This window comes from Oncorhynchus kisutch, linkage group LG6, assembly GCF_002021735.2.
Source record: "Oncorhynchus kisutch isolate 150728-3 linkage group LG6, Okis_V2, whole genome shotgun sequence".
NCBI classification, from domain to species: domain Eukaryota; kingdom Metazoa; phylum Chordata; class Actinopteri; order Salmoniformes; family Salmonidae; genus Oncorhynchus; species Oncorhynchus kisutch.
Genome location: NC_034179.2, coordinates 77,728,901 through 77,988,342, shown reverse-complemented (window position 1 = coordinate 77,988,342; position 259,442 = coordinate 77,728,901). Strand labels below are relative to the sequence as shown.

The window sequence follows — 259,442 nt, the reverse complement described above, 5'->3', positions numbered from 1 at the left end:
CTCATCAGTCATAGACAGGTCTGATGGATGAGGATTTTTAAACTTTCCCCCAGTTGAATGGCAGCCATTGAGGATAGCAGATGTGTGCACCACCAGGCTCTCACCTCCTCTTCTTGGCTGCATCCATTATTGGCAGGTTAGGCTCAGTGGATGGGGCCTTCAGTAGTAGCCAGGGGCACTGGGAGGGCTGTGGCCCAGATAGTGAATGGAGAGGTTATGGAGGAAGCAAAAACGTTGTTGGAAAAGAGATGGACAGGGAAAAGGGAGTCCATCTATCATTCTGGGAGACAGAGCATGTCCAGTGTGTCTGTTGGAGGTTTCAATGCCCTCTCCCTACCACTGCCAGAACATCTGCTAGGTGTCATAGGGTGCAAGGTTTGGACCATTGTAAGACACAGGCATTTCAATAATCAAGTGACGACAATACATTCATTTTCAATACTTGTTTAATGCCCATTCATTTAAAAGTAAAGAATTGCTAAGTTATGAATTGTGTGACTGGTTTAGCCATTGAGTCATTTTCACAGTTTTCAGGGATAGATTTAGTTTAATATATGAATAGTAAAATCTGAATACATTTGCACCCTTAAAAGTTTAAGAGGAGAAGAGATACAACAGTGGCTGCTTGACTTGTCTTCCTGTGGGTGCCAGTGGCAAATAGTAACTCAGCGTAAGGCAGTTGTTGGCATGGCGGTAGCAGGCTGTGTGCTGTGTGCTGGCTCAGCGAGGGGACAGTGTCCCTGATTTCACGGCAGAGTGGAGGAAGCGTGCTCCCCTGTTTGACTGGGAAGAGGGAGGAGAGGCTGAGGCAGTAGGTCTCAGCAGGGAGCCTATTAAACACTATCCAATAGCACCACAGGAGCTCCTGTTGTCCCCCAGGAGCAATGGGGGTAATTAACCTGTGATCTAGGGGATTGTTCAGACATAGTGGGGAAGTTACTGGAGGAATGTGCACAAAAAGTTGCTCCATAGTGCAATTCTTGTGTAGTGAGCTATTTTCATATGGTGCAGATTATTTTTGGTCTAAATGAATCATACCCTACCAAGCCAAGAAGATGACATGAGTTATGTCAGTTATGTCTGTCTGTGTGTGTAAGTACGAGTGTTTCCTATCACTGAAGAGGGATCTCTCTTCCTGTGCTGATGGGAAGTTGTTTCAAGCTCTTTCTACCAAAACATTTGTATTGGCTGCAGAGCTTGTGTTCACCACAAACAACCTCTCCCAGCCAGCCTTGGTGTTTCCTCAGCTGGTGGATAACCTCCAATGCCTCACGCATCTCTTCTCTGCCATCCATTTCCCGCTCTCCATCGCTCCTTTCCCCCCTTTCAACACTTCAAAAGATGGCCAACATCCTATACGCTGGCTCGCTCTGTTCCATGATCTCAGGCTGAAGGAAATTAAATTAATATGAAATTAAAGGCATTCCTACCAAATCAAGCACATCAAGCAAATTGCTATTTTAACTTTGATCCAGAAAGTGCCAGATTACATTAAGACAAAGCTTAGGGTATAGTAACGACAACAGCAGCCTCCAATTATATGTATGCATTTGTTACACATCAACAAATAGTGTTAAGGACAAATTAGGTGCCAGTAATTTATTTATTGCATATTATTTAAAAAAGAAACACTTTAATAGATACAGTACGTGGCATATCGGACAGGATCAACCGACAGTCATCTGACTTGTATATAGTATGGGCTTAGAATGTTGGATTTGTCCTGTGGCGAATAGTTAAAGACAGGTCTGACCTAAGAGGGGTGAGGTCATTTGTTCTTTACTGCTAACGATAGAGTGGCTCACATCTGTACAGCAGGTTTATCTACCACCCACCTCTGACAGCCTATAATAAAGGCAGCTAGAAGTTGATTTACTTGAACTGAATGGGAGCTGACTATTCAAAGGGATATCTGTATCAGTACAGTCATCTCTCAGCCTTTATTCTGCTTCAATAGTATCAGGTCACTGATCAACTCCTGGCTCCATGTTCCAAGGTTGACAAGAATGACAGCTTAATTATCACAGCTTTCCTCAAAACGCCTTGATCAACTGATCAAATGGATCAAAACTGATTGACTTTTGTTTGCATTTACAAAGGAATATGCTATATGTCTCTCATATGAATAAAACTGGTAGTATATCTAAGACCAATACTATACAGCATCCTCCAGATGTCCCAATTCACCTTGTGGTCCAATGCTGAAGACCCCCCTCAGCTTCAAAGTGGCCATACTAACACATAGCTCAATGATTCCTGCTGTTATTGTTTTTATGTCTCACTACTCGGTTATGAGTAGGAATCAGCTACGTGGTGCCGTGAGGAGGGAAGAGAGAGAAAGGCGAGAGAAGGAATGGGGTGACTGGCGGTACTTTGAAGTTTGGCGTTCTCTGAAAAGGGTAGAAATCACCTGCCATAAAGAGGTCCAGAGACATGAGTAAGCCCTGAGCTATTTGTTCTGGTGCCCGTGTGGTTATGCGTCTCCAGGGAGGGCTCGCCCTGCCGCCCTGGCCTTTGTGAGATCACATCAGTGTGGATCAGGCAGGCAGGGGTCCAGCCGGAGGTGGAACTAATGACTTCATGTGTTCACAGACACTTCAGAGAGCCAGATGCTGGGAGGGGGAGAAGAGACACCCTGGAGTTTTCACACCACGTCTCCCAGAGAGGAGAGGGGGCGTGGTCAGGCCTCTCACATGCACATACTGCAGTCACATACAAATCAGTGTATACACACACACACCCATGGTCACACACACACACACACACTCTCACGCACACAACACACATACACATTCAGACCGATCCTTTGTCTATGAGGGGAGTGTTTCCACGGTTTCCAGACAGTTTTTTCATTGATGTGGAATGTACTCTAATAAATAGGATTCTGGCCCACATCTATCTATTCGATATGATCTGCCTGTCCCAGTAAAAGTCACGTACAGGTTCCGGTGCTCGTGGTCTGCAGTCTTATTGATGCTGTCTTGACCTCAAGGATCTGACATCTTATTTAAAGTGGTTAATGATTCCCATCTTTCAGTGTGTTACAGCTGTCATACCGGTAATCCCCCATCGGAAGGATCGCTCCAAGGGAAGTCAATGTCTGGACACTTTGACCTATGATTCTCTTGAGCAAAGTCCACTGAAAGTGGTCAATATTATATATATATATATATATATATATATATATATATATATATATATATATGTTACCAAAATAGTGTATGACTTCTCCTTGATATAGGAGTAAACAGTGACTCAATGATCTACTCAATTTGGTATTTGGCTTTTGGAAATATCATAATACCTGGGCTGGGTGCTTGTGAGGTGCTGTGGTGGCTGAGATATAATTGGAAACATGCAGCTTTAATGAATGCCCAAACCAGATAGATGGCCAATAATGGGTCTCACAGCACTGTGATGTATTGGTTGGGTGTGAAGTATTAATTCTGCTTTCATGCAGTTCTTTGTCCACAAACTCCATTGCCTATTAATTTCAAACAAGGCCAGTTTTTCACATATTAGCCTTTAGTTGAATGTTGTTATTTGGGGCTTTGTGTCCAATCAGCGGCGGCTTACGAGAAATACGTGTTAATAGAAACCTTGTAAACTCTAAACAGAAGCGTGAATAACACTCAGTCTTTAAGCACTGGGTTTGGTCACACTGTTACAGACACTAAAATATAAACGATGGAGGAAAACAAGGTGTCGTGACTGGAAGGCCAATGAAGGAGTCCAACCTCTTCCTTTGAGTCAATTGCTTCCTGATAGGCATTCAGCAGTGATGCAGTATGTGGTGATGTTGTGAGAATGCCTCTGTGAGTGACAACAGCACACAGAGTTGGAATGTGACTGTCAGTAATCCCCATGTTACTCCAATCCAGACCGGAAGGCTGGCAGAGGCCAGAGAACACAGTGACCCCACCCTTTCCTTTTCTCTGTATTACATCCTGGTTCTGTAAGGATCAAAGAGGAGAGGCATCACATACATCCTCAGTCAGCCCAAGAGGGTGATTCTCATTGGAGCCTGGCCACCTCAAAGATGTAGGAAGGGGGTGAGCACCAGTGGAGGCTGGCGACTTGAAAATTGAGGAGGGTGGGAGGCCCACGGTATCGGAGCGGAACGAACGGAGACGACAAAGAGTGTTTTAAAAATCATCAAAGACTAATTATTTTAACCTAAAGCATTTAATAAAGACATTTATAGTACAATATTATGGGGAATGGGAATGAGAAGGCTACATACAGTGTTGGAAAGGGATCACAGCAATGATTGGATGAGGGTATGAGGCATGAGTTAAGGTGTTCAGAGGCTTGACTTCAGTGGAGGAAAGGATTTGACTGGGAAGACAAAAAACAATAACACACTACACAGTTAGACAAAAATAATGATTTCAAATCAAATGTTGTGTCACATTCGCCGAATACAACAGGTGGGACATATGGGACATAAATACATAATGTTACCAATTATTTTACCCTGACCAAATTGACAGTGCACATACTGTAGGCTGTATGCAGCTGCTCTTATTAGTAGCCTACAGTTGATCAGAATGAAAAATTGTCTCGTTTTCATCAACATGTCAGATCTCTAATGTTTAGGTGTAGCTTAGGCTGCTGCAACATTTATGTAAGTAGTTTTTGCTTGTGTCTGTCTGGAGTGATTGTGTTTTCTTTGCTAAATAAATACCGGAGGAAAGTGGAAAGCCTACTTGAGCGCGTGCGAAATTATGCGCTGCGTCAACCTCTCTCTTTCGTCTAACTTTTAATGGATGATGCGATGGAAGCTATCAAATCATTCTGAATTGATTTCGACATTACAGAAAAGACAGTCAAAAGTTCCCTATGTTCAGCAAGTAAAGCATCGTAACGTGCAATTTCCGCTGCAAGCTCCTTGTAGTTGTCCTTGTTAGCGGAACTTTCCCTCTCGTCGTATCCTCTAAAAACCTATACTTGCATGCCCAAAAACGCAAAGGTGTTGATAAGCCACTTGATAACATCCCTGTTTCTTCTTACTTTCTCGTTGTGTTACGCTGTTTGAATATGCAAGACCTTCGTCAAGATCGATGCGGCTTTTCCCCAGAAGCTTAAATCTGATGTGGGCTTTTGTATGCTCCCTGCTTTTGTTTAGCGGTTTAGCTGAACGATAGATGTTCTGGAGGCTACTGTATCGCCCTTTCGCACAAGGCTCAGACTTTCCATACAGCAGGCAAGGCCAGCAATAAAGGCTGCTTGATGAAAGCCTCCCTGTTAACCAGCTATACTTTTGATCCCAATTGGTATTGAACGGGCTCACATTTTCATCCTTCTTTGTGAAACTGATCTCAGGCAGAGGTGGTTTTAATTCGCACCTTTTCCGTGTACCCCAGAGAATGAAAGCGGTTCGTCAACAAGATTGTCGATAGTGTTGGCGGCGAAAAGTGCACACTCGAGCTGGTAGCTGCTGATACTTGCTACTGAAGTTAGCAAGGCAAATTGAAATAAATTACACGAACTGGGCACAAAAATAAAGTTCTAAAATCAAGAAAACTATTTATAATCTACCTCCTCCATCTCCTGTAATTTTAAGAAACTAATTTGAATTTAATAATATCCCAAAAAATGCTCAACTATCACTTCAATCTCTATATAATAATTTCCCCAACTCACCAAGCTTCTCACACATAGAACCCCCCATTCTCTGAGTTGAGAATTGGTCAGGAACAGCCCAGGAGACTGACCCTGAAACACAGTCTCTGCATGCAACCCAGCAAAACAGGCACACCGTCAATTGGTCATCACTTGCCCTCACTATAATGCAGTATGAAAATGTGTCTAAAGCATGTTAGAAAACGCTCTAAAACACTCCTAACCAACTCCTATTACATCACAATCCCATTCTGAATCATGTCTCTGCACTAAAGTTTTTATTTTTTAAATGTCCTTATTTGCATATTTGTGTTGTTGTAAACAGTATCATTCAAACATGGATTTATGGCACAGGGGAAAATGTTTTCAAAAAGTTAGTGCAGAGTCTTTATTCAGAATGGGATTCTGATGTACACTCTTAGAAAAAAAGGAGCATTGTAGAATTTTAAAGGGTTCTTCAGCTGTCCTCATCGGAGCACCCATTGAATAACCCTTTTAGTTCCAAGTTGAACCCTCTAGGGTTCCATGTAGATCCCTTTCTACAGAGGGTTCTACGTGGAACCCAGAAGGGTTTTTACCTCAAACCAAAAATGGTCATCCTATAGGGACAGCCGAAGAAACCTTTTGGAAACTTAAAAAAAAGAGTGTAATATGAGTTTGTGTGGAGTGTTTTCTAATGTGTTAGACATATTTGCATATTCCATTATAATGAATGGAAAGTCAGCAAAATGTGACAATCAATTGTCTATGTAACGAAACAAAAAATATATATATATTTTTAAAAAACGTTTGGGGTGGTCAACTACAAGCACAGAAAGAATGAAAATAAGGCCACATGTAAAAATGGGTGAACTTTCCCTTTAGACTTTGAGTTTCTGCATTTCAATCTCAATGATATGATCAAAAGTGTTTTTCCATTTAGCAGGAGTTGTTTTACCAGACACATAATATGATGCAGTGACTCAGGTAGAGACAACTAGACACAGCTTATTAAGATGCTGAAAGATTCACGCCACCCTCTGTGTGATTAGCAGTATATTTGGCTGAGATGCACTGCCACACTCCATTAGTGGAACCGTGCCATCAGAAAGATTCAGTTCATCAGCTTGCCTCTAAATTCAAATGTTCTGGACGTTGAGTGCTTGTTATTTTCTCAACAAAACAAATAGGATACCTGTTGATTTATGTGCAGTGTACAGTAAACAGAAAATATACAGCATGGCTTTCTCCGTTGTTTGTTTGTGGGCTGGCATGTGTGTGTGGCAGGTGTCGCACAGTGTCACCCCATGCAGAACCATTGAACTGAAAGGGTTTCAGAGCTGTGGTCTTTCACAAGAGTGGACGGACTGGTATCTTTGGGCCGACAAAGGCAGCTATTTCCCAGGCATGTTTATCACACTCTGTCCTCCATCACAATGGAAAGAAGGAGCTGTGTCCAGATGGGAGCCATCAGTCTACATCCCTCTCTCTGTCAGGCATCTCAAACATGACATGTCCAGCACTGGGTGGGACCAGGAATCATTGTGTTGGTTTCCTGACCCTCCCATAGCATTGTAATGACAGGGATTGCCCCGACCACAGCTGGTACCACAGGCCTTTCCCTGCATGAGAAGGGATGCTGGCGATCATTGGAGCAAGGCAATAGGCATTTGAGCCATTTGTAAGGATTCCATAACCCTTAACTATTGTAAACTCAGCAAAAAAAGAAACGTCCCTTTTTCAGGACTCTGTCTTTCGAAGATAAATCGTAAAAATCTCAATAACTTCACAGATCTTCACTGTAAAGGGTTTAAACACTGTTTCTCATGCTTGTTCAATGAACCATAAACAATTAATGAACATGCACCTGTGGAACGGTCGTTAAGACACTAACAGCTTATAGACGGTAGACAATTAAGGTCACAGTTATGAAAACTTAGGACACTAAAGAGGCCTTTCTACCGACTCTGAAAAACACCAAAAGAAAGATGCTCAGGGTCCCTGCTCATCTGCGTGAACGTGCCTCATGCAAGGAGGCATGAGGACTGCAGATATGGCCAGGGCAATAAATTGCAATGTTTGTACTGTGAGACGACTAAGACAGCGCTACAGGGAGACAGGACGGACAGCTGATTGTTCTCGCAGTGGCAGACCACGTGTAGCAACACCTGCACAGGATCGGTACATCCGAACATCACACCAAATCCCAGAGCTGACTAGGATAAAGGTACAGGATGGCAATAACTGCCCAAATCCCAGAGCTGACTGGGATAAAGGTACAGGATGGCAATAACTGCCCGAGTTACACCAGGAACAAACAATCCCTCCATCAGTGCTCAGACTGTCCGCAATAGGCAGAGAAAGGCTGGACTGAGGGCTTGTAGGCCTGTTTTAAGGCAGGTCCTTAACCGACATCACCGACAACAACGCCGCCTATGGGCACAAACCCATCGTCACTGGACCAGACAAGACTGGCAAAAAGTGCTTTTCACTGACGAGTCGTGGTTTTGTCTCATCAGGGGTGATGGTCGGATTTGCGTTTATCGTCAAAGGAATTAGCGTTATACCGAGGCATGTACTCTGGAGCGGATCGATTTGGCGGTGGAGGGTCTGTCATGTCCTGGGGCGGTGTGTCACAGCATCATCGGACTGAGCTTGTTGTCATTGCAGGCAATGTCAACGCTGTGCGTTACAGGCAAGACATCCTCCTCCCTCATGTGGTACCTTTCCTGCAGGCTCATCCTGACTTGACCCTCCAGCATGACAATGCCACTAGCCATACTGCTTGTTCTGTGCATGAATTCCTGCAAGACAGAAATGTCAGTGTTCTGCCATGGCCAGCGAAGAGCCCGGATCTCAATCCCATTGAGCACGTCTGGGACCTGTTGGATTGGAGGGTGAGGGCTAGTGCCATTCCCCCAGAAATGTCAGGGAACTTGCAGGTGCCTTGGTGGAAGAGTTGGGTAACATCTCACAGCAAGAACTGGCAAATCGACTGCAGTCCATGAGGAACAGATGCACTGCAGTACTTAATGCTGCTAGTGGCCACACCAAATCCCAGAGCTGACTGGGATAAAATTCTGTGTTCTGAACAAGGCAGTTAACCCAAGAACCGGTAGGCCGTCATTGTAAATAAGCATTTGTTCTTAAACTGACTTGCCTAGTTAAATAAAGGTTACATTCTAAAAATAAAAATAAACCGTTGGTGAATACCGGTATTTAGAATTTATCTGTAACCTGTAAAAAATACCTTGTTTTCCGTTTCATATGTTCAAAACTCAAGACGTTCCCTAAAGAATTCTGGTTCAACAGCAATGCGTGTCTTTTTTAAACTAGCGATTTTATGATATCATTAAATTTTATTCACCTTCCTAGTATTATGGTGACAATATCCGTGGCGCGCTTGCAATGCAACTTCTGGAGATGTGTGAATGCGATCTGATCTGCAAAATGGTTCCGATTATGTTCATAAAACATAGGCCTATTTGGGAGCAGTATAACGGTGAGTGGACATTCTCCCTTTCTCTTTATATTGGGTCTTTGTCCAGCTACTGTGATGTGCGTAAACCATCCACATTCTGCAATGTTTTAACATCATATGCCCATGGGGAGAAACTATGGTGCCTGTAAGTGTGACATAGCCTATTTAAAACAAGTTGTTGCTGTCACGGAACCCCCGGTCCTGCTGCTCATTCCGTTCACATGTATCCAGAGGTCTAAGTCACCGGTCTTCTAGGAGTCACTGAACTGGATTCATTACCACCAACCCCGGACTGTCTTGTCTCATTACGCACACCTGGTTCCTATTTCCCCTGATTAGTATGTGTATACATGTGCCCCCTGTTCCCCATTGTCTTTGTCGATTATTGTCCCATGTTCTTTGGTACCTGTGCGCTGTTGTATCGGTTTTCGCGCTACGTGTTATTGCGCGCTTGTTATTACGGGTCTCGTCCGGTGTAATTATTTAGAGGTTTACACCTCGCTCTATTGTTTGGGTTAAAACCCTGTTTTAAATATATATATATATATATACACACACACACACACACACACACACACACACACACACACACACACACACACACACACACACACACACACACACACACACACACACACACACACACACACACACACACACACACACACACACACACACACACACACACACACACACACCACACGTGTTTGTTTTGGGCTTCGTCCCTGTCGTTGTCATGATGTACTTTATTTTGGGTGGAGAAATAAAAAACCCTATTAAGTATTCCTGCGCCTGTCTCCTATCATTATACAGCGTGACAGTTGTTTCGTTTCGCAACCAGGCAGATCAAAGTTTCTGATGTCCTGGTAGTCTAAGGTCATTTGTCAGAGACGTGTTCGTTGTGCACTCAGTAAGGGCAGGGGGCTGGAATTGGCCTTCCCGTGACTAAGCCTCCTGTCTGACCCAAGCCTTCCTTCTCTGACCCCGTGGAAGATTGCCATCAGAGGTGTTTTTGATGTTGTATTGATGTTTGGCATTTGATGTCAGTGCTGCTTTGATGCCGATGTTGAACTTGTATTGGAACATCACCCCGTGTTCTTGGAGTAGCTGCATTAGAGCTGGTATCCAAAGTGGAGGTGTCTGTTCCTCTGTTCCTCTTTGATCCTGACTGCTGATTTGTCACCAAGCTAACTCTTCAGCTAAAAGGCCTACCGTCACCACAGAGCTCTGCACTCTTTACTCTATTTCTAAAATAAATAAATCTTTCTCTTACATGAAGAATTAATGCAGTACCTGATGCTCAATAAGTTACAGGGACCATGAGGCAGTCAAGAAGTAAAGGAGACTAGGAGATTACTAGGAGATTTCCTAGTTCTCCACAGTGTTCTGCAGGTACAGTTATGTTCCTTTGTGACTGTTTGATGTCTTCCTGTATTAATCCAACAACCAAAAGGCCTGATTTATTAGCATCCTATGAGCAGTTTGCTTTGACTGTGCTTTTAGTAGGAAAGAACTACAGGCAGAGAGTAATGGCAAAACCAGACCCATGCCCCTAAACATACTGCAGCATGGTAAGAGTTTTCTTGGTTCAGTTTCTAAAATTTTCATTGCATAGTGATTCAATGTGTACAAGTTAATTCTCTACACAGACCATCTTTCCAGATGCTGAGACGGATATCTTCAGCAGTGTCTCAACAATATCTTTGTGGCACATTTACTTTATGGAAATCGTAGGGCACCCTGAGAATATAAGGTTGTCTACCTCGCTCTCACTAAATGTATGCCTTGAATCAACTTCACTATCATCTTCAGGCCTTTCACACCATATATACCCAGAGTTGTACGGCGTAGTGGTGCAACAGCAAAGGGGGGAAAAGGCAAGGGGAAAAAGTGATTGTGAAATGTGGGAGCGAGTGTATTTGGCAGAGCTCGGCTTGTTTGCTCAGTAAACCCCAGGCCTGTGTTTTGCTGAGGGAAATGCCCACATTGTTGTGCCTGGAGACCGTGGTTACAGGCCACCATGGGGCCCAGCCAGGCAGGTCTGGAGAAACAACAAGATGAAGGTCAGCTAATATAGCAGTTAATTCCACTTCCTGGTCCCCATGACACCAAGTGAGGGTTTATTTGAAGATCCCAGACCCCAAAGTCACTGTGCACTTTGTTCAGTCCATGAGTATTTTTCGCCTGAGCCAACACTTGCGGATATTAATGTATTCTGATGAAGAGAGGGGGAAAGAGGGGGATTCTGGGCCGGGAACATTCCAATTTCACCCACCATTTTCTGACCCTATTCTGTTTTATTTCTGAATTCTCACAGCAGAAAAGCGTAGAAAAGTCTGAATGAAATTTTCATATCAATCCAGTGTTTGAAATAGTGGCAAAAAATTGTTGATAATTTCTTCCTGGCTTTGTTTGTTCTCTTTTTGGATAGTCTATTTAAACAGTGGAAGATGAGAACAGCGGTTTACTGTGGGGCAGCTGAAAGGCTTTCCTAGTTGAGCAGATCCTTTCACTACCATTGAGATGTTATTCCACTCATACCTACTTTGGCCCTGACAGTGTGTGTGAATAGACATTAAATTAGTTGGTTTATGAGCTGATTGTCTTACCCATAATTCACCTCAGGCCTCTGAGAATGGTGAGGGGGTGGCTGAAAAATATAGTATGCACCGTCCAAAAGCCAAGTTGCTTAATCCTGTATGGAAATGGTCATGAGAAGAAAGAAAACCAACCCTCTCTATGTGCTCTTGGGTACCCAGGCAGGAATGTAGGCCTCTAGTGGGGCTTCTCCAAGATGCATAAGAAAAGCCTTTGTGCTCCAATCTAGTAAGCCAGAAATACAGCTTTTGAACCATAGGCGTTGAAAGAAAGAGAGAAATAGAGAGGGAGATGGGGAGAGGGTGATTAAGTGAGTGAAGGGGGGTCTGAGGGTGTTAGTGTCAATTGCTGAGGGTGTAACACGTTTGGAATCCAAGAGGCTATGTGTGTGTGCGTGTTTGTGTGTGTGAGGGATGACATCAAGTGCTTCTTTGAGGCCTCCCTCGATTTAGACTCCATTAAGGTGCTTCGTTCTCTGTTTCATGGAGTCCCATTCTCCCCCATTCTCCCATGCTTAAGCCTCACTGTGAATGAAGGGTGTGAACGATTGAGGAATGGAAGAGGGCCTGGAAAAAAGAAAGCAGAAAGGTTGTGTTTGTGTGTTATTTGTAAACTATTGACTGATGAATAGACTCGTATTACTGTATTGTAGAATTGGAGGCCTGGGCACTTTGTGTCGCAGCATCTTAACCATGTTACTGTATGTGTGCGTGACCTGGTGTGCAGAAGTTCATTCAAGGAGACAAGACTAGCCAGTCTTATTTAATGTCTGTGAGTTGATATCTATAAAACATTTGTGTAAAATTAGTACAGTAATGTATTTGTGATGGCGTTACAGTGGATAGAAGCCGTTTTACATTCCCGACCAATTCCAACTATTTTGTTTTTTTTTATGGTGATCTTAACTTTCTCTGCCATCCTTTTCTATGAACGAAACGGCTTCTGGACATCAGCACAGCGGTCACTAACCTTGATTTGGATGAAGATTTCTACTTCAATGAGTCGGCAGCTCTAACATGCTGCTTACCAGGTACTAATCCCCGGGACTCGAAGGAGGAAGTGGCAGAGAAAAAGAGGCAGGCGAGGCAGCCTCCTAACGAGATTACGTCGCCAAACAAATTGGTCGCCATTAGCCTCTGTTCTGTTCACAAATGTACAGTCACTGGAGAACAAACTCCAGTGTATGGAGTGTTCTCGTCTTAATATTGATATATTTCTTAATTACATTTATATATTTCTTAATTTCATTCTTTTACTTTTAGATTTGTGTATATTGTTGTGAATTGTTAGATACTACTGCACTGTTGGAGCTAGGAACACAAGTATTTCGCTACACCGGCAATAACATCTGCTAAATAGGTGTATGTGACCAATACAATTGGTCACATACAACAGGACCTGAAGAACTATAATATCATATGTTTCTCTGAGTCTTGGCTGAATAAGGACATGGGTAATATATATCTTGCAGGTTTTTCCATGCGTCGTCTAAACAGGACGGCAGCTCCGGGTAAGGCTAGGAGGAGGGTTGTGTTCCTTTGTTAACAGCAGCTCCTGCGAGATCTCTAATGTTAAGGAAGTCTTGAATTTTTGCTTGTGTGAGTTAGAATAGCGCATGATAGGTTGCAGACCATACTATTTACCATACTATTTATATTTTTCGTAGCTGTCTATTTAATACCACAAACCGATGCCTGCACTAAGATTGTACTCAATGTATAGAGCCATAAGCAAACAAGAAATGCACATCCAGAGGCGGCACTTTTCGTGGCCGGTGATTTTAATGACAACTGAAATCCGTTTTACCTCATTTTTACCAGCATGTCACCTGTGCAACTAGGGGGGACACAACTCTTGATCACCTTTACTCCACACACAGAGACACATGAAAGGCTTTTCTTCACCCTGCCTTTGGCAAATCTGACCATATACACTGCTCAAAAAAATAAAGGGAACACTAAAATAACACATCCTAGATCTATAAAATCTTTTTTCTTTACATGGTTGAATGTGCTGACAACAAAATTACACCAAAATTATCAATGGAAATCAAATTTATCAGCCTATGGAGGTCTGGATTTGAAGTCACACTCAAAATTAAAGTGGAAAACCACACTACAGGCTGATCCAACTTTGATGTAATGTCCTTAAAACAAGTCAAAATGAGGCTCAGTAGTATGTGTGGCCTCCACGTGCCTGTATGACCTCCCTACAATGCCTGGGCATGCTCCTGATGAGGTGGCGGATGGTCTTCTGAGGGATCTCCTCCCAGACCTGGACTAAAGCATCCGCCAACTCCTGGACAGTCTGTGGTGCAACCTGTGGTGGATGGAGCGAGACATGATGTCCCAGATGTGCTCAATTGGATTCAGGTCTGGGGAAAAGGCACACTCCAGCCACATGAAGTCTAGCATTGTCTTGCATTAGGAGGAACCCAAGGCCAACCACACCAGCATATGGTCTCACAAGGGGTCTGAGGATCTCATCTCGGTACCTAATGGCAGTCCGGCTACCTCTGGCGAGCACATGGAGGGCTGTGCGGCCCCCCCAAAGAACACACCATGACTGACCCACCGCCAAACCGGTCATGCTGGAGGATGTTGCAGGCAGCAGAACGTTCTCCACGGCGTCTCCAGACTCTGTCACATCTGTCACATGTGCTCAGTGTGAACCTGCTTTCATCTGTGAAGAGCACAGGGCGCCAGTGGAGAATTTGCCAATCTTGGTGTTCTCTGGCAAATGCCAAATGTCCTGCACGGTGTTGGGCTGTAAGCACAACCCCCACCTGTGGACGTCGGGCCCTCATACCACCTTCATGCAGTCTGTTTCTGACCGTTTGAGCAGACACATGCACATTTGTGGCCTGCTGGAGGTCATTTTGCAGGGCTCTGGCAGTGCTCCTCCTGCTCCTCCTTGCACAACGGCGGAGGAAGCGGTCCTGCTGCTGGGTTGTTGCCCTCCTACGGCCTCCTCCATGTCTCCTGATGTACTGGCCTGTCTCCTGGTAGCGCCTCCATGCTCTGGACACTACGCTGACAGACACAGCAAACCTTCTTGCCATAGCTCGCATTGATGTGCCATCCTGGATGAGCTGCACTACCTGAGCCACTTGTGTGGGTTGTAGACTCCGTCTCATGCTACCACTAGAGTGAAAGCACCGCCAGCATTCAAAAGTGACCAAAACATCAGCCAGGAAGCATAGGAACTGAGAAGTGGTCTGTGGTCACCACCTGCAGAACCACTCCTTTATTGGGGGTGTCTTGCTAATTGCCTATAATTTCCACCTGTTGTCTATTCCATTTGCACAACAGCATGTGACATTTATTGTCAATCAGTGTTGCTTCCTAAGTGGACAATTTCATTTCACAGAAGTGTGATTGACTTGGAGTTACATTGTGTTGTTTAAGTGTTCCCTTTATTTTTTTGAGCAGTGTATATCCTCCTGATTTCTGCTTACAAGTAAAAAGTTGAACAGGAAGTACCAGCGATGCGATGCGCAAAATACGGAAGTGGTCCGATGAGCTACAGGAATGTTTCTCTAGCACACAGACTGGAATATGTTTCCATCCGATAACATTGAGGAGTTTACCACATCAGTCACAGGATTCATTAATAAGTACATATCCCAAATAGAAGACATTGGTTATAGGCAAGAACACTAATCCTGCTACGACCTCTGATGAGCCATCAAACAGGCAAAGCATCAATACAGGACTAAGATCGAATCCTACTACGCCTGCTCTAACGCTCATTGGATGTGGCAGGGCTTGCAAACTATCACGGACTACAAAGGGAAACCGAGCCATTTACGCGAGCCTACCAGATGAGCCAAATGCCTTATATGCTCACTTCGAGGGAAGCAACACTGAACCATGCATGAGTGGTACCAGCTGTTCCGGACGACTGTGTGATTTCGCTCTTCGTAGCAGATGTGAGTAAGACCTTTAAACATGTTAACATTCACAAGGCTGCAGGAACGCATACTCAGAGCATGCGCTGATCAGCTGGAAAATGTCTTCACTGACATTTTCAACCTCTCCCTGACCATGTCTTTATTACCTATATGTTTCAAACAGACCACCATAGTCCCTGAATGCCAAGGTAACCTGTCTAAATGACTATCATGACTATCTGTAGCCATGAAATTCTTTGAAAGGCTGGTCATGACTCACATCAACGCCGTCATAATGCCGTCATCCCCGAATTTCAGTGACCTGGCAGTGTGGCGCCAGGACAACAACCTTTCCCTCAAAGTCAGCAAGACAATGGAGCTGATCGTGGACTACAGAAAATGGATGGCCGAGCATGCTCCCATCCACATCGACCAGTTTGTAGTGGAGCAGGTTAAGAGCTTCGAGTTCCTCTGTGTCCACTTCACTAAAGAATGAACATAGTCCACACCAATGTTCCCTCTAAGCTGTGCGTGGGCGTGCAGCTCCCCTGGGATTGCCCGGGCAGAAGAAATATCAGCCCATGCAGAGAAGCACGAGATTCTTCTCTCAACTTTCTAGTTTTCCCCTTTAGTCAATACTATCAACTTTCCCTCTACTGTGGGAATTGCCAATATTAGCCTCTTTCAATTCATACCAATACATACCGAAACAAAACGAACTATGCAAGACTTAGTATGCAAAACTAACTATGAAAGAGACGTTCTTGTAGGCAGAATGCACCAGAGTAGGATTCTATTGCATTGACAAGCACAACTCCTACTCCACAGACTGGTGCGCCATAACCAACCAGCTGCGGTAACCCTATATGCAAATAGAACATTGCCATATATTGATCTGTGCCATTTTGAACTGGACCGTTTACAGAATGAGCGGTCGCGAGTAGATGTGCTTGTTTTGAGATCAAGGCGAGAGCTGCATGTAGCCATTTGTGCTCATTTGTTCATATTATTTGCTAATAAGTGAGTTATAGCTAATTTATAGTCAGCAATGAGGAATGGTTGCTTCCAAAAAGAGCACAAAGCATGTGCATTTCTAGCCATCTTTGAAAAGCCAGTCAGGTAAATATTTTTTTTCTGTATTAAAGGGGCAGTGTTGTATTTTGAAACAGGCTTAAATAAGCTAAGTAGCCAATAGGCAGAGGGTAACATAATTTTCTGATTCTCTGTAATAATGGTATGGGAATAATAATTAACTTTACTTTGTAAAGTGGTTTCTTGCATCAAACAAAACATTTTCAGTCACCTCCTTGTCAGAAGGACAAGTGGATAAACAGGTTAATGTATATATATTTTTTAAATTCTCACGGAATGTAGGCCTACATTGAACACCACACATTGGCTGCTACAGTAGGCTGAATGATAGAACAGCTATTTCCATGTTAAAATATTCTGGGATGGGGCCTCCCTGGTGGCGCAGTGGTTAAGGGCTGCACTGCAGCGCCTGCTGTGCCACCAGAGATGCTCGGTTCGTGGGGCGACGCACAATTGGCCTAGCGTCGTCCGGGTTAGGGAGGGTTTGGCCGGTAGGGATATCCTTGTCTCATCGCGCACCAGCGACTCCTGTGGCGGGCCGGGCACAGTGCACGCTAACCAAGGTCGCCAGGTGCACGGTGTTTCCTAAGACACATTGGTGCGACTGGCTTCCGGGTTGGATGCGCGCTGTGTTAAGAAGCAGTGCGGCTTGGTTGGGTTGTGTATTGGAGGACGCATGACTTTCGACCTTCGTCTCTCCCGAGCCCGTACAGGAGTTGTAGCGATGAGACAAGATAGTAGCTACTAACAATTGGATACCACGAAATTGGGGAGAAAAAGGGGGTAAAATAAATAAATAAATATATTATGGGATGCATTTTCTCCATTGTTTTTGATGGTAGGCCACTCATAGGCCTACATTATGATCAAATAGCCATAGTAGCCTACTTGGCCAATGTTATAACTTTAACTTTAAGCAGGTACAGCCTCAGTGCTCACAATAAATGTGCGCTAGAAGTTGCACAGAATTTCCACAACGTTCAAGTTTGCACTCAGCAGACCTGGAATTTTCTCAGATGCTGAAATTTTTTTGAGCGAACATTGGTCCACACACATCAACACAGTTGTGAAGAAGGCACGACAACGCTTCTTCCCCCTCAGGAGGTTGAAAGTATTTTTCATGTGCCCTCAGATCCTCAAAAAGTTATACAGCTACACCATTGAGAGCATCTTGACTGACTACATCACCGTTTGGTATGGCAACTGATTGGCATCCGACCGCAAGGTGCTACAAAGGGTAGTGGGTTTCCAGAAACAAAGGCACTGATTGTGTCTACTTTTCAGAGAGAAGGGGATCAGAACACCATGGCTCTGGTTCTACGTGATTTAAACGCAGCCTAAAGCTTTCTCTCAAAGAAAATGTGGAGGCACTCTTCTAAAAAGTTAAATGAAGTCACTTCCCCTCACAGAGTCACTTCCCCTCAAGAGAGGAGTGGAGCAGAGGGGGAGAAAGGATCTGCTTTACTAGTGTCAGATTAACCATGGTGGCGCTAGAGGCACTACTGCCTGCTGAGGGCCCTGGTTGTATTGGGTCTGAGAGTTTCTCACGGCACCTCTTCTCTCCAGGCTAATCCACTCTCCAAGCCTCAGACCTCCCCTCAGCCCTTCACCATCCACCCAACCCCATAGTATTCCCGTCGATGGTTTGCATCTCAAACAGCCTCCGAATGGTGTGCAATGGTGTTGGGTGGTGTAGGTGGGAGGCTGGAGTGTGTATGTGAGTCAGAGTTGTGTGGTAGTTAATCATAACAGTGAAGTGGTACTTCACAAGAGGTGTGAACCAGGAGAATGGGGGTTGGAATCTATTCCTGGATATGATGTGAAAAGTTCAACAGCGATGTGCTCAGACCTTATTTCTACTACCTTCTACTAATAGCAGGTGGAGGGGTCCTTTGCTTCATTTAGAACCTTGTTTTCATTTTACCGTCAGACATCACTGTCTCCACAGTAACAGAGAAAGGGGATGCAGATGGTAATTCTATGCCCCTCAAAAGTTTCAAAGTGAAGCCAGGGAGCAAGGAGCGAATAAAACAACCGACTGGGAACTGAAAACATGGATGGTCATGTGATGGGAGGCTCCCCCATTTACTGTCAGTGGCTGTTGTAGACCAGTGGGGGGCATAGGGACACTGTCCAGCCCTGTCCTGTCATGCTGTTAGTTCGGTCCCTGTCAGACGTGCTGGCGGAAGCCTTTGTTTTCAGAGGAGTCTGCAGCCTGTTAACAGGGAAACAATGGCAGGAGTGTGCCTGGCCCTGGGCTGGATGTTTATGGAATGTACAGGGCTAAAGGCGGGAATCCCACCCTGCTGCAGTCTACTGGAGACTGCCTGCATGCGAGCTGAAATCATTCCTCCTCCCAATGTCACTCCACAGCCCTCTCTTGCTGCATCCTGGAGTAGAGCCATGTGTTGCTCCAGATACTCCTGTTCTCACACTGAGAGTGAGACTCACACACACCCAGATCCCCTTTCACCTCATTTCCCATCCCTTCCTATTACACAGTGAATAGAGGGAGAGCACATCATAAAACGGTCTGAACTTTTTAGTCTGAAGTGAAAGAGTTGTTTTGGGTGTTCAGGACAGAACTGTGTTTTTGTGGAGGAGGCCTGGAGTTTGGATAGCAAGAACAGTCATCCTGGCAGCCAGCAAAACCAATAGAAACCAATAGCAGCACATAGAGAAAGGAGCAAGAGCCTTGTTGTGCAACTCCAGACACACCACATCTTTTGTGTGTCTGAATGAGCGTTATGAGTTTACACTCACCCATAGTGACCTCATCCTCTGTCTTTCTCTCCTCCATCTTTAAGGCTTGTTAGTTGGGATCTTTTTACAGCCATGTCGGCCAGTAATGTTAGTCGTTGTGGTCCCTTTCACTAATGAAGAGCACAGCCTTTTATAAAGGGGCGGTTGGTTGGATCCTTGGGAGTATTTTGGATTGTGTTTCCCTTGAGTAGGCCTAGCCTATGACCAATCAATCCTACTGTAGTGTTGGTACAAACTCCCATAACAGACAAAAAACGAACTAAGGACTTGAGTTGGGGATGGGTCATTTGTATGATGATTAAAGCAGGGCTACTTTTGGCCATGAACACGTTGTTGAGAATGAAGTTCAGGATGTCATCCGATGACTACAATGCCTCCACCCCACAGTTCCATCTGTGCTGCGCATGAACTAAAAGCTTAGTGATATAATCAGCTTAATATCATGTACTTATTGTATGTGAAGTTTATAGAGTTCAGGGATCTAAAACCAATGATGATAAGGAATTGCTGAGTTAACTACTTTGTGTTGTTGTAAATGACTGGAGCTCTTTGGCGGTAATGTCTAATAAATGTTGAATACATTTACTCAGTGAACAGCTCTTAGTATTGCTGTTTTCTGTAGTCACCCTCTGTGCTGACTGTACTGAAATGACCTCTTTAACTAGGAACTTAGTGCTGTTTAGATTATTATTATATATATTTTTTCAACCTTTATTTAACTAGGTAAGTAACACATTCTTGTTTACGATGATGGCCTACACCGGCCAAACCCGGACGACGCTGGGCCAATTGTGCACCGCCCTATGGGACTCCCAATCACGGCCGGTTGTGATACAGCCTGGATTCAAACCAGGGTGTCTGTAGTGCCTTAGACCGCTGCACCACTCTTAAAGTTTAATTTAATTTTCCCAACTGCAATTCACTGTTATTGCAGGAGGAAAACAGACAAAGGCTGATGCAGTTTCATAGGGTAATGACAGACTGTGGTCTTATTGGGCCACACCATTTAGCCCACACCATTTAGCCCATGTCAATCCCAAATGACTCACTGAAGTACAGAACTACCAATGAGACACAGATGAGATGATGAGAAACAGTTGAAAGTCCACAAGTACTTTTACAGAGCTTTATTTCAGATTTACTAGGCTGTTCAATAGCTACAGACTTTTACTTTTTCATTACAGCCGTCTATTATCCAAAGCAAAGAGTAACCAAAAATAAAAACAGGCAAAAACAAAAGTCACATTGTTTCATGTGTCATTAAATATATTCATTTGTGATAAACATAATATATTAGTATGCATTACAGGACATTACACAGACTTTTGCAATGGACAAAGCTAAACAACATTTACAAGCCCAAGTATGAACACAAGCAACATTCAGATATATTTTTGTAGCAGATATCTGGTCATGACTGAGTATCATTCTCCAAATGTGTGGAAAACTGGTCTAACTTTACACAGTGGACCCACTGACAGCTTTGATATGTGTAGATCCAGAGATGGATGCACTGGCACAAGAACATTTGGATTGCAATAAAAATATGTTTAAATATGTTTTAAAAAGTGTGTGAGTATGTGTGTGAGCAGGTGTGTGAGTATGTGTGTGAGCAGGTGTGTGAGCAGGTGTGTGAGTATGTGTGTGAGTATGTGTGTGAGCAGGTGTGCATTTGCTTGCATTTATGTGTGTTATGCATTTCCCAAATATTTTTGGGACTGTTTATTACAGGTTGTAGATAAGCCTCTCTCTGCTGAAATACACTCCTGGGTATGCATAACTTGTAAACAAGAGAAATCTGCCTCTTTTTCATTTATTTGTCTACCCATTTATTAAGCCTATGGTATTTCAAACTCTGGTTAATAACACATGGACATAAATCTAGTAAATGTTTAACAAAAAATAGTAACAAACTATACAGCTATATAACATTTAAACAGCCGGTCACCCCTTTTGTTGAGTACCAAGTAACGTCTTGAAAATGGAATGTCTACAAGGTTTGAAGTGAGAATCAGATGCTGACACAGTGTGTTGATCACACAGCGTGACTCCTGTGATATTTCATCACCCCACAGGTTTTCTTTTACAACATAATACATGTATCTTTATACAGCATATACATACTGTACATATTGTCATCCACAATTTGGTTAGCTTAGTCAGCTAAGTAGTCAGCATGCATCTATTATTTTAACAAAACATAGGTTCATTTTGATAGGTCTTATCAAACCACATGAGGGGATTCACTGTTGAAGAAATCAGAATGTCCCCCCACCCCCCATGATCAGTCCTTTACCAGCAGAAACAGGTCAATGCTCAGTGGGATGTTCAAGCAGTACTTCGTATTTTAACAAACATGAACAGGATAGCAAACCAAATGCATCAATCAATGACACAGAGTCAGTGGACATTAGGTTCTAAGACCAAAGGCCAAAGGCAGCACATAATCAGTGAAATGTGTCATCTCAGGTTGAACAATCATGAATGGACATACATTATTTCTTAGATTTTTCTGGAACCATACAGTATGTTAGTTTGTATCCTGCAAGGTGCAATTAAACACTGAACATATCTTATATGTTGTGAATACTGTTGAATACTAAAGGACTAAACATTAAGTGCACGGTCAACTCATCTATTTTAGTCTCTCTAGTTGAGAACAGAGTGCTGTCTAAATACAGTAATATTATATAATTATATCATGCCTACTGGTACTTTTATTTTGCTGAGGTCACAACCACACTGTCAGGATGGCAAGGAAATGTATCATTTAACAGACTCTTTCCCTATGCTAGTATCTGAGGAGCAACTTCTTTATGGCACTTTCATTTTGATTACATAGTTAGCAGTAATAATGAGGTAACAACCACATGAGGAGCTCTTAAAGAAGAAAGGTAACTGGCAATAGCTGGCTTGTTTTTGTTTTTTTCTCCCATTTTTACAAGTATACGCTGTAACCACAGTAAAACCTAGTTTAAATGATCGATTTAACGTGTTAACACTCTTAGCAGTTTACACAGTTTATCTTGACAAGGCCTGGCAAGCAGGAGCCACTCATTAAACATGAGAGAGATTCCCCTTAAGCCATGCCGTGCCACCTCAGCTTGCTAGAAACAACTTTACACAATATATATATATATATTGTGGGCTCTTTATAGGCTTTATAGGCTCTTTATATATATATATATACATATATATAAAGAGCCTCTTTAAACACAGAAATGTGATACAGTAGATTTTTTTCTGATGTTCTGTAGAAATGAACTGGAAATATAAAAATAATGGTATCATGAATAAAACAAAAAATAAGTAACTTATCTGAAAGATTAGGTGCAAACTCTGCAATTCCACAACGAAACAAACCTTGAAGGACAAACAGAACAACAACTGTAAAAAGAGCTCCTTCCCACATATGTTTCTAAAACGAATATTCTCTTTTTGCTTCCACTCAAAGCAGCAGCACTCAGTCACTTCCCCTCTCTCTCTCTCTCTCTCTCTCTCTCTCTCTCTCTCTCTCTGTTCACTTCACCTCTCCCTCTTTCCTCTCTCCCTCTGGTGTTTCCTCTTTCTTTCTCCTCCTCCTGTGTTCCTCAGACTCGAGGTGAGCCCCCTCTCTTTCTCTCCTCTCTGGCTCCTCTTAACACTTGCCCCTCTTGTCGCGCTGTTGGAACTTCCTCAGTCTCCGGCCCCACAGGTCCTTCCAGGGGATGAGCAGGCTGCCCTTGTCCGCCACCACGCCAGTCTGCCCGGGGGAGTCGTCATCCGTGCCCAGCAGCAGGTACTTCCTGCCAAGCTTGATCTTGGGGCACTTGCAGGCCACGTCCTTGGCACGCACCCACAGGAGCTGGTCACCGCGCCGGATGCGTTGTTCACCTTGCTTGTAGACGGAGATGATGTTCACGGTAAACTTCCACCACTCCCCTGCCTTGTCTCCTTTGAGGACGTGCACTTGGACAGCTGGATGACCAATGAGAAGAAGGAGTGAAGGGGGAATAAGAAAATGTCACAATAAAGCAAGCAACTTTCGAGTATAAGAGATCCAGCTAAAAGTGAATGTACAGTAAAACATAGATCCTCCTAATAACACACAGGGTAACTAAGCAGGGAATCAGCCTGTGGGTTTTTGTTCCTGGGGTCCAGACTGGCCTGGGGGTGAGCCCTCAGCTGTAAATGTCCTGTTTTACTATAGCTCCAATAACTGCTCCAATGTTTGAGTATGATTCAGGAATTGCTGACCCAGTGTGTGTGGATTGTTCCCCTGGTCCCTCCCCTCAGCCATGACCCCTGACCTCTCCTTGTTGTGTTGGCTAGCATGCTCCGTATTACAGCAACAGTTGCCATAGTGCTCCCCAGGGTAAAGACAATGGGTGCCCGCTGAGTACATTTGAATGAGCACCTCCCTGAGACTGGCTGTAATGTTTGACTGCTGTGGACGTATCCTTAGAAACGCTTTCCTTTCCTCAACTGACAAGCCTGGAGAAAAAGAAGTGGCTGGTATACTGGGTTCAACTCAGAAAGTCCAACAGTGAAAGTGTAGCATTCAACCTTTACTAAAAAAATACCACATCTGTTTGAGGTAAAAGCTCTGAAGCAAAGCCATTCCTGTGCTTTTGATAGAATGGCCTTTCAGCTGTTAAGCAGGACGCTGCACATCTTAAGAACCCTGGGCTAGAGCAACCTGGACCTGGTAGCCATTCAACCTTTCTCCCAAGAATTTGGCCCCTTAGAGCAGACAGAAATACAGACCCCCCCTCACAGCAGCTCCCCTGCATGGATTTCTCTGTCACATAAATCTACCATTACTTCATCACTCTGATTGCAAAAAAGCCTCAGTCATCGCAACAAGGGGGAAACAACTGAACTCACTGGGGTAGGAGCTAATCTGTGCTTGAGGTGAAGTGGTTTAGTTGGGAATGTGCTATTAACGATTGAACTAAAGTAGGTGGAAAATGAACCAACCTGAATAGTTTCCACTCCCAATTGTTTGAATTGACTCAATTTGGGAAACAGTGTGTGGATGGTGTGAAATGTTTCAAACACACTAATAAATACACACACACACACACACAAATGCATACATGCACACACAGACACACAAGTGCACACATACACACACGCACCTGTGTGTGGACTAATGTTAGAAAAATGTAGGTGGCTGAAAATAGCACAGGAAGTATTTTTTTCTCCTTGTCTCTCTCTCTGAATGCCAACGCTCTCTATTGCGAGCCGCATTGATTGTCCCCCATAACAGCCTGGAACGTTCTAAGAGAACAGGAAGGGGGGCCCTGCTAGTGTGAGCAAATTGTACACAATTTCAGAAGAAAGGAGGCCTGTTGGGCTGAGTAGAGCACGCTCTCACAGTCCTGCCATTCATTAACAATGTGTCTCTGGGCTGGAGCCTACTCCTTCATCCAAACACATAAAGGGTGTGTGGGGGGGTGGAGTGGGCCACTATTTATCTTCCCAGCCACAGAGAGGCTTCCAGAAGAATCGGGATGTGTTCCGACCTCATGAGCTATCCGGGTTCTGCTCCCAGAGCCCCATCCAAGAGCAGCGTGAGAATCCAGCAGAGATAGCCCTCTTCTCTCTGGGTCGCTCTTACTGACCGACTGGCTAACGAGCTCCCCGGGTGAATGGACCAGACTCAGCTCTCTGCTGTCTGACACCAATGCAGAACCCTCTGTCACTCTATGGGCCGCTCAGGAAATGGGTAGTTCTCTAAGCAGATAGTAAAATACTGTTATACTGGACTAAGATTCCAGTCCATGGGGGGACCAAAGTATGCAGTACTAATCATGGATGTTAGCTGGAAAGACCAAGGAGCTCAGTCCTCACACCTCTGCACAATGCTTCAGTCCTGCTCCTCACCCAATGAAGTCCAAAGTGCCCATGGGGCTGGTGTTGAATTGAGCTCATGAATGGAGATCTAGGACACTAAACTTCTGTTTTTCTGTTAGCAGACAATATGGTATATCAGTACTACTTAGACCATCTTAGCAGGGTAGCACAGAGGAGGGAGGGAGGGAGGGAGGGAGAGAGAGAGAGAGAGAGAGAGAGAGAGAGAGAGAGAGAGAGAGAGAGAGAGAGAGAGAGAGAGAGAGAGAGAGAGAGAGAGAGAGAGAGGGGTTTAATAACACAATGGAAGCCAAGCCTCCTGCTGGGTCCCCTCTCTGAGCAGTGTGCTGGGGCTTGACCCGCACACCGCCGACATGGGGACTCTAATCAAATTAGCGCGTGTTTAATTTCAATACTGAGGCCCCTGTCCCATCTGGTTATCAGCTGAGTGACTGATCTGGGCCCTGCTGCCCCCAGGGTGAGCTAACAGGGACCGCCGGGTGACGGGGCTGTGTGACCATTCATTTCACCGCTGGCCCTGAACGTCTGCAAAAGCTCTTTGATTCATTGTCCTCCCCGCTGGAGGGGTGTCAGCCCAGAATATAACCCTTTGTGGCTGCCGTCACCGTAGCTACGGCCACGATGGAAAACAAAAATGAATAAATACAACATATTTCTTTCTCTCTGGGGTGGCACTCCGTCAGCGTCAGCCTAATTTACCACCTGTTTGCACCCTGTGGAATGCTCCGAGCCGGCAGAGTGCACCACTGTGTTTAAACAGGGGGCCTCTTCCCGTGACCCCGGGAGGCCCGCAGCGCCACTCACACAGGGGGGTCGTGGCCCCAAAGAACAGAGACACTGTGAACCCCACAAAGGCCCAGGGACAGCCCTGAGAAATGAATTAGATTGAGGCAGAGGAAAAGCCCCCTGAGGAATGGTCTCTTCATAAAGCCCCAGCTCAGCCAAAGGAGAATCATCTGCACTCAGCTGTTTTGATGAACTCTTGAAAAACCAACCTTCTGCTTTTCATGAATCAGTCTTGTGATTTATAGATTCGTCCGTTCTTTTCATGGATGACTAGCAAGATTAAATGAATGAAAATATGTATTCTGATGGCTGTTCAGTTTTCTGGGGAACTGAAACAATGAGCTCACATTATTGTCTCTCTCTGTGTTGCACAATATTGATTGAGAAAAGAAGAACATTTGGCCATTTATGTATTGAAACTTTGTTAAAAGTCTTGGATGTGTCGCTCTGTTTGATTGATGAACTATGATTGATGATGAGGCTTTTGGACATGTGACAGCTATGAAGGGGAACAGTGTGGCCAATGCAGCTGGATGTGTTTCATTAGAGAGAACACTGAACTGAAGTCTTAAAGGGATAGTTCACCCAAATAAAGAAAATGACACATTGGTTTCCTTACCCTGCAAGCAGTCTATTTAACAAGGTATCACAGCAATCCATGCTTTGGTTTAGTTGACTTGACCTGAATGGGATTTGTGCCACAAATGCTAAAACATTATCATGTGAACAGTGAAAGTAGAAAACAGTGCCAGGGAAACTACATCAAAGCATGGATTGTAGTCATTCCTTGTCAATAGACTGCTTACAGGGTAAGGAAACCAATATGTCATTTTGTAATATGGGTGAGCTATCCCCAAACCCTGATTATAGCAGATACGGTCTTGTATGAACAAATCTATTCTAACAATCAAAGGCTGAAAATTTTTAACACCAACTTAATGGGTATAACTACAGAGGAATTGGTGACCAAAATATTCAATATGATATAGGCCTACTGTACAGTTAGGTCTCATGCCAGGAGTCTAAGAGATCTTGCATTGTCTTTTATAAAGGGTATTTGGCTATACGGAGTACGATCTCTTCTCAAATGCTGGCAGAGTGCTGGACGTGCCTCAGGGTTTGTGCTGCTGCTGCTGCTGCTGCGGTTGGGGAGATTTGTACGGTGGTTAGCAGACATCAATCTGCTGATAGGAGGTCTGCACCATAATACTACTGTGATTAATGGAATGGAAAACCCTCAGAGGCGAGGGAATCACTCTCCATATGGAGATATGGAGGCTACACAGTGGGACAGCACAATGAAACACTATATAGGAGGCCTATGATATGATCCATGGACTGTCCCTACTGCTACTACTGTCTCTCTTACATTACCCCCCACCCTTCTCATTCTTTTTGCTCTATTTTTAGATCTAGTGGTGCTGTTTTTTGGTGCTGATTCAGAATATAATGACACAAGTCCAGCATCATCCATCATCAAACTCAAATGTCCTTTTAGCTTCAAGTTACAGAAGTTATTTCATTTGTGAAACCGTTCTAAAATAGCAAGCTATGTAAAAACCTGTATTTGGCTTGAACATGAATGTTTTCATATTACTCACTTAGATTCAGATGCAGATGATCTCCTGTGGAGTCATTAATGACAGAGTATATTTGTTGTGTGATTTGGCTAATTTGATTAATATTGTGCTTGCTGACAATTCCTAATGGCCAGATCCCCGCCAGAGCCTCATGCTCCCAGGGTGCACCAGCCTTTCACCATGGAGCAATAAAACTGGACCCTACTGAGGCTGGTGGCTGAGAGCAGGGATTGCCCTTGACCATGGACAGGGGCCAGGGTGAGCAGATCCACAGGGCTTAGAGGGAGGTGGAAGGGGAGAGGAAATTGTCCGTTAGCTGTAATTGAGAGGGACTGTGAGAGGACTCAGTGGGAGCTTGTTCTGCGGCCCTCTGAAGCTCAGAGCCCTCTCTTTATGAGGTACAACTCCCCTAAGACACACACACACACACACACTCACACACACATCCGTCAAGGTGGGACAACAAATCCAAATAGTTCCATCTAAAGCCTGGCAGAGCGGAGCTTTGCAGCTCTCCAAACCAATAGGGGGGCTGGCTCGTGCCACAACCTCTCTCTGAGGACAGTTTCAGCTGGAGTGGAGGAGCTGATATGAGCTCAAGATGTAGAGGTAAGAGTTGAATAATCCCTTTGTTTCTCTGCCCAGACACTGATGCCACTGATCTCTATCTTTGGTGATAAAAGAAGAGGCCCTGCGGTGAGGATGCCCCCCAGCAAACACTCTTCTCTCTGTCCAGCTCCCCCCACCTCCAGTGAATCTCACATAGTAATGAGTGTATGTCAGTGCAGGGATGTTAGGATATGTGAGACACAGGTTTTGTGTGGCTAGTTTACAGATGATAGATAATAATATGTATATGTTTTCCATGCTAACTAATCAAAGTAGACTGGATACATCTGTTAATGTGCTTTACACCGCCATTGCCCAAACACAGTCTAAAGCTGTCTGGTTTTGAACATAACCTTCAAGAAATACATATATTTTTTGAATTCCATCATTCCATCATGTCTTATTTCCCGGAAAGCAGCACTCCTCAGTCTAATACTGGCTGGCCTGTCCATCAGCGGGGTCCCCTGGGCTCAGTTCCGAGACCATTTCCCTTTGATGCAATGACTCTAATCCTGAGAGCGTGAATAAGCCACAAAGAGGGGCTTGGGAGTGGACATGCCTGTGATTAATAAATACATCTGACCCCCGACCGCTGGCCGACGACTGGGCATATAATTCCTGCACAGTGGTCTCACCATAGTCTTTCTTGCAGTACTTCTTCATGTTGATCTTCAGTTTGCCCTTGGATGCCTTGCAGTGAGAATCACAATCTGTGGAAGCGAGTGAAATAATGGGTGAATTAGGTTACAGCACAGCCAACATATCACAAACATCTAGATTTTAAACATTCTCTCTCTCATGGTTTACGGACTGACCTCAATTATGTTATCTAATAAAAGCCTTTTAGGTACATCCAAGGGTCTACACTCTACCCCCACTGTAAGGGGTTGAAAGCTTACATCTATTGCCAGGCCAATTTAGTGTACTTATGGTACACTGTCTCTTGTTATGCTGTTATGGTGTCCCTGTGGAGCTGGTGGAGGTTTAAGGCTTCCGCATGCTTCAGTTCGGCTGGCGCCTAGTAGGCGAACAGAATGAGTGTGCTCACATACTCCCTTATAAGACCTTCACTTGAAAAATGAGAAAAAGCGGCAATAGTACTGTTTGTCCATCTTGAGGCGCCGTAGCCAGTATACACTTCCTAAAAATATATAATATATAAAATTATATAAAATATAATTAATCTATGATAACTCAAGAAATCTGTCATTCATTTTGATGTTTTTGCTGAGGTGATCTTAGTCACACTATTTTACATCTAAATAAGCTGTTTGGTTTAGTATTTCTCAAGTGAACAAAATGTGCATGAAAATGAGTCATCTATCATTGAATGTCGACAAACACTTAATTGTAGAATCCCTACTGTTGACCAATGACCGACGAAGGGGCGTAGACTTCGGCTACCGAACTTGCAATAGCCTCGAGAAAAAATGTGGAGTGCATGAACAGCCAGGAAAAAAACCTTGCCGAAGACCAAAACAAACAAAAACGCCACAAAAATAATACACTGAGTGCACAAAAACTGATTGAAGTGGTGACATCAATAAGGGATCATAGCTTTCACATGGATTCACCTGGTTAGTCTATGGTTTTGTATATATGCACAAACTTTTCGGGACAGTTTAGGATGGGAAGCATGCGGACACCTTTACACAGATCCTATTGTCAGCTCACTCCCACTCTCTTCCTCCAACCTCTCCACACAGAATATCTAGCCTGTCAGAGTCCTGGCATCCATTGTGTCAGCACTCAGGGTTGGGAAGGTCACTCACAAAAGGAGGTCACTGAAGGAAGTTAGCTAGTAGCCTAACAAAAATTAGCAGGGGCCTAAGCAGTATCCAATCCACTTGAGGCGAGAAAGAGAATACTCTAACGTTGGCCGGGGCCGATCTCTCTGTGGTCGATCTCTCTGTGGCCTCTGAGAGGAGCCTGCTGCAAACCAGTGGCCAGAAAGAGCTCATAGTTATGATTAATTGCTTTCGGGTCTGGTGCTCCCCCTTTGACACCAGGCTGTGTTGACCTGGGCTCGCAGGCGTGCCAAGAGGCTTTATCGATGTCCGCCGACCGTCGTGTTGTCAGGGCGCCAGGCAATTTGTAATGGGGGAGATGGGTCTGGGACGAGAGGCCAAACTGAAAATGGAAATGGTTTGTTCCCACTTTTCCACTGACTGACACAAATTGGAACCAGAACATCTCCTAGTTTTGCTCCCCCTCCCAGTGTAATAAGCCCCATGCTCTTTTATGGGGGGGGGGGGGCTGGTCGGCCAGGGGGAAAGGGGGAGCAGTTAGGAGAGAGGGGACCTTTCAGCTTGCCTGAATATGAACAAACTTCATTATTTCTTCCAGCCCTCTGTCCAGTCCTCCCCTTTCTTTCCCTTTATACTCTGTGTGAATGAGGTTGCCCGGGTAACAGCGGAGCGAGAAAAAAACGCACTCCCCCCAAAAAGGCAGATTGGGGTGGAGGCAGGGGGATGGGGAGCAAGTGCATGTATGTGGAGAAAACATTTCTAGTGAAACGCCTGGCAGCTTTCGGGGGGGTGTAGAAATGAAAAAGGGAAGGGAAATCCCAAAGTAAATTAATTTGACGAGTCCATATCGACCACGCCTGATTTCCATTTAAATGTGGCTAGGGCGGGGGCCCATTTGTCTCCCCCTGGCCCCTGGAGGCCTTCATCGTACCTCCCTTTGATAGCTGGCATTGCCCATTAGCCCAGCAGCACAATCCCAGGACTGGCCATCACACCCACAGCTCTCATTAAGGCCCCGGTCCCCGCTGGGAGGACAAACGTCCCCTTTGTGTGGCCTCTCTAGCAGGGCCACTACCATTCTCCAGGGTCCCTGGGGACCACACCACTCTTAATTTGGAGGGTGGTGTCTGTGCGGGGTTCCTGACAAGACTCCAAACCCCATTGCAGCTGGTCGCCAACGTATGTAGCAGGTTGGCCATTCAGCTCAGTGAAATATGTGTAGCCACACTGTTAGTCCCATGTTAATGATCAAAAGTGACAGAACCTATATGTTTTACATGGAAGGCAATTTAAAGGAATACTGCGGGATTTGGGCAATGAGGCCCTTTTTCTACTTCCCCAGAGTCAAATGATGTCTCTGTGTCCAGTAAGAAGGAAGTTAGAGGCAGTTTCGCGAGCCATTGCTAACTAGCATTAGAGCAATGACTGTAGATCTATGGGTATCTGCTGGCATGCAAGTATCCATTTAAGTAGAAGTTGGACCAAAAACAAGTTGGCTTAGGCAATAGGTTTCAGAGACCAATACTTTGCTCCAGGTCTCTCTTTTTCTCCTCACACGCATGCCAGGGGATCTACCCCACAAGCTTGGACTGAGCAGTGACTGAAAGTATGAGCTAAATGTTACAGTGGTATGTCACTTCAAATCAGTGTTGCACTATAGCATGCAGACTCAGAGCTGTGCATTTCAACAAGTGAGCAAGGGAAGGGTTCTCTTCCCTCTCAGTGCAGCGAGAGATGATCGGAAAACAAACTGGTGCAAATGAAGCATGCAATCAGATTATGGGCTGGAGGCTGAGTGGAAATACAGAATGGGAGGCCGGGGAGAGAGAGCTGACCAAAAACCTGGATTTAACATCTCCTGACACATACACATCCACTTAAATACTGCAATTATGGAAGGTGAACCTTAAAATACTACAATGTTGAAGGTGGCCCTTAAAATAATACAATTATGAAGGTGGCCCTTAAAATACTACAATGTTGAAGGTGACCCTTAAAATACTACAATGTTGAAGGTGGCCCTTAAAATACTACAATGTTGAAGGTGGCCCTTAAAATACTACAATGTTGAAGGTGGCCCTTAAAATACTACAATGTTGAAGGTGGCCCTTAAAATACTACAATGTTGAAGGTGGCCCCAAATAAGATGTAGAAATAGAAAAACATTAAAAAAATAGAAACTGTAGAATTATATGAATTGTGCTCATACTAAAATACAATACATTTGTTATGTTATGCTTTAGTAATTGCCATACCCTGTGGATATCACGTCTCAGCAGTGTCACAAACTCACCTAAGGGCTCTTCAGAGCTGGTATAGGTGGAGGTGGGCGATGCAACTGGAATCTCTGCAACAGAGAAACCACAGCACAAACATAATGACATTTCACATCACCACTCAAGTTTGACAGCTTCATAGGTGGAAAAAAGGAGCAAAGTTGTTAGAATGTCTCAGTTCAATTTCCTGCTCACCTTCCTTTGGGCTTAAATGAACCTCAGAGCATTGGTGATATACTCTCAGATATTCCTTAATAGGTTGTCATGTTATTGATTGCTGATTAGAACACAGCGATTGTGCTTGGAATACACATTAATAGCCAATTTCCCATCACTCTCTTGTATTCGTGGCATGCTGTATCGTAAGGCACAGAGAGCCAGGGCCCCTGGCCTTGTTAAAATTGAACTTGTCAGGAAGTTTGATATAACAAAAATGTTATATTAAGCTATTAAACCTAAAACATATTAGCTCGAAAATACGAGAAACCAAATATTTTCAGCTCAATTTTCAAGACCCCCATTTCCTCCATCTTTTTTTACACTACATTTGTTACTTTCCCAACGAAATGAAGGAAATCCTATTCCAGTGGGTTCACAGATTGATTTTATCGCTGTGGATCCTGGCCAAGCACACTGATTCCTTTTCCACAATGGCTTTGTTGAATTTCCAAATACAACTTTATCGGAAATGTCACCAATTGAAACGGCTGTATAAATGGTGGCCAATTGTAAATGTCTATGTGTCCCAGCCATCCGAGGTATCTTATCTGGTCATGCCAGCTGTGTTGGCGGTGCTAGCCACCCATTAGCCCATCTTGTGTATGAGGTGTCGTTTATCGCCGAGAGGCTAGAATCTGTGGGCTGCTGATACTGCCAATAAACATATCAGTCATCATTACCCTGGACTGGCTGGGTGGATTTATAGGGAGATGGGCTGTTAACGGTGCTGCGACTCACAAGGCCATGTTAGCTTAGACATTATGCTCTGTTTACTTAAGCTCTGGTCTAACTGTAAAATATCCATCCAAAGAAATAAAGGAACAGGGGGAAATAACAAAATGAAATGAACTCAGGCCATGAATTCCTGCATAACAAGCATGGGGTTTTGGTGCGATAGAGTACTTGTCAGCGACTACTCCTATTGATGGGGCCTGTGTTGTTGCTAGCTGGGCTATGGTTGGGCTGACTTGTGTGGTCTGTCTGAGGACATTTCTCTTAGTACTGAGGCAAGTCATACTTATGCAGGGGGCGATAGGAGAGCGGCTCTGCTGGTAGCCCTTGGCACAGCGGTTGCAGGTGATGCCGGTCACGCCGTCCTTGCAGGGACACTGGCCGGTGGTTTGGTTGCAGGTCTTGCCGGCTGCGCCAACTGGATGACAATCACACGCTGTCAGGAGGAAAGAGCAGGAGAAAACAGAGATGAGATGAGATGAAATCTGTTCGGTCTTCACTAGTATTGGTTTAAAACCAATTAGGCGTAAGGCATCCTTCTCAATTCCCTGTGCCTCTCGTTCCTCCAATGTTGACTCTCTGAACTTCAAAGTAAGCTTTGAACAAGCTCAAAGTGACTCACAGGCCACCACAGATGGGGACTGGGACCTCAAACAAATTACAATTACTCCCTTTTTCCTTAATGATTATAGGCCTTGCCATCAGGCATGAGTATTGAGGAACAGTATATTACATGATCAAATAATATCTGTAAGCACTTTGAGACTACACCTGTATGTGTGTGTGTGTGTGTGTGTGTGTGTGTGTGTGTGTGTGTGTGTGTGTGTGTGTGTGTGTGTGTGTGTGTGTGTGTGTGTGTGTGTGTGTGTGTGTGTGTGTGTGTGTGTGTGTGTGTGTGTGTGTTTGTGTGTGTGTGTGTGAGCCGTGCGTATGAGCCGTGCGTGTGTTTAAGCCGTGTGTGACCAGTCTTTGTGTTTTCTCTGTGGAGCGTTGTGATCCACGGCGGGCAGAGCAGAGCCTGTGCGCCTCTCAGATTGAGTTTACAATCTAAAGTTTTTTGGCAAAGAGCTCCTCGCAAATATATCCTGAATAATGTTCCCCATTAATGCGAGAGTGGAACACACATCAAAGCCGTCTGTTTAAGTTGTTAGTCAGGAGGATCGCACATTAAATGTGAGAATTTGGGTTTTGTGCATGTGCACTGCCAAACGTTTACCATAAAACCTGTGTTTGAAGTGGAAGCCCAGCTCTCTCCATTAGAGTTGTATGTGTTTTATGTAGCTGAAGAGTCATTTGAAAATAGCTTTAAGTGGTCCAACAGAGGCTGGAGTTGGGTGTTATTAGCTGGGATTCAACGGGTTTTATGAATATTAGAAGTCACTTGTTAAATAAAAAAACGAAAACTTTTCTGTCCTCTTTCTACTCAATTTGCAGTATAAGTACATGTTGCCAAGTTTGTTTGACACATTTTATTGAGGTATAATAAAATCAGCATAAAATAATCCTGTCCAAAAAAAACTAAAAAACAAGAAGGGTATGAATGAAAAGTCATGTTTCTAATAAAGTCCCCCATCTTTACCAGCCATAATGTTATTGTGGTTCTTACGTCAGGAATACAGTAAATAGTCCCATTAATTTAGAAACAGGATTCTAAACTGTACGGTATATGGACTGAAACTGTAGGCTTGATCTTGCTTTCTGTTGATTTAATGGGCATTATCTTCTATAGCCTTTACAAATGACTTTTTAATGCAGGGTGGGACCAAAAAATGTAAAATAAAATATGAGGTCACTCTTGTCCCTCCCAATGGCATGTGGGTAACATCCATGTGTATTCTAAAGATGTGTGTCTCTTTCTTAAGGGGTTATAAGGGATTGTACTTGAAAGCCACATTAAAATAACTCTAAAATAACACTAACCACACATCACAATAGAGATGCACCACTGCGTCTCCACTCAATCCATCCGCCACCATCTAGTCCTCTTCCTCTGAGCTCAAACCACTGCATTGTGCTCTTAATGTTCTGAGTGCTACACTGGGAACTCACTGGAAACATTAATTAATTTCCCTGCGGTGTGGAGGTAAAGAGTTGCTGAGAGGTTGAGGGGGAGTGTAATTCAGTGGACCGTGTGGCTGCTCCACTGCTGTGGGCTCCCTGGGCCTGGTGAAAGGCTTATATGGCGGAGCGGACGAGAGGACTGGGAATAAAACAAACCGCTAGAGCTGGGGGCCGCCGGGGGCCGCCGGGGGCCGCGCTGTGCTCTGAGAGCCGTGTTTACACTGCGCTTGATGAGGGATGAAGTCGTTAATCTGGGAAATAAAACATGAGGCATTCCACACTGCCACTGCAGACGCCGGTGTTTCGGCTTATAAGGCGGAGGGGTCTATTCTGTAACCGCCACCTTTCAGAGAGTGGTGATCCTCCATTTTGGGGGTTCAGGTTGGAGAATGAAAGCAGACTTCCTCCTGGCTGTGTTGGCACAGCATTGTGTTTCCTGTCCAAAAAACAGCAGAGCGAGATGTTTGGCTGAGTTGAACAATAAATACCATGGGCCCTAACTGATGTCACAAAGCGCTGAGTTTGTCACCTGAGGAGAGCGCAGCAATCAGGCTGTTTGGGTTTGATCCCAGAGTATGGAACAGAGTAAAAGTTGGGGCAGAGCTGGAAGCCTTCAGGTTACTGATACAGCCCTCTAGAAAGCCTAAGACAGGTTGCTGTATGTGGTTAGCGCATTAGGGAAGGAGAGAAACTCTGTAACACTAACCTGCCCATAGCTTCCTCCTCTGCCCGCCCCTGACTGCATCCCAAATATAGACTGTAAAAATGTTTGGACTGGCAGCGTGCAGTGAAACAATGATGCTCCCAACCATTAGTCACTTTCAAGAAGTGCAAAAGATCCATGAAATGTGTTAAGAACAACAGCACAACATGAACTACATTTGCCCTGAACTCCAATTAGGTGTGAACTCTGACTGGGTCGGTGGCTGACTTTTATATATGATGGAATAGTCAGTATGAGTTAAGAGTGGAGGTCCCTTGTGGTCTGCAGTAGGAAATGTAATATGTTGCAGTTCCTGTGACTAATTAGCTAGTGGTGTACCAGGCTGAAGGGCACTGGAGAATAGGTACTCTGAGAACCCATTCTGAGCCAATAGGAATGCAGCCACGGCTGTGGTTGGAGACCACAATATGCGGGTCTGCACAGAGTCACTCACTTGTCACTGAAGCGCAAGCTGGGTCTCAGTGTAATACAGCACATTGAGATGTTGTAATCGGACTGGAAAACAAACGACTTGAAACAATATTCTGTCTTTCATACAAGGAGGATATTACACTCTTAGAAAAAAAGGTGCTACTGTATCTAGAACATGAAACTATTTTTCGGCTGTTACCATAGGAGAACCCTTTCTGCAGAGGGTTCTACCTTTAACCAAAAAGCGTTCTCCTATCGGGACAGCCGAGTAACTATTTTTTTGAGTGTAGGATATTGTTGTATTATATCTCTTTGGAAAGACTAGAAGTCCTCCAGTTCAGGGTAATGTGGGATGTTGGTGGATCTGATGCTGATTTGAAATGTTTGGCTTGTTCAAAGAGACTGTTTGAATCAACTCCTGCACTCCTGAATTCCATGGCAGACCTCACTTCTATTGTTAGCCACTCATCTTTTTGTTCTCCACCTCCCCCGTTACAATTCACAGAAATGTAGGGCGATTCATTATAGCTCTCCAAGTTAAGCAAATAAAGTCTAATAAAATGTGGTCACTAGGGACCGAGTGTTGGGATCCTCCCCTGCTTTAGTGATAAAGGTACTTCAACTACATTGTTTCAAAGGCTCTGTCCACAGAAATGCTGTTATTACTGTAACCTGTAACCTCTATTTGAGAGAGATAACTTATGACTTGGACAAGAAACAGAGGTAGAAGTTAAAGCATTTGAGGTAAATGCGCAAAATATGCTTTTTATTAATCCACTCACTCAAACCTGCTTCATCTTGTGCTGGTGTTTGTGTGATTGCATGTGTGTCTGTGTGTGCGTGCACGTATGTGTGTGTGTGTGTGTGTGTGTGTGCGTGCGTGCGCGTGTAAGTTTGTGTGAGTGACAGGTGCTTGTTTGCTCAGTGCCTCAGAGCCTGGCTTCTCTCCTCTCCCCACGGTGCAGGGAGACAGAGGGAGTGAAGCTTTTCTCTCCTCACACACTAATCCTGAACAGCATGGACTCAAACCTGACTTATGTGCTCACACCTGTGAGTGTGTGTGTGTGTGTGTGTGTGTGTGTGTGTGTGTGTGTGTGTGTGTGTGTGTGTGTGTGTGTGTGTGTGTGTGTGTGTGTGTGTGTGTGTGTGTGTGTGTGTGTGTGTGTGTGTGTGTGTGTGTGTGTGTGTGTGTGGAGATGGTGGATGATAGCGAGATCTGTTTCCACTCAACTGTACAGCGGATCAGCTCACACATCACTCAGTTTGTTTTGCTTGTGTTGTCATGGAATTCCCACTAGACTCCAAATACCAGAATCACACAGGTCAGCAACACTCACACTGGCAAGGTGGGAGCTTTTGTCTTTACAACTATCTTTCACCTGTCTCACATAATAATAAATAGTAGTGAAGTAGTGGAAAGTGCTACGCAATAAAGTTATCAAAAGATAGTTGGAAGACTTGTTTCCTGCTGATAATTTGTTGAAATTCTAGATATCATGGCAGAACAATTCAACTTGTTCTCCAACAACATACGTCAAGAAAGTCCAAAACCGAAGCAGAATATCAAATAGCGTGAGGTTTGGGTGTCATGCTGCCATTTTGAGTAGCCCACCCAGCAGACACCCAGCCCAGGAACTGTACCTTTGCAGGCCCTCCTGTGGGAGATGGCCTTGGACATGTCCCGGAAGAAGCCCTCCTTACAGTAGTGGCAGTGGCGTCCGGCAGTGTTGTGGCGGCAGTTGAGACAGACTCCGCCGCTCCTCCGCCCAGACAGCTTGTACAGCTCCATGTTGAAACGACAGCGCCGGGCGTGCAGGTTACAGTGGCAGGCTGCAGAAAGATGGCGAGAAGGCGAGGGGGTGAATAACACTCAACACAAAAAAAACTCCCACCATGCAACCTTGTAGTTCAGCTAGTCCAGTGCTTCATAAGCTGGAACTGAAAACTGATGAACTCAGCAATTTCATTCACATGTACAGTATATCACAGTAGGGTGTTGACCACGCTACTTTCCAATTTCCAAAAGTCTAGTGGAGGGGAACCAAATAACAGCCAGTGAACTGTAGTGTATGGAGACCCTGAGAAAGTTACTGTTACTTTAATGACATCAGTGGGTCAAAGTCCTCTGGTCAGACATGTCATTTGGAGACAATGAGTTATGAAAACAGATGGATTGGCCAGGCCATGAGCGATCCAGTTTCTAAGAGTAAATGGTGTAGTCCGACTCCTTTCCCCTCCACCTGCTTATAGATTTGACCTCTGACCCCTAGTGATGTCAGGAGAGATTTCCTTTCCCACAGATCTCGCAGCCTTCACTAACTCTCTTAGTTGTTTTATTGTCATAACATTATGAAGGATAACTTCCCAATTAAATCGGGTGATTCATTCTTCAGTTCTCTCTGTGCGTTAGAGCCAGGGTGGACTTTCCACCTCTGCTCTAGTGATATTCTCTTCCAAAGCAATGTGAAAGAACTTCAATTTTTTGGCTTGCATTTGAGCTTTTCTGTTTTAGTCTCATCCAGGCACATACTGCTGTGAAAGAGCTGGAGGAGGAGAAGCCCGCATAGTTTCTTATTTGTGGATAATCTCTCCATCAGTGCACCCTGCCTTACGGTTATAGCCACAAGATCTGAGTGATAAGGGCACATATGCTACACGTTCATCAGCACTCCCAATCACGTACCAACCAACTCACACCTGCCATTGGGGACCAGGGTTGCCAGGTGGGTGGGATTCAGAGCTGCTTCCTCTAAATTGGGGCTTAAACACACACAGTCACACACAAACCGAGGTGTTTGGCAGATGTCATGGGCTTATCACACCTCAAACCCCAGGGCCGATCAGCACACTCAGGGCACACCAGACCCCCGGAGCTTTGAAGCGCCCCCCCCCTCCCTCCCTTGCTCTTTACCGCCTTCTTATCCCATAAGTTATCTACACTTTGGGTGGACGTGTGAGTACAAATGTAATGGGATTTTTTATGAATGGGAAATGGAATGGAATGCTCTTAGTTTTCTTACCAGAGGAAAACATCCTACAGATAAATGCCCAAATAAAGGAAACACCAACATAAAGTGTCATGGGCATTGAGAACAGATAGATATTCTACAAGTGTCTGGAACTCTATTGGAGGGATGCTACATTATTCTTCCACCAGAAATTCCATCCTTTGGTGTTTTGTTGACGGTGGTGGAAAACGCATCTCAGGCACCACTCCAGAATTGCCCATAAGTGTTCAATTGGGTTGAGGTCTGGTGACTGAGACACACACACACACACACACACACACACACACACACACACACACACACACACACACACACACACACACACACACACACACACACACACATACACATACACATACACATACACACACACACACACACACACACACACACACACCCTTTAAACCCCCTATGCTCCTTTGAGACCCCTATTTTAAAGTCACTGAGATTTCTTCTTCTAGCCATGGTAACCAAAATAATGGGTAAGTGGGCGTTTTTATACATGAGCATGGGACATTAAGAGATGTTAATTGCTTAATAAACTCAGGAACCACACCTGTGTGGAAGCACCTGCTTTCAATATACTTTGTATCCCTCATTTACTCAGGTGTTTCCTTTATTTTGTCAGTTACCTGTATGCTGGTACTGTAACTTTAATCTTCACAGTGAGCCAGATGAAAGTTGAGAGATAAGAAATACCAGGTAAGTATCTGGGCACATGCATTCTGCATGCAATATAGGCCAAATCTCCTATTACTTTGACAAGCAGCACGTCTTTGTGAGGTCTGTGTGTATAAAATACTGCTTCAGCCTGTGTGTGACCCACTGTGTGTGGTGTCTATGTGTGTGTGAGAGAATGTCTGCATCATGTGATTAATAAGCGTTATCTCCTTGGCTTTCCCCAGCCTCTCCTAATGAGCGCTGTGCTATCTCATACACACTTCCCTGGCCGGCTCTCCAATCACTCCTCTAATTGTCCCTCAGTGCCAAGGCCTCAAGTACTGATAAGCTATATTTAGACCAGCTGGCCCAAAATATCCCTCACAGCATCTATCACACACACTGTTGTGTTTACAACTGGGAAGCCTGACAACAAAACAACAAGTGAAGAAACAAACAAAATCTCCCTAGTTTTCAATATGTGTTCAATAAGAGCTTAAATTTTGTCCAATTACGGGAGGAAATGTGATTTCTGTAGTTTCACATCAATAATAGAGATCGTAACAGTGGCTACCTACCTGGCAGTGTAGCCTACACGTAGGGCCTTTTTGTTGTTATTCGAAGCACTGTCGAACATACTTAGAGGTACACCATTTCAATCTATTTATTTTCAAGTGTTGTAATACTGCATAGTGAAGGACATGGTAGGTGTGAGACGCTGACATGATGAGTCATCCAACAGCTCGCTGTAGGTGGATTAATATTCTGTGTTCTGTGAGAGAATCTCATGGCCATACATGCCCTGTATTGATAGCAGGTTCTGGATTGTTGCAGGGACTCAGCACCTCCCTGCCACAGATACACATAACCTACCTGTCACCAGGTGTCTGATGTTAACCAAACACTCTGTGTACACGGCTGCCTGTGTTCCTAGGCCGCAGACAGAGGAGTTGGGTGATTTGTATTGAGAGGAATGCTGCGCTTGTTCAAGGATGAAGAGGAAAGGAATTCCAGTGAATTATTGTTTATCCGGGATCAATTAGTCCCTCAGTCAGTGAAGGCCCATAATGATAGTGGCCCATATTATGAGAGGATGCTGTGTGCCAAGCCAAACAAGCCTCTCATCCTCACCCTGTCAGTGATCTGAGAAAAACACAACATCAGTGCCCTTAGGAGATTAATATACTTGTCACATTCTCTCCGAGGTATCTAAATCAAATCAAACTTTATTAGTCACATGCTCCGAAAACAACAAGTGTAGACCTTACCGTGAAATGCTTACTTACAAGCCCTTAACCAACAGTGCAGTTCAAGAAAGAGTTAAGAAAATATTTAACAAATAATCTAAAGTAAAATATAATACAAATAAACACAATAAAATAACAATAACAGGGGGCTCTGGTACCGAGTCAGTGTGCGGGGGTACAGGTTAGTTGAGGTAATTTGTACATGTAGGTAGGGGTGAAGTGACTATGCTTAGATAATAAACAGCGAGTAGCAGCAGTGTAAAAATAAATGGCGGGGGGGGGGGGGGGGGGGGGGGTCATTGTAAATAGTCCGGTGGCCATTTGGTTAATTGTTCAGCAGTCTTATGGCTTGGAGGTAGAAGCTATTAAGGAGCCTTTTGGTCCTAGACTTGGCGCTCCGGTACCGCTTGCCGTGTGGTAGCAGAGAAAACAGTCTATGACTTGGGTGACTGGAGTTTCTGACAATTTTATGGGCTTTCCTCTGACACCGCTAATTATACAGGTCCTGGATGGCAAGAAGCTTGGCCCCAGTGATGTCCTGTTTGGCCATGCAGTCTTGGGTGAACAGGGAGTACAGGAGGGGACTAAGTACACACCCCTGAGGGGGCCCAGGGTTGAGGATAAGCGCGGCAGACGAGTTGTTGCCTATCCTTACCGGCCTGTCAGGAAGTCCAGGATCCAGTTGCAGAGGGAGGTGTTTAGTCCCTGGGTCCTTAGCTTAGTGATGAGCTTTGTGGGCACAATGGTGTTGAACGCTGAGCTGTAGTCAATGAACAGCATTCTCACATAGGTGTTTCTTTTATCCAGGAATGCAGTATTTCCATGACACACTTGATTTTAATAGGTTGATATTTCTGAGCGCCGGGTTTGTTTTCCTCCTATACCTATACCTCCTATACCACACGTATATACCCTATACGCCTCCCGGTGCAGGGGCTGTGCATCAGGTCTAACTGTGAGAGTCTACCACATTGCTTACTGTAAACCTCCCGGTGCAGGGGCTGTGCATCAGGTCTAACTGTGAGAGTCTACCACATTGCTTACTGTAAACCTCCCGGTGCAGGGGCTGTGCATCAGGTCTAACTGTGAGAGTCTACCACATTGCTTACTGTAAACCTCCCGGTGCAGGGGCTGTGCATCAGGTCTAACTGTGAGAGTCTACCACATTGCTTACTGTAAACCTCCCGGTGCAGGGGCTGTGCATCAGGTCTAACTGTGAGAGTCTACCACATTGCTTACTGTAAACCTCCCGGTGCAGGGGCTGTGCATCAGGTCTAACTGTGAGAGTCTACCACATTGCTTACTGTAAACCTCCTGGTGCAGGGCTGTGCATCAGGTCTAACTATGAGAGTCTACCACATTGGTTACTGTAAGCCTCCCGGTGCGGTGGCTGTGCATCAGGTCTAACTGTGAGAGTCTACAACATTGGTTACTGTACGCCTCCCGGTGCAGGGGCTGTGCATAAGGCCTAACAGACTCAGAGATTGAAGTCTTGTTTATTGAAGTCTTGTTTGGCCATGCCCTCAGGAACCTAGTGATTTCCCAATTAGAATAGGTGTATACTTTGCACATGTTTATGGGACCTTTTATGAGCTATGCAGTTTGTTAAACAGCATGTGTTCCAATGTGCTGGTAAAACAAATCCTGGCATCATGTGAAGTTACAACAATAAACCGTTTTAGTTTGAGTTATTTCATTCAAAGTGCTTGTTACAGAGCCTACATGATACCTGCATAATACTTGCATAACACCTGCCTGGTGTCTGGGTGAAGCTTCAGAAAATGAGTCACAAGTATTCATTAACATTCATAAAGCACTTATGAAATCAAAGTGTTCCCACTCATTCCCCCCAAAATATCCAAATCGCAATGGAACTGTAATATATGAAGTCATAGTTAAGTCAAGTAACTATTTAACTAAATCAATAAAAATGACAAGTGACTAATAGCATGCCTGACTTATGAAAGCATAATGAATCAATGGTTATGTTTTATTAAGGATGAGAACCTATGGTATTACAGAATATCGGCATCAATGTGAGGGACATGGAAGTCACTGTTTGGCTCATTAAGAATTATAGCAATAGCTTTAAGTGGATGATACAATATGTTGCCATCACAACCGACTGAAAATCACTCCTACATTACTCTTATGAAGTTCTAATACATCATTGTCATAAATATCTGGTTTAATAGAGAAACGCATATATTATAAATTTTGGTGCCAAAAATCAGCAGACATGCCTCGAAACACTATTGGTAATATGCCTCCATTTCTTTGGGCCAAGGGATTTGTAACAGAATTAAGATCCAACTGTGCATTTGGTCTGTTGATACATACTGCATGACTTTAATGATACAAACGCCCCTGAACGTCTTCTGTGGGGCACTCCCGTTAGATCAGTCACCCTTATGCTCTTAGCTTCATGCCCCAGACATACTCAACATTTTCCTACAATAAATATTTCGATTGCACATTGCTGGAGCAGCTGCTATTTTGAAGAGGGAGAAAAAACAACAAAGGCCTTTTGGAATGAGCTATCCAGATGATGAATCATTTTACGAGTTTCCGGAATGCTTTTGATGACTTGAGCTGGGGTGAAAAGCTGGGGTGAAACGTCTCATATTGGGAGGACTGATTCAGCCAACGGCCCTGATGTTCTTCCATAGCAACCCGTCACCTCAACGTAATGCTAACAAATAAATAAACAAGCGAGAGTGCAGATAAAGAGCGTATAAAGACTCCGTCTGAGCAGAGCTGACAGGTTGAGACAGACAACTGTTTCAACACGAGGACTTTTAGCATGTGTGATTTGTTTTTATTGAGACACACATTGGAGGCGGTGAGGGAGGAGGTTTAAACAGGATGCAGTGATGAACAACCCTGGGGCTGGGGTTCATCTGCAGTGGAAGCAGCACCTGTCTCAGTTCCTTCCTCAGCTATAGGAACTGAATGGAAACTCTGACCTCTCTACGCTGGAAGGTCCAACATCTGCATTGTCCCCCTTAGTGGCCCCTCACACCATACCACTGACACTCGGCATTCAGTTGCTCTCTCTTTTAGAAGGAATGCACACAGGCATTGATGGAAATATTGGTCATCCATGAAGAACATGGAAGAACTGGACAAGAGGGTCTGCCACAGTGACAGTTAATGGTCAGTTCCTGGAAATACTGCATATTGACCAACACAGTTATTTTTCACACTTCGACATGGTTGGCTTAAAGGGTAGAGATGATGGAAGCAGATGAGCTTGTGCGTGGTTACCATGACAACATAAAGTGAGACATGATGATCAATCACTCAGTTCACCTTTAACCTTTGAAGACCTGCCAAACCACACAAGAGTGCACTTTGTGCCCTGAGATGGAAGATGGAAGAGATAAGCCATGCTAATGTATTGGATTTTTGTGTTATGAAATGGTGGTTTTGATTCTGATGCTTTTCCATTCAACCCAAGGACGGAAGCATCCTCTTATGTCAAAAGACAATGCAGGGGTCAATACGCTTAGCCCTTTTTAGTCTTCAGAGGTAAATGCTGATTTTATCAGTAACTACTTGCCTTAAACCAAGTCAGAGTGTAAGCTTATAGGGAAAACTCCCAAGGATAACCTTCCAGCTTTAAGCTATCACTCTTGCCAAGAGAATACAATGCGAAGAATGTTAAAGACCTGCTACTGAAGGTAAACGTAAACTTCAGTAGCCACTACACGGTCATGACAAGCTACAATCAAACTTGAATCAGACTGCCTATACTTTGAGGTATAGTACAACACAAATGTTTTATAACACCATGACAGACCCTGACTATGAGAGTGTACCATAATGAGAACTTGCACTCTAAATGACTGTACATTGTGTTTTACTGAAAGTCTGAAAAACACTTGTCCTATGTGTCCTAGCTCAAGTGGCCCCAATTTCTATGTTACAACAAAAATCCTTTATAAAGGCCCTTTGGCCTGGTAGCAAAATGTCAGAAGTGAAGTATGTTGAGCAGCACTGTGTGCCTGAGGACTAATAGGATCTACTTTACACCACCAACCCCTGTGGCCGTGTTTAGTAACGAGAAAGCCTCCCTAATGGGCTCCCATTTCCCACTACTAACGCAGGTTTAATAGCAGTGTGTGTGTTCTCTCCCTGCTCCCCATCTCAGTGGGACACCCTACCCCTCTCTCCCTGTGGGCTCTCTCTCACACAGAGGCAGTTTGGGAAGGCATCTCCCCTCCGCCTCGCTACGCAGTGATGTCATGGGGAGTGCTCTCTTTTTACGAGCGCAGCTCTGTGATCTCTGGCGGAGATCAATTAGCTGAGCAATCAGGCCTCCCCTGCTTTTGTGTGAGTAACTCCTCGTAAAACAGAGTGGTTGCCTGGCGACCGGGCACGTGGCGTCTCAACAAAAACAGCCACCCAATGTCAGGCCAAGCCGTGCTCTAAGAACGAAGGCAGAATTAAACCGTGGTTCTCCTGTTCTGAGCATAACATTAGCTAATATAATGTAACATTAGCGAATGCTAATGTATCCAGTGTGATGGTTGGTGACTGGTGCCACTGTCAAAACCAGTTGTTAATTGGCCTAAACGATGCCAGTCTACTGCATACAAAATATCATAACCATGGAGAAGTTGGGGTTGGATCCATGTTGTCTGAGAGTTCATTAGAAGCCTCTCAAAAAACATTGTGGATCTCAATGACAATGTTTGTGTTAGCCATCTTTCCCAAGTATTTCTTTGCATGTGTTAAAAAGGCATGGCTACTGTATAGTATGCCGCCTTGTTCTTTTAGAATAGCTCAAGTGGAACCACACATCACCTGTACATGAACCCACAGAGACTGCTCTGTATCACAACCCTTAACTACCAGAGAGCTCTGCTCCCTCCCCTCAACAATTAGTTGTGATGCCAATGATAATACACCATATCTTGTGAATAATAATATACGTATAATGAGCAACATATCTCAGTCCATTTATCCTGCCTGCACAGGGCTGGGAACAGGACGAGAGCAGGCAGGAGAACACCTCAGTGGAAATGATCTCGCTATCAAACAGAGCCCAATCAAACTGCTACTCTCCCAATCCACAGATCTGTTCTCATGGCCTCTGGTCTGAATGAGTCACGCTCTATTTAAACACTCCAGGTCCCCACAGTCAGGAGTCCTCATCACCTCCAGGGAGGTGATAAAGGTCGCTAAGACTTAGCGTGTGCATTAGATGTTAGCAACCGCACTAAGGGTAATTGTGACTTATGTGAACTCCGCTGCTGCCTGGGCGGTCAATGTGGGAAAACATTGGACTATAACATTTCCAATTAAAGTATCAGGCTGACGTGCTAGTGGCAGAGCATCCTGTGGTGTCATGAGCTGCTGGGCGGTGGGAGAAAATAAACAAGAGTATATGGGGGGGGGGGGGGTCGGTTGGACGGGTCATCTGGGGGGCATTTCCGCTTTAGCGTATGTACTGTACAGCACCGGTGAGGAAATACGCCAGAATGAAATATATCTCAGTGATGGCACAGTGGTCTACGACACTGCATCTCAGTGCTAGAGGTGTCACTACAAACCCTGGTTTGATTCCAGGCTGTATCGCAACTGGCCGTGATTGGGAGTCCCATAGGGCAGTGCACAATTGGCCCAGCATCGTCCGGGTTAGGGTTTGGCTTGGGTAGGCCGTCATTGTAAATTATAATTTGTTCTTAACTGACTTGCCTGGTTAGATAAAATATAGGTGGTGCAATCATCTTATCAACAACTGAATTTCTGATTTATTTGTCTATCCCCATGGTGGAGAGAGAGCGAGCAGAAATCCGTTGTGCTGTAAAACATAAACGATGATCCATCGCAACCCTGACATGTTTATTGGGCTTTTCTCCCCTTTTCTCCATGGGCTCATTTATAACCACGCAAACTGGTTATGTTATGTTAAAATCTCTCTCAAATATGTTTTATGTTTTCGAATGTGTCAGGCCAGCCATTTTATTTCTCAATAATCAGAGGATCATTAAAGGTCCTTATCCCAGTGTTGTTGGAGGCTTTCCTTTTCGTGGCTTGTTAAACTTTCTCTATTAATCAAAACAGGTGGAAAGCTCATAATGTGAGGTAAATGAGGAAATGTTTGAGCCCTTTTCCCAGATGTCCTTGGGAAAAGGGACTGAGCAGTTCCATTCTGGCAAGAGAAAAGAAAATGTTATGGAATAATTGTTAATGATTGTTTTCGTGGAAACACTGAGAAGTCAATGTGAGTTGTGTTATTTCATACTAATTTCACCAAAGTCCCAAAGTTTGTTCTGGTTGCTAGGTGGCTTTCAGGAGATGGAATTGGGCTGGAGAGGAAAAGGCAGGGTTCCTCCTTCTGCACGCCAGCGTTTTGTTATCTTAGGGAACCCAATGAACCTACAGTAACTACGTCCTGAGCCAGATAGAAAATACACCAATCTAACCTGTACGTTTTAACCGTCTGGTTCCAATCACTGTCAGATACAGTTTAATCCTATACATTTTACATAGACTTACATCACATTGATGTCTGTCATTTCTGTCACTTTCACTTAGGTCAGAATTATCAACTTGTCTCCAGATAAGATATCACAGAACTGTCTGGCTTTTCACAATGACTTATTCAGATCAGACAGTTCCAATATGTCTTTCATTGTAACACTATATGCTACAGGCTTGTTATGTTGATTTGTCTGTCAGTTGTGAGTGATTGGAGAACAAGACAAACTTAGAGTCATTAAAGAAACTACTCTTCGGTGAGAAGCCAAACCTAGAATGAAACAGTAAAATAAGCTTGAAAGTCAACCAGGGCTTGTTAATGATCTTTTGGGGGGTAATTTAAAATGGAATGCAGTGTGTATACGACATGTTAACTTTAAGGGTTTACTGTAATTTATGCAATTCCCTGAGATACGGAGTGGAAACCCTTCTGAAGCTACTGGCCACTGTTTAATTTACTGTTTTCATTGTGATTTAAACATGGACACTGAGGTTGTGGCCTGGAAGTTGCTGTGACCTATAAGCTCATTGAAATGATTGCGTCTTCTTTGAATCATTTCCATCTGTTGATGGGATGGGTCAAGTCCACCATTTTGGGTTTGATACGTGTTGAGGAAATGTCACTCTTGAAGTTTAAAACATTGTGTTACAGAGCCCAGACTCTGCCATTGTTACATCACAGCGTAATCTAACTTGGGCTTTGGTCTCTGTTTGTTATTGGGCCTCTTAGCTCATTCCATTTCCCACCCGTCTGTGAGGAAACCAGATACCATATCTCAAACTCACAATCCTGAAGAAACGAAGCTCAGTATCTTGGAAAATAAACCATATTGCATAAAGAAAAGGGTTGTGAAAAGAAGGCCAAGGATCCCCATCATCTCACCAACCCCATGCACACACATTATATGCACACACAAACACGCACACGTGTACACTCAGTGTTCATCGCCCAAGACATCCGCATGGCAGGGAGGAGGGTAGCCTAGTGGTTAGAGCATTGGACTAGTAACCGGAAGGTTGCGAGTTCAAACCCCCGAGCTGACAAGGTACAAATCTGTCGTTCTGCCCCTGAACAGGCAGTTAACCCACTGTTCCTAGGCCGTCATTGAAAATAAGAATGTGTTCTTAACTGACTTGCCTGGTTAAATAAAGGTAAAATGTTTTTAAAAAAAATCTCTGCCTGTGGGTTTGGACCAGCAGGAGTGGGAGGAAGTAATGCCTGAGGGTTTGGGGTGTGTGGAGTGACCATGACTCCAGGCAAGTGCTGGTTCCCTGGCCAGAGTATATGACAGCCTCCCTGGTTTTCATCTTTCTTCTCCAGGACTGGAAGACGTATGAAAGGCTGCGTAATCCTCTGCCTGTGCAGGGTTCCATGCTCCAGGAGCCAACAGAACAGAGATCTGCTCCACACAGCACGGCAGCAGGAGGAGGAGGAGGAATGTGATTGATGAATCCCCAGGTTTTTACTTCTTGCAGCAGATGGAACCCTGGGATATTTACAGTTCTGTGGGGAAGGAGGGGGGTCTGGTAGCCATTGTCCTCAAGACCTACTGATTATATCCTACTGTTATTTATCCCCCTGGATTTCCCCCTAAATCCACTAAGTGGTTCCTTATTCAGAGAAAGGAATTGGTCACTGGGGTATGGGAGAAAGACATGTTGTGTAGGGGGTGACTGAAATCAATTTAAAAGTACTGAAGACCCTTGGAGAGGCCCAAGCAGAAGTTATTTGGACAAATAAATAAAAGTGGGAACAACTCCATTTCCTTATCACGGCGGTGATTGGGTCTGCTGTTTGTTTGTTTTACAATGTTCTGGAGAGAAGTCATTCTGAGAAGTGGTTTTTAATGAGGAGGACGAGAAGAGTCACTGAAGTCGTTCTGAGAAGTGTTTTTTAATGAGGAGGACGAGAAGAGCTTTCTGAAGTCGTTCTCGAGAGAAGTGTTTTTTAATGAGGAGGACGAGAAGAGTCACTGAAGTCGTTCTGGGAAGTGTTTTTTAATGAGGAGGACGAGAAGAGGTTGCTGAAGTCGTTCTGGAGAGAAGTGGTTTTTAATGTGGAGGACGAGAAGAATCACTGAAGTCGTTCTGAGAAGTGGTTTTTAATGAGGAGGACGAGAAGAGGTCACTGAAGTCGTTCTGGAGAGAAGTGGTTTTTAATGAGGAGGACGAGAAGAGGTCGCTGAAGTCGTTCTGGAGAGAAGAGGTTTTTAATGAGGAGGACGAGAAGAGTCGCTGAAATCTGCACATGTGAACTGAACAGAGATACGTTTTTCAATTAGACGCTACACAAGCCTTGTTGTATCTGAAGACACGTTTTCCAGCTGAAATTAATTGAGTGTTGATACAACACTACCATTCAACAGTATGGATCAGTCAAAATCTTCAATCAGTCAAACATTTTTACTTCGACTTGTTGGTCCAGTTTGTTGGTGTAAAAGCAAACAGTTGCTGAAAAACTCCTTAGCTCTGATGCAAACGACATGGTGAAAATGAAAAGCCTCCTGCTGACTGTCTCAGATTCTAATGAGTCAAGCCTTCGTTCAGCCATAATAGAGCTAGTTGCCATTTGTTGTTTTTGTCTTTTAGTTTAAAAGGTCCTGTATCCACATAACAACAGGGAGGATGGCATCAGCCAAGGGCCGTTAGCTCGGCTTCTACTGGGAGTTTCTATCCACATAACAACAGGGAGGATGGCATCAGCCAAGGGCCGTTAGCTCGGCTTCTACTGGGAGTTTCTATCCACATAACAACAGGGAGGATGGCATCAGCCAAGAGCCGTTAGCTCGGCTTCTACTGGGAGTTTCACAATGCTGAGGTAATAGGGTAATTGCGATAACCAGCCATGCCATTGCACAGGGAAGTGTGTGTGTGCGTGTGTGTGTGTGGGCAGGGGGTGGTAACGTCCCAGTACTGGCTGTGTTGGGTGGCAGCACAGTGGGGGAGCTGGTGGGGGGTCTGTAACTGAGCGGTGGAGCGCGGAGCGTGTCATTTCACTGGGCCATTAATCATTCCCAGACTCCCCAGCTCCAGTGCCGCGTAGGGGCTCCATGCGCTCACACTCAAGCTAGGTGGTCCTGTCGCCACTGCCGTAGCAGCCCAGACAGGCAGAGGGTGGCGGAGGTTAAACCCATGTAGGTTAAACATGCAAACACACACACACATCAGCTTCCAATGCCTATGTCAACAGATACATCCAAACAACACACACAGATAAACAAACTAATACACATTCATTCCATCACACACGGTTATCAACAGAAATAAATATAGCATATTTGCTTGTTTTGACAGAAATGGCAATTTCTTCTTCCTTGGCTTCTCTTCAGACACTAGAAGATAATACCACCCAGCAACCAGTGTAACACACTATTTAATCCCTCTCCATCCTCCACATCCCCCTGTTCTCTACTTTGGAATTACAAGACGGCAGATTTTATTCTGGGGGACAGTTTATATGCATACACAGGATGGATATATAGTAGACAGACTCCCAGCTCTACCTGTGTGCTCCCTCTCCTCTGTTGACCATTGAGAACCCTTGTATATTTAAGCCTGTATTTATTTAAGCCACCCCCCAGCATCACTAATGTACCTCAGCATAGTTACCCCATAGAGACAATGAGGTCACAGATTAGCAACGTGTGCGGCTGTTCCATTTAGTTGCCAGACCCACCTGTCTCCGTTTTCACTGTGAGATCTCTGAATTATACAGTCTCTACAATGTCCTCTTGACTTGTGATACAGCACCTCAAGCATTCATAATATGACCTGTGATATGTATAATGCAACGCTTGTCAGCAGTTATCACGTATTAGTAACACATTGACTGTTTCAGGTCCTAAAGAGAGGACAGTGCCCACCCAGATAAACAGAGACTGGACCTGTATGTCCTCTGACACACTGAAGCAGTGTGAAATGACCCCTCATGGTCCTCTGACATCAGAGTCAAGAGAAAAGGAATCCTAAACCAAAGCTACCATTTCCTTCCAAATGTTGAGGGCCACCTCTCCAAACCGCCGTCCACAACATAGCCATAGAATATTTTCTCTATTGTCTTAAAAGGCAGAGTAAAGCCTTTTTGGCTCTACGTTGATGTCTGCCTTGAATTATAAGCTCAACGAAACAAAATCCCCAAAAACATGAAGCATTTGCCCAGAGGACACTGGATTCCACCAGAGCTTGGATTTTGAGATCTCAAAAATATACGTCTTTGTTTTTTAGTCTCTCTGTATACAGTGAAACCTCCCAGCTCACCACATCCACACAGGCTGATGTGCCAAAAGGACTGTCCTGCAGGCCCACCATATGGAGATACACTGTAGTTTCCACTTCAGTTACGGAACAGAATTAGTCTGGGGATGTTTTGGAATGAGTAACAGCCCAAATGTACTGCTATTCATTACCTTGTTAGCATAGAGGTTCATCGTTTGGACTTTTAGAACTCCTGATATTGACCGCAGATTCTTTTATTTTCTTAAGACTGCAAATTTGACATTGTTTTTTATATACAGTATGCGTCTCTACAAACGCGCAGACCGTACTTTTTCCTTGAAGAGGCCAAATGATATGACCTAATGATATGATTTTAGTCTAAGTGCAGTCTAACTGACCTTCTATTCCCAGTGGGGCGTTTAAAGGTGTCTGAGTTTTCATCTGTCTGTTGAGAGACTCCCAATACTGACCTGTCTGCAACCCACCTGCTTCTGATTAACTGCTCAAAAAGCTCTCCTCTCTCTCCTACTTGTTTTCATTTTTGTGTTTTATTTTGTTGGTTATTTTTCTCTTTCATTCAAAAAAAATATATATATTTTACAGAGATTCATTTTTAGGTCTGCATGGCAAATTTCCTGTTGCTTGGTACCCATAATTGAATGTTGCATTCTTTCAGCCCATGAGACCTTTCTTTGCTAGCTATGTTCATGAAGAAATACTGTATTCTATGAAAACAAGTAACTATCCATACAAAACAAGTAACTATCCATACAAAACAAGTAACTATCCATACAAAACAAGTAACTATCCATACAAAACAAGTAACTCAATAAAGTGAAAGCATTTTATTTGCTCCAATATACTTTCACTTAATATGCTACATACTTTAACGAAAAAAATATTTGCTAAAACAGAGAAAATAATGGTTATTAACTAAATAGAAATAACAATCATATAAAACTATTCTAAATAAGGATTAATAACTCAAAAAATCCAAACCTACAAACAGGTCACCAAATCCAGATGGACCTAACCCCTGGCAGTAGATGATGGCTGCTTGGGGCCGAAGAGTTCCTCTACAAGAACATCTATGACATCATCTTTTCAATAAGTTATTTTTCCTGTCACATGGGCTACAAAGGAAGCGGAATGAGACCCAGATGGTGGGCAGCCCCGGCCTCGACCCAGACTGGCAGCCCAGGGGAAGGCAGCCGGACTAGAGTCAGCAGAAACAATGTCAATGGTCCCAGTCAGCCACATGGAGAAAGAACTGAGCTGTCAATGTCAATGGTCCCAGTCAGCCACATGGAGAAAGAACAGGCCTGCAGAGAAACTCACTGAGCTGCTGAAGGCCTCGTCAACATGGGGTCAAAGCATGGGATTTGTTAGAGCCTGTCTCCTCTTCACTTTTTACCAGACAGGTGGGATAGCTCAACCAGAGATATCACCGTTTAAACAAAGCTCTGTGTTCTATAACAGGGTCTTTTGACTGAACAACCTCTGCAGTAGAACATGAACTTCTACTTTAAAAATGCTCTCTCCAAACGGTTCCCTTTGAGACATAGTGAACGCAATCCAGTGGGCTTTCGGGGTGATTTAAGAGCTCACATAAAGATTTAGCACACTTTGACACTATTTTTAGTGTTGGTCCAACACAAGTATGTGCTGGACCGCTCGGGAGGAGAGCCTGTGGGATATTGATATAATCACATCTAATTCAACATCCCTGTAGGTGGTAGACGTGTCAGTCCAAACCAAGAATGACTTCTGTTTCTGTTCGATAGCTGCCAAATACTTTCAACAGTGTACAAAACATGCTGATAACAATTATAGGGAAAAGAGCATCTTGTGAGAGAGTGTGGCTGTTTTATAGGTTTGTCACAAAGGGAATACAGGTGCATGCCATGCGTCGTTTGTATCCTCTTTCAATCTACATGTAAATTCCCTTTTGTCCTTTCTGTAATATGTACTATAAACCAGGGGGTTGGACAGTTTCTTTTCAATTGCTTTCTCTCTCTGGTTCTTTGTGACAGGCTCTTTGTTATGTTGATAGTTTAGGGGGGTTAGACACATGCAGAGATCTGTGTAAAGCAACAGGTCAAACATGGCGGAGGAGCCAGTGGCAAGTGACTGATACTACCCCTCTGCCAGAGAATCCCAGCTCAGAGAGAAAAGAAGACCATGCTGAATTACCAGGCCTTGGCAGGAACTTTCCAACTCTCCCTCTACATACAGAAAGGCCCTCAACCGTAAGGCTCTCCAGAGGGTAGTGAGGTCTGCACAACGCATCACCGGGGGCAAACTACCTGCCCTCCAGGACACCTACACCACCCGATGCTACAGGAAGGCCATAAAGATCATCAAGGACATCAACCACCCGAGCCACTGCCTGTTCACCCCGCTGTCATCCAGAAGGCGAGGTCAGTACAGGTGCATCAAAGCTGGGACTGAGAGACTGAAAAACAGCTTCTATCTCAAGGCCATCAGACTGTTAAACAGCCACCACTAACATTGAGTGGCTACTGCCAACACACTGTCAATGCCACTGACTCTACTCCAGCCACTTTAATCATGGGAATTGATGGGAAATGATGTAAATATATCACTAGCCACTTTAAACAATGCTACCTTATATAATGTTACTTACCCTACATTATTCATCTCATATGCATACGTAGATACTGTACTCTATATCATCGACTGCAACCTCATCTACAAGACACTGCTAGGTAAAGTCCCCCCTTATCTCAGCTCGCTGGTCACCATAGCATCTCCCACCTGTAGCACACGCTCCAGCAGGTATATCTCTCTAGTCACCCCCAAAACCAATTCTTTCTTTGGCCGCCTCTCCTTCCAGTTCTCTGCTGCCAATGACTGGAACGAACTACAAAAATCTCTGAAACTGGAAACACTTATCTCCCTCACTAGCTTTAAGCACCAACTGTCAGAGCAGCTCACAGATTACTGCACCTGTACATAGCCCACCTATAATTTAGCCCAAACAACTACCTCTTTCCCAACTGTATTTAATTTTTATTTATTTATTTATTTTGCTCCTTTGCACCCCATTATTTTTTTATTTCTACTTTGCACATTCTTCCATTGCAAAACTACCATTCCAGTATTTTACTTGCTATATTGTATTTACTTTGCCATCTTGGCCTTTTTCGCCTTTACCTCCCTTCTCACCTCATTTGCTCACATTGTATATAGACTTGTTTATACTGCATTATTGACTGTATGTTTGTTTTTACTCCATGTGTAACTCTGTGTCGTTTTATCTGTCGAACTGCTTTGCTTTATCTTGGCCAGGTCGCAATTGTAAATGAGAACTTGTTCTCAACTTGCCTACCTGGTTAAATAAAGGTCAAATAAAAATAAATAAATAAATAAATAAATCCTTATGTAATACATGTATCACTAGCCACTTTAACTATGCCACTTGGTTTACATACTCATCTCATATGTATATACTGTACTCGATATCATCTACCGTATCTTGCCTATGCTGCTCTGTACCATCACTCATTCATATATCCTTATGTACATATTCTTTATCCCCTTACACTGTGTATAAGACAGTAGTTTTTTTTGGAATTGTTAGTTAGATCACTTGTTCGTTATTACTGCATTGTCGGAACTAGAAGCACAAGCATTTCGCTACACTCGCATTAACATCTGCTAACCATGTGTATGTGACAAATAAATTAGATTTGATTTGATTTGACATCAGTGGGCCAAAAGCCTATAACATACATTAAAGAGGAGAACATGAAATCAATAATTAGGCTTGGACGCACAAATGCTCCACAACTGTAAAAGCCCGGTAAGGTCAAAGCCCCATCTCAATGAAATAATAGCGTTGCATTTAACCTCTGTTCAAAACAAAGTTAAAATTGAACAAGTGCAAAATTACACGTATGAGTGACTAAGGCTACCATTTTCAACTTGCCTCAATGGCCACTTGGCAGGCAAGTCTTTCCCACAGTTTCCTTCACACCCCATCAGTCAACGAAGTGAGGAGAGTAGGTCTGATGCGAAAGGGTCAATGCTACGCTGTACATGGTTGGAATACAAAGCAGCTGGGATGAATTTAAGAGATGTGCCTCTTCTGGAAGAGAAAACCTGATGGTCAGGGGAGGAGCCAATTCTCTGTGTTTATTTATCTCCTTCATTTATCTCTTCAATGATAAACCAATCACTGGCCTTTGTGGGTGTGGTGGCAACAGATGAAGCTGATCATTGAGATGTATTTTCCTCATAGCATCTAAGATGCAAAATTAAAGGCAAATCCAACCAGGAAGATTTGAATTTGGTTTAAATTAACTAACTTGCTTTGCATGCCACATCATTGGATGGGAATGCAATGAGAGGGTAACGGCTGCCAATAAGAATGCAGTTCCACTAAATATGATGGCCTCCCCGCATGCAAAGCCATGGGAAATGGATATTGTTTTACTTCCCCAGTGCAGCACCTGCAGTGTAGCCAACTACTCTCCCATATCCACATCTCTCTCTTTCTCTCCACTTCTCTCTTTCCACCTCTCTCTCTCCATCTCTCCATCTCTCCATCACTATCTGTCTTTCTTTCTAGCACTCTCTCTCTCTCTTTCTCTCTCAACTTCTCTCTCGCTATCCACCTCTCTCTGTCTTTCCATCTCTCTCTGTCTCTCCACCTCTCTTTCTGTCTCTCCACTTCTCTCTCTCCACTTCTTTCTCTCTCCACCTCTCTGTCTCTCAACTTCTCTCTGTCTATCCACCTCTCTCTGTCTCTCCACCTCTCTCTCTGTTTCTCCACCTTTCTCTGTTTCTCCACCTCTTTCTGTCTCGCCACTTCTCTCTCTCCACTTCTCTCTTTATCTCCACCTATCTCTCTGTCTCTCCGCTTCTCTCTCTCTCTCCACTTCCCTCTGTCTCCCCACCTCTCTCTCTATGTCTCTCAACTTCTCTCTGTCTTTCCACTTCTCTCTGTCTCTACTTTTCTCTCTCTCTCCACCTCTCTCTGTGTCTATCCACCTCTCTCGGTCTCTCCACCTCTCTCTGTCTCTCCACTTCTCTCTCTCCACCTCTCTCTCTGTCTCTTCACTTCTCTCTCTCTCCACTTCCCTTTGTCTCTACACTTCTCTCTCTCTGTCTCTCCACTTCTCGCTCTCGCAACTTCTCTCTATCTCCCCACTTCTCTGTCTCCACTGCTCTCTCTCTCTCTCTCTCTCTCTCTCTCTCTCTCCACCTCTCTCTCTCTCTCTCTCTCTCTCCACCTCTCTCTCTGTCTCTCCACTTCTCTCTCTGTGTTTCAACCTCTCTCTCTGTCTCTCCACTTCTCTCTCTGTCTTTCAACCTCTCTCTCTGTCTCTCCACCGCTCTCTTTCACTTTCGATAGTACTCAAAGTCAGGGGCCAACCGGAATCCCAGAAAGATCATTAGCAGCAGCCATTCTGAGCCCCTTTAGCCAGACCACTGAGCTGGGCTGTAGCCCAGTGAATAACAGCCTCCCTCGCCCATTCCACACAACGAGGTGTCAAGCCACCCTTATTATTCCCTTCCCTTCCCTTGGACTGCATGCTTATTCTGCCTGTTCTGACGCTTTATCTAATGATACTGCTGACATAGAAAGTGAGGTGGTGAAAGGGGCCTCATTCTGACAGCATGATGGATGCCACAAGTGACAACCTTTTGTTTCAGTAAAACACACTGACATGCTGGCTCTGCACAGGCAAAATGCAGAGGGCAAGGGGAACAACTTGTTCACTTGTTCTGTGTCATTGAACAAACAATGGCAGTGCCAGAACTTGTTTCTTTTCCAGGTTTTGTTTCACTGTAGATGAGGTTTGTTCTGTGTGGTTCTGTTTATATGCTGTGTGGTACTGTTGATACAAGCACCCAAATCTGTTGAAAATTATACTCTACTGATGGAATTAAACTTACTTCTGATTTCAAAGTACCTCGTGTTTTGTCCCCCTCTGAATAGTTGACTTGGCCCAAAGTGGAAGTTTATTCTCTATGTGCCAAAAATATCAATAAAACCACCTTAGTCACCCATCCAATCTGGTAAAAGCACCTGCTTACGGAAACACAACATAACTCTGCGGTCTATCTCTGCCTCGGCAATGTTTCCTTCCTATTGAACTGCTACTACAGTCGGAAACACAACATAACTCTGTGGTCTATCTCTGCCTCGACAATGTTTCCTTCCTATTGAACTGCTACTACAGTCGGAAACACAACATAGGCAATGTTTCCTTCCTACTGAACTACTACTACAGTCGGAAACACAACATAGGCAATGTTTCCTTCCTACTGAACTACTACTACAGTCGGAAACACAACATAACTCTGCGGTCTATCTCTGCAGGGGCAATGTTTCCTTCCTACTGAACTGCTACTACAGTCGGAAACACAACATAACTCTGCGGTCTATCTCTGCAGGGGCAATGTTTCCTTCCTACTGAACTGCTACTACAGTCGGAAACACAACATAACTCTGCGGTCTATCTCTGCAGGGGCAATGTTTCCTTCCTATTGAACTGCTACTACAGTCGGAAACACAACATAACTCTGCGGTCTATCTCTGCAGGGGCAATGTTTCCTTCCTACTGAACTGCTACTACAGTCGGAAACACAACATAACTCTGCGGTCTATCTCTGCAGGGGCAATGTTTCCTTCCTACTGAACTGCTACTACAGTCGGAAACACAACATAACTCTGCGGTCTATCTCTGCAGGGGCAATGTTTCCTTCCTACTGAACTGCTACTACAGTCGGAAACACAACATAACTCTGCGGTCTATCTCTGCAGGGGCAATGTTTCCTTCCTATTGAACTGCTACTACAGTCGGAAACACAACATAACTCTGCGGTCTATCTCTGCAGGGGCAACGTTTCCTATTGAACTGCTACTACAGTCGGAAACACAACATAACTATCTCTGCAGCGGAAACGTTTCCTTCCTATTGAACTGCTACTACAGTCGGAAACGCTGCTCAAAATGGAATTACGCACTTGAGCACCCGCACTTCCTTTGGAGAAATAACTTCCTGCCTTTTCTTTCAGGGATTATTTCTGAGAGTAAAATATAAACCTAGTTAAAGCATTTAGACTAAACAGTAATCATCTGCTTTTTATGTCCTCCAAAATGGATAGTATGCCAAGATTACATGTTTATAAATGTATTTAAATGTACTTGTTAGGTTGTTGTTGTTGTTGTTGTTGTTTTTTGGGGGGGGATTTCCATTTGTTGATATCAATATCTAACAATTTTACTCTCCGATGATTTATGTGGTTACATACTTCAAACAAATATCTATGATGTGTTGTTCTAAACAGTAGAAATATGTCATTGTCATGGTTGGTGTCAACTCATTCAATTCATGAGATGAAATACTATTCAATTCATGAATTGAAAATTGTCCATTATTTTTAAAGGAGGGTGAAGTTAATTAATTCAGTGATTTAAATGTTAATTAATCCAAGGCTAGTCAACGTTGATGAGTATTACAATGCATTTTGATATAAGTGTCAAATATTGTATCATAAAACAAAGTTTAAAAAAATAATTTATTAAGCCAACACATTGTGGTTATATTTTTCCTAAAAATCTGTATTTTGGTTTTGATTTACGTTTTGCATAAATCATTGCAATGTGTAGCTAATCAGCGTTTGGTTTTATGTAAATTAAACGGACTATGCCATTCCATTTTTGTATGGTGGTTTGGGTGATAAAAACAAAGTTTGGAACACGGACCAGCCCTCACTTTATTAAATTCAAATCATTCAATTAAATAATTTTCAACAAAATCCATTTTTTTACATTAACACAATAAGTTGGTTATTGGCGACAACATTTGATATACATTATGCTGACTTTTTCAAATTGGTTGATATACCTTAATTAATTCCCCTCCTCACAATTACTGTGGTTTTCCCATTTTGAATCGTTATCAGATAGAGCATATTTGAACAGGGTAATGAATTCACTGGTGTAATTTACGAATGCATGGTGGATTAGTTTTATTTGACACAATTAAACGATTTAAAAATAACTAATTAGGCAAAAACAATCGGTGGTTTACAAAGCCTAATTCATATTGGATCAATGTGAGATGCTTAAATTGAATTTGAATTTAAGAACTGGATAATGACTATGCTTAAAATGCGTTTTTCAAGGCATAATAAGAAACCTGCGCAATCACACAAAATACTTTCGATCATTATGAGTCTTGCAATTTAGAAGTGACATTTAAATCTCAAAAAAAAAAAACGTTATAGCGCAAAGCTCTGGGTTACAAGGGTAAATAGTTGACTTACCAACACATTCGTTTGCCTCTCTTGCGGTTGCGCGCTGCCAAGGACGGTCATAATGGAAAGGTTTGCACCTGTCACACTCCGGCCCCGCGGTGTTGTGCTTGCACTCGCATACCAGGTTTCCTTCCCTATCTTTTACGCACTTTGAAGCGTGGCCGTTGCACTTGCACCGCCCGCCAACCTGCAGGTCTGATACCGCGTAAAAGTAGGAATCTCTAGCCAGCTCCGAGTCGTCCTCGTTCTCATCCCCAAACGTATGGAGTCGGCTGAACGCCACCTTGATGTCGGTGGCTGTCACCCAGTCCTGCAGCACGGGAGAGTTGTCGAAGTCGTGCGCCGAAGGTCTGCCATCCAAGGTGCTGAACGCAATGAGCCCACCTGTCAGCGGGTGCATGTCCGTGTGAGAGTCTGTGCAAATCGCCTCTTGTTCGTTCTGCTTGGTAATTGCCGCCTTATTCTGCTTGTTATACATCTTCTTACACTGGGTAGAGTAGAATTGGAAAGGAACCCAGGATTTGCCATAGTCCATTGACTTGAAGATAGCCATAGATTCGGGTCGGGGTGAACAGAACTGCAAGCTCACATAGGTGACCTCAAATTTTTTACCCAAAGACAAAGTGAGCGTGACGTTCTGAGGATACTGGACATAGTTTTCTGACTGCCAGCAGGTGAGGTTATGAGGGTTGTTGAGATCAGTTAAATACGCGGGTGGATGAGTCTTCTTTGGGTCCCCTGCATCGCAGGTGTGGCAATCCCTAGTCCTCTCCTCACCCTTCTCGGTCACGACGCAGTACCTTGAGGCCGGGGTTCCACAGGTGCTGGAGACGCGCACGTCCTTCCCGAAAGCAGAGTTCACGAAATCGGGGATGCACCTCCGGGGGTTGCCGTTCTCATCATAGCATGGGTCTGGAGGGGACGACTGGGCAGCAAACATACTCATCCCATAACCTCCAAGAGCCCCCTTAACCACCAGAGAAATGGCCACCGAGGTGACCCAAACCTCTGAAATCCTTATCATTGTAATCCGTGCTCTTTAGTGTCACTTGCGCTGAAATGTAGTCGTAGAAAAAGAGAGACATATTTAAGATGTTTGTTACGTAGATTTAGAGGAACATTATCATGTCATGCATTGCAAAATGAATAGCCTATAATATATATATATATATATGTGACCCTCTATATATAAATGCTATTTAGCCTACATCTGAAAGTATCCATGGTGAAGACAAACAAGCAGAATACCATTCATACATGTTAATATTAAATCAATAGCCTATGTACATTTCTGTGTTTTGTTCTCCACACATAAACAGATGAAACACAAACAGTCATGCACATGTATGTGAATGAAATCATCTTACGAGACAAAGAAAACTCCACAGAGGACACTACCTCCGAATAACTGTTCAGCCTGGAAGAGAAGTGTTGTAAAACTTAAGAATATAGAGGGCAGCCTACTCTCTTTTTACGCACGAAATTCTACCGCTAGTTTGCCCTTTTCTGTGTTTCTAGACATAAATTGGAAGGACCAGCTCGCTATTAGCTTCCCTGACTCTGTCTTCCACTCAGTCACACCTCTGTCTACCTCTGTCTCTTGTCTGTCCCATTCCCTTTCTGACGCTCTCACTGTTTGAACAGAGAAGCGAGACCCTGTTATCCAGCAGAGCTTGAGGTCATACGGAGATGCTCGCAGAGCTAAAAGAAAGAACAACGACATCCACTGGTGTGTAACAATAAATGATAAAATATACCTCAACTCAAATGTATTTGAAATATGTTTGTATTCAGCTTATTACATCATATTATTAAAACAACAATGATATTAGGATTTTGTTTCTTATTATTTCAATTATTCAAAGATCACACAGCTGGCAGGTCCAATTGCAGCGGCGGCAGGTAGCCTAGTAAAGGTAGCCTGGTAAAAATCGTTGGACTAGTAACCGGAAGGTTGCAAGATCAAACCCCCGATCTGACAAGGTAAAAATCTGTCATTCGGCCCCTGAACAAGGCAGTTAACCCACTGTTCCTAGTCCGTCACTGAAAATAAGAATTTGTTCTTTACTGACTTGCCTAATTAAATAAAGGTAAAATGACACGTTTTAGACAACTTCAGTGTTCTTCTCAAGTTACCACCTGTGCCACAACAGGATAGCAGATGCAGGTATAACTGATAAATAATAATACCAAAACAAGTTTACATCGAATCTCACAAAAGTGCCAATACAACAGGTTTCATCTCAGCCTTAACCGTATTATTGAAGTACTTCTGTAGCATACGTTGTGAAATGTAACGATAGAAGTCCCGCCAAACTTCAGTAAATTATACGCAAGCAGCGACATCGTGCTGTGGCGGGAAGTACTGTTACGATAAAGGAATTCATAGTAATCTATCCTTGAGACATTACTGCTGACTGTGTCTGCGTTTGTTGGCTACTCTGAAGCTCAGTACGCTTGATTGGGAAAATGGAAAAGAATGGGCCAAAAGCAAACCAATGTCACATCCATTTGAATGTTCCACAAATTTCCCATATTGAAAAAGTGTAATTTGTGTGGCAATTTTTTTCAGATTCGTGGTCATGGCTAGAAGGAATACAACTTTGATCAAATATTTTTTTTTTAGCTAACCTTACCCTTTTCCTAACCTTAACATAATTATCCTAACCTGATACGTGAATTATCCTAACCTTCTGCTTAAGTTCTCCTAGCCTGCCATGAGAAGTCAAATCTGGCAAAGCGGTATCCCATCTAGTTAAAACCCAGATATTGAGAGGAGCGAGATGCAAGACTTTACTCTCACACAGTCACACGCAGCGCATGTGCAAGGGTTCACTTCACGCTGCCCATAGCTTATTAGCCAGGGCACCAAAACAGCAGAGCAATTGAGCCTCGCACTTTAACACTCTTAGTTGTTGCGGAAATTGACACACTGCTGGTCATCACTAGTTACCACAGCAACAAAATTTAAATTATGGCTAAAACATGTCCTATATAGGACATTTATATAATGTCCTATACAATCGTATTTTAAACCTTACCGTTGCGTTAACCCTAACCTTAACCACACTGCTGTTATACCTTACCCTAACCTTAAATCAAGACCAAAAAGCAAATGTTTGTTTTCATGAATTTTTAAAAGATAGACAATTTTGACTTTGTGGCTGTGCTATCTTGTGGACACCCACTATGCTGTTAATTTTTTGCATCTACTTCATATGTCGTGTCGCTGGGTCTAACTTTAAGGCTTCAAATATGTTTTACAGTTTCAGTTGACCAGAAGTTGTTAATGTTATGCCATTTTTCAGACATTATAATCTGTCTGATACTTAGATAGAAGTAGGCCTACTTAATTACTTTGACAAGCTGTCAATCTCTTGACAATATGTCAAATGAGATAAATTAATTTGAAATGCCCTGCCCTCATACCACCACAATGCCAACTACCTCCTCAACATGACTTTCATTCAGTTCCTGTTTAGCTACACATGCTCACTTGACTTTGAATTTGGATCATCTATTTTCGTTGGTCTGTGGCAGCACACACAGTGAAGGATGTGGTCACTGTATTCGTGTCCCTTCCACTGGTGAGCCACAGCTGGATGGAAAAAAATGGCTGGGATATAAAGCACTACTGAATGACACATACCCTTCAGGACAGCTGCAGGTAAGATTTAACAATCTTCACCTAGTGTCCGGTCTACTGCTTTGATGAAATGTCAACAGGTCCTATCTCCTAGAATAATTTAGACATTGTGTAAGAACTTGATGGTGTATGTCTTGACTCAAGACTTGGGAAAGGAAAATAATTGAGACTCAAGTTTTGAGTTTAAGCTGTAGTTGAGTGTGTGTGCAGTGTTGCTACCCTCTGTACCCAACAATAACACTGATCTCACCTCTGGTGCAAACCAAGATCAGTCGCTTAGATTTCTTAGAAAATGGGCCCAGTTTGCAGAGGTGTGAAATTTCTAAAACTTCCAAAAAACGTTGCTGCAAAAGCAAAGTGTTGCTAAAGCCTTCGTTTCCTGTTCCTCTTTCAACATATCATCCACACAATCTGTCAACAACAGTCTTAACCAAGTCACAAAATGATCGTTGTGGTGTTGCTTCATGTACTCCAACACACTCAGTTATTGTTGCTCCCAGTACAGTGTTGTTGTCCCTGTGTTATGTGGGAGTCCTCCGGCCGGCACCATGGATCACAGGAACAGTGTCACAGGGTGACACCTGCTTCCTCTGCTGAGGTTGGAATTCTGGCCAGAGCCAGTACAGTAATGTCAAGTAGAAAATTGTCAGTAGAAGGACCTTACGGAAGAGCTCAGAGACTTTCAATGTGGCACCGTCAGAAGATGCCACCTTTCCAACAAGTAGGTTAGTCAAATTTCTGCCCAGCTAGAGCTGTCCCGGTCAACTGTAAGTGTTGTTATTGTGAAGTGGAAACGTCTAGGAGCAACAACGGCCCAGCCGCTAAGTGGTAAGCCACACAAGCTCATAGAATGGGACCGTTGAGTGCCGAAGCCCGTAGCATGTAAAAATCGTCTGTCCTCGGTTGAAACACTCACTACTGAGTTCCAAACTGCCTCTAGAAGCAACGTGTTCATCGGGAGCTTCATGAAATGGGTTTCCATGGCCGAGCAGCCGCAAACAAAAATCACCATGCGTAATGCCAAGCGTCGGCTGGAGTGGTGTAAAGCTCGCTGCCATTGGACTCTGGAGCAGTGGAAACGCGTTCTCTGACGTTATGAATCATGCTTCACCATCTGGCAGTCAGACAGACTAATCTGGCTTGGCAGATGGCAGGAGAGCGCTACATGCCCTAATGCACACTGCAAACTGTAACGTTTGGTGGAGGAGGAATAATGGTCTGGGGCTGTTATTCTTGGTTCAGGCTAGGCCCCTTAGTTCCAGTGAAGGGAAATCTTAATACTACAGCATATAATTACATTCTAGATGATTCTTTGCTTCCAACTTTGTGGCAACAGTTTGGGGAAGGCCCTTTCCTGTTTCAGCATGACATTTCCCCCATGCACAAAGTGAGGTCCATACAGAAATGGTTTGTCGAGATCGGTGTGGAAGAACTTGACTGGCCTGCACAGAGCCCTGACCTCAACCCCATCAAACACCTTTGGGATGAATTGAAATTCTGTCTGCGTACCAGGCCTAATCGCCCAATATCAGTGCCTGACCTCATCAATGCTCTTGTGGCTGAATTGAAGAAAGTTCCCGAAGCAATGTTCCAACATCTAGTGGAAAGCCTTTGCAGAAGAGTGGAGGCTGTTATAGCAGCATAGGGGGACCAACTCTATATTAATGCCCATGATTTTGGAATGAGATGTTCGATGAGCAGGTGTCCACATACTTTTGGTCATGTAGCATATCTGAAAAGCTACCATCAAGTTCACACAACAGAACTGTAAATATGGTACGTGTGCACAGGAAAGGTTTCAGTGAGTAGGGCAATGTAATTGTATTATTCCATGTCATCACATTCCTGCCTTAAAGATACACTTCCGGGGATCTTCAGCACAACAAATATGTAACATATTGCACAAATTGGATTTGTAACATATCACACAAATTGCTACATTTGTATAATACTGCATCATACAAATTGCACAATTCCTAACATCACACGAAACAGATGATGTCGTACACAATTGGATGACATAGTACACAAAAAACAGGGACTCGTTTTGGCTCGTGAGCATCACTTTCAAAACTACTGGCTGAAATGATATAAAGTTTCAGAGTGATCTTGAACTGCCATTACATCTAAATATCTCCTCATCTCATGTAGGGTATAAACTTTACCCTCGGAGTGCTTCCTTAGTCACGTTCCAAGTAATCATAATAGGGAGGCTCTTTTCCTGTTTGTTTTGCCACAGGTGGCCCTCAGTTTCCTATTGACATCTCAGTCCCTGTTGCATGGCAACAGTGGCAGGGCTGCCTTTGGACCCCAGCTGTACTTCACAATGACCTGTCAATATTCCTGTCTGCACATATGAAGAAAGAGACCCTCCAGGTTAAATATAGGGCCCCATGGGGACCCAGGTCTGTGTGAGAGGTCACAGCAGCTTTACTCTGGGCCTAAGGCTCTTATTTAATATATGCCCAATCTGATCATCAGTCTGTGGGTTAACAAAGAGCCAGGGGAGTTCACACTGCTGAAACATGGAAGTGTTCTTTTCTGATAGACTTCTCCATCACCATTTATTTATTACAGCTTTTAGCCATCCACAGATCAAACACTTGTGGTTGCAAGTAATTAAGAAAAAAACGGCAATGTTGTTCAAAATCCTGTGATGCTTTTGCAGGAGATGATCTAAGATGGAGCACACCTCGTGCACAGAGGACCGTATCCACCACGCCCTGGAGAGGTGCCTTTATGGTCTGGGCCACAGCTCTCCCAACACACAGCCCTGGAACGGTAAGCCTCATCACTTAGATTTACTGATCTAATGTTCTTTGAAAAGCACATCTCTTAAGAAGGAAGTTCAATCATCTCAAAATCCAAATGTAATATCCGGATATGATTAATCAGTGTGAAATTTCACCACTTTCACATCTGAATGTTAATGAATGTGGTACATCGGTTATGCAGTCAATCATGTGTGTTTTCATTCATAAAAAATACTCCCATTGTTGTGAAACAGTGTTAAAATGTTGGGTCAACTAGTTTCGCCATGAGTCAAAGGGGAAATGAAAGAGGTGACACATGGGGGAGGAGGGGGTGAGGACATAGCTCACATGTCAAATAGGAAATTGAGATAATTTCTAGGGAATTTCTAGGGCCTAGTGACTCAAAAGAACAAATGATATATCAAGCATCAGGCTGTAACACAGCACTCCAGAGTGACAATCAAGCAATAAGGCACAAGGGTGTGTGGTATATGGCCAAGGGCTGTTCTTACATACGACGCATCGCAGAGTGCCTGGATACTACAATATACCTGGTATATTGGCCATATACCACAAACCCCCGAGGTGCCTTATTGCTATTATAAACTGGTTACCAACGTAATTAGAACAGTAAAAATAAGTGTTTTGTCATACCCATGGTATACGATCTCATATACCACGGCTGTCAGCCATTCAGCATTCAGGGCTGGAACCACCCAGTTTGTAATGCGATATAAGTACTTTACATTTGTCCACACCCACTTAAATAAACTGGTATTAAATATGGACAGCACAGTGTCAATTTTATGTACACAGTATGATTGTTTGGATTTGACCACCATTCCTACTGAAAGGGGAAGTAAGAGTATATTTGTCCTACATTGTGTGTTTGTCTGTGTGTTTAGCTGGCCTGTGCATAAACCGCTGGAGTTTAGAGGAACTAGTGAAGCGAGATCCACAAAACTTCATCATCCTACTGCAGCAGATTCTGAGGAAAACTAGGGAGGTATGGCTCTCCATGTAATGAACTGTTCTACATCTGTGTAATTTACTGTAGCTGTAATGTAGCTGTAATGTAACTGTAATGTAGCTGTAATGTAACTGTAATGGAGCTGTAATGTAACTGTAATGTAGCTGTAATGTAACTGTAATGTAGCTGTAATGTAACTGTAATGTAACTGTATTGTAGCTGTAATGTAACTGTAATGTAGCTGTAATGTAACTGTAATGTAGCTGTAATGTAGCTGTAATGGAGCTGTAATATAGCTGTAATGTAATTCTATATTCTGTAGGTTCTAGAGCAGTCCCAGGATGAGCTGGTGGTCCCACTGGCTCTCCTGTTCTCTTCTACTCTTCTGCAGGTGAGCCCAGATACAGTAGACCGCCACACCACAGAAACTCATCATCACCAACCATGACCAGAAACGCACGTGTGGACAGTCTCAGACCAGTCCAATGTAGCGTAGTTCTCCGATGATCCAGTAAATATCTCTCATCTGTTTCAGACCCCTCACTTCTCCCCCGACTCTGGGGTGCTGCAGGATGCCTGTGAGGTGTTCCACTGTTTCCTGTCCTGGCCGGAGCCCTGCTGCAGCGCCAGCCGACACCTGCTCTCCCTCATCCAGCAGGAGCTCAGGGCACCAGGTATTGAACCCTTGACTCTATACAGCCTTCCTGTTGGTATGGGTCTCATCTCATCTGTCACTTGTCACTGTCCTGATTCAAGTTCCATTTTCTTCCACATGGTGGCACTATTGTCTAAACCAGGGCTCTCCAACCCTACCATCCTGTAGGTTTTCGCTCCAACCCTAATCTAGCACACCTGATTCTAACAATTAGCTGGTTGATAAACTGAATCAGGCTAGTTAAAACTGGGGTTGGATCGAAAACCTACAGGAGAATAGTTATCCAGGAACAGAGTTGGAGAGCCCTGGTTTAAACAATACAATACAAACAGTACCATCACTTATACTGTATTTCCACCAGGTATCTCATTTCAAAGACTATTGAGAGAAGAACAGGGCTTGACCACCACCACCACCAATCACTCCAAAACTATGTAAGTCAACACAGACCATCCGTGATTAAATCATTCAACATCGCCCCAACTTGAAACATTTAAACACAAACCACTGTTCTCCTCTTTGTTGTGTGTGTGTGATCATAACTTGTGTGTGTGACTGTATTAGGACGGTATTGTTAATGAGCCCAGGCGAGGATGTCCCTCCCGAGCTCCTGTCTGTCTCTGAGCAGCTGAGTGGTGTCTGTCACTCCCAGAGGGACACCTCCATCACCCTGATCAAACATGCCTTCCAGGCTGCCCTGGGGACCAAGTACCCCCTCCAGATACTGCATCATGCACTGCAGGTATGTGTGATTATATGTGATTACTAAATTACGTGTTCACAGTTCAGTTACTTCACCTACTGTCACATAGGCATTTCTATATGATTATCTATACTCCAGTGTCATAAATTACATTTTTACATTCACCATTTTCTAGCTCCTTAATTTAACGTCTTTTTGGTTGTTCATTTTGGATTTATACATATATGCATTATGCATGGTGCACCAACACTACTGCAGATAATCTGTATCATACATATACTGCTAGCAAACAGGTTATACAATATCTGTATTTGTCAAACAGTCAAAAGGGGCAGAGGATCTGGAGCAGCTTGTGACTGCAGTAACAGAGGCCCTGGAGACGGCAGCCTCTACACACGACCCAGACGCAGCCAGAGAGAGTCTATTGCAGAGCCTAAAGGGGCTGGTGGAGAGCATTGGCATACCCCCTCCAGACTGCCATACAAGCCCTGGTGAGAGAACTTTACGACATGCTTCATCATAATCTCACCATCTGAGGCGTTCCTGGAACAGATAAGCTGGTCTACTTTGGGCAAACAGGACGGACTGGAGATGATTAGAGATAGACAGATGAGGAAGTCAAATGAGTAATAATCTGAGAAACTCACAGTGTCACATACAATGCTTGATCATACTTGATCTGATTAGTCTTGGATCTTTCTCTTATTATTAGGAAATGTCCATACACTGACGCTGCCCTTAGCCAAATGTCACATGTACTCCTGGGATAAGGACAACTTCGGTAATGAGCTTCTTTCCCATTGCTTCTTTCTCCATATTCAAGACAGTATATTTCAACACCATACTGTAAAATCTGTATAGCCTTTGTGTCTGTGGACTGTTAATGATGTAATTCTGTGTATTCGTTCAGACATTTTAAATGACCTTCTTCAGAGTGAGCTGGACCAGCTCCCAGTCTTTAACCTTCCCACAGACAAGGGAGAGGACGATGATGAAGATGAGGAAACAGAGGAGGAAACAATAAAGAACCGATACACAGACCACCGGATCTCCACTGTGTCCATCTGCTCCAAAGACTCTATGTTCTCCAGCTACTCCCTGTCCTCCAGCTTGTCTGTGCCCTCCACCCTGTCTGAGTCTTCTGGGGTGGACAGTGACTTCAGCGAGGACTTGGAGACAGATGACGGTCAACCAGAGACCAGGAGGAGACCAAAGTCAAAAGTCCACCTCAGCCAGCGTTTCTCCATGCTCTTCAAGTCCCAACGCAGCTCCTCCCTCTGCCGACGCGCACAGAGCATGGGCTCCCGTGGTGATGTCATTAGAGACGGCCCATCTGGGGCGCTGTTCAAGCGCTCCAAGTCATTGCCTAGACAGGTCCGCCTGCCCCGCCTGCCCCGCAGTTCAGGGGTGCCTGCCCCCACCTCAGATGGACCGTTTCCCCAGAGTCACCACGTGTGTGTCCGGAAGAGGCCCATTCTGAGTTGTGAGGAGGGGGATGGGGTGGAGATGTCCACCCTAGTCAGGGTGGTAGTGTTTGGGGGGGACCGGGAGGCAGGGAGGCTGGCCAGGGCCTACACTGACCTACAGCAGAGGGAGAGCAGGTGTCCTCGCCTCACCAGGGCCTACAGGCTGCAGTTCTACTTTGTCCCTGTGAAGAGAGGGAACCTGGGAGGTCCAGGAGGAATGTCCATAGTGCCTGAGGGGCACCTAGGGAGTCTACTGAAATGCCCAACATCTACGGTGAGAATACCCAGCTTCTTGATTCTTCCAGAAGAGGACAAGAGCATTATCTACAGCTGACTTCATAGTTGTGTACAGAAGACTAAAACATTATGACGTGCCATTAGATATGACAATGAGAGCTTATAATCTCTTCCTAACCCTAACATTGTACAACTTATCTTATCTTTGCTGTCACATCCAGAAGTCAAATGCAGTTATACTTGAGGACAGCACCACTGACATCGCCCAGTTGATAGGCATGACTGACCCCTGGTACAAACAGAGCGTGCTCAGTCTCCTCAGCCTGTCCTCTGATGTCCTGTGCCAGGTACCACAATTACAACTTCACCTGGGTTCCTTTTCAAACAGACCATCATGTGTCCTTTAATTATCCTAACTGGGGATTGTATTTCTATATGAATGTAATTTCCCAGACAACTTCTAAAGTGGATTGTGACTCAGATAGCAGCTCCTCTGAGCGCGTTCTCCTCCTGGCAGACCTGGTGCTGTATTACTGTCGAAATGCAGCACAGCCTGTTCTGTTACAACTCTACCAGGCTGAGGTGAGCCCGGTCCTACTTTAACTAATACATACAGGACCAGTCAAAAGTTTGGACACATCTACTCATTCAACGGTTTGTCTTTATTTTTACTATTTTCTACATTGTTGAATAATATTGTAGACATCAAAACTATGAAATAACACATATGGAGTCATGTAGTAACCAAAAAAATAATGTAGTAACCAAAAAAGTGTTAAACAAATCTACAAATGTTTTATATTTGAGATTCTTCAAAATAGCCACCCTTTTCCTTAATGACAGCAATGCACACTCTTGGCATTCTCTCAACCAGCTTCATGAGGTAGTCACCTGGAATACTTTTCAATTAACAGGTGTGCCTATTTAAAACTTAATTTGTGGAATTACTTTCCTTTATGTGTTTGAGCCAATCAGTTGTGTCGTGACAAGGTGGGGTGGTATACAGAAGATAGGCCTATTTGTTAAAATACCAAGTCCATATTATGGCAAGAACTGAAGGTCAGTCATTGCAGAAAATTTCAAGAACTTTGAAAGTTTCTTCAAGAGCAGTCGCAAAAACCATCAAGTGCTATGATGAAACTGGCTCTCATAGGGACCGCCACAGGAAAGGAAGACCCAGAGTTACATCTGCTGCAGAGGATAGAAATTGCAGCTCAAATAAATGCTTCACAGAGTAAAGTAACAGACACATCTCAACATCAACTGTTCAGAGGACACTACGTGGATCAGGCCGTCCGAACGTGAAGCATGCATGGAGGAGGAGGTGTGATGGTGTGGGGGTGCTTTGCTGGTGACACTGTCAGTGATTTATTTTGAATTCTAAACACACTTAACCAGCATGGCTACCACAGCATTCTGCAGCGATAACCATCCCATATGGTTTGCACTTAGTGGGAATATAATTTGTTTTTCAACAGGACAATGACTCAACACACCTCCAGGCTGTGTAAGGGCTATTTGACCAAGAAGAAGAGTGATGGATTGCTGCATCAGATGACCTGCCCTCCACAATCACCTGACCTCAACCCAGTTGAGATGGTTTGGGATGAGTTGGACTGCAGAATATAGGAAAAGCAGCCAACAAGTGCTCAGCGTATGTGGGAACTCTTTCAAGACTGTTGGAAAAGCATTACAGGTGAAGCTGTTTGAGAGAATGCCAAGAGTGTGCAAAGCTGTCATCAAGGCAAAGGGTGGGAATCTAAAACAGAATATATATTTTTATTTATTTTATTTATATTTTGTGTCTCGACTTCCGCCAAAGTCGGTCCCTCTCCTTGTTTGGGCGGCGTTCGGCGGTCGACGTCACCAGCCTTCTAGCCATCGCCAATCCACTTTTCATTTTACATTTGTTTTGTCTTTGTTTTACACACCTGGTTCCAATTCCCCAATTACATGTTCATTATTTAACCCTCTGTTTTCCCCATAGGTTTTGTGCGTGATTGTTTTATGTATGTTCGGTCCGTTATTGTGAGCTTGGTATTACGACATGTTATTGGAATATTTGAGTAAAGTTACTTGTGTTACTCATCTCTGCTGTCCTGCGCCTGACTCCTCTGCACCAGCTACACCCAGACCATTACATTTTGGTTACTACATGATTCCATATGTGTTATTTCATAGTTTTGATGTCTTCACTATTATTCTACAATGTATGAAATAGCAAAAATAAAGAAAAACCCTTGAATGAGTAGGCGTGTCCAAACTTTTGACTGGTACTGTATTTCAACACTGTATTCAGATAGACTGTGAAACATTGTAGGATACAAGGAAATTCTATACAGGCATATCTGTCTACACCAGTAAATGGATAATTGAGTCCACATGACTGATGTTTTTCACACAAACACGTGCATGCCATTCAAAGTACTTTCAATTATGTGTGACATAGCTGACCCTGGCTGGGGGAGAGAAGAGAAGAGAGGTGTTTATCCATTCCTTGGAGCTTGGACACACAGCAGGGACACGAGCCGTCAAGGCCATGGGTGAGTTTGCCCACCTCGAACACGCACGCATAGGCACACTTATGCATGCACTTGCACAAAAACACACACACCACTCTCAAAGGTTATTTAACAAAACATGCCTGTGTTTTATTCTAGAATCTATATGTGTGTCTGTCCTTCTACTGTAATATCTAGTCATGACTGCCTCTGTGTTACAGGTGCAGCTAGCAAAAGGTTTGGGATTGATGGAGATCGTGAGGCCCTGCCATTAGCACTATATATTGTTTATAACAAGGTATTATTTAGCACTTTTTCAAAAACACAATTACAGAATTACTTGAGAGACATTATTTTCCAACCCTTCCATCATTCTATTTTAGGTTTTTGTAAGTGGGAGGAGTCAAAGGACAGAAACAGACATGGTTTGCACCTCAATAAACTTGAGGAAAGCCTGCAAGAGACCTCAGCAGCTAGGTATGTGGCTTACCGCAAGCTTTGAAGAAGATGAATTGAGAAAGATGAATACAAAAATAGATGTAATATTTTACACATATTTAGTCATTTTTTTCTCTTGACATAACTCCCATGAAATGTTATTTTAATCTTGGTAGTTCCTGTGCAGTTGTTAGAAAATATGACATGAACTACTCAAGATAATGTGTTTATATCTAGATTCTAAAATGGAGAGTCTTCACTTGACAATGACAGAGGTGTTGAAGATACAGAGCTCCAAATCCAAGAAAAACTACAATCAGGTGAAATAGAGACACATTGCTTGACACCTGGGCAGAAGAGACATAAGCAACCGCTTAGGGCCCCGCGGCCACCTGGGGGCCCCCAACCCACAAAAACAATATATAAATATATATATATACCAAATAGGGCTATCTTCTATATATCCAAACGTTTGACTGGTACTGTATATATATATATATATATATATATACGTTTGGACACACCTACTCATTCAAGGGTTTTTCTTTGTTTTTAACTATTTTCTACATTGTAGAACAATAATGAAGACATCAAAACTATGAAATAACACATGAAATCATGTAGTAACCAAAAAAGTGTTAAACAAATCAAAATATATTTCATAATTGAGATTCTTCAAAGGAGCCACCCTTTGCCTTGTTGACAGCTTTGCCCTATTTGGTAAAATACCAAGTCCATATTATGGCAAGAACAGCTCAAATAAGCAAAAAGAAACTACAGTCCATCATTACTTTAGGACATGAAGGTCAGTCAATGTGGAACATTTCAAGAATTTTAAACGTTTCTTTAAGTGCAGTCGCAAAAACCATCAAGTGCTATGATGAAACTGGCTCTCATGAGGACCGCCACAGGAACGGAAGACCCAGAGTTACCTCTGCTGCAGAGGATAAGTTCATTAGAGTTACCAGCCTCAGAAAATGCAGCCCAGATAAATGCTTCAAAGAGTTCAGGTAACAGAAACATCTCTCTGAAACTGTTCAGAGGAGACTGTGTGAATCAGGCCTTTGTGGTCAAATTACTGCAAAGACACTACTACTAAAGGACACCAATAATAAGAAGAGACTTGCTTTGGGCCAAGAAACACGAGCAAAGAACATTAGACTGATGGAAATCTGTCCTTTGGTCTGATGAATCCAAATTTGAGATTTTTGGTTCCAACCACCATGTCTTTGTGAGACGCAGAGTAGGTGAACGGATAATTTCTGCATGTTTGGTTCCCACCGTGAAGCATGGAGGAGGAGGGGGTGCTTTGCTGGTGACACCTTCAATGATTTATTTCAAATTCAAGACACACTTAATCAGCATTCTGCAGTGATACGCCATCCCATCTGGTTTGCGCTTAGTCCCACTATCATTTGTTTTTCAACAGGACAATGACCCAACACACCTTCAGGCTGTTTTAGTGTCACGCCCTGACCATAGAGGGCTGTTTATTCTCTATGGTGGTTGGGGCATGACAGTGACTAGGGTGGGTTATCTAGGGGAATTATAATTCTATGTTGGCCTGATATGGTTCCCAATCAGAGGCAGCTGATTATCGTTGTCTCTGATTGGGGATCATATTTAGGTAGCCATTTCCCCCATTATGTTTGTGGGATCTTGTGTTTGTGTAGCTGCCTGTGAGCAGCCCAGAACGTCATGTTTCGTTTGTGCTTGTTTGTTTTTGTTTGGTGAGTTTCGATTTATTAAAATATGTGGAACTCTACGCACGCTGCGCCTTGGTCCATTCATTAGGACGAACGTGACAGAAGATCCCACCACCAAAGTACCAAGCAGCATGGCCAGGAGGAGCAGGGATCCTGGGCCCGGGAGAAAAGGGAGTGGAGGACATCATGGACATTGGGAGGAGGTAATGGCAGGGGACAAGACCCTGCCATGGAAGCAGACGGAGGCAGCGAAGGAGGATCAACGACGACTCCGGGGTTCACAACCAAGACGCAAGCATGAGAGGCAACCCCGGTGTGGTTGGCGGAGCCAGGTTTCAGACCAGAGCCAACTCCCCCCGCACTCGCTTTAAGGAGCGTGTGATATGCACTGTGTCTCCAGTGCGCATCCACAGCCCGGTGCGCTCAGCGCCAGCTCTCTGCACTTGCCGAGCATCCAGCCAGGACAGGTTGTGCCGGCTCAGCACTCCTGGTCTCCAGTACGCCTCCTCGGACCAGGATATCCTGCGCCGGCTCTGCCTTCACAGCCCAGTGCGTCCTGTGCCAGCGCCCCGCACTTGCCAGGCTAAAGTGAGCATCCAGCCAGGACAGGTTGTGCCAGCTCTACGCTCTAGACCTAGACAGTGCGCCTCCACAATCCAGTACGTCCTGTGCCTCCTCCCCACTCTCGCCCTGAGGTGCGTGTCATCAGCCCGGTCCACCTGTACCGGTCCCACGCATCAGGCCTCCAGTGCGGCTCCACAGTCCAGAGCTTCCGGCGACAGTTCCCAGTCCAGAGCTTCCGGCGACAGTTCCCAGTCCAGAGCTTCCGGCGACAGTTCCCAGTCCAGAGCTTCCGGCGACAGTTCCCAGTTCAGAGCTTCCGGCGACAGTTCCCAGTTCAGAGCTTCCGGCGACAGGTCCCAGTCCAGAGCTTTCGGCGACAGTTCCCAGTTCAGAGCTTCTGGCGACAGGTCCCAGTCCAGAGCTTTCGGCGACAGGTCCCAGTCCAGAGCGTACAGCGACGTTTCACAGTCTGAAACCTCCTGAGACGGTCCGCGGTCTAGAACCTCCGGAGACGGTCCGCGGTCCGGAGAGTTTTCTCTTAGTACTGTTAATCAGTCAATAACAGTCACTCAATAGTCTAGCCAGCAACTTGTAATAATCATTGTCGAATTCCGACCCTTTACCCATTGGCCACATTGATATTGTTAGTCACTCTGACTCAGATATCATATTAACATGGCATAATTCATGGCAAGATGTGTAGAAATGCAGGAAATTCGCTTAAGAAAATTACAAAAATGTTTCCCCATCCTATGGGGAAATGTGTAGAATTACAGGAAATTAGATCTAAAACTGGCAATTTTTCTCTCCACCACATGGCACAATTTGTAGAATTGCATGAAATTACAGATATAGGATCTTAATTTGATGACTTGTTTGTTGCTGAGAATTGCCAAACAGCACAGTTCATGGAAATTGTCATGAACAGTCATGTGTAGTGGCTTACCTTGACTAACTCGTGTCCCTTGCATCCTTGACCTCTCCCCTCAGCAGATCTCCAGGTCAGAGGTGAAGGTGGACAAGGTCCAGGTGAGTGGTGGCAGTGGGATCACCTTCCCTGTGTGTCTGGACCAGGATGAGAAGAAGATCATCCAAAGCGTCATCAGGTACTGTATCAATTAAACCAACCACAGGCCTGATCATGTGCTGCCAATATACAGTATACTACAGAATGATTTTACATGACATGTTGCTGACCCAATAATTATTCTGTTGTGTGTAGGTGTGAGGTGTCGTTGTGCTGTAAACCAGGTAACGGTTCTGACTGGAGGTCTCACAGGAGCCGGCCTGGTCAGGTCCAGCCACTGCACCCCTCCTTCTGCTCCCTGCTCTGCCTGCCCATCACCTCCTTCTGTGGATCTCAACCGTCATAAACCACTGGACTAGGCTACAACGTTCCTCTCCTAAACCACTCAGACATGAACACCCACATGATGTTCTGATAATAATGTTTTCCATTTAGCATGAAGCTTTTATCCAAAGCAACATACAGTCATGTGTACATACATTTTATGTATGGTCCCCGGAATCAAACCCACTACCCTGGTGTTACAAGTGCCCTGCTCTACCAACTGAGCTACAGAGGAAGTTGTATTATTTTGCACATCTGGTATTCTGTGTACTGTAATAGTCAACTCAGTCAAAAACATTTTGGCTGCATGATCTTTTCTCCTGTTTTATTTTTTGACAACCTTGAGTGGATGCCTTGTGATGCATTGTACTTGTCTAGACTAGACAAAGGGGATTTTACTGTTGTGGTGCTGTGAGAAAATGTGTTTCACTCGATATTGTACAGTCCCCATGGGCTTCCATGTGCATTGCTAGCAGTGCACTGTACATTTTCTGTCATTCTTATCATGTCTGAATATTCATTCATTGAAATGTTCTCTATGCTATAATGTCAACATTTCATTTTTCAACTACGAATGACCCTGAGGACTCCTCAGTTCTCATTGACAAGTGTATAACATGAATAAATACATATATTTATTGAAATAAAGAAAACATATTTAACAGGATTCCACACTGTTGAATTTATTTCAGCTAAGCAATAATATAAAGGAAGTGAACATTGGGTCGCACGTCAGCCTGCCTACATATTACAAAGAAGGTGTGGCCAAATATACTGTTTTAGTTTCTGTAGCCTACTAGATTAGCCAGGAGGGCTGACGCCCGACTCACGTACCTAGAGAGGCTACATGATAGAATGTGGGTCATGAATTGTCTTTTTTACCAAACTTCCATCTACGAAAGCAACGGTTTACCGTGTAGCTGCAGCTCCTCATCAGTCAATTCGTCCACGTCCAGTGTCAGCGTACAGTGGCAACATGCAAGGCAAGTGAATCTCTGTAGGATGACTACTGTATAATTCATTATATTACAGGCTATACTGTAATAGTCAAGTGTATTTGCACCACCTGTAAAGCAGACTTTTGCGATAGTGTTGTAATAGTGATTGCTGCAATGTAGAGTTTGCTGTTTTTACATCTAGAACTCTAATACATATGTTATTTTTAATGATCTCAGTCATAGATCACTGCACATTGATATCAATTTCACTGTTGCTTATGACAATTTTTTTTGTTAATAGCCTAGGTCAGCAATAGTTTACATGTAGGCTTATGCTGAGCCAGTCAACTGGGTTCCCTAAGGAGTTTTTCACCCTAGGCTTGCACTTTTAAAGTTCACTTCAATGACAAATTACTAAAAAGGTATATACAATTAGACTAGGATTGATTTGATTGATTGATCTGTGTAGTTAATACATCTTTTCATTATTGGTCTTTCTGCCTTTCAGTTTGTCAGAGAGTACTTCTCAGTTTATAACTAGTCGTCATGCTCTCTACACCCACACATTTCTGTAGACAGGAAACAGGTTAATTCTGGCCTCAAAGTGTGATCTGAGGAGGCTTACTGTACTGTATGCTATGTGTTGATATGGAACAGCAGCATTAGGCCGTTTGAGTTTGTATGAATGTAATAGGGTTTTCATGTATATTTGTAAATTACATAAATTCATAAATTATATTTTGTCAAAATAATTTCTCACAAAGTTTCTCTGTATTTATCAACTTTGGTGTCTGGTAGGCTAGGTGTCTCTTATCAAGTGAATGATCAGAAAGTCTTCATGTTTTTATGAGTTGCGGAGATGTGCCTTCTGAAACCTTCTGTTTCTTGGTTGTCTTAGAGTGCATTTGGAAAATATTCAGACCCCTTGACTTTTTCCACATTTTGGTACATTACAGCCTTATTCTAAAATTGATTAAATACATTTCCCCCTCATCAATCTACACACATATCCCAGAATGACAAAGCAAAATAGGTTTTTAAAAACATTTGCAAAAAATAAGACTCTTTACTCAGTCATTTGTTGAAGCACCTTTGGCAGCGATGACAGCATCATGTCTTCTTGGGTGTGACGCTACAAGCTTTGCAACCCTGCATTTGGGGAGTTTCTCCCATTCTTCTCTGCAGATAATCTCAAGCTCTGTCAGGTTGGATGGGAGTGTTGCTACACAGCTATTTTCAGGTCTTTACAGAGATGCTCAATCGAGTTCAAGTCCGGGCTCTGGCTGGGCCACTCAAAGACATTCAGAGACTTGTCCCGAAGCCACTCCTGCATTGACTTGGCTGTGTGCTTAGGGTCATTCTCCTGCTGGAAGGTGAACCTTCACCCCAGTCTGAGGTCCTGAGCGCTCTGGAGCAGATTTTTGTCAAGGATCTCTCTGTACTTTGCTCCGTTAATCTATCCCTCCATCCTGACTAGTATCCCAGTCACTGCCACTGAAAAACATCCCCACAGCATGATGCTGCCACCACCATGCTTCACCGTTGGGATGGCGCTAGGTGACGCTTCGCATTCAGGCCAAAGAGTTCAATCTTGGTTTCACCAGACCAGAGAATCTTGTTTCCCATGGTCTGATAGTCTTTAGGTGCCTTTTGGTAAACTCCAAGTGGGCTGTCATGTGCCTTTTATTGAGGAGTGGCTTCCGTCTGGCGACTCTACCAAAAAGTCCTGATTGGTGGAGTGCTGCAGAGATGATTGTCTTTCTGGAAGGTTCTCCCATCTCAACAGAGGAACTCTGTAGCTCTTTTAGAATGACCATTGGGTTCTTGGTCACCTCCCTGACCAAGGCCCTTTTCCCCCTTATTGCTCAATTCGGCCAGGTGGCCAGCTCTAGGAAGAGTCTTGGTGGTTCCAAACTTCTTCCATTTAAGAATGATGGAGGCCACTGTGTTCTTAGGGACCGTCAATGCTGCAGAAATGTTTTGGTACCCTTCCCCAGATCTGTGCCTCGACACAATCCTGTCTCTGAGCTCTACGGACAAGTCCTTCGACCTCATTGCTTGGTTTTTGCTCTGACATGCACTGTCAACTGTGGGACCTTATATAGACAGGCATGTTGAATTCACCACAGGTTAATTCCAATCAAGTTGTAGAAACATCTCAAGGATGATCAATGGAAACAGGAAACAGGACCTGAGCTCAATTTTGAGTCTCAAAGCAAAGGGTCTGAATACTTATGTAAATAATGTTTTATATTTTTAATAAATAAGCTTTGTCATTATGGGCTATTGTGTGTAGATTGAGGGGGGGGGAATTATGTAATCAATTTCAGAATAAGGCTGTAACATAACAAATGTGGATAAAGTCAAGGGGTCAGAATACTTTCCGAAAGCACTCTAAATCCACTATGTACAGTACATGTGGTGTCAAGCCCTGCTACTTTATCTAGGTGGGAGCCCATGATGCTAAAATGGGATGTTTGACCTTCTCTTGGGATGAATAAGGAAACAACCCCATGGAACCCTCCAGTAGGTAAACGTTCACTTACTCAGTCTTGAACTCATACAGTATTTAAATGATTCATATATAGACTTTGCTCTTTACTGTTTGTCCCTTTTAATTACGTTGGTAGACTGACATCTAGTAGTAAGAATCCCCACACATAGGACCACTGTGTTTTTAAACAGAGCTGCTATCTTGTCTAAATATGACATTTGATGTTTATAACTCTATTATTGTAGCTGACAGTATGTCGTCAGCAGTGGAGGCCAGTATGTACAACAGTATTCAGGCCATCCTCAGACAGGCTGCCTCCTCATGCAACAAAGGTACATTATCAGTGCATACAACAATAAAAAGTCAACGATTATCACATTCATCATTATGTGGCATAACATTCTATTATACAATATTAATAGTATTACAAATGTAATAGACTTGAGGACATTATGTGGTCAATTCAGCAGCCTTGTATGACTTCCTGAAGGTATGCTGAGGTGGACTCTTCATAAGAAGGTGGAGACCCATCCATCTAACAGTGTCTCACTGGTCAGGGTTCTGGTCAAAGAGCTAGAGAAGGTTGGTCTGACACTACCAGAGTATTCTGTTCTTGCAGAATGACACATGGCATGCCCTTTGTCTTCAGAAGTATATTTGGCCATTTTAATTGTCAGTTTTATGATGAAAGCTTCCTTCATTTGTTGATTCAGGTGGAGAGGCTTGACTATAAGATGCATGTTATTCCATTGCTTCACACTCTCAACTATGTTATTATTCAGGTCAGATTAATTTACCTTACCTTCATCTGAAATAACCTTGATCAGAGAGTAGCTGTCCTGCATTGCTGACGTCTAGTTTACTGTGTTATTTCCACGTATCATATTTCTTGTGTTGATTTCCTGGTTATCTTTATCCTGCTTAGAAAAATTATATTGTTCCTTGTTTGTTTTAGTTTGGGATGCCCTATTCAAACTATGTGATTGTTTTGTGTTTGTGATTGTTTTTACTTTCCAATCAGCTCTGATGTATGTATCTGATTGTGAAGGCTGCTCTTTTTATTCCGTTGTATCGGCTGCAGTCTAGCCACATTCCATGCAACCTGTTTCAGAGAGTGTATGAGTGCTTCAAACGGCTCCTAACACTTCCAGAGCCCTACTGTACTATCGCACTGAGATACATGAGAAGCATAAAGATGGAGCAGATCACACCAGGTACGGTACTCATCACTAGCACTTTACACTTTACACAGTGGCATGTACTGTGGCACAAGCACATTTGAATCATGTGAATACAGTATACAGTTCTCCAAACATGTATTTACCTTACTCCCTTTGTTCTGCTAAAGCTCCCTCCCCGACAATAACTTCCTCCACAGGAGCTTTGTATCAGAGAAGGGTGATTGCTGAGCAGAGCCTAAGGAACAAACATTTCCCCCAGCAGGAAAGGTGAGTTTAAAACACCCACGAACACATATGCCATCAGAAGATATTTTACACTCCCCACTGAAGTCAGTTTGTAGTCACTAGCAACAGATGACTAATTTAGTCCTGGTCATTTCTCATAAGGTGAGGGTGGGGGTTTGTTTGCTATGTGTGAGCTGTGGTGTCGCTTTCCCTTTCACAAACTGATGCTTTTGAATGAGGACTTTCCCGTCAGCAACTCTGAGGTCGTTCTGTATCCACAATAGCTGTGCTTACTGGCTGCCCCTCTGACTGTGTCCCCTGTAGGGTATTTGTGTTTGCAGACCCGGCTGTGTTCTCAGGGCCCCTGTGGCAGGCGGTGAGGGCAGACCTGGTGCTGACCAGCCCCCAAAGTGACATACTGGCAAGACGGGTGTTACTGCACACTCTGCAGGCTGGACTGGTGAAGGCCTGTCATGGTCCCATACTGACTCAAGCTCTGGAGGTGAGGGAGGTCAATGGGCTGTGATGATATGAGACGTTTGGATTAATTGATTTCATATCTTGGTATTTGTGTGCATCAGATGGATAATGAAATCACGTGTGTGCCTGCGTGTGTGCGGGCGTGCATGTGTGTGTGTGACGCAGGATCTAGGAGAAGATGTGGAAAAGTACTTCCAGGAGGTGGTGTTAGCTGTAGAGCAGAGTATAGAGAACGGCGAGGCAGGCCGTGACCAGTACCTAACCAGGCTACAGCACATCTACAGTGACATCCTGACCTCTGCTAACCAAGGTGTGTGTAAAGGAGGATAGGGTTGGGCGGTATCCAGATTTTCCTATTGGCATACCGTCCTTACGGTATTACAGGTTTAGTACACAAGGGGGCACCAGAAAACCCATTGGGCATCTATTTCCATAATGCTAACTAAATTAGCACAAGTCATAGCAAATTTCCATGAAGGCTGCTAAGCTAAATATGCTAACAAGCGCAAACGAAAATAAACTAATTGCAAAGACAGGCAATCCAGCTCATGAAGTTATACATACAGTACCAGTCAAAAGTTTGGACACCTACTTATTCCAGGGTTTTGCTTTATTTGGACTATTTTCTACATTGTAGAATAATAGTGAAGACATCAGAACTATGAAATAACACATGGAATCATGTGTTAAAAAAGTGTTAAGCAAATCTAAATATATTTTAAATTTTAGATTCTTCAACGTAGCCACCCTTTGCCTTGATGACAGCTTTGCACACTTTTGGAATTCTCTCAACCAGCTTCATGAGGTCGTCACCTGGAATGCATTTCAATTAACAGGTGTGCCTTGTTAAAAGTTCATTTGTGGACTTTCTTTCCTTCTTAATCCATTTGAGCCAATAAGTTGTGTTATGGCAAGGTAGGGTTGGTATAGAGAAGATAGCCCTATTTGGTAAAATACCAAATATGGCAAGAACAGCTCAAATAAGCAAAGAGAAACGACAGTCCATCATTACTTTAAGACATGAAGGTCAGTCAATCCAGAAAATGTCAAGAACTGAAAGTTTCTTCAAGTGCAGTTGCAAAACCCATCAAGCGCTATGATTAAACTGGCTCTCATGAGGACCGCCACAGGAAAGGAAGACCCAGAGTTACCTCTCCTGCGGAGGATAAGCCCCAAAAAATTATTCACAGAGTTCAAGTAACAGACACATCTCAACATCAACTGTTCAGAGGAGACTGCGGGGATCAGGCCTTCATGGTCAAATGCCTGCAAAGAACCACTACTAAAGGACACCAATAATAAGAAGAGACTTGCTTGGGCCAAGAAACACAAGCAATGGACATTAGACCAGTGGAAATCTGTCCTTTGGTCTGATTAGTCTAAATTTGAGAGTTTTGGTTCCAACCGCCGTGTCTTAGTGAGACGCAGAGTAGGTGAACGGATGTGTTATGTCATAGTTTTGATGTCTTCACTTTTATTCTACAATGTAGATAATAGTAACAAATCAAGAAAAAACGTTGAATGAGTAGGTGTGTCCAAACTTTTGACTAGTACTGTATATAGGTAGGAGCTACCGAATGTCATTTTCGTGAGTTTGGACATTTTACAAGTGAATGAGAGACATTGTGCAAAGGAACAAAGGTTTGGACGGAAGAACAGTTCTGGCTCTGGAGCATGTGTACACACTGTATCTGTGTGGAGTCTGGAGTCGCTAGGGCAATGGGCCTGCCTGCTCTGCTTGGAGAAGAGGGACAGAGTAGTAGACAGCCAAGAACGTAGAGGAAATCAAGATATCATTGGCAGCTGTACAGGTCTGTCAAACACGGCAGAAAGCTAACACCATATGATGCCCTGTTATCTATCTATTTCAGCCACTTACTTAGATAACTAGCAAGTTAAACTTAGGGGCCGTGTTAACAAAGAATTCTGCGTTTTTCACAAAGAAAATACAAAACGCATAAGAAATACCTTGATGCGTTTTATAAACGCAGATCTAAAATGTTTCTTCATGTAATTTCTGCCCGGCATCAGACTAATTTTGTGCTTCAGTTGCACTTCTCCACTTGGATGAGAATTCACAAAAGGGCATTCTATCAGCAGACAGCCTAATGTGTAGCTACCTTTCTCTGGTCATTTTCATTTTTAGCCTACTTTTCTCCTGTAAGTTCTCCTGTAACTTTAAGCAAAACATTAGGAAATGTAGCTGGCTACATTCTTTCTATGATAAACATTAGAAATATGTTTTAAAAGACCTTGATTTTTCATATTAAGCTCATTTGGTTGTGTGGCTGCCAGCCAAATGGTGTTGCACATCCTTTGTCATTTGATAAAAAATCACCTATTTTCTTTCACTAATGTATTTTCTGTGAAGGAAAACTATAGTTGCACGCCCCTGATCACTCTTTTGAAGCAAAACACTGTTGCCTTTCAAAGTGAAATATAATACCCGTGTCAATACAGGGTAGCCTAGGCGGCAGGGTAGCCTAGTGGTTAGAGTGTTGGACTAGTAACCGGAAGGTTGCAAGTTCAAACCCCTGAGCTGACAAGGTACAAATCTGTTGTTCTTCCCCTGAACAGGCAGTTAACCCACTGTTCCTAGGCCGTCATTGAAAATAAGAATTTGTTCTTAACTGATCTTGCCTAGTTAAATAAAGGTAAAATTAAAATGGACTCACCTGCTCCCTCTTTCACCCGTTGTGCTATTTACAAACAACCACGTGACTGGCTTAACTGTTCTGGGGAACTACTTTAAGCTTCATAATGTAAAATAGTGTGACAAGTGAAATGAAGAACGCGATCTGCTTTATCTCCTAAGGTATTGCAGAAGTTTACTGCAGGTATTTACTTAAAGAGTAGCTACAAATACTAAAATGTATTGAAAAACTTCAAATAAATAATTTCAACAGTATTGACGGTATTGAAAAACCATCCCGTGGCCATTTCTAAATACCCCGGCATACAGTGTATATGGTATACCACCAAAGGCTAAAGGAGAATAATGAAAGAGATTTGCTGACTGTGACAAACAAGATATTCACTGTTTATTGTGTTATGTTCACTCTCTCTCTGTTCAGACCCAATTGCCGGTGGCTCTCTTTCTAACACTCCATTGCCCTCGCCAGAGATTCAGTTCCACCTGTGGACAAACGAAGAGGAGCTGTGTGAGTCAACATAAGAGAACCTTAGTTTCTAGGCCATTATAAAGACTTGAAAATTCTGTCAAATCAGACTAATAGTGTGGCAATCTTGAATCTTTCATATTTTTCAATAGGGAATGAGCTGGTAAACTTCACCCTAAACATTTCCACCTCTGAGCGGAACTCTATGTACCAGGAGGAGGAAGAGGAGGATGTTTCTAAGAGGGTTTCCCACCTGTCTGTTGATAGTGGAATAGAGAAGGACCTGTCTGACATGGGGGAGCGGGAACAGAGGAATCCATTCACTCGGTCACGGTCACCGTGTTTCAGAGGGAGAATGAAGCCAGAAGACAAAATGGCTCTGGTACAGGAAAACATCAAGGGGCCCACCAGTAGCACCCCTCTCCCTAAAGAGGAGGGGAACCATACCGCACGCATAGTGATGATGGGAGACGACAGGGTGCTGGGGAGACTGGCCAAGGTGTATCACTCCATCCGGTAGGAAGTACTTCTACTGTCCCTTAATGTCCCTTAATACCTAGTTTCATCCCCATACATGTGAAATTCAGTTTTTATCCAAAGTGACTTACAGTCATGCGTGCATACATTTTTATGTATAGGTAGTGCTGGAAGTTGAACCCACTATCCTGGCGTTGCAAACACCATGCTCTACCAACTGAGAGACAGAGGACTACTGTACACTGTAATTACACTGTAATTCTGTCATTTAGAAATGTGTGTGAACTATTTTACAATGTGCATTACTTTTGTGTGCAGAAAACGGGAGGCAAAACATCTCATCTTGACCAAAAGAGTGAACCTACAGATATACTACATCCCTGTCACTGATGAGCCTATTGTCAATTCACCTGTGAGCAATAATCCAGTTCAAAATCCAATTATCAAATCAAAGTTTATTTGTCACGTGCGCCGAATACAACAGGTATTACAGTGAAATGCTTACTTACAGGCTCTAACCAATAGTGCAAAAAAGGTATTAGGTGAACAATAGGTAAGTAAAGAAATAAAACAACAGTAAAAAGACAGGCTATATACAGTAGCGAGGCTATAAAAGTAGCGAGGCTATAAACGTAGCGAGGTTATAAAAGTAGCGAGGCTATAAACATAGCGAGGTTATAAGAGTAGCGAGGTTATAAAAGTAGCGAGGTTATAAAAGTAGCGAGGCTATAAAAGTAGCGAGGTTATAAAAGTAGCGAGGTTATAAAAGTAGTGAGGCTATAAAAGTAGCGAGGCTATAAAAGTAGCGAGGTTATAAAAGTAGCGAGGCTATAAACGTAGCGAGGCTATAAACGTAGCGAGGTTATAAAAGTAGCGAGGCTATAAACGTAGCGAGGTTATAAAAGTTGCGAGGCTATAAACGTAGCGAGGTTATAAAAGTAGCGAGGTTATAAAAGTAGCGAGGTTATAAAAGTAGCGAGGCTATAAAAGTAGCGAGGTTATAAAAGTAGCGAGGTTATAAAAGTAGCAAGGTTATAAAAGTAGCGAGGTTACCTACAGACACTGGTTAGTCAGGCTGATTGAGGTAGTATGTACATGTAGATATGGTTAAAGTGACTATGCATATATGATGAACAGAGAGTAGCAGTAGCGTAAAAGAGGGGTTGGCGGGTGGTGGGTGGTGGGACACAATGCAGATAGCCAATGTTGGTGGGGGCACACAGTGCAAATAGTCCGGGTAGCCATTTGATTACCTGTGCTGGAGTCTATGGCTTTGGGGTAAAAACTGTTGTGAAGCATTTTTGTCCTAGACTTGGCACTCCGGTACAGCTTGCCATGAGGTAGAAGAGAGAACAGTCTATGACTGGGGTGGCTGGGGTCTTTGACAATTTTTAGGCCTTCCTCTGACACTGCCTGGTGTAGAGGTCCTGGATTACAGGTAGGTTAGCCCCAGTGATGTACTGGGCCATACGCACTACCCTCTGTAGTGCCTTGCGATCGGAGGCCGAGTAATTGCCATACCAGGCAGTGATGCAACCAATAATGTAAAATAATACCAATAATGTAAAATAACATCCATCTCATGCTGCATATGTACAGTAACCGGTATGATTTGCTAGGTTATGGAACCAGTCTTTTCTCTTTTTCAGGAAAGCACATCACAAGTTGGAGACAGGTTGTCTCTAGCCTCGTTCTTAGGAAGGGTCGATCCCTGGTACGAAAGCAACATCATCAGTTTGGGAGCCATGATTCCAAAGCTGGCAGGAACGGTAATGAGTCCTAATACATGCATTGTTTTATAAAGGTCGCAGTTGCAAATGAGAACTTGTTCTCGACTAGCCTACCTGGTTAAATAAAGGTTAAATATTTTTTTTATTTTTAAGTAATCTAATTCTGATCAGAAAGATCCATCAAATGGGTTCAAGGCTACCTAAATGGAAAGGGTTTTTAAAGATAGAAATAGACATCCAGTCATGTCACAGTGAGACCTAATACTGTGTCTACTATGTGCCATTGCAGCAGTCCAGTCACAGCAGGTCATCAGAACCTAACCACTTCCTTGTGGATGTCCTCTCCTACTACCTTCGCTGTGGCCTACAGCCTGTCCACTTCACACTCTACTCTGTCAAGGTCAGCTCCCTTAGATACATCCACATGTCATAGTCACATGTGTGCATGCATGTGTGTTATCAGCAGGATGTAACACTAACATATGGCAGCCCATGAATAGTTCATACATAGTTCATAGCCCAGTTTAACATAATGATTACAGTTATCATCCGGGGTTAAATTGGGAATTTGGAGGTTGGAAAGCCCTATTTGGACAGGGGGGGACTAGATTTGGAGTTGGAGTTAGGGTTAGGGCAGGAGCTAGGGATAAGTTTGTGATTGGGGCCAGGGTTAGGGTTGAACCAGATTGTGGATGTAAAGCTAGGCTTAGGGTTGTCGTTGAGTCTAGGTTTAGGGTTGAACCGGGATGTGGACATGAAGCTAGCATTTTGATTAGAGTTGAGGCTATGTTTAGGGTTGAACTGGGATGTGGGCATGGGGCTAGGAATAGGGTTGTGGTTGAGGTTAAGGGTTAAACTGGGATGTAGACATGAATCTAGGGTTAGGGTTGTGGTTGAGGGTTAGGGTTTAACAAGGATGTGGACATGAAGCTAGATTTATGGTTGCTCTAAGCCTAGGGTACCGTAGCCTTAATCTTAACCTTGGTTTATCATACGTTTTATCCTTCTTTCTTCTTTGGACCCGTAGATTGCTGGAGCTTGGCTTTCCCTTTGACCCAAGGTGCAGGAGCCCTGCTTCGAGTAGCTCCGTCTCAATTTAACCACTTGTTATCATGAAGAGAAAAAAAAAAACAATTTTTCCCTAATTTGAGCTTGTTCTTGTTGCCCTGTTGTGTTTTTAGATCTCTGTCTCTGGCCAGACTGGCAGCCCTGTGGACGATGTGTTTGTGTCCCACCTGGATGCTGAGTTCCCTGAGTCTAAAACACTCAGAGAAAATCTGAGACAAGGTACTGTTATCACAACTGTGAATGCAGCATGAACCGTGTTGTCAGGACAGGGACAGAAACTAGATCGTCCTGTTACTGCCTCTGTTGGTGATTGCATAATGTCTCTATGCAGAGAGATCTAGTAGGCGACGAACAAGGAAGACACTTGGAACCTGTGGAGTGGTGGTTTCTGTGAATTACAGTAAGGTACTTTCTGAAGGCTTTCTTCCCTTTTTGTGTTATAGAGTATTTGATTAGTGGTTAGTGGATGTGTTCATGCTTGGTTAGTGTAGTACAGTATCATTGTAATAATTTAGGAACAAGTAGTACACTTTTAAATGACAAGTAACAACTAAGGAAATATCTAGATATCCTTTTAATCCATATGGCATAATGTCTTAACTACAGTAACAAATGTGTGTGTGTCTGACATGCTTTCTGCAGGTCTCCTTGAGCAAACAAGAGGTTGTTCAGGGAATGTCAGTCATGACATGTGGAGTGGGCATCAGTGCAATATCACCCAATGAAACAGAAGGTTTGCATTAAAACATATACATGTAGTAAGTACATAGCTGTTCTCAATGGCAACTTGGTTTCATTACCTCAAATCAACAATTTGTCCTCCCTACTTTCCCTAGGTCTTGATTTCCTCACTGTCAATTTTGACAGTACAAATCCAAGATGCTGCACGGTAAGGATATTTCTGAATGTGTGATAATAAATCATTGAGACCCCAGTAACACCATATTAAAAAGTACTAAAACTGTCAGTTAGGCAACACACTGCCAGATGTGGTTTCTTGATCGTATCCTCATGTCTCACCTTCAAAGTAGATTATTGATTAAGGCAATTATATATAATGGTAGAGTTTTGATTTGAGCCCATAAATGCAAAGAGGGTAGGCATACAGTACTGCTGTCACACCCTGACCATAGTTTGCTTTGTATGTTTCTATGTTTTGGTTGGTCAGGGTGTGATCTGGTTGGGCATTCTATGTTGGATGTCTTGTTTGTCTATTTCTATGTCTGGCCTGATATGGTTCTCAATCAGAGGCAGGTGTTAGTCATTGTCTCTGATTGGGAACCATATTTAGGTAGCCTGGGTTTCACTGTGTGTTTGTGGGTGATTGTTCCTGTCTCTGTGTTTGCACCAGATAGGGCTGTTTTGGTTTTCACATTTCATTATTTTGTAGTTTTTTCATGTATAGTTTTTTCCTTCATTAAAATATCATGAATCATCATCACGCTGCATTTTGGTCCAACTCTCCTTCACCACAAGAGAACCGTTACAACTGCAGTTTGGAGTCACATCTCGCAATGATTTTTGCTCCTAACCTATCAGGATATTTAATTTGACCATGCTGTGTTGACAGGAGATCAGAACCCAAAATATTAAAATCAGAATCCTGGAGGATAAGACCTTCACTGTCTGTCTGGACAAAGACTGTCGCAGGAAATACACACATGTGCAAAGGTCAGAGAGCACACTCATCAGCAATAGAATGCCACAATGCTCTACCATCTCTATTGATGAATACTATACAGTAGTTATTTGGTTGTCTTTTACAGAGTTATTTCCAAACTGAAATAACTAAGTAACTAACACTACTAACACTATTTTACAGCATTGAGATCTCTCCATGTTTGGATCCAGGGTATTGCCTCCAGACAAGTTCCAAGTCCAAGTTCAGTGTGGGAGAGGAGAGGGAGTCGGGGCTGAGCAAATACATGTGCAAGATCCTGCCTCTGCCAATCAATACCTTCACTGGCATCAACCACTGAAGGGATTTGATTATTTGGCCTGGGCTCCATCCCAGGCGTGAGCCAGGTGCCCTGCTCTGGCCAACGGCGAAGTAAGCTAAAAACAAAAGTGACATTGGTTATGCACATGGAGTAATGAGTAAGATTCTGTGTTTTCACATGCAAAAGGGATTTATTTAGATAAAAAAGTTTTATCTGCCTTCCCAATGAAATCTAGTTTTAAAATACTAACATATGTTTTATGAAATAGAAGAGAGATGTACAAGAGATGTATGTATTTTTATTTTATTATGATCCCCATTAGCTGTTGCAAAAGCAGCAGCTGCTATTCCTGGGTTCCCCACAAAACATGAAACATGACATAATACAGAACATTAATAGATAAGAACAGCTCAAGCACAGAACCACATCAAATGATTTATTTTTTAACGCACACTTAGCCTACATATCAATACATACATGCAAACTATCTAGGCCAAATAGGGGAGAGGTGTTGTGCCATGAGGGGTTGCTTTATCTGTTTTCTTAAACCAGGTTTGCTGTTCATTTGAGCAATATAAGATAAGGGCTCTATAAAATACTTTACGCTTTCTTAAATTTGTTTTGGATTTGGGGACTGTGAAAAGACCCCTGGTGGCATGTCTGGTGGGGTACGTGTGTGTAAGTTGACTATGCATACAATTTGGGACTTTCAACACGTTAATGTTTCTTATAAACAGAAGAAGTAATGCAGTCTGTCTCTTTTTATATCAGCCCTGTGAGTCACGCCTGCTCCCGCTCTTCCTCCCTGGTGCTCGAGGGCGCCAGGCTTCCCAGCATTGAGCACTCCTGCCATCATCATTACACACACCTGCCTTCTCCCCCCGTCACACGCATCAGCGATTATTGGACTCACTTGGACTCAATCACCTCTGTCATTACCTTCTCTATATCTATCTGGTTCCCCGCTCTGTTCCCTGTTTCTGCATTAATTTTAGTTTGTCTTTGTTTACCTGTTCCTGTTCTGTTACCTGTCTGTTCCTGTTTAAATGTTTGACTCCCCGTACCTGCTTCTCATCTCCAGCATCGGTCATTACACTGACTACAATGAAGAGGAAGACGTGTCTCTCTGTTCTGGCATATGTTTTGACCATGACAGTTTACAACCAAAGTAACTCCAAGTAATTTAGTCTCCTCCTTAGTTTTAGAGATGTTCAGAACCAGTTTATTACTGGCCACTCAAGACTGCAACTCTTTGTTTAGGGTTTCAGTGACTTCATTAGCTGTGGTTGCTGATGTGTATATGGTTGAATCAACTTTGTTTAATGCCAGTGGCAGGTTAATGGTAAAAATAGTAAAGAGCGGAGGGCCTAGAGAGCTGCCCTGCGGTACAACACACTTTACATATTTGACATTAGAGAAGCTTCCATTAAAGAAACTCCTTTTAGTTATATTAGATAGATAGCTCTGAATCTACAATATGGCAGAGGTTGAAAAGCCATAACACATATTTTTTCAACAACAGGTTATGGTCAATTATATCAAAGGATGCACTGAAATCTAACAGTACAGCTCCCACAATCTTCTTATTATCAATTTCTTTCAACCAATCATCCGTCATTTGTGTCAGTGCAGTACATGTTGAGTGCCCTTCTCTATAAGCATGCTGAAAGTCTATTGTTAATTTGTTTACAGAGAAATAGCATTGTATTTGGTCAAACACATATTTTCCCCAACAGTTTGCTAAGAGCTGGCAGCAAGTTTATAGGTCTGCTGTTAGAACCAGTAAAGGCCGCTTTACCACTCTTTGGTAGCTGAATTACCTTGGCTTCCCTCCAAGCTTGAGGTCAAAGACTTTCCTCTAGGCTCAGATTAAAGATATGAAAGATTGGAGACGCTACAGAGTCTGCTACCATCCTCAGTAGCTTTCAATCTAAGTTGTCATTGCCAGGAGGTTTGTCATTATTGATCGATAACAATAATTTTTCCACCTCTCCCACACTAACTTTACAAAATTCAAACTTCCAATGCTTTTCTTTCATTATTTTTTATGCATGAATATGATGGCTCACTGTTCATTGTTGACATTTCCTACCTAAGTTTGCCCACTTTGCCAATTAAGTAATCATTAAAATAATTGCCAACATCGAATGGTATTGTGCTGAATAAGCCATCTGATTTGATGAAAGATGGAGTTGAATTTGTCTTTCTGCCCATAATTTCATTTAAAGTACTCCAGTGTTTTATATAATTTATCTTGGCTTCATAATACAGTTTCTTCTCCTTTTTGTTGCATTTAGTCACATAATTTCTCAGTTTGCATTAAGTCAGCCAGTCAGATGTGCAGCCAGACTTATTAGCCACTCCTTTTGCCCCATCTCTTTCAACCATACTGTTTTTCAATTCCTCATCAATCCATGGAGCCTTGACAGTTCTAAAAGTCAGTTTCTTAACAGGTACATGTTAATCAATAATTGGAAGAAGCAATTTTATAAATTCATTAAGTGCAGCGTCATTAATCACGTAAGACCCAAAAATATTTTTTTTACATCATCCACACAATATTTTGCTGTGACTTTTATATCATCTCTTGTACACTATTTTAGGCCCAGCTTTTGGAACATTGGCTTTCCTGGATATAGCCACTATATTGTGATCACTACATCCAATGGGTACGGATATAGCTATAGAACAAAGTACTACAGTATTAGTAAAAATGTGATCAATAAATGTGGATGATCTTGTGTCTGTAAACACCCTGGTTATTTGTTTCTGAGTGATGCAACATGTGCCTAGTAGACAACATGACGGACTCCCTTCCGGCACCGACAGAGATGGCCGCCTCGCTTCGCGTTCCTAGGAAACTGCACCTGATGTCACAGGAAGGCCATAAAAATCATCAAGGACAACAACCACCCGAGCCTGTTCACCCCGCTATCATCCAGAAGGCGAGGTCAGTACAGGTGCATCAAAGCAGGGACTGAGAGACTGAAAAACAGCTTCTATCTCAAGGCCATCAGACTGTTAAACAGCCACCACTAACATTGAGTGGCTGCTGCCATACATGTAAAAAATGTATCACTAGCCACTTTAAACAATGCCACTTAATATGATGTTTACATACCCTACATTACTCATCTCATATGTATATACTGTACTTGATACCATCTACTGCATCTTGCCTATGCCGTTCTGTACCATCACTCATTCATATGTCTTTATGTACATATTCTTCATCCCTTTACACTTGTGTGTACAAGGTGGCTGTTGTGAAATTGTTAGGTTAGATTACTTGTTGGTTATTACTGCATTGTCGGAACTAGAAGCACAAGCATTTCACTACACTCGCATTAACATCTGCTAACCATGTGTATGTGACAAATACAATTTGATTTGATTAACTGTTCAATTTGAGAATTGCTCTCATTCCCTCACCACATTTGCCCATTCACGTCATGGGCCATAGACAGGTGCACTGTGGTTCAGCTTAATCGATGCCAATGCCTAGTAGTGTGGGTGGGGTTCAACAGGCACAGTACATTTTTTAGAGCTGTCACTCCTGTCTACAAAAGTGCAGAGATATTCATGAAACACAACAAACTTTTGTCATTTTCTGTAACACAGCATATCACTGTATAAAGACATGTTTATCAGTTGTATATTTCCATGCAAATTCCTGATGGACAGTCCAGTGAATTGATGTTTTCAATGTATTTCATTTGGATTGCTTTCTACAGTGCTGGTTTGCAATAAATGTTCCGTTTACACTATGCTATTAAAGGAAGGCACTGTGTTAGTAAACACAGAGGAAATGACTTCTTATATCTTACCCGATTTAAATGTTTAGAATAAATAACATAGTTTTGGCTGTGTGGATATTTTGTATGAATAAACGGAGTTCATTTAATCATGTAGCGCTGGACAAACTGTTTTTTAAATTTTACCTGCCTCGCGTAGTTGTCATCCTCGCGCCCTGAGGGCGCTGCAGACAAACAGCTTAATGTGTGCAAGGTGTACAACTTATTTTTCAACTACAGAGAGGTGATATCAGGTGGTATGCGCTCGTGACAACTGCCAAGAACGATATAAGAGACGTAAAAAGTCAGAGACAAAATAACCGAGCACAAAGAATAACCATACGCTTATTAAAGTACTTTCAAAAAGCATATGTTGTGTTAAACAGTTTACCGTAAAAGATGACGTGGACATGTACGGAGTGGACATGCTTCGGTTGAAACAGGTGCATTGACTAGCCTCAAACACACCAGCTGCGCTGAAAAATTGATTCATCGTTTTGACGGTAAGCCATTGTATCCTACTGATGTTAGTGGTTGTTTTTGGCTCTATTGAATTAGCTTACAGTTTTTTTTATTGAAGGTTTGATTAGGGACATATGGCCCATTATATCTTTATTTTCAGTGATTTTTAGTAATTCTTCTAATAGGCATTCGTTAAATAAAGTTAAATAAAAACAAGATTACATTCTCAATGTTAAATATGATTTCTATGTACCTATACTTGATTTTAATCTATATTGCATTATTAAATAGTAAATGTACATGTTAGCTACTGTTTGAAAAATGTTTATGGGTTTCTATACATATTATTTGTGTTTATTCACAGTGCGTGCTCTGTATGAAGATAGTCTGTGAGACAGCGAGTTCATTTGGCTGGCAGCCATGAAGAGGAACAAGCAGATCGACATTAAGGGTGCTCTAGTCCTCTCCAGCACCTTCCACTTCCTGTATTCTTGTGCCAGAGCCTGCATCCTCCCCTTCCTCACCCTGTACCTCAGATACCTGGGCCTCACTCCCTCCATGACGGGCCTTCTCATGAGCACCAAACATCTCATCTCCCTGGTCTGGAGCCCTCTGGCCAGCTTTCTGTCCAAACACTACAACAAGAGGAGGGCAGTGATTACAGGGTCTCTGGTCTGTTCAGCAGGGGCAGCCCTCATCCTCCTGCTCATCCCATCCACAGGCGTCGAGACGCTGACCAGTCACTGCAACATTTCTCACCTCAGTGTGAGCCCCACTGAAGAGCTGATTGACTATGTGCGTGTTGTTGGCAGTGTAATGCCTACCACCCACACTACCATTGTGTCCCAGTCAGCAGCACATGAATCTTCACCTACAGAGACAACCAGTGACACTGTGTCTTCCGCTGTTTCAATGAGCAAAGCCACAACCTACACACTCCAGCTGCAACATTCCAACAATGTGACTACTCAATGGACACAAGTGAATGTATCTGTGGCCAACCACAGTATAGGAGGGGAGAGAAATAGCTTAGAGTCCCACCACGGCGCCTCCAACACTTCCCCCACAGTGAGGAGGGTTAGCAGGTCAGCAGAAAAGGAGAAGCAGCAGCAGACGGAGAAGGATGAGGCTCGCTTAGAGTTCCTGGGCAACCTCAAAGTTATGGACGTCCAGCACCAGCTCTTTTTCATGCTCCTCATCGTGGTGTCGATATGGGAGCTGATGGCCGCCCCTCTGGAATGGACAGTGGACGATGGGCTGTATGAGTATTTGGATTTTGTGGATGCCTCTGATCGCTATGGTAGCACAGGAGTGTGGGGGCTGCTTGGGGCAGTATGTGGGGTGAGTGGTGCAGGACTGCTGGTGAGCCACCTGGACTGCCTCATTGGCTCACACGCACCCAGGAGCGCTGTCCACTTCTACTCCTATGCAGCTGTGACAACCCTGGCCGTGCCTGTGGTGGCCTTCCTGCCCCTCTACCTAAACAAGAAGCGTAGTCGCTCCACTGGGCTCTTCAAAGCTTTACAGTTGGTGCGAGGGGACCTCCGTGCCCTGCTGTGTGCTGCCACTGCCTTCCTAATGGGGCTGGCGGGGTCTGCAGTGGATGACTTCCTGCTGTGGCAGATGCAGGACCATGGGAGCAGCGAGCTGCACATGGGCCTCTCTTTAGCCGTAGCGTTGCTCTCCCGGGCCGCCTTCCCTCTGCTGAGTGGCTGGGTGTCGAAGCTCCTGAGCCCAGGCAGGGTGCTGCTGGTGGGGACGGCCTGCCTGGCCCTGCAGTGCCTCTACTACTCCTTCCTGTGGGGCCCCTGGGCTGCAATACCTGTCCAGGTGCTGAGCTGCTTCAGCAGTGGCGCCCTCTGGTGGGCAGTGCAGGTGCAGTGCGAGGACGTGGCCACGCCGGGCACGGAGAGGAGCGTGAGGAGGGTCTACCAGGCCCTCTCTCTGGACCTGGGGGCAGGGCTGGGCAGCATGGCCGGGGGGTTTGTTGTCCACAGGTTTGGGGTATCTGTGCTTTTCAGAGGTGTGGCGGTGATTCTGCTCCTGTGGTGCCTGTTTCTGCCCCTGCTCCAGTGGAAAGCCCCACGCCAACGCAGGATCAACTACTCCCGCCTCCTCGCTGCTGACACCAGTGAAGTGAGCGAATCAGAGTCGGAGCAGGAGACCGACTGGCTGGAGAAAGCCATGGAGGATGACGAGCAATAATGACATGGGCAGGAGTATGAATGATTAGACCTAAGGAACAATATGCAACACAATGGAAGGATGACAGTATCAATTCTGCTCCTGGAGGATTCCACCACCACTCACAGACATGCCACTCTTAATTTAGTCTGCCTTCTTGCTGCTCCACAAACTGCTAAGTGAATCCGTCCCTGGCTGGTTTAATTGAAAACCAAGTATTGCTTTTTAATTCTCCATTACTGCAGCTTTATTCATTTAGTGCTAATGCTCTAGCATTCACCACCTGCCCAGAAGGCGTTTAGCATTCTTCAGTTAAACTAAACACAATAGTGAGGACTGCAAGCCTCACTATTGCACTGGTGGTGGATCCATTGTGAATGCAGAGTGATGATAAACTGTCATTTGCATAAGTTATCAAGAAACTCTGGATAGCAAATAACGGAGAAGAATTAAGTGTGAGCAGGTGACTGAGCAGGTGACTGTGCGAGTGCTTATGAGTGTTAGTACAGTCCACGTTAGGCAGCTTTACTGTCTGTAACATAAGGCCACTTGAGTGCAGGTGTGGTCTTTGGGCGAGACAAAACCCTGGACTAACAGACTCATCCTGTATATGTGGTTTAGCCTGCTCACATGACAGATGACTCTTGAGTCCACTGTGAAAATGTTATGTATTGTTCAACTGTAGTAGAAATCGCCCCTTGGGTCAATTTCCTAACTAAACATTAAGTGCCTCTTGTGTGGGGGAAGTATTAGAAGCTATCTGTGGTTGGTTGCTGCACTTGTAGGTTAGATGGTGTTTGCTAAACCTGTATTTCAAAGGATGTTTGCCAAACTTGCCACAGTTTGGCCCATTTTGACCTGACTGTTATTTCAGCATATCCGCCAGAGACACTAATATAGTTTAGCACCTCTCCCTGAAACCTTTGTCTAATTAACAGTACATTACATACAGTGGTTGATATACATGTCCAATGACTAGTAGTAAATCAATAAAAATATTAGTATTATTGTGCCTTGAAGACATTCTCAAATATTGATGACTGACATTACAATACCTTTTGTTTATCTGATGTTTATAGTATATTTATTGATATATTGTAAGTCAATGCAGTGGACAGTATATGTCAATACCTCACAACAGCGTAGTATCAAACGTCAAATGTCTTGTAGTGTTTTTAAAGAACACAAGCAGGAAACCCAATGCCTGTTGTGTCAATATCAATACACCTCTTAATGTAACAAGGCAAAGGTCAGCAGTATGTGGAACTCCTCTTGAATCTTTGTATTTGGCCTTGTCTGTCATGACTCATGCCTGTAGAGAACAGTCAGTTGAGTGATAAGGCGCTATCAGCCTGAGCAGGCGCCATAAGTAAAATATTTGTTTTCCAACCGGACCAGTCGGTCTCAGACGGGGGTCCTTCTGTTTACGTCCACCTCAAACTGTTGACTTATTCACACACTATCCTGACCTGAGATTCTTTTTTTTTTTATTAAATAAAATGGGGGGGGGGGGGGGGGGGTGAATTGTCACCTCATGAAATTGACTGAACTCTTTTATATTTGTATCTGTCTGTGTACTGTAGGCCTATAGGATACTGCTCTTTACTGAGGACTTTAGTCTGAAGTCCCTGTGTGTACACAGCTGCTGGATCAGTTTATATGGTAAGTGACTCTGCCCTGGGTTTGGAGTGCTTCCACCTACTGGCCAGAGGCAGCACCTGCTACCAGCCCAGTCTCGCCAAACCAGACAGAGCTGGCTGACAGCCCTGGCTGACAGCCCCATTCAGTGAACACAGATGACGCTTCCTATACAGCAGCACCATCTGCTCCCTCAGCAGTCAGTCCTCAAGGGCCCTGCAAGATGAAATCATGTCAGCTCCTGCATTAACTCAATCAGGCATGATGGAAAATGAATGGTGGAACTTGATATCACATGTGAATGTTATTCATTCTTAAAAAATGTTGAGGTGGTAGAATATTAATTCCCCTCCAAACATTACCTTTGCAATTCACAAGGTGGCGCTTCACGTTATACTTCAGTCATTTGACTCGAGCTGTGTCCGTGGTGCTGAAATCACACTGTATTCTGCAAATACACAGCCGACGTTCAACGTGTATTCTCCACGTGGTGATGGTGTTTCGTTGTGGCCACGTAAATAAATAGGCTGCGCCGTGTAATTTCATTTTCAAATAGCCTAAAGTAGGCTAAGGGTATTTATCTGCTACTGATTTATCATTGTCAAGCCTGAATTCGTTCAAACCGAAGAAATGGAAAAGGAGCGAAAATCCTCCAAACAATATGGGTCTTTGGAACGAACAAAATTGGATCGAAAAGCCGATAAGAAGGGTGAGCCTTTGCAAAATGCTTAATTATATACAGTACATGGCATAGAAAGTTGTATATATGCGGGCTGCCTTTTTATCTATTCTACTGTGAGTTTGTTTTGCATGAGGAAAAATTGAGTTTGATAGAACGTGGTGCTGAAATCCTAACGTTGTAGTCTATTTTCTTTACAAAAATCCAATATGTTTTGTGATTTGGAGATTTATATGATACTCAAACTGAGCTCCACCTATACATTGAATACTTGCAGTAATTCCGATTACATCAAAGTGTTGTCATATTCTTCATGGCTATAAGGCTCGATGTTACTCTGGTCCATGTGCTGATCATAAAATGAACAACACTTGACTGGGTTAAGGACACTCATTGGTGAGTGGAATGGAGTAGTGATCTGATATTCTTGTGTAATGTCTGTTTTCTTCTTCTGTACTAGTAGAATCATTACATGAACAAGGATAATGTTACTGTATTTAGGAGTAAAAGCAAGGACGGGAGACTCGTGATGAAAGATAGATAGTTAGATCTGAGAGTGAGAATTATTTTCTGAAAAGAGAACTTGGTGCAACAAGGCATAGAACAGAGCGAACGTTCACAGGATCTTTACGTAATCCGGTAGTGGGTGTGCACTGCAGAAGGCAGGGGAGTACACTTTAAAATGACATCTGAAGGCAGGGGGCGGCAAGGCGACCTATAGAGCGACCTTCCTTGGAATTAGTAGGCAAAATGATGAAAGTCGACGGTGTTTGAGCTGAGGTTGAATAAGTCGTTTTTTTTTTTAAACTTCCTCTTAGTTGTTTTGGTATGCAGAGGGGCTCAGTATAGTGGACTGGTATCTTAAAAGAAAAAAACTAGCAGGAGCTGCTAAAACGCTAATGATGATGTGTGTGTTTTTGATGGCATTAGTCTTGTTATCCCTAGTGATTTGGCCTCTGTTTTTACCTAATGTTGTATTTTCTGACAAGGTGAAGTAATTAAGAGCTAATTGCAGCACTATTGGAGGAGTCATAACTGGTTTGTGAGGAGGCTGCAGGATTAACAGCAGTGGTGCATTACTGGGCTTTCTGTGGGCTGCAGGATTACACAGTGGTGAGGAGTCTACCTGGGCGGCTGGTGGTCAGAGTGAGTTGTTGACTCGTCAGGGCAGTTCACTATGGGAGGTGTCTTGAGTTGCCTCATTAAACTGTTAACTAAGAACACAGTAGCATTGGATCAGAAAAGCATCTCACCTCTAACAATAGACTAAAGAAGGACATTCAGCCTTTAATCCAAAACTGAGATCCGAGTCATTTGTCATCAAGCTGCCTCTAATCCCCCTCGCCATCATATTCAATTCTTTCACTCATCCCCAGCCAGTGTAGCGCAAGTCTGTAGAGCTTTACACTGAGCAATGGATGGTTTATTCCAATTATCCAACCCATTGTCTGTTGTAGGATGGAACATTTCTAGACCAAATGAAGAGGAATCTACATGATTATCAGTTATTGTAAACTAGTCCTAATTCCAAATGATTTATTGTTGTAATTGCCCAATATCCGTTCATGCACCAGTTGGTTATGCGTTGTTTACGTATGTATAGTGTTTGACAGTTCTAAGCCACTGCAGGTTGAGATGACTATAATGGAGATGATTATATTCCGTGTGTCATATCGTCTTGGTAAACTAGGATCTCCTCACGGTAGCAATCACAGCGCTTCACAGACTATGACCAATGAAACAGACCAGCCCCCTCCTGGCACCACTGCCAAATTAGGAAATGTTAATGAGTGCACGAGTCTACTCAACTGATGACCTTAACCAGTTCATTATAGATTCTAGAAATGTACTAGTTCATGGGTGCTCAGCATCTCTTTCCTACTTTAATTGTCACTGATTCTGTCTTCTTTCTCATTGTCTGAGATTATTTCTCATTGTGCATGAAACTCAGGCATATATCAATATCCTGAAGTCAACTGTTTAGCGAGAGCTGCCGTCATGCCATGCCAGTCTTCGCAACCACTGAGTCTCTGCCGAGCCTGGCAGTGTGCCACTCAGAAAGGCACGTTCCCTCCATGCTGTCCCACTGGGGGAGGAAACCCAGGAAGCGTGCTGCACACATGCTATAATTAAGGCAAGCTGAAGACGCACACCCACCACTTATGTTGCTGCCATACTGTTTACTATTGTTATTGTTTATTATTATTTATCCAGGTACCAATTAATTTTCCTAATCCCTGCCTACATTTACATATCTACCTCAATACTCCAGTATCCCTGTACATTTGGTGCTGACCCTGTATATAGCTCATTTATTTTTTCTCATGTTTTATTTTTTTCTTAGTTATACTATTTTGATGTTGAATACTTTACTGTTGGGTAGGGCTTGCAAGTTAAGCATTTCACTGTACTTGTGAATGTGACAAATGAAACTTAACTTGAAAAGACAGGAGTTCTGTTCTGGCCTCTGTTCTGGCCTCCCATGCTGGGATAGGTGGCGTGAGCAGAATAAGCAGTCATTTGTTCCCATTTTCGTGCTGATGCACAATACTATGTCAATGTAGCAGTAGAATAACTTGCTAATACACTACATAGCCAAAAGTATGTGGACACCTGCTGGTCAAACATCTCATTCCAAAACCATGGGCATTAATATGGAGTTGGTCCCCCCTTTGCTGCTATAACAGCCTCAACTCTGAGGCTGGCTTTCCACTAGATGTTGGAACACTGCTGCAGGGACTTGCTTCCATTCAGCCACATGAGCATAGTTCTAACCTTAAATATGAGTGGGAGAAGTGTCAAGAATAAGAAAGCAATATATTCCATAGTACACTAGAACAACAAAACATGAACAACAACAGTATAACCATAGCTGAGGGCAAATTAAGCAAAATGTCCACTGGATGACAGCAAATGGACCCATCACGACCCTACAGGAAGGGTGAGAAATCCATATCTTCATTTAAACCCAGGGTATTTAGTGGCCTGTAGTTTGTAAATCCATATCTTCATTTAAACCCAGGGTATTTAGTGGCCTGTAGTTTGTAAATCCATATCTTCATTTAAACCAGGGTACTTAGTGGCCTGTAGTTTGTAAATCCATATCTTCATTTAAACCAGGGTATTTAGTGGCCTGTAGTTTGTAAATCCATATCTTCATTTAAACCAGGGTATTTAGTGGCCTGTAGTTTGTAAATCCATATCTTCATTTAAACCAGGGTATTTAGTGGCCTGTAGTTTGTAAATCCATATCTTCATTTAAACCAGGGTACTTAGTGGCCTGTAGTTTGTAAATCCATATCTTCATTTAAACCAGGGTACTTAGTGGCCTGTAGTTTGTAAATCCATATCTTCATTTAAACCAGGGTACTTAGTGGCCTGTAGTTTGTAAATCCATATCTTCATTTAAACCAGGGTATTTAGTGGCCTGTAGTTTGTAAATCCCAAAACTTTCCCTTTGGTTTAACTGTTTAAGATGGTCCCCTTTTCTAATAGAGTCTGGAATATGATCAATACCTATAGCTTGTAGGGAGGCAGGGTTGCCATGGTGTAGGGACTTGTGGTGCCTTGCCATGGGGTAGTCTTCATTGCCTACCGGTATGGCGTACTTGTGTTCCGCTAAGCGGTCTTGAAGGCGTCTCTTTGTCCGTCCAATGTAGAACACCTTGCACTGTGGACATTCCAATCTATAGATGACATAAGGGGTTTTACAGTTAATGAAATGCTTGATGTAATACTCCATTTAGGAAGCCGTGTCAACAAAATACATCTTCTGTGCAATATTACTGCAATGGTTGCAATGGTTGCATTTAAAAGAGTTATTGGGTTTGTGGTCAAGACACGTTTTTTGAGAGTCACACGGAAAATAACTGTGGACTAATTTGTAATTTAGGGTCGGACATCTCTTAAAGCTTATGACTGGTGGCTCAGGTAAGACTTGGCGTAGTAGCGTATCACTTTGGATGATTCCCCAATTATTTTTAATGGTTATTTTAATGTTCTCTGCTTCAGTGCTGTATTTTGGAACAGAATACACTCTCTGATGTATCACGAAGGCTCTCCCCTTCACAACAAGTTCTCTCTGTCAAGTAATCCAGCCCTTATACCGGCATCTTTCAGGACCTGAACGCTGTAGCCCTGATTCAAGAAGCGATTCTCCAATTCAGCAGATTTGACACTGTAGTCTGTTTCCTGATCGCAAATTCTGCGGACTCTATGGAATTGGCCTTATGGAATATTCTCTTTTAGCCTTCTGAGGTGAAAGCTGTCTGCCCTCAGAATTGTATGCCCATCTGTAGGCTTCCTAAAGATTGATGTGTGCAAACAACCTTTGTCATTTTTACTAATGTCGAGGTCCAAAACATGAATGTTATCCTTGCTGTACTCCACAGTTTCTGATACTTCTAGCTTGGAGTTGTATTTTTATACAGTATTTCACCTTTTAATGTGTATAGTATTGCTTACTAGGTGTTGTCCAATACATTTTGTAACCACTCCCTCTTCCAATTAGGGCTAATTGGAAAAGCTGTTCAAAAGAGGACATTCTATTCCTTTTTTGTACTCCCTGACAAAGGCCATGCTGCCCAAACGCTTCGGTTGAAAAAAAAAACGGTGTTTCTATTGAACATGCCATACTAATAAAGGCATTTTAATTAATTATATGAAGAGTGCCTTCGTCCTCTTTTCTTTTTGATGACCAATTTACCCCTTTTACCAAAGAGCACCTTCTATCTACCAAAATGTACTATTGTGTACCTCAGTAGCGCTTCCCTTCCTCCTCTTTCTACTATTGAAAAACAGCCGCAGACAATTATTCCTCCTCCACCAAAATTTACAGTTGGCACTATGCATTGGGGCAGGTAGCGTTCTCCTGGCATCTGCCAAACCCAGATTTGTCCGTCAGACTGCCAGATGGTGAAGCGTGATTCATCACTTCAGAGAACTCATTTCCGCTGCTCCAGATTCCAATGGCGGCGAGCTTTACACCACTCCAGCCGATGCTTGGCATTGCACATGGTGATCTTAGGCTTGTGTGCGGATGCTCACGAACTGACTTGTTGGAAAAGTGGCATCCTATGACGGTGCCACGTGGTAAGTCACTGAGCTCTTCGGTACAGTTCATTCTACTGCCAATGTTTGTCTATGGAGATTGTATGGCTGTGTGCTCGATTTTATACACCTGTCAGCAGTGGGTGTGGCTGAAATATCTGAATCCACTAATTTGAAGGGGTGTCCACATACTTTTGTGTATATATAGTGTATCTTTGTTTTCTTGTTTCCCTTCCAGCAGAGGAAGACATTGTCTCAATGGCGGACTCCACCATCACAATAGATCACATTGAAGGGGAGCTTTTCAGAATCGAGCGGATACGTGATGTTCTAGTACGGAGGGAATCAGAACTAAGATACATGTGAGCATTTTTTAAAATAACTATCCAATCACACCAACACTCAGTTTCTGACATCTTTTGGTGATTTATCAAAGCCCTCTAGTATGAGGTAGAAGAACAGGATACACATGTTGGGCCTTTTCAGTCTCACATAACATCCATGCCCTGGCTCCTTGTGGAATGGGTTGTGGTTGAACTGTAGCAGGTTTTCACAGGGCTCATTAGAGTTGATCCCCTCGGACTTGGTGACGCTCCACATATGACAGCATCTAGCGATTGTTAATGAAGCGAATACTGTGTAGAGGACAGCAGCGCTTGGCCTGCTGTCCTATTAGTCTACCAGCTCAGCCCGCACACTTGTCTCAACACTGCACATGGACTTTGTTCTAAAAACAAACGGTTTTATACTCCTCTCTGTCCGATCCCCTTGGTTGTAATGTTTCTTCTTCATTATTGTGACATGTGCAGTGGAAAGAGGGGAGAGACTCAGAGAACAGATAATGATGCTGGGTATGGGGAGGTCCAGTTTCTGGGGAGATGTGCACCGATGCGTACAGTAGGCTACATTCTCACTATTGCTCCTCAAGACCTTTCTGGGTTGGAGCTTACATATAAGAATCCCTTTAATCAAAGTAAAACATCCTATTGGATTTCTGTGAGAATCAGTATGATTACTGAACACTAACCCTGCTCTACACTAACAATAATCACTATTGGCCTGGTAAACAACCGCACTTCCGCTCACCATTAAGTAGATGAGCACAGCGGCACAGAGAGCTTTTCTCACTTCTTACTGTATCTGTGATTCCTTGTCTTTCATCTCCAGGGACAGGAGCATATTGACGCCAGTCGCTGCAGAGCTCAAGGTCTTTTCAATGCTGACCACAGCTGTAACCGAGAGAAACTGAACAGTGATAGCATAATAACAAGCAATGTACCTTTTGTTCATGTGGAAAAGTAATTACTGTTAGGTTTCTGATGTGTAAAGTAGCTTGTTTCCTTATCTACGTAGGTGGAAGTGAAATTAAAAACAAACATGACATGGTTTACATATGGAATTAAATGAGAACTCTCATTTGCATGCAGTGCATTAGGTGTATGCAGTTCAGTGTGTATTCTTTAATGCTGTAGGCACCACAAGGTGCTTTATTGTGAACGTGTAATGTCGGGATGCAGCTTCAGACACAATGACAGGGCAACACAAAGGGAATCCATATTAAAGCACGTACACAAGTTCCATGCAAATAAGCTGTGATGCAGGTACTGTATTGGTCACTCCTATGAAGTGGCTTGAAAATAATAACACATTTCCTGTGTTTAAAGGGCTTGGGGCATGTTTATCTAGGAGTTAATTTTCCTCTTATTGTCTGATGGAAAAGCCCAGTTATCCAGAGCCTCAGTGTCTGACCAGTATTGTTTACTTAAACCTCCCTACCTGAGTCAATTAGTGAAATGAGATATGATGCAGCTGCAGCTCTGATAGATGGGGAGTGACTCATTCTCAGAGGCCCTGTGGTATCAGAGTTAATTCAGCTAATAAACCCTCAGCCAACAATAATTTCAGTCCACCTGAGAAGAAGAGAAAGCTAATTTAGTTTGCCATTTCCACTCAAGTGGTTTCTGTCTGTAGGATAGGCTAATATAGTTATTGTTATCATATCTATGTTTACCAAGCTGAAATGGGAAAGAGCTTATATTCTATAGCGTTACATTCTACTATGTATTTGGCCATGTAAATGTACTGTGTTCGAAATGCTTGTGGAGTCACCAAATGTTATTTTTTAAATAAAAGTCATTATCTTTACACTCATGTAGAGTAGCCCTGCCTGCCTGCCTGTCACAGTTTTTTGTTTTGTTTTACTCAGCAGCAATTATTTTTTAATTGCTATAATTCGCTGTCGTTATATTGACCACGTTCTAATAGAGGAGTTATTGCAGAAGCTGAGAGCTTGAGAAAAGTTATGCCTCAGTAGACCGGACACCTGCAGGGTTGTCTGGCACATTGTGGTCCCAGGGGAAGGGTGATCACATCAGAAGGTCCTCTATGTCACAACCCTTATTACTGCCCAGCAGGATCTGTCTGACTGTAGTGACTGTCTGTATAACCCTAGCGTGGGGCTATACATGCCAGCCACAGTGTCTTCAGAGAGACCACTCGAACACTGGAGCCAGCATCATTGTATCTTTAAGACTACAATCTCTCTGTCCTCTGTATGGAAGCATTCTGTATGGGATTCAGTTGTTCTGTCAATAAGAGCAATTAGGATTGATTCCTGAGTGTCAGACTTAAGTGTGGTACAGGGAGAAGAACAGCCCCTGTACTGACAGTCGATACGTGACAGGATCCGATTCTCACCTCGTCCTGGGTTCTCTTCCCCTGGGTCATACTAAACGGCTATGAAGAGATATTGCCTTTGAAGTATATCAATGTGGTTCATGATTGAGAATTAAATAGATTCCTCTTTTTTTCCCCCTCAGGATGGACGACATTCAGCTTTGCAAGGAAATCACACGTCTGAAAAAAGAACTTCAGAAGCTGGTGTCTGTTTCAGGTAGGCTACCATACACTCTTAGGGAAACAAAAGGTTCCAAAAGAGTTCTTCGGCTGTCTTCATAGGAGATCCCTTTTTGGTTCCAAGGAGATCCCTTTTTGGTTCCAAGGAGATCCCTTTTTGGTTCCAAGGAGATCCCTTTTTGGTTCCAAGGAGATCCCTTTTTGGTTCCAGGTAGATCCCTTTTTGAGTTCCATGTAGAACCCTCTGTGGAAAGGGTTCTACATGGAACCCAAAGGGTTCTATGTGGAACCAAAGGGTTCTCCTATGAGGACAGCCAAAGAACCCTTTTGGTCTCTAGATGGCATCTTTTTGTGTGAGGTGTTCAATTCACATTATAGAGAGCACACACTCGCTGTGCCAGAAAATGAGGGAATATCTGCATCAAAAGGGCTTATGGTCCAGCTAGTGCTCTATGGAAGCCAATAATAAAAGATTTGCAGGACAAACAAGCAGAAGATTTGGAGCACAACATCCTCATTATCTCAGCTTATCATTTCAATGTTTCAGTCCCAGCCTCTCTCTGGTTTATCTCACATTTGGTAGGTTAGATCCAGTGGTAATGCTATCCACTTTCTCAGTATTATAACAGGAACACCATGCACAGTCATCTGGTGGTTATTGATCCATCAGCCTAAGATTAATTTGCCTGGTTCTTAATCTTGAATTGGAGCTGTATGAATGCTTAATGATTCCTAACATCTATGATTACTATATGAACTGTCTGTGACTGCTGTATGACCACTCCATGACTATACTGTCTGTATGACTCCAGACACAGACAAATCCAACGAGGACCGGCAGAGGGAGGAGGAGTTGCTGCAGCAGATCCACAAGCTGGTGGAGACCAGGGACTTCCTGGTGGATGACGTGGAGTTTGAGAGGCTCAGGTGAGTATGGCCATGTTCTTAAAGGCAAGGAGGGTTGGGCCATGTTCTTAAAGGCAAGGGCTACTGTAACTATTCATGTTGCCGAAGTAGCATCTAGTGACCATTAATATTCGTGACTCAGTTGTTGTCACCTCTGAGTCATACTGTATCTGAGCCAGTTGGGGAACATTCTTCCATGTCAATGTGAATTAAACCCATGCGATCGATCTGTTGAGGTGAATTTAAAAGGGTATTTTTCACTTCTGTAGTTTATTGGGTATTGTATTCTCTCTAGAGGCTGGGCTGAGTGTTGTGTTGCTCAGTGTATATTTAGTGTAAATGACAGTGAGTCACACAGAGGAAGCAAGCCCCTTCCACATTGCATTTGTTTACAGTGCTAAATTAGCTATCTTGCATGTCAGGCATCCCTGCTTCTCTGACTACAAGTCTGAGTGACACTTGACAGCTCTCGGAAAGGTGGGGGATACGTGGGAAGCAGATACTTAATAATTTACAGTAAAGTGATGTTGACAGTAGAAAATCATGAAGAGAGAATGATATATTGTTAAAGTGAGTTCACACCATCCACACATATGAACAAATGTCGGAGCTGTTCGTGTATGCCTCTTTGTTACTATCCAGTTGGTTATTTATTTATTTTGTGTGTGCATGCTTGTGTATGACTGTGTTTTATGGCAACAGTGGCTGTGAAAGATATAGGAAGATTTTACCTTTTTGTTAACTGTGCTCATACCACTAAATCTCCTTCAACAGGGAGAGAGAGGAGGACAAAGAAATGGCTGATTTCTTGCAGTCTAAATTTCCCAAGACCTTGAAGAAAAAAGGTATGTGCAAATGTGTTACCATAGTGCTGTTAGTCAAGGCTCTAATATGAAGATTCCTTTTGTGCAGTTAGTCCAAGACGCATTGAATGAACCAAGTTCAAATATGATAACAACATTAACAATGCTGATGAGGATGATAATGATGTCTCTTTTTTTACCAGACATCACAGAGGACCGAAGGACGACCTCCAAAGCCCAGCAAACTTCGTCCACTCCCTTCGTCACCAAAACCGGTCTCACCCTTCTGAAGGAGTGCTGCGGCTTCACATGCTCTGTCATGTAGACTCCCTGCCCTGTGGAGAGACTGAGACACGTTGTTGATTTCGGGATGGGGTCATTTGTATTGAGTGGGCAGACAGAGCTCTCATACTTCGACTATAACCCTAAACATATGTACATTGACGGTTGGGACTGTGTTCCCATCAATTAATCTATTGCTGGGTCATTGCACCAATTTTGTGCATTTTGAGAAGTGTAACTTGGTAAAAAAATATATATATATATATATATATATTTGATTTTGCATTCTGTCATAAAGAGCACATGTACAACTTCATATTGAAACGAGAGTTCAGTTCACGTAACAGGGTTGACCTTAAAATGAGGGACAGATTTAAATTAATCACTAATAAATAACAATCTTCAGAAATTACTTTGTCAAAGCAACAAAATAAGGGCTTTACAATGATGGTGAATTTTGGGGGTTGTGTTTTTTTTGTCTTTTTAATTTAACCCTTTATTTAACTAGGCAAGTCAGTTAAGAACAAAATCTTATTTACAATGATGGCCTATACTAGTTTATTAACTGCCTTGATCAGGAGCAGAATGACAGCTTTTTACCTTGTCAACTCTGGGATTCGATCTAGCAACCTTTCGGTTACTGGCCCAACGCTCTAACCACAAGGCTACCTGCCGCCCCATGAAAGTCTTCAAATAGGTCACAGATTGTGCACGGAGGGACTTGCAAAGTGTTGATTTTTTTGCACTTTTCTAAGTCTTTATTTATATAAAAAATCATAATTTTAGAATTTTGATAAAACAGGCTTTTAAAATTCAACATTGAACAATTTCTACTTATAATATCAAAGGGATGCAAAAGTCACTCTTTTCATGGAACGACCTTGCTGATCATTTCCTGATAAAGGCCAAATTGACTCAGCCAAGTCCATAAATCAACACGTATCTTCTTCATCACCATGGTGATGTCTGTAACCAATTAACGTTAATTTTTATTTAAAAAAAATGTAACCGCTTTTTTTTCTCCCTAATTTCCCTTGTTTTAGTAGCTACTATCTTGTCTCATCGCTACAACTCCCGTACGGGCTCCGGAGAGACGAAGGTTTAAAGTCATGCGTCCTCCGATACACAACCCAACCGCACTGCTTCTTAACACAGCGCGCATCCAACCCGGAAGCCAGCCGCACCAATGTGTCGGAGGAAACACCTTGCAACCTTGGTTAGCGCGCACTGCACCCGGCCCGCCACAGGAGTCGAAAGTGCGCGATGAAACAAGGATATCCCCACCGGCCAAACCCTCCCTAACCCAGACGACACTAGGCCAATTGTGCGTCGCCCCACGGACCTCCAGGTCACCGCCGGTTAAGACAGAGCCTGGGCGCGAACCCAGAGTTCAGTACAGCATCCTTAACCACTGCGCCACCCTGAGGTACTATCCTTTGGACCGAGTGAAAATGACAACAGAACGTTTCCATTCTGATACATTCTTTTTATCTGTAGTCATTTCCAGGAGCTGACCCACATTTTCTATCTGGCCACCCTTGGATGGTTGGTGTATATTTGCAGATCTACAAATGATGAAAAAGCTGTCTAAAACCTGTAGTGTGATTTGAAACGGTGAGTAACAACGTTTAAAAGCTCTGCAGCGGGAGAGTCATTGAGTACCAGTTTAATAGCAATTATCTTATTCAAATGGTCCCTGTCCAATTAAAGTAATTAGACAGTTATGTGTTGCTATGACTACAATTATCATTTAATGCATTAGAGCTTGACACTTCATTCCCATGGGCATTGTCTACACAGCTATGACTAGCAAACCCCACTCTGTCTCTTGGTGACATTTTACATGGTCACGGCTAACTATGACACTGCTTAACCTTGCTAAAGGCCACTGCTTGCTTGGCTTCCATGCCAGGTGAAAAAAGGAGCCAAAATAGATCCTCCTCTCTGTCATTTGGCTCCTTGGTATCTCCCCTCTGGACTAGCTGCTTTACTGTGGTACCTACCCTGTCATTAGCTGTGTCTGATTCCTGGGGAAGTCACCAGAATAACATTCAGCTCTCTGCTTTCACAATTGTAATATTGTTTCAGTTTCAAATGCTATGTTTAGCTTTTTTTGTTCCCCATTACCTTCTATTACGCTGATTGGTCTGACGGGAATTGCTGTTGCCAATTTGCAATACTTGTAATTCTTTGTGACAGAGGTAAATTTGTGATAGTGAAACCATGTACTGTGAACGTGGCTTTGACAAATATCTCAAGAGTATCAAGGACAACTTTCCAAGCATAATGGAACTCTGAATTTCTCCCCTTTGAATGAGATAATATGCCTTGAAATACACTGTCTGCTGCTTATTCTATTACAAAATACTCTTTAACCTGACATCTATCAATGTGCGCAGTCTGCTCAATGTATCAGCTCATTCACAATGCTCTGTATGTTTATGTTGAATTCTCTACAATGGTTTAATCCAAACTGACTGCACATTATCTGGGTGGAAAACGGAACATGTATTTTCACATTTATGATCCTAATGGCCATGGGAGTTGATTGTGATTAGGCTACTTGTTATTATGTTTTGTGGCTTAGAATGTCAGAACTTTTGGTTGTACATATCGTATCGGTTTAGCGTGCTTGTCTAGTTAAAGAGTTGCAATGTAGGTTTATTCTCCATTCTTAAACCATTTTTATTAAATAACTGTTTAAATCTGGACAGTATTACCACCAAACCAGGTAAAAGCTTGTGCACAGATATTGTAAGCTGGTTATAAGGAGCTAAATTGATTCATTTCAAGATCATGTACATCTTTACCTTAATTGAATCTTATGCTTTCTATACTCTCATCTCTATGAATCACTGCGCCAACAAATGCTTTGTGTTATCAAGTGAGTGTGATAATCAGGCCGTTTTCTTCCTTCTCTTCCACGCTCACATCTCAGAGACATGGGTGGGTGTCGAGAGCATGGGAAACAAAGACACAGGAGCCAGTGGAGGCTGCTGAGGGGAGAACGGCTCATAATAATGGCCGGAACGGAGCAAATGGAAACCATGTGTTTGATGTATTTGATACGATTCCACTGATCCAGCTCCAGTTAGTACCACGAGCCCGTTCTCCCCCGTTAAGGTGCCACCAACCTCCTGTGACAGGAGCGTTATTAAACTGTCACCACAAAGCAAATGTAATGCGTGGGGTTTTGGCTTTAACATCTAACCTATTACAAAGAGCATTCTGCCACATGCGTGTGCAACTGTCATGACAACAGCCCATGATGGGAGCGATGGTGTTGCTCTACACTAGTGAGAACCAACTGTTTGTATTTTCGCCCCAGAGCACGTTCCTCCTCACCTCAGCCCCCCTGCGCTGCGCACACAGATGACTCATCCAAGGGACTCAGGGAAAGATGGATTGTGATCCACTGGCTTTTTCTTTCTCTGAAATCCTTCACTCCATAGCAAGTCCACCACTGGAGGACCATCTGCAAAGGAAAGTTGATCCTAACAAATAATAATACACACTGCTTCAGAATGGAAAACTGTCAATAGACAATACAGTAGCTGTTCAAGAGTTTGGTTTACTGGACCTAATGATATGGGTGCTTTAGATGTAATTATTGTTTTGCGAGATATTGTTGTGGATTGAAGATACTTGAAGACTCAATCATTTCTGTGGCATTTACCTGAAAGCTGAGAGAGAGGCACAGCCGGTTGCAAATTACCAGACTCTGCGTCAGTGAAGACACCTCACTGCATTTCATTTGCAGGCCAAAAAAGTATACAATCAAGCAGCTGCACAGAGAGAATTCAGACACATTACTTCCAACCCACCCTAATTGGAAGCTGCTGATTCTCAGCTAGCTCGTTCTCATATGCGGCGTGGGCCGAGACATTAAACAATCCCTGCACAGAAGATAACACGCCTCACCAATTAGGGACCATTTCTGGCAAACACATTTTTCTTTTTCTTTCTTCCTCCTGCCCTCCTCTCCCCACCTGGACTTCCCCTCTGGTTGTGAGTTGTTATGACCGAAAAGCTCAAAGCAGGTTCAGACAAATCAATTCCTTGTAAATACAACCCCATAGTCAGGGCTGTATGCTCCCCTGCTGTACGTATTTTGTTCTCTTGACAAATGATTTTGACATTTACACCAGTGAAACTAAAGAAGAGATCTTAGTGTGCATGTCAGATATGGAGAGAGGTGGCACATTGGGAGGGATCAGGAGGCTGCCCACTGGAAGCTGTTGGTGGAGTGGAGGAATATCTCAGGCCTCTCACAGAGGGCCAGAAGAATAACCCAGCATGCCTTAATAACATGCGTCCTGCTCCAACTGCATGCAGCCACTCTTCACAGTTTTGTTCCCTAGCAACATGTCACCTTGCCTTTCAATGTAATGTTGTTGTTATTGACGAATGTAGAAATGAAGGCTGTGAATCTTTCAATTTTTTTATAATTGAAAGCATGGTGTCAGAGAGAGCATGCTGAGGTGAGGTGGTTTCAGTTAACAATAGAGGTGTTAGAATGTAAGTCAACATCATATCAAATTCATATGCTTTACAACATTAATCCAGTAATAACTTAAGTACTGTGCATTTAGTGACATTAAAGAAATTGAGTATAGGTTCATAATGGCATCTCAATTATATATGAAGGGCATTTGAATCATGTGGTTTCACAAATTTGCCTAGGAAGCATAGGTGAACACAAGTTGCAAGAGATGGCCTTTCCAACCATGCATGTTGCTGCCTTTCTTTCGACTGCATCTCCATTGACCTGTGCCCTGTGACTGTGGCTGGTTTAATTTAATTCATTAGTGGAGGATTAGAAAACTGTTGAAGTGTGACAATGAGAGATTGAATCAGTACTGGTTGATAGAGCTGTAAAATAAATATTCTATGGAATTGTGTTATCTGACTCAGGGTTGAGGAAGAGTTGATGAGAGTTGAGACCCTTTCCTCCATCACATTCCATGCATTTCTGCAACCTTTTCTTGATCAATTTGAACAGTATTTATATTCTGAAAAGAATCTCACACCTGGATGATCTAGTGTACAACAGCTAAATAATGATCTTCAATGTATCAAGTTACTGTCGATTATGTCTCAGTTCCCAGTTCCCAGGTCAATATGTGATGTGCAAGATCTTGTAAACAATTGGCTCAATAACCGGAGATAGGAGAAATTGACATTGACTTGCTTCCAAATTGCATGGAATCTGTTTATATTTTCTATTCATCTTTATCACATTGATGATCAGACAGTGATGATGCAACATCATTTTATGTGACATTTCTGTCTATTGACTCAGAGTTGGGCTCAATCTTGGTGACCACTGGCATTTTGCAGTCCCTGTATTGAACCCATGAGCTTCCTCTGAGAGAAGAAATCACGCTGTGCCAGCGACTGTCTTTCAGCTGTGGATTGGACAGGACCATGTAGGCTGGCTATTGGTTCACTGCAGTGGTCACCAAGACTTTGCATTGGAACACACTGGTACCCTTCCTTACCAGAAAGACCATTTCTCACACCCATTGTTCAACATAAGATAGCATGGGCCACCATGATTCAAGGGCTTATCACTCCCTAAACATTTTTATACCAACATGTCCTAATAAGAAATCCCCATTGCATTATGATTATGGTATACATAGGCCATAATGGTTAATTCTCTCTGTAATCATCCAGATAGTTTTTGTTAGCGTTAATTTCATGGGTACAGATCAGTGGAGGCTGCTGAGGGGAGGACGACTCATAATAATGGCTGGACAGCAAATGGAATGGAATCAAACACATGGAAACCACCTATTTAATATATTTGATACCATTCCACTCATTCTGCTCGAGTCCTTACCACGAGCCTGTCCGCCCCAATTAAGGTGACACCAACCTCCTTTGGTACAGTTGAAAAACACTTGGAATCAGATGGACAATTGAATGCCATTGAAATACACATACTGTATGTGGAGCAAAATGTCACAGTGAATGGCCAGTGCCTTTTCAGTCTCCTTGCTGTGGAACCCAGTGATGTCAGAAAGCCCCTGGGTGTGACAGGCCAGCAGCAGAGAAGAGCACAGTGATGGTTACCCTGATTCTCTCTTTACTCCCAGACTCATGAGACCATTAATGAACAAAACAACTATTCCAGGTGCAACACAGCAACTCACATCTGATGACCACAGACAGTGACCATCTCTCAAACACTATCTGCTGCATGTTCAATATTCACACTCACACATGCAGTGACCTGCTCTGAAACACTCTCGCAACCTCAATGCACCTGCAACCAAATCAGTCACACACAGGAAGATATGATATTTGTATTAGTGATATAATGGAATCATATCTGTGAGGTACAGAACAGTAAAGGCAGAGATGGTGAGAGTAACACCTCTAAAGTGTTTTCATTTTCGTCTCACATGAGTCATTCTGAGTCACTCAACTTTGCGGCATAACAAGTCAATTATTGGGCTTTTCTCCTGCATATCTCAGCCTCTTTGAGGAAGAATACAACATTTAAGGAATGTAATTTACAGGTTATTTACTTTAAATGCACAAACTATTCAATATTTTAGGAATTTTGCAATAAATACATGCTATTACAACGTCATAGCATCCACAGTACATGTCATTTGTTTTTTTTTTGCACATATTCTCATTACTATCTAAAAATACTGTAATAAATAATATAGACGTGTCTATAACTCCTTATAGTGCACAGTAAATAAAGTGAAATAGCCTATGTGAAATAGAAACCATACCATAACATAACTAGTGACAGACTGACTAGTAAATCTAACATCTCTGCCATAACCCTAACATGTACATGATCTATAATGAAACAGTGCGACCTGGTGGCAGAGAACTGAATTAGTTGAAATTGCTGTAAAGCACAGAGCCAACAATATTGTTACTTTAAAGTTTACATGACTCAAGAAAACAATGACACAATTAGTGGATTCGGATATTTCAGCCACACCGTTGGAATGAATTGGAACACCGACTGTGAGCCAGGCCTAATTGCCCAACATCAGTGACTGACCTTACTAATGCTCTTGTGCCTGAATGGAAGCAAGTCCCAGCAGCAATGATCCAACATCTAGTGGAAAGCCTTCCCAGAAGAGTGGAGGCTGTTATAGCAGCAAAGGGGGGACCAACTCCATATTAATGCCTGTGATTTTGGAATGAAATGTTCGACGAGCAGGTGTCCACATACTTTTGGTCATGTAGTGTAGCTTCATAGTCCACGTATTTTGATGGCTGGAGTAGAATGTGAAGATGGTTTCTCGTTTAGCCTTTAGCTAAATAGTGTTTATTTTGTTCCTCTCTGTGCAACTGTTCTGGTGGCTCTATTGTAGGATACCCTATTAATCTGCATATATTAATATGGTCTCATTTTATGCAATTCCCAATTAGTACACAATAATGTTCAGTGAATGTAACGTTCACTTTAACAGATGACGTAACCTAATTTAATTCAATGTGTGCTGCTTCAGTTCTTTGCGGTAACTCCTCTGCTGTGGAAACGACGGAAGCGCAGTTCTGGATTTTGGTTTGACTGGCAGAAAGAAAGAAGGATGGAGTTTCTGACAGGAAACCCGTTTACTACACCGGTGGGCCAGCGAATAGGTAATTGTTACATTTTAACTAATAAAGTAGGTTTATAGTGGTTTGGCGCGTGAGTTTGTAGATAGTTTACATGGTTGCATCGGGCATGACAAGCTACAAGACATTGGTAGGCTATTGTTGGAAAACAGACACTATCACTCCATAAAACGACACTAGATAATCCGTAGGCTATGGAAAAGGAAATTGGCGTTATTGGTTATGTATTTAATAAGAAACGAAACTGTGATAATTGCTTGCTTATAGTTAGTTAATTGATCAAGATTGACAGTGCAAAAAGATATTTAGATTACGCTATGACTTGACTGACACTTGCACCGCACAATAATACCCTAGAGGCGGGTTACAGTGTTTTAATCCTCAATTTAATTGGCCAGTTTGGGTATTGTTGTTGGTCTATAGACCAATCGTTTGGCAAGCTCTGGGTGGGGTGGTGAAAAGTTGTTCCCTTCCTTCGTGACCTAATTTTAAGAAAGGGGAATTTATTAAAGTTCCAATCCCTAAAATCTCACTAGAAGGATCAGGTTGATGGTTTCAGCCATGGTATTCTCATTTTCCTTATGTTGTTTACCTAAGAAGCATCAGGTGACTATTTTTCAGGAATACTCAGGTATTTCAATTTATTAGTTTGTTCTTGTATGACCAGAAGACCTATTTTGTTTACAAATTTACGAAGAAGATTGAAAGATGTATTTATTTTTTATGTATACAGTAACTAAGATAGTGTTTTAAAGGGAATACAGGTCTGCTCTGACTTTACACGGTTATTGCTCTATTTAGTTATTAATACTTATTTCCAAAAAGGTCTTAGGAACGTTTATATGTAAAACATTTTTATTACATAATTTTATTATCAGTTTTCATATGCATTTAAAATAGTAGGTACCCTTTTATTTAAATTATTATTTGTTATTTTATTTCTCAGAATAGTTCCTGATTACACTAAAGAGGGATTTTAGTCTCTCTTACTACAAGAACCCTTGGTTTGGTCTTGAACATAATTTTCAGTTGAGTTGAATTTCAAAGCCAGATAACGTCTAGCTCAAAGGTTATGGAATAAGCTATTTTCACTTTAAATTGACTTAAATGGTGCAGATCTCGGTTCCTTGTCGTTTATGTTCACTGCTCCTACGTCTTTGACTCATCCTACTACAGTTTATACTTTTATATCATCTTTGTTGTTTCGTCTTTGTCTATAGTTTCTCTTAATGCTAGGGGGTTGCGAAACAATGTGAAGCTCAAGGTCTTATTTTTATTTGCTAAACAATTTTGAACAGATTTTTGCTTTTTTCGAGAGTCTCACTCATGCCAACTTCTGGAGGTTACAGTGGGGCAACGATATTTGGCTTTCCCATGGATCTGAACACTCCGCTGGTGTCAGTACAATGAAAAATACCTTTGGCGGTAATATTCTACACTTGGAATGTGACCCCTTTGGTCACTTTATTTGTCTTGTGAGCAGTTACAATGACATTATGCTCATTACTGTAAACTTCTACGGGTACAACACCAAACATGAGAATGATGAGTTGCTTGAATCTATAGAGAAACATATACTTCATTGGTTATCTAAATTTCCCAATTTGTTATTATTGATAGGAGGGTACTTTAACATTACAATAGATAATTCAACTGATAGATGGCCCCCAGGTAGGCCAACCAATCAGAATTTGGGTTTAATACTTTTTATGGAAAAGTTTGATCTTACTGATATATGGAGAGAGAGGTTTCCGGCCGACAGATCATTCACTTGGAGTAACAAAACAGGCTCCAGACAATCCAGAATAGATTTTTGGCTTATATCCAAATGTATTGATAGTGAGTGTGTTACCTCAAATATTTGTACTACTCCCCTCACAGACCATAGGGCTATTTACATTGATATCAAAATATTTACCCCTGATACGAACCTTGGTAGAGCATTCTACTGGAAGCTAAATAGCTCATTATTAAATTAAGATATAGTTCAATTTGAGGTTAAAGATCTGCTCTCACACTTTTGGGAAAGGGCTTGTGAAGAAAAATCGTATTGCAACAACTGGGTGCTCTTTTGAGGTGTCCAAATACCTTAGAAAATATGGTAGTAATCTTGCTAAGACCAGAAGAGCTGAGGAGGAAAAGGTGATCATTAAGATAACTTCCCTTTCTCAGAGGTCCCCAGCTGACCTCTCGGAGGAGGAGAAGATGGAACTAATTAAGTTACAAAATAAACTGGATAATATATATATAAATTAAAAGCAGAAGGAGCCTTTATTAGATCTAGGAAAAATGGATTAAGGAGGGAGAACAGAATTCATCCTATTTCTTTAGACTTGAGAAATTCCACTCTTAAAAATAACGCTATCCATAAGTTAAACATTGATGGTATTATTACAGATGACCAAAAATGAATCGCTAAATACTGGAGCAATTTTTACAGAAAATCGTATAGCTCTACATATTGTCAGGAATCCACAGATATGTTTTTTAATGTTCATTCTATCAGTGATATAGAATCTAAACAGTGTGATGAACCCATCAAAGTTGAAGAGATTAGAGTCTATCAAACATCTAAAGAACAATAAATCACCAGGTGTTGATGGAATTACAATGTCAGACTAGTATTAGACATACTTGACTACTGAGACCTAATAACTGAGGATAGCTTCATATTATTTTATTTTTTTATAAAACATTTGACACAGTAGAGCATCAGTTTCTCTTCCACTCCCTTGAGAGATTTGGCTTTGGGGATTTTTTCTGTAAGGCTATTAAGACTCTCTATGCAAATGGTAACAGCTCTATCAAATTGAAATATGGCACCTCACCTAGATTTGAGTTAAAGAGAGGAATTAGGCAAGGTTGTCCTATCTCTCCGTACCTCTTTTTATTAATCACCCAACTTCTTGCAAATTCTTTAAATAATAGTCCTGTACAAGGTATTTCCATAGCTGGTAAAGAAATTATTATAAGCCTGGTGCTGATGATACTACACTTTTTCTGAAAGACGCTAACCAAATTCCCATATCGATCAATGTGATACAATCCTTTTCCAAAGCGTCTGGTCTATATCTTAACATTAAGAAATGTGAACTCATAGCTGTCAAAGATTGTGTGACACTTTCATATAATGGTATTCCAGTAAAATAATAACTTACATATTTAGGCATAACCATTACAAAGGATCAGAAGTCTAGAGGCTTACTAAATTTTAACCCTCTTATTAAAAAAAACCCAGAAGAAGCTAAATCAATGGCTACAGAGGGACTTATCTTTAAAAGGTAGAGTCCTAATAACCAAGGCTGAAGGTATCTCTAGACTAACATATGGTGCTCTATCTTTATATCTTGACAGTAAAATAAGCAAGGAGATAGACCTGATGCTTTTCAACTTTCTTTGGAGAAACCGTACCCATTACATTAGGAAAACTGTTGTAATGAACACTTATAAGAATGGAGGACAGAATTTTCTGGACTTTACTACTTTAAATAATACTTTTAAGATCAATTGGATAAAACAATTCCTAAGAAGACCCACTTCTATCTGGAATTTTATTCCTCATCATGTCTTCTCTACTTTTGGTGGTCTTAACTTCATGTTATTTTGCAATTATAATATTGACAAAGTTCCAGTGAAACGTTCTGCTTTTCATCGGCAGGTTTTCTTGTCATGGTCTTGTCATTTATAAACACAATTTTTCTCGCAGAGTTTTTTTTTACTAAGTTATAAAGAATTCTTATCACTTTACAAGGTCCCTGTAACACCTAAAGATTTTGCAATTTTTTTAGATGCCATTCCCTCAGGTGTTGCTATGTTATTCAAGAACGTGTCAAGACCTGACCCTCAGAGCCTAGCTTCTATTGACCCTGTTGACTCATCAGTAGGAAAGATTTGTTTCTCTTTTGGTCCATTCAACAACAGAGCGATACGAACCTTGTTTCAGCAGGATGTTGTATCTATACCTTATGTCATGCCTTATTGGAATGGATTTATTGGTAATATCTGTTGGGAAAAAAATTTGATGTTGCCACACACATTATTGTGTGTTGTTAACAAAATTAAGGAAGGTTCCTTTAAAATTATTCATAAATATTATCCTGCCAACCACTATATGAAGAAGTTTAAGGAAAACATCAACTCAAATTGCTCCTTTTGTAATGACCACCCAGAAACAGTGTTGCATCTTTTGTGGCATTGTATGCATGTAAGAAAACTGTGGCAAGACATCAAGTAGGTTTATAATTGAACACATTTATGGCCAAATTTCATATACACAAATGTACATTTACAAACAGAAAACCACATTTTCGTACCCTACAAAAATAAATTGCACTGTATTTTAAGATGGTTAAATGCTCTACTAACAAAAAAAGCTGTTAGAATTGTAAGTATATGCATGTCCCTTAAGGTCCTTGTGTAATTGTAATGTGATATTGTACCCCCTAGCTCGATTGTCTATTGTTTGTAATCTATGTATGCTTGTGTTCCCTCATGTGCTTTATGTATTGATCTTTTGTTAATTAAAATAAATACAATTTAAAAAAATATTTTAAAAAATAAACTTTCCAATGCAGCCATTTTTAACTCTATATCAAACCATTTAAGTACCTTACTGTGAATGTTTTAAATTCAAATGGTAAAAAAAAAAAAGAGTACAAAAATTACAATGTACTTCTTAGCAAAGAGCATTTTCTCAAGCAATAATTTTGCTAGGACTGTGAGTGGGAGATGAGAACTAGCTGAGGTTTGGTACTCTTTCTTATTAATATATTAACACATTTACAAGGTAGGCCAAAATCCACCTAAACAGGTAACAATTTCAGGTAGACTTTTCCAACATCTCTTAGACTAAAAGAACATTATCGTTTTCACAATTTCACAGTATTATTTCCACCTAATAGTGTGAAAATATTTATCAAACACAGGAAAATCACATTTTTTGACTGCACTGTGCCTTTAAGAAATAATGGAATAACATATATACTGTAGACGTAACGTTGCTGATTAATAATTAATCTGCTTGTCAACTTGTTTTTATGTAGTTTACAAGTGGCCTATTTTATCTTATAAGCTTAAACTCCCCCTGTGACATAATTATAGATGGAAAAACAATCTGCCTATTTTAATGTATATGAACACAATGGGACAATACAAGTAGGAGAGGTTGTTCTACTTTCTAAACTGAGCTAAATCCTGTTTCTATCCCCTCCCTTTCAGAGGAATGAGGACAGAACATTTTAATCTGTTTAAATAAACGTCTGCCAAGGAACATAATGCTGGTCACATGAACCAGTCAGTTGGAGAAAGAATGAGTTTGACAAACAAATAGGGATTTAACTGGCATGGATGAGTAGAGGCATCATCAAAGTAAGCTAATAAACAACTATTGAGAGTTGTGTTATGAGGCAGAGACCGTTTCACAGTGACTATGTCTTCCAGATCATTTTATGCAAAATAAAGTGCAATGTCTCTATTGTTTTTGTTCTCAGAATATGCAACCAGCTCCAGTCTCCAGTCGGAGGACTGGGCTCTCAACATGGACATCTGTGACATCATCAACGAGACAGAGGAGGGGTGTGTATCCTCTGTTGACATAATGGACTGTTTTTTTTCCTTTGACAGCTTACTGTATTCTGCTTTTGTTGTTTGAAGTTGATTGTTTACCTACAATGATTACAGGCCTAGAGATTCATACAAAGCAATAAAGAAGAGGATTGTTGGAAACAAGAACTTCAGAGAGGTCATGCTGGCATTGACTGTGAGTGTCACATTTACCTCTCTCAATCACCATACTTTTTCCTCTTCTTCATGAACTTGTAACCTAACTTTCTTTCTCCATCTCTCTTATGTCATGTTGGTTTTCAGGTGCTGGAAGCGTGTGTGAAGAACTGTGGCCACAGGTTCCATGTGCTAGTCTCAACCAGGGAGTTTGTTGAGGGGGTTCTTGTCAGGTCCATCTTACCCAAGAACAATCCCCCTCTGGTCCTGCATGACAGGGTGCTCAGCCTTATACAGGTGAGAGATGGCATTGGTACTCATACCTTCAGTAAGTCACAGAACTGTGTTGGAATTGACCGCTAGCTATTGTCGGGTGTGTGCGGTTTATGATGTGTGTTTGTCTATTGTTCAGGCATGGGCAGACGCATTCCGCAGCTCGCCAGCTCTGACGGGCGTGGTCTCTGTGTACGAGGACCTGAGACGGAAAGGACTGGAGTTTCCCATGACTGAACTGGACGGATACTACCCCATTCACACTCCAAATAGGGTATACCTTCAAACAATGACTGGTGAAAATGCATGCATTTCCTCACTGACAAATACAGATCACAACTTTCTGCTAAACCTCTCTAAAGCTGTTTTAACTCCTTACTCCTTAACACTATTCTCTAACTCAACTGGTCCCTGTGCTCTGTCCACCAGACTGTGCCTGATAACGGGCCTGTCACTGTATCTGCTGCACCCTCATCCCCCAGGCCTGTCCCCATATCACCACAGCTTCCTGCATCCCAACAGAGCGAGCAGAGACCCCTCACCTTCACACCTTATCAGGTGATTGGAATGCTCCCGTCATACAGGGCCCTCTAAAATGGCATGGCTTTTATTTTAGTAACACAATCTTTTGCATGCAGGCTGAATTCACTCCAGGGCATTACTTTAAAATCCAATTACCTTGTGCACTGTGGATGTTTCAGTTACTTGTTTCACATTCAGAATGTATAATAAAAGTTGATGCTTTACAGTATTATGCCAACCCCACCCCACACAATTTAGCATATGAGTGCTGATGCCATTGACTCCTATTCCAGGTTAAAAAGTTGAAGACCGACCTGGGAGTGGTTCGAGGTAACCTGACAGTGATGTCAGATATGATGTCTCAACTGGATCCAGCAACAGCTAAGCATTCAGACACAGAGCTGCTTCAGGTTAGTTGGTTCGCTCGCTCACTGGGCTCTCTCTATGGCTGTCCAACCATGGCTGTGACACATGTCATCTGTTTGTATCCATCTCTCTTTTGTCCATTGCTGTCTTTTCGCTGACTCTCTGTATCTCCTGCTCTCTCGCTCTGTCAGTAGGAGTTGTATGCAGCATGTAAAGACATGCAGGATAAGATAATGGAGCTGGTCCCAAGACTCAGTGAGGAGAAACTGACAGAGGAGCTGCTGGTTGCCAACGATGAAATCAATGCCACATTCACTCGCTACCAGAGGTATTGTCCTAAATGATCAACATCAGATACAGTCAATAATTCCTGCTGTGATAGCAGTATGATTTTCATTATTTCCTTTCCAGGTTTCAGAGACAAAGAGCTACACTGCAGGTAAGTGTTTTTTCTTAAGGATCTGTGGTCCTTTACCCTTATCACAAATGCATGTTTGGATGAGATATGTACTGTTCAACTTCACAATTTTCTCAATCACCTAGAGCCCGACCTACGTCAACCTTATTGACCTCAGTGCAGCAATCAAGCCTGTTGTTACAGCTCCCACCCACAGCCAGCTCAGCCGATCAACAGTGGACACGGTGTCTAGTCAGATGACAGGACTCCGTAAGTAACTACAGTGTTCCTCGATCTGATAGAGGTTCTCAATGTGTCCCTATAGTACAATTCATTCTCTTAACCCTGTTTTCCACATAGGTATGAGGGAATTCGATGAATTTGTACAGAACAGGAGCATCTCACAGACACAACCGAGACCGAGGTAATAGACAGCTCCAACAAAAGTCCAGGTTTAGCTTTCATGGTAGAATGGATTGTTCAGACTCATAGCAAAAGTGAGAGGGAGCTTACTAAAGCAGGTGTCAAGACTTTCTCATGGCTTAGTACTGTATAACAAATGGACTAGTGCTGTGTTTGTCTTGTCAATCCCTGGCTTGTTTAGGTTATAACAGTCCTGCTCCAGCTAAGCTGGTGCACTAGTCTAGACTGGAAGTGAACCTGGCTGGCTCAAGATATTTGTGCCATTCATTCTGTCAATAAAGATCATGAATGGAGTCTGGCATGAACTGCAAGCTTACATGGCTAGTGAGAAAACTGTGCAAACATTTGCAATACAAATGTTGAAGGAACATTTCTCCTCTGTATTTGGTTTTCCAATAAAGTTGTTTGTACTTTGGCCAATGGTTACTTGTGGAGATGGCTATTATTCTACTACTGTATGTACACTGTAAACTGCATCATTTTCTAAGCAGTGAAATGTGTGTTTTAGTGAGCGGAATGAAGGTGTTGCCGACAGTCTGGCTCAAGCACAAAACACCAGATTACAGAACACTGGAACGGTCAGTAACCCCAGAATTATTTAACCCAGGACAGATTTGAAAGGATGTTTGTTTAGGGCATTGCTTGTGTCCATGGAGTCCTTATGCCCTGTGGAGTGTCACTAATATGTACAATAACCCTTTGTCTTAGTTCATGTGTAGGTCTACCCTGCCTTTATATGTTTAAGCAATGTTCTCTGTGTCCTGCCACAATTTCACATGCAAAATTGGCACTTTTGTTAGGGCTATAAGATTGTCTGTCTGTGTCTCTGTTTTGTCTCCTTGTTCATAACCCAATGGTTTTGTGTTATGGCATGCATGTCTACCAGTATCTTTGTTCATAAATAAATGTCTATCTGTGTAAAGGGTGACAGCCCAGACTCCACCCCCCTGAGCTCCACGACACAGTTTGATTGGATGATGGAAAAGGGAATGGTGGGTCTGATTGGCTGGCACAGTGCCATTCCTTTTGCATTCTACCCCTGAGACTTATGCTGGGATGTTTTGCATTCAAGCATGTTTAGTGTGTATTTAATAAATGATTGTTTCCTTTCCTTTTTTGTACTGAGATGGAGCTGCCTGATCTGATTCTTTTTTTTCTTACTTTGATTTTTGCATTCATGTGTTCATGTGTTATAAGTGTTCATTTCTGAAACTGATAGATGGTGTGTATTGGCACATCTTAAAGGGATACTTCTGGATTTTGGCAATGAATTTTGGCAGTGAGGCCCTTTATCTACTTCCCCAGAGTCAGATGAACTCGTTAACACCATTTGTGTCCAAAATGGCCTCATTGCAAAAATCCCCAAGTATCCCTTTTAAATCATGACTCTAAATTATTACTATGTTTGCTAATTTACTCCCACTCTGTTCTGTTTTCCCTGCCATAACTTTGGTGGTGGATGGATCCCTTGTTTCCCCGTCTAAAATAAACTGGTTTCAATCAGAATACTAGGGGTCAGCATGCTTGAATGGTGGTTAATTGTAGATTGCCCAAGAAAAAACTAAAGGTAATGGTACTCTAGAGTCTGGCGGTCACAAGAAAACAGTGGCTTACAGTACATCCTGACAGTAACCTCTTGCCTAAATACCCCCAGATCCCTGTGAGTCAGACGTCTGTGATGGATGACATTGAGAAGTGGCTGGATGTGGACGAGGTGGGTCACTGTTAGCATTCACTCAATGTCATGGTATACAAGCAGAATCCAACTTGGTTCCATGTTATACCAGTGCCAGTCCTTGCACCCCCTCTCTAATTTGGTTTTATGGACTATACATAGTATACAGTAATTGAAAATGCCTGCATGGTGCTTTACCCCAGCAAATGTAACATTCCTGAATTTTTGAACATATTCAATTTTGTTTGGACATGTGACTGTTGACGTGACCATAACAGTCATGGCTTTCTTGTGTGTCACAGGAGGACGACATGGCTGATTCAGAGGGTGTGACAAGTGAGGGTGAGCTTCTATTTCTTAATTCCTCATCCACTCCCTGGGTATCTCTATGTAGATCCAACAACAGTTTAGTTTGCTTCCTTTTACTATTACAAAGTCCTGAGTAATCCTTTTTGAGACCAAAAAAGCACTCCTAAGGCTCCTTCTCCCTCCTTTTAGAGTTTGACAGGTTTCTGGCAGGAAGAGCGAGAGCAGCGGAGCGACTCCCGTCCCTGAAAGCTTCTTCTCGTGACGACAACAACTACTCTGAGTCATAGGCCAAGCTGCAACCTGTCACACAACCAATGCCATTTTCCCAAATAGTGTGAGGACTGAACTGGATGAATGTATGATTGGCACATACAGTGAGTAAATGACTGGTGGGAACAACAACTCCTGACAATAGGGTTGTGCTACTGACACTCAGGTGAACTACTATATGTTCAACTCTCCTGGGTTAAGGTCTTTATCTAGTATGTTTAATGTATATTTTTATGTTAAGGCTAAATTAACTTGGACCAAGTGTTTTTAACTTACACTAAAAGAGTGCTTTATGATAAGAACTTAAGTCGTCCCGTGCCACTGTATATAGATATCCAGCAGAGGAGGCTGGTGGGAGGAGCTATAGGAGGATTGGCTTATTATAATGGCTGGAATGGAATTCAGTGGAATGGAGTCAAACATGTGGTTTCCTTATGTTTGGTACTGTTCCATTATTCCATTCTAGACATTATGAGCCCATCCTCCTATAGCTCCTACCACCAGCCTCCTCTGGTATGGCTGCGGATACAAACATTTGCACAATGATTGAGTTTAATTCCTGTTACATTTCTTAGAAGAGAATGGAATATGCCCAATATTTTCAGATGAACATTGAATGGTGTGCATTCCAGAAAATGCAGGCATGATAAACACAATGTTAGTAGATTGCAATAAGCTATAGTTAGGGGAAATGAATTATGTGATGCTCATGATGAATCCCATTTGTAATACAGGACACTTTTTTAGGAAGAGCAATACAAACGTAATTGTTTCTGTAGTACTTGAAGTTTATCAAATGTTACACAATGTCATGATGAATTACTGTAACATTAAACACAGGTGAAGTCTTAAAGATAGTTTGTTTTGATTCACTCTGAGAGATGGGTGCTCAGCGTGTGGGCTGATTTCATGGTTCTGCAAATATGACTGATTTCTGTGATTGAATAACACAAAGGTTTTGCAATTTCCAATGTCATATAAAAAAAGCATGTTGAATCTGTCAAGTACTTACAGGAGTGTTAATGCTTTTGTCATATCTACTTTAAAAGTTGTCTGAAGAAAATGGGATGCCATAACTTTTACACGGAACAGCGAAGGGCTGAGAGGAGCTCCAAACAGCTGTGGCAAGGGGAAGTTGAACTATGTGTTTTTTCCTGATACAAGGAATTGATATCCCAAGTTCAACATTTACTGAACTAAAACATAATTGACCATTTCAATAATTTTACTGAGTTACAATTCATGAAATAAATGTAATTAGGCCCTAATCTATGGATATCACATGACTGGGCAGGGGCGCAACCATGGTTGGGCCTGGGAGGGCAAAGGTCCGCTTGGGAGCTAGGCCCAATGATTATCTGGCAAGAGTTCTGGTGGACCTTCTTGCATGCTGGTTGCATGTTCCCTCAAATGGAGAACTCTGTGGCATTGTGTTGTTTGACAAAACTACACATGTTTGTGTCCTTTTGTCCCCAGAAAATGAGAAATGCTTACTAATCCGGATGTGAACCAATTTGTGCACAAAATTTGAGACGTGTTACGTGTTTATATTTTTGTTCAGTATAAATCAAGATTGCTGTCTTGGTCTTTTTCAGAATAAGCTGTTTACCTCCATTTGTGTATCCGGTGTACAAGTGGAAGGACTTTTATGTATTTAACCTTTATTTAACCTTTATTTAACTAGGCAAGTCAGTTAACAAATTCTTATTTACAATGACAGCCTACCCCGGCCAAACCTGGACGACACTGGGCAAGTTGTGCGCTGCCCTATGGAACTCCCAATCACGGACTTAGAGACTGCTTTGTTTATTTGGTTGCTAATCTTTTTTATCATTGGTTTCGGGTTTCTATGGGTTTAATTGGAAATGTAAATGTTTTATTTGAAGAAGGCTACTTTCTGTTACTTGCAAATTAAATGTGCGAACCCCACTTACCGGACAATTGGCCATGGAGAGACCTGAAAATAGCTGTGCAGCGATGCTCCCCTTCCAACCTGACAGCTTGAGAGTATCTGCAGAGAAGAATGGGAGAAACTCCCCAAATACAGGTGTGCCAAGCTTAGATTGTAGCGTCATACCCAAGAAGAATCAATGCTGTTATTGCTGCCAAATATGCTTCAACAGAGTACTGAGTAAAGGGTCTGAATACTTATGTAAATGTGATATTATTAGATATTATATATTTTTGTTGTTGTTGGGGGGGCTGTAATGTAACAAAATGTGGAAAAAGTCAAGGGGCCTGAATACTTTCCAAATGCACTGTATAAGGTGGATATGGGTTTTCTGTTTTCTCTCAGCTGGGTACACAGTGGGTCCTAAACCTCTGATTGACCTGCTGAGGCAGCGCTCTCGTCTGTACCTCTTCTCCAACTCCCTACCCCCTCCTGTCGTGGGCTGCGCTACCCGGGCTGTGAGATTGCTCAGTGTCGGGGACAATACCATGAGGTGGGAATCGGGTAGGGGACCAGGGCCTCTGTTTTGGTGAATGTGGTAGAAACCATCTAAGCTTATGGAACGGTTTAACATAGGAGCACGGACAAAAACAGATAAGCCTTTTTGTATTGGTCTTTGTGAAAAACACGTAGGAGCAAAATCATGAATAGTGAATATGACATGTTTGAAAAGAGCAATTGAATCAATCAAATTAAATCAAATCTATTTATAAAGCCCTTCTTACATCAGCTGATGTCACAAAGTGCTGTACAGAAACCCAGCCTAAAACCCCAAACAGCAAGCAATGCAGGTGTAGAAGCACGGTGGCTAGGAAAAACTCCCTAGAAGTGCCAAAAAAAAGGAAGAAAACTAGAGAGGAACCAGGCTATGAGGGGTGGCCAGTCCTCTTCTGGCTGGGCCGGGTTGAGATTACAACAGAACATGTTCAAATGTTCATAGATGACCAGCAGGGTCAAATAATAATAATCACAGTGGTTGTCGAGGGTGCAGGTCAGCACCTCAGGAGTAAGTGTCAGTTGGCTTTTCATAGCTGATCATTCAGAGCATCTCTACCGCTCCTGCTATCTCTAGAGAGTTGAAAACAGCAGGTCTGGGACAGGTAGTACGTCCGGTGAACAGGTCAGGGTCCCAAAGCTGCAGGCAGAACAGTTGAAACTGGAGCAGCAGCACAGCAAGGTGGACTCGGGACAGCAAGGAGTCATCATGCCAGGTAGTCCTGAGGCATGGTCCTAGGGCTTAGGTCCTCTGAGAGAGAATTAGAGAGAGCATACTTAAATTCACATAGGACACCGGATAAGACAGGAGAAATACTCCAGATATAACAGACTGACCCATGCCCCCCGACATACACATTTCTGCTGCATAAATACTGGAGGTTGAGATTGGAGGGGTCGGGAGACATTGGCCCCATCTGACAATACCCCCGGACAGGGCCAAACAGGCAGGATATAACCCCACCCACTTTGCCAAAGCACAGCCCCCACAACACTAGAGTGATATCTTCAACCACCAACTTACTATCCTGAGACAAGGCCAAGTATAGCCCACAAAGATCTCCGCCAAGGCACAACCCAAGGGGGGGGGGGGTCGCCAACCCGGACAGGCAGATCACGTCAGTGACTCAACACACTCAAATGACGCACCCCTCCTAGGGACGGCATGGAAGACCACCAGTAATAGGGTTAGAGGCAGAGAATCCCAGTGGAGAGAGGGGAACCGGCCAGGCAGAGACAGCAAGGGCGGTTTGTTGCTCCAGTGCCTTTCCGTTCACCTTCACACTCCTGGGTCAGACTACACTCAATCATACTACCTACTGAAGAGATGAGTCTTCAATAAAGATATAAAGGTTGAGACCGAGTGTGACCGTTCCATAAAAATGGAGCGCTATAGGAAAAAGCCCTGCCTCCAGCTATTTGCTTAGAAATTCCAGGGACAGTAAGGAGGCCTGCGTCTTGTGACCATAGCGTACGTGTATGTATGTATGGCAGGACCAAATCGGAAAGATAGGTAGGAGTAAGCCCGTGTAATGCTTTATAGGTTAACAGTAAAACCTTGAAATCAGCCCTTGCCTTAACAGGAAGCCAGTCTAGAGAGGCTAGCACTGGAGTAATATGATTTAAAAAATTGGTTCTAGTCAAGATTTTAGTAGCCGTGCTTAGCACTATCTGAAGTTTATTTCGTGCTTTATCTGGGTAGCAGGAAAGTAGAGCATTGCAGTAGTCTAACCTAGAAGTGACAAAAGCATGGATTAATTTTTCTGCATAATTTTTGGACAGAAACAATGACCTTGAGATTGACGAATCCCTTGTGCTGAAAAAGTGACAAGATTTGTGTTTATTCTGCATGAAACACTTTTGCTTGTTTCATCTCTTATCTGTACTGTGTCCTACATAGGAGGTTGGTGGCACCTTAATTGGGGATGGGCTTGTGGTAATGACTGGAGCGGTATTAGTGAGCAGTAGGTTAGACTACTGCTCCGTTCCAGACATTATTATGAGCTGTCCTCTGCTTAGCAGCCTCCACTGGTGTCCTTCCACACATGTTTACAGTTTCAAGAGCACTACATGTTTCCCAGAGAACCCAGTTGGCAACCATGACAGTTGAAGGCATTGATACTTTATAAGGAACGATGGCTATTTCTGTAATGTCTTTATTCACTCCCCCTCTCGTAGGTTCAGAAACAAAATGACCGAGGCTGGGTTCACCATTTCAGGCTCTGACCGCCCTATCTGTCCTGTGATGCTGGGTGATGCCAGACTAGCCTCTCTGATGGCTGATGACATGCTGAAACTAGGTGAGGCAACTGTTCAGGCTGAATATGAACAGAGCACAAGCACATTTCAAGCATTATCAAGAATTACAACACAGTCTGTATATTGGTTTGAAATACTCTAAGGATTTTTTTTGTCCACTCATTTTATAGAACTGAACTATTTTTGAAAACCTTGATCAAAACGATTTCTGTGGGATTACAAATGAGTGGACACATCAACCTGTAGAGGGAGACAGAGATACTCATTCATATTTTGTATTCAACAATTTTGTCTCACGAAATGGGAGCTGACAACAATCAGAGACCTAATAGGTTATTAGCTGCAAACTACACTGCTTGAATACAAGGGCTGGAAAAAAATATGAATTTGAATCAGGCCTCCAATCTGCCCTTTCTTGAAGAACTGTAGTATTCAGTGTTTATGTCTATGTACTATAACAGAGTTGTTGTTTCAGTTTGTTGTAGAGCCACCACAATGTAATGTCCCTGGCTTGGTCGTATGTTTTTATTTTTTATCCCCGTTCTTTTCCCGCCACAAACTCTTGCAAGTCCCACCCTTCTACAATCAGGATACGCCTCCTGCAATATATTCAGCCAATCATTATCACTATTCGATCATATCTCCCAATGGCAAAGCGTCACTGCTCGACCTCGCCGGTAAGTGACGATATTTTTGCCGCGAAAGAGTTTGCGTGGAATTCATTGTCCACAGAAGATCATTGGCGTCAATCGCCAAAAACTGTTTTGCTTTTAGGATTATTGCACTTTGCGCACGCATACTTAATTTTCAGCACTTTGTAGATATAATCGGTGCATTATGTCTGGTTTCGACGACCCGGGAGTTTATTACAGTGACAGCTTCGGCGGTGGAGATGGACTAGGGGATGAAGGTGGAGTGAAACGGAGCCAGATCAAGAAACGATTCCGTGAATTTCTTCGGCAGTTCAGAGTTGGGACCGATCGCACCGGTTTCACCTATAAATACAGGTAAGATCGAGATTGTATTAAGTGCCACGAAGTCATTGTCGATGGCTACCGCCGGTTGGTGTGATGTTCCACAGATACCCAACGTTAAGTTAGCTAGCCAGTTAGTTAGCTAACAGTTAGCCAGTTACTGTAACGTTAGCTAACTAACTACCACTGATCACCACAATGGTCTTGAAGGAATAAAGTTTGACTCTTCAAGGTCCTGTGATTGAGTTTGTAGTTCGTTTTTATTTGCCTTGTGATTATATTCGCATTCTGTCTTAAGATATGTATCTTATTGTTGACATGTGTTCTGCTGTGTAGAGATGACCTTAAGAGACACTACACCCTGGGGGAGTACTGGGTGGAGGTGGAGATGGAAGACCTGGCCAGCTTTGACGAGGACCTGTCAGACTGCCTGCACAAGCTGCCCTCTGAGAACCTGCCGCTGGTGAGAAGATTGGATAGACTAATAACAGACAAATAATTTGAGGAGTTTTAATTGCAGAAATTGCAGGCTGAATAATTAATGGATTAGATCGATTCCTATATTTTCTGTTGCTGACTGTATCATACTGATCTTATATTCTATTTTGCAAATAATTATATCTGAAAATGATCCCTTTAAACTGAGCCCTGACATTATGATTGACAGCTGGAGGAGGCTGCCCAGGAGGTGGCTGACGAGGTGACCCGTCCCAGGCCCCTGGGAGAGGAGACAGTGCAGGAAATCCAGGTCATGCTGAAGAGTGACGCCCATCCTGCCTCCATCCGCAACCTCAAGGTAAGAGACTATATGAGGATACAATGCTGGGCCTTTCAGCTTTCAGTTGGTTCATGTAGAAGGTGGCATGAAAGATTCACTCAATTTCCCATCCATGTAAAATGCCATGACTCTGAACTCTCCATCTCTTTCTCTCTGGTAGTCGGAGCAGGTGTCCAGGCTGGTGAAGGTCCCTGGGATCGTCATCTCTGCCACGGCTGTGAGGGCCAAGGCCACCAGAGTGTGTTTGCAGTGTCGTGGCTGTCGCTCTGTCATCAGTAACATCTCCCTGCCCCCAGGCCTGCAGGGCTACGCTCTTCCCCGAAAGTGCAACACGTGAGTGCAACCCTCTGAGTTGGGTGTTTGTGTGTACACTCCAGTGCATGAATAAATGCATTAAGTCATTGTGTGTGTGAAATCATCTGCTTTATCATTGTGTGTGTGATTTCATTCTTAAACATCTCTCTCAGTGAGCAGGCAGGCAGGGTGAGGTGTCCTATAGATCCCTACTTCATAATTCCAGACCGTTGTGTCTGTGTGGACTTCCAGACCCTCCGTTTGCAGGAGTCTCCAGATGCTGTGCCACACGGAGAGATGCCCCGCCACCTGCAGCTCTACTGTGACAGGTAACACACACACACAGCATTGTCTGTGTGCCTCAATATTCTCAATTAAATACAATTAACACATGCCGATATATACACACAGTGCAAAGTGAGACCGACGAGTACATACCACATTACAGCTCATGTTCTGCCTCTCCTCAGGTATCTGTGTGACCGTGTGGTCCCTGGGAACAGAGTGACCATCATGGGGATCTACTCAATCAAGAAGGTGGCCCAAGCTAAGGGCAAGGGCAGAGATAAAAGTGCAGGTGTGGGCATCCGCTCCTCCTACCTCCGTGTGGTGGGCATTCAGCAGGACACAGAGGGAGCAGGTAGGCACGATAAGGCTACTAGAGGTTAGATTACTTATCCAACATTATGTCCTATGTGGGATAGTGTTATAGATATAATGCTATCTTTTTTTCTCAGGTCGCGGGGCCACAGGGTCAGTCTCCCCACAGGAAGAAGAGGAGCTGAGAGCGTTGGCCTCCTCCCCCGACGTCTACGGCTCCCTCGCCCGTTCCCTCGCTCCTTCCATCTACGGCAGTGATGACCTGAAAAAGGCCATCGCCTGCCTGCTGTTCGGCGGCTCCAGGAAGAGGTAAGTCATAAACATTGGAAATGGCATGTAGAATTTTAATAGATTTTTGATGTGCATACATTTCTCTCCAGTGTGTATGTGTAATGACCTTTCCTCTCTCAGGCTGCCTGACGGGCTGACCCGTAGAGGAGACATCAACTTGCTAATGCTGGGAGACCCCGGTACTGCTAAGTCTCAGCTGCTCAAGTTTGTGGAGAGGTGCTCTCCCATTGGGGTAAGGATGGGCTTGATGAATGATTATATTAATTCATATATGTGTAATCATGACACTCCCTCAACATAGATTTAGACCAGAATTACAAGGATGGATTCCAGAAGTTCCATTTGCTGACAATTTAATTAATCAGCATGCTAGTGACCCCTATCGAAAGCGCTAACCCGTATCTTCCCTCTCTCTCCCTCTGTCAGGTGTATACCTCAGGTAAAGGCAGCAGTGCTGCTGGTCTGACGGCCTCTGTCCTGAGGGACCCCGTCACCCGTGGCTTCATCATGGAGGGTGGAGCCATGGTGCTGGCTGACGGTGGGGTGGTGTGCATCGATGAGTTTGACAAGGTAAGGAAACATGGACAGAAGTACATCAATTGCTGAATACTTGACTGGTTTGTTTGCAGACTCTTAACTGTGTCTCTCCTTCCTCTCAGATGAGAGAGGATGACCGAGTAGCCATCCATGAAGCCATGGAGCAACAGACCATCTCCATTGCCAAGGCTGGCATCACCACCACCCTGAACTCCCGCTGCTCGGTGCTGGCCGCTGCTAACTCTGTGTTTGGCCGTTGGGACGACACCAAGGGAGAGGACAACATCGACTTCATGCCTACCATCTTGTCCCGTTTTGACATGATCTTTATCATCAAGGACATCCACGACCATCAGAGAGACATGGTGAGGGAACACACTTTAGTGTGTGTGTGTGTGGAGGGGAAGGTTAATGCACAGGGATACTGAACACTGCCCAGGCTAGCACAGTGATTGTGAGCACGGCCCAGGCTAGCACAGTGATTGTGAGCACGGCCCAGGCTAGCACAGTGATTGTGAGCACGGCCCAGGCTAGCACAGTGATTGTGAGCACGGCCCAGGCTAGCACAGGGATTGTGAGCACGGCCCAGGCTAGCACAGTGTTAACACTATTGACCTTCTTTTCTCTCTCAGACTCTGGCCCGCCACGTGATGAACGTCCATCTCAGTGCTCATACTCAGACGGAGGGTGTGGAGGGAGAGATCACACTGGCCACACTGAAGAAGTACATTGCCTATGCCAGAACGTGAGCCTTGAAAAATCCTTTATTTCTGCAAGATTTCTTCTGTGTATGTTAGATTCTGTTTAGATTGAGTTCATGAACTCTACTCGCAGAGAAACAATACTACACGCTAGTATGTACACATGAAGGGGTTTGGTTTGTAACGGTCAAATGTGCCCTGACAGGAAATGCGGCCCACGTCTCTCTGCGGCAGCAGCTGAAAAGCTGAAGAACAGATACGTGGTGATGAGGAGTGGAGCGAGGGAACATGAGAGGGAGAGCGACAGGAGAGCCTCCATCCCCATCACTGTCCGGTACCTATATGATACTTCACCTGCCAACATCTTTACCAGTCAGGATACTGTCCATCTTCAGTGTCATAATGCTTTGTTCTCCGTGGTCCACTGCAGGCAGCTGGAGGCTGTGGTGCGCATCTCTGAGTCTCTGGCCAAGATGAAGCTGCAGGCCGTGGCTGGAGAGGAGGAGGTGGACGAGGCCTTGCGGCTCTTCCAGGTGTCCACACTGGACGCTGCGCTGTCCGGCAGCCTCTCGGGTGTGGAGGGTTTCACCACTCAGGAGGACCAGGAGATGATTTCCCGTGTTGAGAAGCAGCTGAAGAGACGCTTTGCCATTGGCTCCCAGGTGTCCGAGCACAGCATCGTCCAGGACTTCACCAAGCAGGTCAGTTACAGTAGTCTACTTTGAACGTATACTGTGTTGAACAGAGACGGAACCACTTGGTCAAATACATTGAAGTTCTTTGGGCATTGGAATGTTTGGCATTTGTCTATATGATTCAGTGCTGTCCTCAGTTGGCCTACGTGTTGCCCTGTAGCCTGTTTACCTGTCCACTGATCAGAATCTCTCTCTACCCTCTCCCATATACAGAAGTATCCAGAGCAGGCCATCTACAAGGTCCTTCACCTGATGATGAGGAGGGGAGAGCTGCAGCACCGCATGCAGAGGAAGGTCCTCTACAGAGTCAAGTAGTCTCTCAAAAAGATGTATACACACAAAGATTAAGTCACGATGGGCTTTGTAAATAGTAGAAGGGACAGGCGTCTCCTCAATTCACTCTTCCTCACAAGCCAGTGGACGTCTTCATGAAGTCACATCGATACGGCTTCATGTTAGACCACAGAGCCACAACAGAGCCACTGATGTCTACCTTTTCCTGTGTTGCTTTGCCAAGTTAAGCCAACAAGTTATTTACTGTTCTATTGCTCTCATAAGTATTTTGGGGTCTATTCTTTTTAGACTCAACAAATTATGTTATGGAGGCAATTTGGATGAACTGTGTTGTTGTTGAATTGTTTGGGGTAAGAGAAGTGATGTGAGAATGCCCTAAAGATTGTTAACGTAGAATCATTGTGTAAGGTATTTTGTTTTGAAAATAAATAGCAAACTTCTTTATTTAGACATTTCTTATGTTGAAATGGTGTGCATAATCTTTAATGATACATACTATATACAAAGATATTGCAATTAATACATGTCAATTTTCATTTTAAGATTGCCTTAGGTGTTTTTAAAAAAAGTAGTTGTGACAAAGTGCTGTAAGTGCACACACCCGTAGGTGGTTATGACTAGTGAAGTGATTCTGTTAACTACATAAAAATACATATTTAAGCACCTATTTCAAGGCTTTAGAATACATAGATACCCATTCCGACTGTTGCTAAAGCAACACAAATACCCAGTGACAACTGCATGATGGACAAAGAGGGGATGATAGCTGGCGTCTCGGCCTTTTCTTGGTCCCCTGCTAAAGCAAAGTAATACCTTTCTATAACACAAAAGGAAGGCAAAAGATCACACATTTCCAATCAGCATATGAGCTTGTACTTACCATAAGCTTCCTCTGTGACCCTTTCACATTTTCTATAGATCATCAAAGACCTGTACGAGAAATAACACAGGATGTCTTCATTGAACAAGACGTACACAATCATCAGCAATATGTGATGGCGATGGCGCCCAGTAACACGTTTACACTGCATCGTTCACTAGACCTTCCCAGTTTCACTTCCTCTTCACAGTCATGTTTAGCTAGTTTTAATGTCACGTGCACAAGCACAGTGAAATGCCTTTCTTGTAAGCTCTAAACCCAACAATGCAGTAATAAATAAGAATGTAATACTAAAAATAAAGTAGAACAAAAACATGAGAAAAATAAGAACACGAGAAAGCATACTATATACAGGGACAGTCGGTTCCAGAACCATATCTAAAATGTGCATGGATACTGGAGTGATATCGGTAGATATGCATAGGGATATATGATAAAACAGTAGCAGCAGTGTGTATGATGATAGTATGTGAGTGTGTCTGTGTAGAGTCAGTATAAATGTATGTGCATGTTATTTGTGTGTGAGTAAATTATGGAGTGAGTGTTTGTGTCTTGGAGTGTCAGTGTTTGTGTCTGTTGGCGTGTCAGTGTTTGTGTCTGTTGGAGTGTCAGTGTTTGTGTCTGTTGGAGTGTCAGTGTTTGTGTCTGTTGGAGTGTGCATACAGACAGTGCAAAAATAAATTACAAGGGTCAACGCTGTGTAGCTATTTAGTTAGCTATTTAGCAGTCTTATGGCTTGGGGATAGAACCTGTTCAGGAGCCTGTTGATGGCAGACTTGATGCACCGGTACCACTTGCAGTGCAGAAGCAGAGAGAACTGTATATGGCTTGGGAGGCTGGAGTCTTCAACGATTTTCCAGGCCCTCCTTTGAAACCGCCTGATATAGAGGTCCTGAATGGCAGGGAACTCGGCCTCAGTGACGTACTGGGCTGTCCGCACCAACTTATGTAGCGCCATGTGATCAAGGGCAGTGCAGTTGCCATACCAAGCAGTGATGCAGCCAGTCAAGATGCTCTCAATGGTACAGCTGTAGAACTTTTCATAGTGACTTTTCATTACTGTATTAGTTCCCATAACCTATATTCTTACCCAGTTTGCTTCCACCCTCTTCTCTTTCACTCACCTGGATGTTGAGGTCGAAGGCCATTATAGCCTCCTCCAGCACCCCCTCCCTCTCCTCCTTGGTCAGCTCGATGCTGTTCATTCTGCTCCTGTACAGCTGCTTGAAGCGGTTAGGGCTTGACACTCCGGGGAAGGAGAAAAACGACAGTCCCTCTCCGCTGCTTAACCCAATTGACTTCTGGGTAATCTTCCCCAAAACTTGTCCTGCTGACAGGTCACCTAGGTAACGGGTATAGGCGTGGGCCACCAGCAATTTAGGATTGCCTTCACCAATCTGAAGAGGGAAACAAATAAATTGTTATTACTAAGCAAGTACACAATTAAGATAGTGTGCCTACCCTGCATGTTGGTATATCTATAGCCTGTACCTTGCGAAGTCTCTGTGTATATCTGTGTGTTGCAGCAGGAATGATGACTCTCTTTTGCCACCCCTGTCCAAAGAAGTGTTCCAGATCTCTCTCTAGTGTCTCCAGTCGGGCCAGTTCCTGGGGGAAGTATATTGGTGCGACACCTGGGTGGGAAGCATTTCTGTCCATCTCCTCTTCCAGTGCTTTGTAGATCTCATAGAGGGAACACAGAAGAAGCTGCTATGGAAAAGAGGGGTTACAGATGAATACTTAGTACACAGTGAGTGCTCATTTTCCATGACTATGTAGAAGGTTAAACAAAAGGCATTCTAGGCCGTTCATAATATGAAAACCACTGTAAATTATTTTGGCAAGTGGTTTTTAATATACTCTCAGATGGGCTTTTCTCACCTTGTACTGCGGAAGAGTTATCTGTCCCTTCTGATAGCTCAGCATCAGTTGGGTGTTTTCTGCCCTGACATGGATCTCTTTAGTCGTTGCTTTTATCTGTTCTGACAAATCCCTGAGGAGAGATGGAGAACATTAGGAGGTCATCCGGATTTACCTGAGTACAGTCAATGTGAGCGCAGAGTTTGCAGTTAGTAAATGTGTTCTGTATGTTCAATACCTTTACTTTACCATATATTAGCCCTGACCTGGTCTGAAATACAATAATCTAGTAAACATATCGACCATTCATTACAAAATGACTGTACCTGCCAGTCTTTATATTTGACTCCCTATCCTTCCTATGGGAAGTGAGTGTTGACTGTTGACCTTATCCTGAAGCTTAACATGACAGGGCAGATTTACCAGTGAGGGGAGAGCATGAGTGAGCAGATGGAATGGTAGAAATCATTAAACACAGAGTCACATGAACTACAGGAAGTGAATGTGTTCCTTCTGCTATTGAGGGAGAGTATGTTGACTACAGGTGAGAACAAAGTTATAAACACTAGAAAATAGAAAAACATCAGCCACCTTTTGCATTCCCTAAGAAGATGCAGACACTAGAGGTGCTAAATCAAGTTAACACTCCATCCCCTGCCAACTGAACACTCAGTGTTTATAGGGTATTCTGGCCCATGTTGATTACAATGCTTTCCACATTTGTGTCAAGTTGGCTGGATGTCCTTTGGGTGGACGACCCTTCTTGATACACACAGGAAACTGTTGAGTGTGAAAAACCCAGCAGCGTTGCAGTTCTTGACACACTCAAACCAGTGCGCCTGGCACCTACTACCATAACCTGTTCAAAGGCACTTAAAACGTTTGTCTTGCCCATTCACCCTCTGAATGACACACATAAACAATTCATGTCTCAATTGTCTGAAGGCTTGAAAATCCTTCTTTAACCTGTCTCCTCCCCTTCAACTACATGGATTGAAGTGGATTTAACAGGTGATATCAATAAGCGATCATAGCTTTCACCTGGAATGTCATGTTTCTAATGTTTTGTGCTCTCAGTGTATGTACCTTTTAGTTTTCTGAAGATTAATCAAATCAAATCCAAGTTTATTTGTCACGTGCACCGAATACAACAAGTGTAATAGACCTTACAGTGAAGTGCTTACTAACAGGCTCTAACCAACAGTGCAATTTCAAAAAAATACAAATTAAGGTATTAGGTGAACAATGGGTAAGTAAAGAAATAAAAACAACAGTAAAAAGACAGTGAAAAATAACAGTAGCGAGGCTATATACAGTAGCGAGGCTATATACAGGCACCAGTTAGTCGGGCTGATTGAGGTAGTATGTACATGCGGATATGGTTAAAGTTACTATGTAAATATGATGAACAGAGAGTAGCAGTAGCGTAAAAGAGGGGTTGGCGGGACACAATGCAGATAGCCCGGTTAGCCAATGTGCTGGGGCACTGGTTGGTCGGGCTAATTGAGGTAGTATGTACATGAATGTATAGTTAAAGTGACTATGCTTATATATGATGAACAGAGAGTAGCAGCAATGTAAAAGAGTAGTTGGGGTGGGCACACAATGCAAATAGTCTGGGTAGCCATGTGATTACCTGTTCAAAAGTCTTATGGCTTGGGGGTAAAAACTGTTGAGAAGCCTGTTTGTCCTAGACTTCGGGTGGCTTGGGGTCTTTGACAATTTTTAGGGCCTTCCTCTGACACCGCCTGGTGTAAAGGTCCTGGATGGCAGGCAGCTTAGCCCCAGTGATGTACAGGGCCGTACGCACTACCCTCTGTAATGCCTTGCGGTTGGAGGCCGAGCAGTTGCCATACCAGGCAGTGATGCAACCAGTGTTGCAGCTGTAGAACCTTTTGAGGATCTGAGGACCCATGCCAAATCTTTTTAGTTTCCTGAAGGGGAATAGGCTTTGTTGTGCCCTCTTCACGACTGAATAACTAGAGTGATTCAATATGCTGATTTATCTGCAGGCAGGACTCAATGGTTAAATTAATCCAATTTAATCCAATTCTCTTTCCCATTGTGTTCATTGAACTTTGTGTTGGTACAACGTTTCAGCCACAAATGACTAACTGCAGGTCAAAATTCATTTCAGGGGATTACATTGTAAACTCTTGTGTTCAGCATTCAATTTGTATGATTTACCATACATTTGTCTATTATTTATCTATTGATCTATTACCATTCTATAGATAACCTGATTCAACAGGTCTCAACCAAATAGAGAAGGGGGATACCATGACTCAACAGAAATGTATGTTGCAGTTGCAGAAGGCAAACATAAGAGCAATTTCTAGGCATGAAAATTTTATGAATAGTTAATTGTGTTTATGATATAATAATAATATGCATGCTATGTTTCACTTAATTAACATTTGATGATGATTAGTATGTATTTCACTAACAAAATATCAAACTACTACAATTATCGCAAAATCTCAAAAATTGCAACATTACAAACTTTATAACATTGTAATAAAGAAGGTCAAATGTGTTACTTTTGCTACTTGATACTTTTGTATCAAAAGTATGGAACATTTCTTGTCCATCACATCAAGTTTTATCACGCCCTCTATTTTACACACAAGCTCTTATTGGCCAGAATAGAGCAGCGTTTATTGGTCAGAATACTGTGGTATGCTGGAGTGTCGTATCAAGGGATGTTGCTCCGTTATGAAATCCCGACTATAGGTTGTTGGAGAGTTTTATTTACAGACCAAATGCAAAATTATATGGGATTAGATGAGAGGGAACCACTGCAGTGAAAGGTAAAACATCCTTCTTTAATAGATATGCTGTGTATTTTGTGCTCGTGGAGCGCTTCTCAACCAGTACAGCTGCATCCCCTCATGTCGAGTTGATGTCGGGCCAGAGTTTCAAGGCAAGCACGGGGATACACCCCATGAAGGCCCGCTATTGTCGTACTTTCTCTGTTCTACCACTCACTTGAACAATGCTATCTGATATTTCCTTTCAATTGACCTTCTTATGTTGGTAAAGCCATGGAAAATAGTTGCATGACTTTGGCAATAATATGGTTGCTGGTCAGTGGATATTTTCAGATTGCAGCTTTCAAAACTTAAATTTGCCGTTGATTATTGTCACCAGGGTATTGCAATGACCTTCACTAAACTCACTCTCCCACTAATAAATTCCTTCATTGCCTTTTACTCGTTCATAGGTCATGGATTCCCCTATCCTTCTTCTCCTAGCCCTCCTGGTCGCCCTGGTCCAATGTTTTCCTGATGACTACCACAGTCACAACAGCACCCGTCACCATGACTACTGTGTGCTTGGTGCTGGGCCTGCTGGCCTTCAGATGGGTCACTTTCTCTCCAAGAGTCAGAGAGATTACATCATATTGGAGAGGAACTCTGGGCCAGGGAGCTTCTTCAATATGTGAGTGCCTCTGTAGTAATGGGTGTCGACTATATCGGGTATTGCACTTGCTGAATCAATTTTCCAACTCAGCAAAGTATTTTGTAACAGTGCAACAATGATGCAACTTTCTCTATTGCCCTGCTCATAAAAATATGTCCTGATCTACACCATGTACATGAACATGTGTTGTATCTCATGGATGTTTTTTTTGTCCCTTTAAAGATACCCTCGACACAGGAAACTCATCAGCATCAACAAGATCTACACAGGAAGGCGGAACCGTGAGTTCAACCTTCGTCACGATTGGAACTCCCTCCTGAGTGACAGGCCCGACCTGCTGCTTCAGCGAGTCAGCCGGGAGCTCTACCCAGACGCAGACTCATTCCCCCGCTACCTCTCCATGTATGTGAAGGAGCTGGGGCTGAAGGTCCAGTATGGGGTGGACATCGGGAAGATCAGGGCCTCAGAGACTGAATCACCTAGAGGCAGGGGATACATACTGACTGACCAGCGTGGACTGGACTATACATGCAGGTACTGTGTTATATCTATACACATATCTAATGTAAAAGGATGGAAATATGGAAATATTCTCCACTATGCATACCATTAAAGAGATGATTCGCTCTCTTTCTCTCTGACCCACAGAGTCCTCCTGGTGTCCACAGGACTGTGGGATCCTCAGAAGGTCCAGTTTGAGGGCTCAGACCTGGTGGAGGGCTATGAGTCCATCCCTGTGGACCCAGAGGAGTATAAGGACCAGGCCGTGCTGATCCTGGGTAAGGGGAACTCAGCATTTGAAACAGCTCAGAGCATCCTGGGTCGGGCCAGCCGGATCCATCTCTACAGCCCGAGCCCGGTCCGCCTAGCCTGGCAGACACACTACGTCGGAGACCTCAGGTACTGAGAGGCATCATCAGGTTTTGACTCCCATATTGTCCTCTCCTACCAATTGTTCTTTCTTTTGTTTCACTGATTTAGCACTCCTGCATTAGTGTTTTAGATCAAAGTATGTTGCTATTCCCTTTAGCATAATCTGTTCATATCAAAGTGACCTATTTTCTCTCTTCCACAGAGCTGTGAACAATGAGCTGCTAGACACGTACCAGCTAAAGTCCCTTGATGGGTTGGTGGAGGGAGGCCTTGAGGACATTGCTATCGTCAGAAATGGAGAGGATGAAAAGAAGCGCTCAGGCAGAAAGAAGAAGTGCAGATCCAGTGGGAAGGAAAAGCGTGGCAAGCTGTTCCTTACTCTATCTGAGCTTCTGGACAGTTCGGATGGGAAGAACAGTTCAAAGGTCACAGCGACAAACCTGCCTGTGTACCACAATGACAACTTCTCTCTCCGCCAGCCATATGATCGTGTGATCCGCTGCCTGGGGTTCCGGTTCAACTTCAGCATCTTTGATGGGTATGTAAATGAATACTTTACAGTGGCATGTCTTTACATAATGCAAAAAGAGTTCTGTTAAAGTTATTGTTTTCTATGGAAGTGGTGGATCTTCTGTTTTATCATTTTCATTGGAAAAGCCATGCTATTTCAGTCAGATAATGTCAGTCTGTCCTAATGATACCGTTAATCTCTCCAGCTCTGCCCGCCCACCAAGCAGTGAGGGTGCCAGGGGGCGGTTGCCAGGGGTGACAGCCTGGTACGAGGGGCGGGGAACCCCAGACCTTTTTGTTCTGGGGACGGCTGCCCACTCAAGAGACTATCGCTCTTCTGCAGGGGGGTTCGTCCATGGCTTCCGATACACTGGTAACCATTCAAACTGCTGGTATTACAACGTAGACAGAGTCCATTTGACTTAGTTAGTAACTGCCTGTAAAGGGGGGAAAACTTTGAAATTACACATTTGTCAATAAAGTAATGTTTTTATAGACAAAATGTGTGTTTTTTGACTATTTGTTGTTGTAACTTTGTTATTTGTTCCACCCTAGTGCGTGCTGTACATAGAGTCCTTGAGCTGCGGTACCATAGCAACTCCTGGCCATCAATCAAACTGTCAATCAGTCAGCTGCAGTCCTGGCTGTTGAGGAGGGTCAATGAGGCCTCCGGACCATACCAAATGTTTGGGGTACTTGGAGACATCATTTTACTAAGAGGGTAAGTAGTGCTGAACCACTGTGCACATTTTTCGTCATGATTATTGTCCCTCATGGAAATGTACCTTTCTCTACCAATGAATCTCTCATTGATTGATTGCCTATAGATATCCCGATTTATGTTCACTAAGGCTGTGTTTACACAGGCAGACAAATTCTGATATTTTTATATCTGTATTTTGACCAATCTGAGCAGCCCTGAAAACGATCTGATGCGAAAAGATCTAATGTGATTGGTAAAAATACCAATTAGTGTAATAAAAAAGGTCAGAATTGGGATGCCTGTGTAAACGCATCCTAAATTCATCCATTTGTGAACCATTTAAATTTTTTATAATCTTCTCCTTTCCTGTCAGCTCTCACTGTGAGTACCTGGAGGAGTTTCCCCTCCAGGCCCTGCCCCAGTTCTCTTCTCTGTCTGGCCACCAGCTCTCCAAGCATGGGCTGCTGGTTCTGGTTTTACAGTACGGGCTGAACCGCACAGACTCACTGGGCCCTGGCAGGGCAGAGTCAGAGTGGACCCGTGCCTGGAGGTCCAACTTCCTCCACCCTGTTCTATATTACTATGACAAACTTCCCACTGGTGAGTCTGAGAATGTTAGAATCTTTATGAAGAGTACAAAACAGTTTGACCTTATGGTTGTGTTGAAGACTAAGTTAAGTCATGACATTCAAATGAAGAGTATATCTGTGTATAGTACAAGGCATCTTTGTGGTATGACGTCAGCACTCAAACCTACGCAGGTATGTAAAAACAAATACATGTTATTCTTTCATTTGTCTGCCATCCTAAACAGAGAGGGACATGAGACACCGTCCTGTTGGCTGGCCACTGCCACGGCCCAAGGCAGTGCATCACATGATCGAGGACTTCTTGACTGAGTGGGATGGGCCCATCTCCCACAGCCAGCCACTGCGGCGCTTCCTGGAACACTGTCTCCACACTGACCTCAGGGCCTTCTATGCAGGTAGAGCATGTCCTTACCTGATCCCTCATTACAACAACTTATTATACTAGGGTAGATATGCCCTTAGGATATGTCTTTTATATTTCCATATACAGTCCCTCCTACTCATCTATTTATATCACACAGGATTTGTTTGTTCACTTGTGACATACTGTCATACAGGATCTGTGTTATTACTGTTTTATTATGGTTCTGCCCACTCAATTACTTGATTACTGTTTTACCATGTGTAAAACTGAACTTGTTTCTTTTCCCCACAGAGTCATGTTTCCGCTTTTCCCTTACCAATCGAAAGCCACCCCTGTTTTGTCGTCAGGGATACCTGAGGAAGCATGGGGTTGTTAGGAATCGTCAGCTGTGGCAGCATGCCCATGAAGCTGGGCTAATGCCTGGAGGACAGGACTCTGCATCCCCAGACACAGACCCAGCGTTCCCTGATTACCTTACACGAGCTGGAGCCTCAGTGTCCTCTGCAATAAACCTCGACTTCTGATTGTTTACCCAAGGATCCCAAAACTAAACCTATGACAGTTTTGATGTCCCAAGACATTCTCTACCTCTCATTATAATGTCCATGAATATATACAGTATATACAGAGTCTACAAAACATTAAGAACACCTTCCTAATATTAAGTTGCACCCCCCTCCCCTCCCTCTTTTGCCCCCAGGGCAGCCTCAATTTTTCGGGGCATGGACTCTGCAAGGTGTCGAAAGTGTTCCACAGGGATGCTGGCCCATGTTAACTCCAATGCTTCCCGCAGTTGTGTCAAGCTGGCTAGATATATTTTGGGTGGTGGACCATTCTTGAAACACACAGGAAACTGTTGAGTGTGAAAAACCCAGCAGTGTTGCAGTTATTGACACAAACTGGTGTGTCTGGCACCTACTACCATACCCTGTTCAAAGGCACTTAAATCTTTTGTCTTGCCCATTCACCCTCTGAATGGCACACATACACAATCCTTGTCTCAATGCTTAAAAATCCTCCGCCCCTTCATCTACACTGATTAAAGTGGGTTTAACAAGTGACATCAATAAGTGTCATGGAAAGAGCAGGTGTTCTTAAAGTTGTGTACACTCAGTTTGTATATACAGTACCAGTCAAAAGTTTGGACACACCTACTCATTTTTCTTTATTTTTACTCTTTTCTAAATTGTAGAATAATAGTGAAGACATCAAAACTATGAAATAACACATGGAATCATGTAATAACCAACAAAGTTTTAAACAAATCTAAATATATTCTAAATTTGAGATTCTTCTAAGTAGCCACCCTTTGCCTTGATGACAGCTTTGCAAACTCTTGGCATTCTCTCAACCAGCTTCATGAGGTAGTCACCGGTATGCATTTCAATTAACAGGTGTGCCTTGTTAAAAGTTAATTTGAGGAATTTCTTTGCTTAATGCGTTTGAGCCAATCAGTTATGTTGTGACAGGGTAGGGTTGGTATAGAAAATATCCCGATTTGGTCAAAGACCAAGTCCATATTATGGCAAGAACAAGTCAAATAAGCAAATGACAGTCCATCATTACTTTAAGACATGACGGTCAGTCAATGTGGAACATTTCAAGAACTTTGAAAGTTTCTTCAAGTGCAGTTGCAAAACCCAAGAGCTATAATGAAACTGGCTCTCAAGAGGACTGCCACAGGAAAGGAAGACCCAGAGTTACCTCTGCTGCAGAGGATAAGTTAATTAGAGTTACCATCCTCAGAAATCGCAATTAACTGCACCTCAGATTGCAGCCGAAATAAATGCTTCACAGAGTTCAAATAACAGACACATCTCAACATCAACTGTTCAGAGGAGACTGCGTGAATCAGGCCATTGTCGAATTGATGCAAAGAAACTACTACTTAAGGACACCAATAGGAATAAGAGACTTGCTTGGACCAAGAAACATGAGCAATGGACATTAGACCAGTGGAAATCTGTCCTTTGGTCTGATGAGTCCAAATTTGAGATTTTTGGTTCCAACTGCCGTGTCTTAGTGAGACGCAGAGTAGGTGAACGGATGATCCCCGCATGTGTGGTTCCCACCATGGAGGAGGAGGTATGGGGGTGCTTTGCTGGTGACACTGTCTGTGATTTATTTTGAATTCAAGAATTCAATTCACTTACCAGCATGGCTACCACAGCATTCTGCAGCGATACGCCATCCCATCTGGTTTGCGCTTAGTGGGACCATCATTTGTTTTTCAACAGGACAATGACCAAAAACACACCTACAGGCTGTGTAAGGGCTATTTGACCAAGAAGGAGAGTGATGGAGTAATGCATCAGATGACTTGGCCTCCACAATCACCCGACCTCAATACAATTGAGATGGTTTGGGATGAGTAAGACCGCAGAGTGAAGGAAAAGCAGCCAGCAAGTGCTCAGCATATGTGGGAACTCCTTGAAGACTGTTGGAAAAGCATTCCAGGTGGCTACCTCGGGAAGCTGGTTGAGAGAATGCCAAGAGTGTGCAAGCTGTCATCAAGGCAAAGGGTGGCTACTTTGAAGAATCTAAAATCTATTTTTATATTTGAAACACTTTTTTGGTTACTACATGACTCCATATGTGTTATTTCATAGTTTTGATGTCTACAATATTATTCTACAATATAGAAAATAGTAAAATAAAGAAAAACCCTTCAATGAGTAGGTGTGTCCAAACTTTGTCTGTATATTCCAAATATTTTGGTTGAACAACCATCCTGATTCCTCTGAGAGTTGACTGCTTATTCCATTTTATTCCTTAAATCATATTTATATATTACACTAAATTGTGGAATGTTTTATATTATGAAACGTTAGATTTGGATGTGTGTACAAACAGTATGGGTGATGTTGGGTTTTCATTACATGGTGATCTGTGAATTATGCATTATTTATTTTTTATACTATTTGTGTAGGCCTACTACTGTTATTTATCTGCTTACTTATTTTCTGTTGCAACAGATGTAAGACATTAAAGAGAGATAACATAAAGCTCAGATGTTTCCATGTTTGGTTAAGGTTATGGTCCCAAGGAGTTCACGTAGAACTAACCCGAAATTGAATACTGCATCACACATCCCGCGTGTCCCGCTTGCTCATTGGCTTCTTTTGCACGGGGGTGGGTGCTTTGTTTCGAGAGAACGAACAACGTAGGCTCTGATTGGTAATAGTCCTTGTCAACGTTCCTCTTACAATAGGAGCGCCTTTTACTGCTTGTTCTCGTGAGAATTTAAATAATGAAACAGGAGACATTTTGGCTCTTGTAACAGGGACGCATCTTGAATTGAAAGCATGAACATATGAGCCACAATGGTAAATATGCGTAGAATAGATTCTGTATTGATGTTCTAGAGCCAGCGATGTCAACGGAGTAAATAAACGCCGTATTCAAAGTCGCAAGTCAGTTCATCAACATAAATGACTATTTTCGCAGCTCCTAGTATTGGCTTGCGAACGAGGATAATTTTGAAGAGAGAAACCCCAAAATAAATATTCCACATGAGTCGGTGAACATGGACGGGTGGAGTCCAATTGTTGCAACAGCTTCTGACGAGGAACGTTCAAGCTCCGAGGGTGAATGCACGGTGGGAACTGGACCAAAAGAAGCGGATGAGAAAGAGGGTGAACTAAAGATAAATGATGAGAGGATGGATGGAGGTGCTGCTGAGGGATTTGGGATAACTGGCTTTGGAGAGGGCACCGTGAGATTGAGTCGTACGGGACAGACCGCTGAACAAGAACTTCGGTACCTCCACTTGCTATGGGAACCCAGTCGAGTTGGGTCAGGGGCGGGTGTGGCGAGCAGCAAACCCGGGAAGGTGACAGGGTGTAGAGCGAGGCGACAAGGGAGAGCCCGGCGAAATGTGGGGCCCATTGGAAAAGATATTTATGGTACAGAAACTCCACACACTCAACATTGGAGAAAAATATTGTGTTGATGGAGAGAGCCGTGAATTCCACACCCAGTCATGAGGTGTAAAGCTGTATGAATAGTGTAAAGCTGTATGAATGCTGTGGAGGGACGGGATGTCATGCAAGGCATCTGCCTATGGCTCCTGAACTTTGACAAAAGTATCATCAGTATGCATTATACTAGCCTAATACATCAGATGGTGATAGGCATGTCAACACTCAAAGCACAGAGTTTAGCATTCTACCGGATGTTTACCTAACCTTTGGCTTGTTTGTTCATTCTCTCTAGCGGTGAAGAGGTTTCGAGACGCTGCCAATGGCAACGACATTGATACGGGTAGGCATTGAAGAGAACTATTGGAACATCAACTATTGTGAGACTTAACAAGACCAAGTAATATATGGTATCCCTTTCAGGCGTTTAACGTTTCTGTCTCTTTTTTTATCCAGTGCGCAGGCTTCTTCTAGAAGACATAGACCCTTGTGCAGCAGATGACAAAGGAAGAACAGCCCTCCACTTCTCCTCCTGTAATGGCAACGAGAGCATCGGTAAGTCAAATTGAGAAGTGCAAGGGGCTCCTGATTCATTACTCAACAGTAATGACATTGTTATGAACTGATAATAATCACAGCAGCATTACTGTGAACAAATGATTAACTTGTCCCCTTCCTTTCAGTGCAACTTCTTCTGAGCTACGGCGCTGACCCTAATCAGCGGGATGGCCTTGGGAACACCCCTCTCCATCTGGGTAAGAACAACACATGGTACTGAAAGTATAGCATTCAGTTCATGGGTGTACAACATTGCTACTTTAGGTCCCAATGGCAGAAAAGTAAAAGATGAACAATTTATTTTGATTGAACTTTTCCATACCTGACAAATGTATATTTTCCACATTCTTTCCACTACTGCACCTGTCTATGTCTATGCAGCGGCCTGTACCAACCACGTGCCTGTAATCACCACATTGCTGAGAGGAGGTGAGAAGCCATACTGTATGGACACACATGGACATATATACTGTACACCTGCTAATGATAACTTGTTAATGTTGTGTTTCTGTTCAGGAGCACGTGTGGATGCCCTAGACCGAGCAGGAAGGACCCCCCTGCACCTGGCACGCTCCAAACTCAACATCCTGCAGGAAGGAGACTCGAGGAGTATAGAAACTCTTAGAGGGGAGGTCACACAGGTAGTAAGGGGTTATTACAACAGCACTATGTAAACATTAGTATACCAACATTTATTTGTGCAGTCTGAAATGCTCTCTCCATGGCTCTGTAGATCATTCAGATGCTGAGGGAGTACCTGAATGTGATGGGACAGAGTGAGGCCAGAGAGAGACTGGATCATATCTCAACACAGCTGCAGCACACACGCACCAAAGAACAGGTAAGACACATTTGTGTTTAACTCACTCTCACACACACACACATGCTTTTTGGTATCATTCTGATTACTTGTTACAGGACTGAATGAGCCTTCATAGGTGACAATTATGGCTTCTCTTCTATTTCAGGTTGATGAGGTAACTGACTTGCTGGCCAGCTTCACATCACTCAGTCTACAGAAGCAGAATTTGGGGGATAGGTAGAGGGGGCTCTCTTTGCGGATACATTCTTCTGTTTACGGCGGGGTAATGTTAATACTACTGTGATAAAGTAAATAATACAAATCTTTATGAACTCATTACCCTTGATTGTTGTGTTGGTCTTCCTCTCAACATCTTTGTGTACGGGCCTTTTTTTCTGTTGCCTTGCATGTGTTGTACATGAATGTTTACTGTAAAAATGAATCTTGGTCATTGTTGTAAATGGTTGTAACAATCTGAGTTAATGGATTAATAAAATATTTGGAAATATTTGTTGCCTCTGCTTTATAAGAAAAAGATGGTGTAACATCAATATGCATTGTCAGTTAATGCCGTTATCATTATCCATTCATAGAATTAGTAAATGAAAAGTAATTGTTACATATTGGCTACATTATCTTGAAATTAATAGACGCAATGTATATTTCCAACCAATTGACATTGTGCACTACAATAACGTACACGATTTCATTGTTGTGATTCGCTACATCCCCGTCAAGTCCCTCCCCCTGTCGACACGCATCGTTGTTGACTGATATCAAAGATGGCGACTGGAACCGCGTAAATTGGTGAATCCGGAGAGGTAGTAAAATTACATATAATTGTACATTTCTTCTCTCTTTGCGACAGTAAAATTCACATATTCTCACCTCAGCATGCTAAAACAGAATTTATGAACCAAATGCATGAACATTTATTTATTTGTCCGTTTAGACTGACATAGGCCTAGCTCCACCAGAAGCCACGGACTGCTATTGCAGTACCTTCCGGATAACCCAGCACATAATCAGCAATACGAGTTAGAAGAGGTTGCAAATGTTGGGAGTTAGGGACTCTCAGCTAATGAAAGGGGGTGTGTTTGTGTGTTTTTTCGAAAGTAGGCGGGAATTTATCCTTCAATTGCCTAAACACACTTCAGTTTTGTAATGTATCTATTATTACTATAGGCTCAAGCATGCTATTTATCAGTGTAGATGGTTATCCAAAGTTTGAGAGACAGCAATTGAATGTCCTCTCTCATCACGAATATGTGGTGGCGAGTTGTAACAAGGCAGTTCTTGCTTTTTGAAGGGGTTTACTCAGGTTGATCAATTTGGTGTTAAAATACTTCTTTATTGTTGTCTGTCTCTTATTTTTGACATCCTTCAGTTCACAGTGAAATGTAAATAACCTGTATTTTGCAGTAAAACTGCTCCAAATCACAAGTTGCATGTATGTGTTATATTGGCTGAGTCAGTGGCTGATGTTTCCTCCATATCCCTATGACTGTTCTAATATCTTGCTTTTGTTAGTGACACAGAGAGACGGGCAACCCTGTTGAGGAGAAAAGAGAGATCATGGCTTTTGAGGAGATCAAGAAGAAAGGAGTAGTTGGTAATTTGTGCCAGTTCTTTCCTCTTGTGCCTCTTATGTTATTTTGAAGAAATCTGTCAATAATTGAGTTATTAAAAGTCATCATCATCATTCCAATTGTCATGCAATGCCTGATGTTCCCAGTGTGCATTACAACTCTCTCTTTCTCAGAGGTAGGGATGGAAGGGGAAGTGGGCCTTGTGGCTGGTCGCAGTCAGAGAGAGAAGAGGAGATCATACAAGGACCTGCTCAGAGAGGAGGAGGAGATTGCTGCACAGGTCCGCAAGTCATCCAAGAAACGGCCCAAGGTAACAGCAGAACACTGGTTTCACAATGTAGTGCCTTGTAGTTTCTGTTGGTTGTAAATTTAGTCAAATTCTGACTTTTTCATTTAGGACTCAGAACTTTTCTTATTGGGAGGGGACTCCCACAAGAAGAAGAAAAAGCACAGTGAAGACTACTATTACAGAGGTAAGAGAGGAAGGAATTCTGCTCTATCAATAAAATTATTTGCATGAATTTTATGCTGAACTGATTCATTATGTTCTCACTCTCCCTTCACGATGTTCTTTACCAGATCAGCAAGGCTCAGGCCCACCTCCCCACAAGAAGAAGCGAAAGTCGTCAGACCACTCCCCTTCCCTGTCCTCCTCGTCTTCCTCCCATCCCACAGACACAGCCATGGGGCTCCTACAGGCCATCACCTCCCCTATGGCCACCGGCTCAGACCCGAGCCCACACCTGCACAAGAAGCCCTCCTATCCCTCCTTCTCTTCCTCCCACTCCTCCAAAGACCGCAAACGTGATGGGAGCACCGGAGGAAGCAAAGGCAGCCACTCCTCTCATTCCCGCCCTATGTCTTCATCCTCCTCTTCCAAAAAGCACTCCTCCAAGTCGTCGTCTCTGTTCCATGGTGGTACCGGTACCCCTAAAGGAGATCTCCTGAACATACGTGAGCCGGATGGGCTGAGGATGAAGCTCATGGTCTCGCCTAAGGAGAAGGCCGAAGGAGAGGGCTTTCCCTTCCCTCCCCACTCCTCCTCATCCTCAAAAGGGGGGATAAAAAAGGACAAGGACAGAGACCGGAAACAGCTCTCTAAAATCCCCAAGAAGATGCAGCAGAGCCGAGATCCACTGCCTGTTGTGGGGAAAGAAGTGGAGGTGGAGGGTAAGAGGGCCTTTGGCTAGATTTATCGCTATGAGAGACATTATTAGAAACTCATTTGTATGTGCCCTTAACCACTTTTCCTGTATTTGTGTTGATTCCTGCATGAACCCTATGTCCTCTCTCTCTTGTGTGTCAGGGCACTACGGTGGGGGTATGGGGGGAGACAGCTCCTCCTCAGGGGGCGAACTGGAGGCAGGAGAGCTGGTGATAGATGACTCGTACAAGCATCTGTCAAAGAAAAAGAAGAAGAGCAAGAAAAGCAAGAAGAAAAAGGAGAAAGAGAAGGACAGGGAGAAAGACAAAGGCGGGAGAGAGAAGAAGCACAGCAAAGGATCAGGAGGTGATTAGAAACTTTTGGAACGCTGCCTCTAGTCTGCCTTAGTCCTATTGCAGAAAGATGTTTAACATTGGTTACTTCAACAGTTACTTTTATTATGCATTCTAATATGTGCTCCTTGTATGCTTTCTCCAGGGGACCCATCGAGAGGCCACACCCACACCCATGGCTCAGCCAATCACTCTGCAGCTGGTGGAATGTATGCCATGGGGGCTCCGGTCTCCACTCCCATCCTTACTCACCATCATCAAAGTAATGAAGTAGCAATGATGGAGAAGAAGAAAAAGAAGGAGGAGAGGGAAAGGGAAAAGCACGAGAAAGATAAGGTAAGAACCAAAACAGATTGGTAGTTTAGGCTTTTAGACAGTGTTTCCTGCATTTTGTACAGTATATATATGTACAGTAAATATCAAATTTGATTGGTCACATACACAGATTTAGCAGATGTTATTGTGGGTGTAGTGAAATGCTTTATATATAGATACTCTGCTCATCTCCTGCTGCTCCTTTTTCTCAGCCCAAGAAGAAGAACACAACAGCGTACCAGGTGTTCTGTAAAGAGTACAGGGTCAACATCAATGCAGAGCAGCCGGGACTAGGTGGGCAGACTTATCCCTTTTTATAATTAGATTGTAACTATTAATGATTGTGGTACATATGCTATACAAAACCTAAAGAAAGACTTTACTGTTTGCAGTGTTTGGGGAGCTGAGCAAAAAGTTGGCAGAGGTGTGGAAACAGCTCCCAGAAAAAGACAAACTGGTAAGTTTCACTTGAAATTAACAATTTAAAAAGAGATTTGATTGATAATTCTGATAAACATTTGAAATCAATTTAAGAATGGCCTGTCAGCACTATGCTATGAGTCATGTTCCATGGCCTAAATTGCTTCTATATAAACATAGGTGTGGAAGCAGAAAGCTCAGTACCTGCAGCACAAGCAGAACAAAGCTGAGGCCACCACAGTCAAACGCAAGAGCTCCACAGATGGAGTCAAAAGCAAAGGTAAGAGCTAGGGATGCACGATAAATCGGTGAGCATATCGGAATCGAGCGATATTAGCTAAAAATACCAACATCGGTATCGGCCCGATGTCTAGTTTAATGCCGATGTGCAAAACCGATGTCAAAGCTGACGTGCATACATATATAAGTAGATGACTTAATGACACCACAAAAAATACAGCGCTACACAGAACAAAAGCAAAAAAATACTAAGCGCACTTCCAACAACTAAACAAGTTCAAGTTGAGTAGTCATTTGAAAGAGTAATAACATTTCAGCGAGACAACTCAAAGGCGAAATCCATTAACGCCAAGATAATGGAAGTCATTATGCTACTTGCTATGTGTGTCACGACTGACATTTGGACCAGCGATGTCAGCCCCATCCATGAGCATGCCGAGTCTGACAGCACAGTGTGTCAACGAGGATTTCCTACTGAGGAAAGCGGTATTGCATGCTCAAGAATGTGCTCGTTCTCATACCGCTGCTGCCATTTCAATGGCACTTGAGAACATGTTTGAAGCTTGAAAACATGAACACACTCCTAGTGCCATTCAAACAACTGACTGGAGAAATAAGCTAATCAACTGCGTCTGCAGCAGATACCCTCTGTCATGGCATTGAAACATCTGCTCAACAAAACTGCCCACACCGAACATGGGGTTATAACTTAGGCTGTGAACAAGCGATTCGGTGGCATTCTCTCTGAGCCTCTTTACTGTGTCACCACCATGCTTAATGCTAGGTACAAGGACTGCTACTTCGATGGAGACAAACAGGGTTTACGTGAAATGTAACGACGCTGGGCCAATTGTGTGCTGCCCTATGGGACTCCCAATCACGACCGGATGTGATACAGCCTGGATTCGAACCAGGGACTGTAGTGATGCCTCTTGCACTGAGATGCAGTGCCTTAGACCGCTGCATCCATGTGTGTGTGTTAACTATTTAACTGTACTAGAATGCTTAAAAGGCCGCTAAAATGTGAAATATTGCTATTGTTTTTTTTGGGCATGGGAAATATCTAATATCTGTATCGGCCAAAAATGTGATATCGGTGCATCCCTAGTAAGAGCCCATCTGCAGCCACATTGGCCTTGCAGCTCTATCAGCTTAGACAGGGATACCAAGTCAATCAGTAGTCCTGTCCTTTCTCTATGCTGCTCAGTAGCCCACAGGACACTCATGGTCAGTTGGTCACTGCGTGTGTTGTATTTGTATGCGTCTCAGGCTCTATGAAGGGCATGGGGCTGGGAGCAGGGCTGGTGTCCCCCAACCGGGTGTCTGTGGGTGTGTCCCTGTCACCAGCACGGGTCCCTGATGTCGACCCCATCGATGCGGCCGCCCACCTGCAACTACTGGGAGAGTCCCTGTCCCTCATCGGCCACCGATTACAGGAGACAGAGGTACACACACACCAACCACCTATTCCTTGTATCTTTTAACTTAGCTGTTGTGTCCAAATGTACTCTCTTCACCTACAACAGAAATGTCTCATTATCACGTTCATATGAGTAAAGACTGAACAAAGATTTGTGTGTGTGACCACTAGACTAACTGCCTCTGCTCTCACCTCACTCAGGGGATGGTGGCGGTGTCAGGCAGTCTCTCTGTACTGCTGGACTCCATCTTGTGTGCCCTGGGACCCCTGACCTGCCTCACAGCACAGATCCCCCAGCTCAACGGATGTCCCCGCCAAGTCTTGGTAAATCACTCACACCTTGCCATCTATTTTAAATGTTGTTCTGAAAGGTTTCATCTCCCACTTGGGCTGTAAAGTAAACATATGTGGCTGTAGTGACAGCACATTGTGTGATAGCAAGTGTGTTGCATAAGGCCAGCCTGAAACATTTCTCTCCTTCTTTTATCTCTCTTTCAGTCCAACACATTGGACAACATTGCTTACATCATGCCAGGGCTGTGAAGCCAACATAAACATTCCTTTCCCGTCTACTGAGTGTCCTCGCCATGAAGTAAAACGTTTGGAGTGAGAGTGCCCATTATAGAAGCGTGGCTTGGGATGCAGACTATTATTTATGCAGCAAGACATTGGAAAACGTGGATATTAATAGTTTCAACAAGTTTTTAAAATGTATTTTAAAATGAGTTCATTTCTTCTTCTTTTTTTTTACTGAAACCTATTTTAATGAACACTCTTTTCTTTACCTCTGGCATATCTGTTAGCATCTTCAGATTTAACTGTATGTTCTTGTGGGTGTGGGAATGTGTGCGGGCGTGTGTGTTTTCTGTGTGTATACAGTATCTCCAGAGGCTAGTTTTTACCCAAAAGGACAAACCAGGGCCCAAGTCCACCATTGTTCCTCTTCCATCAACGTACCATGAAAATAATATATTTTGACAATTATTCATGTTTGTTTTACTACTTAATTGCATAATGACTTGCTCTTTTGTATATATGCTATTTTAATGAGTATTAAGGTTTAGATTTTGACTGTAGAATGAAATTTGTATACGGTAGAAACATTTTGAGGCAACTGCAATCAAACTACTGTTGTGGTATTTGTAGCTTTTGAAGCACAAAGCTGTACACCACATTTTCATGAATACATTTCTTCCTCTGAGTATACAGTATGGAAATGTTGACAATAAAAATGACAGTGTCAACATTCAGACTGAGCATAGCAGACTTATATGACTGGTATGTACCACCACCACCTTCTTTCAACTACAGCTGTTGTTCTGACTCCTAAACACAAACCAATGAATGAATAAGGCTTGTATTTATTGTAACAAACCATTGTAGTGTATCAAAATAATTTACATTTTAAGGCCAGTTATACCTACAACTGAAATTGCTGTTTTTAAGTCAGTAAAGGGAATTGTACATGAACTGCAGCAGCTGCTCATGAATCCTCAGGATCCTTGTCAGATTGAGGATGATGTGCTCTTTTCTACAGAGTAGAACTAGAACACTATGTCTGTCTGTGCTTCCACGTGCCTATATGCCCCAGCAAGGGAGGAATGCAAAACCTACCTTCCCTAATGAAGTGCTTTGGATTCTCTGTTAACCAAGAAGTCAAATCTAGCATAATTTGGTCAACTGCATAATTAATTTTGTGTTCATACGTTTTAGAAATTGAGAGAATGTTTGGCGATACTGATGATTTGTCGCCACAGATGGTTTGTTTACATAGCAAGTTAAGCAAACTAACATGGCTGGTTAGGATAATTAACGTGTCAGGTTAGGAGAACCAACGTAGCAGGTTGGGTGAAATGATGAAGCAGTTAAGAAGAACGAGGTCAAGGTTACGCCTCGATCACACTGACAGTGTCGGAATTTTGGTACATCAGAAGTACATTTCCGATGGAACGCTGCGTTTTACTTGCAACATTGCGTTGCAGTGCATTCTGTGTGGTGCATACGTTGGATTTATCGAACTATATGCATAGACGACTTGACAGAAATGGTAGCAGAAGGTGAATGTTGAACTGTTGTTGCTCACATCCATATGATGCCGCGTGCCATTTTGCGTAACAACTGTTGGTATGATCGAGGCGTTCGGAAAAGGGCTCAGTTACAACGCTACGTTGTCAACAACTGTTGCCCCGACGCGACCACTAGAGGGTGGTGTAGGTCTACGTCATCTAGCCACAACGGTAGAAATGTAAACAAACCATTTGTGGCGACCAATCACGGTATGTGTATACGAAAGTGGCGACAAATAATCAGTATCGACATAACACAAGGGTCTTCAACATGTTCTTGCCCAGGGACCCCCTCCCAGTCAAACCGATTTTCCAGGGACTCCCATTCTACATTAGCCCCCGAAAAATATCACGTTTTGTCTTATTAGGTGAATTAAGTAATCATTTTAAAATTAATAGATTTGATCATTCGTTTTTTCATTATTTTGACCTCCCCACATAAACTCTAGCATAGCCTATTATGTAGAAAGGTAACACATTTTCTCTAAGAGCGGCTGTTTAACTAGTTAAACAATGGCTAGTCATGTGTTGTCAAACATGTATGTCAAAAGAACAACAAAGTACCAGTAGCCAGTGGCACTGGTAGCCTATTTGCAGGTGCTTTTCAAAGCCTATGTCAGACACTCCAGTGAGTGTTTTTTATGTATTTTTATTTCACCTTTATTTAACCAGGTAGGCAAGTTGAGAACAAGTTCTCATTTACAATTGCGACCTGGCCAAGATAAAGCAAAGCAGTTCGACACATACAACAACACAGAGCTACACATGGAGTAAAACAAACATACAGTCAATAATACAGTAGAAAAATAAGTATATATACAATGTGAGCAAATGAGGTGAGATAAGGGAGGTAAAGGCAAAAAAAAAAGGCCATGGTGGCAAAGTAAATACAATATAGCAAGTAAAACACTGGAATGGTAGATTTGCAGTGGAAGAATGTGCAAAGTAAAGATAGAAATAATGGGGTGCAAAGGAGCAAAATAAATAAATACAGTAGGGGAAGAGGTAGTTGTTTGGGCTAAATTATCGATGGGCTATGTACAGGTGCAGTAATCTGTGAGCTGCTCTGACAGCTGGTGCTTAAAGCTAGTGAGGGAGATAAATGTTTCCAGTTTCAGAGATTTTTGTAGTTCGTTCCAGTCATTGGCAGCAGAGAACTGGAAGGAGAGGCGGCCAAAGGAAGAATTGGTTTTGGGGGTGACCAGAGAGATATACCTGCTGGTGCGCGTGCTACAGGTGGGTGCTGCTATGGTGACCAGCGAGCTGAGCTAAGGGGGGACTTTACCTAGCAGGGTCTTGTAGATGACCTGGAGCCAGTGGGTTTGGCGACGAGTATGAAGCGAGGGCCAGCCAACGAGAGCGTACAGGTCGCAGTGGTGGGTAGTATATGGGGCTTTGGTGACAAAACGGATGGCACTGTGATAGACTGCATCCAATTTATTGAATAGGGTATTAGAGGCTATTTTGTAAATGACATTGCCGAAGTCGAGGATAGGTAGGATGGTCAGTTTTACATGGGTATGTTTGGCAGCATATGAGTGAAGGATGTTTTGTTGCGAAATAGGAAGCCAATTCTAGATTTAACTTTGGATTGGAGATGTTTGATGTGAGTCTGGAAGGAGAGTTTACAGTCTAACCTAGATATTTGTAGTTGTCCACATATTCTAAGTCAGAACCGTCCAGAGTAGTGATGTTGGACGGGCAGGCAGGTGCAGGCAGCGATCGGTTGAAGAGCATGCATTTAGTTTTACTTGTATTTAAGAGCAATTGGAGGCCACGGAAGGAGAGTTGAAAGAAGGTTTGTCTGGAGGGTTGTTAACACAGTGCCCAAAGAAGGGCCAGAAGTATACAGAATGGTGTCGTCTGCGTAGAGGTGGATCAGAGACTCACCAGCAACAAGAGCGACATCATTGATGTATACAGAGAAGAGAGTCGGTCCAAGAATTTAACCCTGTGGCACCCCCATAGAGACTGCCAGAGGCCCGGACAACAGGCCCTCCGATTTGACACACTGAACTCTATCAGAGAAGTAGTTGGTGAATCAGGCGAGGCAATCATTTGAGAAACCAAGGCTATCGAGTCTGGCGATGAGGATGTGGTGATTGACAGAGTCGAAAGGCTTGGCCAGGTCAATGAATACGGCTGCACAGTAATGTTTCTTATCGAAGGCGGTTAAGATATTGTTTAGGACTTTGAGCGTGGCTGAGGTGCACCCATGACCAGCTCTGAAACCAGATTGCATAGCGGAGAAGGTATGGTGGGATTCGAAATGGTCGGTAATCTGTTTGTTGACTTGGCTTTCGAAGACCTTAGAAAGGCAGGGTAGGATAGATATAGGTCTGTAGCAGTTTGGGTCAAGAGTGTCCCCCCCTTTGAAGAGGGGGATGACCGCAGCTGCTTTCCAATCGTTGGGAATCTCAGACGCCTCGAAAGAGAGGTTGAACAGGCTAGTAATAGGGGTTGCAAACATTTCGGCAGATCATTTTAGAAAGAAAGGGTCCAGATTGTCTCGCCCGGCTGATTTGTAGGGGGCCAGATTTTGCAGCTCTTTCAGAACATCAGCTGACTGGATTTGGGAGAAGGAGAAATGGGGAAGGCTTGGGCGAGTTGCTGTGGGGGGTGCAGTGCTGTTGACCGGGGTAGGGGTAGCCAGGTGGAAAGCATGGCCAGCCGTAGAAAAATATTTATTGAAATTCTCAATTATAGTGGATTTATCGGTGGTGACAGTGTTTCCTATCCTCAGTGCAGTGGGCTGCTGGGAGGAGGTGTTCTTATTCTCCATGGACTTTACAGTGTCCCAGAACTTTTTTGAGTTTGTGTTGCAGGAAGCAAATTTCTGCTTGAAAAAGCTCGCCTTGGTTTTTCTAACTGCCTGTGTATATTGGTTTCTAGCTTCCCTGAAAAGTTGCATATCACGGGGGCCGTTCGATGCTAATGCAAAACGCCATAGAATGTTTTTGTGTTGGTTAAGGACAGTCCGGTCTGGAGAGAACCAAGGGCTATATCTGTTCCTGGTTCTAAATTTCTTGAATGGGGCATGCTTATTTAAGATGGTGAGGAAGGCATTTAAAAAAAATAACCAGGCATCCTCTACTGACGGGATGAGATCAATATCCTTCCAGGATACCCCGCCAGGTCAATTGGAAAGGCCTGCTCGCTGAAGTGTTTCAGGGAGCGTTTTACAGTGATGAGTGGAGGTCGTTTGATCCTGACCCATTACGGATGCAGGCAATGAGACAGTGATCGCTGAGATCTTGGTTGAAAACAGCAGAGGTGTATTTAGAGGGCAAGTTGGTTAGGATGATATCTATGAGGGTGCCCGTGTTTACAGCTTTGGGATGGTGCCTGGTAGGTTCATTGATCATTTGTGTGAGATTGAGGGCATCAAGTTTAGATTGTAGGATGGCTGGGGTGTTTTGCATAATAATACCAAAGACAGTGTAATTTTGTATATTTTTGACCTGCACTGTTGGAGCGTGAAGCTTAAGAATTTCACTGTACCCTGAAATTACATCTGAGACCCTGTCATTGTGATTAATAAACTAATCTAATCTAATTTGCTAAATATTGTGAGTTGATCAATAAAGTGTTCTCCTTTCTACTGCAGGTGCCATTTAAAATTCGTTTATTCTGTTGTTGCTAGAAATATTCATAAAAACATTGAAATACAAATATTTATATTTTCTTGGACCGCGGTTGAATACCCCTGACATAATATATTGCACATCCTTTTAAATTCTGGCAGATTATCGGCCTACACAGATTCGATTTTTGGAAGTTTGAGCAAGTATGCCATGAACATATTGGTTATAATGATGTTGTATATATTTTGTATTTGAAGAAGTCAGCCTACATTACTTTTTTTTGTCACTGCGTCAAAATACCCTACAAAAACGTAGCATGCTAAAACAGGCTGTTTTTGAAGAGCAATGACTACGGCTACGCCCTGACGACTGCGCCCTGACGACTGCAGAAGCACACGGCACAGACCGATCCCTCTTCTAGTGAGTCAAGACGTAGGAACGAGGAAGTTGACTAGAGTGCATACTAAATACGGCAAGAATATCTGGCAATATCCCACAAGCAAGAGATGGCATCAGGTCCCCCACAAACAGGTACGTGTAACCTTCCAATTATTCACGAAGGTTTCAGGAAGTGTTGACTTCGCGTTCGTTTATGACTGCTTCATACTCGCTTGTGCACTGTAAACTCGCCATAAACGCACTTCACGGCCTGTCAGTTTTTAGAATGTGAGGGAGGCTATCTCCGCACTGCGATTGAGCTGATGTCTGTATTTTGAAATTCGATGAAACGTGTTTATCGTATTCTACATTTCATAGCCCAGGGTTTCCCACACTCGGTCATGGAGCACGTTTTGGGGGTTTTCACTAACACTATACAGACGATTCAAATAATAAAAGCTTGATGAGTTGGTTATTTGAATCCGCTGTGTAGTGTTAGGACAACAACAACAAAAACGTGCACCCAGGGTTAGGGGCAGGACCGAGTGTGGGAAACACTGGTATATTCTATGAGATGTTTTGTGATTTGAGTTATTTTTTGTCTCACAGGAAAAATATGTACAATGTCTTCATTGTTACAATACATATTTTGGCTGAACTTTCAGAGAGACCAAAGAATTTTCTTATTGAACAGTACTAATGTAAACGGAAAATGAAAGCAGAGATCAGATGACCGAAGATTGTGATGTGTGCGGCTACTGAATCCTCCCTTTCTAAGAACACTCCATCTCCTCGCCTTGTCCCAATGCAGAGCTGAGGCTGGTTCTGCTTGGCCGGACAAGAGCAGGACAGAGTGCAGCTGGAAACGCCATACTGGGCCACCAGGCTTTCCTTACCCAGACTGCCAGTGAGCCAGCTGTTACTCAGGAATGTGAGAAGCACAGAGGAACCATAGCAGGGAGATGGGTAAGATACTTTGTTGATTCTTTACAAGGACAGTAGCCTACACACTGATCAAATGACTTAAATGTCAACCAGAGGTTCTAACATTACACACTGTTTTTGCCTGCAGGTATCAGTGGTAGTCGCCCAAGACTGGTTCTGCTCAGAGCGCCCCCCGGAGGAGGTGAGGCACCATGTCTCCTCTTGTGTGGCCCTGTCGGCCCCGGGGCCTCATGCCTTCCTGCTGTGTGTCCCTGTGGACCGGCCGGCTGACATGGAGCTGCGGGCCCTGGAGGCCCTGGAGAAGGTTTTTGGCCCCACTGCAGTCAGTGGACACACCCTGGTCCTCTTCACCCACACAGACCAGATGGTTCTGGGACAACAGCTAGACGAGTACATCGCCACCAGACGCAAAGACCTACTGGAGCTGGTGGTGATGTGTGGAGACCGCTATCACTCTCTGGAGAGGAGGAGTAGAGGAGAGAAGGATGAGAGGAAGAGTGTGGAAGAGCTGCTGGAGAAGGTTGAACAGACTGTAAAAGAGAGCGGGGTGGAGTTCTACAGCTGCCCCCTCTACCAGGAGGCTGAGGCCAGGGTGAGAGAGAAGCAGGCAGAGATAGTGTGGCAGAGAAGAGGGGGAGAGGAGCTAAATGAAGAGGTGCCCTCCTCAGCCTCACCTCCAGAGCAAGAGCTAGATGATGAAGAGATGGCAAGAGTTAGGGAGGAGGCAGAGAGGAGTGTGCACAACCTGAACATAGACACAGAGGGTATTACCTCTCTTTCTCCTGCCTCCTCCTCTCCATCATTTCTCTCGTCCTTGTGGCAGGGGTTGACAGGGTGGCTGAGGAGGCTGCCCAAGATGCTGAGGATGGAGTCTCTGCTGGGGGCTTTCGTTGGCCTGTTTGTAGGTGGGCCCGTTGGGCGGATGCTGGGGGCCACTGTGGGCTCAGTAGCCACTGAAGTGGGGAGAAGGAAGACACCGAAGACAGAGAAAAAGAAATAATGGCAATGGGATCCATATCTCCAGTTATTAACCTTAAAGGGACATTTCACAATTCTTCAACTTCATATTCATCATCTCCAGCACCACCTCAACATCAACATATGTGAAAATGATGCATTTCTATGTTTTGTAGTAAAAAATATTGAGAAAGATAAGTGTTTTCCAATGATGACATTAACCATTTGCTATTTTTAATAATGCCTACTCACAATTAGTCATAATCTTCCTCTTTATTTTTTACTACAAAACATAGGAACGCACCATTTTCACATATGTTGATGTTGGGGTGGTGCTGGAAATGGTGAATATAAAGTAGAACAATTTTAGTTTCCCTTTGTCATTTCACTGCACTTGTTTTATTGAGCATTAAGACAATTGGCTTGTATTTGACCAACGTACAGTCCTCACAATACTTGTTCTAATATTTGTTGTTTCACTGCTGGCATGCCTATTTTGACTGGTCATATTTTCAAAACCAGTTATTATAGAAGGTATTGTAGGGTCTACTAAAGTCTACAAATAAAGGGGAAGTTACATACATGATCCACTTGGTGGCGACGTTGACCAAAACATTGACGTTATACATGAAATATTTGAGCTCAACTGAAAATGAATACCTTACTGCTAACTTAAGGAAATAAAAATACAATAATCTCTAAGGCAATGTGTTGTGTCCTGTATATGTCACACAGTTGATACTTTTAAAGCATACAATTACACATTTCCCTCAGACTGAATTTAGCCATTTATTGGCCAAAATGTTCAAGCACTATATTTAGGAGTTGAGTATAGGCTACATCTCGAAAAAAGACTTTCACATGATGCATGAGAGATAACGGAGGCCTCCGTTATAGACGGACCATCTGCAGCAGTGTGTGTGTTAGCTGAGGACAATTGCTGGAGTGTATAGAGGGCGTTAATAATAGTGGTGAGGAGTCCTAAGTGAAAGTGCCTCTGACTTTGGAAAACACTGAAGCACTGCTCTCAAAGCTTCCTCTTTTATCTTTATGCAAAACGGTAGGTTACGGGTTTGACATTGATGTAATTGATACTCTGTTAAAACCATCAGTCAAACCCATCTTTACATCTCTCTCTTTAAGGTTCTCTCCCTCTCTCTCTAAGCTGACAGAGACCCTGCCTGTGGAACAGCTAGGCGTTTCCGAATGTGGGTGGTCCGCCGGGGGAGGGAGGGAGGGAATTAGTCCAGCTCTCATGTTTCCCGAGAAGAGAGGGAGGAAAGAAATGAGAAAGAGGAGAGAGTGAATATGTATGCGCAAGCGAGAGAAAGAGAGAGAGAACATGCTCAGGGATTACATCTGTCTTCCAGATGTGGCCTCCACAGTTGTCTGAAACGGGGAAAAAAAGAAAGTTTAAAAGTAAAGGAAAATTGGTGCTAAACAGTTTTTTATTGTTAAGAATTACGCATACAGTACAGTGCGGACTACAGTATGGCGGTCTACAGTGAACCAGGGTATGATGCCAGTTCATTCCTTATGAAACTGCAATGAAATGACATGGTGCACCCGTCCAGTAGACCCCTTAAAGATAATGCATATAAAAAAGAACACCTGTCCAAATATTGTTCTGTCTTATTGGATAAGCATCAGCGAGAGGACAGTGAGTAATGATAGAGGGAGATAAGAAGAAAGAATAAGAAGGGATGAGAGAGGGGTGGAAAGTAGGGAGATGGATTTCCATACGCAGACAATGTGAGTAGAGGCAACCATGCCGTTAGGCCTAAATCAGAGGGAGGCTGTATCTCGTCTGTGTAGACAGTTGTGGCCCAGGGTTGGTCCTCAGACGCTGAAGCCCCATCAGGACAGCAAAGGATGCAGAGTTGATTTGTGCCTTTATGCATAACCAAAGCCAAAAATCTGAACAAACAGCTCATGGAATCACTAGTGACCCATCATTAACACAACGGCTGTAACTTATGAAGCTTTCCCTCAGAGCAAAAATGTTGTTCTAAAGACCTTGTGGTCCTCCATTGAAGTGGGGGCAGCTCACTGTGATTCGTGGACACCACAATATTTTTTTGTTATCATCACGCAAACCAAAGGAAAATAAACAGGATGACACACTTTTTCCTCCACCGCAGACAAGGCCTCTCCCTTTGCTAGCTTACACAGCACTCACCGTAAACTGCTCAAAATATCAACAGGACAGGACTGATTACAACCACAGCATACCCTCTAATACACATCAAATACTGTATGGTCTCTTTGTGGTTTGTTGAGAAGAACATCTGAATAAAAATACAGCAGGCTACAAAGACATTGGCTGAATGAATCTGGACCATATGAAAAGAGACTGTTTCATCCCTGGAGGTAATCACAGAGGAAATAACAAATACTACACGTGCCAACCAGAATGAACAAAAATAGGTTTTGAGAAAGGTAGACAGAAACCTTTATTAAAAATGTGGGCTAATAATGTGGTGATATGGTGTGTCTGGATATTAGAAAGGCCTTTTGATGGTGGCTAGCCTACTGGGTGGGTAGCAAGTGATATGCCAACTTGGAAATTCAAGGTTGATAGTTACTTTGCTTCATATATTTTTTTGCTTTGCATATAGCGAGGCATACTGTAATAATTATATCACAGCCCATGCTGTTCCCCTTCCAACAGAGCAAGGCCTAAAAAGTCAGGTTCAGCGGCCTGCCTGCCTGCCTGCCTGCCTGCCTGCTCTCCTCTCTCCTCACCAAGTGTTCTCCACGGCACAGGCTCTCATCCACTCATCTTTTTCCTATTAGTGCTGTTTTCATGTTCCTCCCTGTAGCGTGAGCGTGTGTGTGTCTGCAATTGTTTACGGAGCACTGTGAGGAGCTAACATTTGCCCTGTCCATGTGTGGGTTGGTGGGACAACTCATAAAGCCAAGATGGAAGCTTCGGCCAAGTTAGCAAATACTAATGCAAGGAAGATGTGTCCATTGTAATGGCGCATTGAAGGGTTTGAAGATGTTTATAGCTGGCTGGCAATATTAAAGTAGTTGACGTTGAATGGTAGTGTCAGTTTATTGCTTCATGAGGTGATATGTCATGCCAAACACATGATTTACTATTATGGCTTTTGACATTTTTTACCTTAGAAGGGGTAAAACTACCTCTGTCAATAATCACATAGAACAGTCAACATAGAACTTCCAAATGAATCTGTTAAATTCAGTTATCCAGACCATTTGACATGGCTATGATTGATTGGTAAAGCATGCAATACATATTCTGTAGTTACTAACAACATGTATTATAATGCACAATTGAAAGCAAGGACAGCACTAATTTCCTTAGAGTACAATTAGTGCATGCTTTCACGCAAATCAATGTAAGTGTCAGGACAAAGAAGAGACCACAGTCAACATGACTGTAGGCCTACAATCACGCACATCTGCCGAGGTTAGGGGGAGCTAGCACGATCCAGTAGGACACACACACACATGCACGCACCAACAGCTGGGCTGATGTTTAGGATGGGAGAAGCATGACTGGGTGGAAGTGGACTGGTGCAGCCAGCCAATATGAGAGTCACCTTTCATCCCCTCACACATCGCTGGCCTGCCTTGGACCCGAGCCAGATGTGGAGAGAGATGGAGATGGAGACAGAAGAGGGGGAGAATTTTTGTTTATTATCACTTTAGTTTATTATCTATTTCACTTGCTTCGGCAATGTAAACATGTTTCCCAATAAAGCCCCTGCCAATAAAGCCCCTTGAATTGAGAGAGAGAGAGAGAGAGAGAGAGAGAGGAGAGAGGAGAGAGGAGAGAGAGAGAGAGAGAGAGAGAGAGAGAGAGAGAGAGAGAGAGAGAGAGAGAGATGGTCTACATCTCTGTCAGGAGGAGTGTACAGTACTTGGTCCTACTGTGAGATGTTTTATGTGTGTGAGAGCGGTACCACAGGAGGAAAGAGGGGTGTGGATGGACAAGAGGCAATTACATAAGAAGGAGGAGCAGGAGGCAAAACTGAGCCATCTTAAAAAGACACACGTCCAGGCCAAATTTCCCAACAGCTTTGGAAAGAGTTTTAAAAAGAGTTATCTGTGTTGCGGTGAACGTTTTAGAACGTGGGATAAAGGGCTGGGAGGGCTGGGTTGTTGTTGGTGTGACAGTTCTTAAGGGTTTGTGGTGTTACACCACACCTCCTACAAAAGCCAGTGCTTGAGAATTTACCGGAGGGGAGGGGCCTGACTCTGGACTAATGACGACTCACTATGGGCTGTGGGTGCTGGATGGCCCCAGAGCTGGCCATAACTGATGAATAGTGTGGACCACACTAACTGACATGCGCCGTTGGCTATAAGTGGGTGCGGTGAGCAGAGCCTTTTGAAGCTGGAGCCGTGGGCTGTGTTTGAACCATCAGCAGAGACCCTGCTCTCTGTAATGGACACCGACCTGTGGCTTGATCAGGGGCTCCGGCAGGCCAACACAAGCACACACTTTCCTCCAATTGTATTACTGGGCTTGGGGGAGGTGATGGAATTATTTCTGCTACAACACTGGTTTAATTCAAGGCAGATTTGACCCCAGCCTCACTTCTCCAGTTCAACTCATTGGATCAAGTCATAATCATGCCTCGACCACATGAATAAGACACAGAGGGGCGATGCACTCGTTCTTACCGCATACGTCAAATGTCACTCTGGTCCACATTCAAGTCATGTGGCTCATGATGATGCCATTTCATCCGAAAGTTGAGGGAGCTTAACTGAGATCTACAGAGACGAGAGGAGAAGGCAGACAAGTAGGACGAATGGTGCCACGCCACATTGACACAGAATCAACTTGGAGCTCTGTGGCTCTGCTGTTTGCACAGATCCACAACCCAGCCCAAGATTCAGTAGATTACACTCTGTCCATGCCTTTTTACAATGCTGAAGTTACTTGGTGGCAAGTTGATGTATTAACATGGCAAGTACTTGTCCACCAGAGGCAATGTGAGAGCCTGTTAACATCTAGTAAACCATGAGCTATGGTTTGACATGTCGTACTTGGTTCGACAGGGCTATTCATATTTGACTGTTTAGAAACGGGGGACCATTATTCTGGAGAAATTCTGAAGGTTGTGTTGCCACAACCACACATAGGCCCACTGTAGGCCTACACTGCACCAGATCAACTAGTGGCTGACCCATCACACCTCTTCACAGGAATAATGTGCCAAACCGTCCCTAAACAGCAGAGCCTTATGAGGCGTTTACTGTGAGCTATGACTAAACTAAGGCATCTCCGAGCGTTCTGCGAAACATCCAAATTCCATGCCAGAAATACAGAAATACTCCAAAACACATAATAACTCCTGTTCAAAGGCCCTATCTTGTATTATCATTTCAAAGGGGCCAAACACAAAACATACTCACACTCAACCTTGAGCTAGCTAACGAGGACGGGGCCCGGGCGAGGCAGGCTTTTCCAGTGACTGTGCAGCGGATAGCGACGGTTGTGGTTGCGGTTGGTTGCCGTTTGGTGTGTGACTCGGTCCGGCTCCCACACAGTTGAAACCAGGGGTCCCGGAGCGGAGGGTGCTACTGAGGTGTGGGGAGGGGGCTTTAATCTGAGTTTGAAATGAGAGACAGGGTCGTCCCTGAGTGCCGAGGGCCTCTGATTTGGTCTGTGGTTCCTTTGATAGCATGCATCCTACAGAAGTGAGGGAAACAATAAAAGATGACAGAGACAGTTCTTGGGGAAAACAGGTTTTAATCCATGGAGCTTCAATTGCTGCACTTCGGTCACAGCCTCCCCAGAGAGGGCAAGGGAGTCAAGCTGAGAGTGAAAAGCTGATATAACGTACAGTTAAAACACAATAACGTACAGTTTCTGATAGCAATCAGAATAGTCTTCTCTTTAAAGAGATTGAAGGGGATCTTAAGCAGTTACGAATTTGTAACATATTGTACGAATTGGAATTCCTAACACATGATACAAATTGCATTTATTTATTTGCAGGACACAACCCAGTAAGCAAAATGATGTTAGACGTCTTTTCCAGACGAAGTAAGCATTAAATCACAATAATAATTATTTTATATAGGAAGAGGAGCCAGCTGAAGAACGCAACAGAATAATTAGTATTGCTCCAATTTACCACACATACACTTACAGTATGTTAGCTTTATCAGAATCTTTCCAACTGACAGTCCAACCTTCAGAATTAACCAACAGACCACTTATTGTTTAGTTCAGTGCACTGACTGTACGTCGCTCAGGATAATAGCGTCTGCTGAATGACCAAAATTGAAATGCAAAAACAAACAGTTGCAAAGAATGCTTGGTATTATTCTAACAAGTACACATTTGGTTGGTGCTGACCAGATTCAAATCTGAACAAATCATAGATGTCTAGGCTATATTTCACAAGTTTGAACAGTACAGTACAGTATGGCACAGTTAATACAGTAGAGTAGAGAGTAGAGTACAGTACGGTCCCAAACAGTACAGTTTAGTTCAGTAGAGTACAGTACAGTACGGTCCCAAACAGTACAGTACAGTTTAGTTCAGTAGAGTACAGTACAGTACGGTCCCAAACAGTACAGTTTAGTTCAGTAGAGTACAGTACAGTACGGTCCCAAACAGTACAGTTTAGTTCAGTAGAGTACAGTACAGTACGGTCCCAAACAGTACAGTTTAGTTCAGTAGAGTACAGTACAGTACGGTCCCAAACAGTACAGTTTAGCTCAGTAGAGTACATTACAGTAAAGTATAGTTTAATTCAGTGCAGTACAGTACAGTTCAGTAGAGTAAAGTAGCCTACATTAGAGTAAAGTACAGTAGGGTACAACACCGTACACCACACTTTACTGTACTCTAGTGTGCTCTACTCTATTGTACTCTACTGTACTCTACTGTACAATACTATACTTTTATTTAATGTACTGTGTACTGTAATGTACTGTAGGTACTCTGCTGTGCTCTAATGTATTGTATTGTGCTATGCTGTCCAAACTTGTGAAACATAGATGTCTATGTTTTGGCCAAATAAAGGCAGGTCTGGACCGGATCAAAAATCAACGTCCCTGGACGTTGAAATCAAAGTCGGGCGGGACTGCACCAAAACAAGTGCTGAGTGGGAACAGTTGTACACAAAATGTACACAAAATGTACAGTTTTATTGGTAGCACTGGTGCTCCTAACTTCTAAAAGATAGTAGCAAAACACAAAATTAAGGAATACCAGAAAATATTTTGACATCAATTGAGATATAGCCTATATTGGGCCTAGTGCTTTTTACACAATGTAGAAACCAAATATTCCACAAATGGCTTTCAATGACAGAGAATTGTATGAACATTATAGCTGTTTGTAATAACCATATTAGCCCATCACTGTCTATAGTGAATGATAATTCTTCACATTTGACAGATGAAACGTCCAAGCTGCAACTGCATGCCAGCCATTTTATCTCAGTCAAATGGGAATATGCATTTAGATTTTCTCAGATGATGAACGGATTTTGAGGAGCATCTGGAACCAAAATGGCTGACTTTAGAGTCCTGGTTGTACACCAATTTTGCACAATTTTCGGGGACCCGCTTTGGCTCGTGACCTCTACTTTCAAATCTACTGGCTGAAATTATACAAACCTCTGTAGCATCACTTTAAGGCAACATTCTAAAGACATTATTGTTGATAGTCAATAATCAATATGGTAGTAATCTGTCCTTCCGGATTTTGTCAAATAGAATTTTACCCTGATGTCCATGCTTTGGCACATTCATTTTGGTCACATTTAAATCAATGTGTCAGTCTGAGATAAAGCGTTTGCAAGACTGAAATTAAAATATGAAAATATAATCAAAACATGATCTAAAGAAACATTTGAATCCCTCACATAGCATATTCTTACACAATGTGTTTCAGTTTGTGCATGGTTTGTTTAAAGGCGTGGGCTTGAGAGAGAAATCAGAGTGTGAGAGACAAACCGTGTGAGAAACAGACAGATCGGGGCTACTTTGATGTGCTTCGGTGCTGGGTGCCGCTAGGAATAGCTGCTAGATAGAAAAAAGCACACATCGCAGATTCAATGGACAAATGTCTGTCTACAGACCACTACAGTAGGACTGTGTGTGTGTCGCACAATAACTCACAAGAGACTCACACTCATCCATGTGTGCAGACTCAAGTTGTCAATCACGTGAACTGGGAAAAAAAGAAAAGAAGAAAAAACCTTTTCCCCCAAATATCCTCAAGCGAGGCAGACAACCGACACGCCTTTAAAGGGAATCAAAACAGCCTCCACCACATTTCAATCTTTGTTGTATTATGTTCCCTCCAGAAGGAGAAGGAAAAGTAGTATTTGTGTGATCAGAAATCTGCGACCAATATGCTCCCCATATGTCTGACTTCAGCGTTGTGTCTTTCAACTCCGGTCTTGTTTTTGTTTTGGAGGAATTTGGCTTTTCTGCACATATCTATTTATCTATTCTTTGCTCTTATATACCCAGTGTATTAAGTGAAGCCTGTCATTGTGTGGATGCTGACAGCCCATCACTTAGCAGTGACTGTATGGTTTGCTTTATCAATAGCACATACAGCACTATTAGGAAAATGGGCCTAAATGGGGCCATAGGCCTACATTAGACACAGACAGAGTCCTGTAAACAGATCATGTAGAACTGCCGTTCAGATATGAAGCACATCAAGAAATGTCAATGTTTTTTCAATCTACATTCCAAGATTACTTCATTTCCATCACACCGCCAGACTAGAGTTGCAGCCAACATCTGAACACTTCATCATTCATTGAAATATTACAGACACTAAGCTCAGTAACTCACAGCCATAGTTTGAAATATTCACCTGTGTTTTCACGTCTATTGCCATGACTCAACGTGGTTCAACATGGTCTCTGTACAACAGTAATTATCTTTGGAGGCTGTCATATTTATTTGCCTAGTAATTTTAGACTGCTGAAGTCGGTCGGTCAGTGCGCTCACTGCGTCGTGTATATTTTTAGATCGTGTCAGATTGAAGAAGTAACAGATTGTGTCGACTTTTCCTTATTTGAGGCAGGGTGGTCCCTCTACAGCCTAGTGTCTGGGACTGTCACAACAACGTGACCCCTTGAACATTTCCAACACACACTCACCCCTGTCTCATCTGTAGGGCGAGGGAGCAATCCTCCCCAATAACAAAGCCGCCATTGACACTGACCCTAACCTCCTCATCACCCTCCCACGTTGCCCACCCGGGCCCAGTGCTGGGCTGGCCATAGGGCCCCGGAATGCGGTTCAGGTGGAGAGCTGTGCTGTTTCCAATTAGCAGGGTATAAATTAGCATTGCTCTCTCCTGTCTCCTCTCCAAACATTGCTGTCTCCCCATTCTTTTTGACCCCTCCACACTTCACTCTTGCTCTGACCTCCCCTCTGCCACTCCGCCACATAAATGTCCTCTCTTTATGGCTCTTGTCTGCAGCCCCTGCACTACCTACTCTCATGCTGTGTGGTTAACGTGCAGTGCATTTGGTATAAAGTTTGTCGTCGGTCAATGAGTGTATAAATCCAGTGTTTTATATTTGAGTCTGAAAGGATATATACCTCCCAGGTTTACTGTAACTCTGCTCAAATCCTGTACAGAGGACAAGGACAAAGACGGACTCATATATAGTTTCTGTCTGCAATCCAGTATACTGTATGTTGGGTCATATTAATATTCAATTACAAAAGTAGAATGTGCAAAATGTGAAACTGAGCGAGTGTAGTCTTTTATTTCTGGACATGTTACAATGTATTTGCGAGCTCTTTTTCCACAGGTCAGTCTGTTAAATGGAGTGTTATTTTTCCAGGGCAAATAGATCAGGCTCAGTGTAGCCAAGTAGGACCTGAGGTCAACCTGGCACTGAGGGTTCACATCTGTTTAAATAAATCCTTCACGGTGCCATCAGCAGTATAAACACACATGCACACACACACACACACACACACACACAAAACACACACAGAGAGAAACACACACAGTGATAGTTTTTCATCATTAACTTTTTTCACATTCCCGCTTTTGGCACCTGTCATCCCTATATTTTTTTGTCTCGTTCTTTACGAGCGCGGGCTGCCGTTACTGAGAACACAGCACATGGGAGGGAAATTTACAGAGCGTGTCCTCCCCAGACCGCGCACGTTCACAGGGATCAAATGCTCCCAAGGTGTCCTACGTATAACTCTATATTTTCCCTCTGCCAGACCCCCCCCCATGCACTCTTTTACAGAGCCTGAGACCTCCGCTTGCCCTCTGAGCTCCCACTTTATGAGCCCCAGCTCATCCCTTGACTTGTAGAGAAAACAAGACCGGGGCAGCGTTTTATAGGGCTGCTGGGGGAAAGACAGGGGAAAGGCCCAAAAGAAGAGAAAAGTATGGTTTAGTCTCCTGCTCCCTGAGCATCAGAAGGAGACATGGGGAGGGTGATAGAGGGAGGGAAAGAGGGAACGAAGAGGGAAGAACTGTGGAGAAGAGAGGAGCAGTTTGCTGAGGAAGTGGTCATGCTGTGTTTTGCAGCGGCCTGCCACCAGTGTCTGCGCCAGAGACCAGACCAGCATCCCCTCTTCGACTGGCATTCCCTCCATTCAGCTGACCAGGAGGGTGAGGGGGATGAGTATGCAGAGAAAAAGAGAACGAAAAGCGACGAGGGCGTGAACTCTCCTCCCTGACACAGGCTCACTCGTGGGCTCCCTCCTCCGCAGGAGTCCCGTGCCTCTTTAGATAAACACAGCCGATCAGTTAACAGCTTTCACCTCCCTCACTCCCTCTTTCCCTCCTTCCCTCTCCAGATGTTTGGCCCATGCAGCCAAGTGCACCCAGGGCTGAGGAGTGGAGCTCTCCAGCATCGATTGGAATGCTGCTCCTCCATCCATCTCCATCAGTGGAGACACCATTTGTTTGACTTGAGATATGATTGTGTTTTCCCTTCCCCACACCTGCAGCTTCCTCTGGATCTACCCTGAGACCTATGATCAATCGCATTGACTTGGGAAAATAGTAGCAGAGCAGCTGCAGCCACATGCTTTATGAGTTCTGCCTGTGGTTCCAGGCAACCTGTGGATGAACAACATCCTGAGCACAGTTTAATTATCAAAGTGTTATTCCCATCTAACTAAACCCAGGAACACATTTTATGTTCCTCTTATATTCTTGCAATGGAGTAATCCGGCTCTACCTACCCCATCTGTTTTAAGTTGTTGCTCTCTCTTCCCTTTCTGCACTGCTGCGACTTTGTGTCATTCAACAGACTGTGTTTTATATGGATTAAATGCTCCTCTAACACTGTCTTATCATGCACCAGGCCCAACCTCATTAGTCAATAGCGCTCAGCAACTGGTAGTGGGGAGTTCTGAAGAGACGGCCCAAAGTTAGCAGTGCTCATTTCAACACGGTGGGCTACCCTGTTGTTCAAATCCTCTCAAGCTGTTCCAGACATCTGACAACCGCTACTTTTATTTATTGACTTCATTTTGCTCAGAGGGCAGGTTTTTACTTCTCCCCTGAGTGATGCAGAGTTAATGTAGAGCTGTGCACTGCAAGTGCTTTTTCTCTCCCCTTCAAACTGTACTTAAGCGTTTAAACACTCTGGGTAATGACGTGCTGTTGTGGAAGTGAAAAACCATGCCGGATAAAAATAAAGAGACAAACATCCCTGCAGGCTTTCCCTGAGGAGAGAGGAAGCCATCGAGGAGAGGATGAGAGAGAGGAGGACCCTGTTAATCACAATGAATGAGCACCTCTTAGGGCCCCTGTGTCGACTGAGCTAGGAGCGCTCAGAAACCCCTGGGCTGAGTCACTGCTTGCTCAGAGTGTGAAGAGAGATCCAGATTCTCTCCCACACACAGACAAGATATCACCCCAACCAATTGTAGGTTTCTGTTGTATTAATTGTTTTCTCTTCTTTGCTTACTTTTCCAACATGTTGAATATTGATATTGACGTCATATTTTGTCAGTGTATCCCACTAGAAATGATTAAATAGTCTATGATTAAATAGTCTATTTACTGTTTTCTCACATTTGTCAGCACAATGAGGGAGGACTTCCGTTGGCATTTGATAGATCCTCCCGGAAATTGGAACGATCACATATCAAATGTATCTTAACCAGAATTTTAAAGTTTCGCCAGTTGGTTTTAAATTCTACAAACTCTACTGCTGCTCTACTGACAAAAGAAAGAGTCTGCTATGAAAATGAAAGTAACAGACATACTATGGTGATTCCATACTGCATTTCAAAGACAATGTTTGTGTATGCAATTTAAAAACAAGAGTTACTTGGAGTGAGCACATATTACAATGATCAATGAATTAAAAGAGCTCCGATTGTTGGCAGAAGCTCAGAAGGAAGGGTTTCAGTTTCCCCAAGTTATTATTACATAAATGCCTTTTGAGTATGGAGATCATCATGTTTAGCTGTGTCTGTTTTCCTTTGGATGCATTGAAGTGATTCTCCCTACTGTAGCTCTACTGCCTTATAGAATGCCTTCCCCAGAGCAGCTTTTTCAAATTTGGGGCTTGCGACACTCAGCCAAAAGCCGCAAATTACCCCCCTCTAGCAGCAGTGAATTAGGAACCATTTTGTGTTTGCTATAATAAAAAAAACAGGGGAGAGAGAAGCAAGGGGAAAATGTAGCTTACACCAGGGACCACCAACGGAGGCAACACGGCTCGCTGGCCGACAGATTGGGTGGCAGGGCGGTGCTTTTACGCTTACTCTCTAATCTCTGAACTTCACAGCAATCAGCTTTATCACATCACTGCTACATAGTATAACACAACATTCATTACATACAGTAAGAATTACTGGACTTATGTTACTGTTCCATTGTTTACAAGCCTTTGAATTAGCTTTGTAATTTCCCCAAACCAGACCTGCAGCACTGATAAAATAAGGCTTTTGCTCCAATACCAGCACCCTCAGGGATGCAGTGACTTTGTTGACATTGTGTAGCAAAGGGTGAGAGATATGAGGTGCCAATTCAATGGATGTACTCTCTTTATGTCATTGATGCCATTCTTTTCAGTAGAGGGAGAGGGCTAGGTTTGGCTTCCCTGCTATGCGGTTGGTCTGAGCACCAACCTAAAAAGTCTTTTTTTCTTATTTTTTACAAAGCGTGAGGTTTGGCTCGCCTGCCTAATCTGCTTCGATTGAGCCAGTCCATGTTTTTCCCATTCTGGCAACATTTTCAATGCCCCTTTAAAATCCACTTCCAAGTTGTAATATGCCACTGCAGACGTTATTGAGAGAAGGAAGAAAACCAAAACTGGAGAGAGAGGGGGTTGTAAGGAGGGACCTATCCCCTACTGTTACTCTTTAACTTCAGAGTTTCCAAACTTCATCACGTCTCCATGGTGATGCCTGGTGGAGCAGGCAGGCCACTCTGTCTTGCTCAGAGATCAGGTGGCCAGAGCAGGCCATGGCCAGGTTGGGGTTAGAGTTATTCTCGTTAAGCCATAGGCCTACTACAACTGTAATCAGAGCCCGGCTAGCCTGACCCCACTCTGACACGTCTTGGACCAGATGTTAATTGTGCTTCCTGCTTCTTTTTGATTAAATGACATCAGGTTTTAGTCTTGTTTGTATGGCTAATGACGCTCATTTGGTGCAATAGGCGGTTAAGGGGCTGCTGTGGGTGACATCACCCCTCAGTGCCTTTGATCTGAGCTCTCTGAGGATATGCTAGCTAGCGTTTCTTGTTGGCCACGGTTGTGCTAGGGTTAGAGCTGTTGGTCCATACCTGTGGGTCTGGACTTGATGACGACAAGAAGGTAGAGTACATGACATTGCCCGATTCTTGTTGCCCAACCATTGGGCACATTGGGTAGAGCTCTCTTCACCCACCAGCCCTAAGAGGTGCCAGGCTGCAGGAAAATGGTGAGGGCATGAGGTCGCCAGCTGGGACGCAGCAGGGTACCAGTAAGATTGAAGGGGGGCATTGGGAAGAGTAGGGGGGTCATGACCAAATGCCACCCATTGAACTGCATAATGGCTGCATTAGAGGGCCTGTGTTTTTGTCTCACAGATGTTATAATGAGCCTGTCGATTAACAATAAAGCCCAGAGCGCAACTGCGGATATTTTGATGTTGTTTGCGAGAATATTTTTGATCTTGGTGTTTCGTGAGAGAAGTTGGGTGTTTCTTCTGAAATATATAGGGAGTCAGTGGGTTTTAGGGTGTGGTTAGTCAATTCATGGGTATAGAGGCGAAGTCCATTAGGGTTCTATGATTAACACCAGGAAATCTAAGTCTCGACACCAACTCCGAGAACTTCACCCTTGTCTTATCAGGCACCTAATCAGACCCCATGCCTACTTGCCTTTTCCTGCCTTGCAATCTCTTTATCTCCATCTCTATAAAACCTTCTCGCTCCCTCTCTCTACCCCTCTCTCCATATTTTTCTCCCTCCCTCTCTCTACCCAGATCTCCCTCTTTTTCTTCCTCCCTCCTCTCTCAGCGCGTGGCTGAGGTGTGAGATCATTCTCCTTCTGGGTGGCTTTCCTGCTATATGTCATTGTCATCTGCTGGCACTGAGGGTTGGGGGGGTCCCTTTTCCAAAAACACACTGCACTACCCTCCACCGCCCCACACACATAAATTCTTGGGCACGAGACTGGAGAACGGTGCACCAATGCAGCACCCTTTTTTACTGGTCCTGGCAGGGTGAAGCACAGACCGGTGAAGCAGGGGAGAGAGGGAGACGCAGAGGGTGGAGGATATATAATTGAATAACTCTCAAAAGCGGGGCAGCAGGGATCAGCCCTGCCAGGAAAAGCAAACGCCAACAAGCCGGGCCTGTGGAAGTCAGCCATTAAAGTGAGAGGAGAAAACCTCTGCTCTGATCAGCCGTAGCACAGGGCTAGCTTTTCAAAGGCTAACTCAAAATGCCACCTACTTACTGTAGCTTCCCCCTCTATACATTGATACTACCACCCCCTCAATTCTGATCACTGTAGCCAACAGATAATCCCTTTTAAATTGTGCTCTACTTAAATGCTCGTATTGTCTTTGGTCTCTTTCAATCAATTTCAATTAAATCAGTTTAAATAACTTACAAACCACTCTCAACAGTTCAGGAAAATAAAAACATTCAAGGGAACTCATTCCAAATGATGCATTTCAAATGTAGGAATAACATGTAGGAATAACATTGAAACATTGTAACATGTAGAAATAACATGTAGGAATAACATTGAAACTTTGTTTTTCATCTAATGACTGATTTAGCTAAGGCTATCCCACAATGCACCACTCTCCGCCCCGTGATCTGGCTGTGGAAAGGAAGAAAGGGGAGTGTGGGTGTTGGAGGAATGAGTTTACCTTGCCTGTTTGGCTTGGCCTTAATAATGCTCGAATGAAAGCATGGCATAGCAACCGTGTCAGGCATGAATGGACTTCTGACTAAATCGACAGACTTTTCCCAGGAAATGGCCTCTACATCAGAGGGAAGATGTGAGTTATAATAAGTCATAACTGATAATCCACGTGGAACTGAGTAGAAACCTGGAGCGGTAACAGGGCACGCATCACTGATGGGAGTCACATAAACCTACATTCATCATGTTCATAGTGTTATGAAAAACCATAATGTGACATCGATTGGAGTCTCCTGTAGTGACATATTCAATTTAAGGCCCAGTGTCATTGTTGTTACAATTGCTGAGCCCTTTTACATATTTCATTTCTAAATGAATTGGCAGTCAAGGAACATTCTTTCACATGCCATTTAACAAGAACAAAAGTGAGACTATAAGAGAGAGAATGTAGGAGAGAGGTGGTGCCGACCAGGGGTTAATGCAACAGGTCTCCAATGATAGAAAAAGAGGAGGTAGTAACAGTTTCTCTCACATCCTGTTAGACACCCATCTTGAAAAATGGAAAGGAAGTAAAATAAAGTCAAACACAACTGATTATTGGCAAGTTTCTTCTTCCCTTACGACAGGGATGGAGAAGTCATGTGTGATAAAGGACAGCTGAACACACATACAAGAGGACATGCATGCACAGTTTCTGTCTTGCTTATTTTGTCAGGTGCAGTGACGTTCCCCGCAGATAAATGTCACTCCTTTCTCTCTCTGTCAATCAACAGCACTCCTCTGCTTTTCTGATAGTTTGTTTGTCTCTTTCTCTATTTGTTCTTGATAAAAGAGGATTGACTTCTGCATCATCTACAAAGCTTTCACACAGACCCATTGACTGACGCATGACGAGCACTTGACTTTGAGGTCTTATACCTGACCAGGGAAAGTGACTCAACCTTAGTTGGAAGTTTACATACACTTAGGTTGGAGTCATTAAAATGTATTTTTCAACCACTCCACACATTTCTTGTTAACTAACTATAGTTTTGGCAAGTCGGTTAGGACATCTACTTTGTGCATGACACATGTAATTTTTCCAACAATTGTTTCCAGACAGATTATTTCATTTATAATTCACTGTATCACAATTCCAGTGGATCAGAAGTTTACATACAGAAGTTTACATATGACTATGCCTTTAGACAGCTTGGAAAATTCCAGAAAAAGATGTCATGGCTTTAGAAGCTTCTGATAGGCTAATTTGAGTAAATTGGAGGTGTACCTGTGGATGTATTTCAAGGCCTACCTCAGAAAAAAATTGTAGACCTCTACAAGTCCACAAATTCATCCTTGGGAGCAATTTCAAAATGCCTGAAGGTACGTTCATCTATACAAACAATAGTACGCAAGTATAAACACCATGGGACCACTCAGCCGTCATACCGCTCAGGAAGGAGACGCGTTCTGTCTCCTAGTGATGAACGTACTTTGGTGCGAAAAGTGCAAATCCATCCCAGAACAACGGCAAAGGACCTTGTGAAGATGCTGGAGGAAACAGGTACAAAATTATCTATATCCACAGTAAAACCAGTCCTATATCGACATAATCTGAAAGGCCGCTCAGCAAGGAAGAAGCCACTGCTCCAAAACCGCCATTAAAAAAAGACAGACTACGGTTTGCAACTGCACATGGGGACAAAGATCGTACTTTTTGGAGAAATGTCCTCTGGTCTGATGGAACAAAAATAGAACTGTTTGGCCATAATGACCATTGTTATGTTTGGAGGAAAAAGGGGGAGGCTTGCAAGCCAAAGAACACCATCCCACCCGTGAAGCACGGGGGTGGCAGCATCATGTTGTGGGGGTGCTTTGCTGCAGGAGGGACTGGTGCACTTCACAAAATAGATGGCATCATGAGGCTGGAAAATAACGTGGATAAATTGAAGCGACATCTCAAGACATCAGTCAGGAAGTTAAAGCTTGGTTGCAAATGGGTCTTCCAAATGGACAATGAACCCAAGCAACTTCCAAAGTTGTGGCAAAATGGCTTAAGGACAACAAAGTCAAGGTATTGGAGTGGCCATCACAAAGCCCTGACCTCAATCATATAGAAAATGTATGGGCAGAATTGAAAAGGCGTGTGCGAGCAAGGAGGCCTACAAACCTGACTCAGTTACACCAGCTCTGTCAGGAGGAATGGGCCAAAATTCACCCAACTTATTGTGGGAAGCTTGTGGAAGGCTACCCAAAATGTTTGACCCAAGTTAAACAATTGAAAGGCAATGCTACCAAATACAAATTGAGTGTACGTAAACTTCTGACCCACTGGGAATGTGATGAAAGAAATAAAAGCTGAAATAAATCATTCTCTCTACTATTATTCTGACATTTCACATTCTTAAAATAAAGTGGTGATCCTAACTGACTGAAGACAGGGACTTTTTACTATGTTTAAATGTCAGGAATTGTGAAAAACTGAGTTTAAATGAATTTGGCTAAGGTGTATGTAAAACTTCCGACTTCAACTGTATATGTTGCCGAGGCCTGACGATGCTAGTATAATGAATGAAGGCACTGGCTGTCCCAGAGTTTACACTTGATCTATTTTCTAATTGACCAGAGTTCTGAGATTAATCATGACTGACCACATAATACAAGATGGCATTACGGCTCTGACACTGTTATCATACAGTCTCTGTTCGATACATGGGCTAAAAAGACCCATTAGTGGTATTTTCAGTTTTCTTTCAAGCAGATAAGTATCATTCGAACACTAAATATTTACTGTCAGATGATACAAATCTCATGCTGGATCAATTAAGGTTACTTCAACACAATTCCCACCACACTGTTTAAGATGATCAATAGCAATAATAAATGTTTAGTGTTTCATGTGCAAAAAAAATGTATGACCACAAAAAGGATCAAATAAACAGTGTGACCCAGTATGAGCGAGTCTGTACATTTAAGGAATCAAACGTATTCCTTATTCAAACGGGGACCAACAAAGAAAATCATTGTGTATTTCTCTCTCAGTCAAGCAACTTAACAATTCGCCATCAGGCAACAATCTTTTACATTAACTCCTTCAATGGTTGCCAAACTGCATTAGACTGAATTGGATATTGTACTTCTATCCATCAGCCCTTTCCAAAAGCTTTAGAGTAGTCATCAATCTAAACTAGACTTAGAATAGAATTAAATAAATACTTTCCTCCCAAGAAACCTAACATTATTTTCTTCCTGTCATGTTCAGTGTAACACAGCACGGTGTAACACAGCACGGTCTGGCAATGATGTTGCTCTTGCTGCGGGCGATTCCCTGATCCACCTCTACGCAGACGACACCATTCTATATACTTTCGGCCCGTCTTTGGACACTGTGCTATCTAACCTCCAAACAAGCTTCAATGCCATACAACACTCCTTCCGTGGCCTCCAACTGCTCTTAAACGCTAGTAAGACCAAATGCATGCTTTTCAACCGGTCGCTGCCTGCACCTGCATGCCCGACTAGCATCACCACCCTGGATGGTTCCGACCTAGAATATGTGGACGTCTATAAGTACCTAGGTGTCTGGCTAGACTGCAAACTCTCCTTCCAGACTCATATCAAACATCTCCAATCGAAAATCAAATCAAGAGTCGGCTTTCTATTCCGCAACAAAGCCTCCTTCACTCAAGCCGCCAAGCTTACCCTGGTAAAGCTGACTATCCTACCGATCCTCGACTTCGGCGATGTCATCTACAAAATGGCTTCCAACACTCTACTCAGCAAACTGGATGCAGTCTATCACAGTGCCATCCGTTTTGTCACTAGGGCACCTTATGCTACCCACCACTGCGACTTGTATGCTCTAGTCGGCTGGCCCTCGCTACATATTCGTCGCCAGACCCACTGGCTCCAGGTCATCTACAAGTCTATGCTAGGTAAAGCTCCGCCTTATCTCAGCTCACTGGTCACGATGGCAACACCCATCCGTAGCACGCGCTCCAGCAGGTGTATCTCACTGATCATCCCTAAAGCCAACACCTCATTTGGCCGCCTTTCGTTCCAGTACTCTGCTGCCTGTGACTGGAACGAATTGCAAAAGTCGCTGAAGTTGGAGACTTTTGTCTCCCTCACCAACTTCAGACATCAGCTATCTGAGCAGCTAACCGATCGCTGCAGCTGTACATAGTCTATTGGTAAATAGCCCACCCTTTTCACCTACCTCATCCCCGTACTGTTTCTATTTATTTACTTTTCTGCTCTTCTGCACACCAATATCTCTACCTGTACATGACCATCTGATCTTTTATCACTCCAGTGTTAATCTGCAAAATTGTAATTATTTGCCTACCTCCTCATGCCTTTTGCACACATTGTATATAGACCCCCCCTTCGTTTTCTACTGTGTTATTGACTTGTTGGTTGTTTACTCCATGTGTAACTCTTTGTTGTATGCTCACACTGCTATGCTTTATCTTGGCCAGGTCGCAGTTGCAAATGAGAACTTGTTCTCAACTAGCCTACCTGGTTAAATAAAGGTGAAATAAAAAATAAAAATAGAAGTAAAAGAAAAACACACAATAAATCCAAACAAGGACGTTAAAAGAAAACAGCAAATATGGTTAATTTTATAATTCAACATTTACATGAATAATCTGTCTCAAATACTCAATCTTCATTATAATGCATGAGAAATGTCTGTTCCTTTGGGTTGAAACAGTACTAGAATCATCTCCAATGTGGCTCCAGATATTTTAACCGATATTAAGAGGCTAAGGAAACCTTTATATTCCTTTTATGTTTTGTTCCTTTTATGTTTACAAATATATAGCATACAGTATCACCATTTTACTTGATTGTGATATCTATCAAGTTATAAAGCTATTTGTTATTAATTACTTTAAAATATTGTTTTAAAACATCCAGAATTCTCAGGGCTTTAATATTCTTACAATGTAATATTGCTTTTATTTTCTGACTAATAGAACTTTATTCCACGAATCTGGTTCTAGCAAAACCGAGTTAAATCACGATGTCTATTTAAACACATATTTGAATAAATCCTCAACTGGCAACGGTTCGTTTGTGGTGTACCTCTTGAATAGTAAGTTATAAGCTCAAGCTACATCTCCCATACAAACATATTAAAACATTTATAGGAAAAGATCTCATAAGGAATGCTTTGGAGAGAGACAACCAAATGCGGATTTAGAAATTACCTCATAATCCGACAAGAAAATATGAAGTCTTTGAATATGTTGTACAGATTTTTTCAATTTTTGGTTTGAGATCGAGCAGGCTGTGTGGAGAATGACGCAAAATCAGGCCATTATAATACGATGTTGAACAAATGGATGGATGTGGTGTAACTCAACTGACAATCTGAAAGCTGCGCAGCTGCACAGACCGTTACTTCTAGACTTCAAATTTAGAAAGAGCATTCATTTACAATGTGTTTAAGCGTCAGTTTTTGGGGATGAATGGCAAACGACAGCGAGATGCTGCCATATTGAGAGATTTTCATGATATATAAATAATTGCAGTAGGGCCTATATTGTAGCCATAAAAAAACGAACAAAAATAAAATGTTTCAATTGTAGTATCAGAAAATCCTCAACATGTAGTCATAACATGCCAGGATACTTGATTTAGAATAGATTAGTCAACACAATATTGCATCTCGTTCATGTGATCTTTATATCGTTTGATTCCGCACATCGCTTGATCCTCAGTCCCTGTTTCGACAGACACTTTTAAAGCTATACCGTCAAAATTTGACAATTATTTAAATAATTTTATTTGACCTAATATAGGCTTACATTTTTTACATGCAGCCCTAAACATCATATCATTGAATAACATCATATTTTATTATTAGAGAAATGCTAACCAGCCAAACTAAAATGACCCTAATTTTGTAAAAGGTTCTGAACATAATTTAACCCACACATCATCTACACAATCAACAACATTTTGAATTAAATGGTTTTCCTGCTGAAAGATGCAATCAAGTCCACTACGCATTTAGGCCTACTATAGTTTTACATTTTTTTAAATGCAGCTATATTTCCATTGATTAAAAATATACGCTATGCAATCATCAGTTGTTAAAGGCATCAATTACAGATCTTCAATTGTGCCAACATTGTCAGGTCAGTGACGCAAAGGCATATAAGAAAATGACTGAGTTAAATATATTGTTTTAAATATTTCCCTTTATTTCTTTCCGAATGTAAAAGGAAACTCGTCAGTTAAATATTTGCATTTCAATTGACAAATGTAATTTCATACATTAGACAGTAAAAAGCAAGATGCTATGAAACATGTAATCAATGCAAGGCATACATCTACAGCATTCTTAAGAACTCTTCAAATAGGCCTAGATCAACAAGAAAGTCCATCCAATTACCATTTGCCAAATAACTTTTTCCACAAGAGCGTCAAAAATATCTATCACCTGAGATACAAATTAAAAATGTAAAGTCTGAAACACAACTAAAATATTCACAAGCACTGATCATTTAGCCAGGTCAGAGGTGCTGCGCTGGGTTTGTAATTTCTGATATTCTTGATGTAAACTGGCGAGATGTGGTGACGCCGTGGAGTGGAACAGCGCAGGGGACGCGTAGGGAGCGCAGGAGGTCAAAGCGGAAGAAAAGGTGGCACAGCGGCTCGGATTGAAGGACCCGATAGTGACAGGCTGCTGTGATTGAAGAAAAGCCTTGGCAGCGAAAGTGTTCCGGGTAAACAGGCTCGACAAAGCCGGTAGCAGGCAGCTAACAGGTGGGATGGTGGGCGCGCATGACGAGTGTGCATGGTGATGGAAGCCGAACGGATATATCTCCAAACTGGGTAGCTGAAGACCCGCTGTGCCAAGTCCATAAGTACTATACAAGTTGTGAAAGCCACTGGGCTCAAGGGGTTGCTCCTTGAGCACCCCGAAACGAAAATGCTGGCGTTTGAACCTCTTCCTTCGACGCAGAAAGCTCCCATTCTCAAACATGTCCGAAGAATTGGGGTCCAGCGTCCAGTAGTTTCCCTTCCCTGGATTACCAGGCTCCCGGGGCATTTTGACAAAGCAGTCATTGAGCGAAAGGTTGTGTCTGATGGAATTCTGCCAGGCAGGGAACTTCTCACGATAATAAACGAATCGGTGGCTGATAAAGTCACATATCTCGCTGAGGGTAAGACGCTTTTTGGGGCTTTGTAATATGGCCATTGTTATCAAAGCGATGTAGGAGTACGGAGGCTTTACCGACGCCGGGCTTTTACTTGCTGCTGGAGGACGCTTCGATGTGGGTGAGTAGTCGTCCCTATCCTCGTCCTGCCCGCTCGAAGACAAAAAAGTGTCAGGTTCATGCTCTGCGCTTCTCGCCTCTTCCAAAGGTAAGGACACGAGATGCTCATCTCCGTTATCCCTGAGTCCCTCTCCCACTACGTCAATAACAAAATCTTCCATGGGCTCCAAGTCCAATGTCATAGTCCACGGGCAGAGCCAAAACCACCTGCCCCAACAGGTGGGAAAGGGTCAGTTCTTTGAAAGGGATAGATGCTCACGCGCAAGGCTTTGCCCTCTCCATTCACAAAAAAAACAAGCTTAAAATATGTGCGCTCTGCCCCCTCTCACGTTAGTTATTCAAGAGAAAAAAAACAATCCTTCAAAAAATCCAAAGCCTTTTTATCTCCAAACAAACATGAAATGGAACAACTTTCTCGCCTTAAACGGAGAAAAGGGAGGCTGAGAAAGTTATGAAGCACCGTGAGACTTCCAAGATGTCCAGCATCCTCTCTCGTTGGTTTCCTGTTGGAACTGTAACCGTATTGGATCAGGTGACTGTGATGTCATGGTTATGATCGAGGAGAAGCTCTTAACCAATCGAAACAAGGCAATCGGTACCAAAGTACCAACCGTTACCTATCATCATCCCATCACTCCAAAATCAACATCATATTTCAAATTCCATTCAGTAAATTACCTTTCGTTTAATAAGTGACAACTATAATATCAATATGGTGGGGGAAAATGATGTTATCCTATTAGACCAAGGCCTACTTGTAGATGGCTATTCGAAATATCAAATATATGGAGGAGTAGACATATAGCCGCCCTAGATCATCTGAACTATCACCACATCAATAACACATTTTCAAAAAGAAAATGGCCTATAATTGTAATTTCGTGAAGCGCCAAAAACAAAGATAACTCAGTATACGCTTTTTTTCTGAATAAATAATAATGTCCTACTAAAGGGCGCTTCGAACATTTTTCTTATAATATTTTAGCAACATATGCCCATGTGCAAAACATGGAGGAGAGTATGAATGAAAGGCTACACAATAAAAATGTGCCTAAAGCCTCCATCACACCGACAGCTTTATTGTGTTTTGGTACACCAAAAGTACATTCATTTCCAATGGAACGCTGCATTTGGCTTGCAGCATTGTGTTACAGAGGCAGTTGCAGTGCGTTCTGTGTGGTGCATATGTTGGATTAATCGAACATGTGCATCTTATTGTATGCATAGACTGCTTGACAGAAACAGTAGCAGATGGTGAATGTTGAACTTTTGTTGCACACATATCCAGATGATACTGCGTACATTTTGCTTATACACTATAGGTGTGATCGAGGCTTAAATTCTAACATTTTGCACAAATGGCACCGACTAAACAACTATAATATAGGGAAGCGTGTTGAGTTAGAAATGTTGAAAATACGAAGTTAGACATGAAGTTTAATCAAATCAAATGAGGAATCATTTTTATTAGGTTAATGCTTCTTTCAAGAAATGATGTGCTTTGGATAAAGGCATAATGGTTGTGAAAATATCACTTCATATACTACAGCCAGAGGCCCACATTCAAAATTCTGCAATAATTGAAAGGCTAGATTAAATCAATCAATCTAGATCGATCAAAAATACACGTGGTAGGCCTATTCGTTTTAGCCAAGGTAAATGAGACAAATCAAAGGAGAGTGAAGATTAACAATAATTGTGTTGATAGTGGGGACTTGCAGTGACGGAAGAGAAGTATGAGCAAACTCCATAATCTATATCTATAGTGGCAAAAACAATTGTTGGACCAGTAGGCCTAAGGGTCACCTTCAGAAGGTGTCTATCCCTATAGATAGAGAATTTACGGCGCCTTGCAACTTTTACCATTTATAGAGGGAAATGTGGCATATAGAAATGTATAGTAGCCTAATTATGCTAATAACATGCTGCTATTATAATAGCAACAGGAATAATATTCGAGCATATTGAAACTAGGCTACTATGCCAATTAAATGTAGCAGTTAGCCTACTTGTAATTTCGTGATAGGCATATGACTAGATCTGGCTAAGGCTTGCTGACATTATTTTTCCTCCATGAGAAGCCTATTTAGCGAGAGGTAACATAACGGTCATAATGTCAGAAATTACACACTGAGAAAAATGTAATTGATATGCCTTATTTCTCATGAACAAGGAAACCATCGGCCTGCTACTCAATTGAAAACACACACCTTCAAATATATAACAGTCCGTAATGACACTGTTAAATTGTATTTTATATAGGCCTAATAGCCAACTGAGAATAAACTGGTATTATGCTGAAAGTAATAGATTTGCACTTGCCAATCCATAAAAGGAATGCCAGAAGCGGGGGGCACGTTTGTATTGTTCGAAGGCCCTGGGTTGTTTGTGTTTAATGATTTAGTTCTTTGTTGGGATTTCCACATTTCCTATTGATACCCCAGGGCAACGGGCGACTGGGCTGGTGTGGGTGGGCTACGTTACCGAAAAAGCTGCAGATGATTTGCCAAATTCATCACGCATGTCTTCAGATTGGAAACAGGTCCAATGCCGTGGCGGAAAAACACGTTGTGTGGTTTCAATAACGAAAACGGATAATAATAGAAATTCGTCAGAATTTCCACAGATATGGCGCTAAAATGACAATAGCTGACATTATTACATTATTCTTTTCTCGTTGAACTGCCTCGTTGAGAAACTAGAGATGAAAATGATCAAACCAACAAAGGCCCTATACTGAGATAGCGTATTGGCTAAGTGACAGTTCATTATAAGAAACAATTGAAAGTTAACGCCCCATCCGATATTGTTATTAGATGCGACATAAAAGATGATGCTGTCGCGTAAAAGTTGTAGTGTATCGTCATATCACATCGTAAATTATATTTAAAGCAGCTTAGTCCTACAGATAAATAGAGCTAAACCCAAGTTAAATTCCCCTGCTGATTAACTTTCTAGTCATTTGAAGTATAGGCGTTCCATTAATTTGTTCTTCAGACCCCAGACTCTCTCTCACTCACAAACACACACGCACACAGTAAATCATTTAAAACTATTATTCTTCAGACATTCGTCTACATATTTCTGTTAACAATTCTGTCAAAATATCCCTTCAATTTGTAAGCCTAATCAAACTGAAAACAAAACATATAGACTAACAAATGCTTTTTATTAGGAAATATTGACTAGCACTTCAAAGACTGAGGATGTTTTCTGTCAATTTCACATAAACACCTCTTCAGGTTTATCCACTTAAAACCTTGGCAGTGCAGTGTGGAATGACTCAGGCATTATGTGAGAGGCATTGTATATCATTAATTACTAGTTCATCCACATTTAAGGAACTGCTGAGCCAAACAATAGTGATGTAAGAAACGAAATAACGGGAAGTGTGTGCATATGTATTATTCTGTGAATGAGTGAGTGTGTATGCTTGACTCACTCTCAGCATTTAGGAGGGATCCAGAAGAGGTTGGAATCTCATAAATCATCAGGTCAGTACGTGTTGCTTTACGAGAGTTTTCACCATCGCCTTGATCTGATGTCATTTGTGTGTGCTATTACATTTACTCCCCATGCCTTCAGTTTCAAATAGCTTTTGGCAAATAAACAAATATTACATCTCTATGAAGGAGCTAATTTCCAAGGAGTCTACGTCAAACTACATGTAAACTACAGAGGACCAAAGCAATTTCTATTTTAGAATACCTAGTCATGTTGCGTGTCCAGGAGAGACTTTTCTCCAAAAGCGGGCATGACGCCATCTTGTGGCAAACATGAAAAATCACACCACATTCAAAAATATAAGACGTCATCAATTACCACTTAGAGCAGGGATGGGCAACTGGCTGTCCCACCCTTATGTAGGTCCGTGTACCAATAAAAAAAATAGCAATAATAATAACTATATATATATATATATATATATATATATATATATATATATATATATATATATATATATATATATATATATATATATATATATATATATATATAATACTCATTCCAGGGTTTTTCTTTATTTTTACTATTTTCCAATTTGTAGAAAGACATCAAAACTATTAAATAACACACGTTGAATCATGTAGTAACCAAAAAAGAGTTAAACAAATTAAATATATTTTACATTTGAGATTCTTCAAAAGTAGCCACCCTTTGCCTTGATGACAGCTTTGCACTCTATTGGCATTCTCTCAACCAGCTTCATGAGGTAGTCATCTGGAATGCATTTCCATTAACAGGTGTGCCTTTGTTAAAAGTTCATTTGTGGAATTTCTTTCCTTCTTAATGTCTTTGAGCCAATCAGTTGTGTGGTGACAAGGTAGGGGTGGTATACAGAAGATAGCCCTATTTGGTAAAAGACCAAGTCCATATTATGGCGAGAACAACTCAAATACGCAAAGAGAAATGACAGTCCGTCATTACTTTAAGACATGAAGGTCAGTCAATCTGGAACATTTCAAGAATAAAATTAAAACATCAAGCGCTATGATGAAACTGGCTCTCATGAGGACCACCACAGGAAAGGAATACACAGATTTATCTCTGCTGCAGAGGATACGTTCATTAGAGTTACCAGCCTCAGAAATTGCAGCCCAAATAAATGCTTCACAGAGTTCAAGTAACAGACACATCTCAACATGAACTGTTCAGAGGAGACTGAGTGAATCAGGCCTTCATGATCGAATTGCTGCCAAGGAACCACTACTAAAGGACACACATAATAAGAAGAGACTTGCTTGGGCCAAGAAACATGAGCAATGGACATTAGCTTTTCCAGCGCTAGTACTACAGTCGATATGCTGATAGAATTTAGGTAGCCTTTTCCTCAAATTTGCTTTGTTAAAATCCCCAGCTACAATGAATCAGGATATATGGTTTCCAGTTTGCATAAACTCCAGCGAAGTTCCTTGGGGGTCGTCGTGGTATCGGCTTGAGGGGGGATATACGAGGATGTGATAATATGGTCGGCATTTGTTTGTAAGGTATTCTAGGTTGGGTGAACAAAAGGACTTGAGTTCCTGTATGTTATTACAATTACACCATGAGCCGTTAATCATGAAACATACACCCCCGCCCGTCTTCTTCCCGGAGAGGTGTTTATTCCTGTCGGCGCGATGAACTGAGAATCCAGATGTCTGGTCCGACTCCGACAGTATCTTGTCAACTTTGTTATGCTGGGATTGAACATTAGTGAGTAATATACTCGGAAGCAGTTGGTGGTGTGCGCGGCTCCTAAGTCAGACTAGAAGACCACTTCGAGTCCCTCTTTTTCGCCGTCATTGTTTTGGATCGGCCTCTGGAATAAGTTCAATTGCCCTGGGTGGTGCGAACAAAGGATCCGCTTCGGGAAAGTCGTATTCCTGGTCGTAATGCTGGTAGTGCTGGTGAGTTACCGCCAATCTGATATCCAAAAGTTATTCCGGTAAAATAAAAATTTCTGGGCTAACAAATGTTTGGTTACTACATGATTCCATATGTGTTATTTCATAGTTTTGATGTCTTCACTATTATTCTACAATGCAGAAAATAATAAAGATGAAGAAAAACACTGGAATGAGTAGGCGTGCCCAAACTTTTGACTGGTACTGTATATATGGCAGAATAACAGGAAATTAACTTTGGGTATGCAGACCCACTAGCCACTGCAGCCCCTCACGAGTTCGGATTTGTTTGTGGCCCCCACCCTATCAAATTTGCCCATCCTGACTTAGAGCAATTTATTCATAATTTACCACTTAGAGTAATAGAGCAATCCAACATACTGTTTCTGTTGACTAATACAATAAACTCAGAAATGTGCTGGATAAAAATGTGTACTCTACATTCTACTGTACATTTATTTGTTAAATATATAACAGCAGTCTCTGCCATTAAATAGAATAATGCAAATAATATACCAACATTATCTAAAATGGATTAAATACATTTGTGCATATGTTGGTTCACACCTACAGTACATCAACATGGCTAGTTTATAGCAGAAGTAATTTGATGGGGACAAACAGCACCCTGGACATATGATCAGGACCGGCCCTAGCTTGCCTGGTAGTTTTAAAGCAAGTTTTCTGCAATTCTACACATTTTCCACATGTCAGAGAGAACACATTTTGTGCAATTCTACTCATTTTACTATGAGGCAGACAGACATTTTTATCACAAATGTCATGCAATTCTATTAATTTTGCCATGGTGCTAATACCCTGCAATTCTACACATTTTCCATTGGGTGGAGAGAATCATATCAGTTTTTATTTCCTGCAATTCTACACATTTTTGCATGACAAAATCAATGGGGGCCCCTTGAAGAACATGGCCCACACGTTTAGATAGCTAGCTAGACACACTTTCCAATCTAAAAAATGTTAGCTGACATGGGCTACAGTAGTTGAGTGACCATGTCAGTGACTGACATAACAATAGAAAAACTGCTGATGCAGTATATATATATATATATATATATATATATATATATATATATATAGTGCCTTGCGAAAATATTCGGCCCCCTTGAACTTTGCGACCTTTTGCCACATTTCAGGCTTCAAACATAAAGATATAAAACTGTATTTTTTTGTGAAGAATCAACAACAAGTGGGACACAATCATGAAGTGGAATGACATTTATTGGATATTTCAAACTTTTTTAACAAATCAACAACTGAAAAATTGGGGGTGCAAAATTATTCAGCCCCCTTAAGTTAATACTTTGTAGCGCCAACCTTTGCTGCGATTACAGCTGTAAGTCGCTTGGAGTATGTCTCTATCAGTTTTGCACATCGAGAGACTGAAATTTTTTCCCATTCCTCCTTGCAAAACAGCTCGATCTCAGTGAGGTTGGATGGAGAGCATTTGTGAACAACAGTTTTCAGTTCTTTCCACAGATTCTCGATTGGATTCAGGTCTGGACTTTGACTTGGCCATTCTAACTCCTGGATATGTTTATTTTTAACCATCTTCCCTGTCCCTGCTGAAGAAAAGCAGGCCCAAACCATGATGCTGCCACCACCATGTTTGACGGTGGGGATGGTGTGTTCAGGGTGATGAGCTGTGTTGCTTTTACGCCAAACATAACGTTTCGCATTGTTGCCAAAAAGTTCAATTTTGGTTTCATCTGACCAGAGCACCTTCTTCCACATGTTTGGTGTGTCTCCCAGGTGGCTTGTGGCAAACTTTAAATGACACTTTTTATGGATATCTTTAAGAAATGGCTTTCTTCTTGACACTCTTCCATAAAGGCCAGATTTGTGCAATATACGACTGATTGTTGTCCTATGGACAGAGTCTCCCACCTCAGCTGTAGATCTCTGCAGTTCATCCAGAGTGATCATGGGCCTCTTGGCTGCATCTCTGATCAGTCGTCTCCTTGTATGAGCTGAAAGTTTAGAGGGACGGCCAGGTCTTGGTAGATTTGCAGTGGTCTGATACTCCTTCCATTTCAATATTATCGCTTGCACAGTGCTCCTTGGGATGTTTAAAGCTTGGGAAATCTTTTTGTATCCAAATCCGGCTTTAAACTTCTTCACAACAGTATCTCGGACCTGCCTGGTGTGTTCCTTGTTCTTCATGATGCTCTCTGCGCTTTTAACGGACCTCTGAGACTATCACAGTGCAGGTGCATTTATACGGAGACTTGATTACACACAGGTGGATTGTATTTATCATCATTAGTGATTTAGGTCAACATTGGATCATTCAGAGATCCTCACTGAACTTCTGGAGAGAGTTTGCTGCACTGAAAGTAAAGGGGCTGAATAATTTTGCACGCCCAATTTTTCAGTTTTTGATTTGTTAAAAAAGTTTGAAATATCCAATAAATGTCGTTCCACTTTATGATTGTGTCCCACTTGTTGATTCTTCACAAAAAAATACAGTTTTATATCTTTATGTTTGAAGCCTGAAATGTGGCAAAAGGTCGCAAAGTTCAAGGGGGCCGAATACTTTCGCAAGGCACTGTACATGTACAATTACATAGATACAGACACATTACAGAGATAGAGACCAAAAATGTCTGCACCTCCAGATGAGTATGAGGGGGCATTTTATGTACAGTTCTTACAAGCTTGTTTGGCAGGTATCTTATTATTTAGATGTTTGGAGCTGCTGGTAAACCACGATGTGCAGACATTTGAGATGTCCGGACATTTGAGAAATTTCATAGACATCCATATGCATTCAGATTCAACCTGGCGCAGGTCGGATCTGTTGGTCCCCATGTAACAGTATAGCTACCGTCCCTCTCCTTGCCCCGAACCAGGGACCCTCTGGACACAAAGACAACAGTCACCCTTGAAGCATTGTTACACATTACTCCACAAAAGCCGCAGCCACAGCAAGGGAAACAACTACTTCAAGGTCTCAGAGCGAATGACATCACCGATTGAAATGATATTAGCACCACACCGCTAACTAGCTAGCCATTTCACACCGTGTGACGTAGAAGTCCGTCACTGGCCGCGGGCAGCATTTGGTTCTTTAAAACCTGTTAAGGCTATGGCAGAATACTGCCCCCGTTGGAGAAATGCGTGCCCATAGTAAACTGACAAAAAATCTGTAAAAAATTGCTAATATATGCATATAATAAATATTATTGAATAGAAAACACTCTAAAGCTTCTAAAACCGTTCAAATTATGTCTCTATGTAAAGAAGAACTCACAGGGCATCCATTCTTCCAAACTCTTTCTGTCATCAGAAAAGTTGGCCCAACTTTGACGTCATCGCCCCCACCCTTCCCAACCAGCTACAGATCTGGAAACAGTTTCTATCTCTTCAGCGCGATGTCCTCTTTCAATGGGGCGCGTCATTGTGAAGATTGCGCGCTCCCTCACCCTTTGGCGGGGCAAAACCCTCCGATCACGCAATAATACGTACGCTCGTCTGCAATTTCTCTCTCTTTGTTCCAAGATCCACCAAACGACGTAGGCTTCTCCTTTCGAGCTTACATCTTTTATATATGATTAAAACATGTTTTAGCTCGAATCTGAACTTAGTTTGACCAGTTTAGTCGACATATAATATGTAATTTTGAAGTTTCGATGCGCAACCCATAGATTTTTGAGTGCTTTTCAGCCGAAATTAGTCTCGTTTGATAACCCAAAGACACACATTTGAAAGGCAAACGCTGGTTTTGGTAAGTATGACTTCTTCCACGACTTCTGATCGAACAACGGCTAAGGTAAGGTAATATTTATGTGGTTATGTGTTTCTGTGGACTCCGAAATAGCGAAGCCATATTGCTAATCTATGAGCGCCGTCTCATATTATTGACAAGTGAACGAATTCTGTAACGTTAAAAATAAATGTAACACAGCTGTTTTATTAAGAAGAAGTGTATCTTTCGAACTATATGTAGAACATGTATATTTAGTCAACGTTTATGATGTGTATTTCTGTTATCTGGCAGAGTTATCATAATTTCTCCGGGCATTGTTGTAGCATTTTTTGACCATGACCTTCTATGTAAACCGTGATTTATGGATATAATTTGCATATTATTGAAAAAAACATAAATGTACTGTAACATGTCCTATTCCTGTCATCTGATGAAGATTTTCAAAAGGTTAGTGAATTATTTTTCTTTTAATCCTGCTTTTGTGATTGCATCTATTGTTCTACAAAATGGCTATGTAAATTAGCCTATCTTTGGTGGTGGTTTGACATAAATATGTGCTATGTTTTCGCGGGAAAACATTTTAGAAATCTGACTTGGTGGCTAGATGAACAAGGTGTTTATCTTTCATTTGAGCTATTGGACTTGTTAATGTGTGGAGGTTAAATATTTCAAAGAATATTTTTGCGTTCTGTGCGCCACTGTGTCAGTTGAGCAGTGGGGGAGGGTACCCCTAGAGGTACGTGTGGGGCCATGTAGTTTAACGCACACACATATTCATCACTCCTCCCTGCGCCATTATACCATAAGTTAACAATGTGGGTCGACACACAATTTAACTTCTGTCTTGGTGCATGCATTTCACACTTGTCAATGTTCATATTTGAGAGATACAATAATAATTATTATACTTATCAATGTTGTGGATGTTTGTTCTGTTCCTCTCTCTCCATCTCTGTAGCTTCTGGGTATGCTGGAAAAGGACCCGAGCTAAGGGAATTGGGTTGGCTTTATAGTGCCTGTCCCAAATGGCTCATTACTGCATATGGGCATATTGAAAGATATTGTCAGTAATGTTGTAAATGTTATGTTGTGATATTGTTTAAAACCGTGTTGCAATGTATATCCTTTAGTATGTTTAGTTCATGGAAAATGTAGGTTTGTATTGTTAATTGATTAATTAATTAGGGTTAATTGTTCTGAGGGGAGGGGCTAGCCCTACAAAAGGAGCCTCTCTCCAGTCTCTAAGGGGGATTTTTTGGATTGAGCTGTGGATGGGGCAGCATTGTTGTTAAGCTGTCCCATAAGGTAGACGTTGATGGCAGTACTGTTTTCTGTTCCGGAATCACTTGTAAATAAACACCTTTGCACAGAAGAACTTTTGCGGTTCTGCCATCTTTTTATTTTTATAGAGGTTAGGTTATCTAGTTTAGCCATCTGGCCTACTCTACGTGACACACCGGCTACACCCACTTGGCTGGGTGTAACTGCCTCCACTCTTCTGGGAAGGCTTTCCACTAGATGTTGGAACATTTCTGCCTGGACTTGCTTCCATTCAGCCACAAGAGCATTAGTGATGTCGGGCACTGATGTCAGGCGATTAGGCCTGGCTCGCAGTCAGCGTTCCAATTCATCCCAAAGGTGTTCGATTGGGTTGAGGTAAGGGCTCTGTGCAGGCCAGTCAAGTTCTTCCACACCAATCTCGGTAAACCATTTCTCTATGGACCTCGCTTTGTGCATGGGGCCATTGTCATGCTGAAACAGGAAAGGGCCTTCCCCAAACTTTTGCCACAAAGTTGGAAGCACAGAATCATCTAGAATGTCATTGTATGCTTGTAGCATTATGATTTCCCTTCACTGGAACTAAGGAGCCTAGCCTGAACCATGAAAAACAGCCCCAGACCATTATTCCTCCCCCCACCAAACTTTATAGTTGGCACTATGCATTGGGGCAGGTAGGGTTCTCCTGGCATCCCCCAAACCCAGATTCGTCCGTCGAACTGCCAGATGGTGAAGCGTGATTCATCACTCCAGAGAATGTTTTTCCACTGCTCCAGAGTCCAATGGCGGCAAGCTTTACATCACTCAAGTTGACACTTGGCATTGCGCATGGTGATCTTAGATTTGTGTGTTGGTGCTTGATCATGGAAACCCATTTCATGAAGCTCCCGACGAACAGTTATTGTGCTGACGCTGCTTCCAGAGCCAGTTTGGAACTCTGTAGTGACTGGTGCAACCGAGGATAGATGATTTTACACGGCCTACCACTTCGCAGCTGAGCCGTTGTTGCTCCTTGACGTTTCCACTCCACAATAACAGCACTTACAGTTGACCGGGGTAGCGCTAACAGGGCAGAAATCTGACAAAATAACTTGTTGGAAAGGTGGCATCCTATGACGCTGCCACGTTGAAAGTCACTGAGCTCTTCAGTAAGGCCATTCTACTGCCAATGTTTCTCTATGGAGATTGCATGGCTGTGTGCTCGATGTTATACACCTGTCAGCAACGGGCATGGCTGAAATAGCCAAATCCACTAATTTGAAGGGGTGTCCACATACTTTTGTATATTGTCACACCCTGATTGTTTCACCTGTCTTTGTGCTTGTCTCCACCTCCCCTCCAGGTGTCTCCCATCTTCCCCATTATCCCTTGAGCATTCATACCTGTGTTCTCTGTTTGTCTGTTGCCAGTTCGTCTTATCTTGTCAGGTCTTACCAGCGTGCTTTCCCGTTTTCCTGTTTCTCAAGTGTTTGTTTCCTCGTATTCCCGGTTCTGACCATTCTGCCTGCCCTGACCCTCAGCCTACCAGCCGTTCTGTACCTTCCTGACTCTGACCTGATTACAAACCTCTGCCTGCACTCGACCTGACCTTTGCCCCGTGTTGTAATAAATAATTGAGAACTGTACTATCCGACGCCATTGCAGCCTGAATGGAGAATGTTTTATGTACAAATATATAAAGGAAGAGAAGCTTAGGCCTAACCCCAGAAAGATAGAGAGAGAGAGAGATTTGCTGGTGGCATGCTACAACACCTACATGCATTTCTTTATGTCAAATGGCTCCTGCGTCATCTATACAGATAGAGACGTACAAAAGGAGGCTAATTCGTACATTTTTGATCAGAATATTTACTAAGATAAGCATTACATTGTTCGATTATAGGAGTAACTCTGGTCGCCCTGAAACAGACTTCCTCACCTCAAGTTCACCTGTCTGAGTCAGTTGGAGGGTCGGGTCGGGAGAGCTGGGGCGATCTGCCTTCATATCATAGGCCTGCAGCAGCTAAAGCTTAACAATAACCACACCATACCAAACCTTCACAAACGTTTCTAAACTTTATTAGGGTAATATAAAAAGGTAAGTCAAGCTATTGTTTATAGGGAAAATACGAACAGAAGAGTGAATGTAAACCAAGGAAAATACGAACAGAAGAGTGAATGTAAACCAAGGAAAATACGAACAGAAGAGTGAATGTAAACCAAGGCAAATACGCACTACCCTACCTTGTATCCAATAAAAAAAAACACAACCCTCCCCCAGTAAATTTAGATCTGTCCCTATAGTGTCCAACTTTCAACTGTTGCAGATGCATGTTGCTGACTTCACTCTTTGCCTATTGTGTCACGCCCTGGTCAAAGTATTTTGTGTTTATCTTTATGTATTTGGTCAGGCCAGGGTGTGGCATGGGGTTTTTGCAATTGTGGTGTGTTTGTCTTGGGGTTTTGGTGGTGGTATTGGGATTGTTGCTTAGTGGGTTATCTAGCAAAGTCTATGGCTGTCTGGAGTGGTTCTCAATCAGAGGCAGGTGCTTATCGTTGTCTCTGATTGGGAACCATATTTAGGCAGCCATATTCTTTGAGTTTGTCGTGGGTGATTGTCCTATTTGTCCTTAGTGTCTTTGTTCCTGTCGCATTGTTAGTTGACACAAGTATAGGCTGTTTCGGTTTTCATTACGTTTATTGTTTTGTAGTGTTTATTCATTGTTACGTTTGTTTGATTAAACATGGATCGAAATCTACACGCTGCAGTTTGGTCCGACTCTCCTTCACCACAACTAGAAAACCGTTACATATTGTCTACAGTCAGTTGCTTTTGTCTTAAACGAGCCCTCTGTTATCAGTTACTGAGTTTTCCCAGTGAGGTCACTTTAAGGTCAGAAAAAAAATGAATTTCCCTACTTACAGCATTGCAGCAAAATCTATGAACTAAACTCAGCAAAAAGAAACATCCTCTCACTGTCAACTGCGTTTATTTTTAGCAAACTTAACATGTGTATATTTGTAAATATTTGTATGAACATAACAAGATTCAACAACTGAGACATAAACAAGTTCCACAGACACGTGACTAACAGAAATGGAATAATGTGTTTCTGGTGTGGCCACCAGCTGCATTAAGTACTGCAGTGCATCTCCTCCTCATGGACTGAACCAGATTTGTCAGTTCTTGCTGTGAGATGTTACCCCACTCTTCCACCCAGGCACCTGCAAGTTCCCGGACATTTCTGGCGGGAATGGCCCTAGCCCTCACCCTCCATTCCAACAGGTCCCAGACGTGCTCATTGGGATTGAGATCTGGGCTCTTCGCTGGCCATGGCAGAACACTGACATTCCTGTCTTGCAGGTAATCACACACAGAACGAGCAGTTTGGCTGGTGGCATTGTCATGCTGGAGGGTCATGTCAGGATGAGCCTGCAGGAAGGGTACCACATGAGGGAGGAGGATGTCTTCCCTGTAATGCACAGCGTTGAGATTGCCTGAAATGACATCAAGCTCAGTCCAATGATGCTGTGACACACCGCCCCAGACCATGACGGACCTTCCCCACCCAAATCGATCCAGCTCCAGAGTACAGGCCTCGGTGTAACGCTCATGCCTTCGACGATAAACGCGAATCCGACCATCACCCCTGGTGAGACAAAGCCGCGACTCGTCAGTAAAGATCACTTTTTGCCAGTCTTGTCTGGTCCAGCGACGGTGAGTTTGTGCCCATGGTCGATGTTGTGGCCAGTGATGTCTGGTGAGGACCTGCCTTACAACAGGCCTACAAGCCCTCAGTCCAGCCTTTCTCAGCCAATTGCAGACAGTCTGAGCACTGATGGAGGGATTGTGCTTTCCTGGTGTACCTCGGGCAGTTGTTCTTGCCATCCTGTACCGCAGGTGTGATGTTCGGATGTACCAATCCTGTGCAGGTGTTGTTACACGTGGTCTGCCACTGCGAGGACGATCAGCTGTCCGTCCTGTCTCCCTGTAGCGCTGTCTTAGGTTTCTCACAGTACGGACATTGGAATTTATTGCCCTGGCCACATTTTCAGTCCTCATGCCTCCTTGCAGCATGACTAAGGCACGTTCACGCAGATGAGCAGGGACCCTGGGCATCTTTCTTTTGGTGTTTTTCAGAGTCAGTAGAAAGGCCTCTTTAGTGTCCTAAGTTTTCATAACTTTGACCTTAATTGCCTACCGTCTGTAAGCTGTTCGTGTCTTAACGACTGTTCCACAGGTGCATGTTCCTTAATTGTGTATGGTTCATTGAACAAGCATGGGAAACAGTGTTTACAACCCTTTACAATGAAGATCTGTGAAGGTATTTCGATTTTAAGGAATTATCTTTGAAAGACAGGGTCCTGAAAAAGGGACATTTCTTTTTTTGCTGAGTTTATACAAAATACCCCATCAATCTTATTACATTTCATTTAAAGACACACTTCCTCTCATAGATGGGGCTGAATGGTCATATGTGGTGTGATGTCGTAGTTGTACGGGCCCGATGTGTTGGTTCATGTTGAATTCTTTTCATGTGTGTAGTTCCCACGGCAAGCTCTGGCACCTTGCCTGTCTGGAGGAATGTCATTTCAGTTACTCAATGTTTGCTTATATTGTATTGTTTGTCACTTCCTGTTTTAGTGAATGTAATGTTTATAACAGAACATTATATTTAAAGTGTGGACAGAGATTGTGATATAGACTGAGTATACCAAAGATTAGGAACCCCCCCTTTTGCCCTCAGAACACCCTCAATTAATCGAGGCATAGACTCCTGAAGGTGTCAAGTGTTCCACAGGGATACTGGACCATGTTGACTCCAATGTTTTCCACAGTTGTTTCAAGTTGGCTGGATGTCCTTTGGGTGGTGGACAATTATTGAAACACACAGGAAACTGTTGAGTGTGAAAAACCCAGCAGTGTTGCAGTTCTTGACACAAATTGGTGTGCCTTGCATCTATAACCATACCCTGTTCAAAGACACTTAAATCTTTTGTCTTGCCCATTCACACTCTGAATGGCACACACACGCAATCCATGTCTCAATTGTCTCAAGGCTTAAAAATCCTTCTTTAACCTGTCTCCTCTCCTTCATCTACACTGATTTTAAGTGGATTTATTAAGTGACATCAATAAGGGATCATAGATTTCACCTGGATTCACCTGGTCAATGTATATCATGGAAAGAGCGGGAGTTCTTAATGTTTTCTATACTCTGTGTAAAGCATGCACAGAGATGATGATTTAAAGTGTTATTAGGTAGGCCTATTTTTGTAAATAAAACATCAGTCAGCTTTAGAGGCCCGGGTTGTGTAAAGTAGCCCTACTTACAATAAAATGTAGTTCTTTTAATTAAAGATTATTGAATTTAATTAAATTGGATGAAATTCAAGCATTGTGTTGTCTGCCTGCTTTTCCCTACTATGTCTTCATTGAAACTCCCCATCATACAGTAGGTGAGCGAACATTCAGTATATCATGCCCCTCTCAATGATAGAATAAAATAAATAGGGTCTGTGGCCAGGCTGTCAGGGTAAACTACTGGCCCTCATATCATAGTTAGGTTCAGAAGTTTTGTGGTCTGTTGAGCCTAATCACTGGCGATGATTCTTTGTTGAAACGTTCCATCCTGTGTGACGAATGTCTTGTGACCCAATACGCATATTTCAGCCATTTGTCCACAGCTAGGTTGCATTAGAAATGTTCTATTAGTCGATGTCTAAAATGTGTTAATACAAAGTTGTCAGTGAGCAATATAGCGCTGTGCACTTTACTCATATGAATAGTTTAGAAAATAAATCTGTTTAGTAAAGAATCATCAATGCATTCAAAACTCAAGCGTTTCATAAAATTTCACAACACTTTAACTTGGCATTATTCCATCTGTATGATGTGACAGAGGTTGTTACATGAGAAAGCTGTTGATACATCAAAATCAACAAGCCCTTAACCAACAATGCAGTTTTAAGAAAATAGAGTTAAGAAAATATTTACTCAATAAACTAAAGTAAAAAATAAAATCTATAAATAAGTAACACAATAAAATAACAATGAGGCTATATACAGGGGGTACCGGTATCAAGTCAATGTGTCTTGCTGTCACTCATGAGTTAAAGTGAGAAATTCCCTACCTCAATAAGCCCTCAAAGTCAGCCAAATCCCAGATTTCACAATCTTCCATATGCCACAATGACTCACTCCCAGGACTCGGCTTTAAAACAGCTCTCCCCACAGTGGCAGACAGAGCGGTTTTCTTCTCACAGCGGCAGATTCAAACTCACCACAGACAGAGAAGGAAGGAAAGAAAGAAAGAACTCGCAACTGGACTGAAAAAGAGAGAAAGATATAACAATAAATACTTTACAGTACCTTTTACCAGCTAGATAACAACCTTAGACTTTATTAGAGGATTTCTAGTAGGATCATCTGTAAACCCCAAGATGAGCATCAGAATGTCAGCCAGCCTTGTCGTTGTGCTCCTGGCCCTCCTGACCATTACTGAGGGTGAGTTTATATTATTACCTACATCACTCTGACTCAATGCATTGACACCAATGGACATGAATATAATGGTTATGAGCAGTAGGATTACTATTTACCTTTATTGCACTGTATCTTGTATCTTATTTTACATACAAATACATCTGCATCTCTCTCTATATATATATGAAATATATACTGTATATATACTTTATATATGCCATTCAACACACGCTTTTATCCAGAGCAACTTACAGTCATGCGTGAAAGACTCTCTCTCTTTCCCTCTCTCTAACTAATCAAGTGTGTTTGTCATCACAGTGGATAACTGTGTATTCCTTCTACCGCTGACCCTTGACCTCTTACCTCTTTCAGGGATGAGTCTGAGAGGCATGGGGGCTGACCTGCGATGTCGCTGCATTGAGACGGAGAGCAGACGTATTGGTAAACTCATTAAGAAGGTGGAGATGTTCCCTCCCAGCTCGCACTGCAGAGACACTGAGATCATGTGAGTCCTGCTGCTTCCTGACTATAGTCATATTACACTGGCAAATGCTTACTGTAAAATATGGTTATTATATTATGTTGACATTAAATGTGGTTACTATATAACGTTAACTTAAAAATATATAACTTCAATTAGTCAGCCCTACTCCCTGACTACCATCCAATTTCATTAGCTAATGCTGACAGTAAAATATAGTTTTTACCAAGTTTCATGATTGTCTGACTGTGCTGTGTGTCTGTCCTGCAGTGCCACTCTGAGCAAGAGCGGTCAGGAGATTTGTCTGGATGTCAGCGCTCCTTGGGTCAAGAAGGTCATTGAGAAGATGCTGGCCAAGTAAGTACAATATAAACTCGTACGGCCTAAGGATGTAAACCGACCCGGTAAAACAACACAGATAGGATGACTGTCATTTAAGAGTTTGATTGGACATTATGATGTCATAAATACAGCAAATACAGCATGACTTGCTTCACCTGACAGAAATATGTCTAGGTTCAAGTGCCATTTTCTTAAATTTTCATTTATCCTAAGCTTGGGGGATTTTCTTATCTAGCTTCACAAAAAGTTCTGAATCAACTTGACATTGTTGATTATATTGTAATAACGTAGTCTTTTATTTTCCTCAACAGCAACAAATGAAGAGGGGGAATCATCCCATGAATACTCTGGGATTCTGAACTGTTTACAAGATACAAACCAAATAAGTATTTATAAGATATATAGGCTGAATTCTATCATTTTCTATCCAGGTTGAAATAGAATACTAGATTTAGAGTGGCATGAGACTGTTTTAAGTGAAAAGACAGTCGGTTTCTTATATACAACCAAGTACTATGTACTAAACTTATATTTTATTTGTATTTATAAAGTGTTTTCCTTTCATTGTTATAATCAAATTATGAGATTTACATGCATTCCGGTTGTATTGGAATGATTTCGTAATGAATTAACGTCACATCCTACTTGACCCTCAAACGAATGTATTCATGCAAACCTCAGTATATTTATTGATGCATTTATTTAGTTGTCTATTTATTCATGTTAAACTGTTGGATCATGTTGAAACTTCCAATCTAATTCAATTACAATAAATGTTTAAAAAAAACAACTCTGAAATCCGTCTCTCGCTGTCTCTATTTCCTGTATATAACCATTACTCCACTTCTAAAATGCAATCACAGCTTGCTGTTGCTAGTTAATTTGTCCTGAGATATAAACAAGTTGTTATTTTACCTGAAATACACAAGGTCCTCTACTCCGACAATTAATCCACACATAAAACGGTCAACTGAATCGTTTCTAGTCATCTCTCCTCCTTCTAGGCTTTTTCTTCTCTTGACTTTTTCTTCTCTTGACTTAATATTTATATTATATTTATATTTTTCCTAGCCACCGTGCTTCTACACCTGCATTGCTTGCTGTTTGGGGTTTTAGGCTGGGTTTCTGTACAGCACTTTGAGATATCAGCTGATGTACGAAGGGCTACATAAATACATTTGATTTTTAATTTTAATTTTTGATATTGCGATGGGCAACTTTCATAAATTAGGTGCATTACCGCCACTGATCTTGTTCGTCTTTCAATCACCCATGTGGGTATAACCAATGAGGAGATGACACGTGGGTACCTGCTTCTATAAACCAATGAGGAGATGGGAGAGGCAGGACTTGCAGCGCGATCTGTGTCACAAATAGAACTGACTTCTATTTTAGCCCTTTGCAACGCAGATGCTCGTTGGCGCGCACGAGCAGTGTGGGTGCAATAATTGAATAATATAGATTTCTAAATGTATTTTTCAACGCTCGCGCACATGACGTGAGTCTGTAAAGAAACATGATTTGCCCAAATGGTAAAGTTAATCTTGAAGGCATCCGCTTTGTCCCTCTGTTCAAATTGATTGTGCCTCCTCCCTTGCATTGACACATTGAGCAAATTCAGATTATCAAAAATATCAACCAGGTAGGCAAACCTGCACAAGCAGTTCCTCACAATCAAAATGTTTGAAGCTCATAAAAGCGACCTGTAACAGCTGTCTTCCTCCTCCTCCTCCGACGAGCAGGAGTAGTAAGGATCGGAGGACCAATGCGCAGCGTGGTACGTGTTCATGCTCTTTATTAAAACAAGTGAACACTGAAACGAAACAATAAACGACACGTGAAATAACCAACCGAAACAGTTCCGTGTGGAACACACAGACACAGAAAATAATTACCCACCAAACACAGGTGGAAAAAGGCTACCTAAGTATGATTCTCAATCAGAGACAACTAACGACACCTGCCTCTGATTGAGAACCATACCAGGCCAAACTCAAAACACAACATAGAAAAACGAACATAGACAACCCACCCAACTCACGCCCTGACCATACAAAACAAAGATATAACAAAAGAACCAAGGTCAGAACGTGACACGACTCAAAAGTTTACCCTGGAAAGCCAGCGGACCTCTACATGATAAAGCACCTGCTGGTGCTCCCTCCCCATATCCCTGCAGAAGGCCTGGAGACACCTGCTGGTGCTCCCTCCCCATATCCCTGCAGAAGGCCTGGAAACACCTGCTGGTGCTCCCTCCCCATATCCCTGCAGAAGGCCTGGAGACACCTGCTTTCATGGAACTCTTTTTGATATAATTGATACACTTGATCACATTCTGGAGAGTGGCGTGGTGCTCATGCACGATGACCTTCGCTACCAAAGCCTCCCTGTGTAGGTAGCAGTGGTTCCACGTACCACTCGGTGCTCACGGAGCCCAGGTACATATCCATTGTGCTAAAGACAGCCTCTGCGGTGGTGATGGGCAAATCAGCACTAAAAAGGAACTGCTCCTCAAAGTTATTATCCCAGGCGTGTCTGACATAGACCATTAGAATTGCATGGTTAGCCACATCTGTTGATTCATCAAGCTGCAGTGCGTAATGGCCATTTGCAGTATTTCACTATGATGTCTGACACGATATGTCCTCAGACATGTCCTGGATTCTCCTCCTCATGGTGTCATTGGATAGGGGTATGGTTTTAAATTAGCTGGCGGCTGACTATCCCACAATTTCAGTGTACATATCAATCGCAGCAGGGAGTATGAGATCCTCTGCGCTGGTGTGGGCTTTTTTGCGCATAGCAATATGCTGGGCCACAAGGTATGATGCGCAAAGTGCCTTTTCTTGTACTGTGCATACCTTGTTCAATGACTCTTGTGAGGCCTCCAGATATTGACATTTCCTTTAAAAAAAGTCAGCTGTCTATCTTTATGGCTTGGATGCTTGGTGCCCAGATACCTTTTCATTTAGGAAGGTTTCATCCAAAAGAGCTAACAGCTCATTGCATAGGACCCACTTCGGGCTACACCAGCGGAGGCTCCTCAGAGGAGGAAGGGGAGGATCATCCTCCTCAGTGAAATTCCATAAAAATACAATTAGTGAAACATTAAAAAAGTGATCCTTTTTGAATAAACTATACTAAATATATTCATATGTCACCAAATATTTATATATATATACAGCTACTGTCGCCTCTATCCCCCTCTGGCTACATAGACTTCAATACAAAACCTAGGAGGCTCGTAGACATCACCCCATTCCATAGACATAAATGGTAATTATGACGACTTCCGCAGGATGTCCTCCAACCAATCAAAGCTTTTGCAGTATGAACTGACATGTTGTCCATCCAATCATAAAATTAGGATCAGGGAATGAACCAAGTGTGTTGTATTGGGATTGTTCCACAGAGCACTATGGGGGTTCTCTGTGTAAAGAATCCCTTTCATTCTCTGGGGTACACAGAAAAGGTGCACATTGTAAGCGAGGGTCGACCTCTGCCTGAGATCTGTTTCATGAAGAAGGATAAAAAGGTGAGGGTGTTCAACACCAACCAGTATCAAAAGTACTGGCAATGCTTGCTTTATGGAAAGGTTGAGCCTTGGTCGAAAGGTGGGTACAGTGACCCAAAGAACATTGATCATTCAGCTAAACAAAAGCAGGAAGCATAAAAATGCCCATATCAGATTCAAGCTTCTGGGAAAAATCTGCATTGATTATGACGAAGGTCTGCATATTCAAACACAACGAGAAGTAAGAAGTAAGAAAAAGGGATGTTCTTAAGAGGTTTATCAACACCACTGCGCCTTTGGCATGGAAGAATTTGCTTTAAGAGGATGTGACCAGTGGGAAAGTTCCGCCAACAAGGGTAACTGCAGACACAAGCAAAAACTCATGACATAAATGTTGCAGTAGCCTAGGCCACACCCAAACAAATCTGATATGCTGCATGAGATGAAAACAAGATTATTTTTCAATCTGATCAACTGTAGGCTACTTACAGCCTATGCGCCCTGTCCATCTGGTCAGGGTAAACTAATTGGTAATGTTATATATTTATAGTCCATTGTGTGTCATGAGAAAATGTGAATGTGATCAAATGTAGTTTATATTAAAAATTGGGCTGGCTAGGCTGCCTATACATTTTTAATCCCAAATTATTAACTGGAATTATTCCTCAACATAATACTGATGACAGATGTGAATAAATGTTTTATGAGGCCTACAGTTGCATAGGCCTGTAATGATGCAAAAATGCATATAGCAAGGTCAGCCCTGTGAGTTCTATCGTCTATAAATTGTTGTCTCTGTGTCTGGGTAGAGGAAATCCCCCTCATAATCTAGTCTAAATACAATTAACATGAACAAATATAAGGTAGCTGCAGTTTCACAGGGTTTTCATCCACCCAGGGCCAGGAGTTTTTTTTTCAGGAGTAAATAAAACAACATGTGACCTGATTAGGAACAACTGGGCCCATCATAGCTCATATAAAACCTTTTTACAACTGATTAATCACTGTCATACCTTATAGAGTTTTCCTAGTTAGGTTAACATATAAGGAAAAACTTCACACCCCAGGGGGTTAAACTTGCCCCACCTCTCTGGGACCTATGGTGCCAACAGTCTGCTTGCAGTTGTCAGGTATATGGATGATCAGGGCTTTATTCAGTAATGTTTCTTGGGCTACTTTAATGTGTCAAGTGTGCGAGATGCGCAGTCTGTGTTTGACTTACTGAATTTTGAGATGTCTGAGTTTATCTTCATAGAGAAACTTGTTGTCCAAACCTACGATAGCGCAGCTGTAACGAAATGTATCTGCTATTTGTATGTACAGCTAAGTCCCCTCCTGTTCCCTGATTAAGAGGTGATGACTAATCCACTCTGCTACCATTGTCAACTTTCTCCTGACATGAACTGAAGCCGTGTCTCATGTGCCCGCTCATCCACTGGCACATTGAATGTTTCCTTTCCAAGCACTGTGAGTACCCCGATACATTTTCTCTAATTATTGTATGCAGAGTCAATCACATACAAACAAAATCACATTATTACACATCAATGATTTTACTTCTTACTTGGACTAACTCATTCTTAGCTCTTTTGTCTAACTGTGTAGTGTATTGTATTATTGTTTGTTTGTCTTCCCAGTCAAATCCTGTCCTGCACTGGTCAAGCCTCTGAACACCTCAACTCATGTCCAAACTCACCCTGACTTTCTATATACAGTGCCTTGCGAAAGTATTCGGCCCCCTTGAACTTTGCGACCTTTTGCCACATTTCAGGCTTCAAACATAAAGATATAAAACTGTATTTTTTTGTGAAGAATCAACAACAAGTGGGACACAATCATGAAGTGGAACGACATTTATTGGATATTTCAAACTTTTTTAACAAATCAAAAACTGAAAAATTGGGCGTGCAAAATTATTCAGCCCCCTTAAGTTAATACTTTGTAGCGCCACCTTTTGCTGTGATTACAGCTGTAAGTCGCTTGGGGTATGTCTCTATCAGTTTTGCACATCGAGAGACTGACATTTTTTCCCATTCCTCCTTGCAAAACAGCTCGAGCTCAGTGAGGTTGGATGGAGAGCATTTGTGAACAGCAGTTTTCAGTTCTTTCCACAGATTCTCGATTGGATTCAGGTCTGGACTTTGACTTGGCCATTCTAACACCTGGATATGTTTATTTTTGAACCATTCCATTGTAGATTTTGCTTTATGTTTTGGATCATTGTCTTGTTGGAAGACAAATCTCCGTCCCAGTCTCAGGTCTTTTGCAGACTCCATCAGGTTTTCTTCCAGAATGGTCCTGTATTTGGCTCCATCCATCTTCCCATCAATTTTAACCATCTTCCCTGTCCCTGCTGAAGAAAAGCAGGCCCAAACCATGATGCTGCCACCACCATGTTTGACAGTGGGGATGGTGTGTTCAGGGTGATGAGCTGTGTTGCCAAAAAGTTCAATTTTGGTTTCATCTGACCAGAGCACCTTCTTCCACATGTTTGGTGTGTCTCCCAGGTGGCTTGTGGCAAACTTTAAATGACACTTTTTATGGATATCTTTAAGAAATGGCTTTCTTCTTGCCACTCGTCCATAAAGGCCAGATTTGTGCAATATACAACTGATTGTTGTCCTATGGACAGAGTCTCCCACCTCAGCTGTAGATCTCTGCAGTTCATCCAGAGTGATCATGGGCCTCTTGGCTGCATCTCTGATCAGTCTTCTCCTTGTATGAGCTGAAAGTTTAGAGGGACGGCCAGGTCTTGGTAGATTTGCAGTGGTCTGATACTCATTCTATTTCAATATTATCGCTTGCACAGCGCTCCTTGGGATGTTTAAAGCTTGGGAAATCTTTTTGTATCCAAATCCGGCTTTAAACTTCTTCACAACAGTATCTCGGACCTGCCTGGTGTGTTCCTTGTTCTTCATGATGCTCTCTGCGCTTTTAACGGACCTCTGAGACTATCACAGTGCAGGTGCATTTATACGGAGACTTGATTACACACAGGTGGATTGTATTTATCATCATTAGTCATTTAGGTCAACATTGGATCATTCAGAGATCCTCACTGAACTTCTGGAGAGAGTTTGCTGCACTGAAAGTAAAGGGGCTGAATAATTTTGCACGCCCAATTATTCAGTTTTTGATTTGTTAAAAAAGTTTGAAATATCCAATAAATATCGTTCCACTTCATGATTGTGTCCCACTTGTTGTTGATTCTTCACAAAAAAATACAGTTTTATATCTTTATGTTTGAAGCCTGAAATGTGGCAAAAGGTCGCAAAGTTCAAGGGGGCCGAATACTTTCGCAAGGCACTGTATGTAAAACCATATTTGATGAAGTCTGGGTGGTATTTTCTCTTCTTGACAGGGACTGGGTTGTCTGCCTTGTTGTTGACATGGGAAGCAGCAGTAGAAGAAGAGGGAGCTACACGTTTTAAAAACTTGTCCATGATTTCACTCTGACAGCTAGCCTACATGAGTTAAATGACAGCTAACTATCCACATGTGCAATGCTTGCAGAACACATCTGCATATTTAGCTGTCAATCAAGCTAGCTGTCAGAAGAAGATCTGTATTATCTGATTGGACGTGTCACATTTTAAACAAAACAATGTGGCAGAATGAAATGTTTATTGGATCAGTGTGTCAAATCAAATAGTTTATTGGTCACATACACATATTTTGCAGATGTTATTGTGGGTGTAGCGAAATGCCTGTGTGTGTGTCGAGAAATCTGTCATTTCATTGGATCAGTGTGTGTGTGGGGGGTGAGAACGTTATTGTATTGGTCAGTTAGTGAGTGCATCACAAAAGCCCTCAGAGTGATGCACTGCATGTGTTATGGCTCATGTACACTAGTACACGGTAAATTGCTGAGTGCCGCTTAGGCCACTTTGTCAGCTTATAGCAGCATGTTATATTGTGTGTCAAGAATTCAGCACTGCAAGTTTGTATGAAGGTCTGGTTATTAAATGGGTAAATAGTTTAATCCATTCTCCATTTCATGAATTTATTCACAGGTAAATAGTAATATGCTCTAAAACGCTCTGGTGACAAATACACTTTGCTGCCCTGTTTCCAATCGTCCACATGGCTGGGGGAACCTATTCAAGCAAATAAATATATATAGAATTGAAAAAGAACTGATGTATTATTAGCTAAATAGCTAACGTAAACTCACATAAACTCGTACATTGCCTTGGTCCGTACAATTGCCCTTATTTTAGCGCCCCAAAAACGTAATACTTCCAGATCAACTGTAATGTCAATACCATTGTAAAGCACAATTTCTCCCCTTTCCAACAGAATCCATTACATGACCTAAACGCTGCCCGTTTCTGCATAATTCAACAAGGTAATGAGCCCGTCGGGTCTTTTTAAAAATGGCGGGTGGGGAAGCGAAACTAATGCGTGATAGTGAGAAGGAGAGATGAGTGGGAAAATTGCTTTTTTTTCACTCGATCTGTCCAACTTATCACCTTATTGCCTCTAAAATGTAAATAAAACACTATAAAGAGTTTATATAATGTGTCATTACATACCTATTTGAAGGTTTGTGTCGAATTTGAATCGGGTTTAGGGCGTTGCTAAAGTGATCTTAGAAGTAAACAGCGGCTTTGAGAATGATGATCGCATGCAACGATGATGAAAAAAATGCCTAGGTATCCCCCCTTACCCCCATCACTGTCCATTTCTTGTTTTGAAAGGATGATAGAAGTGCTACACCAGGTGGTGAGAGATTATAAGACAGAAATAGTTGCTTTATGCGTTACACGTCAAGATGTAATAGAGGGTCATTTTTTAAAACTTTTCTCCTATACTATAGAGCCATTACCATGTTGATCAACGCTTGAATAGAAACCTAGTTCACACCCCCGACTTTGACGTCAACAAACAATCCCATTAGTTTTCTTTGTAGCCTTGTTTGAATCTTGCGGTTGCGCACATTTGTACGGAATGGGGTGGGTTTACGTTACAGTGCAAGCTAACTCAAATGAGCAGCTAACGTAACTAGCTAGCTATCTAGACAACTTTACACACTGTATAGATAACGTTAGATAGCTAAGTGAATTAAATATCACCAGCTACCTAACTTCATATTGGCTAGCTATCTTGACATATTTATCACTGCTAAAAACAAACTCCAAATGTATTTGTAGGTAGCTAGCTAACAGCCATGAAGGAGGGTGAAAGGATAGCAGCCCCAACTGTCAAAGTGAGAGAGAAGGTTATTCTGGATAGGGCATGTACATTTGTGTAGTTCCAGTCCCTAAAAGTGAGGATGGAGATAATAGTAACATAATATTCAGTGCGGTCTAATGAAGTCTGTTTCTTGTGAGGTTTTCTGTCCTCAGATACAGAGAGCTGTGAAAGCCAGTCTGCAGATGAATAGGTCCCAATGAAGAGCAGTGGTTCTCAGTCCTGGTCCTGTGGACTCAAAGGAGTGCACATTTTTGTTTTTGCCTTAGCACTACACAGCTGATTCAAATGATCAACTCATCATCAAGCTTCAAGTGGTATTTATGTATTCATGCTATCCTTGATATGATCCTGCTATTGTCACATGCTACCCATGCACATGTGTGTGCACATGCATCTATCTATCCAATGTTATCATGATTTGTTTTAAGTGATATTACACTTTAGTAAGCCACAATGACCTGGTGATGTAAAAGTTGAATAATGACATTATCTTCCATATTCCTACAGATACCTTTCGGTGACCAGGGCTATCTGGGACTGCCTCCTGGAGGAATTCAGGAGGCAGCAAGAGAGGCAATATGTGTGCGGGAGATCTTCACCTCCTACTTCTTTGAAGAGGGTGATGTTCCCAGGCAACACCATAGACTACACAATACACAACCAAGAGCCATCCACATTGCAATAAGAGTATTATTCCATGTATGTATCTATGTCAACTGCAGTTATTAATTTCCCAGTTGATCTCTCCCTTTGATTTCTACTTCTCAGGTCAGGGTGCTGTTTAGGTAAGGGTGTGATGTATGTACAAAAACAAAACAGGCCATTTTTATTGAAAACAAATTGAACAATTAGACACCTGATAACCCACACCTACACACTCATGTATCAATCTGATTGATGGATTGTGTTGTGTAGTAAGCAGGCTCAGGTGGATAACTGTGGCTCCTTCCACCTTCAAAGAATAGGCAAGAGGGCCAACCATGGAGAATAGCAAGACACTTTATTATTTCTACAACTACTCTATATTATTTGTCCTCATGTGTCTGTGCTTGTTTTTCAAGATACAATAGTCTGCTGCCACTTAGTGTGGACACCAGGTGAGGCCACACACACAGATTACTGTTGAACACTGTCTCTTTAACTACCTTATCTTCTCAATAACAGTCTCTCTCCTTCACTTCACCCCTCTCTCTTCTTCTACCGAAATCCAAGAGGTTATATCAGCTGTGTCAGTGAAACCCTTCTGCACCTGAACTGGCTACATAGAGGGCACAGCATGATCAGAGGTAAGAGGTCACTTGGTCGGGTCAACAGGAAGTATTATTGAAGAGATGCTTTACATTGAAATACAGATAGAGATTTAGTAGTCGCAGAGTTAATGATCTAAGGTCAGTTTTGCATTTCACCTCCTGATGATTATGATGACTGAAGGTGTCAGAATAAAAACACAAAGCATAAACATGCTATCTCTCGCTCCCCATCTGTCTGCAGGTATGTTTTGATGTGAGAGAGGATGCCAATCCCCAGTCGTATCATCGCCACCTCACCAGCTCTTAAGATAACCTTCAGGTCGACTGGGAGTCCAAGGCTGGTTAGGAAACACTATTATGTAATTGTGATGAACTGAGAGAACATTAGGGTAGCACTGTGATCCATTAATCATATGGCGTCTTCCCTACTCCTCTGTTCTTACATCTTTCCCTTAGTCTTTTACACCTCTTTCTTCCTCTTTTTATAATGCACACCAGATGCGCATTGAAGTACAGATTGAACTTGTATTTATGTAGCCTGGAAAAAATAAACCCAGCACAGGACACAAACTAATTTGGGGTTGTTGATTCTGTCAAAGCTTACATTTAAAATAGGATAATGTAGGAGGGAAATCACCGCAAGGTGAAGTCACCATAAAGTAAAGTTAATTCTAAATCACAATCAAGTGAAATAAATCTGTTAGTAAGGTGCATAAAAACTATCTGAGTGCAATAAGTGAAATGCATAAACGGTAGTGGCTCTGCTTTCTATAGAAAAACAAGAAAATACAGAGACCACAATGTTCACAGTTAGAATGGACTTTCTAACATTTCAAATATCTGGGTACAAGATGTCCATAAACCTAAAGACACTGTGCATGAAAAACAAAATAAATGTCATAAACAAATATGAGTACTTACAAACACACTGTCCACGTGATACCCTAACCCCACATGGAACAGTAGATCCTCATCTTACACATACTGCACTGGGAGAAATGTCATATCAACAGATAAGTTACAATTCAAAAATGAAACAAAATACAACAGACTGAAGCTTTACACGAAACAAAATGTAATTTTGACAATTACTCACGCTTTACAGTTGGCACTATGCATTCGGGCAGGTAGCGTTCTCCTGGTATCCATCAAACCCAGATTTGTGTGTCAGATTGCCAGATGGTGAAGTGTGATTCATTACTCCAGAAAATGTGTTTTCACTGCTGCAGAGTCCACTTTACACCTCTCCAGTCGATTTTTGGTGGTGTGCATGGTGATCTTAGGCTTGTGTGTGGCTGCTCGGCCATGGAAACCCATTTTATGAAGCTCCAGAGGAATAGTTATTGTGCTGACGTTGCTTCTAGAGGCAATTTGGAACTCAGTAGTGAATGTTGCAACAGAGGACAGACGATTTTTACGAAATTTGATTCCAACTGACTTCTTGGAAAGGTGGCATCCTATGACGGTGCCACGTTGAAAGTCACTGAGCTCTTCAGTAAGGCCATTTTAATGCCAATGTTTGTCTATAGAGATTGCATGGCTGTGTGCTCAATTTGATACACTTGTCAGCAACGGGCGTCGCTGAAATAGCCGAATCCACAAATTTGAAGGGCTGTTCACATACTTTTGTATATATAGTGCATGATCAGGGCCGGCCCAAGTGTTCTATGTTTTAAAGATAATTTCCTGCAATTCTATACATTTTGCCATTGAGTATAGAGGAAATATTGCCATTTTAAAGCAAGTTTTCTGCAATTCTACACATTTTGCTATGTATCAGAGAGAACGTTCAGCAATTGCATAACTAATTTCATGCAATTTGGGCTAGGGCCAGCTCTGCTCCGACAGCTCACTAACAGCATCACAACAAAACACACATATGCTTTTGTTGAAGTAAATACTTATTCCCCTCTCACACTATCGGTTCCTCAGTGTGGTCTAATCCCGCCCCCTCCATTGTCCACTGCCCACCCTTTTCCCATCGTAAACCCCGTCTCAAAGGCCCTGGTGTGGTATCACTTCATGATTTTGCCCAATAGAACATCCGATGGAGGCAGTAGGCTAGTTGAAACACACACTTTAATCCCAAATCACCCCCTTCCCCTCCATTTGCGTGTTCACGCACAAGCCCCTAAACTGAAGGAGCAAAACTTATAGAGGGTGTTGTAGTATCTAATTAGACCCTCCCGTAGACACTTCTATTGAGCCTGCAACGCTGCCGCCTTCGTAGCGAATTAGAATACCATAAGGAATAGTGTTATTTTTGAGTTTGCGCAATTTCACACAAAAGAATAGGGAAGCGTGAATAATTATATGACACGTGCATTTGTTTATGTCTGATTTCTAGACTTGACAAACACAAAAGATGAGATACCTATGAAATTAAATGTTTAAGTGTTAGCCTACTGATATTTTATTATTTAAAGTGGAACTGAAGTTGATGGGTTTACTGATCCCCTCACCACGCAATTCAAGGGGCTTTATTGGTTAGGCCTTCATTGTAAATAATAATTTGTCCTTAACTGACTTGCCTAGTTAAATAAAGGTAAAAAAAATTGCCAAAGCACCACTCTTTGGAAGTCACCCTTGGAGTTTTGTCAGCAGCACGTGACAACAGAGGGCACTATGAGCGAGTTGGTAGGAGTGAGACGGTGGTTTGGGAATAACCAAGAAGAGCTGCATTCCAAACACTTAAAAGACACACCCTTTCCCCTCAAATGAAGTGGATACTTCTGATGTCTGACGAGTTGACACTTGCAGGGCAAGGGAAGAATGAATTAACTTTAAATGGACCACTGTTGTGTTTTCAGTCATCATTTTGTTAGTGGATGTACAATGATTGCGAATTGAATTATAAGGCATTTCGTGCCCGGAGTGAACATAATTGTACACTCGCAAACTCAATGAAACACGAGAGCTGAGGTGCCTAAATTGCCAATTTCTTTTGCCTGGCTAGTCATTTGGGCTGACTACAGAGATGGCTACGGGGATTTGCCCAAGGGCATAAGGCAAAGTGGAGGAGGGTGCTTTTCATGTGTTTGAAAGTCATTTCTGTGATTAAACTTGTCCCGATCACATGACCTGGCCAGCAAAAAAAACAATGGGCGCGTTCTTATCTCTTGTCAAACTATTTTAAAGTGTGTTGTATTATGGGGATACAAATTGTCTGACTTGCGCCTACATGTCGACTGCATGAACTTGACAAAAATCATGTGATCAAAGTTAATCATGTTTCGACTGCGGCCATCGCTTGCATTGTCAATTGTCAATCAATCAAATCAAATCGGATTTGTCACATGCGCCGAATACAACACACGTGAAATGCTTTCTTACAAGCCCTTAACCAACAAAGCATTTCAAGAAAGAGTTAAGAAAATATTTACAAAATAAACTAATGCAATATATAATAAAAAGTAACAATAAAACAAGGTTATATACAGGGGGTACCGGTACCGAGACAGTGTGCGGGGTACAGGTTAGTCGAGGTCATTTGTACATGTAGGTATGGGTAAAGTGACTATGCTTAGATGATAGACAGCATGTAGCAGCAGTGTAAAAACAAATGGGGGGGTGTCAATGTAAATAGTCCGGGTGGCCATTTGATTAATTGTTCAGCAGTCTTATGGCTTAGGGGTAGAAGCTGTTAAGGAGCCTTTTGGTCCTAGACTTGGAGCTCTGGTACCGCTTGCCTTGCGGTAGCAGAGAGAACAGTCTATGATTTGGGTGACTGGAGTCTTTGACAGTTTTTGGGGCCTTCCTCTGACACCGCCTAGTCTATAGGTCCTGGGTGGCAGGAAGCTTGGCCCCAGGGATGTACTGGGCTGTACGCACTACCCTCTGTAGCGCCTTACGGTCAGATGCCTTGCAGTTGCCATACCAGGCGGTGATGCAGCAGGTCAGGATACTCTCGATGGTGCAGATGTAGAACTTTTTGATGATCTGAGGTCCCATGCCAAATATTTTTCAGGTGTTGCCGTGCCCTCTTCACGACTGTCTTGGTGTGTTTGGACCATGATAGTTCATTGGTGATGTGGACCCCAAGGAACTTGAAACTCTCGACCCGCTCCACTACAGCCCCTTCGATGTTAATGGGGCCTGTTCGGCCCACCTTTTCCTGTAGTCCCATGATCAGCTCCTTTGCTTTGCTTACATTAAGGTAGAGGTTGTTGTCCTGGCACCACACTGAAATAAGTTGTGAACATTACAGTGTTTTTGTCTGACCCATGTGAGGGTGACTGAAACAGGAACTGCTGCAATTCATGTATAGAGTGGATATGTACAAAATAATGTGATGTTTGAGGTTCTCTCACACCAATTGATTGTACAATGTACACATATATATATTTTCAGTTTGTGAGTGTGTAAATATGAGTGTTGGAGACATGTTTATTTGGACATAATAAAGAAAAACTTTTGTAAACAATGGGAACACTGCCATTTTGCACTGAGCCTTGTGTTTGGAAAACCACATCAGTAGCTAGGTTTCCATCCTATTGGTGACAGATTTTCATGCAAATATTATGAGAAAAAAAGAAGGAACCCGCACACTGCTCTTGATAGTATCACTGCTCTTTAATAAGCTTCACGTATTGGCCTCATGGTCTTCATCAGAGCGTTTGTGAGTAAAAAAAAACGTCATCACCCCTAGCCTCACCCACATCTGTTCCACGCATCGAATGGGGTTGGAGTCGATATTATACAATCGGCATAAAGAGTGTGTTTCCACCAAACTGACTTGTTATTAAGTCAGTGCACGATGACATAGTTCACACAAAATGTACTTTTTCGCTTACGTTTTCATGTACCAAATAAAAATCTAAAGTTCAATGTGTTTCAATCGCATTTTCTACTCCGCCGCTATTTTTGTACAAAAATTAAAATGCAACTGTGTCTACTCTGGTCTTGACACATGTACTCTAGCCAACAGCTCACAGATACAGTGAGGGTAGGGTAGGCTACATGATGAGTTTACTATGGATAAGACCGAGAATATTTATGTAAAAAACAACAACATATATTACAGATAGCTATGCGCACACTCCAGCACTAACATCATTTACAAAACAAAGCATTTGTGTTTAGTCAGTCTGACAGATCATGGGCAGTAGAGATGACCAGGGATGTTCTCTTGATAAGTGTGTGCATTACACCATTTTCTTATCCTGCTAAGCATTCAAAATGTAATGAGACCTTTTGGGTGTCAGGGAAATGTATGGGGTAAAAAGTACCTTATTTTCTTTAGGAATGTAGTGAAGTAAAAGTTGTCAAATACCTAAAAAAATAACTTACGGGGGCCTCCCGGGTGACACAGTGGTCCAGAGACTCTGGGTTCGCGCCCAGGCTCTGTCGCAGCCGGCCGCGACCGGGAGGTCCATGGGGCAATGCACAATTGGCCTAGCGTCGTCCGGGGTTAGGGAGGGTTTGGTCGGTAGGGATATCCTTGTCTCATTGCACACTAGCGACTCCTGTGGTGGGCCGGGCGCTGTAAACGCTAACCAGGTCGCCAGGTGCATGGTGTTTCCTCCGACACATTGGTGCGGCTGGCTTCCGGGTTGGATGCGCGCTGTGTTAAGAAGCAGTGCAGCTTGGTTGGGTTGTGTTTCAGAGGACGATTGGCTTTCGACCTTCGTCTCTCCCAAGCCCGTACGGGAGTTGTAGGGATGAGACAAGATAGTAACTACTAACAAATAAAAAAATAAAAAAAATACTTAAGTAGTACTTTAAAGTATTTTTACTTAAGTACTTTACATCACTGCTGTCACTCAGGAGTAAAATGGAGAAATACCCTGCCTCACTCAGCCAGTCAGCCAAGTCCCAGATTTCACAATCTTCCATGTGCCATAATGACTCACTTCCAGAACTCGGCTTTAAAACAGCTCTCCTCACAGCGGAAGATTCAAACTCGCCACAGACAGAGAAGGAAGAAGAGAAAGAAAAAAAGAGAACTCGCAACCGGACTGACAGTAAAGAGAAAGATATAACACACTTACTTGTTACCAGCGAGATAACAACACACTTTATTAGAGGATTTCTAGTAGGATCATCTGTAACCCCAAGATGAGCATCAGAATGTCAGCCAGCCTTGTCGTTGTGCTCCTGGCCCTCCTGACCATTACTGAGGGTGAGTTTATATTATTACCTACATCACTCTGACTCAATGCATTGACACCAATGGACATTAATATAATGGTTATGAGCAGTAGGATTACTATTTACCTTTATATACTGTACTGTATCTTGTATCTTATTGTACATACAAATACATCTGCATCTCTCTCTATATATATGAAATATATACTGTATATATACTTTATATATGCCATTCAACACACGCTTTTATCCAGAGCAACTTACAGTCATGTGTGAATGACTCTCTCTTATCCTCTCTCTAACTAATCAAGTGTGTTTGTCATCACGGTGGATAACTGTGTATTCCTTCTACCGCTGACCCTTGACCTCTTACCTCTTTCAGGGATGAGTCTGAGAGGCATGGGGGCGGACCTGCGATGTCGCTGCATTGAGACGGAGAGCAGACGCATTGGTAAACTCATTAAGAAGGTGGAGATGTTCCCTCCCAGCTCGCACTGCAGAGACACTGAGATCATGTGAGTCCTGCTGCTTCCTGACTATAGTCATATTACACTGGCAAATGCTTACTGTAAAATATGGTTATTATATTATGTTGACATTAAATGTGGTTACTATATAACGTTAACTTAAAAATATATAACTTCAATTAGTCAGCCCTACTCCCTGACTACCATCCAATTTCATTAGCTAATGCTGACAGTAAAATATAGTTTTTACCAAGTTTCATGATTGTCTGACTGTGCTGTGTGTCTGTCCTGCAGTGCCACTCTGAGCAAGAGCGGTCAGGAGATTTGTCTGGATGTCAGCGCTCCTTGGGTCAAGAAGGTCATTGAGAAGATGCTGGCCAAGTAAGTACTAGATAGGCTGTATGAGTTTAAGGATGTAAACCGACCTGTTAAAACCACACAGACCTTCATCTTTCTTTATCCCGAGCTTGGGGAATTTTCTTATCTAGCTTCACAAAAAGTTCTGAATCAACTTCACATGGGCAATTATATTGTAATAACATAATCTTTTATTTTCCTCAACAGCAACAAATGAAGAGGGGGAATCATTCCATGAATAGTCTGGAATTCTGAACTGTTACAAGATACAAACCAAATAAGTATTTATAAGATTGATAGCCAGAATTCTATCATTTTCTATCCAGGTTGAAATACAATACTAGATTTAGAGTGGCATGAGACTTTTAAATGAAGAGACAGTCGGTTTCTTATATACAACCAAGTACTATGTACTAAACTTATATTTTATTTTTTATTTATCAATAGTTTTTATTTTGTTGAGATTTACATACATTCCAGTTGTATTGGAATGATTTCGTAATGAACAACATCACATCCTACTTGACCCTCAAACGTATTTATACAAACCTCATTATATTTATTGATATATTTATTTAGTTGCCTATTTATTCATATGAAACTGTTGAATCATGTTGAAACTTCTACTTCAATTCAATTACAATAAATGTGTGGAAAAATCCTCTGAAATCTGTCTCTCGCTGTCTCTATTTCCTGATTATAACTATTACTCCACTTCTAGAATTCAATCACAGCTTTTTACAACAGCTGGACTTAGACACGCCTTATGGCACTTTTCCCTGAAGCAAGGGAGTGTAGAGCATTGTAACAACAATACTAACAAGCAATCATTCAGTAAAAAGAACGACATCTCCTCAAACTAAACCAAAAGTTTGATTTCCATTTGACAGGAAAAGGGCAATTAATTGTTTCCTGTTCTACACAGTGGCCAATGAGCTTGGCTTGGATACAAGTCACTTTAGACTACCCCCATTCCAGAATGGATGATTGTACTTTGATTTTATGTTATTTGAGAAGATTCAGATCTCATCAACAAAAATATTTTGCTCGATGAAACTTCTATAACAGACAAATTGATGCAACATATCACAGCGCTCACATTTTTAAATATCTGGCAGTGGAGCTTGGCACTCTTTTGGTCATTACATGATCATAAGGTACATGTGTTTTAAATTCATTATCAACCACATTATCTACATCTCATTGCTTCAAGTTAATTTGCTTTACTTCAATGTTGTACTGGCAACAGAAGATACGCAGAACTGACAAGGTGAAGACAGTGTAGACTTCAGGTGAAGACGGTGTAGACTCCAGATGAAGACGGTGTAGACTCCAGATGAAGACGGTGTAGACTCCAGATGAAGACGGTGTAGACTCCAGATGAAGACGGTGTAGACTCCAGGTGAAGACGGTGTAGACTCCAGGTGAAGACGGTGTAGACTCCAGGTGAAGACGGTGTAGACTCCAGGTGAAGACAGTGTAGACTTCAGGTGAAGACAGTGTAGACTTCAGGTGAAGACAGTGTAGACTTCAGGTGAAGACAGTGTAGACTTCAGGTGAAGACAGTGTAGACTTCAGGTGAAGACAGTGTAGACTTCAGGTGAAGACAGTGTAGACTTCAGGTGAAGACAGTGTAGACTCCAGGTGAAGACGGTGTAGACTTCAGGTGAAGACGGTGTAGACTTCAGGTGAAGACGGTGTAGACTTCAGGTGAAGACGGTGTAGACTTCAGGTGAAGACGGTGTAGACTTCAGGTGAAGACAGTGTAGACTTCAGGTGAAGACGGTGTAGACTCCAGGTGAAGACGGTGTAGACTTCAGGTGAAGACAGTGTAGACTTCAGGTGAAGACAGTGTAGACTTCAGGTGAAGACGGTGTAGACTCCAGGTGAAGACAGTGTAGACTACAGGTGAAGACGGTGTAGACTTCAGGTGAAGACAGTGTAGACTTCAGGTGAAGACAGTGTAGACTCCAGGTGAAGACGGTGTAGACTTCAGGTGAAGACGGTGTAGACTTCAGGTGAAGACAGTGTAGACTCCAGGTGAAGACGGTGTAGACTTCAGGTGAAGAGCTGGTTAAAGGTGTTTCAAGTGATGTGCGTTTGCAAGACAGAGGACGGGAAATCTAGTCTCAGTGCGAGCTGAAATCATTTTGAAGATCATTTAGAAAGTTAAGACGAAGAAAATGTACAGTAAACCTTGCTAGGCATTTCCCCTAATACCATGCTATCCACTCGCCTAAGAACTTTATGTACAACAAGGAGCTTCAATGAGCAATCAAGATAACATGGCACTTCCTCTTTCACCCGAACTCAGCTCTCTCTTTTATCCTCACTCACTTCTCGCTTTGATCCTCACCGCTCTCTTTGGGTCTCAGCCTCTCTCTACCCTGAACTTAGTGGTGTGCAGGCAAGTGTCCGTTCACATAGAAGTTGCGTGTGACCTTGGGCAGGGTGACTCCGATGCCATCCTGCTCTGGGGTAAGGATGATCTGGAAGCCCAGACGAGTTCTCCTGGAGCAGAGGGAACATGTCCAATATGTCATCCTCCTCATGGCGAGCAGTCATTTGATACAACTGTATGACAATCATAAACTTGTGTCGAAAATTAAATGTATATCTTTCCAGAATTGTCACGTTCACTGTCATCAAACTCCCTGTCATAGATGAGCCAAGGTGCAGCGTGCGTGTAATTCCACATCTTTAATAAAGTGAAACCTTCACAAAAAACAGATAAACAGAAACCGAACGTGACGCAACCGTGGCGCACACAAACACACACAGAAAATAAATAATTACCCACAAACACAGGTGGGAAAAAGGCTACCTAAGTATGATTCCCAATCAGAGACAACGATAGACAGCTGCCTCGGATTGGGAACCATACCCAGCCAAAAACAAAGAAATAGAAAACATAGAATGCCCACCCAAATCACACCCTGACCTAACTAAATAGAGAAATAAAAAGGCTCTCTAAGGTCAGGGCGTGACAAGAATGTAATAATTACAGTGCATTTGAAAAGTATTCCGACCGTTTCACTTTTTCCATATTTTGTTGTTACAGCCTTATTCTAAAATGTATTAAATAGTTTTTTCCTCATCATTCTACACACAATACACCATAACGACAAAGCGAAACAATTACAAATTAAAAACAGAAATGTAAACCTTATTTACATAAGTATTAAGATATTTTGCTGTGAGACTCGAAATTGAGCTCAGGTGCAACCTGTTTCCATTGATCATCCTTAAGAGGTTTCTACAACTTGATTGGAGTCCACCTGTGGTAAATTCAATTGATTGGAAAAGTACACACCTGTCTATATAAGGTCCCACAGTTGACAGTACATATCAGAGCCAAAGCCAAGCCATGGGGTTGAAGAAATTGTCCGTAGAGCTCCGAGACAGGATTGCACAGATCTGGGGAAGGGTACCAAAACATTTTTGCAGCATAGAAGGGCCCAAAAACACAGTGGCCTCCATCATTCTAAAATGTAAAGAAGTTTGGAACTACCAAGACTCTTCCTAGAACTAGCCACCCAGGCAAACTGAGCAATCGGGGGATCAGGCAGGTGACTAAGAACCCAATGGTCACTCTGATAGAGCTCCAGAGTTCCTCTATGGAGATGGGAGAATCTTCCAGAAGGACAACCATCTCTGCAGCACTCTACCAATCAGGCCTTTATGGTAGAGTGGCCAGACAGAAGCCACTCCTCAGTAGAAGGTACATGACAATCCACTTGGAGTTTGGCAAAAGGCACCTAAAGGACTCTCAGACCATGAGAAACAAGATTCTCTGGTCTGATGAAACCAAGATTGAACTCTTTGGCCTGAATGCCAAGCGGCACGTCTGAAAGAAACCAGGCACTGCTGGGGTTGTTTGTCAGCGGCAGGGACTGGGAGACTAGTCAGGATCGAGGGAAAGATGAACAGAGCAAAGTACAGAGAGATCCTTGATGAAAATCTGCTCCAGAGCTCTCAGGACCACAGACTGGGCCAAAGGTTCACCTTCCAACAGGACAACGACCCTAATCACACGGCCAAGATAACATAGGGGTGGCTTCGGGACAAGTCTCTGAATGTCCTTGAGTGGCCCAGCCAGAGCACAGACTTGAACCAGATCGAAAGTCTCTGGAGAGATCTGAAAATAGCTGTGTAGCGACACTCCCCATCCAACCTGACAGAGCTGGAGAGGATCTGCAGAGAAGAATGGGAGAAGCTCCCCAAATACAATGTGCTGAGTAAAAGGTCTGAATATACATTTTTATACATTTGCAAACATTTTTAAAAACCTGTTTTTGCTTTAATTTTTTTGTATTGTGTGTAGATTGATGAGGGGGGAAAAACGATTTAATACATTTTAGAATACGGCTGTAATGTAACAAAATGTGGAAAATGTGAAGGGGTCTGAATACTTTCCGAATGCACTGTACGTGTTATTTATTGCTTTCATGGTATGGTGTCATTATAAACAGGTATTTTTAAGAGGGCATTACCTTGCACTTGTACTGTATCAGACATGCATGTGTCCTGTTCTGTTCAGCAGGAGAGTGGGGTGCTAAGATGGATCTTAAAAATGAACATGTCCATAACAAAGCACTGTTACTTTTTAGGTGTCCACAAGTTTGCACCTTGCAATAACTGGGAACATGGGCTGGGAACCCTGTGAGGTGAGATGGAAGGCATGTATGGTGAGACTCTGGAATAGTCTGTTGGATATGCAAACTGACAGAATTTCTTGTAAAGTTGTTCAATGTGATCTATCCATAGCAGGAGCCCGGGCAACTGAAATGTCAGATTTTTTTCAACAGTCTGACTGTGAACATCTGTTCGAAATCCAAATTAAGGGAGACATAGATTTGATTCAAATGCAACTGTTAATGCAATATGAGAAAGAAAATGGGTGGACGAGATTAATCATAAACCCAAATTGAGAACCTTTGGTTAAGGGTGAATTCGTATGTGAGAGATATTATGTATAACTTACCTAAAAGCAAGAGATCGCTATGTGCACAGGTAAGATCAGGGATTTTGCCTCTGCATATTGAAACAGGTTGGTATTGTGGTGAAATGGAAAGGTTATGTAACTATTGTGACCAAGGAAATGTCACGTTTCTTCAAAATCGAACCCAGAAGCAGACCAGGACAAGGAGAGTAGGAAGAAGGTGAGTATTTATTTACAAGTGAATGTGAATGGGTAGATATATCCAGGTGGCGTAGCGGGCAGCGGTGGTGAGTTGATGGGAGTAGATAGGTGGATCCAATGGGGAAGCGGAATCCGACGACGACCAGGCGGGAATGGGGTAAATGATCCGGGTGAGTAACTGAAGACAGAACAAACAGAGGTAAGTTTAAGGCAAGCAATACGTAAAAAACAACAAAACAAATTCTATCCAACTTGAGGCTGATACTATGGCACAACATACTGTTCATGGCTAACGATCCGGCAGGGAATGGATGTCAGGTCCGGGCTTATGAAGAGGAGAGATGATGATCAGGACCAGGTGTGCAGATAGCTGATGGGATACAGGTGCGGGTAATCAGAACTCCCATCTGGCTACATTGCCCGGCAACCAGACAGGGAGCGTTCCAGGACGCCGGAAAAAACACTCCAGGACAGAACACAGGCAAAAAACAGACTCAGGAAACGGGATTCGTGACAGGAAATAGAGAATGAAACTCATTTTTATCATATATTGCATTTCTGCCACGATATATGCTTGCTCTTATTCCAGAAAGCACACCAGATAGACCCTGGCATTATGTGGCTGAGCAATGAGGAGACAGACCACCACATAGACCCTGGCATTATGTGGCTGAGCAATGAGGAGACAGACCACCACATAGACCCTGGCATTATGTGGCTGAGCAATGAGGAGACAGACCACCACATAGACCCTGGCATTATGTGGCTGAGCAATGAGGAGACAGACCACCAGATAGACCCTGGCATTATGTGGCTGAGCAATGAGGAGACAGACCACCACATAGACCCTGGCATTATGTGGCTGAGCAATGAGGAGACAGACCACCACATAGACCCTGGCATTATGAGGCTGAGCAATGAGGAGACAGACCACCACATAGACCCTGGCATTATGTGGCTGAGCAATGAGGAAACAGACCACCACATAGACCCTGGCATTATGTGGCTGAGCAATGAGGAGACAGACCACCAGATAGACCCTGGCATTATGTGGCTGAGCAATGAGGAGACAGACCACCAGATAGACCCTGGCATTATGTGGCTGAGCAATGAGGAGACAGACCACCACATAGACCCTGGCATTATGTGGCTGAGCAATGAGGAGACAGACCACCAGATAGACCCTGGCATTATGTGGCTGAGCAATGAGGAGACAGACCACCAGATAGACCCTGGCATTATGTGGCTGAGCAATGAGGAGACAGACCACCAGATAGACCGTGGCATTATGTGGCTGAGCAATGAGGAGACAGACCACCAGATAGACCCTGGCATTATGTGGCTGAGCAATGAGGAGACAGACCACCAGATAGACCGTGGCATTATGTGGCTGAGCAATGAGGAGAAACTGAAATGTTTTTTTTTGTCCATTGTTTATTTCCATTTGTGGAATATTTAGATAAAGCCTGGAATAAAAGAAAAAGGGCTACCTGTGATTAAATTGTTAAAATATTTAGCTTCTATGTGGTAAATGGTACGTGTGTATATAGATTGTGTATAGGCTTGTCTGTCATGGAAGAAGAATTATCATTTAATTACTACAGTGAATTATTGTAATATTTGTTTATGAGTCAATTAATCCCATAAGGGATTGGTGCCAATTGGCAATTTGACACGAAAATAACATGTCATTCAGTCATTCATGTACCCTACTGCCCTTAGATAAAACAGTAGACCTATATTTTAGAATGGTTCATTACCTCTCCTCAATGTGGGTCTGCTTGTCGACATAGACTTCATTTACATACACATGGCATGTACAACAGGCCAACAAAGCCTCATATGCACCTGAGTATAAACACAGTACCAGATGGTAACAGAACAGATCACAAGTAGACTATGAAATGCAGGCACTGTCATCTTTCCAAGCAGTATACTAAGACAGAAAAACAATACATTTCAACTTCTTGAGGAACCCATGTCTTTGATCATGGACATGAACGTGGGCTGGATAGAGGATGTTGTCCTCCACATGAGCCTTCACTGGGATTCTCTGTCCTGAGCGGACTATGTAAACAACTTTAACTCTGCATACACAAGTGGCAGAGAGCAAAACAATTGGACTACAAGAAAAGTATGCTACTTTTGTAGGCAAAAAAAAATATTTCACAAAAAGATAGCAAATGGTGGCACTCCCAAACATAAGGCGTATTTCAGTTTCTTTTAACACACACATAGAAAATAGACTAAACATATTTGGCCCAATTTCAAAGACATTCCTTCATTTCAATACCTGGTTATAAAGACTCTGTAATATACTATTTGTACAAATGTTTCAAATTATACAAACTAAAGTATTACAGTTTATCCTATGGTAGTTTCAAGGAGCAGCAATAGCCCAAAAGCCGTCAGATGGCAATATTGAGTCATTTTATCTTACCGTCCAAAGGCTTTGTATGCAGCAGGCTATACATATGCTTGTATCTCCATGGACTGGTTCATACATAAAACATTCTCCATTCAACATGCAAATAAGGTTTTCATTAGTTACCATAGCCACGAAGTCAAATGGATGTATCGTAAAAATGAATGAAAACTAAAATTAGCTTTTTGGTCTTAATTTAAGGTCAGGGTTAGGTTAGCATTGAGTTTTGATTAGGGCTAGGTTTAAAATCAGATTTTAAGAAGATAAATTGTAGAATTACTCAAGGTTTATGACTTTGTGGCTGTGGTAACTAGTGACAAACATGCTAGAAGTGGCTAATGCCTAGGAATGCTAGTCCCAGATGTTGAGTAATGTGTTCAGCCAATCAGGTTGCAGCAGTCTGTTGTTTACGCCCGGCTAACCTAACAAAGCATGTGTAAAAGAAAACGCCTGAGCGGAGTTCAGAGGGAAATAAAACTACACTACTTGGCCAAAGGTATGTTGACACCTGCTCGTCAAACATCTCATTCCAAAATCATGGGAATTAATATGGAGTTGGTCCCCCCCTTGCTGCTATAACAGCCTCCACTCTTCTGGGAAGGTTTTCCACTAGATGTTGGAACATTGCGGGGGGACTTGCTTCCATTCAGCCACAAGCGCATTAGTGAGGTCGGCCACTGATGTTGGGCGATTAGGCATGGCTCGCAGTCAACATTCCAATTCATCCAATTCATGTTCGATGGGGTTGAGGTCAGGGGTCTGTGAAGACTGGTCAAGCTCTTCCACACCGATCTCGACAAACATTTCTGTATGGACTTTGTTCACTGGGGTATTGTCATGCTGAAACAGGAAAGGGGATTCACCAAACTGTTGCCACAAGGTTGGAAGCACAGAATTGTCTAGAATGTCATTGTATGCTGTAGCGTTAAGATTTCCCTTCACTGGAACTAAGGGGCCTAGCCCAAACCATTATTCCTCTTCCATCAAACTTTACAGCTGACACTATGCATTCGGGCAGGTAGCGTTCTTCTGGCATCCGCCAAGTTCGTCCGTCGGATTGGCAGATGGTGAAGCATGATTCAACACTCCAGAGAACATATTTCCACTGCTCCAGAGTCCAATGGCGGTGAGCTTTACACCACTCCAGCCAATGCTTGGCATTGCGCGTGTTGATCTTCGGCTTGTGTATGGCTGCTCAGCCATGGAAACCCATTTGATGAAGCTCCCAACGATGTGCTGACGTTGCATACTTTTGTATGAATTAGTTGGTTCCATGAAAACCGGATGCATCTGGTTGCTGGCAATTCCACTAAGGGTGACCCCTGGCTCTACATGGGGCACAACATCAGGAAGTAGCATTAACCACTAGTATGGTGTGGAAAATGGCGTTTCGTAAAGAAAAAACTCATATTTTCCCAGTTTTTTTCCCACCGTCTCATCATTAAATCGAGTTACAAAGGAAATCCACACCTTTACAACCTGAACGGAGAATGTTTTATGTACGAACCGGTCCAGGGGTATACGAGTTTATAGCTAGCTGCATACAACGCCTTTGGACAGTAAGATGAAACAACTCGGCATGCGCTCAGGACCTACTTTCAAGTCATTTTGATCCTTCTAACATTAGAATTCCTGGGAATTCCCCAGGATGGCGAGCATCGGTGGAGGAAGTGCAATGATGCGAAGGTGTAAAAATTGTGCTGTTAAGATCAGAGAATTGTCCTTATACACCTTTGTTCGAGGTGTACATACCTACGTCTCCTGATTACAAACCAATATGACTTACAGGTATTCATGCTCTCTTGAGAACCTTGATGATCTTGAAATGGAGTGGCAGTGGTGAAGGCTCAGAGGTTGAGCCAGTCCAGGATGAAGAAGGCCTACCTGCGGTGACAGGTGTAGTGGAGACTTCCAACGTTTGCCCTGAGAATCCTACCAGAGATGAGTTTGGACAGGTAGGAGTGAGACCTTTGGAAAGAGTGGATTCTTGCTATTTGGCCAACCTACACATTGTGTCGAGCTGGGTAAAGGACAAACTGGGAATGGATGCATGTGAACATTTCCAGAAGTGGAATTGTTTTGATTTGTTGTGTATCCGCCGCCCAGAGTAAGTGCACTCTTTGATCAGTGGGGTAGTGTTGAGTGTAAAAGGGGTGATCAGTGGGGTAGTGTTGAGTGTAAAAGGGGTGATCAGTGGGGTAGTGTTGAGTGTAAAAGGGGTGATCAGTGGGGTAGTGTTGAGTGTAAAAGGGATGATCAGTGGGGTAGTGTTGAGTGCATTATCTACCAAGGGAATTCTCTTCGATTATAATCACAGCCGTATATATTCCCCCCCAAGGCTCTGAACAAACTTTATTTGACTCTTTGCTAACTGGAATCCATACATCCTGAGGCTGCATTAATTGTAGCTGGGGATTTTAACAAGGCTAATCTGAAAACAAGACTCCCTAAATTGTATCAGCATATCGATTGCGCAACCAGGGCTGGCAAAACCTTGGATCATTGCTATTCTAACTTCCGCAACGCATATAAGGCCCTGCCCCGCCCTCCTTTCGGAAAAGCTGACCACGACTCCATTTTGTTGATCCCTGCCTACAGACAAACTAAAACAAGAAGCTCCCACGCTGAGCTCTGTCCAACGCTGGCCCGACCAATCTGATTCCACACTCCAAGACTGCTTCCATCACGTGGATTGGGATATGTTTCGTATTGCGTCAGACAAGAACATTGACGAATACGCTGATTCGGTGTGCGAGTTCATTAGAACGTGCGTTGAAGATGTCGTTCCCATAGCAACGATTAAAACATTCCCAAACCAGAAACCGTGGATTGATGGCAGCATTCGCGTGAAACTGAAAGTGTGAACCACTGCTTTTAATCAGGGCAAGGTGACCGGAAACATGACCGAATACAAACAGTGTAGCTATTCCCTCCGCAAACAAGCTAAGCATCAGTATAGAGACAAAGTAGAATCTCAATTCAACGGCTCAGACACAAGAGGTATGTGGCAGGGTCTACAGTCAATCACGGATTACAAAAAGAAAATCAGCCCCGTCACGGACCAGGATGTCTTGCTCCCAGGCAGACTAAATAACTTTTTTGCCCGCTTTGAGGACAATACAGTGCCACTGACACGGCCTGCAACCAAAACATGCGGCCTCTCCTTCACTGCAGCCGAGGAGAGTAAAACATTTAAACATTTAAACGTGTTAACCCTCGCAAGGCTGCAGGCCCAGACGGCATCCCCAGCCGCGCCCTCAGAGCATGCGTAGACCAGCTGGCTGGTGTGTTTACGGACATATTCAATCAATCCCTATCCCAGTCTGCTGTTCCCACATGCTTCAAGAGGGCCACCATTGTTCCTGTTCCCAAGAAAGCTAAGGTAACTGAGCTAAACGACTACTGCCCTGTAGCACTCACTTCCGTCATCATGAAGTGCTTTGAGAGACTAGTCAAGGACCATATCACCTCCACCCTACCTGACACCCTAGACCCACTCCAATTGGCTTACCGCCCCAATAGGTCCACAGACGAAGCAATCGCAACCACACTGCACACTGCCCTAACCCATCTGGACAAGAGGAATACCTATGTGAGAATGCTGTTCATTGACTACAGCTCAGCATTTACACCATAGTACCCTCCAAACTCATCATCAAGCTCGAGACCCTGGGTCTCGACCCCGCCCTGTGCAACTGGGTACTGGACTTCCTGACGGGCCGCCCCCAGGTGGTGAGGGTAGGCAACAACATCTCCACCCCGCTGATCCTCAACACTGGGGCCCCACAAGGGTGCGTTCTGAGCCCTCTCCTGTACTCCCTGTTCACCCACGACTGCGTGGCCACGCACGCCTCCAACTCAATCACCAAGTTTGCGGATGACACAACAGTGGTAGGCTTGATTACCAACAACAACGAGACGGCCTACAGGGAGAAAGTGAGGGCCCTCGGAGTGTGGTGTCAGGAAAATAACCTCACACTCAACGTCAACAAAACTAAGGAGATGATTGTGGACTTCAGGAAACAGCAGAGGGAACACCCCCCTATCCACATCGATGGAACAGTAGTGGAGAGGGTAGCAAGTTCTAAGTTCCTCTGCATACACATCACAGACAAACTGAATTGTTCCACCCACACAGACAGCATCGTGAAGAAGGCGCAGCAGCGCCTCTTCAACCTCAGGAGGCTGAAGAAATTCAGCTTGTCACCAAAAGCACTCACAAACTTCTACAGATGCACAATCGAGAGCATCCTGGCGGGCTGTATCACCGCCTGGTACGGCAACTGCTCCGCCCACAACCGTAAGGCTCTCTAGAGGGTAGTGAGGTCTGCACAACACATCACCGGGGGCAAACTACCTGCCCTCCAGGACACCTACACCTCCCGATGTTACAGGAAGGCCATAAAGATCATCAAGGAAAACAACCACCCGAGCCACTGCCTGTTCACCCCGCTATCATCCAGAAGGCGAGGTCAGTACAGGTGCATCAAAGCTGGGACAGAGAGACTGAAAAACAGCTTCTATCTCAAGACCATCAGACTCAACTCCAGCCACTTTAATCATGGGAATTGATGGGAAATTATGTAAAACATATCACTAGCCACTTTAAACAATGCTACCTAATATAATGTTTACATACCCTACATTATTCATCTCATATGTATACGTATATACTGTACTCTATATCATCTACTGCATCTTTATGTAATACATGTATCACTAGCCACTTTAACTATGCCACTTTGTTTACATACTCATCTCATATGTATATACTGTACTCGATACCATCTACTGTATCTTGCCTATGCCGCTCTGTACCATCACTCATTCATATATCTTTATGTACATATTCTTTATCCCCCTACACTTGTGTGTATAAGACAGTAGTTTTGGAATTGTTAGTTAGATTACTTGTTGGTTATTACTGCATTGTCAGAACTAGAAGCACAAGCATTTCGCTACACTCGCATTAACATCTGCTAACCATGTGTATGTGACAAATAACATTTGATTTGATTTGATTTGAGTGTAAAAGGGATGATCAGTGGGGTAGTGTTGAGTGTAAAAGGGGTGATCTGTGTGGCAGCGTTGAGTGTTGAGGTGGATCAAATGAAAAGGAACATTTGTGATGCCCGCCGTTTGGTGAAACATAGACCCGGTGGCAACGGCGAGACCTAGAATGCCCTGTCTGTCTTGTTGACCTTTGACACAGAGTTTGTTCCTGATAAGGTCAGGTTAGGTTATATTTTCTATTCTGTGAGGACCTATGTTACAAACTCGCTTCTGTGCCTTTGGTGCCAAGGACTCGGACACGTTGCAGCAGTTTGTAGAAGGGAGATCCCACAATGTGAGGGGGCATAGTCAGAGGGAGAGTACAGTTGGGATAGAGAAAGCACTGTGTCAACTGTAGGGGTGTACAAAAGCTGAAGAACAAACGCACAACCAGGTACTTTCTGCAAGTGCTGGAGTTGTAGGCAAACTCATGGAAAACTGAAAGGAAAACACTGCACACTGCTGCTCATCCTCCCAGGTGATATTTATTTATAACAACGTTTCAACCCGTAGGTCTTCATCCAGCTTCCATGCAGCTTGGGATCCGAAGTGCCTTGTGAGAGTGAGAGGTTCAGATTGCCAGAGTTGGAGTGAGCCAGAAAGGTTCCTATGATGAGGCAGTGAAGAGAGTAGAAGATAGCCCAATGGTGAGTGAGTCAACTGGAAGGTCTCCAGTGAGTAGGCCTGAAGAGAGAGAGCCAGCGAGTATACGTTTTAGTAAGGTTGGATTTCTTGCATTTATAGCCATGGTGATCAACTGCACTGCACTGATGGATCAGAAATCACAGAGATAGATGTGGTAGTTGCAGCAGCAGATAAATATTTGGGCATGAGAGATTTTAGTGCAGAAGATCTACAGGGAGGAGGCGAGGGCCCTGGCAGAGTGGTGTCAGGAAAATAACCTCTCCTTCTCCGTCAACCAAACAAAGGAGCTGATTGTGACTTTAGGAAACAGCAGAGGGAGCACACCCCCATCCACATCGACGGGACAGCAGAGGAGAAGGTCAAAAGCTTCAATGTCCTCTGTGTACACATCACTGAATATTTGAAATGGTCCATCACACAGACAGTGTGGTGAAGAAGGCGCAACAGCACGTCTTCAACCTCAGGAGGCTGAAGAAATTTGGCTAGGACCCTAAGACTCTCATAAACTTCTACAGATGGACCATTGAGAGCATTCCGTTGGGCTGTATCACAGCCTGGTACAGCAAGCAACTACACCGTCCGCAACCGCAGGGCTGTCCAGAGGGTGGTGCAGTCAGCCCAACTCACCACCGGGGGCAAACTGCCTGCCCTCCAGGACATCTACAGCACCCGGTGTCACAGTAAGGCCAAGAAGATCATTAAGGACCTCAGCCATCCAAGCCATATCCTGTTCACCCTGCTACTGTCTAGAAGGCAGGGTCAGCATACTGTAGGCACATCGAAGCTGGGACTGAGATACTGAAAAACAGCTTCTATCTTAAGGCCATCAGACTGTTAAATAGTCACCACTAGCCGGCATACACCCAGTACCATGCCCTGAACTGTCACTGTCACTTGCCGGCTACCCCCCTGTACTGATAGAGACTGCTGCCCTACGTACATAGTCATGGAACACTGGTCACTTTAATAATGTTTACATACTGTTCATATGTACAATTGAAGTCGGAAGTTTACATACACTTAGGTTGGAGTCATTAAAACTAGTTTTTCAACCACTCCACAAATTTCTTGTTAACAAACTATAATATTGGCAAGTCGATTAGGACATCTACTTTGTGCATGACACAAGTAATTTTACCAACAATTGTTTACAGACAAATTATTTCACTTATCACTCACTGTATCACAATTCCAGTGGGTCAGAAGTTTACATACACTAAGTTAACTGTGCCTTTAAACAGCTTGGAAAATTCCAGAAAATTATGTAATGGCTTTAAGAAGCTTCTGATAGGCTAATAGACATAATTTGCGTCAATTTGAGGTGTACATGTGGATGTATCTCAAGGTCTACCTTCAAACTCAGTGCCTCTTTGCTTGACATCATGGGAAAATCTAAAGAAATTTGCCAAGACCTCAGAACGCAAGTACGCAAGTATAAACACCATGGGACCATGCCGCCGTCATACCACTCAGGAAGGAGACTCGTTCTGTATTCTAGAGATTAATGTACGTTGGTGCGAAAAGTGCAAATCAATCACAGAACAACAGCAAAGGACCTTGTGAAGATGCTGGAGCAAACAGGCACAAAAGTATCTATATCCACAGTAAACGAGTCCTATATCGACATAATCTGAAAGGCCGCTCAGCAAGGAAGAAGCCACTGCTACAAAACCGCCATAAAAAAGCCAGACTATGGTTTGCAACTGCACATGGGGACAAAGATCGTACTTTTTGGAGAAATGTCCTCTGATCTGATGAAACAAAAATAGAACTGTTTGGAGGCTTCCTAGCTGAAGAGCACCATCCCAACCGTGAAGCATGGGGGTGGCAGCATCATGTTGTGGGGGTGCTTTGCTGCAGGAGGGACTGGTGCACTTCACAAAATAGATGGCATCATGAGGTAGGAAAATTATGTGGATATATTGAAGCAACATCTCAAGACATCAGTTAAAGCTTGGTCGCAAATGGGTTTTCCAAATGGACAATGACCCCAAGCATACTTCGAAAATTGTGGCAAAATGGCTTAAGGACAACAAAACCACGGTATTGGAGTGGCCATCACAAAGCCCTGACCTCAACCCTATAGAAAATATGTGGACAGAACTGAAAAAGCGTGTACGAGCAAGAAGGCGTTCAAACCTGACTCAGTTACACCAGCTCTGTCAGGAGTAATGGGACAAAATTCACCCAACTTATAGAAGGCTACCCGAAACAATTGACCCAAGTTAAACAATTTAAAGGCAATGCTACCAAATAATAATTGAGTGTATGTAAACTTCTGACCCACTGGGAATGTGATGAAAGAAAGAAATGCTGAAATAAATCATTCTCTCTACTATTATTCTGACATTTCACATTCTTAAAATAAAGTGGTGATCCTAACTGACCTAAGACAGGGAATTTTTACTAGGACTAAATGTCAGGAATTGTGAAAAACTTAGTTTAAGTGTATTTGACTAAGGTGTATGTAAACTTCCGACTTCAACTGTATATACTGTATTCTAGTCAATGCCTATCTTTTTTAACTATTGGTTTACATATACTATCCATAATGTCTATACATCCCATCATATCTACATGTATATTTATATTCCGGACTCTGACATTGCTCGTCCTAATATTTACGAATTCTTAATTTGATTTTGGGTGAATTTGTGTCTTGTATTTTGTATTGTCAGATATTACTTTACCGTTGAAGCTAGGACTGTAAGCACTTTGGTACATCCGCAGTAACATCAGCTAAATATGTGTACGCGACCAATAAAAGAACAAGAAAAATAAGAAAGAAACGATTCAATATCACAATCTGCCGGCCTTTGGGTAGAGCAGCCAGAAGTTGGAAGAGCTCGATGACTTCCACTTCCAATTAGATATGTGTAGGCTTTTTGTCGGGGTTCTGAAAATGTCCATGTTGTATTTCTTTGTCTGCTCAATATTTCCATGTGTGAATACTTTCAATTAACATTGTCATGAGTGTGTTTGGGTCACATGTCATTTAATTGAACCTAGGTGAGAAACAATGATGCCAGTTCGAAAAACAATGACTTGAACAAATTATTACATACAATGCCTGTGGAATTACAAAAAGTGTCAGGCGAATTTTCTTTCTCTGTGGTGCTTCAATTGCTTTTGACAACAGAGGGAGCTCTTGCATTGCATTTTAAAGAAGAGGGCCAACAATAACCTTTCATCATTGTTGTTTGTTATTGAAAGGGAACATGCATGGGAAATATGGGAAATAACTTTCCCTGCATCCCCAACAGCCTATACATTTTATCATAAGCATTACATTGAAAACAGTGAGGGTAAGGTAAGGTTAAAACTCTTGAAGGCCTACACACCCTTTCATGCTGTAATATGGCTGAGATGTTCCCCAGAGCACACACACCACTCTGTCAGGTGTCTCTCTCACACACACTGACAGACAAACTCCCACCTCATTGACACCCACCTAACCCTAACCCTCATTGACTTAATTACCATCTTTGACTGACACCATACACCATACTGCACTAGTGAAATACTGCCTAGTCAAGTAAAGGTTAAATGAAATTAAAATTAAACTAGCAGCTGTACCTGTGTTTGCAGGCTGTTACCTCATGAGAAAGCAGTGGGCTACCACTACATATGTGTTGTAGAGGCACTAATTAAGATACTATATAATGATGGGATATTGCCAACCTGGACTCAGGGGGTTGATGTAACATAGTAAATGTAAATCCTTTTAGTATGATATGTTACGTTTGGTATGGCATGTGGATGTGTGGATATGTGGATATTCGTGGATGTCCATCATCCATTTTGTATAATATGTTACAAATTACAATTCATACAATATTTTCCGAATTTGCAAAACGTATGATGTGTTACGAATTCCAATTCCTTATGGCTAACATTGGCTAGGTGGCTAATGCTAAAGTTAGCTAGGTGACTAAATTAGGTGGTTAAATTAAAGGGTTAAGGTTTGGGTTAGGATTAGGATTAGGGGAAGGGTAAGCTAACAAATGGTTGCAAAGTATCTAAAAAGTAGTAAATAGTTGCAAAGTTGCTAATTAGCTGAAATGATCAGCTTGTCCGTGATGAAATTCAAACACGCATCCTTCGGGTTGCTAGACCTTCGCGTTATATGCCAACCCTTCCACCCCAACCAGCCATCCTGCTTTTGTTTTTGCCTTGAGTAACCTTCTGTTTTATGTAACCGAACTTAACATATGCTACTAATTTGAGCGTCCCAGATTTACATTTACTATGTTATGTCTAGTCTATGAGACCAGGCTGATATCACTGATAAAGGTATTACCTCAGCAGTTGGACATGTCAATTGTGTAGCTCTGCAGTAAAGATGGAAGCACAGATGGAAATCTTACCACACTTCCCATTATTGTAGCCACGGTTCTTGGCACCTAGAACATCCCTTTACCCAGTTGGCCTTGGTCAGTTGTTTGTTATTGTAGGATGTTTGAGGGGCATTAAAAATCTGTGTAATGGCAATGGTTTTTGGTTGTGTTCCTCACTCAACTCTATGCAGATTGACAGCAGTGGTTACAAATCTGAAACAGTAGTTTCCCCTGAGTTGTTGTCAGAAAATCCCACAAAGGCTGAGAGTGAGAGGAATGCAGATGTTTTTTTGATTTAAAGCTCAGTGTGTATCAGATTGACAGACGCTCTGAGGTCAGAGGGCTAGCGGGGGGATTGTGTACAGCAGCTAGTTGTTGGAGCATATGTGAGATGAATGGTGTTATGACTGGGCTCTACTGGGTGAGGAATGGGGAGTGTAAACATTAGCTCTCAGGCTCTCTTCCTCTACAACACAGACAGGAGTCTGAGAGAGAGATAAGAGTGTGAAGATGTACTGTAAAAATGTGTACCTGACAGCTTTGTGCTCCTCTCACTTCCTGTGTCCCCTCCCAGGATCTAAGGGCTATGATGTCAATCTTGTATCTTTCACGATTATCATAACAAGCAATGAGTTGGGACTTGTCCACAAGGACCATTGAATCACGGTGTGGTTTGAAAATCGTGGTTTGAAAAGTGTATTGTTTGGTCTAAGATCTGGGGGGAACTGTGGAACAATGGGCTAGCCTCAGAGTAACTTACAGGGATGGATCCTCTGATGTGCGTACATTGGGTCTTGGCAATGATACACGATTCCACTACACAAACACTACCAGCAGGGCTGCAGCCTGCAGCCTGATGATTTTCTTTCATGTGGATTTCAACAGTTAGGATTTGGTGATCCTCCGAGGTCAATGGGATGGACCATCTGATTTCAGTAATCCCCCCAAACATTACTGTAAGCGAAAGCTAAAACATGAGATTCCAGAGAAATTAACCCTGAGGAAACTACACCTCTAGATAATCACCCTAACAGCCGTAAGTGTCACGCCCTGGCCATAGAGAGGTTTTTATTCTCTATTTTGGTTAGGCCAGGGTGTGACTAGGGTGGGCATTCTAGTTTCTTTATTTCTATGTTGGTGTGGTTCCCAATCAGAGTCTATCGTTGTCTCTGATTGGGGATCATATATAAGTTGTCCTTTTTCGTTTGGGTTTTGTGGGTAGTTGTTTTCTGTTTAGTGTCTGCACCTGACAGGGCTGTTTCGGTTTTCCCTCTTTGTTATTTTGTTCTAGTGTTTAGAGTATTAAATTTATCATGAACACTTACCACGCTGCGTTTTGGTCCCATCATTATGACGAACGTGACAGAAGATCCCACCAAAAATGGACCAAGCAGCGTGTTCAAGAGGAGCAGGGATCCTGGGCCCGGGAGAAAAGTGAGTGGAGGACATCCTGGACCTGGGAAGAGGTAATGGCGACAATTAAAGGGGACACGGCTAGCACGGAAGCCCGAGAGGCAGCTCCCCAAAAAAGATTGGGGGAGGCACACGGGGAGATTGGCAGAGGTAGAGTTTAGACTTGAGCCAACTCCCCGTGCTTACCGTGGGGAGTGTGTGACTGGTCAGGCACCGCGTTATGCAATGATGCGCACAGTGTTTCCAGTGTGGATTCATAGCCCGGTGCGTTCTATTCCAGCTCCCCGCATTTGCAGCGCTAGAGTGGGCATCCAGCCAGGACGGGTTGTGCCGGCTCAGCGCTCCTGGTCTCCAGTACACCTCCTTGGACCAGGATATCCTGCGCCGGCTCTGCGCACTGTGTCTCCGGTGCGTCTGCACAGCCCAGTGCGTCCTGTGCCAGCGCCCCGCATTTGCAGGGTGAAAATAAACATCCAGCCAGGACGGGTTGTGCTAGAACTACGCTCCAGACCTTCAGTGCGCCTCAACAGTCCAGTACCTCCTGTGCCCCCTCCCCGCACTCGCCCTGAGGTGTGTGTCATCAGCCCGGTGCCACCTGTACCAGTCCCATGCATCAGGCCTCCAGTGCGCCTCCACAGTCCAGTACGTCCTGTGCCTCCTCCTCGCACTCGCCCTGAGGTGCGTGTCTTCAGCCCGGTGCCACCTGTACCGGTCACATGCATCAGGCCTCCAGTGCGCCTCCACAGGCAAAAGCTTCCGGCGACAGTTCCCAGTCCAGAGCTTCCAGCGACAGTTCCCAGTCCAGAGCGTGCAGCGACAGTTCCCAGTCCAGAGCTTCCGGCGATGTTTCACAGTCCGGAACCTCCAACGACGGGCCACAGTCCGGAGCCTCCAACGACGGGCCACAGTCCGGAGCCTCCAGCAACAGTCCCCAGTCCGGAGTCGGTCCCCAGTCCGGAGCCGGTCCCCAGTCCAGAGCCGGTCCCCAGCCCGGAGCCTCCAGCGACGGTCCCCAGTCTGGAGCCTCTGGCGATGATCGGTGGTCTGGTTCCTCCGGTGATGATCTGCGGCCCGGTTCCTCCAGTGAAGGTCCATGCACCAGGGCCGCCACCAAAGCGGAGGGATTTGCGGGCGGAGGGAGATTTGCGCCGTGAAGGGATGCCCACCCGGAACCTCCCCTTTAGAGTCAGGTTTTGCGGCCGGAGTCCGCAACTTTGGGGGGGGTACTGTCACGCCATAGAGAGGTTTTTATTCTCTATTTTGGTTAGGCAAGGGTGTGATTAGGGTGGGCATTCTAGTTTCTTTATTTCTATGTTGGTGTGGTTCCCAATGAGGGGCAACTGTCTATCGTTGTCTCTGATTGGGGATCACATATAAGTTGTCATTTTTTGTTTGGGTTTTGTGGGTAGTTGTTTTCTGTTTAGTGTCTGCACCTGACAGGACTGTTTCGGTTTTCCCTCTTTGTTATTTTGTTCGAGTGTTTAGAGTATTAAATTTATCATGAACACTTTCACACTGCGTTTTGCTCCACTCCTTCATTCAATGATCGTTACAGTAAGGGAAAGGTGAGAAATATGTAACTTTCTGAGATAACAAGTTGTAAAATGACTGTCTGAATTATATTTGTAGGCCGTGATTCTATCCGTAGCGCAGTACGCTGGACAGCTGGCTGTGTTTGTTTTAAAGGTAACAGCGTTTAAGCTGACATATTCACATACACAGCGTTTAAGCTGACATATTCACATACACAGTGTTTAAGCTGACATATTCACATACACAGTGTTTAAACTGACATCTTCACATACACAGTGTTTAAGCTGACATATTCACATACACAGCGTTTAAGCTGACATCTTCACATACACAGTGTTTAAGCTGACATATTCACATACACAGTGTTTAAGCTGACATATTCACATACACAGTGTTTAAGCTGACATATTCACATACACAGTGTTTAAGCTGACATATTCACATACACAGCGTTTAAGCTGACATATTCACATACACAGTGTTTAAGCTGACATATTCACACACACAGTGTTTAAGCTGACATATTCACATACACAGTGTTTAAGCTGACATATTCACATACACAGCGTTTAAGATGACATATTCACATACACAGTGTTTAAGCTGACATATTCACATACACAGCGTTTAAGCTGACATATTCACATACACAGCGTTTAAACTGACATCTTCACATACACAGTGTTTAAGCTGACATATTCACATACACAGCGTTTAAACTGACATCTTCACATACACAGTGTTTAAGCTGACATATTCACATACACAGTGTTTAAGCTGACATATTCACATACACAGCGTTTAAGCTGACATCTTCACATACACAGTGTTTAAGCTGACATATTCACATACACAGCGTTTACCGTGAACGTAATTTCCACAAATGTGGGAACGTTGCCTTTCAATGCCGCATTGTCTACAACGCCCGTTCGGATTGAATCGGGTTGAGTATCTGTATGTAGACATTTCATGATGGTTTATTACTATTGCTGTGTAGTATTATCATCAGACAGTGCCAGTGATGTAGTCTGAAATGTTTCTTACTTCAATTTCATTTAAAAAACGTTACTTATCCCCGAGGGCCAATTAATTATGGCAGTCTGCAGGAATGACAACAACAAGGCAGCATATCACAATGACAATACCACACACAGGGTTGGAAAAGGAAGGTATATTACTGGTAACTTAAATTTACCAGTAACTACCAGAATTTGGGTTACTTTCCAGTATTTATTTTATTTTATCACATGACATCTAGTGGCCTTTTTGGGTGCTTAAGATTATCACAGATGTCTGTAATTATCTCTGGCCCTCTGTGTGGCCTTATATATGAAATAATAAAATAAGATTTTTTTTTGTTGTTGAAATAAGATGATTTTCAAATACATAATAGAATGACAAAACTGTAAAACATTATCCTAAAAATGCTGTCAACTTAGTGAATACCTTTGGTGTTTAATATGAGGGTTTCAGCATGAAATATCCCTTCTTTTTTATACACTTAGATTTTTTACTATGGAAATATGTCTGTCTTTTGGCACCAAACTGGTGGCAAAAAAAAGTCAATAAGTCAAAAAAAAAAAGTCAATAATTGGAAGAGTTGCAGAGTTAATAGAAAACAATTCCATTGTTGATTTGATGCTTTTTTTCATTAATTACACCATTTTCTCTTGAACCATGTTGTCTATCCACTAGAAACTCATGGACAATATGGACACATATAGAAAAATGTAATACTATATATGAACACATTTTTAAAAAAGTTTCAAGTATAAATTACCAAAGTTACCACAGATTGCCATAGATTCTGGTAACTTTGCTAAATTACCAGTAGTTTTGCAACCCTAACCACACACAACCATTACATCATTAAAATCATCATAGAACACAGGAGAGGACAATACCGGCATACACATTGACAGGTTTAAAAGTCATAATATAATTAATGTCCACAATAAAAGGTCAAAGATCAAGTCCATTACCTAATGATGTATGTCTTTACATGGATACAGCCAGACAGAGGGAGCACCAGGCAGCAACTGCTTTCAAGGAGTCCTGGGGGTCATGACCCTGGGGTGGTGTGTGGTAGAGAGAGGGGCGACTGCTGCACTGAGGCTGCGTTGTTCTCGTTCCCTGCCCAACCACCCTACATCCCTCATAATCCCCCCAACCATCCAGGCAACTGCTCCTGACCCCCTCAGCTGTGACAGGCATCACATTCCTAGGACAATTCTGCTGACAGATACATTCCGTCAGTGGCATTCTTTACACCCACCTGGGTCTCTCTATAGTTTAGATTACACCCATAAGGCTCCTCCATAACTCCTGTCAAACTAAATATTTTCTGTACTTTCTGATGTGCTAGCACAGCAGTCATATATATGACAGCCAGGCCTTTGATATCTAGTAAAGTTGCATGTTTGATATTGATGGAGTAGGTGATGCATGCATGCCTCTGTGCCATCCTGAAAAGTTGTACTTTTCCCACAGTTTCACCAGTCTGTGATGTTTGTACACTTGTGGATACCTCCTATGAATACATTTGCTATGTATTCATGTAGGAGTGAGGTTGTTTGCGCTATTAACCTAAACGTGTAGGGGGTGTGTCTTTTCAACCACTGGCCTACATTCTCTCTAGGCAACAGGCAAGAGAATCTGAGCGGACATCCCACTGTTCTCTCTGACTGCCTGTGAAATGCATTACTATCAGACAGGCCACACACTTCAACCCAAAACAGCAAAGAATACACATCAGAGGGGCAATTTCATCTCCAACTCATCCATTTGGGCCCACTCTCCCGACACACCTACTGCAGAGACTGGTTGGGGGCCATGCTAAGAGAGGTTGAAACCAGTGTCAGAACAGTGCTCTGGTCAAGGATAAACAGTCTTTTGTAAACTTCCCTCTCCTGGAGTCATGTGTCTATGGACTGGGCAGCTGATTTAATTAAAACAGTAGACGTTTCTAACCCTTTATAAAGCACTAAGGTCCCGTGAAGCCAGGTATGAGCTGGATAGTCGATGTGTTTATTAAGTTTGCCAGGAGGTTTTTTAGGCATTGCCACAGGTGATACTACATTTAGATGTAGCATTACATTTGGACAGCAGTGAAATGTGTTTTACAATAACTTTACTGGAGGGAGTAACAGTATATATGTTAACGGGCAGTATAGTTGCCATCACATGTCTGTCAGTACTGGGCATCAGTGTGTGAAACGTGTGGATGGAAGATGATGGGTAACAGAACTACCTGCTTCACGGCAGCCTCTCTTCTCTCTCTCTCTCTCTCCCCCCCCCCCCCCCCCCCTTCCTGGTGATGAGTGTCCCATGATGGGAAATATGGGTCGCCTGCTCCACACACACACACACAAACACCTACACACACACACACACACGCATACACGCACACACACACGCACACACACACACACACACACACAAGCGCTCATGGACACATGCATGCACCCACACAGAACACACCTCTATAAAGCATCAGCCCACTCATCCTAAATTCAGCAGCTTGCTCCCAGGAGGCTGCCCATGTGTCCTCACAATCCTCTCTGCTGTAAGCAGATTGGTGTTTACCCTCCGTCTCCTGAACATGAGGACATTCTATAGACAGTCAGCAGCCCCACTCCACTCATAAGCCCTGACTTTGGTCCCTCCTACTACCTGTCTGGCTGTCCGTTACCTGTCTGACTGGCCCTCCACTTTAATGGAAGAATCGGCTGACGGGAGGGGTGTAGTCAGGGTATAAGAGTAACAGTATGCATGCAGCACATTCTTCACTCTTGCCTACTTTAGGTTATCATTCACTCAATGCATACTGTTTGCAATGCTAAGGATTACAGGGCCTTAGTGGTCTTCCTCCAAGTTTGGGTTATTGACATGACTAAAGGTATGTTCGACAGGAATGTGACCTTAACCTCTCTCTCTCTCTCTCTCTCTTGCACACGCACACACACCGGCACACGCACACCAGACGCATACGCACACGTATTATTTCTTACATTGGTACTCCAGGTAATCTTAGGTTTCATTACATACAGTCGGGAGGAACTACTGAATATAAGAGCAATGTCAACTCACCATCATTAGGACCAGGAATATGACTTTCCCAAAGCAGATCCTGTGTTCTGCCTTCACCCAGGACAATGGATCGGATCCCAGCCGGCGACCCAAAAACAACGACGTCGTAAAAGGGGCAAACGAAGCGGTCTTCTGGTCAGGCTCCGGAGACGGGCATATCGCGCACCACTCCCTAGCATACTACTCGCCAATGTCCAGTCTCTTGACAACAAGGTTGATGAAATCCGAGCAAGGGTAGCATTCCAGAGAGACATCAGAGACTGTAACATTATTTTCTTCACGGAAACATGGCTCACTCGAGAGACTCTATCGGAGTCGGTGCAGCCAGCTGGTTTCTTCATGCATCGCGCCGACAGAAACAAGCATCTTTCTGGTAAGAAGAGGGGTGGGGGGGTATGCCTTATGATTAACGAGACATGGTGTGATCATAACAACATACAGGAACTCAAGTCCTTCTGTTCACCTGACTTAGAATTTCTCAAAATCAAATGTTGACCGCATTATGTACCAAGGGAATTCTCTTCGATTATAATCACAGCCGTATATATTCCCCCCCAAGCAGACACATCGATGGCCCTGAACGAACTTTATTTGACTCTATGTAAACTGGAAACCACATATCCTGAGGCTGCATTCATTGTAGCTGGGGATTTTAACAAGGCTAATCTGAAAACAAGACTCCCTAAATTCTATCAGCATATCGATTAAGCAACCGGGGCTGGTAAAACCCTGGATCATTGTTATTCTAACTTCCGCGACGCATATAAGGCCCTCCCCCGCCCTCCTTTCGGAAAAGCTGACCACGACTCCATTTTGTTGCTTCCAGCCTACAGACAGAGACTAAAACAAGAAGCTCCCGTGCTCAGGTCTGTTCAACGCTGGTCTGACCAATCTGATTCCACGCTTCAAGACTGCTTCGATCACGTGGATTGGGATATGTTCCGCATTGTGTCCAACAACAACATTGACGAATACGCTGATTCGGTGATTGAGTTCATTAGAAAGTGCATTGACGATGTTATACCCACAGCAACGATTAAAACATTCCCAAACCAGAAACTGTGGATTGATGGCAGCATTCGCGCAAAACTGAAAGCGCAAAACACTGCTTTTAACCAGGGCAAGGTGACCTGAAACATGACCGAATACAAACAGTGTAGCTATTCCCTCCGCAAGGCAATCAAACAAGCTAAGTGTCAGTATAGAGACAAAGTAGAGTCGCAATTCAACGGCTCAGACACAAGAGGTATGTGGCAGGGTCTACAGTCAATCAGGTATTACAAAAAGAAAACCAGCCCCGTCACGGACCAGGATGTCTTGCTCCCAGACAGACTGATTAACTTTTTTGCCCGCTTTGAGGACAATATACAGTGCCACTGACACATCCCGCTACCAAAACCTGCGGACTCTCCTTCACTGCAGCCGGCGTGAGTAAAACAGTTATACGTGTTAACCCTCGCAAGGCTGCAGGCCCAGACGACATCCCCAGCCGCGTCCTCAGAGCATGCGCAGACCAGCTGGCTGGTGTGTTTACGGACATATTCAATCAATCCTTATCCCAGTCTGCTGTTCCCACATGCTTCAAGAGGGCCACCATTGTTCCTGTTCCCAAGAAAGCTAAGGTAACTGAGCTAAACGACTACCACCCCGTAGCACTCACTTCCGTCATCATGAAGTGCTTTGAGAAACTAGTCAAGGACCAGATCACCTCCACCCTACCTGACACCCTAGACCCACTCCAATTGGCTTACCGCCCCAATAGGTCCACAGACGAAGCAATCGCAACCACACTGCACACTGCCCTAACCCATCTGGACAAGAGGAATACCTATGTGAGAATGCTGTTCATTGACTACAGCTCAGCATTTACACCATAGTACCCTCCAAACTCATCATCAAGCTCGAGACCCTGGGTCTCGACCCCGCCCTGTGCAACTGGGTACTGGACTTCCTGACGGGCCGCCCCCAGGTGGTGAGGGTAGGTAACAACATCTCCAACCCGCTGATCCTAATCACTGGGGCCCCACAAGGGTGCGTTCTGAGCCCTCTCCTGTACTCCCTGTTCACCCACGACTGCGTGGCCATGCACGCCTCCAACTGAATCATCAAGTTTGCGGACGACACTAGAGTGGTAGGCTTGATTACCAACAACGACGAGACGGCCTACAGGGAGGAGGTGAGGGCCCAATAGCCTCACACTCAACGTCAACAAAACAAAGGAGATGATTGTGGACTTCAGGAAACAGCAGAGGGAGCACCCCCCTATCCACATCGACGGGACAGTAGTGGAGAGGGTAGTAAGTTTTATGTTCCTCGGGGTACACATCACGGACAAACTGAATTGGTCCACCCACACAGACAGCGTTGTGAAGAATGCGCAGCAGCGCCTCTTCAACCTCAGAAGGCTGAAGAAATTCGGCTTGTCACCAAAAGCACTCACAAACTTCTACAGATGCACAATCGAGAGCATCCTGTCGGGCTGTATCACCGCCTGGTACGGCAACTGCTCCACCCACAACCTTAAGATTCTCCAGAGGGTAGTGATGTCTGTACAACGCATCACCGGGGGCAAACTACCTGCCCTCCAGGACACCTACACCACACGATGTCACAGGAAGGCCATAACGATCATCAAGGACAACAACCACCCGATCCACTTTCTGTTCACCCCGCTATCATCCAGAAGGCGAGGTCAGTACAGGTGCATTAAAGCAGGGACCGAGAGACTGAAAAACAGCTTCTATCTCAAGGCCATCAGACTGTTAAATAGCCACCACTAACATTGAGTGGCTGCTGCCAACATACTGACTCAACTCCAGCTCACTTTAATAATGGAAATTGATGGAAAAAATGTATCACTAGCCACTTTAAACAATGCCGCTTAATATAATGTTTACATACCCTACATTACTCATCTCATATGTATATGTATATACTGTACTCTATATCATCTACTGTATCTTTATGTAATACATGTATCACTAGCCACTTTAAACTATGCCACTTTGTTTACATACCCTACATTACTCATCTCATATGTACACTGCTCCAAAAAATAAAGGGAACACTAAAATAACACATCCTAAATCTGAATGAATGAAATATTCTTATTAAATACTTTTTTCTTTACATAGTTGAATGTGCTGACAACAAAATCACACAAAAATTATCAATGTAAATCAAATGTATCAACCCATGGAGGTCTGGATTTGGAGTCACACTCAAAATTAAAGTGGAAAACCACACTACAGGCTGATCCAACTTTGATGTAATGTCCTTAAAACAAGTCCAAATGAGGCTCAGTAGTGTGTGTGGCCTCCACGTGCCTGTATGACCTCCCTACAAGGCCTGGGCATGCTCCTGGTGAGGTGGCGGATGGTCTCCTGAGGGATCTCCTCTCAGACCTGGACTAAAGCATCCGCCAAGTCCTGGACAGTCTGTGGCGCAACGTGGCGTTGGGGGATGGAGCGAGACATGATGTCCCAGATGTGCTCAATTGGATTCAGGTCTGGGGAACGGTCGGGCCAGTCCATAGCATCAATGCCTTCCTCTTGCAGGAACTGCTGACACACTCCAGTCACATGAGGTCTAGCATTGTCTTGCAATAAGAGGAACCCAGGGCCAACCGCACCAGCATATGGTCTCACAAGGGGTCTGAGGATCTCATCTCGGTACCTAATGGCAGTCAGGCTACCTCTGGCGAGCACATGGAGGGCTGTGCGGCCCCCCAAAGAAATGCCACCCCACACCATGACTGACCCACCACCAGACCGGTCATGCTGGAGGATGTTGCAGGCAGCAGAACGTTCTCCACGGTATCTCCAGACTCTGTCACGTCTGTCACGTGCTCAGTGTGAACCTGCTTTCATCTGTGAAGAGCACAGGGCGCCAGTGGCGAATTTGCCAATCTTGGTGTTCTCTGGCAAATGCCAAACGTCCTGCACGGTGTTGGGCTGTAAGCACAACCCCCACCTGTGGACGTTGGGCCCTCATACCACCCTCATGGAGTCTGTTTCTGACCTTTTGAGCAGACACATGCACATTTGTGGCCTGCTGGAGGTCATTTTGCAGGGCTCTGGCAGTGCTCCTCCTGCTCCTCCTTGCACAAAGGCGGAGGTAGCGGTCCTGCTGCTGGGTTGTTGCACTCCTATGGCCTCCTCCACGTCTCCTGATGTACTGGCCTGTCTCCTGGTAGCGCATCCATGCTCTGGACACTACGCTGACAGACACAGCAAACCTTCTTGCCACAGCTCGCATTGATGTGCCATCCTGGATGAGCTGCACTACCTGAGCCACTTGTGTGGGTTGTAGACTCCGTCTCATGCTACCACTAGAGTGAAAGCACCGCCAGCATTCAAAAGTGACCAAAACATCAGCCAGGAAGCATAGGAACTGAGAAGTGGTCTGGTCACCACCTGCAGAACCACTCCTTTATTGGGGGTGTCTGGCTAAATGCCTATAATTTCCACCTGATGTCTATTCCATTTGCACAACAGCATGTGAAATCTATTGTCAATCAGTGTTGCTTCCTAAGTGGACAGTTTGATTTCACAGAAGTGTGATTGACTTGGAGTTACATTGTGTTGTTTAAGTGTTCCCTTTATTTTTTGGAGCAGTGTATATACTGTACTCGATACCATCTACTGCATCTTGCCTATGCCGTTCTGTACCATCACTCATTCATATATCTTTATGTACATATTCTTTATCCCTTTACACCTGTGTGTATAAGGTAGTAGCTGTGGAATTGTTAGGTTAGATTACTCGTTGGTTATTACTGCATTGTCGGAACTAGAAGCACAAGCATTTAACATCTGCTAACCATGTGTATGTGACAAATAAAATTTGATTTGATTTGACACGCACACACACACAAATGCAAACAGTACTGCTTGCAAATGGCATTCACACTTAAGAAATGTTATTTGTCCACACAGGATCGCACACCCATCACTTTGACAATATAAGCTCAGTAAGCATTCATGACAAAAGACAAACAGGTCACAACAAGTGTGCATATTGTTTACAGGGTTGCCCAATTTTCTCTAGAAGGAGAGCTACAGTACATTACCAACTGCCCTTGAAAGAAGGTGACCCGCCTCTGCCACTCCAAGCCAACTCATTTAAAACAGGTTTTCCTATGTGACACCACTTGCAGTTGTGTATATGTGTGGGAAAATGTCACTCTATCTCATACAAATGAGCAGAGACGCTCAAGCTATGAGGAAATGTTTTTCCTCCTATTACAGTCCCAGCTTATCATGGCCACCCTAACTTTTTCTCTGGGCCAAGAATAGCAGCAATGAAAGAGTATTATCTCTTATTTTTTCCTTTGATTGCATCAATTGTTTTGTTTTTTTTACCTTTATTTTACTAGGCAAGTCAGTTAAGAACAAATTCTTATTTTCAATGACAGCCTAGGAACAGTGGGTTAACTGCTTGTTCAGGGGCAGAACGACAGATTTGGTCATTGCCAGCTCAGTGATTCGAACTTGCAACCTTTCGGTCACTAGTCCAACGCTCTAACCACTAAGCTACCCAATGCCTTCAAGCTGTGAAACTGTCTGGCAAAGAAGTGGATGTTTTTTAAGCTATAATTTTGTGATAAGGTACGTGTAGGTGGTAGGTGTAGGAGTCAGGCGCAGGAGAGCAGGGATGTCTGAGAAGAGTGTTTTAATAAGACCGTCCACCAACACAGGAATGGCACAGTCGAAAAGGACTATGCCCTCGTAACAGAGAACCTGTGCAAACGCACGGAGGAACAAACACAGTTCCGACACTATATACACTTGCGTAACCGTAAAAACAAATCATCTGTAAATACAACCGAGCACATCACATAAAAAGACTAATCCCGCACAAATTTAGACAGGCAATAGGTTACCCTTATACACACAGAAATTAACGCAAATGAAACCAGGTGTGAAAAAAGAACCAAAGACAAAACCAACAGAAAAGGAAAAAGGGATCGGTGGTGGCTAGTAGACCGGTGACACCAAGCGCCGCCTGAACAGGGAGAGGAGTTACCTTCGGTAGAAGTCGTGACACATTTTCATTTTGGTAAAGTAAATGATATGGTTAATCACACATACTGGCCAAGGTGTCACAGATTAAGCAGTGAGTCAAAGAGATGTTGCCATTATCTGTCATTTGATCTTGTTTCTCAGTTTACCTCAAACAGATTTACAGGCTTATGTATTGATCTACCACTATGCTCTATTTATTTTCCTTTTGATTCTTTCTGTAACAACAAAACAACAAAACAGAAGGTAAACACAATGTTCAGTTGAAGGAGAGAGAGTCCGGAACAAAGATGGACCAGTTAAACCTCTCCACCAGTTATACCTGTACAGGAATGACGTCTCCACTCTTCACTTCATGATGTTTCCACTTGGCTACCAGCCTTCTACAGTTCAGCTAATAGCTGTGTCAGCTCCCTGGTGATGTTACAGTAACTGCCTGGCCTAGCTGTATGCCTTTTGGACAGTGCACTTCTACATAGCTGTAGCGGCACATCCTCTGAGTGTGTGCCAGACGTGGAGCAGCAGATCAGAGTGAGGCCCTCTCTGTCCACAGGGACTCTTTACTGAGCCAGGGGGAAGATTTACGGGTGCAAGGGTTCTGAGGGATGCACACTACAGTGAATGTCTTCACTGTGCTGAAAACATGTGTTGAGTGATATTGGGTGAAAGAGAGATGTGAGGCATTTCACAACCCTCCCATGGAATCTAAAGGGCAAACCATACACACACGCAGACACACACACACAAATCAGTGATACAGTAGGCCTTAAGGCTGTGGTGTTAGAAATTAGGTCAAGATGTTATTTCTGTACCCAATTTTATGTGATTTATTAATCCATCACATCTTGGAAACGTCCAACAATTTGACTATAAAATGATTGGTAAAATGATGAACATCTCAAGTCCTACTGTACTTCCTATTGATTTTATTTATAAATGTCATACCGGTCCAAACCTGAAATCAATAATAATAATAATGATTTATTACAGTTCTGTAGCGCTTTTCATAGAATCTCAAGGCGCCTCAAGATCAAAAAAACAAACAAGCAATTTATCAAGACAGCTCAACGAATTGAGGCCAAGTGTTTGAATTGAGGCCAAGGATGGTAGATGATGGTGATGGAGTCTGCTGATGATCTTGTAGAGGGCAAGGAATTGGCAGCCAGATGAAACCAAAAAAATTGCACTGTCATCACTAAGCAGATGCATATGTAACATGGGAAACATACTGACTGCCCCACCCACCCAAGAGTTCTGGTCCTGGAGTAGAATTTGCCCAGGACCCCTATGCTGTCTGAAAGCAATGCTACGAATCAAGACCTGTTCTATTTCATCTGGGTTGAATCCACACAGCCAGAGAAAAGCTCTCAGCCTTGAGCCTTCTGCCCTGGCTCGATGTGCTTGGCAGGAAGGCAGAAATCACACGATACCAAAATCTCCCACACACCGCATGAATTATGTGAGCATTCTTTCTCTTGCTTTCAAAGGCCAGCTTTGTAAAATGGATTTATTTTGTCTTCTAATCTTGACTTCCTTTCTATACCAGAAGAATCATGTGCCAGAAATAAAGTTCTGTAATACCACTGTATGGGAAAAGGAAAGTAACACAGGCTTCCAGTTCAGATAAACCAAGGTTGTTTGAAGTTTGAGTGGCAATAAATCATCTTTGTCCATTTGAAATATATTCTTTCAGTGCTTCAACCACAGTAGAGTGACATTCGACGGATGTTTCAATTCCAGGGATCTATACAGACGTTCACCCCATATTACCCTGAGCTCTTAAGGAAGGATTACTCAAACATTATGATTTCCAAGGATGAGGTTAACAGCTTTGTGTGAGTGTGTTCGTTTGCTCCTGAACAGGTGGTAGATAGCCTACCGGTTAAGAGCATTGGGCAAGTAACCGAAAGGTTGTTTGATCAAATCCCTGAGCCGACTAGGTAAAAAATCTGTCAATGTGTCCATGAGCAAGGCACTTAACCCTAATTGCTCCTGTAAATCACTCTGTAGAAGAGCATCTGCTAAATGACTAGCGTGTGCGCATGCATGTTTTTGAGTGCACTTCAACACTTGTTTGTTTGTGTATACGCACACATGTCTGTTCAGTGCGAGTGTACTACTATGTGAGGCAACTCCCTCTGATTAGAGGGTGGCATTCTGCCTGCAGAGTTTCCCTTAGATCAATTCACCCTGTAATTTTCCTCCACAACCCGTGCTCTCAATGAGGAGAGAGGGTACGTGACCTCCTGCCTACACACGGCCACAGGAGGTGGAGTTCCCCATTCACACACCCCTGCAGTTTAGGCCTCATTGACCCCTGCAGTTCTCTACATTATAGTAAACAGGAGCTTCTAAAGCTCCAGCCTCTTCCTCTTTTGTACTGGAGCTAAAACTGTATGTCCGTTGTCCTCCATATGATACAGTATATACTATGTATACGGAAGTCGTCAGTTGAGATGAACTGATGACATTTATACAGGGTTAAAGCTGTCTTGTGTGGATTTAGGCTTCCTTCCCTAAATCTCTCTGAGCTGGAGAAGACACATAAAAGGGCAAGGTAGTCTATTTCCCTTGCTCCCCTGTCTCTTATACTCTCTCTCTCTCTCTCTCTCTCTCTCTCTCTCTCTCTCTCTCTCTCTCTCTCTCTCTCTCTCTCTCTCTCTCTCTCTCTCTCTCTCTCCACCAGCCTGGCTTTTTGAAATGCTTCTAACTGAGGCACTGGTTTAGTTTCTAGTCTAGTTTCTAGTCTATTTCCCTTGCTCCCCTGTCTCTCATACTCTCTCTCTTTCTCTCCCACTCATTTGGTCTCTCTCTCTCTCACTCTCTCTCTCTCTCTCTCTCTCTCTCTCTCTCTCTCTCTCTCTCTCTCTCTCTCTCTCTCTCTCTCTCTCTCTCTCTCTCTCTCTCTCTCTCTCTCCACCAGCCTGGCTTTTTGAAATGCTTCTAACTGAGGCACTGGTTTAGTTTCCCTGGCTCTCTCTCCTCTGTTGCACACTTACACTGCACTCACCCACATCCAAGTCCTTCTAAAGACGTCAAAGAGTCCAGAACCATCCAGAAAGACAGAGGCATTGAAGCAGGCACCACCGCAAAACAAACAAAGGGCTCCTTGGCAGGGCCATGGCCTCTCTCTGAGGGATGGGAAACCTAGTGCCTCAGAAGGAAAAACAAAGGAACATTCCCCACGCAGACAAATACACTGGATTCTGTTGTTCTGAAAGTTTGAGGTTCAGGACCATTAAGTTTAAGGAGAGCTACAACAATACTGGAGGTGGATTAGAGGCTGTACTTCAGAGCAGAACAATGGATGGCAAACAGTGCTGTGGTCCTGCTGTCTGCAGTTTGCAATCAGATGGATCTGATAAAACGCATGGGTCTGAATCCAGGGTTCTAATCTTCTCATAGGGAGGGAATGGGGAACCACACAGTCAGAGTGGTGTTCAGTTTGCAGTGTTGGGGGCCAAGACAGACTCCATGCAAAACAGGCACAATGCGTTTGGCAGGTACTGTACGTCTGAACTATGAGGGAGAGAAGTTAATGTGACGAAGACAGCTCTCCGTGTGCTTTAGATGATAATAATCTAGAGCAACACCATTCCAATGACCTTGATGCACAGATTCAGCCTGCCTTCAATTAGCATTAACCTCTCATCTGACACCAAGCCTTGCCACTATAATTCATGGCAAGCTTATCTTTATAGGAAAGTAAGATCACCTGACAGATGGGACTCACACAGGCTTTCAACTCCCTCCAAAGATTTTCTATGGGGTTGAGATCTGGAGACTGGCTAGGCCACTCCAGGACCTTGAAATGCTTCTTACAAAGCCACTCCTTCGTTTCCCGGGCGGTGTGTTTGGGATCATTGTCATGCTGAAAGACCCAGCCACGTTTCATCTTCAATGCCCTTGCTGATGGAGTTTTTCACTCAAAATCTCACGATACATGGCCCCATTCATTCTTTCCTTTACACAGATCAGTGGTGCTGGTCCCTTTGCAGGAAAACAGCCCCAAAGCATGATGTTTCCACCCCCATGTTTCACAGTAGGTATGGTGTTATTTGGATGCAACTCAGCATTCTTTGTCCTCCAAACACGACGAGTTGAGTTTTTACCAAAAAGTTATATTTTGGTTTCATCTGACCATATGACATTCTCCCAATCTTCTTCTGGATCATCCAAATGCTCTCTAGCAAACTTCAGACGGGCCTGGACATGTACTGGCTTAAGCAGGGGGACACGTCTGGCACTGCAGGATTTGAGTCCCTGGCGGCGTAGTGTGTTACTGATGGTAGGCTTTGTTACTTTGGTCCCAGCTCTCTGCAGGTCATTCACTAGGTCCCCCCATGTGGTTCTGGGATTTTTGCTCACCGTTCTTGTGATAATTTTGACTCCACGGGGTGAGATCTTGCGTGGAGCCCCAGATCGAGGGAGATTATCAGTGGTCTTATATGTCTTCCATTTCCTAATATTTGCTCCCACAGTTGATTTCTTCAAACCAAGCTGCTTACCTATTGCAGATTCAGTCTTTCCAGCCTGGTGCAGGTCTACAATTTTGTTTCTGGTGTCCTTTGACAGCTCTTTGGTCTTGGCCATAGTGGAGTTTGGAGTTGGAATAGGGTCCAGTATGCAGCTTGAAGGTTTAGAATCAAATCAAATCAAATCAAATTTATTTATATAGCCCTTCGTACATCAGCTGATATCTCAAAGTGCTGTACAGAAACCCAGCCTAAAACCCCAAACAGCAAGCAATGCAGGTGTAGAAGCACGAGGCCATAATTATTTTCATCATTGTGTCAAGAGATATAGTACTAAAACACTAGAGTGTCTCTTTTGATCCTAGGTCCTAGCAGAGTTGTGCAGACTCAGGACAACTGAGCTTTGAAGGAATACGCAGATTTAAAGAGGAGTCCGTAATTTGCTTTCTAATAATCATGATCTTTTCCTTAATGAAGTTCATGAATTTATTACTGCTGAAGTGAAAGCCATCCTCACTTGGGGAATGCTGCTTTTTAGTTAGCTTTGCGAGAGTATCAAAAATACATTTCGGATTGTTCTTATTTTCCTCAATTACGTTGGAAAAATAGGATGATGGAGCAGCAGTAAGGGCTCTTCGGTACTGCACGGTACTGTCTTTCCAAGGTAGTCGGAAGACTTCCAGTTTGGTGTGGCTCCATTTCCGTTCCAATTTTCTGGAAGCTTGCTTCAGAGCTCGGGTATTTCTTGTATACCAGCTAATTTCTTATGAAAAATGTTTTTAGTTTTTAGGGGTGCAACTGCATCTAGGGTATTGCGCAAGGTTATATTGAGTTCCTCAGTTAGGTGGTTAACTGATTTTTGTCCTCTGACGTCCTTTGATATGCAGACGGAGTCTGGAAGGGGATCAATGAATCTTTGTGTTGTCTGTGAATTTATAGCACGACTTTTGATGCTCCTTGGTTGGGGTCTGAGCAGATTATTTGTTGCAATTGCAAACGTAATAAAATGGTGGTCTGATAGTCCAGGATTATGAGGAAAAACATTAAGATCCACAACATTTATTCCATGGGACAAAACTAGGTCCAGAGTATGACTGTGACAGTGAGTAGGTCCAGAGACATGTTGGACAAAACCCATTGAGTCGATGATGGCTCCGAAAGCCTTTTGGAGTTGGTCTGTGGACTTTCCATGTGAATATTAAAGTCACCAAAAATGTGAATACTATCTGCTATGACTACATGGTCCGAAACAAATTCAGGGAACTCAATGAGGATCGCTGTATATGGCCTGTAAACAGTAGCTATAAAAAGTGATTGAGTAGGCTGCATAGATTTCATGACTAGAAGCTCAAAAGACGAAAACGTCATTTTTTTTGTAAATTGAAATTTGCTATTGTAAATGTTAGCAACACCTCCGCCTTTGCGGGATGCACGGGGGATATGGTCACTAGTGTAACCAGGATGTGAGGCCTCGTTTAACACAGTAAATTCATCAGGCTTAAGCCATGTTTCAGTCAGGCCAATCACATCAAGATTATGATCAGTGATTAGTTCATTGACTATAATTGCCTTTGAAGTAAGGGATCTAACATTAAGTAGCCCTATTTTGAGATGTGAGGTATCACGATCTCTTTCAATAATGACAGGAATGGAGGAGGTCCATGTCCTAGTGAGATTGCTAAGGCGAACACCGCCATGTTTAGTTTTGCCCAACCCAGGTCGAGGCACAGACACGGTCTCAATGGGGATAGCTGAGCTGACTACACTGACTGTGCTAGTGGCACACTCCACTAAGCTGACAGGCTGGCTAACAGCCTGCTGCCTGGCCTGCACCCTATTTCACCATAGAGACCACATAGACCCCACAGAACCAGGCCTGTTCACCACTTTGTGATAGTAGGACTTTTTTACAGGTGTTGTTTTATTCATTATCCTTAAGTAGAAACATAGTACTTTTTATTAGGCTCAGAAACTTCTATACTCTTCTGTCAATATTGATTATCACCATGTAATACCAAGATGAAGAAAATAAGTAATGTCTCTCGTCTTCCTCTATGCCATGAATGGAGTGTCACAGTTCCATTGAGAGAATGAGGCCACTTTGTTTCCCACAGATATTCTATATGTGTCCCTCACACTGGACAGCATTCCTCATGGAGCCCCAGCTAACAGACAGACAGATACCACAGGGGCTACACTCAT

At 43.0% G+C, this 259,442-nt stretch overlaps 15 protein-coding genes and 1 long non-coding RNA gene across 31 annotated transcripts; 12 read left to right on the top strand and 4 right to left on the bottom strand.

Annotated features, from left to right (window-relative positions):
* Positions 1-20,652: 20,652 nt before the first annotated feature.
* LOC109887580 (netrin-1) lies at positions 20,653-61,988 on the bottom strand. Its single transcript, XM_031827740.1, has 7 exons — positions 61,714-61,988; positions 60,356-61,400; positions 38,074-38,262; positions 33,523-33,672; positions 32,303-32,356; positions 28,897-28,971; positions 20,653-23,387 (listed from the first exon to the last, which is right to left on the bottom strand). The coding sequence occupies exons 2-7, from the start codon at positions 61,368-61,370 to the stop codon at positions 23,068-23,070; spliced, it is 1,803 nt and encodes a 600-aa protein (XP_031683600.1). The 5' UTR covers positions 61,371-61,400; positions 61,714-61,988; the 3' UTR covers positions 20,653-23,067.
* Positions 61,989-63,815: 1,827 nt separating this feature from the next.
* On the top strand, positions 63,816-78,003 carry LOC109893523 (phosphoinositide 3-kinase regulatory subunit 5). 3 transcript variants are annotated; one of them, XM_031827739.1, is made up of 18 exons: positions 63,816-64,013; positions 66,661-66,773; positions 67,651-67,751; positions 68,038-68,106; positions 68,251-68,389; positions 68,732-68,804; positions 68,935-69,112; positions 69,423-69,564; positions 69,786-69,854; positions 69,984-70,813; positions 70,998-71,123; positions 71,230-71,358; positions 73,226-73,319; positions 73,499-73,575; positions 73,661-73,754; positions 73,953-74,035; positions 76,976-77,091; positions 77,208-78,003. In XM_031827739.1, exons 2-18 carry the CDS (start codon positions 66,674-66,676, stop codon positions 77,356-77,358), a joined length of 2,571 nt encoding a protein of 856 aa, XP_031683599.1. In that variant the 5' UTR covers positions 63,816-64,013; positions 66,661-66,673; the 3' UTR covers positions 77,359-78,003. The 3 variants fall into 3 exon arrangements, with proteins under 3 accessions (XP_031683599.1, XP_020342360.1, XP_020342359.1); XM_020486771.2 differs by having other exon boundaries at positions 69,396-69,564; positions 76,979-77,091; XM_020486770.2 differs by having other exon boundaries at positions 69,396-69,564.
* A 121-nt stretch (positions 78,004-78,124) lies between these two features.
* Positions 78,125-93,185, top strand: LOC109892276 (phosphoinositide 3-kinase regulatory subunit 6-like). 7 transcript variants are annotated; one of them, XM_031827735.1, is made up of 21 exons: positions 78,125-78,319; positions 80,722-80,800; positions 81,014-81,100; positions 81,259-81,350; positions 81,482-81,550; positions 81,850-81,982; positions 82,147-82,216; positions 82,499-82,676; positions 82,820-82,964; positions 85,729-85,815; positions 85,926-86,289; positions 86,569-86,662; positions 87,900-88,019; positions 88,270-88,380; positions 89,162-89,267; positions 89,380-89,453; positions 89,691-89,781; positions 89,885-89,937; positions 90,619-90,719; positions 90,871-91,098; positions 91,760-92,097. In XM_031827735.1, exons 2-20 carry the CDS (start codon positions 80,788-80,790, stop codon positions 91,025-91,027), a joined length of 2,145 nt encoding a protein of 714 aa, XP_031683595.1. In that variant the 5' UTR covers positions 78,125-78,319; positions 80,722-80,787; the 3' UTR covers positions 91,028-91,098; positions 91,760-92,097. The 7 variants fall into 7 exon arrangements, with proteins under 7 accessions (XP_031683595.1, XP_031683598.1, XP_031683592.1 ...); XM_031827738.1 differs by having other exon boundaries at positions 78,134-78,319; positions 80,722-80,804; positions 82,117-82,216; positions 89,380-89,448; positions 91,760-93,185; XM_031827732.1 differs by having other exon boundaries at positions 78,134-78,319; positions 80,722-80,804; positions 82,117-82,216; positions 91,760-93,185.
* A 1,751-nt stretch (positions 93,186-94,936) lies between these two features.
* LOC109893522 (major facilitator superfamily domain-containing protein 6-like) lies at positions 94,937-98,822 on the top strand. Its single transcript, XM_020486769.2, has 2 exons — positions 94,937-95,285; positions 95,609-98,822. Exon 2 carries the CDS (start codon positions 95,665-95,667, stop codon positions 97,447-97,449), a length of 1,785 nt encoding a protein of 594 aa, XP_020342358.1. The 5' UTR covers positions 94,937-95,285; positions 95,609-95,664; the 3' UTR covers positions 97,450-98,822.
* Positions 98,823-99,384: 562 nt separating this feature from the next.
* On the top strand, positions 99,385-114,537 carry LOC109892275 (uncharacterized protein C16orf45 homolog). Of its 3 annotated transcripts, none has more exons than XM_020484727.2 (6): positions 99,385-99,775; positions 105,036-105,156; positions 107,614-107,687; positions 108,463-108,577; positions 109,331-109,401; positions 109,563-114,537. In XM_020484727.2, exons 1-6 carry the CDS (start codon positions 99,697-99,699, stop codon positions 109,682-109,684), a joined length of 582 nt encoding a protein of 193 aa, XP_020340316.1. In that variant the 5' UTR covers positions 99,385-99,696; the 3' UTR covers positions 109,685-114,537. The 3 variants fall into 3 exon arrangements, with proteins under 3 accessions (XP_020340316.1, XP_020340315.1, XP_031683591.1); XM_020484726.2 differs by having other exon boundaries at positions 99,393-99,775; positions 105,033-105,156; XM_031827731.1 differs by lacking the exon at positions 99,385-99,775 and adding an exon at positions 104,267-104,836 and having other exon boundaries at positions 105,033-105,156.
* Positions 114,538-117,116: 2,579 nt separating this feature from the next.
* On the top strand, positions 117,117-128,043 carry LOC109893521 (target of Myb protein 1). Of its 4 annotated transcripts, none has more exons than XM_031827729.1 (15): positions 117,117-117,261; positions 122,727-122,811; positions 122,917-122,995; positions 123,103-123,252; positions 123,368-123,502; positions 123,658-123,786; positions 124,044-124,160; positions 124,311-124,444; positions 124,528-124,555; positions 124,660-124,783; positions 124,874-124,937; positions 125,445-125,514; positions 126,591-126,650; positions 126,914-126,953; positions 127,110-128,043. In XM_031827729.1, exons 1-15 carry the CDS (start codon positions 117,210-117,212, stop codon positions 127,205-127,207), a joined length of 1,365 nt encoding a protein of 454 aa, XP_031683589.1. In that variant the 5' UTR covers positions 117,117-117,209; the 3' UTR covers positions 127,208-128,043. The 4 variants fall into 4 exon arrangements, with proteins under 4 accessions (XP_031683589.1, XP_020342357.1, XP_031683590.1 ...); XM_031827728.1 differs by lacking the exon at positions 117,117-117,261 and adding an exon at positions 117,759-117,868; XM_020486768.2 differs by lacking the exon at positions 123,658-123,786 and having other exon boundaries at positions 117,134-117,261.
* A 4,490-nt stretch (positions 128,044-132,533) lies between these two features.
* LOC109891999 (DNA replication licensing factor mcm5-like) lies at positions 132,534-137,507 on the top strand. The gene is made up of 14 exons (XM_031827727.1): positions 132,534-132,902; positions 133,206-133,332; positions 133,537-133,665; positions 133,808-133,980; positions 134,115-134,270; positions 134,412-134,581; positions 134,679-134,850; positions 134,953-135,064; positions 135,259-135,402; positions 135,492-135,734; positions 136,002-136,114; positions 136,276-136,404; positions 136,501-136,771; positions 136,979-137,507. The coding sequence occupies exons 1-14, from the start codon at positions 132,733-132,735 to the stop codon at positions 137,078-137,080; spliced, it is 2,211 nt and encodes a 736-aa protein (XP_031683587.1). The 5' UTR covers positions 132,534-132,732; the 3' UTR covers positions 137,081-137,507.
* Positions 137,508-139,003: 1,496 nt separating this feature from the next.
* Positions 139,004-139,925, bottom strand: LOC109893520 (heme oxygenase-like). Its single transcript, XM_020486767.2, has 3 exons — positions 139,821-139,925; positions 139,431-139,646; positions 139,004-139,336 (listed from the first exon to the last, which is right to left on the bottom strand). The coding sequence occupies exons 1-3, from the start codon at positions 139,863-139,865 to the stop codon at positions 139,004-139,006; spliced, it is 594 nt and encodes a 197-aa protein (XP_020342356.2). The 5' UTR covers positions 139,866-139,925.
* Positions 139,926-142,465: 2,540 nt separating this feature from the next.
* foxred2 (FAD-dependent oxidoreductase domain containing 2) lies at positions 142,466-147,530 on the top strand. The gene is made up of 10 exons (XM_020486765.2): positions 142,466-142,609; positions 143,023-143,240; positions 143,445-143,756; positions 143,871-144,122; positions 144,298-144,633; positions 144,812-144,978; positions 145,161-145,326; positions 145,682-145,908; positions 146,123-146,293; positions 146,554-147,530. Exons 2-10 carry the CDS (start codon positions 143,026-143,028, stop codon positions 146,784-146,786), a joined length of 2,079 nt encoding a protein of 692 aa, XP_020342354.2. The 5' UTR covers positions 142,466-142,609; positions 143,023-143,025; the 3' UTR covers positions 146,787-147,530.
* A 1,915-nt stretch (positions 147,531-149,445) lies between these two features.
* Positions 149,446-152,050, top strand: LOC109892274 (ankyrin repeat domain-containing protein 54). Of its 2 annotated transcripts, none has more exons than XM_031827726.1 (8): positions 149,446-149,588; positions 150,478-150,525; positions 150,639-150,737; positions 150,866-150,937; positions 151,122-151,169; positions 151,257-151,381; positions 151,474-151,581; positions 151,709-152,050. In XM_031827726.1, the coding sequence occupies exons 1-8, from the start codon at positions 149,576-149,578 to the stop codon at positions 151,781-151,783; spliced, it is 588 nt and encodes a 195-aa protein (XP_031683586.1). In that variant the 5' UTR covers positions 149,446-149,575; the 3' UTR covers positions 151,784-152,050. The 2 variants fall into 2 exon arrangements, with proteins under 2 accessions (XP_031683586.1, XP_020340314.1); XM_020484725.2 differs by having other exon boundaries at positions 149,505-150,167.
* A 223-nt stretch (positions 152,051-152,273) lies between these two features.
* LOC109893518 (HMG box-containing protein 4) lies at positions 152,274-158,273 on the top strand. The gene is made up of 13 exons (XM_020486764.2): positions 152,274-152,363; positions 153,073-153,154; positions 153,305-153,441; positions 153,529-153,604; positions 153,711-154,301; positions 154,438-154,641; positions 154,774-154,964; positions 155,156-155,237; positions 155,336-155,400; positions 155,544-155,643; positions 156,873-157,048; positions 157,225-157,347; positions 157,522-158,273. Exons 2-13 carry the CDS (start codon positions 153,118-153,120, stop codon positions 157,564-157,566), a joined length of 1,827 nt encoding a protein of 608 aa, XP_020342353.1. The 5' UTR covers positions 152,274-152,363; positions 153,073-153,117; the 3' UTR covers positions 157,567-158,273.
* A 4,690-nt stretch (positions 158,274-162,963) lies between these two features.
* On the top strand, positions 162,964-165,656 carry LOC109892273 (GTPase IMAP family member 7-like). Of its 2 annotated transcripts, none has more exons than XM_020484724.2 (3): positions 162,964-163,204; positions 163,863-164,017; positions 164,124-165,656. In XM_020484724.2, exons 1-3 carry the CDS (start codon positions 163,180-163,182, stop codon positions 164,994-164,996), a joined length of 1,053 nt encoding a protein of 350 aa, XP_020340313.2. In that variant the 5' UTR covers positions 162,964-163,179; the 3' UTR covers positions 164,997-165,656. The 2 variants fall into 2 exon arrangements, with proteins under 2 accessions (XP_020340313.2, XP_031683584.1); XM_031827724.1 differs by having other exon boundaries at positions 163,007-163,204; positions 163,830-164,017.
* A 20,796-nt stretch (positions 165,657-186,452) lies between these two features.
* Positions 186,453-188,071, bottom strand: LOC109883094 (forkhead box protein D2). Its single transcript, XM_020475146.2, has one exon. The coding sequence runs from the start codon at positions 187,727-187,729 to the stop codon at positions 186,767-186,769; it is 963 nt and encodes a 320-aa protein (XP_020330735.1). The 5' UTR covers positions 187,730-188,071; the 3' UTR covers positions 186,453-186,766.
* A 15,903-nt stretch (positions 188,072-203,974) lies between these two features.
* Positions 203,975-206,028, top strand: LOC109883091 (permeability factor 2-like). Its single transcript, XM_020475139.2, has 4 exons — positions 203,975-204,429; positions 204,781-204,913; positions 205,160-205,246; positions 205,543-206,028. Exons 1-4 carry the CDS (start codon positions 204,366-204,368, stop codon positions 205,550-205,552), a joined length of 294 nt encoding a protein of 97 aa, XP_020330728.1. The 5' UTR covers positions 203,975-204,365; the 3' UTR covers positions 205,553-206,028.
* Positions 206,029-221,094: 15,066 nt separating this feature from the next.
* On the top strand, positions 221,095-222,778 carry LOC109883089 (permeability factor 2-like). Its single transcript, XM_020475138.2, has 4 exons — positions 221,095-221,312; positions 221,664-221,796; positions 222,043-222,129; positions 222,313-222,778. The coding sequence occupies exons 1-4, from the start codon at positions 221,249-221,251 to the stop codon at positions 222,320-222,322; spliced, it is 294 nt and encodes a 97-aa protein (XP_020330727.1). The 5' UTR covers positions 221,095-221,248; the 3' UTR covers positions 222,323-222,778.
* A 122-nt stretch (positions 222,779-222,900) lies between these two features.
* On the bottom strand, positions 222,901-224,885 carry LOC116374474 (uncharacterized). The gene is made up of 2 exons (XR_004210430.1): positions 224,443-224,885; positions 222,901-224,244 (listed from the first exon to the last, which is right to left on the bottom strand). It is a non-coding gene; the product is annotated as an uncharacterized LOC116374474 (long non-coding RNA).
* Positions 224,886-259,442: the final 34,557 nt, after the last annotated feature.

What these genes read in the sequence shown, in the direction of transcription:
- LOC109887580 (XM_031827740.1), bottom strand. Translation starts at nt 61,370, where the DNA reads ATGATAAGGATTTCAGAGGTTTGGGTCACCTCGGTGGCCATTTCTCTG. An exon ending in CCACAGGAGGGCCTGCAAAG is followed by an intron (nt 33,673 to 38,073) that starts GTACAGTTCCTG and finishes TCCTCCTGACAG; the next exon opens with CGTGTGATTGTCATCCAGTT. An exon ending in CAGCTCTGAAGAGCCCTTAG is followed by an intron (nt 28,972 to 32,302) that starts GTGAGTTTGTGA and finishes TCGCTTCCACAG; the next exon opens with ATTGTGATTCTCACTGCAAG.
- LOC109893523 (XM_020486770.2), top strand. Translation starts at nt 66,674, where the DNA reads ATGGAGCACACCTCGTGCACAGAGGACCGTATCCACCACGCCCTGGAG. An exon ending in CCTCTGATGTCCTGTGCCAG is followed by an intron (nt 71,124 to 71,229) that starts GTACCACAATTA and finishes GTAATTTCCCAG; the next exon opens with ACAACTTCTAAAGTGGATTG. An exon ending in ATCATCCAAAGCGTCATCAG is followed by an intron (nt 77,092 to 77,207) that starts GTACTGTATCAA and finishes TGTTGTGTGTAG; the next exon opens with GTGTGAGGTGTCGTTGTGCT.
- LOC109892276 (XM_031827732.1), top strand. Translation starts at nt 80,768, where the DNA reads ATGAATAAGGAAACAACCCCATGGAACCCTCCAGTAG. An exon ending in TCAACTATGTTATTATTCAG is followed by an intron (nt 81,551 to 81,849) that starts GTCAGATTAATT and finishes TATCGGCTGCAG; the next exon opens with TCTAGCCACATTCCATGCAA. An exon ending in CAGAGAAAATCTGAGACAAG is followed by an intron (nt 89,268 to 89,379) that starts GTACTGTTATCA and finishes GTCTCTATGCAG; the next exon opens with AGAGATCTAGTAGGCGACGA.
- LOC109893522 (XM_020486769.2), top strand. Translation starts at nt 95,665, where the DNA reads ATGAAGAGGAACAAGCAGATCGACATTAAGGGTGCTCTAGTCCTCTCC.
- LOC109892275 (XM_031827731.1), top strand. Translation starts at nt 104,713, where the DNA reads ATGGCGGCGAGCTTTACACCACTCCAGCCGATGCTTGGCATTGCACAT. An exon ending in GAATCAGAACTAAGATACAT is followed by an intron (nt 105,157 to 107,613) that starts GTGAGCATTTTT and finishes TTTCCCCCTCAG; the next exon opens with GATGGACGACATTCAGCTTT. An exon ending in GTGGAGTTTGAGAGGCTCAG is followed by an intron (nt 108,578 to 109,330) that starts GTGAGTATGGCC and finishes CTCCTTCAACAG; the next exon opens with GGAGAGAGAGGAGGACAAAG.
- LOC109893521 (XM_031827728.1), top strand. Translation starts at nt 117,787, where the DNA reads ATGGTTTCAGCCATGGTATTCTCATTTTCCTTATGTTGTTTACCTAAG. An exon ending in TAGTCAGATGACAGGACTCC is followed by an intron (nt 124,784 to 124,873) that starts GTAAGTAACTAC and finishes TTTTCCACATAG; the next exon opens with GTATGAGGGAATTCGATGAA. An exon ending in AGTGGCTGGATGTGGACGAG is followed by an intron (nt 126,651 to 126,913) that starts GTGGGTCACTGT and finishes TGTGTGTCACAG; the next exon opens with GAGGACGACATGGCTGATTC.
- LOC109891999 (XM_031827727.1), top strand. Translation starts at nt 132,733, where the DNA reads ATGTCTGGTTTCGACGACCCGGGAGTTTATTACAGTGACAGCTTCGGC. An exon ending in GGTTTCACCTATAAATACAG is followed by an intron (nt 132,903 to 133,205) that starts GTAAGATCGAGA and finishes TCTGCTGTGTAG; the next exon opens with AGATGACCTTAAGAGACACT. An exon ending in TACATTGCCTATGCCAGAAC is followed by an intron (nt 136,115 to 136,275) that starts GTGAGCCTTGAA and finishes GTGCCCTGACAG; the next exon opens with GAAATGCGGCCCACGTCTCT.
- LOC109893520 (XM_020486767.2), bottom strand. Translation starts at nt 139,865, where the DNA reads ATGCTGAGCTATCAGAAGGGACAGATAACTCTTCCGCAGTACAAG. An exon ending in TAACTCTTCCGCAGTACAAG is followed by an intron (nt 139,647 to 139,820) that starts GTGAGAAAAGCC and finishes TTTCCATAGCAG; the next exon opens with CTTCTTCTGTGTTCCCTCTA. An exon ending in ATACACAGAGACTTCGCAAG is followed by an intron (nt 139,337 to 139,430) that starts GTACAGGCTATA and finishes TTCCCTCTTCAG; the next exon opens with ATTGGTGAAGGCAATCCTAA.
- foxred2 (XM_020486765.2), top strand. Translation starts at nt 143,026, where the DNA reads ATGGATTCCCCTATCCTTCTTCTCCTAGCCCTCCTGGTCGCCCTGGTC. An exon ending in GGACTGGACTATACATGCAG is followed by an intron (nt 143,757 to 143,870) that starts GTACTGTGTTAT and finishes TCTGACCCACAG; the next exon opens with AGTCCTCCTGGTGTCCACAG. An exon ending in CCATGGCTTCCGATACACTG is followed by an intron (nt 144,979 to 145,160) that starts GTAACCATTCAA and finishes GTTCCACCCTAG; the next exon opens with TGCGTGCTGTACATAGAGTC.
- LOC109892274 (XM_020484725.2), top strand. Translation starts at nt 149,789, where the DNA reads ATGGACGGGTGGAGTCCAATTGTTGCAACAGCTTCTGACGAGGAACGT. An exon ending in TGGCAACGACATTGATACGG is followed by an intron (nt 150,526 to 150,638) that starts GTAGGCATTGAA and finishes TTTTTTATCCAG; the next exon opens with TGCGCAGGCTTCTTCTAGAA. An exon ending in TAATGGCAACGAGAGCATCG is followed by an intron (nt 150,738 to 150,865) that starts GTAAGTCAAATT and finishes CCTTCCTTTCAG; the next exon opens with TGCAACTTCTTCTGAGCTAC.
- LOC109893518 (XM_020486764.2), top strand. Translation starts at nt 153,118, where the DNA reads ATGGCTTTTGAGGAGATCAAGAAGAAAGGAGTAGTTG. An exon ending in GAAAGAAGTGGAGGTGGAGG is followed by an intron (nt 154,302 to 154,437) that starts GTAAGAGGGCCT and finishes CTTGTGTGTCAG; the next exon opens with GGCACTACGGTGGGGGTATG. An exon ending in AGATGGAGTCAAAAGCAAAG is followed by an intron (nt 155,644 to 156,872) that starts GTAAGAGCTAGG and finishes TATGCGTCTCAG; the next exon opens with GCTCTATGAAGGGCATGGGG.
- LOC109892273 (XM_031827724.1), top strand. Translation starts at nt 163,180, where the DNA reads ATGGCATCAGGTCCCCCACAAACAG. An exon ending in ATCAGGTCCCCCACAAACAG is followed by an intron (nt 163,205 to 163,829) that starts GTACGTGTAACC and finishes TCCCTTTCTAAG; the next exon opens with AACACTCCATCTCCTCGCCT. An exon ending in GAACCATAGCAGGGAGATGG is followed by an intron (nt 164,018 to 164,123) that starts GTAAGATACTTT and finishes TTTTGCCTGCAG; the next exon opens with GTATCAGTGGTAGTCGCCCA.
- LOC109883094 (XM_020475146.2), bottom strand. Translation starts at nt 187,729, where the DNA reads ATGACATTGGACTTGGAGCCCATGGAAGATTTTGTTATTGACGTAGTG.
- LOC109883091 (XM_020475139.2), top strand. Translation starts at nt 204,366, where the DNA reads ATGAGCATCAGAATGTCAGCCAGCCTTGTCGTTGTGCTCCTGGCCCTC. An exon ending in CCTCCTGACCATTACTGAGG is followed by an intron (nt 204,430 to 204,780) that starts GTGAGTTTATAT and finishes TACCTCTTTCAG; the next exon opens with GGATGAGTCTGAGAGGCATG. An exon ending in TGCAGAGACACTGAGATCAT is followed by an intron (nt 204,914 to 205,159) that starts GTGAGTCCTGCT and finishes TCTGTCCTGCAG; the next exon opens with TGCCACTCTGAGCAAGAGCG.
- LOC109883089 (XM_020475138.2), top strand. Translation starts at nt 221,249, where the DNA reads ATGAGCATCAGAATGTCAGCCAGCCTTGTCGTTGTGCTCCTGGCCCTC. An exon ending in CCTCCTGACCATTACTGAGG is followed by an intron (nt 221,313 to 221,663) that starts GTGAGTTTATAT and finishes TACCTCTTTCAG; the next exon opens with GGATGAGTCTGAGAGGCATG. An exon ending in TGCAGAGACACTGAGATCAT is followed by an intron (nt 221,797 to 222,042) that starts GTGAGTCCTGCT and finishes TCTGTCCTGCAG; the next exon opens with TGCCACTCTGAGCAAGAGCG.